Source organism: Lithobates pipiens, unplaced genomic scaffold, assembly GCF_037356315.1.
Source record: "Lithobates pipiens isolate NorthernLeopardFrog02 unplaced genomic scaffold, aLitPip1_a1.2 Scaffold_8, whole genome shotgun sequence".
NCBI lineage: Eukaryota > Metazoa > Chordata > Amphibia > Anura > Ranidae > Lithobates > Lithobates pipiens.
Genome location: NW_027507903.1, coordinates 97285593 through 97564828, shown reverse-complemented (window position 1 = coordinate 97564828; position 279236 = coordinate 97285593). Strand labels below are relative to the sequence as shown.

The following is a 279236-nucleotide window of genomic DNA, read 5'->3' as shown; positions in this document are numbered from 1 at the left end:
CAACATTATAAGTCCTCACAGTTACTCTCAGTGGGTGCAGGAATGGGCCCTGCTGTGAAACATTATATCAAGAATTGTAATTACATGCCCCTGTTAAACAGGGGGTGAAAAATTGGGCCTTAGGCACTGCTTGCTGGTGCCACGACACTGCAACCTCTCCCAGGTACTCTAGTTGGAGTGCAGTAATGCAAAGCATTGCATCAAAAATTTTTAATTACATGCCCCTGTTAAACATTGTCTGAACGCATCGGTCAGATGGCCACCTTCTCCACCGCTCCTTCTGTGACTGACCGAAGCCTCAGCAACACGTCCAGGACCAGGAGTTTGGAACCTCCCAGTCTCTGGGAACGCGTTGCACAGACTTTTCTGCAAGGCCTCCCGGAGATGTCTCCCTCTGCGATGGCAAGATAAGGTCCGCAACCTTACCCTTGTACTGTGGATCAAGGAGAGTGGCCAGCCAGTAATGGTCCCTCTCCTTGATCCGAAGAATACAAGGATCCTTCCGCAGGCTTTGCAGAATCAGAGAGGCCATGCAGCGTAGGTTAGCTGAGGCATTCGGTCCGGAGTCCTCTGGGTCACTAAGGACAATATGATCCGCAGCCACCTCCTCCCAGCCACGTACAAGTCCACGAGTTTCTTGGGACTGTAAATCATTCCTAAAAGACTGCTGCTGCTGCTGATGCTGAGTGCCAGGCTCCACCACCATGCTGACACAATCCTCCTCCTCCTCCTCGTCCTGTGTGAGCGGTGGGACAGCAGGAACACTGTCATCATCCCCTCCCTCTTCATCACTGGAGCAAACCTGGCAGTATGCTGCAGCTGCTGGAACATGACTGCCAGATTGCTGTCCTTCTTGAGCATCCCCTCTCTCTGCGCTCACGCTACTGCCTTCTTCTACCTGGGTATCATCATCAGAGCCTTCAAAGCGCTGGGCATCCTCCTGGAGCATGTACCCAACACTGTGCTCAAACAGTTCGGGGGACTCCTCAGGAGGACATGGTAGGTCTAGAGAAGGAGTGACTGATGACATTGAGACGAAGGAAGAGGACGCATTGACAGCTGCTTTGCTAGTTCCCTGAGCCTGGGTGAGAGTGGATGAGGAGGGCTTGCTCATCCACTCTACCAAGTTTTCGGCATTATGTGGCTCAACACGTCCAGCTGCCTAAAATAAGGACAAGCGTGTCCCCTTGGCCACGTGCTGATGACGATGCACCGCGTCCATGACCAGCACTGTTGCCTCTAGACACAGAGCCTGCTTGCCCTCTTTTATTGGCTTGTGACTGTCTGCTTCTCCTTGTTGGCCTTCCAGACATAGTAACTACAGGTGTATACTGTGCTGGAGGCACACAACACCCAGTTTAACTGCTGCAGATGCCTGTATTAGAGAACACCAGCAATAAAGAGTAGATACAGGTGTATACTGTGCTGGAGGCACACATAGCACCCACTTTAACTCCTGCAGATGCCTGTATTAGAGAACACCAGCAATAAAGGGTAGCTATAGGTGTATACTGAGCTGGAGGCACACAACACCCACTTTAACTGCTGCGGATGCTTGTATTAGAGAACACCAGCAATAAAGGGTAGGTACAGGTGTATACTGTGCTGAAGGCAAACAACACACACTTTAACTCCTGCAGATGCCTGTATTAGAGAACACCAGCAATAAAGGGTAGCTACAGATGTATACTGTGCTGGAGGCACACAACACCCACTTTAACTCCTGCAGATGCACAAGAAAAGAACACACTGTCCCTGCCTATCCTTCTCCCCCTGCACGCCGGTGCACAAGGCCGCATCTGTAGCACATTTATTCTAAAGGTTACTTGCTTCCAGAAAATATATGGCTTGGGGGGTTTTAACAAAAACTGCAAGCTGTAAATAAAAAAATAAAAATTAAAAAAAATGGAAAAATTGCAAATATGGTCTGGCCACCTGAGTAAAAGTGCAGCTCAGGGCTTGGCAAAGAAAGGGTTAACCATTCCCATGCCCATCTCTTTCTTGTATTTAGAGACCCCAACTGGAAAGAGGTGTGAGCTGAATTCTTGTTTTGAAGGGCGTCTGCACAGGTAAACTTGTGAGGTGTCAGTTTTTTTTTTTTACAGGTATATCTATGCTAAATTAAGTCTCTGCCAAGCTTTTGCAGCTTAGCATATGTGCCTAAAGTGAGGGTCTGCAACCCATCAATTGAAATCTACCCATCAACTGGGAGATCACATTTGCTTCCCTCCCTAGCTGACCCTCAGCCTAAACCCTTCTCCACAACCTGCAGAGTGACACAGGGAATGTACTGCACTGATCCCTGCCACAGTCCTCCTCTCCTGCCCACCCTAGGGACTTATGTGTGACATCATGTGAGATAAACTGAAGAGGAAGATACTTCTGTACCATAGACTGCTGTCCCCCTGTACCTTGCCCTCTTGATCCCCCAGTACTTGCCCTGCTGCCCCTCTGTAATTTTCCCTCCTGACCCCTAATACTGTGCCTTGTGACCCCCCGTACTTTTTCTCCTGACCCCCAGTACTGTGCCCTGCTGCCACCCTGTAATTTGCCCTCCTGACTCCCTAGCACTGTACCCTAGTGCCCCCCTGTACTTTTCCCTTCTGAACCCCGGTACTGTTGCCTCATGCCCCCCTATAACTTGCCCTCTTCAGTACTGTGCCCTGCAGCCCCCAAACCCCCCGGTAATTTGCCCTCCTGGCCCCCCCTCAGTGCCATGCCCTGTGTCCCCCTGTACTTTTCCATGAGAAAGGCCACGAGATGGTAGGAGGAGCTTGATCGGCTGTCGAGAGAGGTACCAAGAAGTGTTGCAGAGCTGGCATATGACAGGGTGAACGCCATGTAAACCGGGGCTGCAGAACTGGACCACAGGTAACTCTATAAACCCTCAGCACTATAGCACTTTTTTTTTTTTTAAATGTGAGTTGTATATATGTAGAGATCTGTTTGCAATTAAAAAATTTTTAAACATTATCACGCTATTGCATGCCTCTGTTATTTCCCACATGTGATGTCAATGAGGAGAGTCTCTGAACATACAGGAGAAAATAGTAACCTCTGAGCTGGGTTATTATCAAAAATAGCAGATGGTCTGTGTCCCATAAACCTGCATAGGATAAAGGAAGCAAAGGAGGATCTCGGCAGGCTATTGCTATCAATTACAGGCTTATTTTTTAAGCCCCCAAGGTGAAGGTACACCCAGTGGGGGTTGTGTGTGTACAGCGCATGAAGACACAATTTTCACATGGTTGATGTTAATATGGACTTTTGCTGTTTAGTTTAAATTCTCATTGTAATGGAAATTTGTAGGTTCTGTATATAATTGTATTCTATTTTATATGTATTGCACGATGCCCTCACTGTGCACACAGCACTAACAATGTTTTCAGTACATGTTTTGCATTCTTTCGAGTTCTGATTAGAATAAGCCTGCCTATGTAACGCCCCTTGTTACCATAAACGTACAATTGTAATATTAATGTGATACCTACGTAATCATGTGTATAAAAGCCTTCAAATGCGTCATAATAAAGGAGAACGGTTATTTGGAAAGATGCTGAGCGTATCTTTTGTGTCTGTTCCCTACTGCAGTAGTTATTAATTTGGAACCACTAATCAATATGAGGATAGGAGTTGCCTATCATCAAAATATCCATTTCAGGTGGCGAAGCCAGCCCAGCAGGGGTTATCAGGTGACCCTGAGTATCCGAAACAAGGAGCTTGAGACGATCCGGGAATTTCTGATAATCAGCCGGCTGAGGTAAGCCTTTTGCTTACATTTGAGTTATCAGACTTCCTTGATCGGTAAGGCATTTTCGGGACAAAGGGTACCTATTTTACTCCCCTTAATCGAACTGTATTGATTAGTGTTTATATGTTATGTTGTCACTGTCTACTGTCCATCAAAGTGTTATAGAGAAAGAGAAGAATAGTGCTGTTCACAGGTATATGTAGTACATCTGCTAGATAAAGTAGTTTAGAGGCAAGAGGGTATAGGCACACGTAGAGAAGACTGGCCAGTCATTATGGGCATTAAATTAAGTAAGGGAATGATGGGTAAGAGACCCTCAAAAATGCCCAGCGCAAGAGGAGCGCTATATATGAACCGAAGATGTGGTTCCGCCTATACTGAGCCCCTAGATTAATGGTTAAAGTGGACAGGGATCCACAAAGGGTAACTGGGTTACCACCAAAGTCCACAGGGACAAAGAATCATGCAGAGTATACAGCTAGAGAAACAGCTATTTATGTGAGCAGGATGGATCAAGAGTGACATTAACACAAGACAGAAAGGGACTTTTTGATGTTAAGTTGTGGGATGAATTTGGGGTCAGGCACTACAACTAGTAAAGTCAAGAAACAGTAATGAGAGTTAAAACAGAATGCTTTATATGTTGTCAGAGAGGGAAGATGGGATGAGCACTATGGCTGCCCGTCTGATCATAGAAGGTACAGTATGTGAAGTATGGAATTACAATACATTGGATGTAAAGGATATCAGAACAAAATAAAGAAAGCAGAAATTTAAGCAAGGAAGTATTTAAAAAGCATTAAAATAAAGAGAGAATGAAATGCATGTGTTGTGTACAAATGGGAATAATGTAAGCGATTTTAGAGCGATACTTGTGTATGTTTGTGAATGCTGGAACCTTTAGTTCTATCGCTTGTGTCATGTACGCAGATTTGACCCCCTCCTTTGTGCTCTCCTGAAAGAATGTGGCTGACATGAGAGATTGGTGATAAGCTGGAGGACACCATGCCAATTTCAGTTTTTTAGACAAAACATTTATAACAAAATGTGCCGGGTTAACGAATCTAATGATAAACAATGTGATCACAATTATTTTTTAATCTGTTTTCCAAACATGGTAAAATCAAGGTTACATTTAACCATGTCTTACACTAATTGAATATCTTTTGATAGTGGAAACAGTGCATTAAAAAAAAAAGAGAGAAATTGAGTAAAATTAAGTAATATGTCCCCCTTTAAGGACATTTATCTGTGCATATATATTAGTGTGTGATATTGAAATTATCATATGAGTATTAATTTCTAATATGAGTTTAACAATTTTATTAATAAATATAGATATATTGAAACTGGTTTAGACAAACTTTGGTTGGAAATGAAATCCAGGTTAATGGGGAAATTGGTAAAAATGGAATTAGTTTAGTTTAAGATAACAATTTTGTAGATTTTATATTTATTGAGTGGAAAGAGAAAAAATTAAGATGAGGTTGTTAATTTGAATACAGCTGCGATAATGTTTAACAAAGCCAAGATGGATGGGATACATAAGGAAGTTTTTCTACAGAAATTAAATCCTAAAGTCTGATAATAACTTAATGTGCTGTCCATGATGTGAGAGTAATAATAACATGTAAATATAACAGACCCATCACATCAAGTCCATACATCCTGTTAGGATAGCTGCTGCCTGCAGCCAGTTGGTTTATAGTTTTTGATGGCCGAGTGCTTTCTGGTCCGTCATACATATTGTTGGTCCTTTTGTTTTTATGTATTTTTATTTTTGAAATCCAAAGCAGAATGTGTGGATTGTGAAATGATGTGCCCCTTTTCCTTGTAAGTGCAGTGGGTATAAGTAGAAGAATATTTTGGATTTATGGACATCTCTGCATGACTGCAGGGTATTCTTATCATTTATTATAATATTGCCAGGAAAAAGTTGTCTTTTTGAAACATGAAACAGGAGTTCTTACACAAACAGCATGATAGGAAAAAGCTATTGTTATATTTATGCAAGCTGGACCCAGTAATGAAGGGTTCATCCCGATATATCAGAGCTGTAGCTTTATGCAAAGTTGCTATTAGACAAAGTTACAGATATTATTTTGGTTGAATATTGAATTTTTAATAGTCCGACATTCTGCACAGCAAATATATAGCTAAGTGTTTGTCTAATGAAAGGTTCAAAATGTGAATTTGTTTTGTGTGTTTATGTACAAATCTAACAATGAAAAATGTGTACATTTGAATCCAGCCACCTTATTGCCTCTATTGGAGGAGGCTGGAGACAAAGAAAAAGCACATGTGTTAAATTGATGACGTGGGAATCAGCTGCTGTGAGCCCAGTGCAGGACACACTCCCTGAAGGTCCGAGTATTTACTTTTTTGTAGTGTTATTCCTGGTTTTATACCAAGGATGAAGTTTATCACCCAGAAGGATACCCTGTATTCAGAGTCATTGGATCCTTTTTCCCCAGCTCAAGAAGCAGAGCTTCATGTTTTAGAAAAGCCTGTGAGCTATAAAAAAGAGTATATATTTATATAGATAGTCAAGATAGAGAGCTTTTGGTTCCATTTGAAGGGCCAGAAGTTTGTTTTTACTTCGGCAGGTAAAGCAATCAAGCACGCTAAGTTAATTTGATTGGCTGTTTTCAGCCTTCCAGGTTCTTGCTGAGGTAGCCATACTAACAGTAAAACTCACATATGGAAGCAGACCAGGCGACTCTAAGGATGCTGCATTTACAGCCCCGGACACTTGCTGGGTCTGTGCAACTCACAGATTCCACCCTAGTTCTGGCCCAGTATAGCTGGGATTAATAATTCAACTTTAAGGACCCCAGAACGAGAAGCACAAGTGGTCCACAGAGGGCAACTTCTTACAAAACAGGACTTTGGAAAAGGTGATCATTTATGTCTGCCAGACACTCTTTTCCCTTCAGCTTGACACATGGACCGTGTCATCAGTCACAAGCAGTTATGGCTGCCTTAGTAAATGAGCGTGGGATAGAGCCAGGGTTCTCCACAGTTGTTTTTATAACATACCACTTCTTGTTTTACCTGTTACCAAAGGTGTTACCAAAAGCTGAACATCCCTTCCAGAGATAGCAAAAAGCTATATCCAAATGCCCAAGTCAGGATCCTACGAGTATGTATTTTGTTTGTATGGACATGTTTTATAGATGTCCAGTGGCAAATGCTACTGCAAAGCCCACAGTAAAAAAGTGTTATCAGAAGTAGTTTGTAAGTACAGAGACAGAGAGTAACAGAGGAAATCATTTTTATAGGAGAGTCCTTATTAGAAGTTTTGAGGTTTTATTTTTACACCCCCTACTGTCTACAATGTAGCGGACAAAGTAGAGTAAGACACTAGAAAACTTTTGCCTGAATGTTTTATTATATTTTATCAAGCCTGTAGGGGGATGTTGGACTCTCTCCCTATGGGATTTGGTTTGGGAGTGTGTTGCTCACTTGCTTATATTTTGTCTCAGCAGCTAAAGTCCTCCATTCGGATCTCACAGAGAATGGTGCTGATTTTTTAGGGTTTTTGACAAACTCATTTATGTGTTTTCTCCCCAATTTCAGATCCTAAAAGTTTGGAAGGATCTAAAACTAAAGCCAGTTGACTTGTGGATTGTTAAGAGACATTTATATATAAGGAAATGTTTGGAGACTCAATACAGCATCTATTTCATGTACAGTTTTGCAAAACTTGAAGGAAAAGTGACCTGGATCCACACCAGACACTGCAAAAATGACTAAATGAAAGAAATCTCCGTGTTTGATTTGTTTCCCTCTTGCGATAACAGTCTAGGGTATTTTTTGATTCAATTACTTTAATTGTAAGGGATATATATATTTGAAAAGTAGTTTAGCCATGTTGAAGTCATATTTGTCTTTTGTACCTCTTCCATTTTATGTAGAATTGTCTGTGTTTACATGTGCTGATAAGTCAGCATACCAGCAATTAAGCTAGAAGGCCATTCTGGCCACAGGAGTGTACAGCCAGTACTCTGTAAATATGTCTTATCAATCATTTGTTTTTCAGTGAAATGTCATTTTGTAATGAAAAAAGCTGCTCAGCTATTATTTTCTCCACAATGGAGTTTTTGCCTCTTTGGCCAGGACTACCTCCACCTAAGCGTGTGGAGGTTCCAGGTTAAAGGTGATAGCAGGTATGGTTAGTGATCAAAATATTGATCAAAAGAGAGGAGACTGTAATGGAAATTTGTAGGTTCTGTATATAATTGTATTCTATTTTATATGTATTGCACGATGCCCTCACTGTGCACACAGCACTAACAATGTTTTCAGTACATGTTTTGCATTCTTTCGAGTTCTGATTAGAATAAGCCTGCCTATGTAACGCCCCTTGTTACCATAAACGTACAATTGTAATATTAATGTGATACCTACGTAATCATGTGTATAAAAGCCTTCAAATGCGTCATAATAAAGGAGAACGGTTATTTGGAAAGATGCTGAGCGTATCTTTTGTGTCTGTTCCCTACTGCAGTAGTTATTAATTTGGAACCACTAATCAATATGAGGATAGGAGTTGCCTATCATCAAAATATCCATTTCATCATCAAGGATTAATTGAAAGTCACGGAGCACAAGCACTTTATTTTCATTTTAGTTCCCTATATATGGACTGTTGTTTCATTTAATAACCTCATTGAGGACTAAGTGCAATATCACGGAGCACAAGCACTTTATTTATAATGTTTATATGTTGTTATGCTTTAGACATTTATGTTATATATAGTGTTTACTGGATTCATATATTTATATATTATTGGTTCCATATTTACCAGCGCTGCACAGTGTGTTATATAGATTGCATTATCACCATCTGGTTAACTGTTGCAAGCGCGGGCAGCTTATAGTTATATGTATCTCCTGTGTTTATTTTAGGTTAATTTAGACTTAGTGTGGCAGCACACAAGGTTTTTACCCATTGTTCACTCTGTCAGGTAACCACACCTTGTGGGAGCCTGGTCGAGGTTGGAAGGGGTATGGACCAGGGCTGGACTGGGACAAAAAGTTGACCCTGGACTTCATCCAGACCAGCCCACTTTAATTTTGTAAACAAGCACAAAAACACTATATAAAACTATATGTTATTGTGAAAAAAAAACATAAGTAGCAAAACATAAAGAGTCCTCAGTAACCTCTTTTATTATTTCACTTATTCTCCTCTGTATTTTTCTCATCTTTCTCACATCACTGCGTGAAGTTGAGGGTGAGCCGTGCAGCCATTACTTTGTCACTGAAACCGGCCCATTGAGTCATCAGCCCACCGGGAAACTCCCTGTAGTCTCAATGGCCAGTACATGCCTGTTATGGACCTACATGGATTTCTGCTGGCAGTCATGAATTCACTGCCTGTTGTAGATTATTGCTAGATTTACTGCCAAAAATAGATTCTAGTCAGGAGAATAATGTTCTTTACATTGGTGGTCAGTGGGAAGAAGGCCCCTTACATTGGTGGTCAGTGAACATGAAATAAAGTAAATAAAAATTATTTTAAAAATATGTAAAGCACACCCATGACCCCCGCACACACTCTATACAATAATGGCATCATGCTGGACAGAGCTTTTTATTTTTTGTATATTTTTTTTATCAAACTGTTTAGCTAAGAAGACATGTGTTGCACCTGTTATAGAGTATTGTGTTAATTTATAAAATCCTTAATTTTGGAAATGTACCATTGTTGCACTTTCTTTAATGTAAGTTTATTTTTCTTTATATTTTATAATAAACAATTATTTTGAACATAGTGCAGAGGAATTCTGTGACGAAAGCCTGTAGTGTGGGCAGTGCAATATGTAGGTGGGAAATTGTGTGGGTGTGGCTTGAGTGTGGGTGGAAACACATGGGCGGGGACAGGGGGCCCCAGGATCTCCTATCTCCCAGGGGACCCATGAGTTTTAGGTCCGTCCCCGGTCAGAGCCCTGATTGTACAAAGTAATGATTACTTTCTCCAATCACAGCTCAGTACTTATAGTCCCACCCCACACTATGAAAGCTAACTTCCCATAGCCAGCTCTTGTAGTGTGTTGGAGTGGAGATAGATAAAGCAGGATTCGTTTGGCCACTAGCAGTTAGTGTGTTCACTGTTCACTTATTGTGATTATTGAGTGCAGAGTGTTAGTTTATTGTTAGTATAGTGTGTGAGAATAGTGTGTTAATGTAGTGTGTTAGTGTAGTCCAGTGTTTAACATAGCATTACATTACATTTAGTGCTGTATAACCTTTTTTTCTCTTTCTTTGGTTGCTGCATGTTTTTTTGTCCTCTGCCTGCCCCCTTTTTTTAAATTGTCAGCTGCAGTTTTTCTGACTGCAACAAAGTGTTCCCCCTTTTTTACAGTTTTTACATTTGCCTGGGAGGCCAACAAGGAGAGGCAGATGTTCCCATGCCACTATGAGGGGATCAGCAACATCTGTGTCCCCAGGCAAAGGTGGACATGGTGTTGCTAATACTATCCAGCCACAGCATGTAGCGGTGGTGGTGAACTGGCTTACTGAACCATCCTCATCTTGCTCATCCTCTATGACCCTTCAAGGTGCCAATAGTGTGCAGTTCACCGTAGCTGCCAGAGCGGCTTTTTATGCCCAAGCATCATTCATGGAGGAGTCAGCTGAATTATTTGAACACAGCGTCAGCCACTTGCTGCTTGGGAATGCACAGACATTACTTGAGTCAGATGTTGGTTCTGAGGTAGATAGAGGAACTGACTAATATGAGCCAAAAGAGAGGGGAGAGAATACTGATAAAAAACTAATTGGCAGTCATGTTCCCCCAGTCACAGCATATTTTCAAGTTTGCTTCAGTGATGATGAGGATGGAGAGGATGCTGATGATGAGGTCACTGAAGTGACTTGAGTGCAGGATAGAGCAGAGGAGGAAAGTGAGGGGAAGAAACAACCCCAACAAGACAGGATGTCTTCCAGAGGCAGGCATCATGGAAGAGTAGAGAGCACCCACCCTATGCCATCCAATTGTGGAGCTATTATCTCCCAGCCCACTTTCCAAAGCTCAGCTGTGTGGGTCTTTTTTAGCACATGTGCAGCCGATCGCATTGCTGCAATTTGCAATCTGTGCCCCAAGCATGGCAAAAACACCAGCCATTTGGGTACCACGTGCTTGACAAGGCATTTAACCTCCCACCACTCAGCCCATTGGCAAGAGCACCTGAAAGCCACACACAAGGGAACAAATTATTTTCCTCCTCACTCCTCACCTCTCATGTTTAATTCTACTATATCTCATGACCTCTCAGCAGCCTTAAATAAAAGGAATTATGGTATAGCAAAGGGTGTCACAGGTCCTTGCAACACATCTGCCAGCAGCACACCACCAGCTGTAGAGTATAGCAGGCAAATTTCTCTGCCCAGCGTCTAGTTTTCTGCTTGTCAAAATTGCTGGCTTTATAAGTTTCAACTTCTGCTTTTCCATCTGTAGAATTGTGCCCCCTTTCGTGAATTTGCAGAATGTACTGTACCACAATGGCACATTCCCAGTCACTATTACTTTTCACGTAAGGCCATTCCAGCTCTGTACCCTCACTTGGAAGGCAATGTTTTTGCATCATTGGGCAAGGCAGTCAGCCGCAAGGTCCACTTTGCTGTTGGCTTGTGGTCCAGCAAGCATGGTCAGGGACAATATATTTTTTTCACGGTATACTAGGTAACTCTGCTTGCAACTAGGAAGGTTGCAGGACAGGGCTCAGTGGTAGAGCTTGTTTTGCCACCACGTCTCCATACAGCTGGTGGTGATGATGCAAGATCTGTCAGCTCCACCCCCTCCTCCATTCCCTCCACTGCTGGATTGTCCTATGAACCACCAGTACCCCCTAAGTGTTCAAAGGACCATTCAACTAGTCAGGCTAAAAGATGCCATGCAGTGCTTGTCTGGTCTGTCTAGGGGACAAGAGCCACACCGGAGCAGAGATTCTTTCAGCTCTGCAGGGGCAGGCCCAGAGGTGGTTCACACCATGGAAGCTTGAGCCAGGAATGGTGATGTCCAATGATGGCAATAACCTTCTGTCTGCCCTTTGACAAGGAAAGTTGACACACGTAGCATGTTTTGCACATGTCCTCAATTTGGTGGTGCAGCATTTCTTAAATAGGTACCAAGGTTTGCAAGATCTTCTAAAGCAGTTCAGAAGCCTGTAAACTGCCTTATTTGTGACATGCCCACCAGGTGGAACTCAACTTTGGCAATGCTGCAGTGGCTGCACATGCAGCAGAGGTGCGTCAACAAGTACCTGTGTGAATATGGCACAAGGACAGGCTCAAGGCACCCCTACTTTTTTCCCATGCCAATGGCTGCTGATACATGCGGATACATGCACTGTATTGTCATCAATTGACGAGGCAACAAGGATGGTGAGTGTCAGAAACCATGAATCAGACCGAGACAGAAGTACAATTAAATCACACTTGTTTATTAAATAAAAATAAAAAGGTAAATAGAAAAAGCCAGGCCCGAATTCAATAACCAAATCGGGTAATCAGCCAGGCCAGAAGTCAGGGATCCAAGTAGAGCAACAGCAAGCAGGATAAGGAGCCAGAAGCTATGTCAGCCAGCCAGTCTTTAAACAGAACCGCAGGAGATGGTTTGTTGTGATGTGACCAAGGTGAAGGCAGAGGTAAAGTGAGCTGGACAGCTTTAAGTAGGCAGGTCAGACGAGCATGATCAGAACAGCTGGTAACTGTGGAGAGAGATGAGAGCTGGCAATTAGCCGACAGCTCAGCAGCTTGCCCAGAGAAGGAAGGGCTAAGCCAGCCCTGACAGTACCCCCTCCTCAATGACCCCTCTCCCTCGGAGGGCAACCGGGCTTGAGGGAAAACCATCGATGGAACTCGCGGAGGAGGATAGGGGCATGTACGTCCAAGGATGAAACCCAGGAGCGTTCCTCTGGACCTTACCCCTTCCAATGCACCAGGTACTGTATGCGCTCATGGAAGCTACGGGAGTCAACAATGGATTGTACCTCATACTCCTCATGGTTCTCAACCTGAATAGGGTGAGGGCATGGCACCAAGGTGGTAAATTGGTTACAGACCAAAGGTTTCAATAAGGAGACATGAAACGCATTTGAGATGCGCATACTAGGAGGAAAGTCCAACACGTAAGCCACTGGGTTGATCCTGCGAAGCATACAGAAAGGCCCAATAAACTGAGGTGTAAACTTCAGTGAGGGAACACGAAGCTGGAGGTTGCGAGATGACAGCCAGACCCTGTCCCCTACCTGGTAGGAAGGTGCAGACAGGCGTCTAGCGTCAGCATGGAGTCTGTACCTATCATTAGCATGATGCAAAGCCTCCTGGACTTGTACCCAAGTGGAACGAAGACCACAGAGATGCTCCTCTAATGCAGGAATGCTCTGCGGAACAAATGAGTCAGGCAACAAGGAAGGTTGTAAACCATAATTCGCCATTAATGGAGACAATCGGGAGGCAGAATTCAAGGCACTGTTGTGAGCAAACTCTGCCCATGGTAATAGGTCTGACCAGTTGTTATGGTGGTCAGAAATATAGCAACGTAGGAATTGCTCCAAGGACTGATTGGCTCGCTCTGTGGCCCCATTAGACTTCGGGTGATACGCAGAAGAGAACGCAAGCTGGATTCCCAACTGTGCATAAAAGGCTTGCCAGAACAGGGAGACAAACTGACTGCCCCCTGTCCGAGACAATCCTTGGGTAGCCCATGTAAGTGAAAGATCGCCCGAGCAAAAATAGAAGCCAGTTCCTTAGAGTTAGGCAACTTCTTAAGTGGAATACAATGACACATCTTTGAGAACCGGTCAACCACCATAAGGATAACAGTGTTGCCTTGGGAGTTGGGTAACTCCACAATGAAATCCATTGGCAGGTGAGTCCAGGGCCTCTCTCCATTGGGTATGAGTTGTAGGAGGTCCACTGGAAGGTGTCATGGAGTCTTACTCTGAGCACACACGGGACAGGCAGCTATGAAGGTAGTAACATCAGCCCATAGACTAGGCCACCAGAATTGTTGGGAAATGGCCCAAATGAGTTGATTCTTCCCAGGTTGGCCACCTGCCTTGGGAGAATGGTAAGTCTGGAGCACAGCAGTACGGAGACTCTCTGGGACAAAGCAGCGGTCACAGGGTTTCTCAGGAGGAGCATGGACCTGAGCAGCAAGAATTTTGTCACCCAAAGGAGAAGTAAGACTGGTGCGAACCGTAGCCAAGATACGATCAGGAGGAATCAAAGGAACCAGAACCGACTCTGACTTGGAAGTGGAGGAAAATTGTTGTGACAAGGCTTCAGCCCTTACATTCTTAGTACCGGGTAAGAATGAGACAATGTAATTAAAGCTCGACAAGAAAAGAGCCCATCACACCCTTCTGGGAGAGAGTCGCTTAGCCTCAGACAAGAATGTAAGATTCTTATGGTCAGTATTGCCGCGTACACATGATCAGACTATCCGGCGGACTTAGTCTGGCGGACAAACCGCCGCACTGTCCGCCGGACTGTCCGAACGAGCGTACCTGCCTACACATGGTACTTTTGCGGCAGACTAGGTCCAGGTAGCTGGGACTAGCGAAGAAAGTGTCGCTGGCCCCGTCACCTGGTATGGAGTTAAAGGGGAAGCCCTACGCCAAAAAAACGGCGTGGGCATCCCCCCCCAGGTCCATATCAGACCCTTATCCGAGCACGCTACCTGGCCGGTCAGGAAAGGGAGTGAGGACGAGTGAACGCCCCCCCTGCTGAGCATACCATGCCGCATGCCCTAAACATGGGGGGTGCTTTGGGCAAGGGGGGATGCGCTGCCCCCCCACCCCAAAGCACCTTGTCCCCATGTTGATGAGGACAAGGTCCTCTTCCCGACAACCCTGGCCGTTGGTTGTGGAGGTCTGCGGGCGGGGGGCTTATCAGAATCCGGAAGCCCCCTTTAATAAGGGGGCCTCCGGATCCTGGCCCCCCACCCTATGTGAATGAGTATGGGGTACAATGTACCCCTACCCATTCACCTGTGAATTAAAAAAAAAAACACGACACACAAGGGTTAGAAATAATTTATTGCACGGCTCCGGAGGTCTTCTTCCGTCTTGGGGGGTCTTCTCGCGGGACTCCTCCGCTATCTTCTGCTAGCTCTTTTACTAGCGGAGGAGCCCGGCTTTCTTCTTTGTCGACGCCCGGGGGTCTTGTCCCCCTCTTCGGTTCTTCTTGCCGGGCCTCTGCGCCTTCTTCTAGCTCTTTTACAAGTGGTGGCCCGGTCTTCTATCGCCGCTGTCACCACTGTCTTCGTCGCTGCCTTCTGTTCTTCTCGTCTTCTCTTCTTGAGCTGTTGACTCGTCGCTGTCTCTGGCCACAATGACAGGGACGCCGCATGCGCGACTTATATAGGGACATCTCCGGGTGATGTCTCCACCCATTATGATGTCACAGTCCCAGCATCCTCTGGGACTGTGACATCATAATGGATGGGGACATCACCCGGCAAAGTCCCTATATAAGTCGCTGCACGCCGCGTCTCTGTCATTATGGCCAGAGACAGTGACGAGTCAACAGCTCAAGAAGAGAAGAGCAGAAGAACAGAAGGCGGCGATGAAGACAGAGGCGACAGTGGCGATAGAAGACCGGCAAGAAGAACCGAAGAGGGGGACAAGACCCCCGAAGAGGGGGACAAGACCCCCAAAGTCGGAAGAAAACCCCCAGGCGGTGACAAAGAAGAAAGCCGGGCTCCTCCGTTAGTAAAAGAGCTAGCAGAAGATAGCGGAGGAGTCTGGCGAGAAGACCGCCCAAGACGGAAGAAGACACCCGGAGCTGTGCAATAAATAATTTTTAACCCTTGTATGTTGTGTTTTTTTTACATTTTTTTTACAGGTGAATGGGTAGGGGTACATTATACCCCATACTCATTCACATAGGGTGGGGGGCCAGGATCCAGGGGCCCTCTTATTAAAGGGGCTCCCAGATTCCGATAAGCCCCCCGCCCGCAGACACGACAACCAACAACCAGGGTTGTCGGGAAGAGGCCCTTGTCCTCATCAACATGGGGACAAGGTGCTTTGGAGTGGGGGGCCGCGCAGCCCCCCCTTCCCCAAAGCACCCCCCATGTTGAGGGCACGCGGCCTGGTACGGCTCAGAAGGGGGGGTGCTCGCTCGTCCCCACCCCCTTTTCTGACCAGCCGGGTAGCGTGCTCGGATAAGGGTCTGATATGGACCTGGGGGGGACCCCCCACACCGTTTTTTCGGCGAAGGGCTTCCCTTTTAACGCCATACCAGGTGACGGGGCCAGCGACGCTTTGTTCGCTAGTCCTGGCTACCTGGAGCCGAGCTCAAAATGAACTGACTTTTCTCCGTGCGGGAAAAGTCTGTTCATTTCAAAAGTACGGTGGACTAGCACACACACGGCCGTATTGTCAACTGAACTGCGAGTCCGGCGGACATATTTTGGTGCAAAACTACTTTCTTAGTCCGCCGGACTTTTGGGTAAAAAAGTCCACCGGAGCCCACACATGGGGGGATTGTTTTCCACCGGATTATTTGATCATATGTACGCGGCATTAGAATAAGAACAGGAACAGTGGTACCTTCAAGGAGATGTCTCCATTCTTTCAGGGCTAAAATGATCGCCAACAGCTCTCTGTCACGAATCTCATAATTGCACTCAGCAAGTGACAATTTCTTGGAAAAGTAGCCACACGGATGCATAGCTCTCTTTGAGTTAAGACGTTGAGACAGAAAGGCACCAACTCCAGTCTCAGAAGCATCAACTTCTAGGATAAAAGGCAACGTAGGATCAGGATGTGCCAACACAGGAGCAGAAACAAAGGCAGCCTTGAGAGTCTCAAAGGCCTTAATGGACTCCGGAGACCAACTCTGTGGGTTACCGTCCTTTCTGGTCATATCAGTCAGGTGCTTGACCAGAGACAAGAAGTTACGAATAAATTTACGATAGTAGTTGGCAAAACCCAGGAAACGCTGCAGAGGATGTAAACCCATGGGTCGAGGCCACTGTAGGACTGCCGAAAGTTTCTCTGGGTCCATCGAAAAACCAGCAGTGGAAATGACATAGCCCAGGAATGTAACCTGTTCATGATTGAACGCGCACGTCTCCTGTTCTGGTATTAAACGCAGTTTTCCACTCGTAGCCCTCCTTAATGTGCATGAGATTGTATGTCCCTCTCAAGTCAAGCTTCGTGAAAACCGTTGCTCCCTTGAGGTGGTCAAATAACTCTGTAATCAATGGAATTGGGTAGGCATTCTTAATCGGGACACGATTGAAACCCCTATAATCTATACAAGGTCTCAGTTCACCGCTCCTCTTCTTCACAAAGAAGAAACCAGCACCAGCAGGAGACTTGCGGATGAAACCTCAAGAAAGTGCATCAGCAACGTACTCCTCCATGGCCTTATCCTCCAAGACCGACAAAGGGTAAACCCGGCCACGAGGAGGTATGGCACCAGGTTGAAGGTAAATTGCGCAATCATAAGACTGGTGTGGAGGCAAACTACCGGCTTGACCTTTATCAAAGACATCGCTAAAACCGTGGTACTCCTCCAGCAGGGAGGGGAGTGAAGAGGTGCACAGGACCTTTGATACCTTCAGGAAGCATGTCTCACTGCATTGTGGTGACCAGGAGAGAACCTCAGCATGGAGCCAATCAAAAGAGGGGTTGTGCCTCTGTAACCAAGGATAACCAATAACCAATGGAAACCTGGGTGAAGAAATAGCTTGGAATTGAATTATCTCATGGTGGCCCCGCTCTCCCTTATTTAAGAAGTGTCAGAAGAATCAAAGCGTCACACGGCTGAAGATTCCCACAGAGGCAGATCGCGTGGACGGTGCGGAGAAGAAGCCAGAGCAAGATGCGGGACGAGAAGAGCGGTGGAAGAAGATGAAGAAGAAGATGGAGAAGAAGAAGTTGGAGGAACAAGAAGAACATCGAAGGAAGACCAAAAGAAAGAAGATGAAAGAAGAAGTGGAAAGAAGAAGAATTTAATAAAGGACTTCTCTTGTGATTTTTAACATTTTGTCACCTTTTTTGTAAAATTGTAGGAGTACATTTGTACCCCATTACCAATTCACACGGGGGGGTCGGGATCTGGGGGTCTCCTTGTTAAAGGGGGCTTCCATATTCCGATAAGCCCCCCGCCCACAGACCCCCACAACCACCGGGCAAGGGTTGTGCGGATGAGGCCCTTCTCCCCATCAACATAGGGGCAAGGTGCTTTGAGGGTCTACCTCAAAGCACCCTCCCAATGTGTGAACGGCGTCCCTGCACTTTTTTCACAGCAGGAACGCCGTTCCCTTTGCAGACTAGAGCTGCCCGAGCCGATCCTTTACTAAGCGCCGATGACCAGCATCGCCGCATAGTGAAAGACTGAAGGACACAGTGAAGGAAGGAAGGATGCCCAGTCTGTAGATCCGGCCGCTGCTGCCCACAGCTACTGAGGTGTGTGAGCGGTGCCCAGCCTTGTGTGCTGCGCCGGAATCTGGGAGGGGGGACGTGTCTGACAAGGGGAAATCCCGCCCACTGCCCCACCATGCAGTTTGACATGCCGCCCAGACTCTGGAGAGGGGCAGCCAGGAGCCGAGGACACTATTGTAAGGGGAGAGTGGGGAGAAATGTATGGGGGTGAAAGGCTGTATGGTCTCCTCATGCTGTGTTTGGATGACTGGTGGCAGCCTACTCTGCTGAGACTTGTAGTGCCCTCTGTTGGGGGCTGAGATATGGCAGCCTCCTATGTTGGGACTTGTAGTGCCCTAGACTGTGGGTGGACTGAGGAATCCTCAGTCCCCCACAGAGGGCACTAAAAGTCCCAGCAGAGTAGGCTGCCATTCTTCAGTCCCCTATAATCCAGGGCACTACAAGCCCCAGCATATCAGGCTGCTCTTACAGAACAGGAGAAGGAGATGGGAGGGGGATTTGTACTGGAAGAGGAGAGAAGGAGGCGGTTTGAGATGGGGGAGGATTTGTGATGAGAGGGGGGATTTTTGCTGGGAGGGGGAGATGGGGGAGGTTTTTTTCTAAGAGGGGTAATATATACTGGGAGGGGGAGATGGGGGAGGATTTGTACTGGGAGAGAAGAGAAGGAGGCACAGGTTTGAGATGGGGGGGGGGTTTTGCTGAGAGGGAGATTTTTTTGCTGGGAGGGGGAGAGAGGGGGTGATTTTTGCTAAGAGGGGGGATTTATGCTGGGAGGGGGAGATGAGAGAGGATCTGTGATGAGAGAGAGAGAGAATTTATGCCGAGAAGGAGAGATTAGAGGATTTGTGGTGAAAGGGAGAATTTATGCTGGGATGGGGAGATGGGGGAGGATGTGTGCTAGGAAAGAAGGTGAAGGCAAGGGTTTGTGCTGAGAAGGGGAATTAGTACTGGAAGGGGTTATATGAGGGTGAGGATTTGTGCTGAAAGATGGGATTTTTGCTGCTAGGGGGAGACGGAGGGGACAGGGGTCTGTGCTGAGAGGGGGGATTGGAGGTAAGTGAATTTGTGGATTTATGTTGTAGGTGGGATGTGGGGAGTGATCATTTGTGCTGAGGGGGAGGTATTTGTGCTAGAAGGGGGCATATGGGGGTGAGGAGTTTGCCCTGGGCACTGGATGATCTTGTCCCAGCATTGGCGCACTCTACAAATTGCAAAGGCAGAGATGTGAAGAGAGAGGGCCAGGTGCCGACGTGAGGACTGGATTGGAAGTTGCTGCAGCCTGTACTGATGCGGTGGCGACTATGACGGCCAGGAACGGCAGAATCGTGAGTACCTAGTGGCTCTGCTGATTGAAGTGACACACACACCCACACACACACACACACACACACACGTGTTTCTTTGGTAAGATAGCCCCCACAGCTAGCTTAGGTGTATAGAGTGGCAGTCGGAGGAATAGTGTCCCATCATTTTTTTTTTTTTTTTTTTTTGGTGGGGGAGTGGATCTTGGATGGGAGTTCCCACACTTTTTTCCCCAGGACTTGACCCCTGGTTAAGGGCATGTGGCCTGGTACAGCTCTCGTCCCCCTCTCCTTTCCTGCAGACTGCCAGGTTTCGTGCTTCGATAAGGGTCTGGTATGGATTTTTGGGGTGACCCCATGCAATTTTTTTTTTACATGTTGGTGTAGAGTTCACAAAAGGAAAGAAGAAAATCCACCGCTCCAGGCTGATCCACCAGGTAACTAATTGCTCTTCCTCCAAACAGGTAGGGGTCCCAGGTGCAGGCTAATTGCACTAGCCAAATGGATAAAAAAGCAGAAAAACTCTGGATAGCCGCACTCCGGATCAGATAAAGTGAATTGGGCCTTTATTATTTCAACTAAAAAACTCACATCACACAAATCACAACAGCAAAGGGAAAAAATTCAGAACAAAAAATTCTGACTTGTTTCACGCTAAAATTAGCGCTTATTCATAGCTAATCGTTATTCTGAACAAAAGGCATATATATATATACATATATATATATATATATATATATATATATACTAAATAAGTGTCATCATGTGATAGTGTAATTAGAGCGTAAATAGCTGTAACAGTCGGTAGCTCATCAACCTGGAGTCTCCACACACATGTGAACCCCGCACTCAATTAGTAAATAATAAAGCGTGAAGTGACAAAACAAAAAAAACAAGAAAAAGATGTATGTGAACTGGTGATATATATATATATATATATATAGAGAGAGAGAGAGAGAGAGAGAGAGAGAGGAAAAATGAAAAAATGTTAAATGGTGTTAGGGAATAAAACAGTAAGTGATGTAAGCGAAAAATGCGTGTGTGGGAAAATGAATATGTGTATATTTTTTTGCTATTATTGGGGACATTGCATGGATGCCCATGTTGATATACATATATTTCTAGGTTGGTTCAACTTCCTTTTTCTAGTTTCTTCATAACTTTATCCATTCATAAGGTTTACCTCGAGGTGATAATGTCTGTTTGAAGAGTGCCCCTTAATAAGGTTTGGTTAACTCTCCTCTCTCCCTTAATTTTACATCATAGTCTCCGTACCCCCGATTTCAGTTGAAATACCCACTTTACCGCTAGTAAGGGTTCTGTAGCTCTTTTTCTCTCTTTCTTTGCCTTTTTTTTCTTTCTTTTTCTTTCCTTTTCTTCCTTTTTTCTTTTTGGCTCATTCTCTCTTTCATAACATCTGCATGACTTATTTGTGCAATACCTATGCCTCCATAGACATGGACACAGTGATTCTGTCCGTCTGTCTATTAAAAGTTTTTGAACATATCTTCCTAGTTGGTCATATAGTATCTACAATATTCACATGCCCGAGTGGCATTTAGAGTGTACAGCTGAACAACACTGTATTGGATATAGATTTGCTCTTAATAACTAATAATTTTATTTACATTGTGTGTTTTTATAACATATTACAGGTTTTTCATTCTATGTATAATAATGAGATATTTATTATTAATTCATCTGTTTTTTAACATGCATCTACAATCATAACATGGCGATTGCTTTGTTTGGCTATATTTACTACTGATGATGGTCTAAGATCGATTAAGATTGATCTGTGTATGTGAGTTTTTTGCCCTGGATTGGCGATTGCGGTTTGCTCGGAACCTTGGAGCCTCCAGGCATGTGAACAATCTGCTACAATTATGTTGTTCTCTTGTTCACATTACTCCTCTCTATTGCATGTTACTATTTGGTAGTTCACATAAATAATGTTTAATGATTGGCATTGCGGAGAGGAGTTTAACTTAATAATCTTATGTTATCAAATTTCTCCATATCTTATTTTACTTTATTATAATTTTTTTTTTTTACATATGACCCAGGTGTATTATGTTTTCACATAATTTTAGATGATCATTTCCAACATTTATATGCACATATTATTCATGTCACCATTTGTTATTGACACACACATTCACATTTAAGGTTTTATTTTTAATAGTTTTTTTTTTTTTTCATACGATATCACACACACAATCCCATACACATATTCATTTTCCCACACACGCATTTTTCGCTTACATCACTTATTCTGTTTTATTCCCTAACACCATTTAACATTTTTGAAATTTTTATCTTTATATATATATATTTCACCAGTTCACATATGTCTTTTTCTTGTTTTTTTTTTTGTTTTGTCACTCCAGGTTGATGAGCTACCGGCTGTTACAGCTATTTACGCTCTAATTACACTATCACATGATGACACTTATTTAGTATATATATATATATATATATATATATATATATATATATATATATATATATATATATATATATATATATATGCCTTTTGTTCAGAATAACGATTAGCTATGAGTAAGCGCTAATTTTAGCGTGAAACGCGTCAGGATTTTTTCTGAATTTTTTCCCTTTGCTGTTGGGATTTGTGTGATGTGAGTAGTTGAAATAATAAAGGCACAATTCACTTTATCTGATCCGGAAGTGTGGCTATCCAGAGTTTTTGTACTTTTTTATCCATTTGGTGTAGAGTTCCCCTTAAAATCCATACCAGATCAGAAGGGTCTGATATGGATTTTGAGGGGGACCCCCACGCCATTTTTTTTTATTTTTGGCGCGGAGATCCCCTTAATATCCATACCAGACCTGAAGGGCCTGGTATGGAATCTAGGGGGACCCCTGCGCATTTTTTCAAAAAATGTTTTTGTTTTTTTTATCAGAAAAGTATGTATACAATCAAGTGTAGCGGCAATACAGGAGGAATAGCGTTTACATAGGATTACATCATCGAATAATATTTGTACATACTGTTGTTGTCAATAAAGTTTTTGGAAATTTCACGTGCTTGTCACTTTTTTTTGTTTTCCCTATGATTGCATACTACATGTCCACATCCATGCTTACATTATTGACACATTAATAGGTTTGATCTGTACTTAAAAAATTACATATCAACTTAACATCTTCCAATGGGAAGATTACTGTGGTCTTAACTTCTCACAGGTTCCACACTATACCTCCTTAGATCGTATTGCCCTGCAGAGTGAACTCCCACCAGGGGACTTAACTCAGATAATAATTTCTGCCTCATACTATATTGTTATTAGATATTGCTTATGCCACAGTCCTGCATAGTTGGCTAGTTTAAACCCATACATGGTGGTCACACCTGAAGTAATCTATCCAATACTAGCTGAGGGGGCGCCAGTCCTGGGGTGTCCAATCAAGGTTGCCAGATTTTGTAAAATTTTTGGACTGCATTCCTGTGTTGATACGTCAGTTTTTCTTTTATAAGTGTGTTATTGACTTGCTCAATCCACTGTTCAGTCATAGGGCCACAGGCTGTCAGCCAGAGTCAGGCAATTTGCTTACATGCAATGTATAGCAGTCGGATTACAACTATGTTTGTTGGAGGGGTAAAAAATTCCTCGTCAATGACTCCTAATAAACATGCAAGTGGTCCATACCGAACAGTGGACTGGTATACGGTTGAATTAGTCTTGGTCACCCCCCTCCAGTACCTGAAGAGCTTGGGGCACTGCCACATCAGGTGGATATGATCACTATTAGCCATTTCACACCTGGGGCATAGGGGAGAGTCCCTCCTGCCCCATTTGTGGAGTAGCACCGCCGTGCGGTAAGATCTATGCACAATAAAAAGTTGGGAAAGTCTACCCGATGGGGATACAGATACATTTGGCAAGGATTGTAAACATAGTTCCCATTCTTCTTCTCCTATCTCGCCTACATCTTGTTCCCATCTGTGTCTACATGGGAGTTTTGCCGCTTCCTGTGTTCTGATCAAGAGCGAGTTGTATATTTGCGAGATCATGCCTTTTTTGTTTAGTGAAGTGAGGATATAGGTTACTGTTGGGTGCTCAGTTTGTACCATCTTGCAGGAGCATGCTTGTGTTTGTACCGCATGTCGTAACTGCAAATATTTGTAAAACTCATGTTGAATTTGTTTTGTAGGTGCAGGGCTGTCTTTAATATTGATTGGACCCTGGGCAAAAATTTTCTTGGGCCCCCCATGCAATTTCACTCTCCACCTGCTCTGAGACATATAATAAATAGCAGCTAAACTTAAAATCAATTTACTGTATCAGCTCAGGCAGCAATTGCGATTGGTTGCCAGCGGTTACAGCATATCATTACTGCTTACTGACTGGTTGCTAGAGGTTACAGCACACATTACAGCTCACTGATTAGATGCTAGAGGATAGAGCAAATGATTTCTGCTTGGTAATTGGTTGCTAGAGCTTACTGTACAGTAATACTGCTCACTCATTGGTTGCTAGAGGTTACAGCACATCATCTCCTCACTGCAGGGGGGCATGATCTACATATGAATGCCGCCTTTATTTACATATGAATGCCGCTGGCCGCAGATATTTACTTATGAATGCCAGCGATATTCACATTTGAATGCCGGTTATTTACATGTACACACAGGGTCTGCAGGTGAATCGTGTACACAACAATAGGGCAGAGCTGGGCAACATTAGAACTTAAAACTTCAAGGGACAAGGGAATTTAAACTAGGATAGTTGGCAAGTATGAGGCAGCTGCTTTGGGCCCCACAACAATGACAGGGCCCAGGGCAGCTGCCCCTTTTGCCCTGCCTTAAAGATGGCCCTGTGTAGGTCACTAAAAGACTTAAATGTGTTTTGAGAGCAGAGTTGTGACATCCACTTAACACCCCTCACTCTCCAGGACTGAAATCCCTCCAACATCTGTATCTCTGGATAAAGGGAGTTGCCCCATATTGGAGTGTATACTGTGAAGCCCTGCATATTTAAGCTGTGCTTAAGCGAACGCCAACATTTATTCAATAGTGCCACCGTTGGCAGCGAGCTGATGTGTTGAGGGAAACCCTGCCTCAAGGCTCGATGCTGCAGGTAGATCCTCCTCGGCAGGGAGCAATATGTTACGCAAGGGGTCCATCGTGTCTGTTTCACCCCACCCACTCAGATGCTGCAGTTGTGAGGCTTGGAAATAGAGACGCATGTTAGGGACTGCCAAACCTCCCTGGTCTTTACCTAATTGCAAAGTAGATAATTTAATTCTGGCTACCTTCTTTTTCCAAAGCAGGCTTCTAAATATCGCATCTATTTTGTTAAACCAAATTTGCGGGATCCATTGTGGGGAATTGTGCAATATGTAAAGTAGCTGGGGCGCCCAAACCATTTTAATTAAATTGGCCCTACCTATAAGTGAGATAGGTAATTTGCACCATGCTCCAAATTTAGTGGTAAGTAGACAGCAGGGTTGGGGGATATTATTACTCCCAGGTATTTAAACGACAAGACTATTTGCAGGGGCCGGGCACAATTTGGTAGGGGATTTATAAGTGCATCTAGAGGTAGGAGGGCCGACTTACTCCAGTTAATGGAGAAGCCCGAGAAAGTGATCTATGAGGGACATTACACTTACCAGGGAAGTCAACATGTCTCCCAGGTATAAAAGCGTGTCGTCCGCATATAATGATATTTTGTCTACATTGCCTCCCCTTATAAAACCTTCTATCATCGGGGACTCTCTCACCGTCTACGCAAGAGGTTCAAGTGCTAGGGCAAACAGCAGGGGCAACAATGGGCACCCCTGCCTAGTGCCCCTGTATAGACGGAAAGGGCTAGAGAGATCGCCGTTAACATGAAGCTTAGCGGTGGGATTTGAATATAGTAATTGAACCCATTTGATAAAATTCTCCCCCAGTCCAAACTTTTCCAATACCCCCCAGAGGTATTGCCACTCAACGCTGTCAAAAGCTTTGGCAGCGTCAAGCAACAGGATTGCTCTATTGCCTGTATTCTCCACCAGGAATTGTAAATTAAGATGCAAGCGTCTAATGTTTAGGGCTATGGACCTAGTTGGAATGAACCCAGACTGGTCCCGGTGCACAAGTTTCTGTATGACCGAGGCCAGTCTGGTGGCCAGAACCCTGGCCAGCAGCTTAACATCCGTAAATAGAGAAATTGGCCTGTACGAATCATGCAAAAGTGCATCTTTGCCCGGCTTGAGTATCAGTATGATAATGGCTTCAGCCATGGAGGGGGGCAGCTGACCCAGCTCCAGGGCCTCGGTCAATGTCTGTTTCAGTTGTGGAAGTAAGATGTCTGCGTACTTTTTATACACTTCTGCAGGAAGGCCGTCTGCCCCCGGAGATTTCCCGGAAGGTGAGATGGCTAATGCCTCCGAGAGTTCCTTTATCGTGAGAGGGGCACCCAGCATGTCTCTATCAGACTGTTCAAGGCACGGTAGGTGGCAGCCCTCTAGGAAGTCCCGTATCTCCGCAGGAGTAGAGGATACCTTAGAGGAGTATACTTCCTCATAGAAAATTCTGATTGTATCAACTATTTCAGTGTGATTTTTTTAATATCCGACCCGAGGAGTCCTGCACTGCCGTTATATAAGATGAGTGTCTCCTTGCTTTGGCCATCATTGCCAACATATGACCCGTATTCTCACCCTCTTCAAAATATTTCTGTTGCAAAAAAAAAATGCTTATTTTCAGCTTTAGTGGTAGACAAAGCATTGGCTAACTTCTGCGCTTCTAACCATCTCCTTTCTGAGGCCTCAGACGGGTTGGATATTAGTGCGGCCTCTGCCTCTTTCACTTCCTGGAGCACTGATAGTTCCCACTCTTTGGTCTTGGTCTTTATCGAGGATATGGTTTTCATAAATTGCCCCCGGAGAAATGCCTTAAGGGCATCCCAGCACACACCTGAGGCTGAAGTGTTTCTATTAATAGATATAAAGTCTGCCAAAACGTCTGAGATAGGGTCAGGCACCTGGAAAAAATACAGCCAGAATGGGTTAACTCTCCAATGGGCGCGTTTGGCAGCACCTTCTATGGTAATTTTTGCCCAGTATGGGGAATGGTCAGAAACCAGCCTTGGTTCATACTGTGCGTCTCATTGCAAAGACAGAGATCAATTCTGGATAGACCTCTGTGTGAGGCCGAATGGCAGGAGAAAAGTTTGACCTGCAGATTTTTCAGGTGCCAGACGTCATGTAGACTCATGCCTTCCAGCAAATGCCGTCTGAGTCCTGGAACCAGTCCCACCTCGGTGGGAAATAGAAAATGTATCCAGTTGTGGATTTAGGTAGTTATTGAAGTCACCTACTACAAATGCTGGTACATTGGGGTGTTTAGCTAGGAATCCTGTCAGTACCTTAAGTATCTCCGATGAGAACAGTGGGGGTATATATATATTAGCCAGTGTACATTCCAAACCCTCCGTCTCTCAAAAATATATACCGCCCTTTTTCATCCAGTAGGGAGAGAGAGCACACAAACAGGACCCCCTGGGGGATCAGTATGCTCACTCCCCGTGAGAATGTATAATATGCTGAGTGGAACTGCTGGCTGAACAAGCGGGCCGAGAACTGTAATGCACGATCTACGTGCATATGTGTTTCTTGTAAGCAGATAATTGAGGATTTCAAACTCTTCGCCACATTCGTCACTGCCAGCCGTTTCACCCTACTCCCAAAACCTCTCACAATCCAGCTAAGTATTACATGTGCTCTAGCCATAATCTTGATAAATATATATATATTGTCAGCAGCATACGGAGCTGCCGGCTTAGTCCCTTGATACAAATCAGTCACAAACTTCACGTAGCCCCAATTAAGCTTGGGCTCAGGGTGAGAGATAAACAGAAAAACAAAAAGAAATAATAATAATAAGAAAAAAAAAGAAAGGAGATAGTGGCTGTACACTGGAAAAAAAGAGTTAGTGGTTCTACTTGCGTCAGCGGCATGTCCGGTTCAGCCCGCCGGGCACTACATATCGGGGTTCCATACCCCCTGGTGGTCTAAGCAGATTCTCGCCCTGTGAGTAAAAAACCAAAACATCTGTGGGCCAACAGGGCCCTCTCAGCTTCATAGGCTAAATAACAGTCACTGATTCCTTGTGGGTGCCAGGGCGTCTTGAGCCGGGGGGAACATGGCTCAGCAACTAGTGTCTTTCGGAGCCTTTTGCCCGGGCGAAACTTCCCTAGTGCCAATGTCTGCAACACCATTGCTTGGCACTGCCCTCTTGTATCCGTCTTACCCAGGTGATGTCAGCCTATTTATGTGGTGGTCCAACAGGGAAAAAAGAAAACTTCACATCAGGTTCCATCTTGGTTTGGATATCCATGATTCTTGTCACTCTCCCGTCCTTCCTAGCGATTTACTGCTTCCTCTCGGATGGAGCGCTCCTCTCTGTCCTGCCACTGCAACACCAATTGCAGCCTGTCAAAAAAGTGGATCTGATCTTTGGCGACTACGCATAGCCGTGAGGGGCATAGCATTGCATACTGTAGATTGAGAGCCCTCAATCGTTTCTTGACATCATTAAATTGAGCCCTTTGCTTCTGTACCGCTGCTGAGAAATCAGGGAAGAAGGAGATTTTTTAATTATCCATCTTTAGTGCGTCTCTCGGGGACCTTGCTTTTAACAATATGGCATCTCTATCCTTATAATTCACCAGCTTAAACAGGAATGTAAGGGGTGGATTACCCGGCGGTAGGGGCCTCATAGGCATTCTATGGGCCCTTTTTACACAAAACATAGGGGAGAATGTCTCTTTTCCATAAGTTTGGAGGAGCCATAGCTCAATAAATTGCACTGCGTTCTTGCCTTCTATTTTTTCAGGTATTCCTACTGTGCGTACATTATTCCTCTTCATCCTATTTTCCATGTTAGCAATGCGGGCTGCCTGCTTATCTACCGCCATGGATTTATAGTGCGCATCACACTGTATGGGGGCCCATTCATCCTCCAGAGTACCCAGCCTGTCCTCCACTGCTGTAGCGTGGTCCCTTAACTTTTACATGTCTTGTCTAACAAATGTGAGCTCTATCTTTACCCCTTTAATTTCTGAGGTGAGCGCGGCCAAGGAGTGATTACAAGAGAGAACCGCTGACATAATGTCTCTTAAAGTGGGCTCTGGAGCGTCAGGTTCTGGGGAGTGGGCTGGAGCTGGGCCTGTCATGCCTGGCGGGGTACTCACACATTCCCACGGAAGGCATGGCATTGCTGGATCCTCCAGCGGTATGGTATCGTCCGCATCACTGTGGGGGTCTTGAGCCTCCGGATGAGAATGCGCCGCCTGTGAGGGGTCTTTGGGTGTCATCTTCCCAATCAGTTTCATGGCAGCGGCCTTATATGTCTTCCGCGCATCATGCGGTGGCCCGCCGCCATCTTGGCCAGCTTGGTTTGGGGTGGAGCGGGACGCCGGATTCCTTCTGGACATGTCAGCGGGAGCAGTGAAAGGTATGTCCGTGATCCCTGTGCCTTTAGCCGGTCGTCGCTGCCGGTTAGAGTGTCATGCCTGCGGAGTAAGTGGCTGCTTTCAGGAGATATACTCGGATGTCTGACGGAGCAGCGCTCTTCTGCTGCCTGTTACATCCGCTGCTAGGCCACGCTCCCATGCCGTTTTTTATCAATGAATTTTTATGTGTATTGGGGACCGACAATTCATTGTAGCCACGAGTAATTTTAAATAACTTTTTTCCTTTAGAAATGTAATTTTGCTGTCAGACTGTTCTAAACAGGGGAAACATGCGCCCCTTTACAGGCATACTATAGACACCCCCCAGGTACAAAATTTAAAGGAATTCCTTTTTTAAGCATTATTAAAATAACTGCTCCCAAAAAAAAAACGTTTTTAAAACTTTTTTTTGCATTGATACATGTCCCCTGGGGCAGGACCCAGGTCCCCAAATACTTTTTCTGACAATACCATGCATATAAGCCTTTAAAATTAGCACTTTTGATTATTCATTTTATTCCCATAGACTTTAACGGTGTTCGCATGTTCAAACACATTTTTTTCCTGTTCGCATGTTCTGGTGCGAACTGAACGAGGGGGCGTTCAGCTCTCAAATTTTTATTGTCGGAAACTCCGACAAAAAATGTCCAATGGAGCCTACACACGGTCGGAATTTCTGACAACAAGCTCCCAGCAAACATTTGTTGTCGGAAAATCCGATAATAATGCTGCGTACACATGAGTGGACTTTCCGTCAGGAAAAGGTTCAGCGGAACTATTTCGTCGGACATTCCGCTCGTGTGTGTGCTTCTTCTGACTTTTTTTCCCCAAAATTTTCAAATCTTTCCGCCAGAAACTCCACCGGAAACCTTTCGAGAAAACCATTAGTCTATATGCTATTCCGACAGACCAAAAATGACACAAGGGCAGCTATTGGCTACTGGCTATTGAACTTCCTTTTTCTAGTCCCGTCATACGTCATCACGTTCTAGAGGGTCGGACTTTGGTGTGATCGTGTGTAGGCAAGTCCGTTTCGGCAGAACTCCGTCGGAACACCATCGAAAAGTCCTTCAGAGTTCAGTCAGACGAGAAGTCCACTAGTGTGTATGCGGCATAACTTTCACGGTTACAATGATCAGCTGTCAGTGAATATAGGAGTGATCGCTGCCTATATTCACTGTACTGCAGGGCGGACTTAGTAAACACATGCCCCCAAGCCCCAACTTCACCCTCTCCTCCTCTTGCTGTGCTCTCCAGCCTGACAGATCATGGAGATCTGTGCAGGGAGAAGCTGCAGGCGGAGGGAGGGAAGGAGAGAAGCCGCTCTGGATGGGGGGTGCGGGTCCAGTTTGGGGGTGATCTGACCAGTGGGAGAGACACATCTGGATCCCCCCAAGACCCATGCAGCACCTGAAACCGGTTTGAGCGGCAGTGAAGGGATAACCGGCTAATGATGGTAGCTGCGGGGATCTGGTTTGGGGGTGGGTTGGATCAGGTGGGGGGGGGCGGTGCTGGGGGGGAAGAAGGGGGGTGAAGGGCATATGAGAGGAGAGTGAGAGATAGTTTAAGATAAAAGGGAGCAGCAGGAGGTAAAGTGGCAGGTTACAGGAAAGCAGCAGCATGGGGGAGGGGGGTGGTCACATTAGGGGTTAATAACTCTGATCAGCGGGTTGTAATCTGCTGATCAGAGTTATAAAATTGTTCAGCAGAGTCTGCTGAACAATTCTGATTTAAGCTTATGGTCATTGAAGTGACCATAAGCTTATATGAGGGGTAGAAATGAGGTCCATACATACTGACTTGGCTACCTGTGGGCACTTTTTAGGTCCGTACAGCGTACGGACTTGGCAGTGAAAGGGTTAAATATATATATATATTTTTCTTTATAAATATCACTTTTGCTGGAGCAGGTTGCATGGTACAAATGTGCCACTTTACAGGCAGACTAAGGTGATCCCCCAGGCACTATATTTAAATGAATTTTTAATTTTTATTGTTTCACTTAAAGCATCATCAAAATCACTGCCCCTTCAAAAACAATCTTTTTTAAAAGTTTTTTTGCATTGTAATGTGTCCCCCAGGGTAGTACCCTGATCCCCATACCCTTTTTATGGCCAATAATTTGCATATACGCTTTCAAAATGGGAACTTTTGATTTTTCCTGTTTAGGTCCAATAGACTTCAATGGGGTTCATCGTTCGGGTCTGAACTTTTGTGTTCAAGAATTCTGCCACGAACCAAACCAAGTGGTGGCCCATCTCTATTGATGACCTTTTGGCTTGTGTCCTGGCTACACTCATGTCTGCCAATCAAGTGTCGCCATGTTCTAGTTCCTGGTTCCTGCCTGGTGATCTATGGTCATTTATACTTACAAACCTGCTAGACTGGCCCTTAGTCCACTCTGTGCCCTCACACTTCCAAGAGGTGCAAGAGAAGCCCCCTCTCCAGCTCGATCTCCACTAGTTATGTGACACTTTTCCACCAAACCCTGTGAACAATGGTCTCAAAAGGCCCTGTACTACTCAAAAGCAGCTCCACTGCAATCTACGGCAACTCTGTTATGCCAAGCCTAGAAGGTTACAATTGTATCCTCAAACACAGAGTGGTACTGTGGATACATAGAAAGTAATCCTGAGCCACGTCCTAATATAACATAAAGAGTAGAACCGGGGGGGGGGGGGGGGGGACTTTTTAGGCACCGTAAACAAGCAAAACAGTATTATATTATAAAAAATAATTTTATTGTTTAAAACATATCTATTGCTTTATACAAAACTCTGGTTAAAAACCTTGTTTCACAATAATGATCATATTCATAGATAATATTCGATGTAGTTACCGCTACTATAAACCGTCCATGTTTCAGAACACAATATATAGTTGAAAAATAATTCACAATTGGATCAACACATTTTCCAGTAGATCAATAATGGAGAAGTATTCGTGGTATAGTATCTACATTTCAAGAAGAAGGCTCAACATGTTTTGCATGTTATACACGCTTGCTCTGGAGCTTGAATTATTGTGACTAGCAAATAAACACAAAAGAAGCAAAATCAACAACAAAAATAATAGTTATCAAATTCATATATCTATACATACATATATCTATACATCAGAAGAGATTGAATCATGAAAATATATGCACACGGTGTCTCAAATGTTGGAAAGTGCATGGAGCTCAACATTAGGGGGAGGAGATAAGGAACATGTAGTCACCATGGGGGCGTGTATAATATAGTTATAGCTATAATGGAGACTTACTTTGGGAGCTGCTTAACGGGATATATCAAGTTCTTGAATGTCACCCACCTGGGGGCATTCAAATTCCAAAGATAGCCACTGGCCAACGTGTCAAACAACAAATTACATTCTATATACCAGACCTCAGTCCAATCAGATAGATTTCTTGGGCTAGCCTATGGATAAGGAATATATAAAATGATTTAATTCTCTTATGTGTTCATACGATATATAAGAAGTATAAAATAATAATATAGTTGAAGCTAATAATGTAGATGAAGCTATCTATTGCTTGGTAATTGGGCTTACAGACTCATGTGATTACTTGCAGATGGTCCGCTTGTATATTGAACTGCTGGTCGGAATTTCTTTCCTTGGGGGGTGATAATATTCCCCCTCTTCATTGTGAGGATTCTACTATTGTCTATGGGCTGAATTTCCCAGGATTAAATTTACTCTTGGTTGTAAGGGAATATTGTTCTTATTATACCTTTACCTTCTGTGAGTTTCTTGATAAACTGATTAATTGTTAATCATTAATTAAGAATGTCTAGGAAGATTATGATTGTCAATCTGATTTCATAATGTGTGCGTTGTTATTGTGTGAGGCCATCGTCATGGATGTCTTGTACCATTATGTTTTCTAATAAAAACTTTTTCTGATAAAAAAAAATTAAGAATGTCTATATGGGGCTACTTTGTGGTTTGGATGTGAGGATTTTATATTTAGGATATTTTTAATAGTGACTATGAAATATCAGGAACTATAAATACTAAATATAATGGCTCATATGAACTACATTATTATTTTATACTTCTTGTATATTGTATGAACACGTAAGAGAATTAAATAATTTATATATTCCTTATCCATAGGCTAGCCCAAGAAATCTATCTGATTGGACAGAGGTCTGGTATATAGAGTGTAATTTGTTGTTTGACACGTTGGCCAGTGGCTATCTTTGGAATTTGAATGCCCCCTGGTGGGTGACATTCAAGAACTTGATATATCCCGTTAAGCAGCTCCCAAAGTAAGTCTCCGTTATGGATATAACTATATTATACACGCCCCCATGGTTGACTACATGTTCCTTACCTCCTCCCCCTAATGTTGAGCTCCATGCACTTTCCAACATTTGAGACACCGTGTGCATATATTTTCATGATTAAATCTCTTCTGATGTATAGATATACTGTATGTATAGATATATGAATTTGATAACTATTATTTTTGTTGTTGATTTTGCTTCTTTTGTATTTATTTGCTAGTCACAATAATTCAAGCTCCAGAGGAAGCGTGTATAACACGCGAAACATGTTGAGCCTTCTTCTTGAAATGTAGATACTATACCGCGAATACTTCTCCATCATTGATCTACTGGAAAATGTGTTGATTCAATTGTGAATTATTTTTCAACTATATATTGTGTTCTGAAACATGGACGGTTTATAGTAGCGGTAACTACATCGAATGCTATCTATGAATATGATCATTATTGTGAAACAAGGTTTTTAACCAGAGTTTTGTATAAAGCAATAGTGTCAGGGCTGGCTTAGCCTTTCCTTCTCTGGGCTGGCCACTCAGCTGTTGGCTAATTGCCAGCTCTCTTCTCTCTCCACAGTGGCCTCCTTTAAAAGGGTTTTTGGCGTTCCAGCACGCTCTGCTTCTGCTGCCAAGTGCCTCGTGTCCATCAAACAGAGTACGAGAACTGTTGCTGACTACGCCACTGAATTCCGTACTCTGGCAGCAGAGGTTGCTTGGAACAATGAGGCCCTCATGGCTGCTTTTTCTCATGGTCTCTCAGATTCCATCAAGGTTGAGATAGCAGCCCCAGATATACCCACTGAGTTGGAGAGCTTGATCTCGTTTGCCATCCTCATTGACTCCAGACTCAGAGAAAGACTTTCTCTTAAGGAGCGCTTGCGGAAGCCTCCTGTACATTTGCCTCTGAGCTTTGTAGTCCCACCCGTGTCTTCCTCACCTCCCATGCCTCCTGGTACCGAGTTGGTCAGTGAAGATGAACCCATGCACCTGGGCTTCACGCTTCTCTCTGCGGATGAGAGAGCCTTTAGAAGAGGGAGAGATTGTGCCTTTATTGCGGCCAGGCAGGTCACTTTTTGAAGTCTTGTCCTACCCATCCAGGGAACACCTTGAGGTCCTGTCATGGATAGACCTTAGGTGGTGTTGTTTCATCCCCAGTTACCCATAAGGATAAGCCCCTGGTTTTGGTCACCCTTTCTTGGGCTGAGTCATCCATCGAAATACAGGCTCTAATCGACTCTGGGGCTGCAGGCCTGTTCATTGATGCTGCATTTGTTTCGCAGCACTCGATTCCGCTGCGTGACATTCCACTTGCCATTGAGGCTCTTGATGGGAGACCTTTACAGCCTGCTCATGTGACTCATGAGACAGTTCCATTATCCATGGCCATAGGGGCTCTTCACCATGAGATAATCCAATTCCAATTTATTTCCTCACTCAGGTTTCTTCTGGTTATTGGTTATCCTTGGTTACAGAGGCACAACCCCTCTTTTGATTGGCTCCGTGCTGAGGTTCTCTCCTGGTCACCACAATGCAGTGAGACATGCTTCCTGAAGGTATCCAAGGTCCTGTGCACCACTTCACTCCCCTCCTTGCCAGAGGAGTACCGTGATTTTAGCGATGTCTTTGATAAAGGTTAAGCCGGTAGTTTGCCTCCACACCGGTCTTATGATTGCGCAATTGACCTTCAACCTAGTGCCATACCTCCTCATGGCTGGGTTTACCCTTTGTCGGTCTTGGAGGATAAGGCCATGGAGGAGTATGTTGCTGACGCACTTTCTCGTGGTTTCATCCGCAAATCCTCGTCTCCTGCTGGTGCTGGTTTCTTCTTTGTGAAAAAGAAGAGCGGTGAACTGAGACCTTGTATAGATTATAGGGGTCTCAATTGTGTCACGATCAAGAATGCCTACCCAATTCCATTGATTACAGAGTTATTTGACCACCTCAAGAGAGCAACGGTTTTCACGAAGGTTGACTTGAGAGGGGCATACAATCTCGTGCGCATTAAGGAGTGTGACAAGTGGAAAACTGCGTTTAATACCAGAACAGGCCATTATGAATACCTGGTAATGCCTTTTGGCCTTTGTAACGCCCGGCAGTTTTCCAGGAATTTATTAACGATGTCCCCCGAGATTTGTTGCAGTTGTGTGTGGTGGTTTATCTCGATGATATCCTCATATTTTCCAAGTCCCTGGAGAGCCACCACACAGATGTCTGTTGTGTGCTTCAGAAACTAAGAGAGAACAATCTCTATTGTAAACTGGAAAAGTTCCACCGTGAACAGGTTACATTCCTGGGCTTTCCACTGCTGGTTTTTTGATGGACCCAGAGAAACTTTTGTCAGTCCTACAGTGGCCTCGACCCGTGGGTTTACATCCTCTGCAGCGTTTCCTGGGCTTTGCCAACTACTATCGGAAGTTTATTCATAACTTCTCGTTTCTGGTCAAGCCCCTGACTGATATGACCAGAAAGGACGGTAACCCACAGAGTTGGTCTCCGGAGTCCATTAAGGCCTTTTAGACTCTCAAGGCTGCCTTTTTTTCTGCTCCTGTGTTGGCACATCCTGATCCTACATTGCCTTTTATCCTAGAAGCTAAAGGTATCACTCTCCTTGAAGGTACCACTATGCCTGTTCTTATTCTTATTCTTGCTGACCATAAGAATCTTACATTCTTGTCTGAGGCTAAGCGACTCTCTCCCAGAAGGGCACGATGGGTTCTTTTCTTGTCGAACTTTAATTACATTGTCTCATTCTTACCCTGGAACTCAGAATGCAAGGGCTGATGCCTTGTCACGACAATTTTCCTCCACTTCCAAGTCGGAGTCGGTCCGGTTCCAATTAAATCACACTTGTTTATTAAATAAAAATAAAAAGGTAAATAGAAAAGGCATAGTCAAAGCACAGCCAGAGTCCAGTAACCGGATCGAGTAGTCAGTCAGGCCAGAGTTCAATAACCAGATCGGGTAATCAGCCAGGCCAGAAGTCAGGGATACAAGTAGAGCAACAGCAAGCAGGATAAGGAGCGAGAAGGGATGTCAGCAAGCCAGTCTTAAACCAGAACTGCAGGAGAGGGTTTCTTGTGATGTGACCAAGGCGAAGGCAGAGGTGAAGTGAGCTGGGGAGCTTTAAGTAGGCAGGTCAGACAAGCATGATCAGGAACAGCTGGTAACTGTGGAGAGAGATGAGAGCTGGCAAATAGCTGACAGCTGAGCAGCCAGCCCAGAAAAGGAAGGGCTAAGCCAGCCCCGACAGTAGGCAGGCGCTGTCTGTATTCCCCACTGTAGGTGGCCCTTCACCGAAGTGACAATGCAGAAGGGGAAGGAAGTTGTGAGGAACTTGGTGTTTCTATGATTTCCTGTGGTCACTAGGGGAACAGGTGCCTGATTGAATGCTGGTGCTCCTGTGTGACCTCTGTGGCTATCTTGCGTGAGGCAGAGCCTATTTATGGCCTGTCTCCCTGATCTGCTGCTCATTGAGACAGACTCCCCATGTGTTAGGGACAGTGTTCAGTTGCAGGGAGAGGTTTCAGAGGAGTAAGGAAAGTGCAGGGACTACACCATCTCCTCGCAGGAAGCCTCTTATTTGGGTGTGGACCTGCCAGGCTGCATTCCCACTCCTCGTTGCAAAAGCTGTTTGCATCATCGCAAGATAATATTCCTCTGTTGCTGTTTGAAAGTGGCTCCGGTTTATTGTGCCTACCCACTGGTCTTTATTGTGCATTATGGAACTTTAATACACTATTTTTATTCACCTCAGCCTCTATGTGTTCTCTGCCGCTGGCGCACAATGTTGCACCCCACTCACAAGCAGGTAGGTTGTTCCAAACATCCTGGAGAACTAACTGCAGATTTTCTATGGATGTAGGCTGCCTCAAATCCTTCTCTCTCTTCATGTAATCCCAGACAGACTTGATGATGTTGACATTAGGGCTCTGTGGGGCTCAAACCATCACTTCCAGGAATCCATGTTCTTCTGTACAATAAGGATGGTTCTTAAAGCAGAGTTCCACCCACTTTTGAGAGGTGGTCTTAAACAAAAGACCACCTCTCCACCCCTCATTTTTGGATAATAAAAATTGGGTGTGTGCCCCAGAATAGGGATGAGCTTCAAGTTGAACGTTGGCCGTGTGTAGTGTGTTGGTGGCGTTTGTGAAAGAGAGAGACAGAGAGACTGTCATTTCATTTAGTTTCATCAGGCAGGCAATTCCTTCCTAGTGTTCTGTTGCTAATATACTTCAGGCAGGCCGGCAGGCGAGACAGTTAGATAGCTGCAGTGTATTGTGTATATATATGCATCCCAGTTTTGTATATATATATATATATATATATATATATATATATATATATATATGTACATATATATTGTACAGGACGCGTGGCTGGGTCCTGGAAGGACACCATATTTCCCTTCTGTTTGGACTGTGGTCCCTTTAATGGAACAAAAGTGGTTAACTCACCTGTCAGAGGAAGTGTGTTTAAAAACAAGACAGGAAGTTGTAGATGGGTGTGGAGGAGTGTAGAGGACATGGTGAATGGTGTTTGTGTTACAGCAACAAAAGTGGACAGCAGTGTCCTGCCTGGAAGCCTCCTGGCGGGGGAAACTACCTGCCATAGAAATCAAGGACTGTTTGATTGAGACAGCAATTCTGGACTTTGCAAGTCGGTGAGACTGAAACCTTTTTCTTTTGTTTTTGGCTGCTGTAAAGCTGTTTAAGTTTAACAAACCCCTTGTTGTGTGAAAAGCCTGTGTCCTGCGATCTAGCTGGTCCCCCAAACATTAGAAGTGGTGCTCGAATGCGGGCAGGACAAAGTGACAGGTGTGTTTCTTGCCATTTTTTATTTTTTTTTTTGCATTGGATTTAAACTGACATTTAAAGGGACAGTACAGTGAATTTATGTCCTGGGTTAAAGCTGCACAACTGTTGAAAGCTGAAACAATGGAGGAGCTAATTAAACAGCTGTCCTTGGCTAATATGCAAGCGCAGACTCGCCATGAGGGAGCTAATCAGCGCTTAGAAACCCAGCTGGAACGCACCACAACGAGGCGCTGGCTCTGCAGCAAGAAAATACTCGCCTGTTGGTGGCCCAGTTAGCAGCCCAGCAAGCGACCCAACAAGGGGTTATGCAGGCTCAGATGGCTGCCTTAAAAGAAGCAGTGCAACAGCTTTCTCAGGGCCGTGAACAAGTGGCCGTTGCCCCTGGCAACCAGGTGACCGTAAGGGCAAGCCATTTTCTGCAGAAATTGTCCCTGAGTGATGATGTAGAGGCGTTTCTGGCTACATTTGAGAGGACGGCAGAGAGAGAAGGGTGGCCCCAGGACCAGTGGGCCAGCTTAATTGCTCCTTTCCTCACCGGAGATCCTCAAAAAGCCTATTTTGACCTACCACCAGAAGACGCTAAAGATTATCAAAAATTAAAGGCAGAAATACTGGCTCGGTTGGGGGTGACTACGGCTGTTCGGGCCCAACAAGTGCACCAATGGAAGTATCGTCCAGATCGGCCACCGCGGTCTCAAATGCATGACCTAGTGCAACTAGTAAAAAAAAATGGCTGCAGCCTGAAGTGTTGTCTGGCCCCCAAATTGTGGAGTGGGTCGTGCTGGACCGATACTTGAGGTCACTGCCAGATGACCTTCAATGGTGGGTCAGCCATGGAGACCCCAAAACTGTGAACCTCCTTATCGAGATGGTGGAACGATATACAGTGGTGGAAGATCTGCTTGGCCCTACCAAACGTCAAGGGCCCAGTCTGCCACGGCCTTTTCGATCAACTGCCGCCCTTCGAAAGGATGTCCCCAGGAGCCCTGGAACCAACGCCCTGGAAGGCCAAGAGTCACACCCGTTACCCCCTCAGCGATCTGTTCCTGTTCGGAGAGGAGGGGATGTACAATGTTGGCGATGTCATGCCTCCATACCCGGGCCCACTGCCCATTGCAGGAAGAGCCCATGGAATGCGGGGTTCTTCGGAGGGGTCTTTTTATGCCCATAAAGCGTGTACAACACATCTTGACCTTGAAGAGGGGAAATTTGAGTGTGAAGTCCAAGTGAACCATCACCCTGCCTGGGCTTTGCTGAACTTTGGAAGCATGGTAACCCTGGTTCACCCTAGAGTAATTGGGAAGATCGGTCCGGTAAGCAAAATTTTACGGGTTGTATGCATTCATGGGGACACTATAGAGTTTCCTCTCATCTCGGTGTCCATCTCCACAGCATGTGGCACTGGTACTCAAGAGGTGGGGGTGGTAAAGAACTTGGTACGTTGGAAGGCTAGCTGCAGGCTAGCCTGAATTTGTAGGAGGAGTCTGAGAGCTTTAAATCCCTCCTCCTCCATCAGAGACTTCGTCAGCTCATTTCTGGGTTAGCTGACACGTCACTTCCGGTTAGCTGAACAGCAGCATGGTTGCCTGCTGGAATTATCGGTGGTTCCTCTCCCAGTGTTTGTAGTTCCGGTAGGTGTGGGCGGGTGGCATCAATGGGGGGCCCGCATCGGATGCCACCCATCCTGCTCAGGTGCCAGCCTGAGCCAGCCCGGTTGCAGTAGTACGTCTTGGGGGGGCGTTTACTTCACGCCATGTGCTGCCCCAATTTCTCCCCTCCTTGTGCTGCTGCAGATGTGGGGGGCACGCAGGTAGCAACTTTTACCTGTATGGGGCAACTCACTAGTGCATTTGACACTGTGTGTATTTGCACACACTTCGCCCACTGCCTGCGGGGGGGGGGGGGGTATGTTCGGCCACCAGCCTGTTCCTCTCCTCATGTGCTGCTGGCTCACAGGGGGCCGATTCACTCGGTACTCATGTCAGGAGGGGGGTGGGGTTGATCGGCTGCTCCTCTCCCTATGTACTGCGGGCTCCACGTGGGGGCCGCTGTCTGGTTCTCCCGGTGTTAAGGGGGGGGGGATGGGCGGCCGCCTGCTCCTGCTCTCCCTACATTGACATTGCTGCAGCCTGTCGGTGCTTCAGACCACAGTAGCCATGGGGTGAGGGGTTTGGTAAGATCAAGTTTCATGTAAGAATACCTACACAGTTGGGGAACGTTCATTCCCACTGTGTCTGGTTTAACATGTACAGGTACATGGTGCTAAACGCTTAGATTTCACAGTTGTACATATATCCATGCATTTGTCATCTACGATGCAGTCTCTCAGACTTAAAGGTTGTCATTTTCATCTATTGTGATTTTATGAGGATTGATTCCTGTATATGTATGCCATACTCAATTTTTATGTGAAATGTGGTCTATTGGGGGTGTGCAGCACCTCTTTTACACTGCAGTACAGTATCCAGAACTTGAGCAATGCATGTTATATGCAGCAGAGTAACTAGAGTTTCAATGTAGGTCTGCAAACCCTTTGGAATGAGTGGTATGTCTGCATGCACTACTCTAAAATTGTTCTCTAAATATATTATATTATATTATTGTTAGTCGTTAATAAAGTATTTCCTTTAAAACCATACTCTAGTCTCTTTATTGACATGTCTGGTAAAACATATACACTGGTCACGGCATTTCATTCGTAGCTTTTAGTCGTAGCTTTTTGTTCTAGCATTTTTTCCTATCGCAGCTTTTTCCCGTGTATCTTCATTCGTTGCGTTTCTTGTTGAGCAGTTTCCTGGGTAATTCCTCAATAGCTTTTTTTCCTGTCATAGCATTGCCTGTGTAGCTTTCATTCACAGCAATTTTCCTGTTGCAATTTCTTCTGTCATAGCATTTTTACTATCGCAGCATTTTCTCGTGTAGCTTTCATTTGTTGCGTTTCCTGTCGCAGCATTTTTCTTGTCATAGCTTTTCTCATGTAGGTTCATAATAGTTTTTTCTGTTGTAGCATTTTCCTGTGTAGCTTCCATTTGCAGCGTATTTACTGTTGCGATTTATTTTTTTTCCTGTCATAGTATTTCCTGTCATTGCATTTTCTGTGTAGTTTTCATTTGTTGCGTTTTCCTGTTATTGCTTTCCCCTGTAGGTTTCGTTATAGCGTTTTCCTGTCGTAACCTGGGTAGCTTTCATTTGCAGCGATTTTCCTGTCTTAGCCATTACTGTCATAGTCGGTTTTTCTGTCGTAGCATTTCTGACAGAGCGATTTTCCTGGCGCAGCATTTTCCCGTGTAGCCTTCATTTCATTTTCCTGTCATAGCTTTCCCGTGTAAGTTTCATTTATAACATTTAGTTCGTAGCGTTTTCCTGTGTTTGTTTCATAGCGCTTTTCCCGTCATAGCAACTTTCCTGTTGTAGCGATTTATGTGTATCTTCATTCATAGCTTTTCCTGTGAAGCTTGCAGTAGTAGCAATTTTCCTGTTGCAGTGATTTTCTTGTCATAGCATTTTCCTGTGTCGCAGTATTCTGTCAGTTTTCCTGTCGTAGCGTGTTTCCCGTGACATCATTTCATTTATTGCGTTTTCCTGTCACAGCATTTTCCTGTCGCAGCGTTTCATTCGCAGCATTTTCCTGTCGCAGCATTTCATTTGTAGCTTTTCCTGGCGGTAGCGTTTTCCTGTCATTAGCTTTTCATTCGTAGCTTTTTCTCTGTCATAGCACTTCTCTCCTCATAGCATTTCTACCAGCTAGTGCTCACATCCAGGATCTGTCACGTCTACGGATCCATACGGGCTGAGGTTTCGTTCCTTTTATCGTCCCACAATCCTTTCACACCTATAAACTCAAGTCATACAGTGCACGCTCATTTCTTTAGACTCGTACGTCTACCCACCACGGTCTGTGGGTACACTAGCTCTGAGGGTTTGTTTGCTTCATGTCTGTTGCCGTCTTAGCTTTTTGTTCGTAGCATTGCTGGTAGCTAGGCTCAATCCAGGGTCTGTCAGGGTCTGTCACATCTATGGTCCCTTATGGGTTGAGGTTTCGTTTCAATTGGTTGTCGTCCCACAATCTTCTCAACTGGATAACATTCGTCATACGATGCACGCTCATGTAATTTCACGTTTATGTCCACCCACCACGGTCTGTGGGTACTCTAGCCATGAGGTTTTGTTTTGTTACCTGTCTCTGTTGTTCTGTTGTTGCGTGTTGTTCGTAGCATTCCTGTCATAGCATTTCTGTTAGCTAGGGCTCACATACAGGGTCTGTCACGTCTACGGACCCATACGGGCTGAGGTTTCATTTTTAATTGATTGTCGTCCCACAATCTTCTCGCCCGTATACCATACGTCATACGTGCACGTTCACCATACCTTTACTACTACCCACAACGGTCTGTGTGTATCTCAGCCCTGAATGTTCGTTTTTAATTACCTGTCTTGGGGCTGCAGGTTGCTCGGGCTCGCTCACTACATACACTAGGGTTGTGTCAGCATTAGGTTCACATTCACGCGCTGTTGGTCTTGTCATTTCTGCACTTACATCCTCATACTTGTTAGGTACTTGGGGGTGTTGTTGTTTCGTGTATTGGTTGTCTGTTCTCTTTTCGCTTGTTTGTGTTTTTCTCTGTTTAGGGTTTGGGGTGGGTTGAGGAGCAGGCCGGTGCACATTCATCTCTCCATCGTTGCATGGGGGTTCAGTGCTTGGTAACACCCCATCTTTAGGAGTGGGACCATTCCAAACTCTTACCTCAGTTATCGCCGAGGTACCCCTTTCCTGGCCTCTGCTGGGGGGGGGGGGGGCAGTATTCAGGTGGTTATTCCCAACTCGGTTTCAACCTCTTCCATCCACCAGTATGTTTTGTGCAGGATTCTTCAACCCAGTTCATGCGGTTTCTCTATGCGCTCTTATTTGTTAGTCAGGATGGTGGTGTTTATAGCCCGTTAGGCTTGCACTGAGGTTTCAGCTGCAGCTCCTGTTCTTCTCAGTGCGCCTTCGGGTAATGTTGGTATTTTTCACAGTGGCTTGTTGAACTGGGGGCAGTGTGGTCTCGGGTATCAATATGGCCATGGTTCTTATCCAGATTTTGCAGTGGGCTTCTCACAAGGTGGGATGGTCTCATAGGTTCATGTTTATGGCTTTTGCTGGGTATTGCATCGGCAATTTGGCCTCATCTGCCAATTCCATGAAGTATCTATCAGTTGACCAGTTTTCAGGACCTACAAACTCCTGTCAATCTGTCCATTTTTTTCGGCTTACCCTCTCTATCCGTCTAGGGAGGGAAGTCGGGGTTGTTCTCTTTGGCACGGCTACCAATTACCGGCCATGTTTACATGGTGTTTCAGACTCCCTATCTCCTTCCCTTGGCAGTTCCCAGTTAGTACTCTAGGCAGTTTCTCTCTTACCGCTTACAACTTCCCCTTCATTGGTATAGATGGGTAAGCTAGGGGTTTGTGGTTATTTCTGTACCTTAGCCTTGGTGTCGGGTAAAGTAAGTTGGCCTTCTCTGCATCATTCCTTGGGTCTGCGCTTTCTCTATCCTCCTGCTACAAACAGTTTGTTCTCACGTCCAGGTTACTTGCCAAACCAGGCTGGTATCCTAACCCCTTTTCTGTTATTCATCGGGTTCCTGGGCTGGGCTATTTTTTGCAGGTCCTGCAGGGGGTCCTTTCTTTACATCAGGTTATGGGGCGCTGGAGATCCTCCATGTTAGCAGCGACATACGTAACCCCCCTTTTCTGTAGTCAGCCGGGCATTCACATTTTCCGGACTAAACGGTTGTTGCGGGCCTTCTTTGTAGCTTTCACATCACACCTACTTTGTGTCTTTTTTTCCCTCTTTTAGGCATACTGTCCAGCCAGGCCAAGGCACACCTCAGGCCTTGGTAGTTAGGGTCATCGTATTTCCAAATGAAGACTCTGATTACAAGTTGGAAGGCTGGCCGCAGGCTAGCCTGAATTTGTAGGAGGAGTCTGAGGGCTTTAAATCCCTCCTCCTCCATCAGAGACTTCGTCAGCTCATTTCTGGGTTCCCACCCACCCATTCCCCCATTGCTTTCATCATTTCAGTTTACATTTCATACATCTTCATTCAGGGTATGCCCTCTTTTAGGCATACTGTCCAGCCAGGCCAAGGCACACCTCAGGCCTTGGTAGTTAGGGTCACCGTATTTCCAAATGAAGACTCTGATTACAAATGACGTTATCATAGGACGAGACTGTCCGTTATTTGCAAAACTGTGGGGACAAGGAGAACTATCTGAAAGGTCCAGAGACTGGGAAGAAACTAGTCCTTCTGTTCCTGTTGTTGAGGGTAATAACCCTGAGATGCCACATGTTCGTAATATGGACCCAGTTGATAAAAATGCCAAGGATTTGGTTAATGGTGATGAAAGTAATGCTGATGCTGTTAAGGATGTCAAAATGTGTGGTTCACAGACCTACCTGAACACTGAGGGGGGGGGACCTTTCCCGCTTCAGGTAATGCTGGGGGAAGAGGATGAGGAAGTGGCCTCTACCCCTGCCTTGCCAGATTTGGGTGTTCCCCAGGGGGCATTTGGTACTGCCCAGATGCAGGACCCCACTTTGGCCAGGGCACGGGAACAGGTTGTAGTAATAAATGGGGAGCCCCAAGAGCCAGGTGCGAATGAGCGGTGGCCACATTTTGCAATATGTAATGAATTGCTTTATCGGGTTACCAAAGTGAGAGAAAATGTGGTAGAACAATTATTGGTACCTCAACAGTATAGACGCAAGGTCCTGGACCTGGCCCATGATGATGTTTTAGGGGGACACCTGGGAGTTGAAAAGACGGAGGCACGGATCGCCGACCTGTTTTACTGGCCAGGCTTGAAAGCAGAGGTAAGGAGATCCTGTACCTGTTGGTCCCTCTGCCCATAATTGAGGTCCCATTCGAGAGGATAGCCATGGATATAGTGGGTCCCTTGGTAAAGTCGGCTCGAGGTCATTCTTACATACTGGTGATCCTCGACTATGCCACTCAATATCCTGAGGCGCTACCCTTGTGGAATACCTCCTCTAAGACTATTCCAGTTGTTTACACGGACAGATTTTCCCAAGGAAATACTCACAGACCAGGGCACCCCGTTTATGTCGAAGGTTATGGCTAATGTATGCAAACTGTTCCGGATTAAACAGCTGCGCACATCAGTCTTCCATCCCCAAACAGATGGATTGGTAGAACGTTTTAATAAGACCCTTAAGTCTATGCTCAAGAGAGTGGTACACAGGGATGGGAAAGACTGGGACTGCCTGTTACCAGCTCTCCTGTTTGCTATCCGAGAAGTGCCCCAGGCCTCCACTGGGTTTTCGCCCTTTGAATTGGTATATGGGCGGAGACCTCGCGGACTACTGGACTTTGTTAAAGAAGAATGGGAAAGTGAACCAATTCAGCATAAGAGTGTTCTTGAATATGTCTCCCAAATGCAGGAGAGGATCCGAACTGTGATGCCACTAGTTAAGGAACTATTACAAAAAGCCCAGGAGGCTCAACGACGTGTCTATAATAGGGCAGCCAAAATTAGGAACTTCCAAGTGGGGGATCGAGTAGCAGTGTTGATTCCCACTGTGGAAAGTAAATTCTTAGCCAGATGGCAAGGCCCTTTCGAGGTTGTAGAAAAAGTGGGAGAGGTAAATTATAGAGTCCACCAGCCAGGCAAGAGGAAACCCTATCAGATATATCATGTAAACTTGTTAAAGCCCTGGACAGACAGGAACCAGTGACCTCCCTGGCTAGAAAAAAGCTTGAGCCTCGGGTTGGGGTGGAGAGTGTCCAAGTAGCAAATACCCTGTCTAAAACCCAAAGTCAGCAGGCAAAGGAGTTCTTGCAGAGAAATAAAGAAAAAATTTCAGACTTGCCAGGGCTCACTAGTGTCATAGAGCATGATATTATCACAAAACCAGGAGTCAAAGTTTTTGCCTGGCCCTACCGTATCCCAGAGGCTCAAAGGAAGGCCATTTCAGAGGAAGTGAAGAAGATGTTAGACCTGGGGATTATTGAAGAATCACAGAGTGAGTGGTCGAGCCCGATTGTGTTGGTACCAAAGCCCAACGGCGATTCTGCAATGATTCCCGGAAACTTAATGAAGTTTCACGGTTTGATGCCTAGCCCATGCCCCGGGTAGATGAGCTTATTGAGAGACTAGGTCCAGCCAGGTATATCGCTACATTAGACCTTACCAAGGGGTATTGGCAAATCCCATTGACTAAGGCTGCTAGAGAGAAAACTGCTTTTTCTACCCCAGAGGGGAGTTTTCGGTACAAAAGAATGCCTTTTGGATTGCAAACTGCTCCAGCCACGTTCCAGAGAGCAATGAATAGGATTTTACGACCTCACCGGGAGTACGCCTCAGTGTACTTGGATGATATAGTCATTTTTAGCCAAGACTGGGAATCACATTTGCCCAAAGTTCAGGCAGTGCTGGACTCTTTGGAAGGAGGGGTTTACAATAAAAAAAATTGGAAAGAAATACTGCGCTAAAAAATTATAAAAAACAAATCCGAATTCCTAAAAGCTGCGATTAATACGATGTGATACACACCTATAAATCATATAAATCAAGAATTTTAACCGCGCTCTCACATATAGTAAATCTTAACACAAAAAAATTAACACCCAAAAATTATAAGAAAAACATATAAGCAAAAATACTGTATATATACACCATAAATAGTCAAAATCTAGTGACAAAATACGTGAATGAATAAAAAATATACTAAATAATTTTAAATTCATGCAATAATAGGGTGCACAAAATTTGTATAAACAATCACAGATACTATAAACAAAGTGCTCAGAAAATGTGTATAAACAACAGTTCCTCATAAAGATGTAATCTTGAGCATGGCAGTCCAATAAACGGAAATGCTTCTTCCAAAGAAATCTTGTGCAGGTGCAATAAAAAAGGTTTCCTTCACCAACACCGTGCTGATAAGTAGTAAGAATGCGCTCTTACCAAATCTCAAATCAAATAGGCATTTGTTATCAGAGATCTCAAGGGGTCATCACACCGGAGCACCAACTCGTTTTTCACACGGTTGAACCATTCATAAAAGGCAAGTAGAAACTCCCATAGCGTAAATCCGTAAACAAAATCTTTTATTCAATTATAAGAAATATACTCACAAACATAAAGGTCAAATCAGCGTTAAAAAAGCCGGCCGGCAAAGCGAACACCCAAATGTCACGTGATTTGCGTAAAGCACGTCAGGACCACCCTATGTACGTTTCGCCATATGTGGCGTCATCTGGGGCATGGGCGACGCGCTGACGCATCACGTTTTATATACATAAACTGGAACCAAGCCTCGTTCTGAGCTGAGGGGAGAAAACCGGAAATAGCGGAAAACCGGAAGTGCGTCATACTAACATGGCAGCCGCATGATACCACAGGCTCCATGTTAGGCGAGGGCAAAGATAAAATAGCTAATAAAAAAGCAGAAATATCGAAAACCGGAAATAGCGGAAACCGGAAGTGCGTCATACTAACATGGCAGCCACATGATACCACGGGCTTCATGTTAGATGAAGGCAAGGGTAAAATAACTAATGGAAAAAATGAAACTATCAAAAACTGGAAGTGCATCATACAAACATGGCAGCCCAGGCTCCATGTTGGATGAAGGCTAAAAAAACGATTTAAACTTACTAGATTGATTCAATGGCCATATGTCGGAGGCCCCGAAGACCCGGAAGTGCATCATATCAACATAACGGCCACAGAATATCAAAAGCTTCATATTATTTAAGGGCAGAGATAAAAATCAAAACGTACCGAAATAGCCTAATGGCCGCACATCGGCATCATCAACATGCCGATATAGGAGCCACAGGATGCCATTAATTTCGTACTAAAAAACAAAAACTGAAAATATACCTAGTTAGCCTGATGGCCACGTAGCGTTGCCTTTAACATGCTGTTTGAAGGAAGAATGGTCCACACCACCGTGCAGACCATAAACTTCCACAGATGCCACAAGTCAAAAAAGCATATAGCAAAAATTATATATCACAAAAAATTATAAACAAAAACAAAAATGAAAGTAAATTAAAGAGGGATTCCACCTACAAAAAAAATATTAAAAGCCAGCAGCTATAAATACTACAGCTGCTGACTTTTAATAAATGGTCACTCACCTGTCCCGGGTTCCAGCGATGCCGAGGCCGATCGATCGCTCGGCCCTCGGCTGCTGCCGCCACCATTCTAGGTGAGGGAATCAGGAAGTGAAGCGAATCGGCTTCACTTCCCCGTTCCCTACTGCGCATGCGCGAGTCGCGCAGCGCAATAGGAATTGTCCGCGCTGTCTCTGAGACCCATGTGTGTCCCACCAGACAGCACGGCAGGACAGGAAATGGCGTAGACTCCCACGGGAGTCTATGCCCGGAAGTGGATGTAAATACCTGTCTTTGACAGGTATCTCCACCCCCCTCCCCCCTGAAAGGTGCCAATTGTGACACCGGAGGGGGGGAGGGTTCCGATCAGCGGAGGTTCCACTTTAGGGTGGAACCCCCGCTTTAATCAATAAAATATATATTAAAAAAATGCACAGAAAAAAGTTTATTTAAAGGGCATTATTATTATTTAAAGGGCAAAAATTTCTAAATTATAAAAATACAGAAATTACATGGGTATAAAAATATGTAAACTACATGAAAAATAAACAATGCTTCCACATATAAAAATCTAATTATATGAAGAAAACTAAAACTAAAAAATATTAAAAATGAAAATGAATGAATGAATATATATATATATATATATATATACCTCATCCTCCCATCAGCTCAAATCGAGTTAACATAATCTAAAACCTTCAATAAATAATAACATAAACCCCACATAAATGTGTACCTGCCAAAGAAAATGGGTCATGAAGTATCTATAAACGCATTGATGTCAACATCTACATTGAGCCCAAACGGGGTATAACATTTAATTTTATGGATCCAGGCCATCTCTAATCTTGATATGCCCCTAACCACAGAGCCTCCTCTCCAGGGCAAATTACATTTATCTATGCCCAAGAATATGGTTTTAGCTGGATTCTTATCATGGCATTCTAGATAATGCCTAGATACAGAATGCTTTGGGAAGCTATTAATGATGTTAATGATATGTTCATTTAAACGCACGTTGAGTGCCCTTTTAGTCCTCCCAACGTATTGTAGCCCGCATGGGCATTGCAATGCGTTTATAGATAATTCAAGACCCATTTTCTTTGGCAGGTACACATTTATGTGGGGTTTATGTTATTATTTATTGAAGGTTTTAGATTATGTTAACTCGATTTGAACTGATGGGAGGATGAGGTGTATATATATATTTTCATTTTTATTTTTAATATTTTTTATTTTTAGTTTTCTTCTTCATATAATTTGATTTTTATATGTGGAAGCATTGTTTATTTTTCATGTAGTTTACATATTTTTATACCTATGTAATTTCTGTATTTTTATAATTTAGAAATTTTTGCCCTTTAAATAATAATAATGCCCTTTAACCACTTGCTTACTGGGCACTTAAACCCCCCTCAGTCCCTGATGCACTTTGAATGACAATTGCGCAGGCATACAACACTGTACCCAAATTACATTTTTATAATTTTTTTTCCCACAAATAGAGCTTTCTTTTGGTGGTATTTAATTACAGCTGGGAGTTTTATTTTTTGCTAAACAAACAAAAAAAGATGCAAAAAAAAAAAAAATCATGTTTAATAGTTTGTTATAAAATTTTGCAAACAGGTCATTTTTCTCCTTCATTGAAGTGCGCTGATGAGGCGGCACTGATAGGCTGCACTGGTGGGCACTATTAGGCTGCACTGGTGGGCACTGATAGGTATAGTTAAGGCGGCACTAATAGGCACAGATAAGGCGGCACTGATGGGCACAGATAAGATGTCACGGATGGGTGGCACAGATGGGTGGCACGGATGGGTGGCACTAAGGGGCACTGATAGGTACCACTGATAGATGGGACTGATGGGCACTGATAGGTGGCTCTGATAGGTGGCATTGCTGGGCACTGATGGGCGGCACTGCTGGGCACTGATGGGCACTGATGGGCGGCACTGCTGGGCACGGATATGTGGCACTGGGGTGCAGCACCTTTGTTGAGGCAGATTGTGGGCACTGCTGGGTGGCACTGTGGGCACTGCTGGGTGGCACTGACAGGGGGGACACATTTTTTTATTGATGTGGCAAAGCAGGGGGCAGGTGGGCACTGGCAGGGCTGGCCGTGATCGGCTCTTTTTTTTTTCTCCTCGCGCTGTCAGCGCGAGGAGGAATAATAGCCGATTACCGGCTCCGTTATATCACATGATCAGCTGTCATTGGCTGACAGCTGATCACATGATAAGGGGTCAGGATCGACCCCTTGCTCGGATCGGTGATCAGGCGAGTCTCATAGACTCGCCGATCATAGAGCGTGCCGCGCGCGCCCCTCAGGGGGCGCGCAGGCCACTCGTGCACGGGACGACGTCAATAGACGTTGTCCCGGCAAAGGAGATCCGCGCTGTAGCCATCATTCGGCTATAGTGCGGGTCTCAACTGGTTAAATAAACTTTTTTCTGTGCATTTTTTTAATATATATTTTATTGATTAATTTACTTTCATTTTTGTTTTTATAATTTTTTTGTGATATATAATTTTTGCTATATGCTTTTTTGACTTGTGGCATCTGTGGAAGTTTATGGTCTGCACGGTGGTGTGGACCATTCTTCCTTCAAACAGCATGTTAAAGGCAACGCTACGTGGCCATCAGGCTAACTAGGTATATTTTGACTTTTTGTTTTTTAGTACGAAATTAATGGCATCCTGTGGCTCCTATATCGGCATGTTGATGATGCCGATGTGCGGCCATTAGGCTATTTCGGTATGTTTTGATTTTTATCTCTGCCCTTAAATAATATGAAGCTTTTGATATTCTGTGGCCGTTATGTTGATATGATGCACTTCCGGGTCTTCGGGGCCTCTGACATACGGCCATTGAATCAATCTAGTAAGTTTAAATCGTTTTTTTAACCTTCATCCAACATGGAGCCTGGGCTGCCATGTTTGTATGACGCACTTCCAGTTTTTGATAGTTTCATTTTTTCCATTAGTTATTTTACCCTTGCCTTCATCTAACATGGAGCCCGTGGTATAATTTGGCTGCCATGTTAGTATGACGCACTTCCGGTTTCCGGTTTTCGATATTTCTACTTTTTTATTAGCTATTTTATCTTTGCCCTCACCTAACATGGAGCCTGTGGTAACATGCGGCTGCCATGTTAGTAGGACGCACTTCCGGTTTTCCGCTATTTCCAATTTTCTCCCCTCAGCTCAGAACGAGGCTTGGTTCCAGTTTATGTATATAAAACGTGATGCGTCAGCGCGTCGCCCATGCCCCAGACGACGCCACATATGGCGAAACGTACATAGGGTGGTCTTAACGTGCTTGACGCAAATCACGTGACATTTGGGCGTTCGCTTTGCCGGACGGATTTTTTAACGCTGATTTGACCTTTATGTTTGTGAGTATATTTCTTATAATTGAATAAAATATTTTGTTTATGGATTTACGCTATGGGAATTTCTACTTGCCTTTTATGAATGGTTCAACCGTGTGAAAAACGAGTTGGTGCTCCGTTGTGATGACCCCTTGAGATCTCTGATAACAAATGCCTATTTGATTTGAGATTTGGTAAGCGCGCATTCTTACTACTTATCAGCACGGTGTTAGTGAAGGAAACCTTTTTTTATTGCACCTGCACAAGATTTCTTTGGAAGAAGCATTTCCGTTTATTGGACTGCCATGCTCATGATTACATCTTTATGAGGAACTGTTGTTTATACACATTTTCTGAGCACTTTGTTTATAGTATCTGTGGTTGTTTTATACAAATTTTGTGCACCTTATTATTGCATGAATTTAAAATTATTTAGCATATTTTTTATTCATTCACTTATTTTGTCATTGATTTTGACTATTTATGGTGTATATACAGTATTTTTGCTTATGTTTTTCTTATCATTTTTGGGTGTTAATTTTTTGTATTAAGATTTACTATATGTGAGAGCGCGGTTAAAATTCTTGATTTATAAGGTTTACAATAAACCCTGAAAAATGTGCTTTGAGAATGGAGGAGGTGAAATACCTGGGCTAGATCGTGGATAGAGGGGTAGTGAAACCTCAGGTCAACAAGATAGAGGCTATACAGAACTGGCCCGCCCCCTCACAAAAAAGCAGGTACGTGCATTCCTGGGCATGGTGGGATACTACAGGAGGTTTGTACCCAACTTTGCCACGCTGGCGGCTCTGTTGACCGATCTAACTAACTAAAATCGGTCATGGTGGAGTGGAATGCAGACGCTGAGAAGGCTTTTTTGGAGCTCAAGTCTGCACTGTGCCAACACCCTGTCCTGGTAGCACCCAATTTTTCAAAAGAGTTTGTTGTCCAGACTGATGCTTCCGATGTAGGATTGGGAGCGGTGTTGTCACAGGTTATTCATGGCGAGGAACACCCGATAGTCTTCCTCAGCAGGAAGTTAACACCAGCGGAGAAAAACTACGCCATAATTGAACGAGAGTGTCTGGCCATTAAGTGGGCTCCGGAATCCCTCAGATATTACCCTTTGGGGAGGAAATTTAGGCTGGTTTCTGATCATGCCCCTTTAACATGGCTGAGACAAGGAAAAGGGACTAATGCCAGGGTTACTCGGTGGTTCCTGGCACTCCAGGAATTTAAGTTTGTAGTGGAGCATAGGCCCGGGAGACTGCATCAAAATGCAGATGCCCTCTCCTGAGTCCATTGCTTGAGCTCCACTGTTGCCTCCACCTCCTTGGCGTTGGGGCACAGGAGGGGGATATGTACAGGATGCCGTGGCTGGGTCCTGGAAGGACGCTATGTTTCCCCTCTGTTTGGACTGTGGTCCCTTTGATGGAACAAAAGTGGTTAACTCACCTGTCAGAGGAAGTGTGTTTAAAAACCAGACAGGAAGTTGTAGATGGGTGTGGAGGAGTGTAGAGGACATGGTGGATGGTGTTTGTGTTTGGGTTGCAGCAACAAAAGTGGACAGCAGTGTCCTGCCTGGAAGCCTCCTGGCGGGGGAAGCTACCTGCCATAGAAATCAAGGACTGTTTGATTGAGACAGCAATTCTGGACTTTGCAAGTCGGTGAGACTGAAACCTTTTTCTTTTGTTTTTGGCTGCTGTAAAGCTGTTTAAGTTTAATAAACCCCTTGTTGTGTGAAAAGCCTGTGTCCTGCGATCGAACTGGTCCCCCGAACAATATATATAGCTATATGTGTGTGTGGCGCTGGCTCCTGACGAGCAGGCGCTATTGTTTTTGTAAAGTTAACTTGCCTGAAGCCACAGTTGGGCTTCGGGATTATTTCTCTAAATTTCTGGTTTCAGTACCAGTCTAGCTAGGTTGCACTGGGTTCTCCTTGACCGCAGGTGTCACTGTCACTGCCAGCAAGAGTAGAAACGCAGTCTAGCTGCATGCATTGAATGCCACTTATCCCTCGGAACCTGCCAAGTGGGAGTGTTTTCTTGCTGTGCATTCTGGGGGGATGATATTTAAGGTTGCCCAGGATCTGAGACATGCCCACCAGGTGGAATTAAACTTTGGCCTGCTGCAGCGGCTGCACATGTAGCAGAGGGCCATCAATGAGTACCTGTGCGACTATGGCACCAGGACAGGGTCAGGGGAGCTTGGTTTTTTTTCCCCACGCCAGTGGGCTATGATCAGGGATGCATGCACTGTCCTGTCACCATCTGAGGAGGCCACGAGGATGGTGAGCAGTGACACTGCATGCATCAGTGACACTGTCCCTCTTGTCCACCTGTTGGAGCACACGCTGCATGGAATAATGGACAGGGCACTTGAGGCAGAACAGAGGGAGGAAGAGGAGGACTTCCTTACCTCTCAAGGCCCCCTTTATCCACACAGTGTTCCTGCTGGCCCACCGATCACACAGTAAGAGGATGAGGAGGATTGTGTCAGCATGGAGGTGGAGCCTAGCACTCAGCATCAGCAGCAGTCTTCAAGGGATCATTTACAGTCCCAAGAAACCCATGGACTTGTACATGCCTGGGAGGACGTTGCTGGGGATCATGTCGTCCTTAGTGACCTAGAGGACTCCGGAACGAATGTCTCAGGAAACCTACACTGCATGGCCTCCCTGATCCTGCAAAGCCTGCGGAAGGATCCTCGTATTCTTGGTATCAAGGAGAGGGATCATTACTGGCTGGCAACCCTCCTTGATTCACGTTACAAGGGTAAGGTTGTGGACCTTATCTTGCCGTCGCAGTGGGAGCAGAGGATGAAAAATCTTTGGGAGGCCTTGCAGAAAGGTTTGAGCAATGCATTTCCAGAGCCTGGGAGGTTACAAATTCCTGGTCCTTCTGGACAACATGTTGCTGAGGCGCCAGACAATTTTTTTTAGTCCACAGCCCCAAGGTATGATCGGTTCCAGCAACCATCGCCATCGTCTGATTTACATGGTGCAGGAATACCTAGGTGAAAGATCAGACTTGGACTCCTTTCTCAAAGAAAATCCTCTGGCTTACTGGGTCTTGAGGATGGATCACTGGCCTGAGCTTGCACAGTATGAAATTGAGCTACTGGCCTGTCCTACATCCAGCGTTCTTTCGGAACGCACATTCAGTGCTGCCGGAGGCTTTGTAACCGATCACAGGGTGTGCCTGTCCACCGAATCGGTCAATCAGCTGACCTTTATAAAAATGTATCAGTCTTGGATCACCAGCTACCAAGCACCTGATGCTGATGTAACCGAATCATTTTTTTTTTAATGTGAGATCCCTTCAATACTGCCTATGCAGATGTTGTATGACTATCCTGTTATGCTGAGTTACTATCCTCTTCCTTCTCAATTTTCATGCTGATATGTGGTAAGAACATTTTTGGTTCTGTGGCTAAGGCCCAATTTTTCTGCCCCTGTTTAACAGGGGCGTGTAATTACAATGTTTGATGCAATACTTTGCAGCAGGGCTCATTCCTGAGCTCCAACTAGAGTATATGTGAGGGGTTGCATTGTAGTGGCACCAGCACCAGTACCTAAGACCAGACATTACATTAAAGCCGCAAACCGTTTTTAAATGACTTTTATTCCTTTAGAAATGTCATTTTGTGCAGGGACAGTTCTAAACACGGGAAACACATGCCACTTTACATGCATGCTATAGACACCCCCAGGCATGATATTTAAAGGAATATTTTTTCACTTTAAGCATCATTAAAATCACTGCTCCTGAAAAAATGGTCTGTTTTTTAAAACTTTTTTTTGCAATAATACATTTGACCTGGGTCCCCCAAACCTTTTTAGGACAATAACTTGCATATTCACCTTTAAAATTTGCACTTTTGATTTCTCACGTTCGAGTCCCATAGACTTCAACGAGGTTCGAAAGTTCACGCAAACTATCGGTCCGTTCACAAGTTCTGGTGCAAACCGAATCGGGGGTCTGTTTGGCTCATCCCCCTAAGGGGGATTTGTTTTGTTAAACCATGCTCCTTAAGCCCCTTCCACTTAACAGTCTAACCACACCAGCTTTTTGGCGTGACGTGCCACATGCTTACATCGGCCTCAAGTGTCCCTCATTCTCAAGTTCTAAAGTTGGAAGCTAAGTACTCTGTCCTGTAGTGCTGGGGCTGTATACTCTGCCCTGTGGTGCTGGGGCAGTATACTCTGCCCTGTGGTGCTGGGGCAGTATACTCTGCCCTGTGGTGCTGGGGCAGTATACTCTGCCCTGTGGTGCTGGGGCAGTATACTCTGCCCTGTGGTGCTGGGGCAGTATACTCTGCCCTGTGGTGCTGGGGCTGTATACTCTGCCCTGTGGTGCTGGGGCTGTATACTCTGCCCTGTGGTGCTGGGGCTGTATACTCTGCCCTGTGGTGCTGGGGCTGTATACTCTGCCCTGTGGTGCTGGGGCTGTATACTCTGCCCTGTGGTGCTGGGGCTGTATACTCTGCCCTGTGGTGCTGGGGCTGTATACTCTGCCCTGTGGTGCTGGGGCTGTATACTCTGCCCTGTGGTGCTGGGGCTGTATATTCTGCCCTGTGGTGCTGGGGCTGTATATTCTGCCCTGTGATGCTGAGCTGTATTATCTTGACACTATGGGTGAAAGCAAGTGGAATACAGGGAATGGGGTGGGTGTTTTCTATAAGGGTTGTGGCTTATGAGAAGTGGGAGGGATAAAAAAGGAGGGGCAGAGTCTGGCGCCCCCCCCCATCCTAAAACTTCACCATCCACCACTGATTATATTTTGATTGTTGTCAATCTAAAGCCGATGATAGCACACAGATTTTGCTTCAAACCCAATCCGTGAGATTGTGATTGCAATGCATTCTAGCTCATTATAACTTTTGTTTTACAGTTTTTTTTTATTTCTTTTCTTTTTTTTAAGAGTTTACAACCTTTTTAAATGTAGTTTCTTTGCATGATTTAGTGCTCAAAGTAAATTTACATTATTCGTATTGGAATTACTATGCCTGAGACTAACGTAGCTCTTATGCAGCGTACACATGATCGGAATTCTCGTCGGAAAAAGCTCTGATGGTTTTCCCATCGGAATTCCGATGGAATTCCACTCAAACTGTCTTGCCTACACCAAATTCCGACCACCAAGAACGCGCTGATGTACAGCATGTATGACGGGACTAGAAAAAGGAAATTCAATACCTAGTAGCCAATAGATTCCATCTCGTAGCTGAATCTGAGCATGCGTGAGTTTTTGTGCGTCGGAATTGCATCCACATGATCGGAATTTCCAATAGAAAGTTTTTCCATCTGGAAAATTGAGAACCTGCTATCAAATTTTTGCTGGCGGGAATTCAGCCAGCTAAATTCCGATGGAGCTCCCAGTGTGAAAGGGGTTTAAGTCCTTGTGTGAGCAGAAAGCATAGTCTTCAAAAATAGCAAATATAACTATTTAATGTACATACGCTACATACAAAACGTATATACTGTACAAAAAAAGACAATAAACATAAAGAAGTTTATTTAAAATATTAACATACATTTGGAACGATCATTTATATGGTCCCTTTAAGATGTTAATGACAAACAGACAAACATCTATTTTTAAATCCAAAACTAAGAGACAGATTTAAAATGAGCAAGTGATTCTAGGCGCAGGACATAGACGGCTTAAATCTCGGCTGGTTTAGCCTTGATCCATGTATGGGCAGGTTGATTTTACCCAAGTTGTTTGTTCAATCAACCAGCCTGCTGAATTTTTCATGCGATCATTGCCGGTGTCTATAGCCTCTGCAATACTCTGTGTATCTTCTCCTGGCTGAAATGGCTCCCTGCCCCCCCCCCCCCCCCCCCCCCACCCACACCAGGTGTACACAATTGCTTCGCAGGAGGGATTCCCCATTAGCACAATATTTGCCCACTCTTCTTTGCAAAAACATTCCAAATATGTCAGACAGAGAGGACATCTCCTATGCACAGCCCTCTTCATATCACCCCACATATTTTCAATCAGATTCAGGTCTTGGGTCTGGCTGGGCCATTCCAAAACTTTAATCTTCTTCTGATGATGCCATTCCTTTGTTTATTTAGATGTAGGCTTTGGTCCTTGGCATGCTGAAAGATGACGTTCCTCTTCATGTTCAGATTTCTAGCAGAAGTCTGAAGGTTTTGTGCCAATATTGACTGATATTTGGAACTGTTCATAATTTCCCTCTATCTTGACTAAGGCTTCTGTTCCAGCTGAGGAAAAATAGCCCCAAAGCATGATGCTGCCACCACCATGCTTCAATGTGGGTATGGTGTTCTTTTGGTGATGTGCAGTGATGTTTTTGCGTCAAGCATTTCTTTTTGAATTATGGCCAAAAAGTTCAACCTTGGTTTCATCAGACCTTAACACATTTTCCCATATGCTTTTGGGAGACTTCGGATGTGTTTTTGCAAAATGTAGCCAGGCTTGGATGTTTTTTTTCATAAGAAAAAGCTTCCATCTTGCAACTTCCCCCATAGCCCAGACATATGAAGAATACGGGAGATTGATGTCACATGTACCACACAGTCAGTACTTGCCAGATATGCCTGCAGCTCCTTTAATGTTGCTGTAGGCCTCTTGGCAGCCTCCCTGACCAGTTTCCTTCTTGTCTTTACATCAATTTTGGAGGGACGTCCAGTTCTTGGTAATTTCACTGTTTTGCCATATTTTCTCCACTTGATAACCGTCTTTACTGTGTTCCATGGTATATCTAATGCCTTGGAAATTCTTTTGTATGCTTTCCCTGATACCTTTTAACAATGAGATCCCTCTGATGCTTTGGAAGCTCTCTACAGACCATGGCTTTTGCTGTAGGATACCCGGACCTACTAGAACAGCTAAAATTAATTTGGGGTTAATCAGAAGTACTTTAACCACTTGCTTACTGGGCACTTAAACCCCCCTCCTGCCCAGAGCAATTTTCAGCTTTCAGCGCTGATGCACTTTGAATGACAATTGCGCGGGCATACAACACTTTACCCAAATGACATTTTTATCATTTTTTCCCCACAAATAGAGCTTTCTTTTGGTGGTATTTATTTACAGCTGGGAGTTTTATTTTTTGCTAAACAAACAAAAAAAGATGCAAAATAAAAAAAATAAAAAAATCATGTTTAATAGTTTGTTATAAAATTTTGCAAACAGGTCATTTTTCTCCTTCATTGAAGTGCGTTGATGAGGCGGCACTGATAGGCTGCACTGGTGGGCACTGATAGGCATAGTTAAGGTGGCACCAATAGGCATAGTTAAGGTGGCACCGATAGGCACAGATAAGGTAGTACTGATGGGCACAGATAAGATGGCACGAATGGGTGGCACAGATGGGGGGCACTGATAGGTACCACTGATAGATGGGACTGATGGGCACTGATAGGTGGCACTGATAGGTGGCTCTGATAGGTGGCACTGCTGGGCACTGATGGGCACTGGTAGATGACACTGGGCACGGATATGTGGCACTGGGGTGCAGCACCGTTGTGGCAGATTGCGGGCACTGCTGGGTGGCACTGTGGGCACTGCTGGGTGGCACTGACGGGGGGCACTTATTTATTGATGAGTGGCACTGGCAGGGCTGGCCGTGATCGGGACTGATGTCCTGATCACGGCCGCCGGTGATCGGCTCTTTTTTTTCTCCTTGCGCTGACAGCGTGAGGAGGAATAATAGCCGATTACCGGCTCCATTGTATCACATGATCAGCTGTCATTGGCTGACAGCTGATCACGTGGTGAGGGGTCAGGATCGACCCCTTGCTCGGATCGGTGATCAGGCAAGCCTCATAGACTCGCCGATCACAGAGCGCGTTGCGCGCACCCCTCAGGGGGCGCGCAGGCCGCTCGTGCACAGGACGACGTCAATAGACGTCGTCCCGGCAAAGGAGGTCTGCGCTGTAGCCATCATTTGGCTATAGCGCGGATCTCAACTGGTTAAATGATGGCAGGTATGTACTGACTCCTATTTAACATCAGCTTGAATGTGTGCTTAATTCTGAACACAGCTACTTCCCCATAAGAGGATGTGCACACTTATGCAACCACATTATTTTATTTTTTTTATTTTTACTTCCACTTTAAAATATTTCAGTTTGTCTTTCAATTGAGTTGTACAGTTTATAGGTCACATTAAAGGTGGAAAAAGTTAGGAAATGATTTATCTCTGTCTCATTTTTTTATATCAAAGAAAATTGACATTTTAACAGGGGTGTGTGGACTTTTTAGATCCACTGTATACTGTATATAACACGCACACACACACACACACACACACACACACACACATACACACTAAAAAAGTAGCCGACTAGTGGGAACCATGAGATGGGAATTTAGTTCTTGCCTTTTCTGGGAAAATATACCAGTCTTAAGATCTTTTGCCTATAAATAAAATTGAAAACAATTCCCACTATTAGCACCCAAGCTGGTAAAATACCGACCAGGTGACAAACCTAGCTGGGAATAATGTTGTGAACAGTTGCAGAGTGAGCAAAGGGTGTGATGGGAGGGAAACACTATAATCAAGAGTGAGGTGGGTGACAGGAAGCCATTGTGGGCAGCTGGGTTAAAGGGGTGATTTGGTGTAATAGGGGCTTGGGACCTGAGAGGTGAGGTCAATGGTAGAGAGGCATAGGTGGCGATGGATTGGACCAGGTTAGAGATAGAGGTGCTGTGAGTGACGGTGAGAAGGGAGGGAGGTGCTGTGACTGAGGATGTTATTCTATACAAATACTCACAGAATATTATTTAGAGACAAGTATGCTTCGCTCGTGCTAAATCTCCCTACTTTTAAGCTGGTTCCCTTTTTTTTCATTCAAAAAGTGAGTTAAGCGAAAAAACTGACCCCCTTTCCCCCAGCCATTCGATCTATTGTATTCTGCCAGCGGATTCCCACTGTCAGAATACATTTATCAGTGCTGCTGGCTATAATTAGCTATAGTCGACAGTGCTAGTCGTGCCCCATTTATTCAACAAGCTGGTTGTAGAGAAGTTGATCAGTAGATCAACTGCTGTACAACCAGGGTGCCCATACATGAATCAGAATTCAGCTTTGTCCATGGCCGACAAGCCCCCGACAGTACTAGATGTCTCATCAATTTAATCTCACAGGCTGGACCCTCTCGAACGCCTTTTCTGCTTCTCTCCTTGGATGGAAGGAATTCGACAGGGTCTACTTACTGGGGATACCTTCAAACGGTACTTACCACCTTTGAAATAACAGGTTGGAAGCAGAAAGCCATCTTATCCCTCTACTCCACCCCATCAGCTATCGTTCTTACCTCAGGCATCACTTCCAAATCAATACAAATCACTAATGGAACGAGACAGGGTTGCCCCTTATCACCAATCATCTTTACACTCCTTATGGAACCATTGGCAGAAAGCATTAGGTCCCACCCTAACATTACAGGTATTTCCATAGCGGGTGAAAGAACATAAAATAAGTCTCTTCGCAGGCGATGTCATGCTCATGATTTCCAATCCTAAGACATCCTTATCTGAGACAAAGAAAGTCCTAACCGAATTTAGTGTCGTATCATATTATAAACTAAACGCCATCAAATCCCAAATCTTAGGCATGAGCATCCTAACTTCCATGCAGACTTATTTAACCAATAAATTCCCTTTTTCTTTTTTTTTTTTTTATTTTAAATATTGTTTATTTCGTTTTCCACATTTACAAAAAGAACAGTACAAAATATTCCTTATATATACTTTTAAAAATCACTTTGACTAACATTCATGTTATTTCAGTATTTTCAACATTCACATAAAAACAGACAGTAAAAAAAAATACACATTGGGTGCCCGACCGGATCGATCTTAAATATCCCAAGAGGGAAGAAGAAGAAGAAGAGGAGGGGAGAGAGGGAGGAAAAAAAAAAAAAAAAAAAAAACACACCCCCTCCCCCTCTCTTCATGTGTTTAAAATTATCCTTTTGTGATTTTATCTTACCCGTATTTATTACCCCTCCCACGTGACGCTTTTTCTTAATTCCAATTTGTGATTTGTGTAAGGTGGGGATTCCTCTCCTTCCATCCCCACTCCCTTCTACAAAAAAAAAAAAAGAGACAAAAAACACACCAAACAACAAAGAAAAAAAAACCCAGACAAACCCCCTAAAGGGCCCCTGAACAAGGGGTCCCCCCATCTCCTCCCCCACACAAAAAAAAAAAAAAAAAAAGAAAAAAAAAAAAAAACAAGGGGGGGAAAGGGATCCTTTCCCCTTCTCCTCCCTTCCTCCCTCCTCTCCTCCTCCCTCCTTTATAAAAAAAATAAATAAATAAATAAAAAATTTATAAGGGGTTATGAAGTATATGCATCCTACCTCCCTCCCCTAGACGCCCCCTCCATCCCCCATAATTCCAAGATATATTGAGGATTTTCTAAATTCCATCCAGTTCCTCCAAGTCGCCTGGAATCTAGTTTCGGCTCCCCGTTGAAGGTATATTAGTTCTTCCATAATCCTCAATCTATCTATTTCCCTAAACCAATCTCTTATCTCTGGTGTTTCCTTTACTTTCCAGTATCTCGGGATCAGTACTTTCGCTGCGTTTAGCAAAAATGGAGTTAATGCTCTTCTATATTTTTCCCTAGGGCCCTCGGCCGCGTGAAACAAACATTTCCAGGGATCCAGTTCTATTTCCTTCCCATCGATCTCTTTAATTAAGCCCACCACCTTTTCCCAGTATAACTGGATTGCACTGCATTGCCACCATATATGGGCGTGGGTTCCCTCCCTCCCACACTCTCTCCAACAGAGGGGTGATAAGTCTTTGTTAATCTTATGCATTTTCGATGGAACATAATACCATCTAACCAATAATTTATAGTTCATTTCTTGGATCTTCGTATCTATTGAAGTGGAGTGGGTATAGTCTATAACTTTCCCTTTCAGTTTTTCTGGGATTGATTGATTCAATTCCCCTTCCCACCTCCCAAAAGCAGGTATCGCCTCATCCTCCATTAAAGATATTAAGGTCCTATATATGTTAGAGATCCCCTGTCTGCCCACTCCTCCTCGATAAATTCCCTTTTAAATGGTCTCCTCAATCTCTATCCTTTTTAGGAGTTCAACTGACCCCACACTCCTCACAACTTTATAAACACAACTTTAAGACCTTTTTAAAATTTGTTACTCCAACAACTATCCTACCTAAAATCACAAGAATTGTCAACAGCAGGAAGAATAGCCACCTTAAAAATGCTGATCCTTCCTAAGCTCCTCTATTAATTTCATACCCAGTAATCCCACTGCCAAATACCTTCCTCTCCTCGGTACAAAACCTTTTTACACAATAGATTTGGAACCACATATCTCCTAGGTGCTCCCTTACTATTATGCTAAAACACAGAAGACAGGGTGGAATGGGAGTCCCCAATGTTCTAGCCTATTATAAAGCGTGTGTAATGGGCCAGATTAAATATTGGTGGCCCCCTCCAAACATAAATCTTGGACTCTCATGGAAGCCACTGATATTCCCCCAAAAGATCTTAAATTAGCACTCATAGCTATAAAAATGGGAGCATCAATACCAACTTCCCTTATCCCAACAGTCCAAATCTCTGCTAAATTATGGTTAGAACTCCCTCTCTCCGCATTACCTAGTGGGTCAATCTGCAAAATTCCTACTCCAATATCAGTGCTCCAGCACTTCATACCTTGCCTTAACCTAACTCACTGGACTCTTACTTACTCTTTTGAAAGACCTATACCATAACACCTCTCTCCACAATTTCAAATATTTGTCCTGACGATTTAATCTCCATCCTTCAGCATATTTCCCCCATTTACAAATCTGATCCCTCTTGCTGAAACACCCCTTACCCATATACTTAGAGCTGCCAGCTTCAATATACACACTTTTCCAGGAACCTACCTCTCCGATAAAAGGAATCACATTATTTTATGATCTCTATAAAGGTTAACACTCCTTCCCCAAGACTACTACTATTATCAAATGGGGAAAAACCCTAGGCAAGACTTTTACAGACATTTGCTGGACTAAAGCTTTCTCCACCACCTACTCTCCACCACCAAAAGATTATACAGTCTTGGTACCACACTCCCTACAACCTCGCTAAATTCTATCCCACTCAATCAGCCCTCACTCTCAACCATCAGTGTGAAATGTAGAAATTACTGGCAATCACCGACCTTAAGCTTAATGCCATTTAGAATTAAATGGGACATTTGGCTATCCAATTCAAAATGCATAGTCAAAGTATGATGACTTGTACAATACGACCTTACCATGACCCAGTCCATAAATTTTCATAATGTCTAACATATGGTGACGATCCTGTCTCTGTCCTCTTTCTCCCCTACCTTTCCTCCCCTCCTCCTTTTTTTTCTCTCTCTCTTTCCTTCTCTTTCCCCCACCCTTTGCCTATCCCTTCAAAGGCGCCTTCTCTACCCTCATAAGTGCCCTGTATGCTTATTTTCGTACTTTATTTCTTGCTTCTGTATTACCATATTTTGTTCTTTATAAGAAATATGACACTGGCGGGGAGGGGTGTTGTTCCCCCCCCCCCTTTTTTTACACAGTTTTCTCCCATACGGGGGTGTCTGAAAGGGTTGGGCAATACCCTTGCCTGATAAGTATCAATAATATCTTCTTACCATTCATTTGTTATTACTATGTTCTGTCACTTGTACTTAATTAAGTGATTCTTGCTATATTGACAATTTAAGACAGATACTGTTTTCATCTTGTATTATGCAATATAATTCAATAAAAAACATTGAACATAAAACACCTAAGGACACAAAGGGGAAAGGAGTTAATTAAAACTAAACAGGGTTAATTAAAGCAAGTTATAGGTGGACTGAAATTCATACAGTTCAGTAGGAACTGGCTGAACTTTGATACATCTATGGCAGTTGCTGTATGAGAGGAGTTGGCCTAGTGATTGACTCCTCTCAAACAGGACTACTGAAAAATTTGTGTTCGATCATCACATGCAGCCAATTGTTCTCCACACTGATCGGTGTATTCTGACAGCATTGGAGTTCTGCAGAATACAATACTGAAGCTGGGGTTGCATCTATTTCCCTCCCCTTGGTCTACTGTTTTCTGCTACCTTCCTACCCCAGGCAAATGGTTAGCTCTAAGGCTCATATATACTACTGTACACTAATATGAATTCTAAATGAAATCCCAATGCACCATGTAGAAGGACATGCATTAGAGTGTGTTGCAGTGTAATGTTGTCAGGGCTGGCTCCTGCTACTTAGCAAGCAGCTCTTTTCTTTCAGTGCACAGAAGCTGCTCAGTTGTCGGTTAATTGCCAGCCACAGTGACTCACCTGGTTACCAATAACCTGCCTCATTAATCCAGCCTACTGCCAACCCCTTTTGCTATTTAACCACTTACAGACCGGACCATTTTGCTGGTCAAAGACCAGACTACTTTTTGCGATTCGGCACTGTGTCGCTTTAACTGACAATTGCGCGGTCGTGCGACGTGGCTCCCAAACAAAATTTATGTCCTTTTTTTACCACAAATAGAGCTTTCTTTTGGTGGTATTTGATCACCCCTGTGGTTTTTTATTTTTTGCGCTATAAACAAAAATAGAGTGTAAATTTTGAAAAAAACGCACTATTTTTTACTTTTTGTCATAATAAATATCCCCCAAAAATATATAAAAAAAACACTTTTTTCCCTCAGTTTAGGCCGATACGTATTCTTCTACATATTTTTGGTAAAAACAATTGCAATAAGCGATTATTGATTGGTTTGCGCAAAAGTTATAGTGTTTACAAACTAGGGATAGTTTTATGGCATTTTTTTTTTTATTTTTTATTTTTTTTTACACTAATAATGGCGGCGATCAGCGATTTTTATTGTGACTGCGACATTGCGGCGGACACATCAGACATTTTTGACACATTTTTGGGACCATTGTCAGTTATACAGCAATCACTGCTATATAAATGCAGCGATTCCTGTGTAAATGACACTGCCAGTGAAGGGGTTAACCAGTGGGTGGCAGTGTAGGGGTCAAGTGTTCCTAGGGGTGTGTTACTAAATGTGTGGGGGCTGGGCTTTCATTTAGTGAACACTGATCTCTGCTCCAATCACATGGAGCAGACATCAGCATCACTAGTTGCTAGGCAGAATGGGGAAATGCTGTTTACAAGGCATTTCCTCCATTCAGCCGTCCCGTGAGACGATCGCGGGTATGCCCGCGGCAATCGAGTCCGTGGGACCCGCGACCAGACTCGCGGGGGTCCCGACCGGCACGCGAGCACGCCGCCGGCGGCGCGCTCGCGATGGCAGGGCGGCATTGAAGATTGGACGTACCTGTACGCCAATATGCCTGCCCGTGCCATTCTGCCGACGTACATCAGCGTGCGCCGGTCGGGAACTGGTTAAACAGAATTTCCTCCTTGCCCTTGCATGGTCTATGATAAGTGCATTCCTTCCTGTGCTCCTGTGTATGACTTGGTCTGGCTGACTTCCTTTGATTAATGTTCCTGATTTTGGCTCCTCACTATGCTGACTTCTAGTTTCCTGACCCAGCTCGTTTCTTTACCTTCTCTGGCATCCAAGCCCTGGTTTCTGTTTTTGACTATGGTCCTGAACTGTTATTTTTGCCATTTCGTTGAAGATTTGTGATTTTAATTGCACTTTCTGTCTTCGTTTAGTTTATGGTTCCTGACAGATGTGCCTTTTTTGTTGGTGCATTAGTCAGCTCATTGCATGGGTATATGTGGGTATGTGTGGGTATATGCATGCAGCTCTTTAAAGCGGTGTTCCACCCAAAAAAAAAAATTAAAGGCCAGCAGCAACACATACTGGTGGCTTTTAACAATAGGAAACGTACCTGTCCTGGAGTCCAGTGATGTCGGCAATGCAGCTGTTTCCATCAGCTGTCAGGGGTTGCCGCCACCATTGCGGGTAAGGGTACCTGGCAGTGTAGTCTTACGGCTTCACCCCAGGAACCCTACTGCACATGCTTGAGGCCCCGCTCCTCTCTCCTACTGGCCCAGCGACAGGGAGAGGAGGGAGGAGGAGGGAGCCCCGCGATGATGTCATGGGCCGCGGCCCTGTCTCCCGGAAGTGGGGACAGAATACCTGTCAAAGACCACCCCCCCCCCCCCCCAAAAGGTGCCAATTGTGGCACCAGAGGGGGAGAGGAGACAAATGAGTGGAAGTTCCATTTTTGGTTGGAACGCCGCTTTAAGAAGGTCACTTAACACTGGAACCCTGGTTGGCACTGGCATATATTTGTTTACCCCTGGACAGATAAGGAGCTTGAGAGAGCTGAACAGTACAAACTGATAATACTGACCTAATTTCCTACACATCAATTAAAAATATTTCCCCCGAGGTAGGAGCCCCCAGTGCAAACAACTGCCAATACTGTTCTAAAGCTGAAATCTTTACTCCTGTTAATAAGTCAACCCAAAAGAAAAATTTGCATCAGATCACGGAAATACAAAGGATGACATCTCTCAGCCTATCTTTCCAAGCTATATTTCAAATATAATAAAACAAAAGGTTCCTTCTGCTGTAAACATTTATATTAACTTCTAGTTACTTATTGCAGCTACTATTATCCTACAAAATAGAAAACTAGTACAATCATATAAAATATACTTTAATTTGTGAACAAAGCATACGTAATAAAAAGTCCAAGCACAAAACAAGGAAGCCATTTGAAGCTTTGTGTTAAAGCATATCTAAACCAAATAATATAAATGCATAGCTCCCAACTGTCCCTGATTTCGAGGGACTGTCCCTGATTTGTAGCAATGTCCTTCTGTCCCTCATTCCTCCTCATTTGTCCCTCATTTTGGTCTGATCTATATAGTTGTATATAAAATGCACTTTTATCTATCAAAAAGTGTTTCCCAGTACTATACTTTCATCTGATTTCTAAATTGTTGCAGTAATAAATTACAAAAGCCAATATAAAGAAATAGCAGTGGTAAAAAAGCAATTGTGGGTTTAACCGATCTTATTTTTTTGTACAATTCTCCTTTTAAGGGGGTGTGTTAGGGGGTGTGTCCTATGCCTACATGCTTTTGCCGATAGGTGTCCCTCATTCCCATCTCAAAAGAGGTATGTAAATATTAGATTATATATTGCAGTTTTATGCTGTGTTTAATGATGGGGTTAGTATGCGGGAGGGGGTCCTGTGTACAATGGGGGGGGGGGGTAGTGTTGAGGAAGGGGTCCTGTGTAATGATGGGCAGAGGTATGATGGTAAGGGGGATTTGTTTTGTTAAACCATGCTCCTTAAGCCCCTTCCATTGTTAACAGTCTGGCCACACCAGCTTTTTGGTGTGATGTGCCACATGCTTACATCAGCCTCAAGTGTCCCTCATTCTCAATTTCTAAAGTTGGGAGGTATGTACTCTGTCCTGTGATGGTGAGCTGTATACTCTGTTCTGTGATGCTGGGGCTGTATACTCTGTCCTGTGATTCTGGGGCTGTATACTCTGTCCTGTGATGTTCAGCTGTATACTCCATGCTGTAATGCTGAGCTGTATACTCTGTCCTGTGGTGCTGGGGCTTTATACTCTGCCCTGTGATGTTGAGCTGTATACTTTGTCCTTTGGTTCTGAGCAGTATACTCTGTCCTGTGATGCTGAGCTGTATACTCCTGACACTATGGGTGAAAGCAAGTGGAATACAGGGAATGGGGTGGGTGGATTATATAAGGGGTGGGGCTTATGAGAAGTGGGAGAGATCAAAAAGGAGGGGCAGGGTCTGGCACCCCCTATCCTAAAACTTCACCAGCCACCACTGATTATATTTTGATTGTTGTCAATCTAAAGCCGATGATAGCACACAGATTTTGTTTCAAACCCAATCCGTGAGATTGTGACTGTGCGGAGTCATCTACCTGATTTTAATATCAGTTGAACAGGATGATTAGAAAATATTTTTTGTTATTCAAATCTGATCCAAAGTAATGCAACCTACTGCACAACTATACGCTTTACTAAAGAATTTGAGAATCTTCTCACAGTAAATAGTGTGATTATTCATGTCAATTATACAATCATGTGCAGATGAAATAACAAAACAGGAATTCGATTTTTAAATGATTGGATAATTGAAGTGAATATTTGCACAATTCACTCTGTAAATAGTCTCAATATTCTGAAGAAATCCTTTAGTATTTCTGATCACGCCCCTTAGTAAAGCCTTTATAGCTTGTAGCATTCACTCTCGTGTTTGGCAAATATCTGGCAAATGTCACTTAAGTGGTAAACTGAAGAGCTGTTAATGGACGCCAAACTCCATCCAGATTTTAGCTTCTCACTCCACATGAATAAAAAGACAGAGCCTCCAATAGTGTAAAAATCCTTAAGGTAGCTAATTTATTTTAAAAATATTGCACATTCATCAGATAAAATTCAAACAAGTCTTCATAATGTTAATTCAATAAGGCCAGGTGACAATCTGCTGCGAACTAACTGCTCCTTCACTTACACGCCATGAGTCACCGTCCTGGCATCAGAGTACAGTTGCCATGTAGCCACGGCCCAACGCGTTTCGTCACTTTCGACTTTGTCACAGGAGGTCACACTTTTCACTGTGGTGGAGGACTGTTGGTGTTGGAAGTGGATTGTGAGTGGATTGAAATTGATATTCCTTGTTTGTGACTGCAAGATTCTGTTTCACATTTATATGGACACAGAATTATATATATTTTTACGGACACTTTTTATATTTTTCTTTGATCGCTACTGTAAAATGTATGGTTTTTATATATTCTTCACCATTTTGACATTTTGATTTCTTTTCAAGTAGCAGCACTATTATTTATCCAAACATCTTAATGTGCAGTGTGTGTGTGTATGTGTGTGTGTGTGTATATATATATATATATATATATATATATATATATATATATATATATATATAATTAAAGTGAGGAGACGTGAACCTGTGTACTCACAGAGGAACCCACAACCCCCAACTATTTCAGCGGCAGGAAGACTTTGTTCTAAGGTAAGTATTTCATAATGAACTAGTATGCAATGCATACTAGCTCATTATACCTTTTGTCTTACAGGTTTTTTATTTCTTTTCTTTTATTTTTAAGAATTACAACCTTTTTAAATGTAATTTCTTTGCATGATTTAGTGCTCAATGTAAATTTACATTATTCGTATTACAATACTTACTATGCCCGAGATCAACGTAGCTCTAAAGCCGCATACACACGGGCGGACTATATGGCCTACCTAGTCCGTCGAAACACATTTCAGCGGACAGTCCGCTCGTGTGTGGGCTTCAGCTGACTTTTTCAGTGTGCAGTCTGGCGTACTAAGTATTTCGGAATTTCCGTAATACTGTCCGTCATACTTTGGTTTCAGCGGACAATCCGCTCGTGAGTAGGCTAGTTCGACGGACTAAGAATGGCGCATGCTCAGAAAGGATTTACACGGCGGAAGGTTGCATTGCTGTGTATTGGACTTCCTATTTCTAGTCCCGTCGTACGTGCTGTACACGTCATCGCGCAAGCTTTCGACGGACTGTTTGTGCATCCGTGTGTGGTCAAGTCCGTTCATTCGAAAGTATGACGGACTGTCCGTCGGATTGTATGACGGACTAAGTAGGCCATACAATCCGCCCGTGTGTACGCGGCTTTACAGTAACTTATAGTAATTAGATATTAAATATTTCAAACATCTAGCATGTCACAAGTTACATTCTAGAGATGCTGCCATTCACATAACTCTCCCTTTTCCACTGCTGACACAGAAGGAATGTAACAAATTTCCAAAAATTCCTTGTGTGAGCAGAAAGCAGTCTTCAAAAATAGCCAATATAACTGTTTCATGTACATAGATTAAAAAAAAAGACAATAAACATAAAGAAGTTTATTTAAAATATTAACATACATTAGAATTATTATTTATATGGTCCCTTTAAGATGTTAATGACAAACATCTATTTTTAAATCCAAAACTAAGAGACAGATTTAAAATGAGCAAGTGAATCTAGGCGCATTAATCTCCTTAAGCAGGACATAGACGGTTTAAATCTCGGCCGGTTCTGCAGGGACCTTCCGAGCTTTGAACCATATATGGGCAGGTTGATTGTACCCAAGTTGTTTGAACGATCAACCAGCCTGTTGAATTTTTCATGCGATCATTGCCTGTGTCTATGCAATACTCAGTGTGTCTTCTCCCAGCCGGAATGGCTCCCTGCCCCCCCACATCAGGTATACACAATTGCTCCACAGGAGGGATCAACACAATATTTGCCCACTCTTCTTTCCAAAAACATTCCAAATCTGTCAAACAGTGAGGGCATCTATGTACAGCCCTCTTCAGATCACCCCACATATTTTCAATCGGATTCAGGTCTCGGCTCTGGCTGGGCCATTCCAAAACTTTAATCTTCTTTGGGTGAAGCCATTCCTTTGTTTATTTAGATGTAGGCTTTGGGTCCTTGGCATGCTGAAAGATGAAGTTCCTCTTCATGTTCAGCGGTTTGCAGTCTGAATGTTCTGTGCCAATATGGACTGGTATTTGGAACTGTTCATAATTCCCTCTACCTTGACTAAGACATCTGTTCCAGATGAAGAAAAACAGCCCAAAGCATGATGCTGCCACCACCATGCTTCAATGTGGGTATGGTGTTCTTTTGGTGATGTGCAGTGACGTTTTTTAATTATGGCCAAAAAGTTCAACCTTGGTTTCATCAGACCATAATACATTTTCGCACATGCTTTTGGGAGACTTCAGATGTGTTTTTGCAAAATTTAGCCGGGCTTGAATGTTATTCTTGATAAGAAAAAGCTTCCATCTTGCCATTCTCCCCCATAGCCCAGACATGGTGAAGAATACGGGACATTGTTGTCACATGTACCCACAGAGTCAGTACTTGCCAGATATGCCTGTAGGCCTCTTGGCAGTCTAATTGACCAGTTTTCTTCTTGCCTTTATATCAATTTTGGAGGGACGTCCAGTTCTTGGTAATGTCACTGTTGTGCCATATTTTCTCCACTTGATAATGACCATCTTTACTCTGTTCCATGGTATATCTAATGCCTTGAAAATTCTTTTGTACCCTTCTCCTAACTGATTCCTTTTAACAATGAGATCCCTTTGATGTTTTGGAAGCTCTCTGCGGAATGAGATTATTTATCTTTGTCTCATTTTTTTATATCTCAGAAAACTGTGGGTGTGTAGACTTTTTATATCCACTGTATACTGTATATAATATACACACACACACACACACACTAAAGTAGCTGACTAGTGGGAACCATGAGCTGGGAATTGGGTTCCTGCCTTTTCTGGGAAAATATACTAGTCTTGAGATCTTTTGCCTCTAAATAACATTGAAACCAATTCCCATTATTAGCACCCAAGCTGCTAAAATACCAGCCAGGTGACAACCCTAGCTGGGAGTAATGTTGGAAACAGTTGCAGAGTGAGCAAAGGGTGTGATGGGAGGGAAACACTATAGTCAGGAGTGAGGTGGGTGACAGGAAGCCATTGTGTGCAGCTGGGTTAGGTACGATGATTTGGGGTATTAGGTACTTGGAACCTGAGAGGTGAGGTCAATGATAGAGACAGGGGCGTAGCTTGAAGCTTGTGGGCCTGGTTGCAAAAGTTGACCTGGGCCCCCCACTACCCCCCACCACTTCCACCGTGTGTGTAAATACACCCACCGCACGCCAAGATACTCAAAGTGGCTTAAGAGTTTAGCGTTCCCAGAGTTCCTCCTTACATGAGAGGACAGGGGTCACCGCTTAAGAATCAGAGGACAGCGATCACCCCTGGAGAATCAGAAAACAGGGATCGCTGCTGTAGAATCAGAGGACAGGGATGATCCCTAGAGAATAAGAGGAAAGGGATCACTGCTGGAGAATCCGAGGACAGGGTCCCCTAGCAGGTAATTTGACAGAGCTCCTTTCTCATTCCAGCACTGTAAACAGATACCAAGCCCCCCCCCCACCACCACCCACAATACACAGGGCTGAAATCACATTCCTTTACACACCGTCTATCAGGGTGTATCTGGCTTTTATGTTGCCCTTCTGACCTGCGAAATCCCCTGGTCGGAACGGCAGTGTAGTTGCAGTAGGCAGATACACCCTATGCAGATCATGGCTGCCTGGCTGTGTTGTAAAGGAATATGATTTCAGCCCTGCGGAGAAGGAACAGTGTAGAATGCTGTGCTGGGAAAGGAGCTCAGCAGCTGGGCATAGCATCCAGGGCAGAGGGGGTGGTCAGGGGGCTTTGGATGGGGGACTTAGATCTGGGGGAGCAAAGCCATGTGACACAAAATCCGGAGCCTCCAGCCCCTCAGGAACCCTTCAGGAGATTTGTTTTAGCAATTTCTAAAGGTTTCTCTGTCAATGTTGGCAGGTGTTGGGGGGAGGTTACCTCTCGGAAGTGTGTGTCTTTTCCCTAGTTGTCAGGGAAGTGGGGTAAGTAGACATCCCTGGGTAGGGGGTATAGAGAATCCCAGCTAGGGACTAGGAAACACTGAGCAGTGTCATACCTCACAGTGACATCTGTCCCATTGTGTCTACAGGACGGCACTCTCCTCCTCTTAACTTGCTGAGCTTGGTTACCATTCCATGTTGCCAGCACACAGCACAGACACTTCCCCATCCTGGGCTATTCTCATCCCATGCTCCTCTCCATTCAGGAAATGGCTCAAAGCTTCTCCCCAGCCAATAACAGAGGGGTGTGGACTGTGGAAGGCAAAGTGGAAGCCCAGTACTGGAGCATGGCTGTGGGGCCCTAAGGCAGATCAGAGCTGGACTTTGTGGAGGATATGACAGGGAGGCAGAAGGGCCCCCCTGGAAATAGGGGCGTGGTTGCAATTGTGACCCCTGCAACCCGTTATGCTACACCCATGTGTAGAGAGGCATAGGTGGAGATGGATTGGACCAGGGGAGTGAGGTGCTGTGCCTGGGGGTATGAGGGGAATGGTAGAGAGGCAATGTAATGAAGAAGATGGGAAGTGAGTTGAAGGTACTGACCAGAGATGGAGGTGCTGTAAGTGACGGTGAGAAGGGAGGGAGGTGCTGTGACTTAGGATGTTATTCTAAACAAATACTCCGAGAATATTATTTAGCGACAAGTATGCTTCACTCATGTGCTAAATCTCCCTACTTTTAAGCTGAGTCCCTTTTTTTTTCATTCAAAAAGTGGTTTAAGTGAAAAAACTGACCCGCTTTCCCCCAGACATTCGATCTATTGTATTCTGCCAGCAGATTCCCCACTGTTGGAATACATTGATCAGTGCTGCGGGCTATAATTAGCTATAGTCGACAGCGCTGATCGTGCCACATTTATTCAACAGGCTAGTTGTACAGAAGAAGTCGACCAACTGCTGTGCAACCAGGGTGCTCATACATGGATCAGAATTTAGCTGGTTCCTGCTGAACCGGATGTATTTCAATCCATGAATGGCCAGCTATAATGTCTGCTCTATAACATCTACATCAATCTACTAGGAAGAAGACATCCTTATTGTTTTTGATTGTTTAAAAAAAAAAGAGAGGTGACTGTCACCTATCTGTCTATTTCTCCCTATCAGTCCATTTCTCAGATACTAATTTTTTTCCGGCAACTTGATTTAGGAAATCCAGCAGTGAACTATCAGCAAGCTAATCTGACTTCCCCATGTGTTTAACATTGTGCTATGCATATACGTTGCTTAAATATATGTTGGTTGGAACGGTGCATACAAAAATAACATTCCATAACATCATACTTTGTTTATACATGCCAATTCCTGCAACACCCTACTATCAGCTGGTCTTAACTTAAAACTATACTTTTTGTACACCGTTCCATCCCCAGTGCTGTATACTATGTCACATTCATCCATACTATCTTCCTCTTCACCATCAGAGGCATTCTTATGAACAATGGTGTCCTCATCACAGTAGGTCATAGTTCTGGAATTGCCATTCAGCCTTTCATAGCTTGGTTTCCAACACAGGATCTTTTTGGACTTGGCTTGTTTCATAACAAACACTGTCACTGCCATGATCAACAGCACCAGAACCAAAACAGTGGTGACAGCAGAATAATAAGAGACTTTGGGGGGCAATCTGTTGGCCAGCTTCAGGTTCTTCAAGGCAACCTGTTCAGCTTCAACTTGTAGGTGTTTTATGCAAAGTACTGCAAGAGAATGGGTAGAATAAGAATTAGAATTTCATAGGAATTGGCCAATTCAATAATGCATATAAAAAAACCTAAGGAAAGGAAGGGGGGAAGGAGTTAATTAAAACTAAACAGGGTTAATTAAAGCCAGTCATAGATGGACTGAAATTCATACAGTTCAGTAGGAACTGGCTGGATTTCGATCCATCTATGGCAGTTGCTGTATGAGAGGAGCTGGCCTAGTGATTGACTCCTCTCAAACAGGACTATTAAAAATTTTGTGTTAGATCAGCACATGCAGCCAATTGCTCTCCACGCTGATCGGTGTATTCTGACAGTGTTGGAGTCCTGTAGAATACTGTTTTCTGCTACCTTCCTACCCCAAGCAAATGGTTAGCTCTAAGGCACATATACACAACTGTACACTAATATGAATTCTAAATGGAACCCCAATGCACCATGTAGAAGGACATGCATTACAGTGCGTTGCAGTGTAATGTTGTCAGGGCTGGCTCCTGCTTAACGAGCAGCTCTTTTCTTTCAGTGCACAGAAGCTGCTCAGCTGTCGGTTAATTGCCAGCCACAGTGACTCACCTGGTTACCATTAACCTGCCTCATTAGTCCTGCCTATAGCCAAACCCTTTTGCTATTTAAACAGCTTAGCTCATGTCCTCCTTGCCCTTGCATGGTCTATGATCTCTAAGTGCTTTCCTTCCTGTACTCCTGTGAATGACTTGGTCTGGCTGACTTCTCTTTGATTCCTGTTCCTGATTTTGGCTCCTCACTATGCTGGCTTCTGGTTTCCTGACCCAGCTTGTTTCTTTACCGTCTCTGGAATCCAAACCCTGACTTCTGTCTTTGACTATGTTCCTGAACTGTGTTATTTTTGCCATTTCATTAAAGATTTGTGATTTTTAATTGCACTTTCTGTCTTTGTTTAGTTTATGGTTCCTGACAGATGTGCCTTTTTGTTGGTGCATTAGGCAGTTTATTGAATTGCATGGGTTGTGGGTATTGCTGCCGCTGCCATTGCGGGCAAGGGTACCTGGCAGTGTAGCCATACGGCTTCACCCCGGGAACCCTACTGCACATGCTCGAGGCCCCGCTCCTCTCTCCTACTGGCCCGGCGACGGAGAGGAAGAGGGAGCCCCGTGGTGATGTCACGGGCCGTGGCCCTGTCTCCCGGAAGTGGGAACAGAATACCTGTGAAAGGTATCCTGTCCCCCCCCCCCCCCCGAAAGGTGCCAATTGTGGCACCGGAGGGGGAGAGGAGACAAACGAGTGGAAGTTCCACTTTTGGTTGGAACTCCGCTTTAAGAAGGTCACTTAACACTGGAACTCTGGTCTGCACTGGCACATACCGTATTTATCAGCGTATAACACACACTTTTTTTCCCTTATAATCAGGGGAAAATCGTGGGTGCGTGTTATATACGCCGATCCCCTGCTGATTTTGAGTGGAGGAGCAAGCGACGCTGATATACATACATAGCCAAGTGTACTCGGCTAGTCTCGGCTACGCTCACAGTCGTGCCCAGTCCCGCCCTATGATGGACTGTGAGAGGAGCAGAGAGGAGCTGAGACTAGCCGAGTACACTCAGCTATGTATGTATATCGGCGCCGCTCACAGTCACGCCCAGTCCCACCATTGGACCTGTGTTATGTCCATCATAGGGTGGGACTGCAAGAGGAGCCGAGAGGAGCCAAGATACACAGGACGGCTCTGTGTATCTCAGCAGCGCCATATTTAAACTGCAGTGACACTGACAAGGCTGCAATATCACTGAGCAAGGCTGCAATATCACTGAGCAAGGCTGCAATGTCACTGGTCAAGGCTGTAAATGACACTGGGCAAGGCTGCATATGACACTGGGCAAGGCTGCATATGACACTGGGCAAGGCTGCATATGACACTGGGCAAGGCTGCAAATTACACTGGGCAAGGCTGCAAATTACACTGGGCAAGGCTGCAAATTACACTGGGCAAGGCTTCAGATGGACACTGATAAGGCTGAATTGATGGGTATTTAAATGTAAGTTTTTTTTTTCTTAAAATTCCCTCCTAAACTTGGGGTGCGTGTTATACGCCGGCGCGTGTTATACGCCCATAAATACGGTATTTGTTTACCCCTGGACAGATAAGGGGCTTGAGAGAGCTGAACAGTACTAACTGATAATACTGACCTAATTTCCTACACATCAATTAAAAATATTTCCCCCGAGGTAGGAGCCCCCAGTGCAAACAACTGCCAATACTGTTCTAAAGCTGAAATCTGTACTCCTGTTAATAAGTCAACCCAAAAGAAAAATTTGCATCAGATCACGGAAATACAAAGGATGACATCTGTCAGCCTATCTTACCAGGTTATATTTCAAATGTAATAAAAAAGAAAGTTCCTTCTGCTGTAAACATTTATATTAACTTCTAGGTACTTATTGCAGCTACTATAACCTTTATTATCTCCATTATCATACCAAACTAGTACAATCATATAAAATATACTTTAACATTTGTGAACAAAACATATGTACCGTATTTATTGGCGTATAACACGCACCCCACGTTTAGGAGGGAATTTAAAAGAAAAAAACTTTTAGGGGGGAAGTTTAAGGAAAACAACTTGCATTTAAATGCCCATCAATGCAGCTTTATCAGTGTCATTTGCAGCCTTCCATTGCAGCCTTGTCAGCCACTTGCAGCCTTGCATTTAGCCTTGTCAGTCATTTGCAGTCTTGTCTGTGGCTTTGCCAATTAAAAATGGCGCCGCCGAGATACAGATGTGCTGTGTATCTCGGCGGCTTTCGGCCATTCTCGGCTATTTTCGACCGTTCTCGGCTATTTTCGGCCACACTCGGCCATTTTCGGCGGCTTTCGGCTTTCCGAGTACACCCGAAAATAGCCGAGAACGGCCAAAAATAGCCAAGAATGGCTGAAGATACCCGGAAGCGGCAGTGAGTGGCAGAAAGGGTTAAAAATAGTGGGGAATCGGCGTATAACACACACCCCCCCATTTCCCCCTGATTTTAGGGGGAAAAAAGTGCGTGTTATACGCCAATAAATACGGTAATATAGAGTCCCAAGCACAAAACAAGGAAGCCATTTGGAGCTTTGTGTTAAAGCATATCTAAACCAAATAACATAAATGTAATATATTGCAGTTTTACGGTCTTTAGTGGTAGTGGTTGCATTCATTTTCTTTTTTTCATATTTTTTCACCAATATTTTTACCTTACACACCTTCTGTCCTGTGTTGACAATGCTCATGAGAAAACACGATAGGACTACAGAAACCTCCCCTCTTCTTCAAACATAAAGGGGAGGGGATCTGTAGTATTAAGACGTAGCTGAGAACAAAAAGTTATCAGCTGACAAGATCAATTTTTTTTTTTACTAATTGAATAGTTATAACAGAAGTTCATTGTTAGATCCCTTTCACACTGAAGCACTGCTAAAGCGCTGGTTGTTTTTGCAAAGCTTTGGAAGTTTAGCGACGCTTTTCAGGCGCTAGCGGGGAAATTTCTTTTAAGGTCACATGACAAAGTGACCCTAAATTTTTTTTAAAGAAAGACACCTTTTTTGCCATTTTCAAAGCGATTTTAAGGTGCTCTGGAAGCGCTGCCCATTAATTTCAAAGGACAGGGGCGTTTTTGAAGCGCTCTCCAAACATGCCCCAAAGGACTTTTTCTACCGTCCCGCAAGTGCACCACCCCAGTTTGAAAGCACACATTCAAATGGGAGGCAATTTTAAGGCGCTATTTTTAGCGCTAAAGCGCCTGAAAACCACCTCAGTGGGAAAGGGGTCTTTCAAGGCTTCTTCCACATTAAAAGTACTGCTTAATGCCCTCTGAAAAGCAATCTGTGGTGCCATCTATGGAATTCCTGTTTTTTCTTTTCTTTTTCTTTTCACAATTTTACACTGTAGGACCACGTCGCAACTGCAAGCCAAGAGTTCAGCTCCAGGTTGTGGTGTGGCTCCATTGAACTTAATTGGCAAGTCTGATAGACAGTGCCTCCTGTCAAACTCTGTACCCCTTGTTTAAAAATGTAGGTTTTACGAAGCAAAGACAATATAGATATACTGATTCTTATGCCGCATACAAACGACCAGACTTTTCGAGGGACTAGGTCCGAGGGTCTTTCCGACGGACTTTCGGCGGAGTTCCGACGGACTTTCCGAATGAATGGACTTGGCCACACACAATCACATCAAAGTCTGATGGATTCGAACGTGATGACAAATGACTAGACTAGAATAAGGAAATTCATAGCCAGTAGCCAATAGCTGGCCTAGCGTCCGTTTTTGTCCATCAGACTAGCATACACACGAATGGATTTCTCGGTCCGGCGGAGTTCCGGTGGGAAAATTTAAAACATGTTCTATTTCTAAAGTCTGCCAGATTTTTGGCGAGCAAAGGTCTGATGGAGCCCACACGCGATCAAATTTTCCGACGGTCTCCTTCCGTCGGACATTTGCTGTCAAAAAGTCCGGTCGTGTGTACGTGGCATTAGATGTGGTGCCTGCATTTGTTTTTTGGGCTTTATTTTTCCCTGGTGATCCTGCCAGCAAGTCTGTTGTTCTTCAACAGAACAAGCTGTCTTGCAGATGTAGAGTGTTGAGATAAACAGTTTACCACTAACAGGGGTGCTTACAATGGTCAGCTTTTTTTTATTTATATAAAACATTTTTTCAAAATGAAAACTGTTGCTGCTTAAAAAATTTAGTTTGGCTTCAATTTGGTGTATCTAAAACTGCTAATACATCTTAGGCCCCTTTCACACCAGCGGATTGATCAGGTCTGCCTGTCTATTTCAGACAGACCCATTTGGGCCGCCCATTGTGCTCTATGGGGCTGCAGATGTCAGCGGACATGTGTGCGCTGACACCCACCTGGCATCCGATCCAACAAAATCCATTGAAAACAGACGTGTGGCGATATGTTTGCCACCCATACAGCGGGTCGGATCGGATGCCAATCAGATGAAAACGGACATGTAGTCTGTTTCCATCTGACCACCCCATAGAGGAGAGCGGGCTGCTTCCGCTCTGCACAGCTAAGCTGAAACGGACCTGTTATCCGCCTGCTCAGCGGGGAACAACGGCAGTGGCGGCCCATCCATACGGGGTGCCGCTCCCCTAATCCATGTGCCCGGCCCCAATATACATGCAGGGCGCTGGATGCATGAATTTCAATTGAGTTTTTTTCTTAAGCACATGATTAGAGCCTGAGGCTCCAAAAAAGGGTGGGCTTGGGGCTCACAGCACTGTGCCCTGAGCACACCCAGTTGTGTGACAATAGCGAATTAATATTAGACCAACCGACCGGGGCACTGGAGAACCAGCCGCCACTGATCAGGAGAGAGATCCCTCACCGAGAAGGCGGATTCTGCTTGGATGGATCCACCCCATGTGAAAGGGGCTTAACATTCCCCTTCCACCAAACCAACAAATATGCTTTCCAATTGTGTCTCTGTTGCTCCTTCATCCAGAGTGTGGGTGCTCCAATACAGGAGGTGTGTTACTGGCCATATCCCTAGGTGTAAACAGAGGGGAAAAGCCTATAATAAAAAAGCTAATGCAGCCATCCAGCCAGTGATTAGTAATTAGCAATATATTACATTTTTGGGGTTTTGGGTTTAATACCGCTTTAAGATTTTCTAAGCCACAACTCCAGAACAAGCATGTAGATTAGAAAGTCTGAACTCCTGATTAGTATACTTATTCTGGTTATTGAACATGTATTAAAGCCACTGGATCCGCATGGTGGCCAGGTAGCTGGTATTTTCATAATAAGACGTCAGCAATGATGAGGGGTCTTCAAAATGTTTCTGCACAATTAAAAAAGTATGGAAACTTTTTGAAGAACCCTCATACTTCTCTCGGTACAGTTTTTTCTTTATATCTCAAGGGGTTGGAGCATTCAATTTAGGACAAACTCAATCTACACAAAAGCCCTGCATATTATATATATATATATATATATGTATATGTAATCTCATGAGATGAGAGAGAAGGGGGTTAGGGTGGGTGAGCGAAAGGGTGGTGAGGGTGGGTTAGAGAGAAGGGGGTGAGGGTGGGTGAGAGAGAGGGGGGACGGGTGAGAGAGAGGGGGGTGGGAAAGAGAGACCCCCTATCCCTGCCTGAAGTCCCTACTGGCCCAGCCCCTGTCTGTGTGGGTAGGTGTGTGTGTGATCCACCTACCTCCCGCCTGTCCTCGGTCAGCCTGTTTTCCTCTGGTTCCATTACAGTCACAGCTAGGAGAGGACATTGGCTCTGGGAGTGCAGGCTTTGGGTGGCGGTGAGGTCTCGTCTCCTCTCTCTCAATCCCTCCTGGGCTCTGCCCATGCCTCCCCATCCCTGTTTGATGCCGCTGCCCAAGTCCAGGACCATGACAAAGGGGCTAGGCTCAAAACTTTAGGCCCCACGAGCACTAGTGCGGAGGAGGAGGAAGTGGAATCCTCCTCTGCTTTGAATGCTGGGCAGGGAGGGAGTCACGGCCATGATGTCACTGGTTGCTAGACACTAGGCGACTCTAGCAACCAGTGGCCAAGAGTAGAGTCAGGTGGAAGTGGGGGCAGAACCGGAGCCAGCGCTACAGTGGCTCAGTCCGCACCGCCCCCTGCATTCCAGATTGCTCCCAGTGTTAGTTTCATTCAGATACACTGTATTGTCCAGAAATGATGGTACCCGGGAATGGGACATACCTGCTAATTGCGGGACTGCACCCACCCACTAAAACTCCGGGCTATAGCCCCCAAAGCCACCCCTTAGCAATGCCACTGCCCCTCACAGACTCAGAACTAGAGCTCTCTAATCAGCAGACATCAACCAATTTGTTGACTGCAGAACTGTAGGTCTAACTCAACAGGGTACATTGTAGTGCTTGCGGAGAGACCACTGTTTCCATACAAAGAGCAGTGATCCTTCTCTGCAACATCTGTGCCTTGGAATTTTTTCTGGTGCTGAAGCTATAATGCAACCAATAGAGATGTAGACATCTACAGATACTGTATGCATTTCTTTTGTCTCCACAGTCTAGAAAGTTTCTTCCAGATTACTGCAGTTATTTTCTAATTGATCAGAGGTGAGAAACAACTTTACTGCCTTGTCCATGTAAAATAAAAGGGAGAATGCAGAAACACACCGGGTAGAGGAAATGCATGTTAAATTCTTAAAATTCCCCTCTGCACCGTCAGCCTTAGTTACAAGTATGAAAAGTCTGACGACAACAGTAAACATATCAAGCAAACAGATACTGGAGGGCAACTAGGACTTTAGCAGGACCCACAAATACTAAAGAGGTATGTTATCCGTACCCAACCCAGACAACATATCATTATTAGTTCCAAACTCCATAATGGTGCTGAAATATAGATTTTATCTTCAGAGATAATGTCACAGTTGTTTTCTGATTTTTATTGATAGACCATAAAAGGAAGTAGATATGAAAAAAAAACACTTCTGTCATGTCTCTCTCAAAAATTATATAATAAAAGAGAATGAGTCCATATAAGAGACTGCTGAAAGTTTGTAGAGATAAAGCATATCAGAAGAGACATAAAGAACTTCATATTTAGGCCTCATGCACGTTGGATGTTTTTACAGCTGTTGTTTTTCGGCTTCAGACATTTTATTTTCTACAGTCAATAAACTCTCCAGCATGTTATCCTATGTGTCCATGCACACGTAGGCTGTCATCAACTTTTTGTGGCTGGGATGTTTTTTGGCTGTAAAACTACTACTGGGTTTTGAGAGGAGTTTTTCAGATGTAAAAATGCTCTAACGTCAAAAAACTCTGATAAACACTTAAAAACGCATCTCACCAGCGTTTAATGTTTTTGATCCCATTGAAAACAAATAAAATAATTTAATTTAAAAAAAAAACGCTTAAAAATGCTAATGCTAAAATCTGCTAAAAAACGATATTGCAAAAATGCTGATAAACATTGAAAAACTCACTGCAAAGCACCTGCCATTTTTATAACGTTATTATAACATCAGGTTTGCATGAGGCCTAACAGTCTGGAGAAACAAAGGGAAAGAAGAGACAAGATTGTAAACTTTAAAGGAAATCTATGGTCACAACATAATCTTTTTTTAACATGAGCATTGTAACAGCAATATGAGCAACAGTTATTTTTGATAGCCCCCCCCCCCCCCCCTTCCACTGCCACATTTGGCACTTTTTGGGGGGGAGACTATACCTGGTTTTGCCATGGCAATCCGAGCCATATACAAAACCATGTAAAATATGCTGCGACCACAGCAAGTGAAGGTATAAATAAACATACAATTAGGCAATTGATCAATTACAAAAAAAACTACACCTGCATGGTGCAGCATTGGCTTAAGCCAGTGGAGATCTTAAATTCTATATGGGCACAACAGCATCTTTATGGGCACAACAGCAGCATTATGGGCACAATAACACCTTTATGCTATGTTGCTGTGCTTAACCACTTGCCTACTGGGCACTTTCACCCCCATCCTGCCCAAGCCAATTTTCAGCTTTCAGCACTATCACACTTTGAATGACGATTGCGCGGTCATGCAACACTGTACCCAAATTCTTTTGGTGGTATTTAATCACCACTGGGTTTTTTTTTTTTTTTTTGCTAAACAAACAAAAAAGACTGACAAAAAAGTTTTGCTTAGCTTCAATTATTAAATGTTGCTAATAAGTAGTTTTTCTCCTTCACTGATTGTGACTGATAGGCGGCACTGATTGGCAGCACTAATAGAACCAGTTAAACAACATGTTGCTTTTAGCGAGTGGTGCTGTGAAAAAGAATAATATAGATCAATGTGGCCACGCTATGCCTCCTCACCACCTCTTAAAAGAAATCCAAGCATGGATCTTTTCAGAGGAGAAACAGTGACTTCCACACATGTGAAGGAGCCCTAAGAGTTGTCAAGCAAAAGCATGCAGGAATGTAAAGTGTTAAATCTCTTTACATAATAACAGAAGGTTCAGCCTTATGTCCAACCAGGATGTCAGTATAAGGTGATACACAGTCTATGCTGACAGGTCTGCAGTCATATGACTGGAGATATATTCCACAAGCAGTTTGCCGATAACAGAAGATAACAGCGATTGGGCAACCTGACACAGCAGAGAAGGAGATCCTGGTGTCAGCCCAACAATAAATAAGTCTGAGCTCCAGTGAAGTAAACATTCTCTTGTCATGACTGACTTTACTTTCTTGCACTTTCCTTCCTTCCGGACACCTTGCTGATTTCGGGGGGGTGGGGGCTACTTGACCACCCTTGCCCCCTCCTGCGGACGCCCATGACTACATGCCCCATTGTACCTTTCTAATTCCTCTCAGCACCTCTGTAGTTCAGAAGGCAGGCTCTGTGAACTCTGTGAGCCAGCAGTGCCTACTCACTGGGCTTTACGGTTCCCAGAATTCAAGGAAGTAAATGTGTGGGAATCTTCGCTAAAGTAAGTTTACACTCACCAGCCACTTTATTAGGTACACCTTGCTAGTACCAGGTTGCATCCCCTTTAGCCTTCAGAACTGCCCTAATACTTGATGGCATAGATTCAACAAGGTATTGGAAACATTTTGGTCCATATTAACATGATAGCACCTCACAGTTGCTGCAGATTTGTTGGCTGCACATTAAAGATGCAAATCTCCTGTTCCACCAGTGGTGAGATGATTTGATCTTTGTGACATGGTGCATTATCCTGCTGGAAGTAGCCATCAGAAGATGGGTACACTGTGGTCATAAAGGGATGGACATGGTCAGTAACAATACTCAGTAGGCTGTGGCGTTTAAACAATGCTCAATTGGCACTAAGGGGCCCAAAGTGTGCCAAGAAAATATCTCCCACACCATTAGGCCACCACCAGCTGCTGATATAAGGCTTTCATGTTGTTTACACCAAATTCTGACCCTACCATGTGAATGTTGCAGCTGAAATCGAGACTCATCGTTGCGTAAATACGCAACGTATTTTCAATCTTCTATTGTCCAATTTTGGTGAGTCTGTGCTAATAGTAGCCTCCTTTCCTGTTCTTAGCTTACAGGAGTGGCACCCGGTGTAGTCTTCTGCTACTGTAGCCCATCTGCTTCAAGGTTTGATGTGTTGTGCATTCAGAGATGGTATTCACATATCTTGGTTGTAACAAGTGGTTATTTGAGTTACTGTTGCCTTTCTATCATCTCCAAATAGTCTGCTCATTCTCCTCTGATCTCTGACATCAACAAAGCATTTTCCTCCACACAACTGCAGCTCACTGGGTATGGTCTCTTTTTCAGACCATTCTCTGTAAACCCTAGAGATGGTTGTGTGTGAAAATCCCAGTAGATCAGCAGTTTTTGAAATACTCAGACCAGTCCGTCTGGCACCAATAACCATGCCACGTTCAAAGTCCCATAAATCCCATTTCTTCCCCATTCTGATTCTCAGTTTGAACTTTAGCAAGTCGTCTTCACCGTGTCTAGATGCCTAAATGCAGTCAGCTGCTGCCATGTGATTGGCTGATTAGCTATTTGTGTTACCAAGCAATTGAACAGGTGTACCTAATAAAGTGGCTGGTAAATACTTCAAGATCGTTCAGGTTATTAGACGTAGACTAGAAATAACTGAAATCCAATATGGAAATAAATAGATGCTGTTACATTTTGACCATAGATATGCTTTAAATACATGAAGGAGGTAAATAAAGTTCTGGAGGGCAGTATCCTTCCTTCCTGAATATGAAGCTAAGAACAAAAGCAGGGACAGGACTTCAAATGGGAGAGGTTCAAAGTGAATTTTAGAAAGTATTTTTTTTACAGAGAGAGTAGTTGATACTTGGAATAGACTTTCAGCAGAGTTAATGATTCAGTCAACAGTAAGGCCCCTTTCACACTGGGGCGGTTTTCCGGCACTACAGCGCTAAAAATAGCGCCTGAAAAAAACGGCGCTTTCACACTGGAGCGGTGCGCTGGCAGGACGGTGAAAAAAGTCCTGCTAGCCGCATCTTTGGAGTGGTGAAGGAGCAGTGTATTCACCGCTGCTAAACCACTCCTATCCATTGAAATCAATGGAGCAGCGCGGCTATACCGCCGCCGAAGCGCCACTACAGCTGGCGGTTTTAACCCTTTTTCTGCCGCTAGCATGGGTTAAAACCTCCCCACTAGCGGCCGCATACCGTCGCTAAAACGACGGTAAAGCACCGCTAAAAATAGTGGCGCTTTACCGCCGACGCCCGCACCGCCCCAGTGAATTCAAACATGCTTGGGAGAAACATAGATCTATGCTCAGACAAAAAAGTTTTAAATAATGGGTCCGACTCAATGGGCACCTAGATCTTTTTTCTACCATCGCTCTTCTATGTTTCAAATACATACCAGAGTTCAGGTCACAAAAGCAGCAATCTTTCTGATCAGTCTGTGAATCACAACAGTTGATGCATCTCATTTCCTCAGGCGACCAAGCAGTATTGGTTTTACAAGTTATACAGTGATTTGGCCCTGGACCAGAACAGTGCCTACATGATGAATCGCAAGACTGGCACACACCCTGCAAAAGAAACGATTATCTCAAAGGAGGTAAACCACAATACAACACATTCATTAATGTGACACTAAATGATATACTTATATTTAAAAAAAAAAAAAAAAAAAGCCATACATATGCACTATTTAACAGGCCTGTAATTTATTTTTCATTAAATTGTTTCTGTGTTTTTTTGCCTCCTTGTAATGCCCTCCTGTGAGCGTCCAGACCTCGCCCTTTCTCTACCCCCCCATTCACCTTATTTTTGACCATGTGGGCTGTCTATGTACACTACAAATCCCATAGACCAGTGGTCTCAACCTCAGTCCTCAAGTACCCCCAACGGGCATCGTTTAGGGAACTTCCCTTACATAAAATAGCTCTTATCAATACCATCTCATTCATATTGATTTAAAGCAGCTGTGTAAAGTAAAGTGTAAGGATTAAGGTATGTGGAAACAAAATGGTTGACAGTATGTCTTTACTAAATACATGTCTGTCTTTATCCTTCTCAGTAAAATAAGGATTCATCAAGAAGAGGCCGCATCAGCCCTAAAAAGCAGTCTACGCCCAGAAGATTGTCTTATCAGCTGATAACACCCGGAGAATTGCTTTTTCTTTGCAAAATGTTGTTTTTTTACATTGCTGATGCTTGCCTTTTTCTGTCTATAAAAGAAGTAATAAAGAGCCTCAGAGTTAAGCACGGACTTCTGAGCAGAAATACTGAATACCTCCGTGTTTCTTTGCTTAGATAAGAACTCTAACTAACAATTGGGAAACGGTAACATAACCTGACAAATAGGTGACTTGTTGAGGTCACACCTAACATTTCTGGCGCCGCGAACAGGGACCCGCAGAAAGAAACTACAAGAGGCGAACGAACATAAGGACGGAACGAAATGGTCGGGCACATCAAGAACCACAGACAAATCCTGCGCAGGTAAGAAAAGCTTTATTTTCTTATAAACTCTGTGCTTCTTAGATTTGTGCCCACCTGATCTGTCTGAATTGTTCTTCAGGTAAACACCAACCTCTGTAGTAAGCGGGTCTTGAACTTAATATTTTGGCTTATGTTACCGTTGTTTCTTGTCTGTCTACTTGTCATCTGTCTGTTGTGACTGAGATAAGCCCTGTTTGTATGGTGTGAATTGAAACATATATCATCCCAATGGGTAACGGAATGCGCCCTTAACTCGTAAGAGTACTTTGGGGGTCCGACACTTAAGTTTGATATACGCTTTTTGATTCATGAGCCTAAAAACGGGTTGAAAGTATAAGTCCTGACTGCCTCAATAAAGCAGGAATAAGAAACGAATGCTGAGAGATTCCATGGTAATGGGAAGGGAATAAAGGTCTCCACAAAGTCCCGGAGACCTAGTCATATGTGTTTGGCCACCAAAAGGGAATGCTTGTATATGTTGTAGCCGTCAGTCTGGTCATAATATTTGTCAGTTGGCTAGCATATAAAGTAATTCGATTTCAGAAATCTCATCTAGGAGAAGTTTTTAGTATTTTGGCACCCTAGGAGGAGAAGGCAACGAGACACTTAGTAAGTGATCCAAACGCCACCTAGGCAGGACTGTCAAAATGGGCCAGACACATGGTAAACCCCAGGAGGAATCTCAGAAATGTTATGCTGTTAAAGACATAATTACAATGTTGTATGGGAAGGATAAGGCACAGGGCACGAATAGGGTTCTCAAGAAATTTGGAATGGATGGAGAAAATGGGCTAAGTGTAGAAGGTTGGGAGAATATAAAGAGAGACAGACAGGGGGAGGTCCTGCAGAACAGATGGGTATCACAAATACAATGTTTAATTAAGGTATCCAACAGGGCTAAAGAGGAGGGATGGGAGTATTGTCAGGAAAAGGGTGGATGGGATATGAAGGTCCGACACAAAAGTCTTCCTTCTGCTCCCGGCGATAGGGTAAATACGGGAGATACTCCACCTCCTTATAACACCACCACACCAGGTAATGAAAGACCAAAACTTTATCCTTCCTTAAGAGGAAGAGGGTGGGTATGCCGAGTATGCGGTACCCAGAACCCAGACTGGGCACAGGAATGTGTGCATTGCGGCGCTCAAAGACCAGAGCCCGTAGCTCCAGTCCATAGTCGGACTAGGGTAATACAAGTAAATAATCCAAATGCGGGTCAAGCAGGACAGCCACCTACAGTGACCCGACAAGTCATTCTGAGGACATGGACACCTTGGTCGGCTGACACTCTTATGGCATTAATACAGAATGCTCCTGATCCCGTAGCAAAACCTGCCGCATTCTGTAGATTCGTGACACAATTACTAGACACACATGAAGCAACTTGGCAAGATGGGGAAGATTTGTGTAGACATAAAATGACACTAACGATGTTTAATCAATTTATGAATGAAATTGCTCCACATAGACCACAAGGGGATCCAGCGGCAGATCCACCAGGAATACACCCCCGTCATATAGACTCTAGACCCCTGTTTATTGCTCAGTTACGAGAATTTTGCCAAGGGAAACAGCAGGAAAGGGGTTCGACAGCGCCCATAAAACAGGCCCCAGGTCAGACTGTTACAGAATTTTACCTCAACATGGAAAGCATGATGGCTGACGAAGGTCTAGATTTAGCCTTACCCATCACCATTAGGGCTTTCAATCGACAGTTTATGGAAGGACTAGTACCCCAAATAGGTGACAAACTGAAGGCATGTACTCCCGAATGGAGAGCCATACGGGACAGAGGAACATTGTTGCAGAAAGCACAAGGCATAGAGGCTGATTTAGCAGAAACTAAACCCAGAAGGACACCGGGAGTTAACACTGTTGCCCGGGTCAATGAAGGAGGGAATTCCTCCCGTAAACCTCTTACCTGTTATTACTGCAACAAGGTGGGACATATAAAAAGAGACTGTAGGAAAAGGATAAAAGACGAACAGGAAGGAAACACGGACAGAGACACGAGGGACTACAGACAGAGGCGTACCAATGATAGGGACGATCCGACCGCATGACTTGCCCCAGTCCTAGCTGAATCAGAGAACAAAATGCTCCACATGTTGATGAAGGTGGAAGGTAAACATATTCCTTGTTTGGTTGACACAGGAGCGTCACGCAGTCTGTTGTCTGATTCAGTAGTCCCTCCACACATGACATCCCGTGACACCATACCCATAAGTGGTTATGACGGTCTTTTGTCCGATGCCCCACTGACTAAACCTTAAAAAGTAAAAATAGGGGGAATGGCTACCGCCTGACACTTGTGTATTGTTGCAATATGTAGATGACCTATTGTTATGTTGTCCGGATAACGATACTTGTTTAAAAGCCACTCTATCATTGTTACAATTCCTGGCTGAAAAAGGGTGCAAGGTGAATAGAACTAAGTTACAGGTATGTCAGAAAAAGGTTGTCTTTTTGGGCCACTGTATATCCCAGGGTACTCGACACCTCACTGAAGAACGAGTCCAGGCCATAAGACAGATGAATGTCCCACGCAACTTTAAGCAACTTCGTATGTTTCTGGGAATGGTGTCATATTGTAGACAATGGATACCACATGCCAGTTCTCTGATGCAGCCATTATATGATTGCTTGAAAATAGTACCCTATGTACTCACAGAAGCAGGTCATGAATCTTTTAGCACCTTAAAAAGGTTACTAATTTCGGCACCTGCGATCGGGATCCCTGATTATACCAAAACATTTCATTTGTACATTGCTGAAATCACGGGACACGCAACAGGGGTGTTGACACAACAACACATCAAACAAAGGCCGGTAGCATACTTCTCGGCGGCTCTCGATCCTGTCTCTAGAGGATCACCGTCCTGTGTACGAGCAGTTGCAGCAGTGTCAATTATCATTGACAAATCCTCAGAAATTGTCTTAGACAATCCTGTAGTGGTACATACCACACATGACATACACGCCATCTTGTCACAGGTCCAGCCAAAACACATATCAATGGCAAGGCAGCTGCGTCTACAATGCACCTTGCTCCTACCCCCCAATGTTACCTTTCAGCGATGCACTTCTTTTAACTTAGCACAGCTTTTACCATTACAGACAGATTTGACAGGGGGGAGTAATGATGATAATGGTGTAGACACAGCACAAGATACTCAGGATTCTGACACACTTTCGTTTCAGGACATAACATCTGATGAACACGATTGTTTTCAACTTATGGAACAAGAAACCACGGGGTTCCCACATGTCACAGACATACCCATTGCAAATGCAGAACACACACTGTACATAGATGGTAGTAGATTTGCCGATGACAAAGGTAAATATCACACAGGTTATGCTGTGGTAACGGACACACAGGTAATTGAGGCAAAGTCACTACCAGCACACATGTCGGCACAAGAAGCGGAACTAACCGCTCTAGAGAAAGCCCTAGAACACTTAGAGGGACAAGAAGGGAACATTTACACTGATTCCGCATACGCCTACGGTGTTGCACATGATTATGGCCACATATGGAAAGCTAGAGGTTACCTTACAGCAGCAGGCACACCTGTTAAACATGGTGAAGGAATCAAAAGAGTCCTGAACAATCTTCAAAAGGTTAAAAGAGTAGCCATCATGAAGATAGCGGCACACACGAGCGCAAAAACAACTGAGGCAAAAGGAAACGCATTTGCAGATTTAACTGCAAAGAAGGCAGCTCTAGGGGAAGTAAGCCCTGAGACCTTAGCCACGGTACAGGTGAGTATGCCCGAAACCACATGGCAGCAGCTAATCGAACTACAGGAACAAGCAGGGGCTATTGAGAAGGACCGTTGGGTTAAGGAGGGAGCTGCACCAGGCCTTGACAATGTATGGAGAGAAGGAGACAAAATATGTCTACCCGCTTCTCTATACCCCGCAATGGCAGCGGCTGTCCACTTACCCACTCATGTCAGCTCCAATTCTATGTATAGGATTGTAAGCCAAGGATGGCTAGCCCCTGGATTCAGTAGTACTGCAAGGAACTATTGTGCTGCATGCCAAATCTGTCTGATTAATAACCCAGGACAGAGAGTGAAAACCCCACGTAAACATCAGGTCCGGGCCCAATATCCCTTTCAGAGACTGCAGATTGACTACATACAAATGCCTAAGAGCGGCCCCTTTGAATTTGTTCTCGTGTGCATCTGCCTATTTTCAGGCTGGTCCGAAAGTTATCCTGTAAAATCAGCTACGGCAAAAGCCACCGCCAAGAAACTGATTATTGAGCTGATACCTAGGTTTGGTCTCCCAGAAACAATAGAATCAGATAGGGGGACACATTTCACGGGAGAAATAATGCAAAATGTGATGGCAATGTTAGGGGTTCAACAAAGTTTTCATACTCCTTACCACCCACAGAGTTCAGGATCAGTAGAAAGAGTAAATGGTACAATCAAGCTGAAAATACAAAAGGCCATGCAGGAGTTGAACAAACCATGGCCTGAGTGCCTACCCTTAGCTTTGTTCTCTATTAGGTACACCCCAACAGGAAAAACCGGGTTATCCCCATATGAAATACTGTTTGGAAGTGCACCTAGATTAGGTTTATATTTTCCTCAAAGTATGCAATTACAATGTGATAGTTTAATTACGTATGTAATACAGTTGCAACAGCGTCTGACTAAAATCCACAAGAGTGTGTATTCTTCTCTTCCAGACCCTAATTCTGTCACAGGTACACACGATCTACAACCAGGAGACTATGTGTATGTAAAGAAACATACCAGGAAGACACTGGAACCAAGGTTTGAAGGTCCTTTCCAGGTGCTATTGATTACAGCAACCTCAGTGAAATTGGAAGGGAAACCTACCTGGATCCATGCTTCTCACTGTAAAAAGGAGCCAGTTGGCAAATGACAACATGTATCTTTTTATTCTTTTTGTTTCAGTAATCCTGGCTAATAGTTTGGTTACCTCACAGAATAAAATACACAAGGATGAAGGATTTTCTAAAAAAATGTTATTACTGAAGTTTAAATATGCTTATGCCCAGAAGTCAGGATATGAGAAATGTTGGATTTGTAGCAAATTACACCCCAGCACAGCAAGTATACCACTGATGGCAGTTCCTATAAACTATACTGATCTTGCTAACAGTAGCATTAACATAATTAGAACAAATACCAACGAGACAGTAATGTTTAAGTCAAATGGCCTCGCCTTTTCCCCTGATTGGTGTTTCAACCTAGGGAAAACAACGGGAGGAAATGGAGAATGCCAAGACAGCAAATTTAACTTGTCCATTTTCATACCAAAAGCTACTCCTGGGAAAAACACGGTCTTCTACCCTAGTATAACCCACACACACCAATCGTTAGCTGAGTTCCTTGGTAATATTTCAGACAACAACACCAGGTGGTTAGTGAGTAAGCTATCTCTTTATGGATACACCTCCCTTTATAGAAATAATATCGGTAATAGATCAGTAGCACTGGGAAATAATATATATATCTGTTGTGAGGATAAATGTTATACTTGGATACCTAGAAGAGCTCAGGGATGGTGCTACCTCGCAAGTTTAGTACCAGTAATGGGAGTAGTAGGTGATGAACGAGGTGATCACCTATTAGAAGCTAGCATGCACCCTAGATATCCCCTCAGGTATCGTAGTAAAAGAGAAATATTCCTGAAGAAGGACATGGCATGGGCTTGGTTCCCGTCCTGGACAGGATGGGGTATAGACTTAATGAAACGACTAAATAACTATACAGGAATTATTAATGATGTTTTGGAGAAAAACTCTGATGACATTACTAAGTTAAATCTGGAGACCAGAGCCATCAGACAACAATTAGAATTACATGAATTAGCAATTGAAAGTATGAGTGCAGCACTGACAGGACTCTGTGAAACTACTGAGGACTATGAGTGCTGTACTTGGATACATAACACCAGCATTGAGGTACCTGACTATTATGACATCATTGCACAACACCGTACGGAAGTAAAGAATTTACAAGAGAAGGCCCGAAATATTGGTCGCGACTGGGATCCGTTTGGTGGAACTTTTAGTTTCTCAGGGTTATTCTCTTGGGTTAAGAAGGCAGCAATGACGATTATAGTGGTGCTCTTATTCGTATTTTTCTTTTATGCATGCTTTAAACTGCTCATGTGCTTTTGCAAGAAAGCCAAGGTAAATGATGCGGAAAAGATGGAACTTTTGTGAAGATAGGTGGATTTAGATCCTTGACATCACCCATCTTGCAGAAAAGCCACTCTTCCTGAATTTTAGATGTTGGTACTGTCCAGGGGGATGGGTGTATACCCCTCTGACAACTCGCGGTCAGGGAGAGTACTCTGGATATAGGCCGACTAGAACTTGTTCAGGTGGACCCAGGGCAAGAGGGAGGGGTGATGTCAAAGGGGGAAATGTAAGGATTAAGGTACCGTATATACTCGAGTATAAGCCGAGATTTTCAGCCTCTTTTTTGAGGCTGAAAGTGCCCCCCTCGGCTTATACTCGAGTCATCGCTGTCTGCCCGCTCGATCAGCGTGTCGAGCAGACAGACAGCGGCCATTCTGATTCAAAAGCCGCGCCTCCGGCTCCGCCTTCGCCTGTGATAGGCGGAACACTGAATTTCCCAGCAGCCTGTGTTCCGCCTATCACGGGCATCTTCTCATCCTCGTACTACGGACGAGGATGATACGACGTCCGTGATAGGCGGAACACAGGCTGCTGGGAAATTCAGTGTTCCGCCTATCACAGGCGAAGGAGGAGGCGCGGCTTTTGAATTTTACAATGGCCGCCGACGAAGAGGGCACGGGACGGAGGCAAGGCAAGGCACGGCACGGGACAGGACAGGACGGGACGGGACGGGACGGGACGAAGGCAAGGCACGGCACGACACGGGACGGAGGCTCGGGACAAAGGCTCGGGACACAGGTAGGCTGGACACACACACACACACACACACACACACACACACACACACGGATGGAGACACACACACACGGATGGATGGATGGATGGAGACACACACACACACAGGGATGGATGGATACACACACACACAGGGATGGATGGATGGATGGATGGAGACACACACACACAGGGATGGATGGATGGATGGATGGATGGAGACACACACACACAGGGATGGATGGATGGATGGATGGAGACACACACACACAGGGATGGATGGATGGATGGACACACACACACACAGGGATGGATGGACGGACACACAGGGATGGACGGACACACAGGGATGGACGGACACACAGGGATGGACGGACACACAGGGATGGACGGACACACACACAGGGATGGACAGGCATGTCTCACCCTCGGCTTATACACGAGTCAATAAGTTTGCCAGTTTTTTTGGGGGTAAATTGGGGGCCTCGGCTTATATTCGGGTCGGCCTATACTCGAGTATATACGGTATGTGGAAACAAAATGGTTGACAGTATGTCTTTACTAAATACATGTCTGTCTTTATCCTTCTCAGTAAAATAAGGATTCATCAAGAAGAGGCCGCATCAGCCCTAAAAAGCAGTCTACGCCCAGAAGATTGTCTTATCAGCTGATAACACCCGGAGAATTGCTTTTTCTTTGCAAAATGTTGTTTTTTTACATTGCTGATGCTTGCCTTTTTCTGTCTATAAAAGAAGTAATAAAGAGCCTCAGAGTCAGAGTTAAGCACGGACTTCTGAGCAGAAATACTGAATACCTCCGTGTCTCTTTGCTTAGATAAGAACTCTAACTAACAATTGGGAAACGGTAACATAACCTGACAAATAGGTGACTTGTTGAGGTCACACCTAACAAAAGGAAAACCTGAAATTGTGGCCAGTTCGAGGGTACTTGAGGATTGAGGTTGAGAATCACTGCCAAAGACCATACTCCATTTCGGGGGCGAGCAAGGGAGGGTGGCTATGTTCCTACATACAATGGGACCATGGAGAACAAATGTAGCCACCCCATCTAACAGGAAGTCAGATCACAGCACCAAAAAAGTAAATTGGAGATTTGGAAATGTGAGCGCAGTAGAAGGAACTTATTTGAGTTAAGAAGATATACTTAAAGTGATATTAAAGTCTTTTTTTTTTTTTACTAACATGTTATACTTACCTGCTTTGTGTAGTGGTTTTGCAAAGGGCATCCCAGATCCTCCTGTTCTTGGGTCCCACACCGGATCTCCTGACTCCTCCCTCCTGTCGGGTGCCCCCACAGCTAGCAGCTTGCTATATGGGGTCACCTGAGCAGGCATGCTCCTGACTCGTGGCTCTGTGTGTCCATTCATACATGGAGATGCCATTCGCTCGGTCTCCTGATTGGCTCATTGGCTGTGATTGACAGCAGTAGGAGCAGCCAAAAGCCAAACAGAAGTGTGAGTCCCTGAGAGGCAAGGTTATCTTGGACATCGCTGGATCAAGAGGGGGCTCAGGTAAGTATTAGGGGGGCTTCATAGAATGCATGATGGTAAAAAACCCTGTTTACAACCACTTTAAATTTAGTTCATCGCTACAGTAAAAATATAACGGTGAACTAACACAGGACACCCTCCCCTTGCTGAGACAATATTGTTATTGTTAGTACCCTATGTAGATGCTTCAGCAGGCTAGGGGTTTGAAATCCCAGATTTTATAAATCTTCTTCATCAAAGCTGTCCAGATGGATTCTGATTGATCAGTGCCATCAATGTGATAAATATACGGTGTATATATATATATATATATATATATATATTATATGAAAATATATAATAAAATATTTACAAAAATGTGTACTCTCTTTTGTGAGATACTGTATATGCAGGAATCAGGATCTAATATGTGTCACAGGTCATTAACTAGGGTGTGTCAAGAACCATGCCATTAGTGATCTATTGAAGTTTATCAATGTTTAACATATTACCAGCCTGTTATTCCAATAATTGTTAATTTCACACTTCAGCTTTCTCGCCGTTTTTTGAAAAGACTTTTACGAGCAGTGTACATGCATTTTTCTCTCATTTTCAAGCAGCCACTATTCCTCCAACTAATGCTAATGATGGGGCGCTATTCCTCCAACTAATACTAATGATGGGGCAGTATTCCTCCAACTAATACTAATGATGGGGCACTATTCATCCAACTAATACTAATGATAGGGCACAATTCCTCCAACTAATACTAATGATGGGGCACGATTCCTCCAACTAATACTAATGATGGGGCACTATTGCGCTCACTGACACAAGCAAATGGGTATTATTCCTCCCACTAATGTAAACAATTAAGCACTATTCCTTCAACTAATATGAACAATGTGCCACTATTCCTCCTTCTACTTACTACAGATGCTTTTTAATTTCTTTTACTCCCACTGGCCACTCCACCCCCCTCTAAAGTCTGAGGGGCAGTAAACCGGCCCTTTGTTTAGAAAGTTTGGAGACCTCTGGTTTAGGCGAATGGAAAGCAGGTTATTAGGCAGAGAGGATAGGCTGTTCAGCATAAAAATGCAGGAAAAGTGTGTGTTACACAGGTGTTTCAGGCACTTCCATTAAAGTATTTGAAGCGTGAAATGCACAATTCTGCCCTAAAGAAGCTCTTGTACTTCTGTGGTCCTTCAGTTGACAGCACATGGGTCAGATGAAAATAGGCCTCGTCAGGGCTTTTTTTCAGCGGGAACGTGGGGGAACGCAGTTCCGGCACCTCCAGCACTGAATGTATGTAATTACATGGGGTGTGCTGGAGGGTCTATTGATGTTGGCTGCTGGGGGATCTATTGTCACTGGTGGGGATCTAACATTGTGTGAGGGTCTATTGTTGCTGATGGGGAATCTATTGTTGTGGGGGGTCTTATGTTGCCGGAAGGGATCTACTGTTGAGGGGAAAGTCTATATTTACTGGCTGCTGGAGGATCTATTGATGCTGGCTGCTGGGAGATCTGTTGTTGCTGCTGGGCTGGAGGGGGGTCTAATGTTGCTTGGGTGGATATTTTGTTACTGGGTGTGATATTTTGTTGTAGGTAGTTCACTGTTGCTGCAGGAAATCAATTGTTGTTAGGGTGGAGTCCATTGTTGCTGGGGATCTATTGCTGGGATTCTATTGTTGCTGGCTGCAGGGAATCTATTTTTACTGCTTTCCTTTTTATCATTAACATGTTCCATACAAATGATTTAGCACCACAAAATTATACTTGGTTCTGTATTCTCTAAACGGGGCAATACTGGTAGGTGGGTAGGGGATGGAATCAAGGGACAGTGGTCAGATGTGGGTAGGGGGCAGAGACAAGGGGTTACTCCGATGGGGGGAGTTCCTGCACCTATTTTCTATGAGGCCCTAGGCCTCATAGAATAAAACAGAAATATAATTGTGAAGGGTTGTGAAGGTTTCTAAGACATGCTACCACACACACATGTTGTGCAAGCATTACCCACTGTTGTCACTATCAGAAAACCTATCCGGAACATTGATGTGCAGCCAACCGTCCCCACCAATACAACGGTATGTCACTTATTATATCAGCTGGACTGCTGCCCAACCAATTGCCTTGACCTTTGTTCTTTGGTAAACTTTAAAGTAATACGCTTGCTATCCTAGGGTTACAATACTTACTCCCTGCACAGCTTCTAGGATGGGTAAGCATAACAACCTATGAATAGAATGTGTGATAGGACTACAAAACACATCCATTTCCCCACATCATGGGGGTATTTTGTAGTCCACAGAGAGAACTGGACAGGGCTGATAACACTAATTGCTTATAACACTGCAGCAGAGTGTACAGGAAGTTACAAACCCACTGGAGTTTGGATAGGACTTGTCTTACATACACACGGAAATTCCGAACATCAAGAATGCGGTGATGTACAACAAGTACAAAAAATAAGTTCAATAGCCACTGCTTGATTCCGAGCATGCGTGGAACTTTGTGCGTCAGAATTGTGTACACATAATCTGAATTTCTGACAACGGATTTTGTTGTCGGAAAATTTGAGAACCAGATCTCAAATTTTAAGCAACGGAAATTCCGATGAAAACTGTCCGATGGAGCCTACACACGGTCAAAATTTCCGACAAATGTCTCCAATCGAACATTTTCCATCGGAAAATCCGACCGTGTGTATGAGGCATAACAGGTATTTTTTGCAATTTTAGATTCAACAAATAGCTTTCACTTCAGACCAAAAGGGAGCAAATAAGAGAAACACTTTAACCGCTTGCCGACCAGTCGCATCGGTTCTACTGCAGCAGGTTGGCTTGGCTGCGCAAATTGCCGCAGGTGTACGTTGGGCTTGTACACAGCTATCTGTGGCCATGCGCCCCCATTGTCCAGCAGGGGAGCCAATCAGCGGGTCCGGCAGACTCAATGTCTGCCAGCTGCCTGTGATCGTTTCCTGCAGTGACAGAACAGTGATCTGCAATGGTAAACAAGGCAGATCTCCGTTCTGCCAGGGGATTACACTGAGATCCCATCTTTTTTGCTATGCGGGAAGATGGATCTGTGTGTTGTAATAGGCAGCCCACCCCACAGTTAACCCCTTGATCGTCCCTGATGTTAACCCCTTTCCTGCCAGTGCCATTAGTACAATGTCGGTGCATATTTTTAGCACTGATTACTGTAATAATGTCACTGATTCCCAAAAAAGTGTCAAAAATGTCAGTTAGGTGTCCGTTCTGTCTGCCACAATGCCGCAGTCCTGCTAAAAATCGCTGATCACCTCCATTACTAGTAAAAAAAATCTATAAATCTATACCCTATTTTGTAGACGCTATAACTTTTGCAAAACCCATCAATATATGCTTTTTGGGATTTATTTTACCAAAAATATGTAGCAGAATGCAAATTGGCCTAAATTGATGAAGAAATTAGATTTAAAAAACATTATTATTGGGTGTGTTTCATAGCAGAAAATAAAAAATATTGTTTTTTTTTTTCAAAATTGTCGGTCTTTTTTTGTTTATAGCGCAACAAATAAAAACCACAGAGGTGATCAGGGGTTCCTGAGTCTGACAGGCAATGGAGTGCAATTAATTCAATCCTGTTGATGAATGCTATTCAAAGCTGATGCTGACGATAGGCTTGCTCAAGGATGTTTGGCTTTTGTATTAGGTTAGTTCACCATCTAGTGGTGAAATAACACATATAGATGTTGGTTTGTCTGTTAAAAATAATTTTTCTCTCCCTCTCTTTATTTCTTTGTGTGTATATATATATATATATATATATATATATATATATATATATGTATGTATTTATTTAAGTATTTATTTGGTATGCTTTCTTCAAAAAAAATTTTATTTGCTGGAGATCGGGCGATTTAGGTTGACTAGCAATGAAGCTGAAGAACAGTTTTTAATTAGTAGTAAGAAAGAGATACTTGAAATGTTTAACCACTTCAGCCTCGGACCAATAAATACCTTAAGGACCAGAGGTCTTTTTGCAATTTCGCACTGCGCTGCTTTAACTGGTAATTGCGCGGTCATGCAATATTGCACCCAAACGAAATTTGCGTCCTTTTCTTCCCACAAATAGAGCTTTCTTTTGATGGTATTTGATTGCCTCTGCGATTTTTTTTTTTTGCGATATAAATGGAAAAAGAGCGAAAATTTTGAAAAAAAAAGATATTTTCTTCTTTTTGTTATAAGAAAAATCGAATAAACTAAATTTTAGTCATACATTGAGGGCAAAATTTATTCAGCCACATGTCTTTAGTAAAAAAAATGTCAATAAGCGAATATTTTTTGGTTTGCGCAAAAGTTATAGCGTCTACAAACTAGAGTACATTTTCTGGAATTTACACAGCTTTTAATTTATGACTGCCGATCTCATTTCTTGAGGTGCTAAAATGGCAGGGCAGTACAAATCCCCCCCAAATGACCCCATTTTGGAAAGTAGACACCCCAAGGAAATTGCTGATGGGTATGTTGAGCCCATTGAATATTTATTTTTTTTGTCCTAAGGGATTGAATAATGACAAAAAAAAATGTCACTAAATGATATATTGCTCACACATGCCATGGTTATATGTGGAATTGCACCCCAAAATACATTCTGCTGCTTCTCCCGAGTACGGGGATACCACATGTGTGGGACTTTTTGGGAGTCTAGTCGCGCACGGCACCCCGAAAACCAATCACCACCTTCAGGATTTCTAAGGGTGCAAATTTTTGATTTAACTCCTCACTACCTATCACAGTTTCGAAGGCCATAAAATGCCAAAATAGCACAAAACCCCCCCAAATGACCCCATTTTGGAAAGTAGACACCCCAAGCTATTTACTGAGAGGCATGTTGAGTCCATGGAATATTTTATATTTTGCCAAAAGTTGCGGGAATATTACAAACTTTTTTTTTTTTGAACAAAGTTGTCACTAAATGATATATTGCTCACACATGCTATGGGCAGAAGTCAAATTACACCCCAAAATAAATTCTGCTGCTTCTCCCGAGTACGGGGATACCACATGTGGGGGACTTTTTGGGAGCCTAGCCACGTACGGGACCCCGAAAACCAAGCACTGCCTTCCGGATTTGAATATAAAATGCTATAAAAAACAAACTAACCAGAGTCACCCGTAACACTTATACGGTGATCAGTGGTGAAAGGGTTAACTAGGGGCAATCAGGGGGTTCAAATTTTTATTAGGTAGTATATGGGGGTCCCTGGCGCTATATAAAAACCTGACGGGGAACCTAAATAACTAACTGGCTAACCAGCGTCACCAGTGACTCTTATACTGTGATCGCTGGTGAAAGGGGGTGAAAGGGTTAACTAGCAGCAATCAGGGGGTTAAAACCATTATTGGGTAGTATATCGGGGTACCTAGCGCTATAAAAACCTGGCGGTGAACCTAAAAAAATAACTAGCTACCTAGCGACACTAGCGACACTGATGCAGCGTTCAGAAAAATTATCGCTTAGTGACACTGGCAAAAGGGGGTGAAAGGGTTAACTAGCGGAAATCAGGGGGTTAAAACCATTATTGGGTAGTATATCGGGGTACCTAGCGCTATAAAAACCTGGCGGTGAACCTAAAAAAATAACTAGCTACCTAGCGACTGTAGCGACACTAATGCAGCGATCAGAAAAACGATCGCTTAGTGACACTGGCAAAAGGGGGTGAAAGGGTTAACTAGCGGCAATCAGGGGGTTAAAAACATTATTGGGTAGTATATCGGGGTACCTAGCGATATAAAAACCTGGCGGTGAACCTAAAAAAATAACTAGCTACCTAGCGACACATGCAGCGATCAGAAAAATGATCGCTTAGTGACACTGGCAAAAGGGGGTGAAAGGGTTAACTACTGGCAATCAGGGGGTTAAAAACATTATTGGGTAGTATATCGGGGTACCTAGCGCTATAAAAACCTGGCGGTGAACCTAAAAAAATAACTAGCTACCTAGCGACTGTAGCGACACTAATGCAGCGATCAGAAAAACGATCGCTTAGTGACACTGGCAAAAGGGGGTGAAAGGGTTAACTAGCGGCAATCAGGGGGTTAAAAACATTATTGGGTAGTATATCGGGGTACCTAGCGATATAAAAACCTGGCGGTGAACCTAAAAAAATAACTAGCTACCTAGCGACACTAGCGACACATGCAGCGATCAGAAAAATGATCGCTTAGTGACACTGGCAAAAGGGGGTGAAAGGGTTAACTCTAGGGGCAATCAGGGGGTTAAATCTTTATTGGGGGGTGATAGGGGGCTACCCTGGACCTAACACTAACTGTCCTGACAGTTTTTACTGTCACAACTGACACTGAATGCATTGATCAGTAAAGAAATGATCAATGCAATCAGTGACACTGTGACTGGGGGGGGAGGGGGGGCGGGGGGGGGGGGATCGGGGGGGGTTTGTGTGCCTGTGTGTACCTACATGTCAGTGTAGTGTTGGTGCACACTTACTTTTACTGTTCTCCTCGTAGTCCGGTCAAAAAGACCGCCCCGAGGAGAATGACATCACTTCCTCCTTCCTGTGTAAACAATACACAGGGGAGGAAGCTTCTCATTGGCCAGGAGCGATCCAGAGGGGGTGGCCGAAAACCAACGGCCATCCCCTCATCACGGAGCGCTCCTGGACCGAATCGGACCGCCGTAACCAGCGGGAGGGGGTCCGATCGGACCCCCCACCCGCTGGAAGGCAATCACGTAGATGTACGTGATTATGCCTGCCTGTGCCATTGTGCTGACGTACAATGGCAATACGGCGGTCCTCAAGTGGTTAATAATGTCACTTACAGACGTGACAATACCTGTTTCAGTAAAGAATTCATTTTGACAGGTTCGCTTTAGTAGGACTTCAAACATTTATAATCTCTAAAAAAGTTCAAATCGAACTGTGGTACTTTTTTTAGTCTAAAAAGAGAAAATAAATTCCGTTTTATAACTGTTTCCCAAAACAGTTAAATTCAGGGCATGCCTCTGGTCAGGGCCGTCTCTAAGGCAGGGCAAAAAGGGCAGCTGCCCTGGGCCCTGTCATTGTTGTGGGGCCCAAAACAGCTGCCTCACACTTGCCAACTATCCAGGTTTAAATTCCCTTGTCCCTTGAAGTTTTAGTCCTGTTCTGTGTCCCAATATCTCAGTGTGAAGTGCTGGTACTAATGCTGCCCAGCTCTGCCCTATTGTTGTGTACATATGACTCACCTGCAGGCCCTGTGTTTACATGTAAATAACTGGCATTAATATGTAAATATCGGCGACAATACTAAGTAAATAGCTGCGGGCCGCGGCATTGATATGTAAATAAAGGTAGCATTCATATGTATATCATGCACCCCTGCAGTGAGGAGATGATGTGCTGTAATGTCTAGCAACCAATCAGTGTGTCATAATGTGTGCTGTAACCTCTAGCAACCAGTCAGTAAGCAGTAATGATATGCCGTAACTGCTGGCAACCAATCACAATTGCTGTCTGATCTGATACAGTAAACTGATTTTAAATTTACCTGCTATTTATTGTATGTCTCAGAGCAGGTGGAAAGTGAAATTGCATGGGGGGGCCCCAAGAAAAATTTTGCCCAGGATCCATTCAGTATTAAAGACGGCCCTGCCTCTGGTAATAACTGTACCAGCTGCCAGTGTGCTTATGTCAGCTCTCAACCTAACCTTAAAGCCTTTAGACTACATTTATATGGGCACACACGGGCAGGCAGGGGTTTCTGCCTGAATGAATTCATGAATTCTTGCCGGCTGATCTAAACACATGCACAAAGTGTATGTGAACAGCAGCAGCTGTCGGGGGCAGCTGTTAGATTTGTACTCTGTACAAATCAATGGGCAGTGCCACCCAGCTGGACAGGCAGGGTATTTATGACAGAAGAGAACCTATCCATCTCTTCTGCCATAAATGCATCCTCCTGCCTGTCAGCCACTATGTACACTGAGCCGCATGTGTGCAGCTCAGCAAACTGTATGAACTTGTACACACGGTCGGAGATTCAGACGGAATGTGTCCTATCGGACCGTTTTGTCGGATAATCTGACTGTGTGTTGTCTCCATCAGACTGTTTCCGTCGGACTATCTGACGGACCAAGTTTTCCAACATGTCCGTAAAATTTTCCGACAAAATGCTCCGATCGGACATACTCCGAATCATGTGTAGCCCACTCCGATGGACAAAGTGCCATGCATGCTCAGATCAAATTCCTAGACCAAAGCTATTGACTACTAGCCTGAACGTAGTCCCGTCGTAACGAAATAACGTCATCACGTTATGTACAATCGGATTTTCCGACAACTTTGTCCGACCGTGTGTATGCAACAGTTTCAGACAAAATCCGTTTGGTTGTCAGAATGTCCGACCGTGTGTACAAGGGCTCATGGCCCATGGTTCGTGCTGCAGCGATGTAACTCCCATGCACATGTCCGGGAGTGATGTCATTGCGGCCTGGCCTATCGAGCAGCCAAAGGCATGGAACCCGTAAGGAAGACCAGGCAAAGATGGAAGCACTGGGGACCTGCAGGATCAATTTCATCACAGCACTGGAGGGTACCATTTGACAGGTAAGTCTACCATAATGGAAAAAAACCCAGCTGGGGACCCTTCAAAGGAAAACTATATAGTAGCGTAAACAACTGCTTTAAAGATAACTACATACAAACTAATCTGTTGGTTGCTTCCAAAACTGATTAAAATGCTCCCTCGGTATATCATATACTTTATATCTTGCTCAACAGTTAAATATTCTTACCAGAATTTCCTGTTCATTCCAACTGCCGTTGCATTGCAAAGCCAAATAATGGTGGTGAAATTTCTGAGTAATAACAAGCAAGTGTGTGTGTTTGTGATTTTTATTCTCTAACAATTCCCATAGGCTTGTATATTCTGCTTCCTGAGTAAAGTTTTTTTTTTTTTTTTAATTGCCAACACTGTCGCAGGGGCAGACTGACAACTCATGGGGCCCCCAGGCAATAGATTATGGGGCCACACAGTATACACACACACATACATACTATTGCATTATGGTATGCACCCCAAAGCTTAAAAACGTGTGTGTGTCTGTGTGTGTATATATATATACATATATATATATATATATTTATTAGGGTTGCACTGATACCGGTATACTAAGCAAAGCACAATGCGTAAATGTAGCCTTAAAGGGGGAGCTGGTTGGAGGGGTGGTAGAAATGCAACTCAGCTGCATGGTTTCACCACACCCCCAACCACAAGTGTAAAGGAGCCCTAAGGCCCCTTTCACATGAGTGGACCGATAGGATCTGCATGTCTGTTTTTTAGGCGGACCTGATCAGACCCTTCTTTCTCCTCTATGGAGTGGTAGGTGTGAACAGACTTGTGTCCGTTTACACCCACCTATATCCAATATATCCAATCCGATCCACTAAAAACAGACTGATGTGGATTCGTTATCAATCTATTTAGTGGATCAAATGACAGTCGGGTCTAAATGGACAGACGGTCCATTGATATCCGACCTCCCATAGAAGATTTTATTGTTATTTTTACTTTATTTATTTTAGTCTGACACTTTTTTTCCCAAAAATACATTTTCTGATCACTTTTATTCCTATTACAAGGAATGTAAACATCCCTTGTAATAGGAATATGAAATGATGGGTCCTCTTTAAAGTGAGATATGGGGTCAATAAGACCACTAGGCTGGGAAGCCTGAAATAAAAAAAATCCTGGCTTCGAACGTAGAGGTGGGTCGGTAGAAGCACCAGAGGGCGGTGGGGGGGGGGGGGAGTGCCCCTCTCGCCTCCCATAAGAATGATCAAGCAGCGGAACAGCCGCTGTGATCATTCTTGTGGTGTAAGGAATTATTGGCTGAAAAAGCCGATATGTAGCTGCAGGCATCATTCAGAAATCCTGCACAAATTCAAGGACGTCATATGATGGCCGGCGGGCGGGAAATGTTTAAAGCACATTTTGTTTTTAACACAAAGTTGTCCATTTATACAATATTTCTAACACATAGCATGTACATACCAAAAATGACACCCCAAAATAGATTCTGCTACTAAGCATGGCAGAGTATGGATGGGCATCACCAAGTGTTGCAGAGTACGGCAGGGTATTGCAGGGTATGGCCAGGTACTGCAGAGTATGGCAGGGTATGGCAGAGTATGGCAGAGTACGGCAGGGTATGGCAGAGTATTCCAGAGTATGACAGGCTATTGCAGGGTATTGGAGAGTATTGCAGAGTATGGCAGGCTATTGCAGGGTATTGCAGAGTATTGCTGAGCATGGAGGGATGGCTGAGCATGGATGGATGGATTGCTGAATGGGACTGCAATTGTCACAGAGCAGCGCTGTGGGCACTACAGATCCAGCCCACAGCGCTGCTGCCATCCGCTCTCTCCTCTCACACTGTACCGATCAGTACAGAGAGGGGAGAGAGGAACTGGCGTCATGACATGACGCCGGTTTGTTTACATGTGATAGAATTCGTATATCATTTCTTCATTTCACGCATCGTTGTTCGCCAGGTACCTCGTATCACCGAAACCCCGCTACAGAACTTACGACTCATTTGTTAAGTCTCTGTCTGCAGCCTTTTTAGCCTTGTGCAAAACCACAAACTCGTGGCTCAGTTTGTGAGCACAAACACCGAGCCGTTTTTTTAATCAGTTTCATTCGTACATTCTCGTACTTTATTGTTTCACGCCACATAGTCGGCCCATTTCACTTAAAAACACTGTCTATCATTTCAGTTATTTAGGTTTACTTTACCCATATTCTTGTCTGTATCCAGTGGCATAAACAACTCACGGATTCGTCCCAGCTAGTTTTGTCATGTCATCTAATGCCACGCTCCGCAATCCGGTGCACTGTCAGTCGCAATCACGGCACACTGATTTGGGTCTCTGTCATGGCATCCATTGCTATTTCACATACCCTTTACTCCGATTCGAATCCAGTCGCATCTGCGATGCACTGATTCACGTCGGCTTGTTCTAGTTGTTCCATCTCATTCCATTCCAAGTTCCACAGTGCAGTTCGTTGTCAGTCGCAATTGTTTCTGTTATGGCAATCATTCCATTCGTCTCAAATACCTGTCATTCCGATTCAAATCCAGTCGCATCTGCAACACACCGATTTGTGTCGACACATTCCAGTCATCCTGTCTTGTGCATTCCATGCTTTACAGTCCGGTTCGTTATCAGTCACAAATTTCGGCACACCGATTTGTGCCTCTGTCATGGCAAATCATTTCATTTATAAAATTTTGCATACCCTTCACCCGATTTAAATCCAGTCGTATCTGCAATGCACCGATTTGTGTCGGCTCATGACCAATGTATTCGGGATATCACTCACTCCCCGTATACCCCCTTTATTACCTTATTACCTTCCCCCTTTTCCCAATAAATAGACCACACCGGAGTTTGGAGTGTAAATGGCTATAGCAGCCTTTATTAACAAATCTTATCTACAGTGGTGTGAAAAAGTGTTTGCCCCCTTCCTCATTTCCTGTTCCTTTGCATGTTTGTCACACTTAAGTGTTTCGGAACATCAAACCAATTTAAACAATAGTCAAGGACAACACAAGTAAACACAAAATGCAATTTGTAAATGAAGGTGTTTATTATTAAAGGTGAAAAAAAATCCAAACCATCATGGCCCTGTGTGAAAAAGTGATTGCCCCTTAAACCTAATAACTGGTTGGGCCACCCTTAGCAGCAACAACTGCAACCAAGCGTTTGCGATAACGTGCAATGAGGCTTTTACAGCGTCCTGGAGGAATTTTGGCCCACTCATCTTTGCAGAATTGTCCTAATTCAGTTACATTAGAGGGTTTTCGAGCATGAACGGCCTTTTTAAGGTCATACCACAACATCTCAATAGGATTCAGGTCAGGACTTTGGCTAGGCCACTCCAAAGTCTTCATTTTGTTTTTCTTCAGCCATTCGGTGGTGGACTTGCTGGTGTGTTTAGGATCATTGTCCTGCTGCAGAACCCAAGTTCGTTTCAGCTTGAGTACACGAACAGATGGTCGGACATTCTCCTTCAGGATCTCTTGGTAGACAGCAGAATTCATAGTTCCTTTTATCACGGCAAGTCTTCCAGGTCCTGAAGCAGCAAAACAGCCCCAGACCATCACACTACCACCACCATATTTTACTGTTGGTATAATGTTCTTTTTATGAAATGCAGTGTTCCTTCTACGCCAGATATACTTGGACACACACCTTCCAAAGAGTTCCACTTTTGTCTCATCGGTCCACAGAATGTTGTCCCAAAAGTCTTGGGGATCATCAAGATGTGTTGTGGAGAAATTGAGACGAGCTTTGATGTTCTTTTTGCTCAGCAGTGGTTTTCTCCTTGGAACTCTGCCATGCAGGCCATTTTTGCCCAGTCTTTTCCTGATGGTGGAGGCATGAACGCTGACCTTAACTGAGGCAAGTGAGGCCTGCAGTTCCTTGGACGTTGTTGTGGGGTCTTTTGTGACCTCTTGGATGAGTCGTCGCTGCGCTCTTGGGGTAATTTTGGGCGGCCGGCCACTCCTGGGAAGGTTCACCACTGTTCCATGTCTTCGCCATTTGTGGATAATGGCTCTCACTGTGGTTCGCTGGATTCCCAAATCTTTGGAAATGGCTTTATAACCCTTTCCAGACTGATAGATCTCAATTACTTTCTTTCTCAATTGTTCCTGAATTTCTTTGGGTCTCGGCATGATGTGTAGCTTTTAAGGATCTTCTGGTGGACCTTACTGTGTCAAGCAGCTCCTATTTAAGTGATGCCTTGATTGTGAACAGGTGTGGCAATAATCAGGCCTGGGTGTGGCTAGAGAAATTGAACTCAGGTGTGGACAACCACAGTTATAGTATGTTTTAACAAGGGGGGCAATCACTTTTTCACACAGGGCCATGATGGTTTGGATTTTTTTTCACCTTTAATAATAAACACCTTCATTTACAAATTGCATTTTGTGTTTACTTGTGTTGTCCTTGACTATTGTTTAAATTGGTTTGATGTTCCGAAACACTTAAGTGTGACAAACATGCAAAGGAACAGGAAATGAGGAAGGGGGCAAACACTTTTTCACACCACTGTATATCTATATATACAACACTATTCAGCAACGGCAATTTTAAACTCCCGGTCATTTTGGTCTTTGACGGTACCTCGGTTTTCCACATTTAACTTGACACTCTCCAGCAGTACACTGCGGGACCAACACTTTACCATACCAGGCCTCTGGCTTTTTATCAGCCCGGAGATAACCCCCTTTCCCGCAGTGCCACCAATCCTGTATTCCAGCCTACCCTTCCACTGGGATACACCAAAAGGGGGGCACATACCACCTATGAGCCCCCCCACACTTCCATCACATCCGTTTTTCCTGCCCCATCAAAGACCAAAAGACCCGCCGTTACAGCTGCTATGACGACCCGCACCCCCGCTTCCTGAAAGAGAAATAAACACAGACAGACAACAAGAAAAAACAACACATCACATAAATACATCTTAACCCTACAACCCAGTTGGGCGGGTGGGCAACTTCCTCCTGCTCTGTCCCACGCTTGTTTCCACAGCTCCTCCCCCTCCTTTTATGTCGCTCCACTCCTCTTCCTTCTTCCCTTAGCTCCACCCCCTCTCTCTCTCTTTCCCTGCAGTTAACCCCTTCCTTCCTTTCCCCTGAACATTTGTCATGCCCAGCCCTTCACCTACGGCTTTTAGTCTGCGTTTCCGGGCCTCCCTTTCTAGTCATTCCATCTCATATAGTTCCATGCTCCACAGTTTGGTTACAGTGTCCGTCACAACTGCGGCATACCGATTCGTGCTTCTGTCCTGGCAAATCATTTCATTTGTTACACTTCGCATACCCTTCACTCTGATTCGAACCAATCGCATCTGCGACGCACCGATTCGTGACGACTTGTTCTAGTCATTCCATCTCATACAGTTCCATGTATGAAACCAGAGAGGGTGGCAGGTCCACCCTCTCCGGTATCAGGGAGCGGCAGCATGCAGTCCCTCAGGGAATGGATCATCCCCAATTCACAGCGGAACTAAGACGCAGGGGCATGCCCTTCCCTGCTACAGCCAGAAAAGCCAAGCTCTTCCGCCTCCTCTTCCCACCACCAGCGACAGACGGGCCCAGCACCCAGCAGGTGTCTATTTAATCCATGTCATCAGCCATTTCTCAGCTTCACATAAAATTTGTTTGGTGTACAACCTATCTGCGCCTCATTCTTCCATCATCCCGTGTTTGACTTTCTTAAATCCTTCAGAGGAATTCTCTCTGAAATATGCTTTAGTCGACATGTCGATCCAGGCCATTATCAAACTAGGCACAAGTGTCTGGCTCTCTAGATCCGACATATCAGATGCATGTAAGCTTCTACCTATCCAACCGTTCCTCTGGTGCTGGCACGGCATTAAATGGAAAGAGTCATATTACTTCGCCACTATACTGACCTTCCTCTCTAAAAGCAGCCCGTGGCTCTATGAGACCTTCGCACAGTCCTTCGCTTGAATCCTGTCGCACCAAGTCCAGTGCCAGATAGTAATTTATTATCTGGATGACTTCCTGCTAATCGAATAGCCCAGCATGCCTCCGGTAGACCTAGATAGATTAAGAGTGGTGTTTGGGTATCTCAATGTGTCCATAGCAGAACACAAAGTGGAAGGCCCAGCACACTCTATCACCTTCCTCTGGGTCAACCTTGACACTCGCTCCATACAGGCCAGCCTGCTCCCCTGCCAAACTGACTAGTATCAGGTCCGTTCTTCATGACTTTACCCGTGCACAGGGTTGTACTAACAAATAGCTTCAATCCCTCTTAGGGATGCTCAACTTCATAATGAGAATTATTCCCCAGGGACAATCTTTTATTTTGTGCCTCTTGGTCTTCCTCTCTCAGATACAGAAGCAGTAGCAGATTTGTCTATGTTGGATGAGTTCCTTACTAGTTGAAATGGCATATCCATGTTTATACCGTCAGTATCACCTTCATCCCTGCAGGTAGTAACATATGCCGCAGCCTGCACAGACTTCGCTGCAATTTTTGGCATTGTTGGTTTGCAGGACCGTGGCCCCAAGAGATACTCCTAATCACCAGGTTGATCTAATCTTCCTCAATTCCAGTTATACCCGATCGTGGCAGCTGCTCATTTCTGGGGCCATACCTGGACAGACAAACAGTGGCCTTCGCCAACGACAATCAGGCCACAGCCGATATCGTTTACAAGGGCAGGTCCAATTCGCTCCCTATTATGTCCTTCCTATGCAAGCTGGTACAATTATCCCTGCAGCATCAGTTCAATGTGCACTGCACATACATTCCGGGCAAGTGCAACGTTGCAGCAGATGCACTGTCCCGTTTTAACTTAATTTCATTTTTCCAGCAGAAACCCAGAGAGGACCCAACATCATCTATTATCCCACCTTGGTCTCAGCTGACATTGGATTAAAGCAGCACCTTCACAGGGCAACCCAGCTCATCAATCATTCCTTATCCCGCAAAACACTCAAGGCATATCACTCGGCTTGGAATTCCTTCTGCAAGTTTCTGGCATCCTGCCCCGTGGCAACATTAACAGACACTAAGCACATACTAGCTTTCATTTCATAGCGCCACACTCAAATGGCTCTATCACACAACACCATCAGACTATAATTAGCGTGCATCCAACACTTCCTGGCCTTACAGGATCTCGCAAAGCTATCTTCCTTTACAACCCATGCAATCCGACCCATTTCCAGGCAGCATTCAGAAGCAGCAGCCCATAGCCAACTTCAAATGCTTGCCCATCACGAGTACCATCTTCAGAGACATGTCGTCCATCTGCTCTTGTTCCCCGTTTGGCTTTCTTCCCAGCTTGGTCATTCAAGCAGCCATCTACCTGGCCTACTATGGTTTCTGTGGCCTAAGAAAGTTTACCTGTAATAGCCCTGCTGGCCAGGTACTGTGTAGACATCACCTGGCTCGCTTCCAAGATCATTTCATTCTACACCTCGCAGTATCCAAAACCAGCAATCTGGCCCCGGGGTCGACATCAATCTTTTCAAGAAAAACAACAGTAAATAACACTACACAAATAAAAAGCTTTCAACCCTACCTGAATGTTTTTGCCCCCTTTTCTGGTATACCGACCAGCAGATCAGGGCACACTTCAGGTCCATTTCATGATGTAAGTCTTGTGGGGTGTTTATGTGGTTCATATCCATCCCCGTTGAAGGGCTTTGACCATAAATAAGAAGGACAGTATGGCCTGAATTTATGGGAGGAGCCTGGGGGTATTTAGGCAGGCCCCTCATCTGGGGTTTTGTCGGTTCCGGGGCGTGATACCCTCTCTCCCATTCCCCTTTTCAGGGCATTTCTCAAATTCATTTCTCTCCACAAACATCTATTGCTTATCTTGGATATGCCCGCTTTTTTTGGTATGCTGACCAGCAGACCAGCACACACTTCAGGTCTATTTCATGAGGTAAGTCTTGTGGCATGCTTTTGTAGTTCACATACATACATACATTATATATATATATATATATATATATATATATATATATATATATTTTTATATACATATATATATATATATATATATATATATATATATATATATATATATATATATAGAGCATAATTATAAACCCAACACTTTTTTGTGTTTGCCCCTATTTATCATGAGCTGAACTCTAATGCCGCGTACACATTTTCCTGTCAGAATAAACTCTGAAGGTTTTTCCGATGAAGTTCCACTGAAACTGTCTTGCGTACACACTCGCTAAGAATGCGGGGACTTGCAACACATACTACGGGACTAGAAAAAGGAAGTTCTATAGCCAGTAGCCAATAGCCTCCGTCTCGTACTTGCTTCAGAGCACGTGTTGTTTTTGGTCCGTCGGAACAGCATACAGACGAGCAGTTTTCCCGATAGGAATTGGTTCAGTCAGGAATATTTAAAACATTTTCTATTTCTAGGTCCGTCAGAATTTCAATGAGGCATACACATGATTGGAATATACGATGAAAAGATTCCATCTGACTTTTTCTGTCGAACATTCCGCTCGTATGTACGCGGCATAAGATCTACGACTTTTTCTATGTACACAAAAAGCCTATTTCTTTTAAATATTGTTAACAAATCTGTCTAAATCTGTGTTAGTGAGCACTTCTTCTTTGCCGAGTTAATTCCTTTGCTGAGATAATCCATCCACCTTACTGGTGTGGCATATCAAGATGCTGATTAGACAGCATGATTATTACACAGGTGTGCTTTAGGCTGGCCACAATAAAAGGCAACTCTAAAATGTGCAGTTTTACTGTATTGGGGGTCCAAAAACCAGTCAGTATCTGGTGTGACCACCATTTGCTTCACGCAGTGCAGCACATCTCATTCACATAGAGTTGATCAGGTTGTTGGTTGTGGCCTGTGAAATGTTGGTCCATTCCTCTTCATTGGCTGTGCAAAGTTGCTGGATATTGGCAGGAACTGGAATATATTGTTGTATACGCCGATCCAGAGCACCCCAAACATGCTCAATGAGTGACATGTCCGGTGAGTATGGCCATGCAAGAACTGGGATGTTTTCAGCTTCCAGGAATTGTGCACAGGTCCTTGCAACATGGGGCCATGCATTATCATGCTGCAACATGAGGTGATGATCGTGGATGAAGGGCACAACAATGGGCCTCAGGATCTTGTCACGGTATCTCTGCACATTCAAAATGCCATCAATAAAATTCACCTGTGTTCGTTGTCCATAGCATACACCTGCCCATACCATAACCCCACCGCCACCATGGGCCACTCGATCTACAGTGTTGACATCCGTGCTGTCTGCCTTCTACCTTGTACAGTGAAAACTGGGATTCATTCATGAAGAGAACACCTCTCCAAAGTGCCAGACACCATCGAATGTGAGTATTTGCCCACTCAAGTCAGTTACAATGACGAAATGCAGTCAGGTCAAGACCCCGATGAGGACAACGAGCATGCAGATGAGCTTCCCTGAGATGATTTCTGACAGTTTGTGCAGAAGCTGTCTTGGTGGCTGGTCTCAGGCGATCTTGGAGGTGAAGATGCTGGATGTGGAGGTCCTGGGCTGATGTGGTTACATGTGGTCTGCAGTTATGAGGACGGTTGGATGTACTGCCAAATTCTCTGAAAAGCCTTTGGAGACGGGAAGTTGAAGTCTACAAGCTTAGAAAATTCAGTTTGTAAATTGATTGAAAACATATTCAAAGAGTAGTGATAAATGATTCATAGGAAGAATTATCCAAGGTTTTTAGCCCAAGGTTCAGTGTTGGGATCCCTGCTGTTTTAATATTTATAAATAATATAGTTTGAGATTAAATGTACCATTTTAGTGTTTGCAGAAGAAAACAAGCTATGTTGTGGAATAGCATCCTTACAGGATGTCTCAAATTTACAAGCCAACCTGAGTGCAATTTTTATTTGGACAACTATGTGGAAAATTAGGTTTATTATTGACAAATGGAAAGTTATGCATTTGGGGGCTAAAATCATGCATGCATCATACATTCTAGGAGGAGAACAACTGGGGGAGCCAATGGTGGAGAAGGATCTGGGTGTTCTGGTGAATCATAGATTAATAGCAGCATGCAATGCAAAGCTGACGCTTCTAAAGCAAACAAAATACATCCTTGTCTTAAAATAGGTATAGACTCCAGAGAGACACAAGGGGAGAGAAAGAGAGAGAGAGATGTTTGCCTCTGTACAAATCATTAGTGAGACCTCATCTGGAATATGCAGTTTAGTTATTGTCAACAGTTTACAAAAAGGATATTGGGGAACTGGAAAAAGTGCAGAGAAGAGCAATCAAACTGATAAGAGGCATGGAGGAGCTCAGCTATGAGGAAAGATTAGCTGAACTGAATTTATTCACTCTTGAGAAGAGGCAATTAAGAAGGATGTGATCACTGTGTATAAATAGTAAATCTGGGTGAACGAATATCTGCGCTAACTATAAAAGGAAAACAGAAAACAGCAGCCAGCACAGTTTGTTGATTCATCAAACGCAAAAAATAAAAGTCCAAAGTGAAATAAAGAAAAATATGTAACTATCTGTGATTGTCCATATGAAAATCAATAGAGATGACGTAGATCATCCACCAACTTTCAATGTGCATATGAAAAGCACACCACACCCATGTGCTATCAATCTGCTTACCAGAGGCTCTGATGATATCCACATAGGGTGAAACATGTCAGGCTGGCCAATGCAAGCACGCTGTGAACCGCAGAGTTTTTATATGTCATGATGTTCTTCTGTCCTGTAAGTAGACTACAATAAATAAACGTGTGTTTTACCTTTATGGGCTTCACTATTGTTGCTCTTTTGCTCATTGGGTTTTACATCCTGGTGGTGATCGCAACATATATCCATCTTCTGGTGTGAGTCCTGATGTTTTTTCTGATATTGATGAACGTGGATATCTTTATGACATGCCTATAAAGTTTGGAGTTTGCCATGATGATTACATTGCTTGTTTTCATATCTTTCTGGTAAGCAGATTGATAGCACGTGGGTGTGGTGTGCTTTTCATATGCACATTGAAAGTTGGTGGATGATCTACGTCATCTCTATTGATTTTCATATGGACAATCACATCTAGTTACATATTTTTCTTTAACCACTTGCCGACCGCCGCACGACGATGTACGTCGACAGAATGGCACGGGCAGGCATAAGGGCTTACATGTACGTCCGGTGCCTGCGGCGGTCGGTATTCGTTCGGGAGCGATCCCGGATGAGGGGACGGCCATTCATTCATGGCCACCCCCTCGCGATCGCTCCCGACGAATGAAAATGTCCCGTGACATCATTTCCTCTCCTGTAATGTAAACACAGGAGAGGAAGTGATGTATTCTCTCCTCCGTGTCGGTATTTTTCGTTCCGGCACCGAGGAGAGAGGTTCGGTGAGTTGCACCAACACACCACACATACAGTAGAACATGCCAGGCACACTCACACCCCCCCTTTACCCCCGATCACCCCCCAATTACCCCTGCCCCCCCAGTCACAGTGACACCAATTGCTTTTTATTTTATTTTTATTTTTTTATTTTTTTGCATTGGTGTCATTTGTGACTGTAATAACTGTTAGGGCAGTTAGGGTTAGCCCCCTTTAGTTCTAATGTGCCCCCCTAACCCCCCCAATAAAGGTTTAACCCCATGATCACCCCCCGTCGCCAGTGTCACTAAGGCTGGGTTCACATTGCAGCGGTTTATGAGAACGAATGTGATTCGCACCGCACTGCAGTGCAAATCACATCCGATCTCTGTGCGATTCGAGTTCAGCCATACAGATAGTATGGCTGAATTCGTGTCGCACCCGCCGCACCCGCCGCAAATTCGCACGGGACCCTTTTTTTGGCCCGCAGCAGAATCGGATCGCATGGGTGTTCACACCATGCGATCCGAGTTTGCAGATCGCACTGCGATATGCGAACTGATCTGGGGGTGTCATTAACATTTCACTGACACTCCCAGCAGTTCGCATAGGGCAGTGTGAACTGCCGCCAGGAGGCATGCGATGCGGGAACCCGCCGCGGATTCATGGCGTTCCCGCATCGCTCCAGTGTGAACCCAGCCTAATAAGCGATAGTTTTTCTGATCGCTGTATTAGTGTCACAGGTGACGCTAGTTAGGCAGGTAGGTATTTAGGTTCGCCGCAGCTTTTTATAGCGCCAGGGACCCCCATATACTACCGCATAAAGCCCCCTGATTGCCCCCTAGTTAACCCTTTCACCAGTGATCACCATATAACTGTTACAGGTGACGCTGGTTGGTTAGTTATTTTTTTATAGTTTCAGGGCACCCGCCATTTATTACCTAATAAAGGTTTAACCCCCTGATCACCCGGCGGGTGTCATTTGTGACTGTAATAACTGTTAGGGCAGTTAGGGTTAGCCCCCTTTAGTTCTAAGGTACCCCCCTAACCCCCCCAATAAAGGTTTAACCCCGTGATCACCCCCCGTCGCCAGTGTCACTAAGGCTGGGTTCACATTGCAGCGGTTTATGAGAACGAATGTGATTCGCACCGCACTGCAGTGCAAATCACATCCGATCTCTGTGCGAATCGAGTTCAGCCATACAGATAGTATGGCTGAATTCGCGTCGCACCCGCCGCACCCGCCGCAAACTCGCACGGGACCCTTTTTTTGGTCCGCAGCAGAATCGGATCGCATGGGTGTTCACACCATGCGATCCGAGTTTGCAGATCGCACTGCGATATGCGAACTGATCTGGGGGTGTCATTAACATTTCACTGACACTCCCAGCAGTTCGCATAGGGCAGTGTGAACTGCCGCCGGGAGGCATGTGATGCGGGAACCCGCCGCGGATTCGTGGCGTTCCCGCATCGCTCCAGTGTGAACCCAGCCTAATAAGCGATCGTTTTTCTGATCACTGTATTAGTGTCACAGGTGACGCTAGTTAGGCAGGTAGGTATTTAGGTTCGCCGCAGCTTTTTATAGTGCCAGGGACCCCCATATACTACCGCATAAAGCCCCCTGATTGCCCCCTAGTTAACCCTTTCACCAGTGATCACCATATAACTGTTACAGGTGACGCTGGTTGGTTAGTTATTTTTTTTATAGTTTCAGGGCACCCGCCATTTATTACCTAGTCTCACTAGTGTACCCCTAAATTTAGGGGTGTATACTTTCCAAAATGGGGTCATTTGGGGGGGGTTTGTGCCATCTTGGCATTTTATGGCCTTCAAAACTGTAACGCCCTTAGAAAGCCTGAAGGCGGTGCTTGGTTTTCGGGGCCCCGTACGTGGCTAGGCTCCCAAAAAGTCCCACATATGTGGTATCCCCGTACTCAGGAGAAGCAGCAGAATTTATTTTGGGGTGTCATTTCACATATGCCCATGGCATGCGTGAGCAATATATCATTTAGTGACAACTTTGTGAAAAAAAAAAAAAAAAAAAAAAGTTTGTAATTTTCCCGCAACTTGTGGCAAAATATAAAATATTCCATGGACTCAACATGCCTCTCAGCAAATAGCTTGGGGTGTCTACTTTCTAAAATGGGGTCATTTGTGGGGGTTTTGTGCCATCTTGGCATTTTATGGCCTTCAAAACTGTAATAGGTAGTGAGGAGTGAAGTCAAATATTTACGCCCTTAGAAAACCTGAAGGCGGTTCTTGGTTTTCGGGGCCCCGTACGCAGCTAGGCTCCCAAAAAGTCCCACATATGTGGTATCCCCGTACTCAGGAGAAGCAGCAGAATTTATTTTGGGGTGTCATTTCACATATGCCCATAGCATGTGTGAGCAATATATCATTTAGTGACAACTTTGTGAAAAAAAAATAAAATAAAATTAAAGTTTGTAATTTTCCCGCAACTTGTGGCAAAATATAAAATATTCCATGGACTCAAAATGCCTCTCAGCAAATAGCTTGGGGTGTCTACTTTCTAAAATGGGGTCATTTGTGGGGGTTTTGTGCCATCTTGGCATTTTATGGCCTTCAAAACTGTAATAGGTAGTGAGAAGTGAAATCAAAAATTGACGCCCTTAGAAAACCTGAAGGCGGTTCTTGGTTTTCGGGGCCCCGTACGCGGCTAGGCTCCCAAAAAGTCCCACATATGTGGTATCCCCGTACTCAGGAGAAGCAGCAGAATTTATTTTGGGGTGTCATTTCACATATGCCCATAGCATGTGTGAGCAATATATCATTTAGTGACAACTTTGTGAAAAAAAAATAAAAAAAAATGAAAGTTTGTAATTTTCCCGCAACTTGTGGCAAAATATAAAATATTCCATGGACTCAAAATGCCTCTCAGCAAATAGCTTGGGGTGTCTACTTTCTAAAATGGGGTCATTTGTGGGGGTTTTGTGCCAACTTGGCATTTTATGGCCTTCAAAACTGTAATAGGTAGTGAGAAGTGAAATCAAAAATTGACGCCCTTAGAAAGCCTGAAGGCGGTGCTTGGTTTTCGGGGCCCCGTACGCGGCTAGGCTTCCAAAAAGTCCCACATATGTGGTATCCCCGTACTCAGGAGAAGCAGCAGAATTTATTTTGGGGTGTCATTTCACATATGCCCATAGCATGTGTGAGCAATATATCATTTAGTGACAACTTTGTGTAAAAAAAAAAAATTTTTTGTCATTATTCAATCGCTTGAGGCAAAAAAATAAAATATTCAATGGGCTCAACATGCCACTTATCAATTTCCTTAGGGTGTCTACTTTCCAAAATGGGGTCATTTGGGGGGGTTTTGTACTGCCCTGCCATTTTAGCACCTCAAGAAATGAGATAGGCAGTCGTAAACTAAAAGCTGCGTAAATTCCAGAAAACGTACCTTAGTTTGTAGATGTGACAACTTTTGCGCAAACCAATAAATATACAATTATTGACTTTTTTTTACCAATGACATGTGGCTGAATACATTTTGGCCTAAATGTATGACTAAAATTGAGTTTATTGGATTTTTCTAATAACAAAAAGTAGAAAATATCATTTTTTTTCAAAATTTGCGGTCTTTTTACGTTTATATCGCAAAAAATAAAAATCGCAGAGGCAATCAAATACCATCAAAAGAAAGCTCTATTTGTGGGAAGAAAAGGACGCAAATTTTGTTTGGGTACAACATTGCATGACCGCGCAATTACCAGTTAAAGCAGCGCAGTGCCAAATTGTAAAAAGACCTCTGGTCATTTACCAGCAAAATGGTCCGGTCTGAAGGTGGTTAATGGAGCTCTGCACTTTGGACATTTACACTGTGTATAAATACATAGGTGGTCTTTATAGTGAACCTGACCTCCACATATGGAAAGGCTTCTTCACAGTGAAAGCTGGGCTAGGCTCCCTGAAGAAGTAAATCTGTCCAGCTCAGTAGATTGTTTTAAAAAAGAGCTGCATTCAATCCAAACTATACCTGGATATTAACATTTATAGGTAATAACATAGACCCAGGGATAACCCAATTGACTCCATGCGGTAAGGAACTTGTTTCCCCTGTGTCTTCAGCAAAGCATTTTTTTGTCTTCATTTGCATTGATTGTGGGTATAGGATTGTGAATATGGAGGGTTATTTTTTATTTTTTTTTATTTTGATTGAACTAGATGGACTTATTTTTAGGGACTCATTGATGACTGGAATAGTACCGCTGGATTGGCATAGGACTAATGTGGTGCCAATATTTCAAAAAATTACTGCGCCCCTGGAATCATCAAGAAGGTGTTGCAGTTACCAGCTGCAGTGTCCGGCATGGTTGCCACTGACTTTTTCTGAGTCAGCCGGCTGCTCTCTGTCCTGACACATCTGATGTCCCTCCCTCACCCCCGGCCCTTACCCCCAATCATTGGATAAGATGGCTTGGCCGCTCAGCAGCTCGGCCGTTCTGCCACTCCTCTTCAGTGATTGGCTGCCTGCCTGTGTACATGTTGTGTAGATCCAGCCGGTGCCGGACTCGGACTTAGTGCAGTCAGAGGCCATGCCGCTGAGTGATACTCTGCCAGTGCCTACTCATAATCACACCACAGGAAATCATAACCTGAATTGAGTGGCATATACAGTTGCAAGCAACAGAAGAAGAACCACAGGTAACAGAAGTTAGGAGGAGCATTTTGATTTATATGCTGGAAAGTTGGACAGCTATTACTGGAAAGATATATCTGTGTATGTTAAGAGATAATCCATCTTTTTCACTTTGTATAGGTTTTCATCAAGATCAAAATATGGCCACAACAGATGTATTGCAATACATTGAAATATAAAAAGATGTACATTCTCTAGGCTATATGTATATGGGCATGTACTGGGGTTACACCTGGCCTGAGTAACTTCCAATACAAAGTGAAGCTGAATTATCTCTTATATAACACATATTTCTTTCCACTGGAAAGATATATGTGTTCTATGAGAGATAATTCAGCGTCGCTTTGTATTAGAAATTACTCAGACCAGGCATACCATGCCCATATAAATATAGCCTAGAGAATGTACATCTTTTTATATTGCATGGGTGACCTTATAAAATGATGATGCCCCATCATATAGGGTCTGGAATTAAAAGTAACATTTCAGTCTTTGCAGGTGACACCCAATTATGTAGTGGAATAACGTACTTACAGGAGGTTACAAGCCAACCTCAATGCACTGCTTGATTGGGCAACTATGTGGCAAATGAGGTTTAACCACTTGCAGACCGGACCATTTTGCTGGTCAAAGACCAGACCACTTTTTGCGATTCGGCACTGCGTCGCTTTAACTGACAATTGCGCGGTCGTGCGACGTGGCTCCCAAACAAAATTGACGTCCTTTTTTTCCCACAAATAGAGATTTCTTTTGGTGGTATTTGATCACCCCTGCAGTTTTTATTTTTTGCGCTATAAACAAAAATAGAGCGACAATTTTGAAAAAAACGCATTATTTTTTACTTTTTGTTATAATAAATATCCCCCAAAAATATATAAAAAAACATTTTTTTCCCTCAGTTTAGGCCGATACGTATTCTTCTACATATTTTTGGTAAAAAAAATCGCAATAAGCGATTATTGATTGGTTTGCGCAAAAGTTATAGCGTTTACAAAATAGGGATAGTTTTATAGCATTTTTATTAATAATTTTTTATTATTTTTTTTTACTAGTAATGGTGGCGATCAGCAATTTTTATTGTGACTGCGACATTGTGGGGGACCCATCGGACATTTTTGACACATTTTTGGGACCATTGTAATTTATACAGTAATCACTGCTATATAAATGCAGTGATTCCTGTGTAAATGACACTGGCAGTGAAAGGGTTAACCAGTGGGTGGCAGTGTAGGGGTTAAGTGTTCCTAGGGGTGTGTTACTAACTGTGGGGGGGTTGGGCTTTCATTTAGTGAACACTGATCTCTGCTCCTATCACATGGAGCAGAGATTAGCGTCACTAGTTGCTAGGCAGAATGGAGAAATGTTGTTTACACAGCATTTCCTCCATTCGGCCGCTCTGTGAGACGATCGCGGGGATGCCTGCGGCGATCGAGTCCGGACAGGGCGGCATTGAATATTGGACGTACCTGTACGCCAATATGCCTGCCCGTGCCATTCTGTCGACGTACATCGTCGTGCGCTGGTCGGAAAGTGGTTAATGTTGATAAATGTGAACTAAAAGTTATGCACTTGGGGGCTAAGCATATGCATGCATAATACATACTGGGGGAGTACAACTGGGGGAATCCATAGTGGAGAATGATCTGGGTGTTCTGGTAGATCATACCCTTACTAATGGCATGCAATGTCAAGCTGCGGTTTCCAAAGCGAGAAAAGTCCTTCCTTTTATTAGCCACTTCAATACCGGGCACTTAAACACCTTCCTGCCCAGACCCATTTTGAGCTTTCAGCGCTGTCGCACTTTGAATGATAATTGCGCGGTCATGCTACACTGTACCCAAATTTTAATTTTTATATATTTTTTTCCCACAAATAGAGCTTTCTTTTGGTGGTATTTAGTTACAGCTCGGAGTTTTATTTTTTGCTAAACAAACAAAAAAAGACTGAAAATTTTGAAAAAAAATATGTTTTTTTTTGTTTCAGTTTCAAAACTTTGTAAATAAGTACGTTTTCTCCTTCACTGATGGGCACTGATAGGCGGCACTGATGGGCACTGATAGGTGGCACTGATGGGCGACACAGATGGGCACTGATTGGCATGGATAGGCGGAATGGATGGGCATGGATAGGTGGCACAGATGGGCATGGATGGGCACTGATAGGTGGCACGGATGGGCACTGATAGGTGGCACAGATGGGCACTGATAGGCGGCACGAATGGGCACTGATAGGCGGCATTGTAGTGTACTGATGGATGCCAATCAGTGCCAAACAATAATGCATGCCAATCAGTGATGCCCATTGTGGGCACTGATTGGCATCCATTGTGGGCACTGACTGGCATCCCTGGTGGTCTAGGGGGCATACCTGGTGCTGGGCATCCCTGGTGGTCTGGTGGTGTCCCTGGTGGTCCAGTGAGGGCTTCCTCGGGGGGGCTTCGCTGATAATCGATCAGCACAGACCCCCCTGTCAGAGGAGCAGCTGATCGGCTCTCCTCTACTCATGTCTGACAGACGCGAGTGAGGAAAAGCTGATCACCGGCTCTTCCTATTTACACTGTGATCAGCCGTGATTGGACGCGGCTGATCACTCGTCAGACTGACCACAACAACGATCGACGCGATGCATGCCCCCCGGGGGCGCGCATGGGCTCAAGATCTTGAGGACGTCATGTGACGCCCGGTCAGGATTTTGAAACCACTTTGCCGCCGTCATTCTGCTATAGGGTGGGTGGCAAGTCGTTAAGAGAGGTATGGACTCCCTGTACAAATCATTAGTAAGACCTCATCTGGAATATGCAGTTCAGTTTTGGGCACCAAGTCACAAAAGGGATATTGGGGAACTGGAGAAAGTGCAGAGAAGGGCAACCAAACTGATTAGAGGCATGGAGGAGCTCAGCTATGAGGAAAGATGAGAGGAACTGAATTTATTCTCTCTTGAGAAAAGGAGATTAAGGGGGGCTATGATAAACATCATCATGTATAAATACATACGGGGACAATATAGTGAACATGGTGTAGCGTTCACTTTAAGGTCATCACAGAGGACAAGGGGGAAAAACAGATGTCTAGAGGAAAAGAGATTTAATCTCCAAATACAGAAAGGTTTCTTCACGGTAAGATCTGTGAAAATGTGGCATAGACTCCCTCCAGAGGTGGTTCTGGCCTGCTCAGTAGATTGCTCTAAAAAAGGCCTGGATTCATTCCTAAATGTACATAATATAACTGGATACTAACATTTATAGGTAAAGTTAATTCACTGAGTATCCAATTGCCTCTCAGGGGATCGGGAAGGAATTTTTTCCCCTGCTGTAGCAAATTGGATCATGCTTTGCTGGGGTTTTTCACCTTCCTGTGAATATAGGATTGTGTATATGGCATTTGGGGTTATTTACAAAAGGCAAATCCACTTTGCACTACAAGTGCAAAGTGCACTTGAAATTGCACTGAAAGTGCATTTGAAAGTGCAGTTGCTGTAAATTTGAGGGGTAGATCTGAAATGAGGGGAAGCTCTGCTGATTTTATCATCCAATCATGTGCAAGCTAAAATGCTGTTTTTTTATTTTCCTTGCATGCCCCCCCCCCCCCCCCCAGATCTACAGCAACTGCACTTCCAAGTGCACTTTCAGTGCAAAGTGGATTTGCCTTTCATAAATAACCCCCATTGTGTGGTTGTGATTTTTTTATTTGGTTGGACTAGATGGATTTGTGTCTTTTTTTTTTAACCAAACTATGTAAGTATGTGACTTTTGGGTTTTTCTCAACCTGACTAACTATATATATGTATGTGTTTTTCACTGTACAGCATACATAAAATACAGTATAATTCTATGGAATGCATTGTATGTGTGCTTTCTTACATCATCATCTAGGTAGCGATGCTCCTCACACTGTGGATAACAGATCCCTCCTTTATGGCTGCTGCCTCTGTCACAAGTTGTACATGCTTGAACTGATGAATCTGTACAGAGTGTAGAGGTACATGTTAGACTCGTGGCACACAAACTTCCAAATCACAGATGTAGAATATCCTGATTTCCATTTATATACAGGTGAACTGACATTTTTGAATATTAGTAATAGTGGTGAATCTATACACCGCATTTGAGGTTTACACACATGGCATGTTTTCTTTCTCCATTATCCTCCATTGACTCATTCTCCTCATTAAATATCCCTTTCTAGGAATACAAATTGGTGATCATTGCACCCTCATGTCTTCATTTGGTACAATGACTGAATCTCATGGAGATATTCTATAGTAATTAGAGGGTGGGATTCTGGGAGATTTGCAGCCTTCTGTTTCCTTGTATTCAATCCTAATGGCTTCTTTCAAGAGAAAACATTATTTTACAGTGTTTTCTAAATGAATGAATTCTGTCATAATTATTGGACCATAGATATGTCAGAATTCTGTACACCAGCACTTTAGTCAATCACTGCTGAAACTCAACTTTAAGCCCAAGGAATAAGAGGTGAGGTAGTTATACAAGATGGGGGCGATAGGAAAATTTCTTTGATTGTTTTTTATTTTTAGAAAAATGAAGAATGCAATAGAAATGTCGTTTTTTATTTTATGTAAAGCTTTTTGCGTGTTGTTTTCTAACTTAAAATTATGTATTGAGTGACAAGGTAGGCCATCCACAGACACTGAGCAGGTTGGTTGAAGCCTTTATGTATCCCCCCATCCCCTTCCCATTTTTTGCCTAGCAGATTTTTTTTATCTTTATTCAGTGCACGTAGCTGTTTTAATATCTAACTGCAAAAAAGTAGTGGACCAGAAGGAATTTTTCACATTCAATTTGTAGAATGAAATTAGAAGTTTTAGGACACTGTAATATATCTCACACTCATACTTCTTAACATAGCCATTGGCATGCAGGCATGAGATAACATGTTAAAGAATATAAAACTCTGTAGATGATTTCATAATTTTTTTTGCTTTGAACAAAATACAGATTTTATTGACAAAGACACTTTGAATGGAACACATCCTTTATGTTGTAATTTATATAGGGCTATATTGGCCAACATTTGCACTCATTTATCAGTAATTCAGTTATTCCTTCTCACAATCTGTGCAGGTTACCCAATCAGAAGACAACGTGCAGATCAATAATATGCTATTGTGAGAAAACATATGAAAAGGACATTTTTAAATGTGTGACAATTTTCCGAGGCTGAAGCGTTTAAGGATCTATAGTTGCACCTGCAAGAGTTTCTTAAAGTGGCAGTAGTTTTCCATCAAAATCAACAATGCAACCACCAGGCCCTCCCCTCACGCCAGGGTACTAGACTCTGACTTGTCATTTCAGCCCCAAGTCCAATTGTTGTCAAAAGTTTGTAGAATTCACCTCCGTATCATCTCTAAAATTCGCCTTTTAACAAATGAAACCGCCAAGCTCCTCATTCACTCCTTTGTTATCTCTCACCTTGACTATTGCAACTCCCTTCTCATTGGCTTACCTCTCCATAAGCTATACCCTCTTCACTCTATCATGAATGCTGTTGCCAGACTTATCCACCTTACCAACTGCTCAGTGTCTGCCAACCCTCTCCTCCAATCCCTACACTGGCTCCCAATCACCCAGCGAATTAAATTCAAAATACTAACCACAACATACAAAGCCATTCACAACTCCGAGCTACATCACCAATCTTGTCTCCAAATATCACCCAAATCGTCCCCTCCGTTCTTCTCAAGACCTCCTACTCTCAAGCCCTCTTGTCTCCTCCTCCCATGCTCGTCTCCAGGATTTCTCCAGAGCCTCTCCCATCCTCTGAAACTCACTACCTCCACTGGTCTGGCTAGCCCTTACTCTCGCTACCTTCAGGTGATCCCTGAAAACTCATCTCTTTAGGGAAGCCTACTATGTCTCCAGCCAATCTCCTACCACTTCCATCAGCTCATTCCCCACAGTTACAACCTTTTGTACCACCTGCCCCACCCTATTAGATTGTAAGCTCTTCTGAGCAGGGCCCTCTTAATCCTCTTGTATTTTATTGTATTGTAACTGTATTGTCTCCTTTTATATTATAAAGTGCTGCGTAAACTGTTGCTATATAAATCCTGTATTATAATAATAATAATAATAATAGTTAGAACTATCTTAGTCACCTGTGTCGGTTTTGTTACCAAAACTGGTGCAAATGCTTGAAGGAATAGGGCAAGTTTAAAAAAGACCCTCCACCAGAAAAGTGCTGTTGTGCTTATATTGAATTCCACAGACAGTGCTAAAATAAAACTAGTAAAACACCACATAAAGACCAGTCTAAATAAAGTGAGTTAAGCATCTTTCTGAATTGAGATTTAAGAGATATTGGGTAGATAAGATTAGTATTGGTGGTATTGAGGAAATAACAGCAAAATATGATAAAAACAGCTTTGTAAATTCAGCCCAGTGTTTTTTCTCCTTCATTTGTTAAATGATTTCTTTACAATAGAATCACAGGCTGGTTGTAGCAGAATCAATCGGTACTGCTTAAAAGTTCTGCCCATAGTGATTCTAGTACCTTGATGGTAATTTCATTGTCCACTGCAGTATTGTTTTGCCATGTTGGCATACCATCTAAAGCTGCCCATAAATGGCTCTATAAAAGCAAGACATTCTCTCAAGTATAGTTTGCAATTATCTGACCGTTTTTGATATTCTGTAGCAGGCATGTCAAACTTAGATGAAGCAATGGCCTGAATTGAGGGGACTAAATCTTCAAGGGAGTCACATTATGTCTACTAAAGGCCGCTTCTACTTAATTACAGAAATAGATTGTGGCACTTTAGAACCTAATAAATATTGTAAATTGCATTTCTTTTACTATAATGTTAAGAGAGAAAGGGGCAATAAAACATTTTAATGCCAAAGAAAGGAGCTATAAAACATAATGGAAAGAGACATACATGAGAGTCGAGCAGGCTGCACACCCCAAAAATCTACAGAAAATAGAAGAGTTTCCCCAGGGGCTTTTTTTTGCAGCGAAAACTTTATGATAAAGTTTGATAAAGATTAATGATAACGTTTTCGCTGCTAAGAAAAAACCCCGGGAAACTCTTCCATTTTTTGGAGCTATAAAACATTTCCTGAAGTTTCTTATGTAAGAAAGTGTGTGTGTGTGAGGGGTCTACTTGTCAAAAGACCTTATGCAAACACGCAACTGAAAAATAAGATAAGAGATATATATATATATATACTGTAGCAATAATTCAAGACTGTTTTGTATATCAAAACGTATTTATAAGATGTCAATGTTTGGCTTGAGTTAGAAGCTTTCAGTTGTCAGATGACTTACCATTACACATTCTACAGCTTGGGTGACACTTCCTGCACTTCTTTCCATGCAAGTAAAACCTTTCAGGACAGTGACTGACACAATGAGTGGTTCCCTCCACCTGCAAAGTGTTTGAAGGGCATTCTAGACAGGATTCCAGGCCAGGTCCAGCACACAACTCACAATGAGGATCACACTTCTCACATTGCCTGTTGCTTTTGAAATATCTTATACAAACAAAAAGAAAAATTTTGACCATTAAATGAGAATTATAACCTAGATTGCTTTATTGTGCATAGCATGTTATCAGACTGTACAGAAATATCTCTGAGTGAGTCCTGTGATTGGTATAAATTGATTAAATTCTAACATCTGATATCTTTAGTATTCGCCTGTCTATTTTACTTATTCTCAGCTGCGTTTATTCAAACAATTTAAAGTATGCGCTCGGACAATGGACATTAAAGTGTTTTCCTCTTCTTAACAAATAAGCTTTAAAACAAGCCTTCCCAGACCTCTGTAGCTGTTTGAATTTTGAATATCATGACATGCAACATACACACGGTCAGATTTTCAGACGAAAAATGTTTGATGGGAGCTTTTTTTCGGAAATTCCGAGCATGTGTAGGCTCCATTGGACATTTTCCATCGTAATTTCCGACACACAAAATTTGAGATCTGGATCTCCAATTTTCCTACAACAAAATCCGTTGTCAGAAATTCCAATCGTGTGTACACAATTCCAACGCACAAAGTTCCATGCATGCTCGGAATCAAACAGAAGAGCCGCACTGGTTATTGAAATTCAATTTTCTCGGCTCGTCGTACGTCACCGCGTTCTTGGCGTACAGAATTTCAGACAACATTATGTGACCGTGTGTATGCAAGACAAGCTTGAGCCAACATCGGTCGGAAAAAATCCCACGGATCTTGTTGTCGAAATGTGCGAGTGTACGCGGCATAAGGCTCCATTCACATCTGCGTGTTCCGTGAATGCACACGTTTTCACACATGTTCACTAAACACAAAAATGCACAAAATGCACAAAAATGCACACCCTGCTTACAATGCCTTCCATTGGTAATGGCACCCCAAACACGACAAACAGATTTGTAATGCATGGGGCAGCCCATCACAAAAAAAAATGGGTGATTCTGCCACTAGTCCTCAGCAGCAGGATCACTAAAAGGTCTGAGCACTGCTGAATCTCAATAGTTGGCAAATGGAGTAGCACCATGTTAGCTACAGAAGAGTGATCATACAGACAAAAAAGTAGCCTTTTGTGGTCCTGCATCTACTGATTTTGACAAGAAGTCAGTGACATAATCATTTGTACGTTGGATGGATTAAACACCATTACAGATTTTTATTAGTGATTTTTAAATTTATTTTGTACTCTGATATACATGTAGGATTATTCTTTAAGTCTAACTTTATTTTTATTTTTTAATATGTTTTGCATAAGAAATGTGCTTTATATGGAGGTGCCTATGCTATTTATCTTATAACTTTTTTTATATTTGTTTATATATCTAAATCTCAACTTGAGTATGTCAGCAGTATTGATTTAACATACACAATACAATTGATTATTATTTGGAACGATGTAATGTGCAGGCATGATCCTGTTTTTTAGTGTTTTTTTTTTAAATAGATAGTTATTAATTAGTCTGTTATGTGATAGTGATTGTAAAATTTCAATGGGAAACTGAGCTTTTGATAATTGTTTATGTTATGGGATATGTTTAGGCTTAGGTGCCTCTGTAGCTATAATGTTATTATGTTCCCAGTGATGTGATGGATGTTAGGAGGTAATTCCCCGCCTGCACGCATACACCGTTAATAATCTTCCTAAATGCAGAACAGACTCTGTTGTGTTACAGAGGCTGTGGTTAAATTCCCGTCCCCGTATGAGTATATATTGGATGAGCTGTACTGTGTGGTCACGCCCTCTGATGAAGGAATGACGAAACGTACGTAGGGCATGACTACACAGCTATTCAGTCAGTCTATCAACGGTCAAGCTCAACCCGGGTACACCACCGTGAGAGCAAAAAAACAAATGTGACAGGACTGCTTATATTGTAACGCTTGTTTGGAATACTTTTCTTGAAAGTGCAACTTGTAAGGGGGGGAAATTGATTGAATACATTTCGCTTTTACGGAATTACGCTATGTATATATGTTTCCTTGTCATGAGTGACACATAGATGGAAGGACCTGTGTTTGCTGCTCCATGAACAGATCATCATATGGGTTTTATTATTACCATTCATCTGGTGAGTTTATGACCATAGGGTTGTTAATTCATGAGGTGTGGTGACGGTCGAAATATAAGACACAGATCACATGGAGTCACATGGATGAACTTTCTTTTACTTTTTACATATGATGAAGTCTTTTGATTATTTGGACAGTTGCTATCATGGACTGCTGTTTGGATTTTGAGCGCTGCTAATGCTGGATTTTATTTCAGCATAATTGTTTTTTAATGTTTAATGTGATTATAGTAGCTTCCAGACTATTTTATAAATATTTTATAGATATTTGATTTCTTCTCCCATAAGCGCTAGGGGTGGCTTGGTTCATCTACTTTTGTATTCCTACTATTCTACATGTATTTTATAACAAGTACAATATCCTATTTATAAAATATCAGTTCAGTATGAAACATTCTCTGCTAAAGTGAAGAATTCACATTTTAATTTTATATCATATAACAAATCCCATAAAATGTACAAATTTCTACATTAGACACTTGAGGTAGAGAATTTTGAAGAGCTTCACAGCAAAAAATATTTTTTTTCTTTATCCAAGTGTTGTATTTTATTACAGTCTGATATCATTATGTATGCTGTAATGAGATCATTTTGGAGGAGGAAATAGTTATGAGGAAGGGAGATGTGAGCTTCTCTTATTCTGTATGGATTAGCAGGAAATATACTGCACGCTATAAATGAGATGCTGAAAACTTTACAGCTTTTCCCTAATGCTTTGATGCTTCTTCATTTCCCCTTTTTTCCTTGCTGTCACTCGAGGGGAAGTTGAATGTATTTCATAACGCAGGCTGTAACCTGTGAAATATTAGAACAGTAACTCTGTAGTTTCTTCTGCATGTTCATTGATTGGGCCTGAAATTTTAAATGACTCAGTATTACAGAGGCATCAACTAGAACAGTAGCTGGAGCTCTGTTATCTAGCCTTTTTCAGTCCCAAATGGGATCCTATTAAATGTGATTATGTTTATTTCTCAGATCATGCATACTTCCTAACCAGAAATACAAATAATTCGATGAGATAGATAGATAGATGCGAGAATCTGTCCCCGATTTTCTTTTCAACTTTATTAAAGGTGCCCTGGCCCCAGGCACTGCAGAGTAACCAATTTTAGCAAAAAGTGATTTGCCGGAAACATGACAAGGCAGTGGAGAGGTGTGTCTGCCCCCGGCTGTGTCTGGAATTATTGATTATGTCACCTAACGAAATTACATAGTCTTCCCAGTCTCTTTCCTCGCAGCTTGTGCAGTTTTTGTTGCAGGAGGTAGAAAAGTTGATTATTTTCCACCTTGCCCTTACTTGTGACCTGCAGTGCACACCTGCACTTACACCTTTGATCCAAAGCAAAGAAGCCTTTTGAGCCCCTCCCAATCTGAGCACAAATTGGACACATCCAACATGGTGGGCTTTGCATGCAGTTATTTCCCCCACCCCCTGTAATAGTGGGCATGGTCAGTATGGTGTCCCCAGATTTCATTTTGAAAATCTGGTCACCATAAATAGATTTGCAGACAGTGATATACATATACAAGCAAACTAAAGGTGGTCTTAAGATGAGGAAGATGTAAAATTATACAGCTATATAGTTACAGTTGGGTGCCCTTGGGGAAATATTATATATAGGTGTTTAAGTAAATTAAACTAGAAGCACAACAATATACAAGGTATCAGAAGGATATATTTACCCAGGGGGACAATGTAGAATACACAGGTGAAGGAGTTTATAGTATCCAGGTGCACACATGTCACAGTCTTTAGCTGAACCTCCATTGCATGTTGTACATACTTGGTGGCAGTCTGAACAAAATCCAAGTGTCATCCCATCTGCCTCCTCAGTCGTGTTGTATGTTCCACTGGGACACTGCTTTACACATGTTCTTTCTGTAAAGTCATACAAAGATGTGAGTTATAGGCAAATATCTGAAGCAGAACTATATTTTCATTTTGCATACAGTAGAGAATAGTTAAAACTCTCGGTCAGTTTTTTGCCATCTGCATCATATTCAAAGAGCCCTTAGAGAACTGTCTTGGAAACATGTCACCATTAAAAGAGTTCCCCTCCATTCCTTTTCTGCTGGCAAAAAATGTTACATTTACCCTCACTCTCATTTCTGGTGACAATAGTAATTAGGACAATTAGAGAGAGTGGATCTCCTTAAAGCGGAGGTCCACCCAAAAGGGAAAGTTCTGCTTAAAGCATTCCTACTCCCTACTATTTCACATTTGGCATGTCATTTGTTTGAGGGAGGAGCAGGTAACTAGTTTTGACAGGTACCTGATCCCACTTTTTGTAGCTGCTGACTTTTAACCACTTGCCGACCAGCCGTCGTCATTATACTGTGGCAGGTTGGCTCGTTCCCACGAATCACTGTAGCTGTACGTCTGCCCTTTAAACAGCTATAGCATGTGTGCTCCCACACCCGCTGCACGGCGGGGGAGTTGATGAGCATGGCCAGCGGCCGCGATGTCCGCCAGCCACCTGTGATCGCTCAACAGAGAGGCAAAACAGACAAACAGATCCTCATTCTGTCAGGGGAGTAGAGAGTGGTCGTCTGTTCCTAGTGATTAGAAACAGCAATCTCTCTCCTCCTCCAGTCAGTACACTGCCCCACAGTTAGAAACACCTCCCAGGGAACACATTTAACCCCTTGATCACCACTAGTGTTAACCCCTTCTCTGCCAGTGACATGTATACAGTAATCACATTTAACCCCTTGAGCAAACCGGTCATTATACACTTATTGCGATTTTTATTTATTTTTTTACCAAAAATATGTAGAAGAATACATATTGGCCTAAACTGATGAAGACATTTTTTTGGGGGGATATTTATTATAGCAAAAAGTAAAAAATATTGTTTGTTTCTTTTTTTGTTTATAGCGCCAAAAAAATTAAAACCACAGAGGTTATTGAATACCACCAAAAGAAAGCTCTATTTGTGGAAAAAAAAAGACGTCAATTTTGTTTGGATACAGCGGTGCACGATCACACAATTGTCAGTTAAAGCAACACATCACCGTATCGCAAAAAAGGGCCTGGTCATTAAAAGGGCAAAATATTCTGGTCCTTAAGTGGTTAATAAACACAAAACAACGTCTGGAACTCCGCTTTAATGGGGACACATTACTACTCTACCCAAGTCTTTAAAAATGTTTTGCAATTGGTCATACCCTAAACATGCATGTAATGTAAATGAAATTGTATATTTTTTTTATAACATCCTTTATTTACTCACTGATCATGATATGACATAGAATTTAACAAACAAATTCAGCAGATGCACAATTAGAAACAACCCAACTCCAGTTAGAGAGACCTAGTACATGCAGACACCTGCCTGACTATCAACATTGCTTAACAAGAATTACCTAAAAGCAAATAATTTGTCATTGATCTGACTCACTGGTTAGCCTCACTTGCTGTGTGCCACTTCAAAAATGTTATCAGAATTTTTTTGTAGAAGCTGTTGGTAGCAAATACCATATTTGAAATCTATTTTTCATTATGTTGATATATTTTATATATAAATAATAAAGCTTGTTTTAATTCAATTAATGGCAGTTTAGATAAGAGAAAGATGTTTCTGTGGTTTTGCCCTAGTCTTGAAAAATTATTTAAAAAACAAAAGAAACAGTAAAAAAAAAATTTTTTGTAATTCGCACTGAAAAAAAAACATGAAATGTAAAACAACATTTATTTTCATAGGTAAGATATATTGTATCCTAGAAAGTTATAATTATAAGTAATACTTGTATAAAGTTCTTTATTATAAAGAAATTCATATTTTGGGATTCTCTTCTAAAGAATATAAAGATTACCATTGATGTAGGTGAATGTAAATGGGAATTGAATGCCTTTCTTACTAGAAATAATATCCCTAACTAGATGTAATTGTTAATTTTTAGAATTTATTGATCATTCATGTTAGTGACCAACGAATATCAAGTATATGATCCCCTGTACATTACTACGTTTCTTTTTTTGACAGCAGCTGTTCTTACAGATCATACATTTTTAGGTTAGCGCGGATGCTCATTTAAAGCGGGAATGTACTGGGGAAAAAAATATTAAAAGCCAGCAGCTATAAATACTACAGCTGCTGACTTTTAATAAATGGACACTCACCTGTCCCGGAGTCCAGCGATGCCGAGGCCGATCGATCGCTCGGCTCTCGGCTGCTGCCGCCCCCATTCTAGGTGAGGGAATCAGGAAGTGAAGCGAATCGGCTTCACTTCCCGTTTCCCTACTGCGCATGCGTGAATCGCGCAACGCAATAGAAATTGTCCGCGCTGTCTCTGGGACCCGTGTGTCCCCCAGCAGACAGCGCGCAGAGACAGGAAATGACATAGACTCCCGTGGGAGTCTATGCCTGGAAGTGGGTGTAAATACCTGTCTTTGACAGGTATCTCCACCCCCCCTCCCCCCTGAAAGGTGCCAATTGTGACACCGGAGGGGGGGAGGGTTCCAATCAGCGGAAGTTCCACTTTAGGGTGGAGCCCCGCTTTAAATAAAATAATGTGCTTGCCATCATCAAAGAAAAAAATTCTTTCTTGTGCATGTTTATTGATAACTCAAGGAGAATCAGTTTGTGTTGGTGATCTGTGACCTCTTCACCAGCACTAATAGTAGACTTAAAGTGGTTATAAACCTCAGACATGAAATATGAACAAAGCATATCCCTCTATAGTGTGTACTTTTATTAATCCAGAGCACTGCAATTTCTGTTTGCTGTTTCAATCCTCTGCTATCAGCATGAGTCACTTCTGCCAATTTTCCCTGACACCATGAGAAAAAAAGGTGACAGGGGAGGATCATCCTGCTGATTGACAGCATCAGCTCTGTTCCTGTGTACTGTGTGGAAGGGGTGTGTCTCTTGCCTCCATCAGCTCTCAGAGCTCACCTCACTGAGCTCTGCAGATTGTAATGTCAGCTCTCCTTTTTTTTCTGACAGCTCAGACAAGCTATATAAATTCTGGACTTTGAACACATGTAGAGGAGAGAGGGCCACAGATAAGCAAATACAACTTATGTAGAAGGATTTGTTTCCCCTGTATCACTTGAGGATAGTCACTTCACTGGATATATGAAAGGGTTTACAACCACTTTAATTGTATTTAATCAACTATAAATGCAGAATTTAAGCCAGCGTACCAATACAGTAACACAAATATACATTTTTAAATAATAATTTACACAATAACACTGTAAGATAACAAATGCATGTTAACTTTGACTAGCTGAACACTCCTTAGATATTGTACCTAGCTGAGCCCTTAACCCATCGAACAGTCTGGCAGCTTTCAGCTACTGGGGACAGAGCTTTGAGATTTATAGGGCAGACTGTTGTAAAGCTGAATTCAAAAAATGTAGCCACTTTGTATAAAGTTAAGGCATACTATGAGTTAAAGGATAAGTTCACCTTTGGGGACATGTTACACATTCCACCCGATTTTAGGGTGGAACATGTAACAAGTTCCCAGTGCTGCAGCCGCCGCCCGCTGCCCCCCGAAGATCGCAGATGCCATGCAGGTCTCCTGCATACTGTCATTATATCTGCTTACCTGTACATTCCTGACAAGAAGACTCAAACTCCACAGTGCCATTGTAGTTCATTGAGTCTTCCTGTCAGGAATGTACAGGTAAGCAGATACACTGACAGTGTGCAGGAGACCTGCATGGCATCAGCGATCTGCTGATAGCTGGTGCAATGCTTTCCAGGCTCCTGCACTCCTGAACTTATACTTTAAGTTCAAGGAGCTGCATGACATCTCCTGGGCTTATCTCTATTATTTACATTTTCAAGGCTTATTGCTCTGCCCAGAGTACAGGGATCTGAGAGGAGAGTAACACACAGGGCAGCTATGCCTGCCCCTTTACTCTGCTGCCCATTCAGAGAAGCCTTTGTATTTTGTGAATGTGTTCACATAATACCAAGTCTTCTGTGATTGGACAGGAGGAGGGGAGAGGTGGGCATAGCAGCTACAGAGACTGTCCTATTCAATATACAGAGCTCAGAAGGATCCGCATCGCTCTCCTGAAACGACAATAGCTCTCTTCTGAAAGCAGAATAAAGCTGTCAGATATAAAGGACAGAGCTAAGCCCAGGAGGTGTCATGCACCTCGCTGGACTTACCTCATGGTATGCCTTAATTTTTTACAAAGGAGCTAAATTTCTAGAATTCAGCTTTAACTGTCAACTGTTGAAAGGAATACATTTTATGAATTTAACTTTTCAGTAACTTACAATGTTGAATAGATTTTGTTCTGTAAAATAGTAGTATATGTGATAGAATAATGTCAATTGTAATAGTCTCCATTTTATTTTTCAAGTTATTACAGCAGGGTCATGAGGAGTCCAGTGAAAGAGACAAAATTAGAATATTAAACAATACATTAAAGTGGTTCTGAAGGTTTTTTACCAGGTTTCTTACATTAGTATACACCCCCCCCCCCCCCCCCCCCCAGCCCGCCTAATATTTACCTAAGCCTTATTTCAAACCCAAGCTGTATCCATAATATATAGGTGATTATATACACTGGGCAGTCATTGCATGTACCTGTATATGTGTGGACCTGTTGTGCACCATTAATAATAGGCACCATTTTAATCCAGATCACATTTGGTCATTCAAATTTGCAGATTTTCTGGCAAATTGTAAACTGATTTGCTATTTTGATAATATTGGTCAACATTATCTATAGCTGATGCTTAAAATTGCTCCAATTCACTAAAAAATAACCTTTAGACATCTTTTTTTAAGTATGTGAAATGAAAGCTGTATTTATTGAATCATAACAAATGTTCCTTTTCATTATTCTAATAATAAATAGAAAATATGACTACAGTTGCATTGATGTGAACAGACACCAATTGAAAAAAATTTCCATTGCCATGCGATTCTGTGCAAGTCAAGTTGCATGTAAAATCACACTAGTGTGAATGGAGCTGCATGGTACAATGTACATATGCAGGTTTACTATCAGTCGTATTGCATTAACATAAACAGCCAGTAGGCTGCACTGTTGAATGTACAGTACATATGCTTGATAAAGGTATTGAATGATATGGATAAGAATCAGTAACAATGCAAAGAATATTCTGTTACATATACACAATACTTAGTATGTATGCATTTAATATTGCAAAATCTAATACTGGGAAATCTTTAACAAAGGTCTTTACAGTGGGGATATAATAGAGACCCAACTAATCATACAATAACAAGGGGAAACGCATGCCCATAATACATAGAAACATATTATATTACAATCTTTCGACTTTTTAGCCACCCTAAGGAATTAAGTATTACAAAACTGTCTTTTTATGAACAAAATCAGAATAAAACAATACATAAAACTAGGATCCATATACTAGTTGTTATTTCCGCAATAAATATATCAGAAAGAATTGTCCTTATATTAGAAAGAACTCCCCTTATATTAGATAAAGACACAAATACCAAGAAACCTCGCAAAAGATCAACTGTATACGCAATAAGAGGGTTCCAAATTTCCTCTTCCTCGACATGTTTCACAGAACATCACTTCCTCAGGAGGGTGAGGAGATCATAACAGTAGTTTCCAAATATATACAAACATAGGTATTAGCCACATAACAGAAATGATATACATAATAACATACAAAAAATGTCATTATCAATGTCTGACTCACTAAAATCTTGTCAACCATAGATGTGGCAACTCAGCAGATTTTCTAAAGGTGTATAAGCTTCCCTGGGCTAATGTGGGAGCACACTCTGACAATAAAATGAGGGTTCCTGAAAAAACAGCCATTTATGGACCAACGGTTACATCACAAAACAGATACATATTATCAGTAGGACCACTAGATGGCAATGTTCTTCACTAATATAAAAGCCTATGTGCACTGTGAAAAACCCATTTATTACTCCAAAAGGCACTCTAAAGATTATTCCAAAAGGATGATTTTGAGACAAAAAACAATCCTAAATATATAAGGGCAAGGACAAAAAAAGATACATGCACTATATTGTCAAAAGTATTGGGAGGCCTGCCTTTACACACACACAAACTTTAATGGCATCCCAGTTTTCGTCCGTAGGGTTCAATGATGAGTTGGCACAACCTTTGCAGCTATAACGGCTTCAACTCTTCTGGGAAGGCTGTCCACAAGGTTTAGAAGTGTGTCTATGGAAATGTTTGACCATTCTTCCAGAAGCGCATTTGTGAGGTCAGGCACTGATGTTGGATGAGAAGGCCTGGCTCGCAGTCTCGGCTCTAATTTATCCCAAAGGTGTTCTATCAGGTTGAGGTCAGTTCCTCCACCCCAAACACGCTCATTCATGTCTTTATGAACCTTGCCAGAGCTGGACCCTATGGGGATCTTATGGGGAGCGAGTCCTTTCCCTTTCCCTAATGGAATGGGAGGGGTATTTTTCTATGGTGGGAACAGGACACCACCTTGATGGATGGTGATTTGTGGGCTTGCTTTTGGCAGGCCCACCTCTGGTGCCCAGCGGTTGCCGTCGTCTCAGATGGACGTCGAATGCGCTTTTACATCAAGCAACAAATCCTTGTGACACGGATGCCAGGCGGCAGCATATAAAATGTATTTGATAATGTCATCATTTTTTATTGCTGCAGATCTATTTATGGGACTATTCATTCTGACCGGAAAACATTTCTCTGTTATATCCCATACCATAAGGCTGGATAGTTATCATTTGCAGTTGTACCATTCGATATGCTGTGATATAATTCCTATAAGGTTACTATACCATAAAACTGGGTGTTTTCTTTTTCTCCCCCTTTTCCTATTTTTCTAAAGCAATTTATTGTTATCAGAGAGAATAAATTCCGCTTTCAGGCATATTAATATAAATCTACTCCTTATAGAAACCTGAAACTTTGTTTTTACTTCGGGGAAAACAAATCGTATTACTAGGTTAAAACAGCAGCTTTAACTCTTTACAATAGTGACAACCTAAAAAAAAGGTGACATTAATCTCTACAAAACTATACCCAAGCCTCTATAGAGCGAGGGGGCGGAGGACTTGGGGCTGGTGGTCACCTATGTACATGGTGTCCCCTGTGGCCCTTTTGGGTGGTTGTACCTTCCTGCTCTCTTCTTTTCCCCCCTTTTTTTCTCCCCTTCCTCCCCTCTATTGGTATGGGGGGAGGGGGGGGGGATAATTTTAATGCAATGGGCAGTGGTACAACCACCAAGTGACTATGTAAGATGTGATTGTTGATAATGTATTATCTTATTTAGATTGCATAGATACATAAAGTCTATATTGATGGCTCCTTATGAAGAGGATAATGTCCAAAAAAACGCGTTGAGCTGTAAAGACTACTGTACATGTGAACATATTGTAGTACTAGTGTTGACTTTTCTACAATTTTGGTATTTTATTATGATGCTCTCTTGTTGTGTAATAAGAAAAAAAATTATATATATTTTTTTTTTGAACAAATATGAACAATAAAAATGTGTTTTTACAAACGAATGAATGTTGTGCCTTAAAAGTCCCATGCCAATAACATAGTGCCATTTTGATGATAGTAACAAAAGCACAAGATATAAACCCATAAGAAGAGGCGGTAGTAAGAGAAAAAAGATACCAAAGCTAGACCAGCGCACTAAAAAAATCATGACAAAAGTAGAAGAGATGAGTATTAAAGTGTTACTAAACCCAGGACCCTGCATTCACTATATCTGGTCTCCCACAGTACACAGAACAAGGAAATGCAATCATTTTAGAAAATATAAGCTACCTTTTCTCATCAGCAGTCCTGTGACTTCTATCAGTGCCTGTTTAAAGCTTGTAGGAGGAGTTTTCATACTGCACTGGCTGTCCTATCCGGATCCAGGACCCCTGACCCTCTGCCTGGACAGTGCTGATCGGCCCTGTGTTGATCACATGCACTCATTCAAGAAAAAAACTCTCTAAGCCCTTGTACTCACGGTCGGAGATTCCGACAACCAAATCCGTCGGATTTTGTCCATCGGATTTTGTTCGACGGATCTTGTCCGAAACTGTTGCATACACACAGTCGGACAAAGTTGTCGGAAAATCCGATCTTTCAGAACGTGATGACGTAATTTCCTTACGACGGGACTACGTTCAGGCTAGTAGCCAATAGCTTTGATGTAGGAATTTGATCTGAGCATGCGTGGCACTTTGTCCGATCGGAATTCTCCTACACATGATCGGAGTATGTCCGATCGGAGCATTTTGTCTGAAAATATTTCCAGCAAGTTGGAAAATTTGGTCCGACGGATATTCCGACGGAAACAGTCCGATGCAGACCACACACAGTCTGAATATCTGACAAAACGCTCCGATCGGACACATTCCGTCAGAATCTCCGATCGTGTGTACAAGGGCTTACAATACACACCAAACTGAGCATGTGCAGCCTGACTCCATTAACTCTGTCTAGACGTGTTCTGGAGACAATACAAGAAGGAGAGGATCTATGCATACAGGATCAAACAGCCTTTTTTATACAATGCAGAGTATTAACCCCTTAGGTTCCACAGTGAGTATAACAAGCATGTTTTACCGCATATACAGACTGATTTTACTGTTGTGGGTTCAGTAACACTTTAATGCATATTGTGCCAATTATTTATATATATTGGGTTTCTGGTACTCTCTTCTTTTCAATATTAAGCCAATTACAAAGAACTGAAAAATGATTAAATGTATCGATAAAGCATTAAACTGGTACTTACTGTAAAGATAGAAGGGTACAGAACATGTCAGACATTCCCCCGAGGAGGGGCCATCACATGAGTCACATGTCTTATCGCATGAGCTGCAGGTAAACGCATCACCTTCAAGAAAAGTCCCGGGAGGGCAATTTCCTTCTCCTTTTACTCCACACATGTGGCTTTGCTGGTCAAACATGAGCTGGTCTTGGCACTGGATGCAATCTGTTGGTTCTGGGCCTGAACACTGGGCACATGTCATATGACACTCTAAATAAATAAATAAATAAAACAACATAAAACAAAAATAAACAAAACATGTTACTTGTTTTAGGACTTACAAGTATTTGAAATGAAAAAGGCATGAACTAATTACTACCGTTATCTTAAATTTTATAATTGTTTTATACAAGACAAAAATATTCACAAACAATATTTTGTTACAATGCTTTTGTATTCAATGTATGAATCACAGGTCGTTCACATTTGTACACTGCATACTTGCTTTTCCATATTGTTAGAATTGTTTTAAATATGTAAAAATAAATATTAGTCAGTCACTAGAGAGGGATCTGTATTCCAATGCAATAATTTATCTTTGTTGTTGATATTTTGAGGATTCGTTACTAAGGCTGGCCATACATTACACAATTTTCTTATTCAAATTCCTTCAACTATTCAAGTTGTATACTTCCTTCAATTATTCAATTAAACTATGTAATGCAAGGACCTACCTGATTGCATACAAATTGAACGTGTTTAGGTATATATATATATATATATATTATATAGTGTATATGTATTACCACCCTAAGGGGTCTATTTATTAAAAAATGTGTGAATGCCTCATGCATATGCACAGCTGCCATGAATAATTGCCACAATGCGTCTAATATATTTATTGGCTATCTAGTGTTAATATTGCAGCATTTTCCTGATTGAGGAATTTCAAGATACTGCAAAAAGACCACTATATCCGCATGCTGACCAACTAACATACTAGTGCGGCAGCCTCCTTGTGCTGGATCATGAACCTGTGCTGGTGTATCGGGATTTTGCAAAAAAAATAAACATTTACTGTACAAAATAAGGTCCGTTGGCATGGACCATAGGGTGAGTACATGGATTGAAAACTGGCTACAAGGGTGAATTCAGAGGGTGGTGATAAATGGGGAGTACTCGGAATGGTCAGGGGCGGGTAGTGGGGTCCCCCAGGGTTCTATGCTGGGACCAATTCTATTTAATTTGTTCATAAATGACCTGTATTTCCGGAAGATACTAAGCTAAGCAGGGCAATAACTTCTCCGCAGGATGTGGAAACCTTGCAAAACGATCTGAACAAATTAATGGGATGGGCACATGGTAAATGAGGTTTAATATATAAAAATGAAAAATAATGCATTTGGGTGGCAAAAATATGAATGCAATCTATCAGGACCTCTGAGGGAATCTAGGATGGAAAAGGACCTGGGGGTCCTAGTAGATGACAGGCTCAGCAATGGCATGCAATGCCAAGCTGCTGCTAACAAAGCAAACAGAATATTGGCATGCATTAAAAAGGGGATCAACTCCAGAGATAAAACGATAATTCTCCCGCTTTGCAAGACTCTGGTCCGGCTGCACCTAGAGTATGCTGTGCAGTTCTGTGCCCTAAGGAAGGATGTACTGGAAATGGAGCGAGTACAAAGAAGGGCAACAAAGCTAATAAAGGCCCTGGAGGATATTAGTTATGAGGAAGGGTTGGGAGAGCTGAACTTATTCTCTCTAGAGAAGAAATGCTTGACATTGAGAGGATTTCAATTTATAAATACCTTACTGGTGACCCCAAAATAGGGATAAAACTTTAGGATGAATCATCTTCTTTTTCCTCACCCAGGATTGCTGACGGGGAGTACAGGCTGTCCTCCTGTACCTGGCTTTGGCCTCATCAGATCATCAGGGAAGGCCCAGAAGAGTGATTCTGAACACTGATCCCTGGGTACCACTACCAGTGCCTGTTTCCCAGTTCTCCTTAGAGAAATAATCAGGTTGCTTCTAATGAACAAACCTATCCTTATCCGCTGCTTATGGGAAGCAGTGGATTGTGCAATTAGTGTTGTGGTTTATTACTTTAGCCACTGACACCAATGCTGGGGGTTATTATTGCTACTACTGTCAAAAATGGAGTCCATTTTACTTTATCTTCAGTGTACCCCCAGGCCATATTTTGTCTTACAAGAAAACAGAAATGGAAGGCACGCACACCTAAGGCATTACCAAAGATAATTTAATAATAAAAATGTTTTATATAAAAGCTGATACTCACAAAAAGCAACTGACAAAAGGCCATAAAAACAATGCATGGACATGCATAGAACACGGCGTACAGCTACCGCTTTTTGGGGGCGCACCCCCTTCCTCAGATCATATTTTGTCTTAAACATAGCAAGGCAAATGGGAAAAGATGACACATCACAAGCCATACTCCATGCAATATACTGTATACCAAATAAGCACGCATGCCAAAAAATTGTTAATGATCTAAAGTTGCAGCTGCTACCCTCTGGCTTAGATACAAAAACAATATAAACACTAGACAGCGCTTTCAAAATATTACCAATGAAAAATAATTTAAATATGAATGTGCTCATTTCAAATATATGTATTATAATGCGTGATACACTATGCATAATGTGCTGTAACATGTCATCTTATCCAAAGAATATTATGCCATTCCTTATATAGTCCAAACAAAAATTTCTAAATGTGAAGAAAAGTTCATAAACTGTGAAGAAAAGAGAAAGAAAAGTCAACTGCGCTTTTGTGGTCACTTCAGGACCTAATCAGATGTTCTAGTTGTCATCCTCCATAAATATTCCTTCATCAATGGTACTAGGATCCTTGTCCCATTGGTTCAAATGATCAGGGGAGTTTAAAAAAGAAAACAGGAGAGGAGTCCTCTCATAGTGTAAAAACCGCTAGGTATTTTATTTAAAATTGTGAAAATAAAAGCCGTTCACATTAAAAACTTCGTCCAACAATACACATCAATGTGGAAGCCGTCTAGCTCTCGGCGTGCATTCCATCTGGACCAGAAATGACGCACCATAAGTTACACTTGACGCGTTTCGTCATCAATGCGTGACTTCTTCAAAAGTAGGGAAAAATACCTAGCAGCTTTCACAATATGAGAGGACTCCTCTCCTGTTTTCTTTTTTAAACTTTTAAACTATCCTTATCATTTGAACCAATGGGACAAGGATCCTAGTACCATCGAGGAACGGATATTTATAGAGGATGACAACTAAGAGATCTGATTAGGTCCTGAAGTAACCACAAACGCACAGTTGATTTCTCTTGTTGTACAACAAGGGGTCATCAGAATCTGGTGAGTGAAAATTGGTTTACACAGGCACAAGGGTTTAGCAGCTTTTCTTCACATATATACATTTTTTGTTTGGACTATATAAGGAATAGTATAAGATTGTTTGGACTGAGCACTTATGATATGTTACAACACTTTATGCTTATTCATGTGCAGTGTATTACACAGTAATGGTTTTATACATATTTTTGGTTGAGCATATTCATATTTAAATTGCTTTTTATTGGTTATATTTTCCAGCCTGGTCCAGTATTTATATTGTTTTTGCTTACTGTGCAGTAACATACACTTTTTTGGCCACGTTCACAAGGTTCTGGCAGGCAGTTCTCTTCTAAACCCTTTCAAACTACTCTTTCTAATTATTTTAAAAATTTGAAAACTATGATTTTTTTAAACCCATTATCACCAATAATAGAACAGATTTTTCCCCTTACCAACTAGCATTGTAAGAACACTGTTACATACTTCTGACCCCTGCATTCCGTACATTATATTGTAAGTTACATACTCAACCACAGTGTTTACTGGCTAAAAAGTTGCTGATTGTTTCCCAAAGGTTTTAACAAAAATTTCCCAGTGTCAGGTAGGCTGTACGGGGACCTATGATTTCTATGATGCCATGCTACATGGGCTACACCATGACTCTATAATTGACCAAGTGTGAAAACTGGCCCAATGAATTTTCTCTGTTTGCCATTCACATGTTCTCTTTACTGCCATAAAATATCTTTGTGTCTGAAAGGCACGTCAGGAAAGTTGATATCACAGTCACTCTTAGCCCTTTTACACACGGTCGGAGATTCCGACAACCAAATCCGTCAGAGTAATTCTGACAGATTAATTCCGGAAGTGATGTTGCATACACACGGTCGGACTAAATTGTCGGAAAATCCGATTGTACATAACGTGATGATGTTTTTTCGTTACGACGGGACTAAGTTCAGGCTAGTAGCCAATAGCTTTGGTCTAGGAATTTGATCTGAGCATGCGTGGCACTTTGTCCGTCGGAGTAGGCTACACATGATCGGAGTATGTCCGATAGGAGCATTTTGTCGGAAAATATTACCGGCAAGTTGGAAAACTTGGTCCGTCGGATATTCCGATGGAAACAGTCCAATGCAGACCACATACAGTCGGAATATCCGACAAAACAGTCCGATAGGACACATTCCGTCGGAATCTCCGACCGTGTGTACAAGGGCTTACATGTACAACATTATTCAGTGTAGAGGAAATATATTTTTATGAAAACAAATGAATTCTTGATAACTCAAACAATTTTTTAGCCAACTCTCAATAATGGAAATATCAACCAGCCATCTGCTGAAGACTTCATATACATTGATATATTGAATGGTAATTATTATGCCCATAGTTATCTTTTGACTACACACTACTTACCATAATTACATTTTCTAAAATGTATATCTTTATTATTACCAACTAAAATGTTGATCACAATACATTATTTTTTACAACAATCTAGAACCCTGCGATAATAAAAATACAGTATGTGACCTGTCACAGATATCTCATATACAAAAAAAAAAGTCTCATCACTAAAAAGAAAAAAAAGCAATATGAACAGCTCTACAAATGCAAGATTCCTAATCCATTTACTAATAATGAATTTAAAGTGCCACTCATTAATGCCAGCATACTAATGGCAGGTGGGTTAGTTTTCTGAACACACACCAAATTAGAATGTATGCTGATACTTCCAAAAGCCTCAGTGGAGAATTTTAATTCTCTAAATGAAGGACCCTTTGAACAGCTGCATATGAATCTCAAATCATGTTAACCATGTTAATACAAGCTGGATTAAATCCTAAAAAAATCCAATACGCTGGTGTCAAGTATAAAGGATATTGGGCATATTTACAGCAGGGCCATCTTTAACCACTTAAGCCCCGGACCAATTTGCAGCCAAAGGACCAAGCCCCTTTTTGCGATTCAGCACTGCGTCGCATTAACTGACAATTGCGTGGTCGTGCGATGTAACTCCCAAACAAAATTGGCATCCTTTTTTCCCACAAATAGAGCTTTCTTTTGGTGGTATTTGATCACCTCTGCGTTTTTTCTTTTTTGCGCTATAAAAAAAATGCAATTTTTTTACTTTTTGCTATAATAAATATCCCCCAAAAATATATATAAAATGTTTTTCTTCCTCAGTTTAGGCCGATACCTATTCTTCTACATATTTTTGGTAAAAAAAATTGCAATTAGCGATTATTGATTGGTTTGCGCAAAAGTTATAGCATTTACAAAATAGGGGATATTTTTATAGCATTTTTATTAATATTTTTTTTTACTAGTAATGGTGGCGATCAGCGATTTTTATTGTGGCTGTGACATTATGGCGGACACATCGGACATTTTTGACACATTTTTGGAACCATTGTCATTCATACAGCAATCCTGTGTAAATGACACTGGCAGGGAAGGAGTTAACGACCAGGGGGCAGTGTAGGTGTTATGTGTGACGTTATGTGTTTTTTTTATTGTAGGGGGTGTGGCCTGGCATGTGATGTCACTGATCGTCCTTCCCTATAAAAGGGAAGAGACGGTCGGTGACAGCCACACAGGGAAGCACAGGAGAGGTTTGTTTACACAGACCTCTCCTCGTTCTACAGCTCTGTGACCCGATCGTGGGACACCAGCGGCGATCGGGTCCGCTGGTCCTGTGGCCATGGTCATGGAGCACAGGCCGGGGTCGGGAGCACGCCACCGGCGGCGCGCTACTGACCCACAGCTGGGCACTTAAAAAGCAACGTACAGGTACGTGCTTGTGCCCAGCCGTGCCATTCTGCCGACGTATATCGGTGTGAAGCGGTCCTTAAGTGGTTAATATTGATTGGACCCTGTGCAAAAAGTTTCTTGGGCCCCCCTCCATGCAGTTTCGGCCTCCACCTGCTCTGAGACATAAAATAAATAGCAACTAGACTCAAAATCTGTTTAATGAATCAGATCAGTCAGCAATTGTGATTGGTTGTCAGAGGTTACAGTGTATCATTACTGCTCACTGACTGGTTGCTAGAGGTTACAGCACACAGTATGGCTCACTAATTAGTTGCTAGAGGTTACAACACATGATTTCTGCTTGTTTATTGGTTGCTAGAGATTACTGTACATCAATACTGCTCACTAATTGGACTGGGGGGGGGGGGGGGGGGGTTGAGGAAACCCATTAATAGACAGAAAACTCCTAGGGATTCTAGGACTCCTGGGATCAGTGGCAGCACTGGCGGGGAGGGGATGTTGTGATCAATGGCAATGCAGATTTTTTTTCACCAATATAAAGAGGAGTTTCAACGCTGACCACTAAGGTAATAGGGGTTTACACTGACCACTAAGGTAATAGGGGGTTACACTGACCACTAAGGTAATAGGGGTTTACACTGACCACTAAGGTAATAGGGGTTTACACTGACCACTAATGTAATAGAAGCATTCACAGTAACCACCAATGTAAGGAGGGATTTACAGTGACTACCAATTTGAGGGAGACATTCACACTGGCCACTAGTGTGAATGAAAGGATTCTACACCAAGCACCAATGTAATGAGAAGATTTACACTGACTACCAATGTAACTGAGACATTTAGCCTGCATTCCTATTTATGTGTGTTGGCAACGCATGCAAAATCTCTTTCACGACACCACAGAAATGTACTGCCATTTAACAGGTTCACAGCAGTGCCAATAATTGTTAATGACACCCTCACGCATCTGCTGACATGTGCCTCAGCACCGTGTGATTTTGAAAAAGGGTTTGGGACTTTCTTCCGCATTAGCACATAGAGCAGCCCATTGAACTAGATATTTATCCACCCTGTCAGTATATCTTTGCATCCTGAAACCCATGCTAGCCTCTGCACCCCAAAACTCCCCCAACCTCTCCACTCTAATCCCCCTCCCCTTTAACTCTAGCTGGCTCCTCTGCTCATCTTTCTTACCTCCATACATCCCCTCCTTGATCACCTGTGCACCCCAAACTGTAAATTCTTCTCTGCCTACCTCTGCACACCCCACACTACCCCCCTCCCCCCCCACTAATTTGCTTATCTTTTTGGAACAGGGTGATGGCAGGCTTAATGACCACAGTTTTAGGAAGGACTTTCAAGCATGCCCCTTTATCTCCCCAGTAGGCAGCATTCAGTATAGGTGATGGTGGATATGACATCATGAGGGCATGATATACATATGAATAGCACCTCTATTTACATATAAATGTCGCTGCTATTTACATATTAATGCCAGTATTTACATCTAAACACAGGGTCTGCAGGTGACTCATCTGTACACAACAATAGGGCAGAGCTGGGCAGCATTAGTAACAGAACTTCACACTGAGGTATCAGGATGTAGCACGGGACTAAAACCTCAAGGGACGAGGGAACTTAAACTGGGATAGTTGGCAAGTATGATGCAGCTGCTTTGGGCCCCACAATAATGACTGGGACAGCTGCCCCTTTTGCCCTGTCTTAACCACTTAAGCCCCAGACCAATTAACAGCCAAAGAACCAGGCCCCTTTTTGCGATTCGGCACTGCGTCGCTTTAACTGACAATTGCATGATATTTGTTCACCTCTGCGGTTTTTATTTTTCGCGCAATAAACAAGAATAGAGCAACAATTTTGAAAAAAATGCAATATATTATTTTACTTTTTGCTATAATAAATATCCCCAAAAAATATAAAAAAAAAATGTTTCCTCAGTTTAGGCCGATACGTATTCTTCTACATATTTTTGGTAAAAAAATCGCAATTAGTGATTATTGATTGGTTTGCGCAAAAGTTATAATGTTTACAAAATAGGGGATAGTTTAATAGCATTTTTATTATTTTTTTTTACTAGTAATGGCGGCGATCAGCGATTTTTATTGTGACTGCTACATTATGGCGGACACATCAGACATTTTTGACACATTTTTGGGACTATTGTCATTTATACAGCAATCAGTGCTATTTAAATGCACTGATTCCTGTGTAAATGACACTGGCAGTGAAGGGGTTAACCACTAGGGGGCGGGGAGGAGTTAAGTGTGACGTGTGTGTTTTTTTACTGTTGGTGGGCGTGGCTTGGCATGTGACGTCATTGATCGTCTTTCCCTATAACAGGGAACAGACGATCGGTGACAGCCACACTAGGAAGCACGGGGAGAGGTTTGTTTACACATACCTCTCCCCGTTCTTCAGCTCTGTGACCCGATCGCGGGACACCAGCGGCGATCGGGTCAGCGGGTCCCGTGGCCATGGTCACGGAGCTCAGGACGCGACTCCCGGCTGGGCACTTAAAGAGCAACGTACCTGTACGTTGATGTGCCCAGCCATGCCATTCTGCCGACGTAAATCGGCAATGAAGGTAACATTTGTCCAACATTCACTGCAGGTGAATGTTTTATTATGTGATGTATTATACTGTGAACGACGTACCACTAATAAATATATAGTAAATGTCACATTTTCTCCTTTAAAGAGTAAGTTCACCTTTTGAAACAGTGAAAAGAAGAACAACCTACATCTTGCTACCTTCCCAGTCCCACACAGCTGGTAAAACAGACCAGGGATTTGAAATTCCTGATCTTTTTTCTTGAAAGATCTGAGCAATACCTATTAGTCAAAGTGGTCAGGTGCATTGGAGTTGATTTGCTCTACTAAAGGCAAATAGGCTGTTCATTTTGTAACATTGCAAGGGAACTTTCCCTTAGCTTAGTGAATGTGGTGAATACTCACTTTGCCAAGAATACCCAATCACAAACAATGAAAAAAAAAAAGAATTTTACACGTGGGAATGATGGAAGTCAGAAAAGCTTCACTTCATTCACTAAGCGGAATTCTATTGTAAAGTGAATGACCTATTTGTCTTTAGTAAATCAACCAAACACAATGTTTCTATAATGTGTACAGATACCAGCTTTGCATGATATACGTAAGGAGGGTAAAATAAGTATTGAACACGTCACCATTAGGGATGAGCTTCGTGTTCGAGTCGAACGTATGTTCGACTCGAACATTGGCTGTACGTCCGTTCGGCGAAATCCGAACTCTTGGTCCGTTCGCGTCAAAATTCGTGTGGCGCGCACGGCCCACAATGCACTGCGGTGGCGCAGTGCATTGCTGCCTCGTGATTGGCCAAGCATGCACTGTGACCCCGCATGCTTGGCCAATCGCATCGCCAGCAGCGAGGAGAGCCATGATTGGCCACAGGCATCCTGCCTGTGGCCAATCATAGCTCAGGCTGTGTAGTGCACGCCCCACACTATATAAGGCCGCCTTTGAGGCGGCCTCGTGTAGTGTGTTGGCGTCTGAAGCAGTGGGTGTTCTGTGTACCTTCAACACAGTTACACACCAATCGTTTTTGGCTGATTTCCTATCTTGCTCTTGTGTAGTGGTTATTGTCTGTGCCCTGACCGCAGTATACACCACTATATTCACCTCACCTATATAGCTAGTGATCTAGCTTTAATAATAGAGCTTGCAGTCATTAGTGTTAGGAGATAGTGCGTGCTGTCTGCGTGCTCTGTACCCAGTACATACCGCTATAATCCACCTACATAGCTGTTCTCTATTTGAGCCCAATTGCCATCTGCAGGAGTTATTGGAAGTTGTGTGTGCTTCCAGCACAGCACAGTATACATCTGTATATACCCCTTTAACTCTGCTGTTTTCTGGTTATTGTCTGCGTGCCCTGACCGCAGTATACACCACTATATTCACCTCACCTATATAGCTAGTGGTCCATCTTTAATAATAGAGCTTGCAGTCAGTAGTGTCAGGAGATAGTGCGTGCTGTCTGCGTGCTCTGTACCCAGTACATACCGCTATAATCCACCTACATAGCTGTTCTCTATTTGAGCCCAATTGCCATCTGCAGGAGTTATTGGAAGTTGTGTGTGCTTCCAGCACAGCACAGTATACATCTGTATATACCCGTTTATCTCTGCTGTTCTATAAAAAAGGCATCTGCAGGAGTTAGTGGGTGTTGTGTGCCTCCAGCACAATATAGACTACCCAACTACTGTTTTACCCAACTCCCTTCAGGCCATTACCATGTCTGGAAGGCCAGCAAGGAGAGGCAGACAGGCGCGAGCCGATAAAAGAGGGCAAGCAGGCTCTGTGTCTAGAAACAACAGTGCTGGTCGTGGACGCGGTGCATTGTCATCAGCACGTGGCCATGGGACATGCTTGTCCTTCTTTTCTGCAGCTGGACATGTTGAACCGCAACATGCCAACGACTTGGTAGAGTGGATGACCAAGCCCTCTTCATCCTCCTCATCCTCTCTCACCCAGTCTCAGGGTAGTAGCAAAGCAGCTGCCAACGCATCGTCTTCCCTCCTCTCAATGTCATCATCAGTGACTCCTTCCTTAGACCCACCACGTCCTCCTGAGGAGTCTCCTGAACTCTTTGAGCACAGTGTTGGGTACATGCTCCAGGAGGATGCCCAGTGTTTGGTGGGCTCTGATGATGACACTCAGCTAGAGGAAGGCAGTAGCGTGAGCGCAGAGAGAGGGGATGCTCAAGAAGGACAGCAATCTGGCAGTCATGTTCCACAAGCTGCAGCATACTGCCAGGTTTGCTACAGCGATGAAGAGGGAGGGGATGATGAGGGCACTGACTCCACGTGGGTGCCTGGAAGGAGGGAGGAGGAGGAGGAGGAGGAGGAGGCACATGTCCAACGAGGCAGGATGCCCTCCGGGGGCCAGCTTAGGGGCAGCACACCGACTGAATCACACCGCAGAGCTCCGCCTGCGCAGAGCGCTTCCTCTGCGCGTTATTCTAAAAGTTCTTTGGTGTGGGCCTTTTTTGAGACGAGTGCATCAGATCGCACCGCTGCTATTTGCAACATATGTCTCAAGCGTATCTCACGTGGCCAAAACATCAGCCGCTTGGGCACCACATGCTTGACCAGACATATGTTGACCTGCCATGCAGCTCGTTGGCAAGCGTACCTCAAAGACCCACACCAAAGAACAAAGCGGACCTCTCCTTGCTCCTCATCAGCTGGCATCTCCAACCCCACTAGACCTTCAGTCCTCTCTGAAACCTGCTCTGAGAGGAATGAAGGTGTAGAATTAGGTGTGTCACAGCCAAGTGCTTCCGGGAACTCTGCTAGTGGTACATCCACATCCGATTATAGCAGGCAAATGTCCCTGCCCCAACTGCTGGACCGGCGGAAGAAGTTTACTCCCAGCCATCCACATGCCCAGCGGTTGAATGCTAGCTTGGCTAAATTGCTAGCACTTCAACTGCTGCCTTTTCAGTTGGTAGACTCGGCCCCCTTCCGTGAGTTTGTACAATGTGCGGTTCCTCAGTGGCAGGTCCCCAAACGCCACTTTTTCTCACGGAAGGCGATTCCGGCTCTCTACCGGCATGTGGAAGGCAATGTCCTTGCCTCGCTGGACAGGGCGGTCAGCGGTAAGGTGCATATTACCGCTGACTCATGGTCCAGCAGGCATGGACAGGGACGTTACCTGTCTTTCACGGCCCATTGGGTCACTCTTCTGGCTGCTGGGAAGGATGCAGGACAAGGTGCAGTAGTGTTGGAGGTTGTTCCGCCACCACGCCTCCAAAATGCTACTATTGGTTGTGACACACCTCTCTCCACCACCCCCTCCTCTTCTTCTTCCTCCATGGCCTCTTCCAGTGCTCTGTCCTCAGAACCAGCGGTGCTCCGTAGGCGTTCCAGGGGCTACGCAAGTACGCAGGCAAAACGATGCCATGCCGTGCTTGCGCTGGTTTGTTTGGGGGACAGGAGCCACACTGGGGCGGATGTTTTGTCAGCTCTGCAGGGGCAGGCCGAGAGGTGGTTGACGCCACGCCAGCTTAAGCCAGGAATGGTGGTTTGCGACAATGGCACCAACCTCCTCTCCGCCCTCCGACAGGGACAACTGACCCATGTGCCCTGTGTAGCTCACGTCCTTAACCTGGTGGTGCAGCGGTTCTTGGGCAGGTACCCCGGCTTACATGATGTCCTGAAGCAGGCCAGGAAAGTCTGTGTGCATTTCCGCCGATCATTTAATGCCTGTGCTCGGCTGGCTGAGCTCCAAAAGGAGTTGAACCTGCCCAAGAACCGCCTTATATGTGACATGCCCACCAGATGGAACTCAACATTGGCCATGCTGCAGCGGCTGCACACGCAGCAGAGGGCCATCAATGAGTACCTGTGCGACTACGGCACCAGGACAGGGTCAGGGGAGCTTGGTTTTTTCTCACCACGCCAGTGGGGCATGATCAGGGATGCATGCACTGTCCTGTCACCATTTGAGGAGGCCACAAGGATGGTGAGCAGTGACAGTGCATGCATCAGTGACACTGTACCTCTTGTCCACCTCTTGGAGCATACGCTGCGTGGAATAATGGACAGGGCACTTGAGGCAGAACAGAGGCAGGAAGAGGAGGACTTCCTTGCCTCTCAAGGCCCCCTTTATCCAGACAGTGTTCCTGCTGTGCCACCCATCACACAGGAAGAGGGTGAGGAGGAGGAAGAGGAGGAGGAGGATGATTGTGTCAGCATGGAGGTGGAGGCTGGCACTCAGCATCAGCAGCAGCAGTCTTATAGGGATGATTTACAGTCCCAAGAAACACGTGGACTTGTACGTGGCTGGGAGGAGGTAGCTGCGGATCATGTTGTCCTTAGTGACCCAGAGGACTCCGGACCGAATGCCTCAGCTAACCTACGCTGCATGGCCTCCCTGATCCTGCAAAGCCTGCGGAAGGATCCTCGTATTCTTCGGATCAAGGAGAGGGACCATTACTGGCTGGCCACTCTCCTTGATCCACGGTACAAGGGTAAGGTTGCCGACCTTATCTTGCCATCGCAGAGGGAGCAGAGGATGAGACATCTCCGGGAGGCCTTGCAGAAAGCTCTGTGCAACGCGTTCCCAGAGACTGGGAGGTCACAAACTCCTGGTCCTGGACAACGTGTTGCTGAGGCATCAGTCAGAAGGAGTGGTGGAGAAGGTGGCCGTCTGACTGATGCTTTCAGACAATTTTCTTAGTCCGCAGCCCCAAGGTATGATTGGTTCCAGCACCCATTGCCAGCGTCTAATTTACATGGTGCAGGAATACCTAGGGGCAAGGTCAGACTTGGACACCTTTCCCACTGAAAATCCTCTGGCTTACTGGGTCTTGAGGATGGATCACTGGCCAGAGCTTGCACAGTATGCAATTGAGCTACTGGCCTGTCCTGCATCCAGCGTTCTTTCGGAACGCACCTTCAGTGCTGCTGGTGGCTTTGTTACCGATCACAGGGTGCGCCTGTCCACCGAATCAGTTGATCGACTGACCTTCATCAAGATGAATCAGTCTTGGATCACCCACAGCTACCAAGCACCTGAAGCTGATGTAACCGAATAATTTTTTTTGAAATACCACATCCCTTCAAGACTGCCTATGCTGATGCTGAGTGACTGTCCTGTTATGTTGATTGTCTATCCTCTTCCTCCTCCGCTGATATGTTGGAAGAACATTTTTGGTTCTGGGTGATGCCAGCAGCCCAATTTTTCTGCCCCTGTTTAACAGGGGCGTTTAATTACAATTTTTGATGCAATGCTTTGCAGCAGGGCTAATTCCTGCAATAAAACTAGAGTATATGCAGAGGTTGGAGTGTGGTGGCACCAGCACCAGTGCCTAAGGCCCAATTTTTCTGCCCCTGTTTAACAGGGGCGTTTAAGTACAATTTTTGATGCAATGCTTTGCAGCAGGGCTAATTCCTGCAATAAAACTAGAGTATATGGCAGAGGTTGGAGTGTGGTGGCACCAGCACCAGTGCCTAAGGCCCAATTTTTCTGCCCCTGTTTAACAGGGGCGTTTAAGTACAATTTTTGATGCAATGCTTTGCAGCAGGGCTAATTCCTGCAATAAAACTAGAGTATATGGCAGAGGTTGGAGTGTGGTGGCACCAGCACCAGTGCCTAAGGCCCAATTTTTCTGCCCCTGTTTAACAGGGGCGTTTAAGTACAATTTTTGATGCAATGCTTTGCAGCAGGGCTAATTCCTGCAATAAAACTAGAGTATATGGCAGAGGTTGGAGTGTGGTGGCACCAGCACCAGTGCCTAAGGCCCAATTTGTCTGCCCCTGTTTAACAGGGGCGTTTAAGTACAATTTTTGATGCAATGCTTTGCAGCAGGGCTAATTCCTGCAATAAAACTAGAGTATATGGCAGAGGTTGCAGTGTGATGGCACCAGTGCCTAAGGCCCAATTTTTCTGCCCCTGTTTAACAGGGACATGTAATTACAATTCTTGATATAATATTTCACAGGAGGGCCCCTTCCTGTGCCCACCCAGAGTAACGGTGAGGACTTATAGTGTTGTGGCACCAGCACCACAACCACCAAAGGTCAATTTTTCTACCACTGTTCAACAATGGCATGTAATTACAATTCTTGATATAATCGTTCACAGCAGGGCGCTCCAGCGCCCACCAAGAGTCACTTTGAGGGCTTACAATGTTGTGGCAAAACCAACACCTTGTTCAGCCATTTCTGCAGAGCATATAGGGCAGGCCCCTACTTTCAAACATCCAATTTACAAACATCTCCTACTTGCAAACGGAAGGAGACAACAGCAAGTGAGATGAAAAAAGATGGACGACAAAACAAATTATGTGATAACCCTTCCCTATGTTTTCCAAAAAGCTTAAAAATAGTTTTTTTGACTGGAGCTACACTTTAAAAATGTACCAGTTGAAAATTACAAACAGATTCAACTTAACACAACAAACCTACACAGTCCCTGTCTTGTTTGCACCGCCTGTATACTGCTGTTCTGAGTATATAGGGCCTGGGGGCCACACGCATTTCCTTTTTTTAATATGGGTACGGGGTTCCCCTTAATATGCGTACAAGACCCAAACAGGCTGGTAATGGGCAGGGAGGACTACCCATGCCATTTTTCTCAATGATTTTCAACCATATTGCAGGAACCAGATATAACATTAAAACCGCAAGCAGTTTTAAATGGTGTTATTTCCGTTTAATGTCTTTTTGTGCAGGGACTGTTCTAAACACGGGAAACACGTGGCACTTCACAGGCATACTACAGACACCCCCCAGGCACCATATTTAAAGGAATATTTCACTTTTTTTTTCACTTTAATCGTCATTAAAATCAGTGCTCCCGCCAAAACGGCCATTCTTAAAAACATTTTAGGCATTGACCCATGTCCCCTGGGGCAGGAGCCAGGTCCCCAAACCCTTTTTAGGACAGTATCTTGCATATTAGCCGTTAAAATTAGCACTTTCCATTTCGAACGTTCGAGTCCCATAGACTTCAATGGGGTTCTAACGTTCGTAACGAACGTGGGGTCCGTTCGAAAGTTCTGGTGCGAACCGAACCGGGGGGTGTTCGGCTCATCCCTAGTCACCATTTTCCTAGCCAAATATATTTTTAAAGGTGCTAGCACATTGACATGAAATTTACACTCCATGTCGGTAACAACCCATTCAACCCATACAAACAAAGAAACCAAAAAAAATAAGTTCAGAAATTAAGTTATGTGTAATAAAATGGAATGACAGAGGGAAAAAGTATTGAACACATGAAAAAAGGAGGTGCAAAAAGGCATGGAAAGCCAAGACACCAGCTGAAACCTATCAGTAATTAGAAAGCAATCCTGCCCCTTGTCAGTGCAAATTAATATCAGCTGGTTCAATCTCAACTAATGGCCTTTAAAAAGGTGTCACACAAAAAAACATCTCATGATGGGTAAAAGCAAAGAGCTCTCTCAAGACTTTTGCAACCTTATTGTTGCAAAACGTACCAATTGCATTGGTTACAGAAGGATTTCTAAACTCCTGAATGATCCAGTGAAGACTGTTGGGGTCATAATCCAGAAGTGGAAAGAACATAATTTCACCATAAACTGACCGTGACCAGGTGTTTATCACAAGATTTCTGACAGAGGAGTGAAAAGAATTATTAGAAAAGGACCACTTGTGGAAAGTTTCAGAAAGACCTGGAAATAACATGTACAATTGTTTCAAGAAAATAATAAGTAAGGCACTCAACTGCCATGACCTGTATGCACACTCATCACGCAAGACTCCATTCCTGAAGAAAAAGCATGTTGAAAGTTTGCTGCACAACATTTAGACAAGCCTCTGAAATACTGGTAGAATATTGTCTGGACAGAGGAGACCAAAATGTAACTCTTTGGATGCCATAATACACACCATGTTTGGAGGTCAAATTGCACTGCACATCACCCGAAAAACAGCATACCATCAGTGAAGTTTGAAGGTGGGAACATCATGGTGTGGGGCTGTTTTTCAGCATACGGTACAGGCAAATTTCAGTTCATTGAAGGAAGGATGAATGGAAAAATGTACCAAGACATTCTTGATAAAAATCTGCTGATATCTACCAGGATGATGAAGATGAAACAAGGGTGGACATTTTAGCAAGACAATGATCCCAAACACGAAGCCAAGGAAACTCTCAATTGGTTTCAAAGAAAGAAAATAAAGCTGCTAGAATGGCCCAGCCAATCACCCGACTTAAATCCAATAGAAAATCTATGGAAAGAACTAAAGATCAGAGTTCATAGAAGAGGCCTATGGAGCATTCAAGATTTGAAGACTGTGTGTGTGGAAGAATGGGCCAAAATCACACCTGAGCAATGCATACAACTAGTTTCTCCATACAGGAGACATCTTGAAGCTGTCAATACCAACAAAGGATTTTGTATGAAGTACTAGATACATTTCAGTTAGCGTGTTCAGTACTTTTTCCCTGTGTCATTCCATTTTATTACACATAACTTAATTTTTGAACGTATTTGTTTTTGGTTTCTTTGAATGTATGGATTGGCTGTGTTGAAAATTTCATGTCAGTAGCACCTTTAGAAATACATTGACCTAGAAAAATGGTTATGTGTTCAATATTTATTTTACCCGCTGTATATACATCTAATACATACATATATATGTATATATATATATATATATACAGTGGTGTGAAAAAGTGTTTGCCCCTTCCTCATTTCCTGTTCCTTTGCATGTTTGTCACACTTAAGTGTTTCGGAACATCAAACCAATTTAAACAATAGTCAAGGACAACACAAGTAAACACAAAATGCAATTTGTAAATTAAGGTGTTTATTATTAAAGGTGAAAAAAAATCCAAACCATCATGGCCCTGTGTGAAAAAGTGATTGCCCCCTAAACCTAATAACTGGTTGGGCCACCCTTAGCAGCAACAACTGCAACCAAGCGTTTGCGATAACGTGCAATGAGGCTTTTACAGCATCCTGGAGGAATTTTGGCCCACTCATCTTTGCAGAATTGTCCTAATTCAGTTACATTAGAGGGTTTTCGAGCATGAACGGCCTTTTTAAGGTCATACCACAACATCTCAATAGGATTCAGGTCAGGACTTTGGCTAGGCCACTCCAAAGTCTTCATTTTGTTTTTCTTCAGCCATTCGGTGGTGGACTTGCTGGTGTGTTTAGGATCATTGTCCTGCTGCAGAACCCAAGTTCGTTTCAGCTTGAGTACACGAACAGATGGTCGGACATTCTCCTTCAGGATCTCTTGGTAGACAGCAGAATTCATAGTTCCTTTTATCACGGCAAGTCTTCCAGGTCCTGAAGCAGCAAAACAGCCCCAGACCATCACACTACCACCACCATATTTTACTGTTGGTATAATGTTCTTTTTATGAAATGCAGTGTTCCTTCTACGCCAGATATACTTGGACACACACCTTCCAAAGAGTTCCACTTTTGTCTCATCGGTCCACAGAATGTTGTCCCAAAAGTCTTGGGGATCATCAAGATGTGTTGTGGAGAAATTGAGACGAGCTTAGATGTTCTTTTTGCTCAGCAGTGGTTTTCTCCTTGGAACTCTGCCATGCAGGCCATTTTTGCCCAGTCTTTTTCCTGATGGTGGAGGCATGAACGCTGACCTTAACTGAGGCAAGTGAGGCCTGCAGTTCCTTGGACGTTGTTGTGGGGTCTTTTGTGACCTCTTGGATGAGTCGTCGCTGCGCTCTTGGGGTAATTTTGGGCGGCCGGCTACTCCTGGGAAGGTTCACCACTGTTCCATGTCTTCGCCATTTGTGGATAATGGCTCTCACTGTGGTTCAATGGATTCCCAAAGCTTTGGAAATGGCTTTATAACCCTTTCCAGACTGATAGATCTCAATTACTTTCTTTCTCAATTGTTCCTGAATTTCTTTGGGTCTCGGCATGATGTGTAGCTTTTAAGGATCTTCTGGTGGACCTTACTGTGTCAAGCAGCTCCTATTTAAGTGATGCCTTGATTGTGAACAGGTGTGGCAATAATCAGGCCTGGGTGTGGCTAGAGAAATTGAACTCAGGTGTGGACAACCCCAGTTATAGTATGTTTTAACAAGGGGGGCAATCACTTTTTCACACAGGGCCATGATGGTTTGGATTTTTTTTCACCTTTAATAATAAACACCTTCATTTACAAATTGCATTTTGTGTTTACTTGTGTTGTCCTTGACTATTGTTTAAATTGGTTTGATGTTCCGAAACACTTAAGTGTGACAAACATGCAAAGGAACAGGAAATGAGGAAGGGGGCAAACACTTTTTCACACCACTGTATATACTGTATATACATGCTCAAAAAAATTAAAGGAACACTTTGAAAACATGTAAGATCTCAATGGGGAAAGATATCATGCTTGATATGTATACTGATATGGACTGGGCAATGTGTTAGGAATGAAAGGATGCCACATCGTTTGATAGAAATTAAAATGATCAACCTAAAAATCAAAGGGAAAAAAATTATGTAGCAGGCTGGTCCATTTTGCAAAAAATATATATATGTATATATACACAGACACACACACACATACACATACACTTTTTCACAGGATTTTGCTTCTATTTTTTACATATTGTACGTATGGTCTGTATTCTGTTGTTTATCCTGCCTGTGTATGACCTCCTAGTGACTTTTGAATATGGATATAGTTACCTAAACTTTACTTCAAAAACACAAGCATCTGAGAAACTCCACTATTCACAACATTCATTTATTCACTTGCTTGGTAAAAATGTGCCTTTCTGCTCTAGCCAGGTGCCTCTTCTGGGAAGGTGGCATTTGATGTACTACAGTAGAACCTGTTATTATTTCCTTCTTGCTGTCCACTCTTGCTAGTTCCTCTTCAGCCAAGCTCATAAAAGAGCCATTCATCGAGGGGCAATGAATGACTGCACCGTTTTCCTTGCAACTTGCTTTTCTGGCCAGCGATCTATGGCTGTACTGTGTGCCAGACAAGTGGTGCAAGGAAGTGTGAATTTCCTTCCGAGACCCCATTATTATTCTTTCCTTCAAAAGACTTTTTAACCTCCTTAATTATGTATTTTCTATGTTATTTACCACTTTCTCACCATGTTTTTATACCCTGAAAATGTGATGTATTTGCCTGATAAACATTGAAGATTCCCACTACACCTCATTAGCATATTGCGAAAATTATTTGAGAAAAAATTGGAGATTTCCTGTTTAACTTAACTTTTATGGTGATGCCAAGCTTTTACCTAGCATATACCGTACGTGGGCTGGATTCTTAGCTCATGTGTGTGGCATTTATTCTCCCCGGCATGATATAGCTGAGCAGGTGTATATTAGGGAAACAACTCAGCTTTAGTTATGCTTCTCCTTTTTCTGTTATGCTAAGATATAAAGTCAATCAACATGCTTTGGAGAATAAGTACTGTACACCGCTATTTATTATTTTATTGTTACTTTATGTATGTTTATTGATGTATTTGTGTTTAGGTGGCGTCCTGTTCTCTGATCTTCCTTCCCTGGTGGGTGTCTTCTAAAGACAGGTTGGGTTGGGGCTGTTACTCCAGTCCTATGCGGCTGCCCATTGCCACACTCTGCAATTCGTTGCAGTGTGTTGGCACTTGGGAACCAGATAGAGGGCGCTGCCCTCTTCTCTGGTTCTGTTTCGTATCTGCCGGCGCGCCCACTTCCCCGCCGAACGCCACATTGTCACCATTGTGCAGGTGTGGGATTCCCTTGAGCGCATGTGCAGTTGCGTTCAGCAGCCGGTCTTGATGTCAGCTTGGCTTTGCGGGGGATGTATACTTAAGCACGCCACTCAGCGTCCACATGTGTCATCTGTATTAGGTGCTATTACCTGAGTGGCAGCGGCGGTCAACGGGTACACTCGTTTTGGTGTCTAAAACAAGGTATTGTGTATTGGCTCCCATTTACTTTGCTTTGGTGGCTACTTTACAATAGTCATTCATTAGGTCAATTCACTTGTTTCCTTATTATTACCAATAGGCTTAGATATATTTACCCTTACCTGAGGACTGATTGTTTTTTTTTTTTTTGTTTTTTTTTTAATTAATGTTTATTAAAGAAGAGAAGCGTGTACAAAGCATAACGATCAATACATAAACCAACATCAAGGGCAGCAACAGTATATCGTCAGTTACCATGGCATAGATAAATACACCCATCTCTTCTATTATAAAAGAGGGAATATAGTGGACAGAAATAGAGGGGAAGTAAAGGAAAGGGAAAATAAACAGGAAGAGAGAGAAAAAGAGAAAGAAGGGGGGGGGGAGGGGATGGGGGGGGGGGGCAGACCACCCTCAGACAATCAATTGCAAAAGTACAGTAGATATAGTAAAAACAAAAATTATGATCACATCACACTGGTTGAGACATTATGGCTGCATAACTAGAGGAATATTTAAAGGCAACCCAACAGGCCCAGATCTTCGTTGCCAACTCAGATTTACCCCGGAGGGAGAGGGTCATGTCCTCCATGTAATATGTGGTATCCACGTTAAGTAACCAACGCCGGAGCGTGGGGATCGTCTTCATCTTCCAAAACTGAGGAATGAGGGTTTTGGCAGCGTTTAAGAGGTGTGGCGTAATCGACCTCTTATAGGGGCCCGTCGGCTTCCCCGTGCAATGGAACAAAACATACCACGGGTCATTAGGTACCTCCCACCCCTGGATTTCTTTGATCGTGTAGAAAATCGCTAGCCAGAATGGTCGGATCCTCGGGCAGTACCACCAAATATGAGCATGAGTGGCTACCTCCCCGCACTCCCGCCAACAAAGTGGGGAGGACTGAGGAGAAAACCTATGTAAAACAACCGGTGTGTAGTGCCATCTGGTCAAAAGTTTATACGCCATTTCTGACGTCTTAGAGGATCCAGAGGAGGTATGAGCCAGGGTTAGGATTTGTGACTGCTGGGACGGAGACAGGGCCGTATGTAGTTCCCTTTCCCAGTACCGTAGGAAGGAGGGAGTACCCGTAGAGGTGAGGGACAGCAATGCCTGATAAAAGTACGAGACCGGCCTCTCAATCGGGTCAGAGTCAGCGAATGCGGTTTCCACCGGAGTAAGCTCCGCCAAGGTGCGCAGGGGCTTTGGTAGCATGCGAACAAAGTTCAGTAGTTGATGATGCTTCCATCGATCCATGTAGGATATGGAGGAGTCGCCCAAGATGGAAGAAAGAGGCAACACCCCGGATGGGCCGGTGAACTGATGTAGACATGTGTTAGTTCCCCTGCCGCCACGGGTGAATCTGAGGGTCCATGTTACCCGGTGGGAAGAAATTGTGACCCACCAAGGGCATTAGGGGGGAGTTACACAACCAGCCATTCATCTTACAGATAGAGTCCCACACCATCAAGGAGGAGTGTGTAAGAGGTGACGTGGTAGGCAAAAGGGTCCGGAACTTCCTCGGGATCCACATCAGTGTGGAAGGTTCAGCGCCACAAAGGTCCGTTTCTAAGTTTACCCAGAGTTTTGAGCCCTTGCAATACTTCAGGTCAGAGAGTCTAGTCAGCACAACGGCCCTGTAATAAAGCTTAAAGTCCGGTACAGCTAAACCCCCGCTACACTTAGGGCGGATGAGGAGAGATCTATTCAGCCTGGGCTTTCTCCTATTCCATATGTACCGGTAAACCAGAGATGTCAAAGTTGTAAAAAACCCCACCGGTATCCCAAACGGGACCATCTGAAGCATGAAGAGCACCCTGGGCAGCAAGTTCATCTTAACCAGACCAATTCTACCTAGCCAAGAATGTCGGAGCTGGGACCACTTTTGGATGTCTGACCTAAGTGTGTTGAGCAGAGGCAGAAAGTTAGCGCGGAAAAGGGACGATAGTGAGGGCGTAAGTTGAATGCCCAAATATTTCATGGAGCTCAACTGCCAGGTAAAGGGGTAGTTCTTCTTCAGGTGAGATACCTGTTTGGCGGGGACAGAGATGTTTAACATTTCCGATTTGGACATATTGATTTTAAAATTTGACACCGCGCCGTAGGCCGAAAACTCGGACAGAAGATTTGGAAGGGTGATCAGAGGCTGTTGCACATAGAACAAAATATCGTCCGCGTACGCCGCGTATTTGTGTTCCGTCGTACCTATTGTTACGCCACGTATATTCGGGTTTCGCCTAATAAGGGATAAAAATGGTTCCAGGGAGATCGCGAATAAAGAGAGCGGGCAACCCTGGCGAGTTCCGTTGTAGAGGGTGAAGGGGTCGCTAAGGGTACCGTTAATCCGTATCTGAGCTGTGGGGCAGCGGTACAACGCCGCTATTTTGGAGCGCAGAGTGGGTCCTATACCCAAGTGAGTCAGCGTAGCCATAAGGAAGTCCCAGTCCACCCTGTCAAACGCCTTCTCAGCATCCGTGGAAAGTAACAGGGTGGGCTGGGAAGTCCGCCGCACATAAGCCATCAGGGAAAGAGTGCGGAGAGAATTATCCCGCGCTTCCCGCCCGGGGATGAATCCTGTCTGATCCCGCGAAACCCACTGTGGCACCAGGGGGAGCAGCCTATTCGCTATGGCTTTAGCATAAATCTTCGCATCAATATTCAAGAGCGAAATAGGGCGGTAGCTCGCGCAGTCACTAGGGTCCTTGCCCTCCTTGGGTAACACCGTAATATGAGCATGAGTGGTCTCCGGGCGAAGGTCCCTGCCGTCCGAGGTCACGTTAGCATATCTGGTCAAGTACGGCAGTATGTTAGCGTACGCTCTATAATAAGATACCGTGAGGCCGTCTGGTCCCGGTGCCTTACCGCACGCCATAGCTTTCATGGCGCCCAGAAGCTCCGCAGCCGTAAACTCCCCCTCCAAGGAAGTCAAAACCTCCTCGGAGAGTTTCGGGAGGGCGGCACGGGCCAGATAGTCCCCAATAAGGCGTCCCCTAGCCTCTCTATCATGGACACCCTGGTGCACCTGATACAGGCGCTGATAAAAGTCCCTGAATGTCTTGGCTATACTGGGGGTCTCGAACACCAGGTCTCCCGAGGGGGTTTTAACTTTAGCAATAAACGCCGCGTTCTTACGCTGTCGCACCGAGTTGGCCAACAGCCTACTGGGCTTATCTCCCCACTCATAAAATCGGTGAGCCACTATCCGCGCGCGTCGCTTGTGATCTAAATGAAGGAGGGATTTCAGGGTCTCTCGTTTTTCCGTCAAGGCGTGGAAAAGGGCCGGAGTCTGGTACAGCTTATGCCGGCGTTCCAAGTCGGTAATGTCACGCAACAAGTCAGACTGTTGAGTTAAGCGCTCTCTCTTTTTCCTAGAACCCAATTCCATGAACTTTCCCCTAATATACACCTTATGGGCCTCCCATAACACTCCCGGTGAGACTTCAGGACTGACATTAGTCTTAAAATAAAACTCCAAACTGTCACCCATCACCTTTCTATCCGCCTCTTCGGCTATGAGGTCCTCGTTCAACTTCCAGTTAGTGGACTTCAGGGGTATGGACGCCACGTTAATGGTTAAAGAAATCGGAGCATGGTCCGAAATGGGGGATGAGTCAATGCTTGACTTCACTATGAGCGGGAGGTGCTGGTGATCAATGAAGCATAAATCTATTCTAGAGTAGGTTTGGTGCACCGGAGAAAAATAGGTAAAGTCCCTTTCCCGCGGGTGATTAATTCTCCAGACATCCATCAACTGTAGGTCATGGAGTCGAGAACGAATATATCTCACACCCCTGCCGGAAAGCGAGGAACCCCCTCTAGAGGTGTCCAAAGTAGGTTCCAAGGGAACATTAAAATCGCCCGCTAGAAGAATGCATCCACGTGCAAAATTCCGCAGGGAGTTGAGTGTGGAAGCCAGAAAACGCACCTGGTTTTTGTTAGGGGAGTATAAGGTGGCCAAAGTACACTGCATGCTGCCCAGGGTGCCTCGCACAAACAGAAAACGTCCCGCAGGATCACACAACATTTCCTCAAACGTGAAAGCGGTTCCCCTACGAATCCCAATGGCCACACCTTTTGCTTTAGAAATGTCGGAGAGGCTGTAGTACCACGTGGGGTACTTCGGTGAGTGCAATCTAACTCGAGTCGTCTGCGTGAGGTGGGTCTCCTGGAGGAAGACCACGTCCCCCCGCAAACGGTCCAGCTCCCTATATAAGTTGTGTCTCTTCCCCGGGGCGTGAAGGCCCCGTACATTAAAAGATACAAGGTTCACCGTAGCCATGGGGTCTCAGAAGGAGGAACCGCGGTCACCACAACATTACCAATGCAATAGAGAGGCGGTCTGCCGCCAAATAGGGGGAAGGGGATCAGAGAAGGTGGAGGCAATAGACAAGAAAGGTGAAAGAGAAAAGGAAAGGAGAAGGAAGGGCAACAAGAACATGAGAGGCCCCACCGTAGTGGGAAAAACAAAATGAACCAAAAAAGGTGCTGTCGGAGAACAGCCGGTAGTGCACGCATTTCCATGCCGTGCGAGAGCGGGCTGCGTGGCCGCCCCAGGGCCCCCACGCCCGCCACCCCAGCAGGGGAACGGACGCCAGGGCCCTGCGCCGGGCAGCCCCCGCTCAAAAGGGGGGAGACGGGACTCAGGCAGCCGGGCGCAAACCACACCATAAGGGTACAGGTAGCGCCCCGCGGTCCGGTGCCGACACCGAGGCATAAAAATCTAGAAATAACATCATCCAAAACATAAAATGGTACAACGCCGGTAAAGAACAATATGGGTATGAAGCTAAGGCGATAAGATACACATTGGGGGGGGGGGGGGGTACCGTAAGACAGTCATGCTCCAAAGGCTCCCAGATGGAGATGGGAAAATAACACGCCAGTAAGTAGGGCAAGAGAACAGTAACGTTCACATCCAGACTGAGGCTCCCAAGGAGGGACCGGGGTATGGGCCACAAGGCCAAGGGGGACCCAGCTGTGGCCTTGCAAAAACTCGTTGTCGCCAGAGGCGGTCAGCTTCCTCGCACAAACTTGGTAAGGGAGCCCCCCCAATTGCGGTCAGGCGGTATGTCCCACAAATGCAAGTAGTTGACGGGCAGGTTGCCATTTCAAGGGCGATGATCAGGTGCGGAAGTACGGCGGGCACGGCTCACTCTCTGCCAGCCCTGGTCGGCCCCAGCGGGCAGGGGCGGGATGCCGTCCTGCCATCCAGGCAGTTCCGGGACAGGAACGGACATATCCGTGCAGAATTTGGGCAGCTCCTCCGGAAATCGAAGTATTGCGGTTCTGCCATCCCTAGACACGATCAAGGCCGCAGGGAAGCCCCACTTATATTTAATGGACGCCGCCCGAAGCAGTTCCGTGAGGGGTCGTAGGGCCCTGCGACGATCCAAGGTTTCCTTAGCTAGGTCCGGGAAAAAGGATAACATCGCTCCATGAAAATCAAACGGATTAGCTTCCCTAGCTTTCTGCATAATCAGTTCCTTTTCAGGATAATGGTGGATCCGGCAAATGATGTCTCGTGGGACGTCAGTAGCAAGATTGCGTGGTCGGAGTGCCCTGTGCACCCGGTCAATCCTCAAGGGGGCGTCAGGCGTTCGGCCCAGAAGACTATTGAAAATACCCCCGACGGACGGTAACAGGTCGTCGTCTCCGGTCGCTTCGGGAAGTCCCCTAATCCGAACGTTATTACGTCTGTTACGATTCTCTTGATCTTCGAGCTTGTAAACGGTCGTACGATGCGAAATGGCAAGTTGTCGTGTAGTCGCCTGTAAGGATCGGATAGCGTTCGCGTGGTGATCTAGACGTTGCTCCGACTCTTCGACACGAACCAATACTTGCGAGAGATCCGAACGAACTGCGGAGACCTCCTTCTTAATGACCCGCTCGAGGTTCAGAAGCATGGAGGCGAGATCGGAGGTGGTAGGGAGGCCGCTCACTCTCGGCGCCGCTCCGGCGGAAGGATGTTGCTCCCCCTCATCGCCCGAGCCCGCCGAGGACTCGGGCGAGCGCGACCTCCGGTCCGGCCCATCGCGGGAGGCGGGATCCACTCCACCCCGCGGCTTGCGGCCTAGGTCGTCCTGCTCCTCCACCTCGTCTGGTTTCACGGCAAGGAATCGTTTAATTGACCCCGTCGAGGCTCCTTTCTTGGGCAAAGACTTGCCCGTCCGCCGGCCCATCGCTCAGGTAGCACAAATATGGATTTTTGGATGATTTTAGGTGTTTTTTCTCGGTGTCGGCCTCGGAGCACACAGAGCACACGTCTGCTCTAGCACATCACCAAGCCACGCCCCCCGACTGATTGTTTATTGACCCTCTACTGAGGTATTCATTCAGCGTCTGTCTGGCTCATATGTTTGCTTATGTCAATCATTCCCATCGCTATACCTTGCCCGGTGAGTGCTATTTTTATTAATTCTTCTGTATTATAGCTGCTTTCTGATTTAGCTCCATGGTGGCTTCTTCTATTTTACTATTGGTGCTATGTTTTTTATTTATTTTTAGCTCCTGTAGACACACTACGTCATCAGGACTACTTTAATATTAATCCCTATTAATCACTTATGCCCCAAGCCTACTGCAGTCTTATCTGTTTTTAAACTATATGTACATTATCCTATATGATATAGTAAGTATTTCTATGGGTATTACGGTTTACCCTTCGGGTAACTTTATATGATATTACACTTGAACATGTTACTTGTTTAATATCTGGATTCAGGCTAAAGTGGAACCACCCCCCTTTCGTTTCCATGTGCTTTTTCCCCCCCTCTACCTCTTTGTCCCTTTTTTATATTCTCCATTTTCTCTTATTATCCTGTTCCTTTTCTCTCACTTTCTTACTTCCAACACATCTTTAATATGCTTGCCAACCATGGCTTTTATACTTATATTCCTGGTTATGACAAGCTAGCAATTACCAAGGTTACCATGTTATATACGTCCCCATAGTTGACTGGTAAACTTTGACCTTTTCCCCTTCTTGTGTACTTTGGTTGACCCCTCGGCTAGTATGGGGGATTTTCGAAAAACAGAACGCCACTAACATTCAAGATGCTATACATTTTTTACACTCTGTATATCTAGTTTGTTTAATTTTATAGTTTGTTTTCCCATTTAGTTAGTCTTTCTTTTGATCACCTGAAGAAGTACAAGGCGGGCAACATGTAGAGCCAAGGATAAGCTATTCAGTCAACTCTGCTACTCAGCCTTACTTGTGGATCTAATTATGATCATGGAATGTTTGTTCTTCACTTCCAAGTTTTTACATATTTTTCCAGTGGCTTTGTACAGTATGAATTGTATAACTCTTTTGTACTGACTTTTCGAATGTGGATAATTTTAATGTATTTTTTTTTACATATATTAATAAACTTTTTCATGCTTTGGAGAATAAAGTGGATACAAACACATCTTTGAGCGCACCAGGTCTTCAGCTGTTTATTAGCAGTATTCTCATTACAAGAAAAAAGTATGTAATAAAGTTTGTCTTTCATTAAAGTAATCTGGACTTGTATTCTTTAAAACAAATCTTCAGGCTGAGTTACATCTTGCACATCCTACGCTGCACAAATCGGGCAATTTTTCCCCCCTTTGTCTAAATTTTTTGTTTTCAATTAAAGGTCTGAGCTGCACCCCCCCCCCCCCCCATGCCCATCGTTAACCTGGGCTTGCACTTTGCCCACTCGACCTGGATATATAATGTAAATATCCCAGGAGGCTTATGCCCTGTACACACGGTCAGACGTTCCGACCACAAAATCCGTCGGATTTTTTCAGATCGATTTTGTCCGAAACTGGTGTTGCATACACACGGTCGGACAAAGTTGTCGGAAAATCCGCTCGTTCGGAACGTGATGATATTCGTTCGTTAAGACGGGACTACGTTGAGGCTAGTAGCCAATAGCTTTGGTCTGGTAATTTGATCTGAGCATGCGTGCCACTTTGTCGGAATTCTCTACAAACGATTGGAAAGAGTCTGATCAAATTTTTTTGTCGGAAAATTTGAGATCCTGCTCTCAAATTCTTTCCGTCTGAATTTCCGACGGAAAAAGTCCGATAGAGCCCACACACGATCGGATTTTCCAACAATATAATCTGATCTGACCTTTTCCGTCTGGAATTTCTGTACAGGGAATTAGACTTTCATTGAGAAAAATGGGGGTGTGGGGCCTAGTGGCATGGAGAGCCACAGACTGAGCCCCGAAGAGCTGGCAAATTCCTGATGACCTCCCCAAATAAGATGGTGACATGGGACTGCTCGGGGGCAGAAAAGAAGTGGATCTCAGTATGACAACACTAGATCTGCTGAGCAGGCGAGTACCTTTAACTGTACAGGACTGGCAACAAGGTAAGCAGGAGGGGAAAGAAAATGGGGGGGAGGGAATGAGTAAAGATCCACTTTAACTGCTGGCCTGTATCACCTCCCCATTCCTTCATTAAAGTGGCACTAAACTCTATTAAAATAAAATGTATTCTTAAAGCTTAACTCCATTCCTCTCTGGGTGATCTATGTACATTGCAAGGATTTTACCAAATTTTTGTTGTAGATTCCTACCTTTTGTTATTCTGAAGAAATACCTGTGTGTTTCTCTGTGCCCATGTGGGAAAGTGAGTCTACTGGGAGTGGTTTCATAATTATCAATCAGCTGTACACCTGCTGGTCACTAATGAGGAAATCTGCAGGGTCTGCATCCATTTAAGGCCTGTACACACGATCCACACAAAAAATAAATGCTTTTTCGATAATCGGATCGTTAGTACAGAGGTTTCAAAAGTGGATCACAACAGTTTATCCGCTATTATCTGATTGGACAAGCACAAAAGTTTTTCGCGTACAATACGAAAATACACTACAAATACATTACAACACATGACATCACTTTATTGACCCTATATCTTTTTAATTCTGTTGTACAAGAATATGCGACTAGCATGCAAACAAAACTAAATGATCTGTCATCTGATTTTCGGATCGTGTGTATGGGCCTTTAGACTTGCTCCTATTGGAAGTATCTCACCAAACATGTAATTTTTGTTGCAGGGGATGCCTGAAATCCGACTTTTACCTTAGTACAAACTTTTGGGAAAATTGGTGAGCCAATCACACAAGCAGGAAATTATGTTTATGGGGGGGCATTCTGTACACATTCTGTGTACAGAACACCTCCAAGTAGCCATATTGCATTGCATTTTCAGAAAATTACAGAGGTTGCAGATTGAAAAGGAAAGGTCATTTTTAATAACATTCAACTACAATATGAGGCGCAATTGTATACGCTATATTATTTTTTCTTTATTTGCTATTTTTTTTCCCCACAAAAGTGGAGTTACCCTTAAACTTTAAAAAATCCCTTCTTTTGCTCTCAGCCTCCTCCAAACTTCCAAATTACCTTTTTTGCTACTGTGAGCTGACTTCCTATAGGGGGGCTACATTTGTTCTCTATGGTCCCATCAGTGGCAGCCCATCCATTAGAGGCACTGGGTGCTGCCCCCCCCCTCTCCAGAACACCCCCTATATGCAATGGATAGATTCATGCATAACATAAATCTATCCACGGCCACCCCCTATCCATGTGCTCCCCCCAAAAAAATTACACTGGCCGCCACTGGGTCCCATTATATGTAGGAACAGAGTTTCCTTCCCCTGCTTTCTCCCGAGGACCACATGACCACAACAAACATGCACAAACAAGCAGGGACTAAGGGGAAATGGAGAGGTTTGGGAACTCAGAAGGAGACAAAAAAACAAAGTAAGAAAAAAAAATACATGAAAAATAGATTACATGGCCATTAGGTGGTGACAGTGTACAGTATAAGCCATTTTTACAGAATAAGGATATCACTCGGTGTCACTTTAAGAAATTATTTTTCAGTTTCAGTATTGTGATTAGGGATGAGCCAAACCCCCCCACGGTTCGGTTCGCAGCAAAACATGCAAACAGGCATAAAAATTTGTTTGAATACGCAAACACCGTTAAAGTCTATGAGACACAAAAGTAAAAAATCAAAAATGATCATTTTAAATGCTTATATGCAAGTTATTGCAATAAAAAGTGTTTGGGGACCGGGTTCTGCCCCAGGGGACATGTATCAATGCAAAAAAACGTTTTAAAAAATTGCAGTTTTTTTAAGAGCAGTGATTTTAATAATGCTTAAAGTGAAACAATAAAAATGAAATTCTCCTTTTAAATATCATGCCAGGGGGTGTCCTTAGTATGCCTGTAAAGTAGCAAATGTTTCCCATGTTTAGAACAATACCACAGCAAAATTACATTTCTAAAGGAAAAAACTGAATTCAAAACTACTTGCAGAAGAGGCCATAGTGGAAGAAGAAGAGAAGGGGGTGGAGGAGAGAGCTGTGGCAGAATCACCACTAGCATTTTGGAAGTGTGGTGGCAGAACAAGCTCCAACAACACTGAACCCTGTCCTGCATCCTTCCCAGCTGCCAGCAGAGTTACTCAGTGCATCGTGAAGGAAAGGTAACGTCCCTGCCCATGCAACGCTATTAATATGCACCTTACTGCTGACTGCCCTGTCCAACGAGGCCAAAATATTGCCTTCCACATGCCAGTAGAGAGCCCGAATGGCCTTCCATGAAAAGAAATGCCATTTTGGAACATGCCAAAGGTACATGCAGGTACAGGAACATGCAGGTACAGCACATTCCACTGAGGGGGCAGTCTACCAGCTGAAAAGGCAGGAGTTGCAATGTGCAATTTGGCCAAGTTAGCATTTAGAAACTGAGCATGTGGATGGCTGGGACTGAATTTCTTTTTACGGTTCAGCAACTGGGGTAGAGAAATTTGCTGCTAAAATCAGATGGTGATGTACTGCTGGCAGATTGGCTACAAGTACTTGAGATACCTATTGCTATACCTTCATTCCTCTCAGTGCAGGATTTTGAGAGGACTGGAGGTATAGTAGGGTTGGAGATCCTAGATGAGGAGAAAGGAGAAGTCTGCCTTTTTCTTTGATGTGGGTCTTTCAAGTGCTGTTGCCAATGGACTGCATATGTCATATGTCTGGTCAAGCATGTGGTGCCCAAGAAAATGCTTCATCCACTTCAGACATAGGTTGCAAACAGCAATGGTGCAATCTGCTGCACATGTGTCGAAAAAAGGCCCACACCAAGGAACTTTTAAAATTCAGCGGGGAGTCAGCAGCACCCTGCACCTGCAGAGCTCTGCGATGTGAAGCAATAGGGTGGCTGCCCTTAAGCTGCCCCCTAGAGGACATCCTGCCTCGTTGGAGTTGTGCCTCCTCTTCCTCCTCTCTTCTATTAGGCACCCAAGTACAGTGAGTGACCTCATCATCTCCTCCCTTCTAATTACTGGAGCTAACTTGGCAGTATGCTGCAGCTGGGGGAACATGACTGCCAGTTTTTTGTCCTTCTTGGGTACCCCCTCTCTCTAGGCACACGTTACTCCCTTCCTCAACCTGGGAACTAACATTGGAGCCTTCAAAACGCTGCACATCCTCCAGCAGCATGTACCTAACTCTATAAAAGGGAAAAAATACAGTGCTCTTAACAAAAAAATATTATACTAAACTATAAAGCAGCAACTAATATATGAGATACACACATATAACAGAAACAAGGGAGAAGTTAGTTGCGCTAACAGTGAAACAACTGGTGTTCAACCAATGTAAACATATACGTGAATATTCCAGAAAAGTAGATATGACATTGCCAACAAAGTGAAAATAACATTTAAATTATTACAAAAAAATAAATAATAATAGTACATATAGTGTCAGAACATAATACATGAATGTGCAGCTTGAACCATATAAGCCAAACCAAGTGGCCTAATACATAAAGTCCACAAATAAACTTGCCAAAGATGTGGGTGACTGAGATGTCTAATGTGAGGGAAATCTTCCACCACCGAGTGCTGAACACCATTAAAATTGTGCCCTTATCAAAAGGCAAGCAATGAGGGCTTGTGGCTATAAACCCAGCCAGGGCCTTTATCCAGGGGAATCTGGAGTCTCAGATAGGGGAACAACCTTCAGCCGATGAACCGGTATAGGGGTAATCCACGGACTCACGGTGGAATGTCAGATGTCACTCAGAACCAAAGACAAGGGAGCTTTCCATAGTCTAAAACTGATACAAATGTTTAATCAAATAAAATAAAGGTCGCACTTACAACAATAGAAGTTAAAATAGCATGTATCGCCGGCCGGCTTGCGAACTCCCATTCGCTCAGAGAGTAACACGATGACGTCAGCATGCCCTCTTTCACTTTGTTGGCAATGTCATATCTACTTTGCTGGAATAGTCACCTATATGTTTACACTGGTTGAACACCAGTTGTTTCACTGTTAGCGCAACTAACTTCTGCCATATACCCAACACTGTGTCGAATAATTCTGGGGACTCCTCCGTGCATGATGGTGGAGCTATGGAAGGAGTGACTGTGGACAAGGAGCCAGTGGAATAGGCCACTTTGGCAGCTGCGTTGGAAGGCAAGCTACTCTGAGCCTGGGTGACAGAGGATGAGAAGGAGGAGGATGGCTTTGTTATCCACTCCACCAACTCTTCTGTGTGTTCTGGCTCAATAACATGGCCATCAGCAGAAAAAAAGGACAAGTGTGCCCCATGGCCAACTGCAGAGGATGCACCATGTCCATGACCAGCACTGTTGTCTGTAGACACAGAGGCAGCTTGCCCTCTTTTAGTGGCCTGTGAGCGTCTGCATCTCCTTGGTGGCCACACTACACTGTATTAGATACTGTGTATACTGCCTGGACTGTATTAGCAACTGTACTTTGGCTGCACTGTATTGTGTACTGTGTACATCACCAGAAGTGTAGTAGAAACTGTTCACACTGTATTAGATACTGTGTAAACCGCCTGTACTGTATTAGCAACTGTTCTACGGCTGCAATGTAATGTGTACACCACCAGAAGTGTAGTAGAAACTGTACGCACTGTATTAGATACTGTGTACACCGCCGGCACTGTATTAGAAACTGTACAATGGCCGCACTGTATTTTATACTGTGTACAACTCCAGAAGTGTAGTAGACACTGTACACACTGTATTAGATACTGTGTACAGCACCAGAAGTGTAGTAGAAACTGTACACACTGTATTAGATACTGTGCACACCGCCTGCACTGTAATAGAAACTGTACAATGGCTGCACTGTATTTTATACTGTGTACACCACCAGAAGTGTAGTAGACACTGTACACACTGTAGTAGATACTGTGTACACCACCTGAAGTGTATAATGCTGCGTACACACGTAGCAGACTATCCGGCGGACTTAGGCTGGTGGACTTTCCGCCGGACTTTCCGAACGAGCTACCTGCCCACACACGGCACTTTTGCGGCGGACTAATACAGCGTACTAAGTCCGCCGGACTATTCGCCGTACTTTTGAAATTAACGGACTCCCCCACACACGCGGAGGAAAGTCCGCTCATTTTGAGCGTGTCCCCAGGTAGCCGGGGCCAGCGATGCCTGGTATGGACTTAAAGGGGAATCCCTACGCCGAAAAATCGGCATGGGGGTCCCCCCTAGGTCCATATCAGACCCTTATCCGAGCACGCTACCCGGCCAGGCAGGAAAGGGGGTGGAGATGAGCGAGCGCCCCCCCTCCTGAGCCGTACCAGGCCGCGTGCCCTCAACATGGGGGGGTGCCTTGGGGAAGGGGGGGCCGCGCGCCCCCCCCCCACCCCAAAGCACCTTGTCCCCATGTTGATGAGGACAAGGGCCTCTTCCCGACAACCCTGGCCGTTGGTTGTCAGGGTCTGCGGGCGGGGGGCTTATCTTCAGGGGTCTTCTTGCCGGACTCCTCCGCTATCTTCTGCTCTTTTGCTAGCTCTTTCACTAGCGGAGGAGCCCGGCTTTCTTCTTCACCGCCGCCCTCTTCTTCCGACTTCGGGGGTCTTGTCCCCCTCTTCGGTTCTTCTTGCCGGGCCACCGCGCCTTCTTCTAGCTCTTTTACAAGCGGTGGCCTGGTCTTCTGTCGCCGCTGTCGCCGTCGCTGTCTTCTGTTCTTCTCTTCTTCTCTTCTGGAGATGTTGCCTCGTCGCTGTCTTCGGTCACAATGGCAGGGACGCATCGCACGGCAACCTATATAGGGACATCGCCGGATGATGTCCCCGCCCATTATGATGTCACAGTCCCAGAGGATGCCGGCAAGAAGAACCGAAGAGGGGGACAAGACCCCCGAAGAGGGAGACAAGACCCCCGAAATCGGAAGAAGAGGGCGGCAGCAAAGAAGAAAGCCGGGCTCCTCCGCTAGTGAAAGAGCTAGCAAAAGAGCAGAAGATAGCGGAGGAGTCCGGCGAGAAGACCCCCGAAGATGGAAGAAGACCCCCGGAGTTGTGCAATAAACTATTTTAACCCTTGTGTGTTGTTTTTTTTTTTACTTTTTTTCACAGGTGAATGGGTAGGGGTACATTGGACCCCATACTCATTCACATAGGGTGGGGGGGCCGGGATCCAGGAGCCCCTTTATTAAAGGAGGCTCACGGATTCCGATAAGCCCCCCGTCCACAGACCCCGACAACCAACGGCCAGGGTTGTCGGGAAGAGGCCCTTGTCCTCATCAACCTGGGGACAAGGTGCTTTGGGGTGGGGGGGCCGCGCGGCCTGGTACGGCTCAGGAGGAGGGGGGGCGCTCGCTTGTCCCCACCCCCTTTCCTGGCCGGCCGGGTAGCGTGCTCGGATAAGGGTCTGATATGGACCTAGGGGGGGACGCCCATGTCGATTTTTCCGCATAGGGACTCCCCTTTAAGTCCATACCAGGTGACGGGCCAGCGACGCCTCCTTCGCTGGCCCCGGCTACCTGGAGACGCGCTCAAAATGAGCGGACATTTCTCCGGGCGGGAAAAGTCTGTTCATTTCAAAAGTACGGCTGGCTGGCACACACGCGGCCATACTGTCGGCCAAAATGCAAAGTCAGCGGACAGATTGGAGTGCAAAAATACTTTCTTAGTGCGCCAGACTTTTGGGTAAAAAAAGTCTGCCGGAGCCCACACACGGTCGGATTGTCCGGCGGACTTGAGTCTGCCAGACTTTTCCACCGGATTGTTTGATCTTGTGTATGAGGCATTAGAAACAATACACCATGGAATGCACTGTAGATTTAAGCTACACTGGATGTAGAGTATATATATATATATATATATATATATTGTGAGGGGTTAGCTCGGTAGCGGGTGTGTGTGACCCCCTGGATGGGTTCACAACACGAAGTCAGGCACAGCAGACAGCGGTGTAGGTTCAAAAAACAAAAGATCCGGTTTATTTTTGCTACATGCAGTGATACAAATAACAGCCAAACAAAATAAAACAAGAAAATAAATCCTGGTCAGCTTGACCTCTAACTACACACGTAGACTCCCTGTCTAACAACTGGGTGCAGCCTTGTGCTGCCCCAGTCCCTGTCTCTATTGTAGGGGTTTGCCACACAGGCGTTAACTCACCGCACAGAACAGAGCTCAGACTCCCCAGTCTATACACACAAAACTGGTTCCAGGATGGAGCATCTCCCTATGCATGCTGGGGTTTTTTGTAGAGGCCTTAATGAGCCCACTTACTACAGCTGGGCTCATTAACTCTTCCCCTCTAATTGTAAAAGTCTGCATAAAGCCTGAATCTAGGACACACATATTTCCCATCCTGAATACAACCAGGTGATTTTACCTGCGTGCTGCCACATACCCCCCCCTCTTGTTTCAACCTTGGGGTTGTAACACAAGCAGCCAGACACGCATGTATCCGAGACAAAGCATCCACATTCCCCATTTTAACACCAGGGCGATGCTTAACTGTAAAGTTAAATTCCTGTAGGGCCAGGAACCACCTATTTACCCTTCTATTGGTCTCCTTGTTTTGAGCCATCCACTTTAAAGGAGCGTGATCAGTCACCAGGTCAAAGTGCCTACCTAGCAGATAGTACCGAAGGGAATCTAGAGCCCACTTCACTGCTAAACATTCCTTCTCAATCGTGGAGTAATTTACCTCATGGGACTTCAGCTTCCTGCTGAGGTAAATGACTGGGTGATCTTCCCCGTTCCAGACCTGGGATAACACTGCTCCTAACCTAACGTCTGATGCATCAGTTTGTACCACAAAGTCCTTAGAGAAGTCTGGTGAGTACAACACTGGCTGGCTACATAAGGCTGTTTTTAAGGACTGAAATGCTTCTTCAGCCTCTGGGGACCATTTAACCATGACCGACTCTTTCCCTTTTGTCAGGTTGGTGAGGGGCACAGCCTGAGAAGCAAAATGGGGAATGAATCGTCGATAATAGCCAGCGATTCCCAGAAAGGCTCGTACCTGTTTCTTGCTGTTGGGACGTGGCCAACTCTGTATGGCCTCGACTTTATTGACTTGGGGTTTTATCACCCCCCTCCCAATAGTGTACCCAAGATATTTGGCCTCCTCCTGTCCAATGGTACACTTCTTTGGATTGGCCGTAAACCCAGCTTCCCGGATAGAGTCTAGGACTGCTTGTACTTTTGGCAAATGTGAGACCCAGTCTGTGCTATGGATAATCACATCATCCAGGTAAGCTGCAGCATATTTCTGATGGGGCCTCAGAATCTTATCCATTTTCCGCTGGAATGTTGCCGGTGCATTCTGTAACCCAAACGGCATTCTCTTATATTGGAATGCCCCATCTGGGGTTACAAACGCAGTCTTCTCCTTGGCCGACTCGGCCAGGGGAATTTGCCAATACCCTTTGGTGAGATCAAGAGTTGTCATATATCGGGCTGTTCCCAGCCGGTCAATCAACTCATCTATACGCGGCATGGGGTAGGTGTCAAATTTTGTAACTTTATTTAATTGTCGAAAATTGTTACAAAACCGCCAGCTCCCATCAGGTTTGGGCACTAGTACGATAGGACTGGACCAGTCACTCTGGGACTCCTCTATCACACCCAATTCCAGCATCCTTTGAACCTCCCCACGTATTGCCTCCTGTCGGGCCTCTGGTATTCTATAAGGTTTTAGTTTTACCCTTTCTCCTGGCGGGGTGATAATGTCATGCTCTACGCCAGATGTTTGTCCCGGCAGCTCAGAGAAAATCTCTTTGTTACGAAGTACAAACTCTTTAACCTCCTGTTGTTGGGGTTTCGATAAGGTGTCTGCTATTCCAACCTCAGGAACTAAGCAAACAGGCTGTGCTTGTGACAAAGTCTCCGCGACTAGGGATTCCCTATCCCTGCAGGCTTTCAGCAGATTGACGTGATAGAGCTGCTCCGGCTTTCGCCTTCCTGGCTGTCTAACCCTGTAGTTCACCTCACTAATTTTTTCAATTACTTCGTATGGACCTTGCCATTTGGCCAGAAATTTGCTTTCAACCGTAGGGACTAGCACCAAGACCCTATCCCCCGGGGAAAAAGTACGTGTCTTGGCCCCACGGTTGTACACTCTCTGCTGTGCTAACTGCGCTTGGGTTAAATGTTCCTTTACAATTGGCATTACCTGTGCAATTCTATCTTGCATCAGGGCGACATGCTCAATCACACTCCTGTGAGGAGAACTCTCATTTTCCCAAGTTTCCTTGGCGATATCCAGCAGCCCTCTTGGGTGTCTCCCATAGAGCAACTCGAAGGGTGAGAAACCCGTAGAGGATTGGGGTACCTCCCTAATGGCAAACATCAGATAGGGTATTAGACAATCCCAATTCTTTCCATCTCTATCCACCACCTTCTTTAACATTTGTTTTAGGGTTTTGTTGAATCTTTCAACCAACCCATCTGTTTGGGGGTGATACACAGATGTACGCAATTGCTTCACTTTGTACAACTTGCATAATTATTTCATAACCCGGGACATAAAGGGTGTACCTTGGTCCGTAAGCAGTTCCTTACAAATACCCACGCGGCTAAAAACAAGGGATAGCTCTTTGGCTATGGTTTTGGCCGAGGTATTTCGGAGAGGAATTGCTTCCGGATAACGGGTGGCATAGTCCAATATAACCAAAATGTACTGATGCCCCCTAGCAGACTTCATTATCGGACCTACCAAATCCATTGCGATCCTTTCAAAGGGGACCTCAATGATAGGAAGAGGTACCAGCGGGTTACGGAAATGTGGCATAGGTGCCGACTTCTGACACACAGGGCAGGAGGAACAATAATTTTCTGTTTCCTTCATGACCCCAGGCCAATAGAATCTCTGCAGTACCCTCTCTCTGTTTTTTTTCGGTCCCCAGATGACCTCCCAGAATGTGCCCATGGGCCAATTCTAACACCAACTTCCTGTAAGGTTTGGGCACTACAAGTTGCTCAATGGTTTCCTCTGCCCTTTGAGCCACTCGATACAGCAGGTCCCTTTCCACAGTGAAGTACGGGTAAGTGCAAGTCTTATCTGGGTTCACTAACTCGCCATCTACTTTCACCACATTTTCCCGGGCCTTTATTAGGGTGGGGTCTTTTAACTGTTCTGTGGCAAAATTTTCCCTGTGAACCTCAAGATCCGAAAACTCCACAGACGGCATGTTTTCAACTGAGGATGTTGGCTCCTCCCCAGTTTCTCGAGTTTCCCCCGCCAATACCGACAAGGGAAATTCAGGAGAGTCCTCACCACCCCCAGAGGAATTCTGGTCATCTTCCTGGTTTATAAGGGCACCAGTGGGGGGCTCAGGACAATCCCAGAGTTCCCAGAATTTTGGAAAATCCCTTCCCACAATAGCATCATGTGGTAAGTGAGACACTAACCCCACCTGATGAGAGAGGTTACCTTTGGGGATCTCAAAAAACACTGAAGTTACAGGATACTCTCGGGTGTCCCCATGCACACAAATTACAGCCACCCTGTTCTTCCCAGAGACCTTTGTAGTAACTAATTCAGCTTTTATCAATGTTACCAGGCTACCTGAATCTAGCAACACATCAACAGGTCTACCATTAATACACATTTTACATAAATGTTTCTCAGGTCCCCGAATGGCAGTGCATGCAACTGTCGCAAACAGCGACTGACGTCTCTCTCTTATAAAGTCACATTGCATAGGCTCATCCACAACTGGGCAATTGGCTGCAATATGTCCCTCTTGCCGGCAGCGGTAGCAAATAATCTTTTTCGCTGCCTCTTGCAGCATGGGCTTCCTGGGCGGCTCCCGCCAGACCTTAGGTAGAACTCCCACCCTCTCACTCTCTCCACCCTCACCCCTTGGAGTCATCTTACCCGCCACTGGGGATGATCTGGTCTTAGGGGGGAAAGTCTGTGAGTCCCTGGAAGAGGTGGTCAGGTTCTCTGTAGCCAAGTACCTCTCAACCAGATCCACAAGTTTATCTGCATTTTCTGGGTCTCCATGGCTTACCCATTTTTGGATGGCAGTAGGAAGAGCTCTCAGGAAACGATCCATAACCACACGCTCCACAATGTTTGGTGCAGTCAAAGTCTCTGGCTGCAGCCACTTCCTGCTCAGGTGAATGAGATCATACATTTGAGACCTGGGAGGTTTTCCAACCTGAAAAGTCCAGTTATGCACACGCTGAGCCCGGACGGCCAGGGTGACACCCAGCCGTGCCAATATTTCTGCTTTTAGCACCACATAGTCTTTTGCTTGGTCAGGCTCTAGGTCATAATAAGCTTTCTGCGATTCCCCAGTTAACAGAGGGGCCACCAGTCCAGCCCATTGCTCCTTAGGCCACTTTTCCCTTTCAGCAGTCCTTTCAAATGTGGCCAAAAACACCTCCGGATCATCCTCTCCAGTCATTTTTGTCAATAAACGGCTCACACCAAAGGATGCGGTATTATTGTAACCACTTGCTTCATTGGTCTGCGGACGTTGCTGTATTAATGTCTCTATTTTCTGTTGAAAATTCTGCTCTTGTTTCTGCAATAGGTCTATAAAGCGGGCTTCAGATTGCTGCAGTGCTTGTTGCTGAGCTTCCAGGCTCTGCTGGTGAGCTTTCTGCTGGGCTGCAAGGCTCTTTTGTAAAGCTGCATTTGTTTGCTGCTGATTTGCATTTGCTTGCTGCTGGTTTGCATTTGCTAGAGCCAGCTGTCTCAGTATCTCTTCCATGCTGGCCTTAAAAAAAATTGAAAAAAAAACTTGCCAAAATTCTCCACCAACTGTGAGGGGTTAGCTCGGTAGCGGGTGTGTGTGACCCCCTGGATGGGTTCACAACACGAAGTCAGGCACAGCAGACAGCGGTGTAGGTTCAAAAAACAAAAGATCCGGTTTATTTTTGCTACATGCAGTGATACAAATAACAGCCAAACAAAATAAAACAAGAAAATAAATCCTGGTCAGCTTGACCTCTAACTACACACGTAGACTCCCTGTCTAACAACTGGGTGCAGCCTTGTGCTGCCCCAGTCCCTGTCTCTATTGTAGGGGTTTGCCACACAGGCGTTAACTCACCGCACAGAACAGAGCTCAGACTCCCCAGTCTATACACACAAAACTGGTTCCAGGATGGAGCATCTCCCTATGCATGCTGGGGTTTTTTGTAGAGGCCTTAATGAGCCCACTTACTACAGCTGGGCTCATTAACTCTTCCCCTCTAATTGTAAAAGTCTGCATAAAGCCTGAATCTAGGACACACATATTTCCCATCCTGAATACAACCAGGTGATTTTACCTGCGTGCTGCCACAATATATATATATATATATATATATATATATATATATATATATATATATATATATATATATATATATTTACAGTATCTCACAAAAGAGAGTAAACCCCTCACATTTTTGTAAATATTTTATTATATCTTTTCATGTGACAACACTGAAGAAATTACACTTTGCTACAACCGATGGCAACAAAAGTGAGTACACTCCTAATAGAAAATGTTGACATTGGGCCGAATTAGCCATTTTCCCTCCCTGGTGTCATGTGACTCATTAATGTTACAAAGTCTGAGGTGTGAATGGGGAGCAGATGTGTTAAATTTGGTTTTATCGCTCTCACTCTCTCATACTGGTCACTGGAAGTTTAACATGGCTCCTCATGGCAAAGAACTCTCTGAGGATCTGAAAAAAAGATTTTTTGCTCTACATAGAGATGGCCTAGGCTATAAGAAAATTGGCAAGATGCTGAAACTGAGCTGCAGCACGGTGGCCAATACCATACAGCAGATTAACGGGACATGTTCCACTCAGAACAGACCTCGCCATGGTCGACCACAAAAGTTGAGTGCACATGCTTAGCGTCATATGCAGAGCTTGTCTTTGGGAAATAGACATATGAGTGCTGCTAGCATTGCTGCAGAGGTTGAAGGGGATGGGGGGTCAGCCTGTCAGTGCTCAGGCCATACGCCGCACACTGCATCAAATTGGTCTGCATTGCTGTTGTCCTAAAAGGAAGATGATGCACAAGAAAGCCGGCAAACAGTTTGCTGAAGACAATCAGACTAAGGACAAGGATTATGGGAATCAGACCAAGATAAACTATTTGGTTCAGATAGTGTTAAGCGTGTGTGGCAACAACCAGGTTAGGAGTACAAAGACAAGTGTGTCTTGCCTACAGTCAAGCATGGTGGTGGGAGTTTCATGGTCTGGGGCTGCATGAGCGCTGCCGTCACTGGGGAGCTACAGTTCATTGAGGAAACAATAAATGCCAACATGTACTGTGATATACTGAAACAGAGCACAATCCCCTCCCTACAGAGACTGGGCCACAGGGCAATATTCCAACATGATAATGACCCCAAACACACCTCCAAGACAACCACTTGCTAAAGAAGCTGAGGGTAAAGGTGATGGACTGGCCAAGCATGTCTCCAGACCTAAACCCTATTGAGCATCTATGGAGAAGCGCAAGGTCTCTAACATCCAACAGCTCCGTGATGTCATCATGGAGGAGTGGAAGAGGATTCCAGTGGCAACCTGTGAAGCTCTGGTGAACTCCATGCCCAAGAGGGTTCAGGCAGTGCTGGAAAATAATGGTGGTCACAAAAAATATTGACACTTTGGGCCCAATTTGGACATTTGCACTTAGGGGTGAACTCACTTTTGTTGCCAGCGGTTTAGACATGAATGGCTGTGTGTTGAGTTATTTTGAGGTGGCAGCAAATTTATACTGTTATACAAGGTGTTCATCTGGGTATCTGGGGGTCCTCTTGTTAAAGGGTGCTTCCAGATTTCGATAAGCCCCCCACCCACAGACCCTCCGACCACCGGGCAAAGGTTGTAGGGATGAGGCCCTTGTCCCTATCAATATGGGGACAAGGTGCTTTGGGGGGCTACCCCAAAGCACCCTCCCATGTTGAGGGCATGTGGCCTGGTACAGTTCAGGAGGGGGGGCTCTCTCATCCCCCCTCTTCCTGCGGCCTGCCGGGTTGCAGGAAATCCATGCTCGGATAAGGGTCTGTTATGGATTTTTGGGGGGCCCCCACGTCATTTTTTTAAAAAAGTTTGGCATGGGGTTCCCCTTAATATTCATACCAGACTCAAAGGGCCTGGTAATGGACTGGGGGGATCCCATGCTGTTTTTTCAATTACTTTTATCTGTATTGCCAGGACCCGACAATTCTAGTAGTTTTAAATTACTTTTTTTCCTTTAGAAATGTAAGTTTGTCCAGGGACTGTTCTAAACAGGGGAAAATGCGCCACTTTACAGGCATACTATAGACATCCCCCAGGTACGAAATTTAAAGGAATATTTCACTTTTATTGTTTCACTTTAAGCATTATTAACCACCTCATTACCAGGCACTTATACACCTTCCTGCGCAGGCCGATTTTGAGCTTTCAGCAGTGACAATTGTGCGGTCATGCTACACTGTACCCAAATAAATTTTTTATGGTTTTGTTCCCACAAATAGAGCTTTTTTGGTGGTATTTGATCACCTCTGCGATTTTTATTTTTTGCGCAACAAATAGAAAAAGACCGTAAATTTTGGAAAAAAAGTTTTTTCTTTGTTTCTGTTATTTTTTTGTAAATAAGTATGTTTTCTTCTTCAATGATGGGCGCTGATATGGCTGCACTGACAGGCACTGATGGGGCTGCACTGATGGGCACCGATGAGGTGTCACCAATGAGGTGGCACTGATGGGCAATGATAGGTGGCACTGATGGGTACTTGTGGGTGGCACTGAGAGGTGGCATGGATGGGCACTGATAGGTGGGCATGGATGGGCACTGATAGGTGGCACTGATGACACTGATGGGTGGCACTATTGACACCGATGGGTGTCATTGTTGGGCATCACTGAATTTTTTTGTTTTCATAATGGTGCCAGTCAGTGCCCATTTGTGGGCACTGATTGGAATAGATTGGGCATATGTTGGCACATGTTGATGGCCATGGGGAATGTACCTGGCCATCCACATGTTATGTGCTTCCCTGGTGGTCCTGGCCGCTTCTCTGGTGGTCTGAAGTGGGCATCCGAGGGGGGGCTGTGCTGATAAACAATCAGCACAGACCATCCCATCAGCAGAGCCACCGATCGGCTCTCCTCTACTCGCGTCTGTCAGATGCGAGTGAGGAAAAGCCGATCAACGGGGCCATCATTCTGCTATAGGCCGGGCAAGAAGTGGTTAACTGCACCCAAAAAAACAACCGTTTTTAAAAGTTTTTTTAGCATTGATACATGTCTCCTGGGGCAGGACCCAGGTCCCCAAACACTTTTTATGACAATACCATGCATATAAGCCTTTAAAATTAGCACTTTTGATTTCTCCCATAGACAATTCATTATAGCCGCGAGTACTTTTAAATTACCTTTTTTCCTTTAGAAATGTCATTTTGTGCAGGGACTGTTCTAAACACGAGAAAAATCTGCCACTTTACAGGCATACTATAGACACGCCCCAGGTACAAATTTAAAGGAATATTTCACTTTTATTGTTTCACTTTAAGCATTATTAAAATCACTGTTCCCGAAAAAACTGCAGTTTTTAAAACTTTTTTTTTGCATTGATACATGTCATGTCCCTTGGGGCAAGACCCGGGTCCCCAAACACTTTTTATGACAATAACTTGCATATAAGCCTTTAAAATGAACACTTTTAATTTTTTCCTGTTAATGTCCCATAGACTTTAAGCCCTTGTACACACGGTCGGAGATTCCATCGGAATGTGTCCAATCGGAGCGGTTTGTTGGATATTCCGACTGTGTGTGGTATGCATCGGAATGTTTCCGTCGGAATATTCGTCGGACCAAATTTTCCAACTTGCTGGAAATATTTTCCGACAAACTTCTCCGATCGGACATACTCCGATCATGTGTAGAGAATTCCGATCGGACAAAGTGCCACGCCCAGATCAAATTCCTACATCAAAGCTATTGGCTACTAGCCTGAACGTAGTTCCATCGTAACAAAATTACGTCATCACGTTCTGAAAGATCGGATTTTCCAACAACTTTGTCCGACCGTGTGTATGCAACAGTTTCGGACAAGATCCGTCGGACAAAATCCGACGGATTTTGTTGTCGGAATCTCCGACCGTGTGTACAAGGGCTAACAGTGTTCCAGCGGCTTTCGAATTTGCCCCAAACACTACATATTGTTCAGTGTTCGCAGAAGATCCGAACAACCAAAGTTCGGCCTGAACTTATGCTTGGGCCAAACCGTTCGCCCATCCCTAATAGAGAGGTTAATATACAACTTACTGAATAGACAGTATGACAATCAGATGTATAAGTAGAGGAAAGGAGAAGGCTAGGTTAAAAAATGTTTTCTCCCTTTTTTTGTGAAAGGGCTCACAGATTTAAACACCAAAATGTTTATATATGTGATCGCAGTGATTGGTTTCTCTATGACTAATCAGAGTGATCCCACTGTGGGACCTATGGAAGTTCTGGACAGGTTCACCATCAGCTTTCCTGGTAAATCTAGTTATAACCTCAGCTTTCAGACACAGTTGTACACACTCCATTCCTGTACTGAAATAGCTTACTTTGATTTCACTGCACACTGTAAGCTTCTTACAGTGTGTATTAGAAACTGAGGCAAATCAGATGAAGCCCTTCTTATTTCCCAAGTAAATGATATCCAGCATCATCTAGCTCTTTTCTCACCTGCCTTGTGTAGCACATTCCTAGTATTAGATGCTGGTAAATCTAGATTTTGGCTCACTCTATAATCAGAGGAGCAGTCATTTTGTTTTCTCGTGGTTTCACAGTTTGTTTTTTTCCTCCTACAGTAACCTTCCAGAACTTAGGGTAGGAAGATTCAAATGACTGGCCTGAATATTTACTGTGCCCTGGCCAATCCCTGGGGAGGTATGCTCAGAAGGTGTTCTGCAGTAATGTAAATAGCTCAGAGCCTTGTTCTTTTCCCTGTTAGGAAGAGTTCCATGAGCTTCAGGGGGCCGTTTTGAATTGCTGCTCTGCTGGGTCTCAGCTGTGGCTGGGCTGGGGACCTGGAATCACCTTTAGGCTGAATGCTGGATTCCTGCACTTGGGGATCGAGTCTGTAAAGGAGAGTCTGACTCACTGAATTGTGGAAGCTGGAAGCAGGAAGATGCCCTGGGATTTGTGAGTAAAGACCCTGATTGACCCCTATAAGCTGTGCAGTACCCTAAGATTGCATTCTTGCTACTAGTAGATGTCCAAGAGATTTGCTTCATGGTTTCAAATGTGAGGCTATCAACTGTTTTGAAGCTACCCCATGGTTTTCAGCTGTGAGAATTTAGACTAAGCCACTTTGTTTAACCACTTGCTTACTGGGCACTTAAAGAGGAAGTAAACCTTCCAAACAACTTGAACCTATAGGTAAGCCTAGATTAAGGCTTACCTGTAGGTCCAAGCAATATCTCCTAAACCTATATGGTTTAGGAGATATTTGCCCGAAAATGGGCACCGCTGTCTACGGCGCATGCGCCGTAGACAGCGGCGCGCATGCGCACTAAATGCGGCAAATCCAAGAATGGATTTGCCAAATTTGTCGACTCCCGTGCGCATGCGCGGGAGTGACGTCATCGCGGCTTCGCCGTATGACAGCGGCGGAGCTGCGAGGCGCGACTCCCGTGCGCATGCGCGGGAGTGACGTCATCGCGGTTGCGCCGCTGTGATTCGTCGGAGCTGCGAGACGCCACAAGCAACATGGATGCGGCGGACTACAGGGGACAGCGGCGACTTCGCTGGCTCCTGTGTCAGGTAAGTGACACATAATGAGCTACTATGCGATGCATAGTAGTCCATTATGCTTTACCTTTGCAGGGAAAAAAAGAGGAAGTAAACCCATCAGGGTTTACTTCCTCTTTAAACCCCCCTCAGTCCCAGACCAATTTTTAGCTTTCAGCGCTGATGCACTTTGAATGACAATTGCGCGGGCATACAACACTGTACCCAAATGAAATTTTTAGCATTTTTTTCCCACAAATAGAGCTTTCTTTTGGTGGTATTTAGTTACAGCTCGGAGTTTTATTTTTTGCTAAACAAACAAAAAAAGATGCAAAAAAAAAAAAAATCATGTTTTAATAGTTTGTTATAAAATTTAGCAAACGGGTCATTTTTCTCCTTCATTGAAGTGCGCTGATTAGGCGGCACTGATAGGCTGCATTGGTGGGCACTGATGGGCTGCATTGGTGGGCACTGATAGGCTGCATTGGTGGGCACTGATAGGCTGCACTGGTGGGCACTGATAGGCATAGTTAAGGCGGCACTAATAGGCACAGATAAGGCGGCACCGATGGGCACAGATAAGGCGGCACTGATGGGCAAAGATGGGCACAGATAAGATGGCACGGATGGGTGGCACGGATAAGTGGCACGGATGGGTGGCACGGATGGGCACTGATAGGTACCACTGATAGATGGGACTGATGGGCACTGATAGGTGGCTCTGATAGGTGGCACTGCTGAGCACTGATGGGCGGCACTGCTGGGCACTGATGGGCGGCACTGCTGGGCACTGATGGGCGGCACTGGGGTGCAGCACCTTTGAGGCAGATTGTGGGCACTGTGGGTGGCACTGTGGGTGGCACTGTGGGTGGCACTGCTGGGTGGCACTATGGGCACTGCTGGGTGGCACTGACGGGGGGCACTTACTTTTATTCAGGGGGGCACTGCAGGGGGCAGGTGGGCACTGGCAGGGGGCAGGTGGTCGCTTGCATTGCTGGCCGTGATCGGGACTGATGTCCCGATCACGGCCGCCGGTGATCGGCTTTTTTTTTTCTCCTTGCGCTGTCAGCGCGAGGAGGAATACTAGCCGATTACTGGCTCCGTTATATCACATGATCAGCTGTCATTGGCTGACAGCTGATCACGTGATAAGGGGTCGGGATCGACCCCTTGCACGGATCGGTGATCAGGCGAGTCTCATGGACTCACCGATCATAGAGCGCACTGCGCGCGCCCCTCAGGGGGCGCGCAGGCCGCTCGTACATGGGACTACGTCTATTGACGTCGTCCCGGAAAAGGAGATCCGCGCTGTAGCCGTCATTTGGCTATAGCGCGGATCTCAAGTGGTTAAAGAGAAGAGTGTCCTCATAGGTAATTAATGAGCCATTTGGAGTATCCCATGCCCCAGTCCCCACTCCTGTTACAAGTTTTACTAGCAATAAATCACAAAAAGACAAACCCCTAGACTGCTATTTGGAGGATGAAGGGACTGTTGCCTGTGCAACTGGCAGCCACTGCGCTGTTTGGAAAGAATTATTTGAACTCAGCAGCCCCTCGCGCTGCACTTGCTTTCTCTGACTCACCCATTTCATTCATTGGATTTCAGTTCTTTTAATCATGGAGGCTCAGCATCCCATCTGAGTGTTATCTATGGCTTTCTGCATGGAAATACATTCGGCCTAGGATTGCCCATCCCTCCAGAATTAGCAAGTAATTTTGATATTTGCATAACTCCTCCCAAAGGCCAGCCTACTGCTTGCATCTGAACCGATGACCCTTGAAAGGAGCACCCTGCTAGCCCCTCCCAACAACCATGATCTAGCTGCATTCTATAGAGAAACACAGAGGCCCAGAGATGACATCAATGGATCCAAAATAGGATATGTAATGAAAACAGAAAGATTGTATTTGTATCTGTATATGATTAGATTGGGACTTATCACGTTTGTGATTTTTAGGTTGCGGCACCATTAGGGCTGCATTAGCTCTCTCTCTCTCTCTCTCTCTCTCTCATATTTTATTATTAATATATATTACACTGATAACTGTGTCCCTTATTCAAATATAACATATGGAAAATATAAAACCACTATACAATATATGTGTCGGGCAGACCTCACTGCACCTAACTGCTTGCGCTCTCTGTTGGAGGAACTTGAATATTACTACTGTCCTACACAAAACTGTTTGATGGTTCAGTTTGGGAAACCCAAAAAACAAGGGTGGATCTTTGCATACACATCCCCTGTCTGCCTTTCAGCACCATATTAGATGATATAAAAACAGTTTCAAGATAGATTTATGAAAAAGATAAACTTAAAAAATAGGAAATTGTTGTAGACAGGTTAAACTGCTTTACATTTTAATGCCATTTGGTTCAGCCTTGGTCCTAGAAGCATTGGCCTTTTTACATATCAACACAGTAGAATGTCTTACGTTTCACTGAAATAAGTGGCATGGGTACATTTAAGCTGATCTCACCTCCTAAATGTCTATGATCATACAGTAGGTAATCAGAGGATAAGCGGAGCACTTTAACTCTCCTAGTAAAGACATGATGATTACAGAGTAAGGTTTTGGGCTCACCTTAGGTCTCTAAAAGTTGTTTCAAAGTACTTTTAGGCATAAGTAAATGTACCACATAGATCTCAATCCAATACTACTTTTTGTTAGTAGAAAATAGAAAAAATACGTTTCTTTAATAAATATTACCGTACATATAATTGTGCACATTTCACCAATGTGTATTCTACTTTCTGGTCACGTATCTCAAAGCATTCTATAATGAAACACGCGATAGTTGCTAGTTGCTCAAAGTGAAAAACTCAACTGGATATAGCCATGGGTGGATTTAAACTTTTTAAAAACATTATTATTAGATATACTCATAAACAAATTCCAGTTCTATGAAGTAGCATATTCCTTTGAAAATATGTCTGTTGACTTCAGAGAGTTGTTAGGAAAAAAACACATGATAGGTGTCTTGAATTTTATACATCCACAGTTAAAATGTAATAAAATCTCATTACAAATGGGGAATTAATTAACTTCTTTGTAAATCTCTAATAGTACCACCTAAATATCATTGCAGGAGCTTGGGAATAGAAAGCTAGTGAGTTGTTTTCTTACGCATTCACTAATTGTCATTATCATAATTAAAAAGTCCCTTTGGCTTCCCTAGGCATTCTTTTTATAGCATAAATTGCATTTCTTAAAGCATGGTCCCCAGAAAGCCCTTTATATGCAAAATATCATGTTGGAATAGAAAAAATACACTTATGGTAAGTTTCCTCCTAAAAGCAGCACATAGGACACAATTTTATTTCAAGAGAGCTTAGAGCTTGGTTTTGGAGATTTACATATAACATTACGGCTCTTTGCACTGGTTTGAAGAATAAGCCTAATAAGCTTAGTACTAATAGGTGTAAGACCCCTGCCCGAGGAGCTGTTCCTAAGAGAGTTTTGTATATTGTTTAGATGTGATTCTTTTAAGCCAATTTAACCCCCTAAGCCCTGGACCATTTTGCAGGCCAAACACTAGAGCCCTTTTTGCGATTCGCCACTGCACCGTTTTAACTGACAATTGTGCGGTCGTGCGACGTGGCCCCCAAACAGAATTGGCGTCCTTTTTTTGCCACAAATAGAGCTTTCTTTTGGTGCTATATAGCGGACACATCGGAAATTTTTGACACATTTTTGGGACCATTGTCATTTATACAGCAATCAGTGCTATACAAACACTGATTGCTGTGTAAATGACACTGGCAGTGAAGGGGTTAACCACTAGGTGGCAGTGTATGGGTTAAGTGAGACCTGGAGAGTGTTTTTAACTTTGGAGGGGCATGACTGTGTATGACACGTCACTGATCTCTGCTCCGATCACAGGGAGCAGAGATCAGTAATACTGTCACTAGGCAGAACGGGGAGAGATGCTTGTTTACATTAGCATCTCCCATGGTAATGCAGGCCGCACCTACCCTCCCCGAATACCAAAACTTATATAGCCTATTTAAATAATAACTCAACATACTTATTGGCAAAGAATTGGCCGCTGCACATTTATTGGTATATTCAAATCAATAAATAAATAATAACCATATTCTGATAATTTTATTGCATCATAAAATTCTTATATTTCAAACGATCAGCTTCAAACCAGCTCAGTCTTAAACGACTCGAGCATACATAAATCTTTTAACCAAAGTCCCCCCTACATCACGTAGGGTGACAGACCACATAAACGTGCTTAGCGACAAGGGAAGGGGGGGTGGGAAGCTTGTTACACCTTCACTGCCTGGCTGGGAACAGGTGTGAGTGCACCTGTGAGAGATTCCTATATATAATAAGCCCCTTCCCAGAACATTCCCCATGGGTCACATGACCATTTAGGATATCACCAATAGCCTTGCAACCCTTAACCCCGCCCCCAGCCCAATTTGCCATTCTCTTAAAGGGAGATTAACCCAAATACATTAACCTGTATATAGCCCTAAATATTTACATTATTGCTTTTATTCTCTTATTAATAAAGGGAGGGGCGACCGCATGCCCATGCTGTCGGGCTCAAAGCTTTAAGCCCTCCTATTTCATTCTTCCTCCCCGTGAGACGATCACGGGTATCCCAGTGGCGATCGAGTCTGCGGGACCCGCGATCTGACTCACGGAGGTCCCGACCAGCATGTGCGCGTGCCGCTGGCGGCGTGCATGCAATGGCACAGTAGCAAATTTAAAGGGACGTACTTGTACCATTTGCCTATCCGTGCCATTCTGCCAACGTACATCGGCATGCGCCGGTCCGCATGTGGTTAAATACACTCTGGGTTTAAGAGTTCAACCAGCCTCCACTATTGTGTTACTGGCAGTTATACGTTAAAGGAGAAGTAGCGTCAAAGCTTTTTTCACCATACTTCTCCCATAGGTCACAGGAGTGCACTGTAAATTATTCTCTTGATTGGCCAAGATCCAGATCTTGGCCAATCGGGAGAATAATTTACATGTTAGTGCTCATATCCACAAAGCAAGTTTGATCTCTGTAATCGGGATCCATCCTATCCGGAATGAGAATTTCATCCGTGGATGAATAACCAGATTCCCAGGGAGACACCAGAGAGTGACACAGGAGCTAAACACTGTGAAGGCGGTTATCCCCCAGTAGGGGCAAGGATCTGGTGAGCGCAATATAATTTATTTTCACCAAAGCGCACCGGGGATTTTCTTTGGATACTTGCATAAGTCACCATTTGGAAATTAAATACTGGTTGTGAACTCCTTAACATACTATAAAGCACTTGCCAGCACTCTACTTTCATAGGATAAAAGGACTGGAGGATTTGAATTTCATTTTTTATTTATTTTTATTTTTTCTGGACTTTTCACTTGATATTTTTTTGGACTTTTCACTTGCTAATTTTAACAAAAAACTCTGTGGTTTCTGATAGAATCACTGGGCATAATCGTTGATTTAAGTTTTGGTAGCACTAAAGAACTTTCACATACACTTACCTACTATACAATAATATATAATAATTTTTTTTTTTTCTTGCACTTTTGGTTATTATAGTAACACGAGGCCCCCGCTATTAGGCACACTGTTTATAACAATCTTTTCAGCTAAATGCACGGATAAGTAAAAAATTTTTAACACTAATGAGCAAAGAGTTTTGTGAATTGATATATAACAAATTTAAAGGTATAGCGCCAACTCTTAATCCCTGACCTGCCTGGCACGTTTCTTGCCCTTCATGATGCTATTTGTTCACTAAGATTCTCTAACAAGCCTCTGGGGGTTTCACAGAACAGCTGTATTTATACTGGGATTAAATTACACGCAGGTGGACTCTATTTACTTATTAGGTGACTTCTGAAGGCAATTGGTTCCACTAGATCTTAGCTGGGGGTATCAGAGTAAAGGTGGCTGAATACTAATGCACGCCACACTTTTCAGATATTCATTTGTAAAAAATTTTGAAAACCATTTATCATTTTCCTTCTACTCCATAACTATGTGCCACATTGTGTTGGTTTATCACATAAATCCCAATAAAATACATTTATGTTTTTGGTTGTAACATGACAAAATGTGGAACATTTCAAGGTGTGTGAATACTTTTTCAAGGCACTGTATCTATGTTTGGGTTTTTTCTTTCCTAAACTTCCTAAAAATCTTTTAAAGTGTTTGTAAAGCCACTTTCTTTTGTTTTAAATAGAATGGGGAAGGGTTATTTTTTTTTGCTGCCTATATCCCACTGGGGAGATTTACCTTTACTTCCTTTCTTGAAACATCAGAGAAACACATCCCCCTGCAGTCTCCACCCCCCAGGTCTCTAAGCCACTTATATTATTAGAACAGAGGTCATGTGATCACTAAGGCTTCATCTACACAGGAACCTCTCCTGAATGATGGAGAGTGACAGCTAGTAACCGTCGCTTAAAAATGTCCATTGCTTACATACCATGTTTGCGTTTGGAAGAGTTTTTTGCATTGAAAATGGTCAGAAATGTATCTCCATTAAAAACCCCCATAAACAATGCGAGTTACCGCGTTTACACGCGTTTACAAGCTGTTACAAGCATTTGCCGTTTCAAATGTCTCTGAACATCTGTCCCGAAAGCATTTTTTTGCTTTCCAAAAAATGCTTCTAAACTCAACTGCCTGGAAACCACTATAAACGACCATGTGTACATGTACTGATAAGATAAAATAGAGGAGAATTCAGGGGCAGCTGAAAAAAACACCCAACTGCTCCTAAACGTCCATTTACCAGCAGTAGTGTACATGAAGCCTTATAAAAAACAGAAAAGATTGTATTTATAATTTTTTTATATCTATACACAAATGTTTTGCCTTGAATTCTATTTTAAAATGAATTGTTTTTCAAGGTAAGGGTTTACATATACTTTACCTTAAAGTGATTGTAAAGCTTCAGGTTTTTTTGCTGAAAAATAACAACTATGTTATACTTACCTCCTCTGTTCAAGGGTTTCGGAGGATCCTTTTCTGAGGTTCCCTGCTGCGCTCCTGGCTTCTCCTCTTCTCCAGTGCCCCCACAGAGAGCCGGTTTCCTTGGGGCATTCGTGCGGGCACGCTCCCGAGTCCTCGTGATGTGTCCATTGACAGAGACAGCAGGACTCGGCCCCGCCCCCCAGCTCCCGTGTCACTGGATTTGATTGATAGCATCAGAACCAACGGCCCCTGCTGCTATCAATCTATCCAATGTGGACCCGAAACAGCTGCTGGAGCTGCTGTGCTCGTCCCTGTCTCTGGAACGATCAGGATCAGGTAAGAAAAAGGATAGGGTCTGGGGGGGTGCTGCAGCACAGAATGTTTTTCACCTTAATGCATAGAATTCATTAAGGTGAAAAACAGTAAGGGTTTACAACCCCTTTAAAGTGATTGTAAAGGTCTGTTTTTTTTTTTTGTTTTTTTTTTTTTTAAACAAACATGTTTTATTTACCTGCTCTGTGCAAGGCTTTTGCACAGAGTGGCCCAATCCTCCTTTTCTGGGGTCCCCCGGCAGCGCTTCGGAGCCCTCCTCTTCATTGGGTGCCCCCACAGAGAGCTGCTTTCCATGGGGACACCCATGCGGGCGCACTCCAGAGTCCTGCTGCTACATCCATTGACACAGACAGCAGGACTTGGCCCTTCCCCCGTGTCACTAGAATTTATTGACAGCAGCGGTTGGCAATGGCTCCTGCTGCTATCAATCTATCCATTGAGGACCTGAGACAGCGGCTGAAGCTGCTGGGCTCACGCTCATCGCTGGAATGATTGGGTTCAGGTAAGAAAAAAGGGGGCTCTGGGGGGACAGCTGAAGCACAGAAGGTTTTTCACCTTAGTGTATAGAATGCATTAAGGTGAAAAAACATGAGACTTTGCAACTCCTTTAAGAGAAACAGGTACTAGAGTACCTTTTAGCAAGGCAAATGAAACGTAAAACTAATAGGGCATTTTTAAAAGATGAAGATTAGGTATTATTGATCAATTATTATTAATTATTATTATTATTATTATTAATGATCAATGGCTCTAGGTTGTATAACCTTGCCCTAGCCTAGACTATATGTGCGATGGAGATTGGCACCAGAAACTTGGTAAACTTTGTTATGGAGATTTGTCTGGGGATATATTTAGTGCTGTAACAATCTCTGTATCCAGATTCTTAACCTCTGTTGTATGAAGTGTGTCAGTTGAGTCATTTAAATGAAACTTCACTACTGAGCAGGAGCTTGTTATTCTTAGTTTTGACGCCAATGCCAGTTAGCAGACTTTTCTCCGCACTGCTTATGTTGCTTTTTGAATAACATTCCATTCCACCCATTCAATTTCTCTAAACCAAAGGAACCAGGCCTACACTGAAAGAGCCAGGAGCTGGCAGAACGTGCTGCTATGTTAGTTTGTGGCAGAAGAAAGGGATTAAGGCATGGATCCCGAACATGGACAATGATGTACTTGTCATAATATTTTAATAAAGGGCAAGAGTAAGCTCAATTAAAAAAGTACCCTGCTTCATCCCAGTACCCCTAGTTACAAGGCTTTACTGACCCACAACAATTTACCTAGCTTCAAAGTGACCCGTGGATTATAGATATTGTCATTCAATCCCAACAAGGACCCTCCTTTATTTCATTCTAATCTTTACAGATGCATAAAACGTTTTTTTCTTTAAATTATCAAAATATTCTCATAGTCTCATAGAAAAATTACAGAAAATCTTTATTAGCAAAAGTTTGGAAATAGTACTGCCCAATGAACCCAATTCACCAGATGATAAATTAGCACACAGCTAATTGGTCGTCACATATGCTTGGATCCGTCTTTTCCGGGTCCCATATTTCATAATGTCCAGGTCCCATATTTCATAATTTCTGGGTCCCATATGCTGTAGACACCTTAATGCCGAGATTGGCACAGTCACATGTGAGCACAACCTATGTTCTATTTTTTAAACCCTTTTAAATAAAAACGTACTACACCATAAAACTCTTCTTTGTGTCTCCGATGGAGTCTATTCCTACATCCCCAGTCTATGCCAGAGGGAGTCCCAAAGTGGAGAGACACAAATCCAGGATTTATCCAAATAAACGCATTTTGACCTACCTTAAAAAGAGGTCAAACACCTTTGGTGAGTTGCCATCTACCTCATGAGCACTGGTGGTGAAGCATTTATTTGAAGACACATCCAACTAGAAGAATTTATGTTATGTTTTTATGGTGTTGGGAGCGTCATATTGGACTGTTGTAGTTTGCAATTTACACATGGTTTGAGATGCACCATTTATTATGTTGAGTCATTATCTCTTTGATGTTATGTTGCACCAACACCTTTACCTTTGTTTACTATGCTAATATAGATGCCTTGCACCAGCTACCTCAGTAAGCCCTGTGGGCAGAGGGTGGGACTCTGTATAAAAGTGGAGTTAGAGCCATTAGGTAGCAAGCTGCTGTGATGGGCACACAAGGATACAGATCATAATCCATTGGCACCAGTGCAAATTTCCCCCTCCCCCTTTACACTCCTACCCCTTTTTACCCTCCTTTCTTCCTCCCTCTCACCATGCTCTCTCCCCTATTTTGCCACCCCCCCCCCCCCCCCATCTCCCACCTCTCTCTGCTCTGTCACCCTCTTCTTGCTCTTTCTCACTCTCCACTCTCTCTTACCCCCCTCTCCCCTTTCCCTCACTTTCCTCTCTCTCATCCCCCCTCACTCTCATCTTGACTTCTGCACTCATTACACTGACTTGACTTCTTTACTTAAACATGTTCTATGTTACATAGTCCTATAGAAGTTCTTCCTTGAGGTAGGTTAAAGCTGGCCATACGCAGATCAAATTTTAGTCGGTTGGGCAGGAACCGGACAAATTTCGATGCATGTTTGGACTTTTCTTTTGAGGATTAAAGGCATGGCCTTGCATTGTATACAGTGACTATTCTGAGGTTCTGATTATAGCAACTGTTTGCCACAGCATGCTATATAGCAGCATTTCTCCCCAAATCATACATTTTCCCAGGCCTTTCATAATCTTAGTCAGGTTCGCATTTTTATCACCCTGTTTTTTCATTTTGTAAAGCCTGGCAGATTACTTGTTATGAATAATGTTAATGTTTAAATATTGATTATTTCTTAATGCAGCTTGTCAGTAAATTTTTTAGGTTTCAGTTATCAGTAAAAAAAAGTAGTGGAAGTTGCCAAGCCTGCTCATTACCTCCCCACTGCATCATTCTAACCTCTCCAGTGTTGGCTGGTCTTGGAATTAGATGGGGCATGATGTCATACCTCATGCCACCTACACTATTTACCTCATCTCAGACTATTTAACCACACCCCTTTAAGCCACTCATAGTACAGGCATACCCCACTTTTAAGTACATAATGGGGTTTATTTACTAAAGCTGGAAAGTGCAAAATCAGGCTCGCTTCTACATATTAAACCAATGAGCTTCCAGGTTTTATTACCAAAGCTTAATTGAACAATCTGGGGTTAGAAGCTCATTGGTTTCTATGCAGAAGTGAGCCTGATTTTGCACTGTCCAGCTTTAGTAAACCCTGATGGGTTTTACGTCCTCTTTTGCTCCCCGCAAGGCCTGTAAATTAAAAGCATAAAGAGCTAGTATGCATCGCATACTAGCGCATTACATGACACTTACCTGCAAAAACAAAGCCCACAATGTCCCTGTGCAGGCCGAGTCCATCTTTGCCCCTCTTTCTTCCACAGACTCCAGCTCTGTGACTGGCAGGAGCCGCATGACGTCACTCCCGCGCATGCGCACTGGAGCCGTCAGTCACGGCACACGCTAGGGGAAGAAACGGTACAGTGGTCCGTTTCTTCACAGTGCATGCGCCGATGTTGACATTGGCACACTACAAATGAAATATCTCCTAAACGGCGCATGTGTAGATAAAAGTAAGACAAAAGGGTTTACAACCACTTTAAGCTCTCATAAACTATTTGCTGGCAATTGCGAGGACATTTTTAGTAGTTCTACTATGATTGTTACAAGAAAATCACTAGGTGTTGCAATTGATGAAACAAAAAGATGAGACAAATGGCTGACTATGGAGTAAGCTATAAGTAGTCAACAATCTTGCATGGTCACACAATTGTGTGACCGATAGCTTCAAGATGCTACTGCATTCTACCTGTATGGCTAAGTCTATGAGCAATCAGTTACTACTCCAGTCATTTGTTTATATCTCCATCTATTAAATCTTGTGCCCCTCTTGTTTTAACTTTGAATAATAAAACATTTTTTTTATGCCAGTAAATACCTTATACACCCCACTTCCTGTTTCTTGTCTGGTAATAAGCCTAGGCTTATGACATCATGCACAGCTCTCTTTCTAACTCTCTTGAGGTTTTCATAGGAAGGGAGTGAGGATGAGTCATAAGAGGGCCAATGAGAGCTGCAGGGCTGCAGAGCTGGCGGCGTGTCTCTGTGTGTCTATTTAAATCCAGGAAGTGAACAGGCAGCAGCTTCAGCTGCCCACAGTTAAAATAGTTGCAGCGAGACTCATTGGAGGGAGATTTCTGCAGCATATTTGGCAAGTACAGAATCACAGTATATATAAAATAATATGCATAGTGGTTGGAGGGAAGCTTCTGAATGGCAAAGATGTTTTTATACAACATACAACTTATGTAAGCAGACGGCAGTTCCTCTTTAAACTTGCCCTTGTAGCAAATTTACTTTATTGTGCCGTACGTTGCTAATATATATATACTGTATATAATAAAGGTAACACATAATAATCTAATTTAACAAGAAGAAAGATGCAAGCCACACAAATCTATAACCCCACAATCTGGGGATAGTGAACCCACTGCTATTAACCTAGTCCCTTACTGGACATATATGAAATAGATTAAATAAAACAATTCTGTATGTTAATCAACATTGAGGGTTATTTACAAAAGGCAAATCCACTTTACACTGCAAGTGCACTTGGAAGTGCAGGCGCTTTAAATCTAAGGGGTAGATCTGAAATGAGGGGAAGCTCTGCTGATTTTATCATCCAATCATGTGCAAGCTAATATGCTGTTTTTTATTTCCCTTGCATGTCCCCCTCGGATCTACAGCGACTTTATTTCCAAGTGCACTTGCAGAGCAAAGTGGAGTTTCATTTAGTAAATAACCCCCATTGTGTCTCAAATAAAATAAATCATACTGTTATACAAACATTTTTTTGTTCTGTGAAATAGACAAATAAAGTGCAAATGATGTTGAAAAAAGTGCAAAAGAAAAACTGTGTGCCAGCACAGTAAACAAAAAACTGCTTAGTGCAAAAAACAGTTCTTACAAGTTTTTTTTTTAGTAAATCAGCATTTTAATGGTATTACGCTATGGAAATTTTTCCTCCTTTCCCCTAAAATTTCTATGTATGACTGTCTAAACTCTGGAGATAAACTAACAAGAGGGTACATCAGGAGTAGCAGAGTGAAGAATCTATCTAACTGATATAGAACACAGAGTGCTTCTGCTGGTTTATAATTTGACCAGCCATTGCTTCTGGTGAGTTTGTTTTGGACAAATGGCAAAGGAGTACACTGGGTGTTTTATTGCAAGACATTTATTTCTGATCACATTTTTTTGGGATTCCTTCTGGGATTGCAAAATGGACTTTAAAGATTTGGAATACAAACACATTTTTTGATGTATGCACTTTACTTATGAACATGCATTTTCTTTGCACTAAGCACTTTTTTTTTTTACTGTTCTGGCACAACAGACTTTGCACCTTGTCTGTTTCACAGAACAAAAAAATATTTGTATAACAGTATGAATTATTTTATTTAAGAGACGCAGGAGGTTATTTACGAAAGGCAAATCCACTTTGCACTGTAAGTGCACTTGGAAGTGCAGTCGCGCTGATCTTATCATCCAATCATGTGCAAGCTAAAATGCTATTTTTTATTTTCCTTGCATGTCCCCCTTGGATCTACAGCGACTTCACTTCCAAGTGCACTTTCAGTGCAAAGTGGAGTTGCCTTTAGTAAATAACCCCCACAGTGTTGATTAATACAGAATTGTTTGATTTAATCTATGTCACATTTGTCCAGTAAAGGACTAGGTTAATAGCAGTTAGTTCACTATCACCAGATTGTGGGATTATAGACCTACTTCTTTCTTCTTGCCATATTCAGTGGTAATTCACTGGTACTCAGGTGGCAACAATCTCATTTAATTCCTCAATCTTCCATCAGTATCCTTGGTGCTAGATGTCTTTATTTTCTTCCCAATCTAATTTAGCAGATCGCTTACATTATGAAAATCTCAGAATGGCATTTATAGTATCATACGTAAATAATAACATGGAAATTAACAATAGGATCTCTCATACCTTGACATTCCTTGACTTCGCTGTTATAGAAAGTTCCAGTGGGACAGCTGGTCAGACACCTGCCTTGGTACAGCTTGGAGCTGGCAGGAGGACACATCTCACAGTCATCGTCTGCTGGCCCTGAGCATGTTTCACAGCTGATGTGGCACGAAACACATCTTCCAGCATCAAGATCTTCATAGTAACCATCAGGGCATGTAGCCTTACAGGTGCCATTGAAGAGAAGATATAAGTAACTGCATTCTTTCAAGAGGAAACAGAGAAAACATTTAGAGCTGTGCCAGAATGACAGTTCTTCATAAATAATTTCAGCTCCTGTGGGTTTTACTTTCATTACATGCTTTGCACTTTGTCGGCTGTCTGTAAGCTGATCTTACCATTTGTTAGGAAGAGTTTGTGCTAGAATGATTTCTTATACACTCTTAACACTGGACACATGGGATACAGAAATAACACCCCAGATAACATCACAATCAATTGTATTATGGTATTATTTAAGCTCTGAAACTGCTAATGCACTTTGGTGACATCACCTTAACCCACATATTCAGTCCTGCCTGCTTCCTGATGTTTGCCTTCTGTCTGCCTGATTGCTTGAAAACACAATTATTAAAGAAAAACATTTCAGGAACTCTTCGAATATAGCTATGAGCTGTATGCTTAACTATAAGAAAAGCCTCCTTCCCTTGAGCCATCCTATAATTCTGTCAGAAACCATGAATCTGACTGAGGCAGAAGTACTTTTAAATCTCACTTGTTTAATAATAATAAAAAAGGGTAAACAGAGTAAACGTAGTCAAAACATAGCCAGAGTTCTGGAACCAGAACGGATAGTCAGACAAGCCAAAACGTCAGGGAACCAGAGATGAGCATAGTAGAACAGCAAGCAGAATCTGGAGCCAGAAGGAATGTCAGCCAAAAAAGTCTTTTAACAGGAATAGGGATGAGCCCAATGTTTGAGTCCAACGTAAGTTTGACTCAAACATTGGGTGTTCGCCTGTTGACCATATAGCAAACAATTTGGGGTGTTTGCGGCAAATTCTAAAGCCGCAGAACATCCTTTAAAAGTCTGTGGGAGAAATCAAAAGTGCTCATTTTAAAGGCTTATATGCATGGTATTGTCATAAAAAGTGTTTGGGGACCTGGGTCTCGCCCCAGGGGACATATATCAATGCAAAAAAAAGTTTTAAAAACTGATGTTTTTTCGGGAGCAATGATTTTAATAATGCTTCAAGTGAAATGTCATTTTGTGCAGGGACTGTTCTAAACATGGGAAAAATGTGCCACTTTACAGCCATACTATATACACCCCCAGGCAAAATTTAAAGGAATATTTCACTATTATTGTTTCACTTTAAGCATTATTAAAATCACTGCTCATGAAAAAAGGGACATTTTTAAAACTTTTTTTGCATTGATACATGTCCCCTGGGGCAGGACCCAGGTCTGCAAACACTTTTTATGACAATAACTTGCATATTAACCCTTAAAATTAGCACTTCTGATTTTTCAAATTCGTGTGCCATAGACTTTAAAGGTGTTCGCATGTTAGAACAAAGTTTTTGCCTGTTCGCATGTTCTGCACAGGAACACAGGAGAGCGTTTCTAGAGATGTGAATAAGGCGAAGGCCGAGATCATCTGGGCTGGACGGCTTAAGTTGGCAGGACTGACAAGCAGGATATCATCATTCATCAACAGGTGAGTCACTGTGGAGAGATAAGAGCTGGCAATTAGCCGACAGCTGAGCGGCCAGCTCAGAGAAGGAAGGGCTGAGCCCAGCCCTGACATTACCTCCTCCTCAATGACCCCTCCCCCTCGGAGGACCACCAAGCTTGAGGAGAAAACATCTATGGTAATCGCAAAGAAGGACAGGGGCATGAACATCCGAGGATGAGACCCAAGAGCGTTCCTCCGGACCATAACCTTTCCAATACACCAGGTACTGTATACACCCACAGAACCTACAGGAGTCAACAATGGACTGTACTTCATACTCCTCATGGTTCTCAAAGTGTACAGGAGGTGGTAAAGCGGTTGCAGACCAAAGGTTTTAATAAGGAGACATGAAATACATTTGAGATACGCATATTAGAAGGAAGGTCTAATGCGTAAGCTACTCGGTTAATCCTGCGAAGAATACGGAAAAGCCCAATAAACCGAGGTGTGAACTTCAGAGAGTGAACACGAAGTCGGAGGTTGCGAGATTACAGCCAGACCTTGTCCCCAACCTGGTAGGAAGGTGCAGGCAGGTGTCTGCAGTCATCATGGAGTCTGTACCTATCATTAGCATGTCGCAAAGCCTCCTGGACTTGTGTCCAAGTGGAACAAAGACCACGGAGATACTCTTCTAATGCAGGAATACTCTGCGGAAAAAATGAGTCAGGCAACATGGAAGGATGGAAACCATAGTTCGCCATAAACGGGGACAATCGGGAAGCAGAATTCAAGGCATTATTTCAGCAAACTCTGTCCACAGTAAGAGGTCTGACCAGTTGTTATGATGGTCAGAAATATTGCAATGTAGGAATTGCTCCAAGAACTGATTGGCTCATTCTGCTGCCCCATTAGACTGCGGGTGATACACAGAGGAAAAAGCAAGCTGAAATCCCAACTGTGCACAAAAGGCTTGCCAGAACCGGGACACAAAATGACTACCCCTGTCGGAGACAATCACCTTGGGTAGCCCATGTAAGCGAAAGATCTCCCAAGCAAAAATGGAAGCCAGTTTCTTAGAAGTGGGCAACTTCTTAAGTGAAATACAACGAGACATTTTCAAGAACCGGTCAACCACCATAAGGATTACTGTGTTGCCCTGGGAGTTGGGTAACTCCACAATGAAATCCATAGACAGGTGGGTCCAGGGCCTCTCTCCACTGAGTATGGGTTGTAGGGGGCCCACTGGAAGGTGTTGTGGAGTCTTACTCTGAGCACACACGGAACAGGCAGCTACGAAGGCAGTTACATCAGCACATAGACTAGGCCACTAGAATTGTAGGGAAATGGCCCAAAAGAGTAAATTCTTCCCAGGGTGGTCAGCAGCCTTGGGAGAATGGCAAGTCTAGAGCATGGCAGTACAGGGACTCTCAGGGACAAAGCAGCGGTCACAAGGTTTCTCAGGAGGAGCATGAACTTGAGCAGCAAGAATTTTGTCACCCAAAGGAGAAGTGAGACTGGTGCAAACCGTAGCCAGAATACGATCAGGAGGAATCACAGGAACCGTAAACTACTCCATCTTGGAAGTGGAGGAAAATTGTTGTGACAAAGAGTGAGCCCTTCCATTCTTAGTGCAGGGTAAGAATGAGATAATGTAATTGAAACTAGACAAGAAAAGAGTCTATTGTGCCCTTCTGGGAGAGAGGCATTTAGCCTCAGACAAGAATGTGAGATTCTTGTGGTCATTAAGAATGAGAACGGCACAGTGGAACCTTCGAGGAGATGTCTCCATTCTTTCAGAGCTAAAATGATCGCTAACAGCTCTCTGTCACCAATCTCCTAATTACACTCCACAGGTGTCAATTTCTTGGAAAAGTACCCACAATGATGCACAGCGCTCTCTCAGAGGTAGGACGTTGAGACAGAAGGGCTCAAACTCCCGTTTCAGAAACATCAACCTCAAGGATAAAAAGGTTACATAGGATTAGGATGTGCCAACACAGGAGCAGAAACAAAGACAGCCTTGAGACTCTCAAAGGCCTCAATGGACTCCGGAGACCAACACTGTGGGTTATGGTCCTTTCTGGTCATATCAGTCAGGGGCTTGACCAGAGACCAGAAGTTGCAATTAAACTAGTAATAGTTGACATATCGAAGAAAACACTGCCGGGGACTCAAACCCCTGTGTCGGGCCACTGTAGGACTGCTGAAAGTTTCTCTGGGTCCATCAAAAAACCATCAGTGGAAATGACATAACCCAGGAATTTAACCTGTTCATGATGGAATTCACACTTCTCCAATTTACAATAGAGATTGCTCTCTCTTAGTTTCTGAAGCACACAACAGACATCTGTGTGGTGGCTTTCCAGGAACTTGGAAAATATGAGTATATCGTCAAGATAAACCACCACACATAACTGCAACAAATCTCAGAGGACATTGTTAATAAATTCCTGGAAAACTGCTGGGGTGTTACAAAGGCCATAAGGCATTATGAGGTACTCATAATGGCTTGTTCTGGTTTTCCACTCGTCGCTCTCCTTAATCATCATGAGACTGTATGCCCCCTCGCAAATCAAGCTTTGTGAAAACCATTGCTCCCTTGAGGCGGTCAAATAACTCCGTAATCAATGGAATCGGATAGGTATTCATAATCATGAAACAATTGAGACCCCTATAATCAATACAAGGTCTCAGTTCACCACTCCTCTTCTTCACAAAGAAGAAACCAGCACCAGCATTAAATGATGATTTGCAGAAAGTGTGAATGCAACATACTCCTCCATGACCTTATCCTCCAAGACCGACAGAAGGTAAACCCAGCCAGGAAGGGGTATAGCACCAGGTTGAAGGTCAATTGCGCAATCATATGACCAGTGTGGAGGCAAACTACCGGCTTGACCTTTGTCAAAGACATCGCTAAAATCACGGTACTCCTCCGGCAGGAAGAAGAGAGAAGAGATGTACAGGACCTTGGCTACCTTCTGGAAGCATGTCTTACTGCATTGTGGTGACCAGGAGAGAACCTCAGCACAGAATCAATCAAAAGAGGGGTTGTGCCTCTGTAACCAAGGATAACCAATAATCAGAGGAAACTTATGTGAGGAAATAACTTGGAATTGGATTATCTCATGGTGAAGCACCCCTACGGCCATGGACAACGGAACAGTCTCATGAATCACATAGGCAGGCTGTACAGGTCTCCCATTAAGTGTCAAGTGGAGTGGAGTTAAGTGGAGTGTCATGCACCTGCAGCTGAATTGAGTGCTTTGATACAAAGGCAGCATCAATGAACAGGCCTGCAGCCCCAGAGTCGATTAGAGCCTGTATCTCGATGGACGACTCAGCCCAAGAAAGGGTGACCAAAACCAGGGGCTTATCCTTCTGGATAACTGGGGATGAAACAAGACCACCTAAGGTCTGCCCATGACAGGACCTCAAGGTTTGTACGTTTCCTGGACAGATAGGACAAGACTTCAAAAAGTGACCTGCCTGGCCACAATAAAGGCATAAACTCTCCCTCCTCATAAGGGTTCTCTCATCCGCAGAGAGATGCGTAAAGCTCAGAGACAAATATACAGGAGGCTTCTGCAAGTGCTCCTTAAAAGAGAGTCTTTCTTTGAGTCTGGAGTCAATGAAGATGGCAAATGTGATTAACTTCTCCAGCTCAGTGGGTATATCTCTGGCTGCTATCTCATCCTTGATGGTATCCGAGAGACCATGAGCAAAAGCAGTCAAGAGGGCCTCATTGTTCCAAGCAACCTCTGCTGCCAGAGTACAGAATTCAATAGCGTAATCTGCAGCAGTTCTTGTACTCTGTTTGATGGACACAAGGCACTTGGCAGCAGAAGCAGAGCTTGCGGGAACGTCAAATACCCTATTAAAGGAAGCCACAAACTCAGGACAGCAGGTTTTTGCATCTCCCATAGAGCCAAGGCTCTCTCAGAAAGCAAAGATATCACAAAACCTACTTTGCTTCTGTCCGTGGGAAATTCCTGGGGCAGCATCTCAAAGTATATCTCAACCTGGTTGAGAAACCCTCTGAATTGAACTGGATCGCCTCCAACTTGCTAGGGAAGTGGAGCAGAACCAGTCATACCTCTTGGCCCTTGTACACACGGTCGGAGATTCCGACAACCAAATCCGTCAGAGTAATTGCGACTGATTAATTCTGGAAGAGGTCCGGAAGTGATGTTGCATACACACGGTCGGACTAAGTTGTCGGAAAATCCGATTGTACCTAACGTGATGGCGTTATTTAGTTACGACGGGACTACGTTCAGGCTAGTAGCTAATAGCTTTGGTCTAGGAATTTGATCTGAGCATGCATGGCACTTTGTCCGTCGGAGTAGGCTACACATGATCGGAGTATGTCCGATCGGAGCATTTTGTCGGAAAAGTTTACCGGCAAGTTGGAAAAGTCAGCCCGTCGGATATTCCGGCGGAAACAGTCCGATGGAGACCACACATAGTCGGAATATCCAACAAAACGGTCCGATAGGACACATTCCGACTGAATCTTCGACCGTGTGTACAAGGGTTTATAAAGATATTACTCAAGGCAGGTGCCTGCGCAGAGACTGAAGCAGCAGCAGGGACAGCCTGCAACACAGGCAGCCACAGTGGGAGATTCCAGGTGAGCTGTGTGACTCAGGAGCGTTTGTAACACCACGGCAAACTGATCCATGCGGTGATCCTGTTCATCCAATCTGGAAAAAATATTACCAACAAGTGGATTGACTGCATCTTCTGAATTCACTCCAGTGAAAGCTGGAGGGGCAGAGCAGAGAATGGTGACTGACAGACACCACTCTGTGCTTAGAATAAACCGTAGAGCTGAGCAATCAGTGGTCTTTGATCAGTCAGTACTCGTGTAGAGTGGCAGGGGACAGCTGCAGCATCACATCAATGCTGTATCTACGTAAACTAGGTGAGTATGAATGTGCATTCTATGCATTAAGGTAAAAACCTTCCAGTATCAGCTTCCCCCAATTATGAGCATCGTGACACTGATGCAAGACAACTAAAACGAATTGTTTTTATATGGCAGGAATATATGACACACAAGGCATGCATAAAACACTCTGAAAACTACAAACAGTGTAGTAAAGATAATGTATACCAAGACATGTTCTTTCATCAGCACAGACAGTGCAATGGGCTGAACAGTGTTTGCAGATACCATCTTCATCTGGATAATACCTCAGAGAACAATTTGGAAGGCACATGCTGTTCTCTAGGTACAGACCATCCACACACGACAAACAATTTGTTTTACTTTCATCACATGTCCAACAGGATCCATCACAGACCTCACATGAGCCTTCAGCATTCCCAAAGTAGCCACTGCACAAATAAAGCATTTTGTTACAAAACAGCCTTTTCATTACATTTCTACAGCTTATGCCACTAAATAGCCATATTCCTGTGTAACTTGTACATTGAAAAACACTGTAGTAACACAATAGCCATTGCATTTTACAAGTGAATGTTGTCTGCATGTCTATATAATTCAATTGGGAATTCTAGTTTGTAAAATGTTTCCAAAAAAATAAAAGTGTTGAAACTCATACATTGTAATGATTCTTAGCAAAATTAATCTATACGAAGATATGAGATTAATTGCAAACCATTAATAAAAGTAACCTTGAAACACACCCTAGTTAATACTACTCTACAGTACCACACCTATCCTAGTTGAGTTACAGCAAGAAATGTTATGAGTTTACTCCCAACTAGTACTAGGTCTGCAAGTTTTGAGAGAGATCACATCAAAGCTGCAGCTTACTGCACACAATGTGCAAGCCTTAAGCTATCCACATCTGTAGCTGGTCAAATCTGTAGGCAGGTGCAGTCTATTTTCTCCACTGCAGGTGGCGTTCAACCGCAGCGGCACTGCAGAGGGAGTCAAGAGAAACATAGTTCCTCTATGGCAGGGATATGCAATTAGCTAATATAGTAAAATCTGATGTTCTAATAACCCGCCCACAATGAACACCCCTCCGCTCTTTATGGACAATCGTCTATTCGTTTTTGATAAAAATAACAATATAAAATTTGAGATATAGTCCCATATGAAGCTGCTGCTTACTCCAAAACAACATGTAAACTGGCAATATTTAAAAAGCAAAGTCCTTTATAATACTGCAGCAGCGCTTCTCATACACCGTCCAATGTGAATGGTCGGTTGTCTATAAAAGACATAAACTGGTAAGAAATATGCGTTTTTTTGCTGTGCTGAAAACTTCCACCAAGGATCACCCTGTGCGATGAAATCTGCCCTTTGGGGATGCACTCACCAAACAGCAAAAAAATCTGTGCCTTTAAGAGAATAACAATTCCACTTTTCACCATCTCATCTCCCACCATCCACCAGGTGTCAGTATACAGTTTCAAAAGGGCTGATCATCGTGTAGCCAGATGTGTCTGCTGCTGGTTCCAGGCAAGCCTCAGGCGGAGGCACACCGAGCCCGCTACAATGAAACAAGAGCATGCAACAAGTCTCTACCCAAACACAGTGTCAGGACTACATTCATTCCTCAGATTCTTCCACTCATAGAAAGGTTTCTATGAGAGAAGGATCTGAGGAATGAGTGTAGTCCCGGCACTGTGTGCCGGGACTACATTAGGTAGAGACTGTGTGCCGGGACTACATTAGGTAGACACTGTGTGCCGGGACTACATTAGGTAGAGACTTGTTGCATGCTCTTGTTTCATTGTAGCGGAACTCGGTGTGCCTCAGTCTGAGGCTTGCCTGGAACCAGCAGCAGGCACATCCGGGTACACGACGACCAGCCCTTTTGATACTGTATACTGACACCTGGTGGATGGTGGATGAGATGGTGAAAAGTGGAATTGTTATTCTCTTAAAGGCGCAGAATTTTTGGCTGTTTGGTGAGTGCATCCCCAAAGGGGAGATTTCATCGCACAGGGTGATCCTTGGTGGAAGCTTTTCAGCACAGCAAAAAAAACGCATCTTTCTTACCAGTTTATGTCTTTTATAAACAACTGACAATTCACATTGGACAGTGTATGAGAAGCGCTGCTGCAGTATTATAAAGGACTTTGGTTTTTTAAATATTGCCAGTTTACATATGCAATTAGCTGTTGCAGAACTAAAAGTCCCATGAGGCATAGCAAGACTCTGACAGCCACAAACATGACACCCAGAGGCAGAGGCATGATGGAACTTGTAGTTTTGCAACAGCTGGAGGTCCGCTAATTGCATATCCCTGCTCTATGGTTTCCTGAGTCACTGGATAAGCTATCCGGTTGGATGCTGCTACCCCATATGACTCTGCTGTCCATCTTGGGTGAAGCAGAGTCTGTTTAAGACCTTGGCTCCCAGGCTTGGTGCACATTTTGAATGTGGGTAGTGTAGGGACAGGTAATCTGCCTGTCAGAGACAGTATAAGCGGTAGGGAGAGGTTCCAGATGAGTAGGAAAAGTGCAGGGACACGCTTACCTAATTGGAAGCCTCCTTGTTTGGGAACAGGCAGGCCAGGCCACATTCCATCCCTTGAGACAGATGCTATCAGGGGCATCCAAGACCTGCTGTTACACTGTACTCTACAACATGCTGTGAGTGCGCCTGGTTGTGCTGATTTCCCACCTGGTAGTTGTGCTTGTATGAGCTACAATTACAATACAGTTCTATTACTACAACCGCTGCCCAATGTTGCACCTCTGCACACATCAGTAACACGTGATCTCTGGTGGGAGGTGGACTATCATATGCTCATATTATTGTGCCCCCTGGCAGTGGGGTCACCCATAACGTATCTTGATAGTTTACTAGTTATTTGATAACATAGGTGAGCATTACTTACTCTGGACAGCCAGAAAGGCAGTTTCCTTCATGAAGAAACAAATGATGATCTTTGGAATTACATTTTAAGCAGTGTTCACTGCTACCTGCACAGCTTTCACAGGTCACTGAGCATTTTTCACAGGTTTGACTGAATGGATCTCCAAAGAATCCCTGTGGACAATTGGGGACACACTGGTTTTCTTCATCCAGAAAATAACCTGAAATATAGTCAGGAATTGCATGAGAGATCCTCATTGTACACTCTCACCTTGTTCAAGGTCACTGTAATAGGGCAATCATCTTAAACGATCTCATTCAGAATTAATCAGACACAGTGCAATCATTTTTGACTAGAAAATGTTTCTGTCTCCTCTTAAAACTTGTCATCAAGTAGGAACTATCAACTGTTTTGACAGAAACCAAAAATATGCAAACAGATGAATATTAATGCAATAATTTGACATCAGTCTGCTAATTAAATCATAAACTATATGTAGATATATGAAAAGATATAATGCCGGTGAACATTATTCAGTATTTCAGTATGTTCTCCCTGCGCCTGTGTGGGTTTGCTCCGGGTACTCCGGTTTCCTCCCACACTCCAAAGACATTCTGGCACCTAATTGACTCCTGTAGGAATTGGCCCTAGTATACTGTATGTATGAATGTGAGTTATGGGCCTTAGATTGTAAGCTCCTTGAGAGCAGGGACTGAATGTACAATATATACTGTATATGTAAAGCGCTGCAGAAAAAATTGTCAGCGCTACATAAGTACCTATAATAAGTAGATAAATAAAATACCATCTCAGGAATAAGGCACTGCTATATATGCATAGCTCCCAACTGTCCCTGATTTCAAGGGACTGTCCCTGATTTGGAACAAAGTGCCTCTGTCCCTCTTTCTTTCTCATGTGTCCCTCATTTTGGTCTGATCTATATACTTGTATATAAAATGCACTTTTTAATCTTTCAAAAAGTGTTTCCCAGTGTTAAACCTTTCATCCAATTTCTGATGAAGGAGGTGTAGCCCTCCGAAACCTGTTGCTATTGGCTACCACTATTGTTGGGATGATAGCTTATCCACACCGACCGGAGGAACTTTCCCTGGGTGTCCATCCCAGCTTTGGACACATTACATTGGTGGTCCCTAGTCTCTCTGGGATCGGCTTTCCCTGGACGGATCCCTCGCTCTGTTGGCTCTCCCAGCATTTCCCCTGGAGCTTTGGCTGCAGTTTCCATTGGACCAACCCACAATATATATTCACCACTGGCCTCAGTCTTTCACCCCCATCACTCTGTGATTGCAGCTGTTTATACATTTACATTTTTTAATAAACTATGCTACACCATGCCTGCTTGGAGCCTCTCTATCCTCCCCCCTTTTCCAGTGCTAAACATTTCCTCCAATTTCTAAAATGTCTGCATTGGTAAATTCCAAAACCCAGTATAAAGGAATAATAGTGGTTAAAAAAGCACTTGTGGGTTTAACTAATAATTTTTTTGTAGAATTCTCCTTTAAAGGGGGTGTATCGGGGGTGTCCTATGCCTTTGAGAAAGTCACGTGGTATGTGACGCAACGCGTCGAGGAGCTAGGTGTCAATCGTCCCTTCCGGTCACGGCCGAGACCAGAAGTACCATTGTTTACATTTGCGAATTGCTGGATTTACATGTAAGTGTGGATATTTTTATGAATAAAGTGGATTTGAATTTACTACACATTGGAGGCCCCCTTATTCTCTTTCCTCATTATTATATAACCTGGATTGTGGATTGTGGAGAATACAAGCTGGTGTCCCGGAGTTTATATTTGGGAGGAGGTGGAAGATTGTTAGCCCACTATCCCTGAAGTGTGACCCGGTCCCTAGGGACCTTGATTAGAGGTGAGAGACTGGGGGAAACAAGGGGTGCACCATAAGCACTGAAGTGTGGAGGAACGGTGTAATCTGCACTTTTATTCACATTGCATGGTTACCATCATCCTTTGGACTGATTGCACAATTTGTACAGATTTGAGTGGACTGATTTATTTGCACTTTGCACTTTGTATCTTGTTTGGAGCAACACTATTTTTTAATATTTTTATCCTTTTTGGTTTTGATTGTGTGTTATGCGATTTGCACTATTGCACATTTGCACGTATTGATTTATTTATGCAATTGATTTTTATGTTTGATATATTTATATTATTGCACATTTGCACATATATTAATTGATGCACTGTATGAGTTTTTACTTATGGATCAGATTTATTTATGGTAATATATATATTTGTCTGAGAGTTCACATTTATTAGGATCCACTTAGGATTCACTTATTTATTTTATTTTTCACATAAAACACCCCTTCTATTTATAACTTTGAGTGTAGAGAACACTTTTTATATGTGAGCAGCTTTCTAAAAATAAGATCAGGTTCACCTGGCGAGGTTTGTGTGCAACAGTATTTGTCAATTTTATATGTGCCTTGGCTCGGGTGTCCCCATAGTAAGCTGCTTCCTATGGGGGCACTCAACAGGAGGAAGGGGCCTGAGGCACCTAAGAGGGACCCGAGAAGAAGAGGATCAGGGCTTCTCTGTGAAAAAACACTGCATAGAGCAGGTAAGTATAACATGTTATTAACAAACTTATTATATAATCCTGAAGTAAAGTAAAAGCCCAATAACATGTGGTGAGGATGGGGAAGTAAATGGGAGTGAGGGAGTGCACAGGGCAGAGAACTGGTCTGGGGGGGGCTGTTAATTTACACAGTGCTAAGCACTGCTACCTTGCTTGGAGGAGAAACACTCACCACGTGGTTTGCAGGTCATTGTTTCAGAACTCCCAGGCAGCAGGCACACAGAGGGAGCCTGCACCTCTCAGCCAATACAGCTTGTTGGGGGGCTGGGGCTTTAACAGACAGGTGGAGCTCTGAGGAAAGTGCAAGTTCAGGTGGGAAAACGTCCCTTCCTCAAATTTTTGTTCTGTTTTTGTTCATTGACAAAAATTGGAATTGATTTTCATCATTGTTTTCGTCAATTGACCTAAATGAATTTCACTGAATTTCCCTGAAAACATGCAGCTGCCAAAAACTATGACGAAAATAGTTTCATCGACAAAATTACACTGACAGCTTGGTGCCAGTTACCACACAGCATACCTTCGGAGGTCAAGTGACATCCATGCCTCAATGGGTCAAGGCTGTTTTGGCAGCAAAATACGCTGTTTGGCAGAAAAAAGGAGGCCTACTCAATATTAGGTAGGTGGTCAGAAAGTTATAGCTGATCGGTGTATATATATATATATATATATATATATATATATATATATATATATAATTTGTACATATATACTGTAAATATCCCCACAGGCTCAGCTTATCAATTTGAGAGAAGCTGTAGCAAATTTGTCCCGCCACGAGAAGAAGACTGAATCTTTTATGAGACATTCCACAATAGTTCCACCAGTATAACATTGTTCCGCATGACTGCTATCGAACTTTAATTCCCAATTAAAGGACGGTTTGGTAATAAACACATGTAACATTCTTGCATCTGATCCGAAAACATTCCCTGTTTCTCATGATCAATGAGACCAATGATGGCTAATCTAACATAAACTTGTCACCTACTGAGATGCTGCCTTCATTCATTTAATAAAAAACAACAAAGTGTGCTAAAAGTAGCTACAATAAGACGAGCTGCTAGGATAGAATACAAAAAAATCCCATAGAATAAAAATGTATTTAATATGGAATTAAAGTAGTATATAAATAATTTACAAAACATTTGCTGTACTTTACCGAAATGGCAGGAAAAACAGTCCAGTGCTTGTGGTCCAAAACAACTCTGACAAGATGGATCACAGGCATAACACTTGCCATCTGCCACTGGGGAGGAAAAATACAAGAGCAAGAATGAAAATATGTTCCTAAATACAACTTTATATGACTATATGTATTTTTAACATTGCTTACATACATATGTACTGTATAAGAATATTGGAGTGTGCTAGGTCCACGTATATACAGTATACTGTAAATATGTTTTGATAACTTCAGATTGATATATGTGAGAAAGCTCCAACATTTGGAGGGGATGTAACCAACCTTCCTCTCTTCCTTTCTTGTGTTGTAAAAAGACCAAAATAGCAGGATATCAGATTGCACACACAGTATAGGACTGGGCTGGTGGCATTTTCTCCCTGGGCCAGTACAAATAAGATATGTTTGATCTTATTGTGGGGTCATTGAGAACTGGAGCACTGAAGACTGGAACAAGGGATCTACACATAGTCAGTTCAATTAGTTTAGTTTAGTTTTTTTTTTTTTTACAAATTTGTAAGTGTTTTCTTTTCTTTTTTTTTTTCTTACTATGGCCTTTTACCACGACCACCAATCACTGTGGCGCCACAATGCACATTGTGTGGTACGCTTTCCAGTCCTGCCCTGAAGGCACATCCAGCTGAATGAGAGTGAGATGAGACACCTCCTTCTCTTCTAGAAGAGACTAAATCATCCAACATGCTATGAACGCAATGGGGGGGGGGGGGGGGGGGGTTATTTACCAAAGGCAAATCCACTTTGCACTACAAGTGAAAACTACAAGTGCAAAGTGCACTTGAAATTGCACTGAAAGTGCACTTGGAAGTGCAGTCGCTGAGGGGTAGATCTGAAATGAGAGGAAGCTCTGCTGATTTTATCATCAAATCATATGCAAGCTAAAATGCCGTTTTTTTTTTTCCTTGCATGTCCCCCTCGGATCTACAGCGACTGCACTTCCAAGTGCACTTTCAGTGCAATTTTAAGTGCACTGTGCACTTGTAGTGCAAAGTAGATTTGCCTTTCGTAAATAACCCCCATTGTATAATGGAGTCTCCCTGCTTTAAATGTTTAGTTCTAATATATTTTAACAAATACAGAAAAAAATATATGTGACGTGTTTTCAAACTAGCAAACCTGACACATTATAGGTTCTAAACTTTTTCCACTCACACCCCATTCACTAAATTCTAATGACCCCCCATTCTCACCTCTTCCAAACCTCATTTCAGAACTAAAAATAATGTTAAATTTGTCTTGAAATTACTATAAATGTGCATTTAATTGCAAACATTTGTTTTCTATATAATGCACAAGAAACTAAAGTATAAAAATGTAACACCTAAAATGCTAATAAAAGCCCCAGTCCAAAGTCCACATTCCATTTTCATTGCTCATGAACAATATAAGGAGAAAACACAAGTTAACTGCATTTGAGACTAAACGTTTATGAATATTAAACTTAGAAACGAAAGAGATAAAGGGGGTTATTTACTAAAGGAAAATCCACTTTGCACTGCAAGTGCAATTGAAAGTGAAGTAAAGTAGCTGTAGATCCGAGGGGGACATGCAAGGAAAATAAAAAAACAGCATTTTAGCTTGCACATGATTGGATGATAAAATCAGCAGAGCTTCTCCTCATTTCAGATCTACCCCTTAGATTTAGAGCGACTGCACTTCCAAGTCCACTTGCAGTGCAAAGTGGATTTGTCTTTCATAAATAACCTCTAAAGTGTGTTCACTTTTCCAGGATCTTTAATCTTTTTGAATTTGTCGCTACACTCTCAGGGAACGGAGCCCGACGGAACTCGGAACTGTGTGAATCGAACGAGGAGACAGCTCGCACACACAGCGGGGAGACATCGCAGGATCCAGTGGACAAGGTAAGTAACTTTCCCTGTATCCTGTGATGCGATCCCAAGTCTGGCTCAGGGTTACCGCTAGGCAGGTTAAGAGGGGGTGAGTATAAGTGCTGGAAAGCAGGAAAAGGGGGGATTGTGCTAGAACTGGGGATTTAGGGGATAGTGGAGGGGGACCTGTGCTGTGGAAGGTGGAAGAAGATTTGTTTTGGGGGGGTTGTTCTGGCAGGGGGGAGAATTTATTTTTGTTGGTTGGGGGAGGAGGGTGACCATAAAAATAATGCTGGACTTTTTTTTTGCAGGAGAAGGAGTGTGGCTTTTTGATGAAAGGGTAAAGTGGGGGAGAGTAATGATCGCGGAGCACATTTTGCACTCTTTTTAGCCTTACACTGTACGTTACACACCCCTAACTTCTGCACTCTTTTTGTTTTGTACTCATTATTTCTAATATGCATTACACACTCCTGTCCCCTGCATAAGACTCACAGGCTCCATTTACACCCAGTGTTCCAGATCGCAGGCGGAATAGAAACTTATTTTGGGCAACAATTGCACAGCGATTGGGGTGCTACTGAAAGTAATAGGATCACGAGTGCGTCCCGCGAATTGTGGCGAATCGGGAATCGGGGGCAGAATCACGAACCGGAACCCCTAGCTGTAAATGGAGCCACAATTTAGCTACACTAATGCCGCATACACACGAGCGGATTGTATGGCGTACTTAGTCCGTCATACAATCCGACGGACAATCCGTCGTAGTTTCCACTGAACGGACTTGACCACACACGAATACACAAACAGTCCGTCGAAAGCTTGCGCGATGACGTGTACAGCACGTACGACGGGACTAGAAATAGGAAGTCCAAGACACAGCAAAGCACCCTTCTGTCGTGTAAATCCTTTCTGGGCATGCGCCATTCTTAGTCCGTCGAACTAGCATACTGACGACCGTATTGTCCGCTGAAACCAAAGTACGACGGACAGATTTTTGGAAAAACCGAAATTCTTAGTACTCCGGACTGCACGCTGAAAAAGTCCGCTGAAGCCCACACACGAGCGGATTGTCCGCTGAAATGTGTTTCAACGGACTAAGTACGTCAAACAGTTCGACCGTGTGTACGCGGCATTACTGTTCACTGTGGCGCATTGAGCTGCATTACTACGCTCCTTGGGACACCCAAAAGTGTCCCAGGTCTTTAACAATCTTATAATGTCTACTAAAAAAAGAAAACATGCTGTGTGCCGCTAAAGTGTTTGGGTTTGGCTTGAAGAAAAGGTGGTAACCCTACCTCCAAAGCAGTTTAATTCTGTCTGCCCATTCTACCACATCTCCATCCCACTCTGGCAGCTCCAAATTCCACCCACTCTGCATACTCTGGAGTTCATTTGCTAAAACTGAAGAGTGCTAAATCTGCTGCAGCTCTGCATAGAAAGCAATCAGTTTCCAGGTTTTTAGAGTGGAACATGTACCATGTTTCCAATCCTGCAGCCTCTCCCCGATCCCCACACCCACTATGACAGCAGGCCACGGATCTTCTCCTTGTACCCGCTGTCACTATTTGAAAAGCACCCGGCTGTCCAGGCATTTGCCTACATAGCCTTATTGAACAACAAGTACCAACATCCTTTGCGGCTGTTGACTTGTAGTTCTCAATGAACTACCAGGGCACTCAAGTAGTTCATTGAGTCTTCCTGTCTTTGTGAAACTGCCTGCCTGTACAATGTACGGGCAGACAGCTTATATTGATAATCTGTAAGAGTCTTGCATGGCACCCGCAATCGTGCAATGCTTTCCAGGCTCCTGCAAAAAAAATTAAAAATGTAAATGCGTATTTTTTACTTGCAAAAAAATTTGCATTTATTTATATTTTTTTTAAAGTGAACTTATATTTTAATTGAACAAGCTGAAGAAGTTGATTGGCTACCATGCACAGCTGCATCAGATTTTACACTCTACAGTTTTATTAAAGCCACCCTGTATCATCTATGCACCTACTTCTGTCTCCCTTTGGCCACCTTCTGCACTGATCTGACACCATCCTCCGCTTTGCACTATCCACTCCATCTGCAGCTCACTTAAACCAACTGTGAGCCATGTTTTATTGCTGAGCCTTGAAGAGCAAACAAAATGTATAGCAAACAATAAACCTTCTCCTTCATAACTCACTCAGTGGAAGCTGACAGCCTTTGCTCCAAATTCCGGAGTACTGCATAGACATGGATTAACAACATTGTTGACAGCCTAAAGTGCCACCTATACCAGAATTGATGACTGCATTTGCCAACAGAAGCCAAGCATTCCTTATGGGGGATACCTACCGTATACTATGGCTAGTACAATCAGGCAAGCTGTGACAGCGGGTAGCATTCAAGTGAGTGCGGCCTGATTTAGAACACCTTTGTACACTTAACTAGGAGAAGAAGCACACCTCAGTACTCAAGCATACCTCCCATTTTGTAAACAGCTGAATGAAGCTATCCACAGATAACAGGCAGAAGCCAGCCTTAAAGTGGTAGTAAACAGCAATTGAGAAATAAATTCCCTGCAAGTCAATGTCATAATGTGCTAGTATGCATCATAAAAATGTAAAAAAAAACTCAAAATGTCAAGGCTGAGAGGGCTTCCATGGTCCCTTGGTCTTCCTCCTAGGTTCGCAGCCTTGGGCTACATCAGTGGCTGGGGTGTGATGACATCATGCCTGTGTATGTGTTTACGTCATGGGCTCTGAAGGTCTGGCACTGTATGCTGGACCTTCAGAGCATATCCGCCAGTGACATCACCAGCTGCATGCACTCTGAATATCTCCTAAACAGTGCAAGTGTAGGAGATATTCACAGTACCTACAGGTAAGCCTTATTATAGGCAAGTGGTAGAACAGAGTTTACTACCACTTTAACCATTTAAGGACCGAAAGAATTTCCCTCTTAATAACTAGGCCCTTTTTTGCAAAATTGCCGTCCTTTTTTTTCCACAAATAGAGCTTTCTTTTGGTAGTATTTGATCACCTCTACCATTTTTATTTTTTATGCTATAAACAAACAAAGAGCGACAATTTTTGAAAATTTTTTTTTTTTTTTTTTACTTTTTTGCTAAAATAAATATCCAAAAAAATTTAAAAAAATATATTCATCCGTTTAGACCGATATATATTCTTCTACATATTTTTGGTAAAAAAAATAATACGCGTATATTTGCACGAAAGTTATTGTGTCTACAAACTATGGGTTAGATTTAGGGATTTTTTTTTATTGGTTTTACCATTAATGGTGGCGATCTGTGATTTTTATTGGGACTGTAACATTGCAGTGGACAAATTGGGGACCAGCGACATTATTACATTGATCAGTGCTATTAAAAATGCACTTATCAATGTAAAAAATTACACTGCCAGGGAAGGGGTTAAAACTAGGAGGCAATCAAGGGGTTAACTGTGTTCCCTCAGCGTGTTCTAACTGTATGGGGGATGAGCTGCTAGGTACATGACAGAGATCACTGTTTCTGATCACTGGGAACAGTTGATCTCTGTCATGTCCCCTATCAGGACGGGGAATCACCTTGTTTACAAAGACAGTTCCCCTTTCTGCCTCTGTAATAGGCGATTGGGGGTTGCCAGCAGACATCAAGTCCGCCTGGCCCATGGGCACAAGTATAGCTATGGCGATTCATGCAGGAGAGCCAACCTGTCACCGTATAACCTCAGCTGCTGGTCGGCAACTAGTTAAAGTGGTTGTAAACCTCAATCATGGAATTTGAGCAAAGCACATATATCTGTAGTGTTTACTTATCTTTCCAAAGCTCTAAGTGTTGTTTCTCTCTGGTGCTTCGTTCCTCTGTTAACAGCATGAGTAATTTCTTAGCCCTTGTACACACGGTCGGAGAATCCGTCGGAATGTGTCCTATCGGACCGTGTTGTCGAATAATCCGTCTGTGTGTGGTATGCATCGGACTGATTCCGTCGGAATAACCGTCGGACCCAGTTTTCCAACATGTTGGAAATATTTCCCGACCAACTGGTTCGATCGGACATACTCCGATCATGTGTAGAGAATTTTGATCGGACTAAGTGCCACACATGCTCAGATCAAATTCCTACATCAAAGCTATTGGCTACTAGCCTGAACGTAGTCCCATCGTAACGAAATTACGTCATCACGTTCTGAATGATCAGATTTTTCGACAACTTAGTCCGACCATGTGTATGCAACAGTTTCGGACAAGATCCGACGGACAAAATTCGATGGATTTGGTTGTGGAAATCTCCGACTGTGTGTACAGGGGCTTAGACATTTTCCTGATATATGAGATATAATTTTTGTCAGAAGGAGGAGGGGGGAGAGCTCAGCAGACAGCTTGTCTATTCAGAACTCTTCTGCTTTGTGGAGGGGGGTGTGTGCCTTTCTGCCAATCAGCTCTCACACACTGTACCTGCAGCCTCTCTGCCCCCTCCTCTGTGCTCCTGACAAATTAAGATGATGTTAACAGTTTTCTTCCCTTTTGAAGGGGTGTAGGGAAGAGAAGACTGCATATAAACAAGTAAAACATATGTAGGAGGATTTGTTTAATCCCTGTGAATCATCTGAGGCTGTTCACTTCACTGGGTATATGTGAGGGTTTACATCCACTTTAAGAAAGGAAGTTCCAGTTATGATAATACATATTTTTTCCTGCAACTGACACAATTATTTATACTAACACCCAACTGGAACCCATGGGCCAACAAATAGAACTGCATACAACTGAATGACATTTTCAATGAGCAATCAACTGTTCACACTCTAATGACTGACTTCTGTTGACTCGGCTTGTTGTAAACATTTTCGTGATTAGCAGCTGCAGGCAGTGGGTCAATTGGCTGCAGCCGCTGAGCAGTGTTTTCTGACAGTGAAGGGTCATCACTGTCAGAATACAGTGTCTCAGCAGGGAGGATTCTACTCTCCACCTCGATTGTGTGGATAAAGCAATCCAATCTTTGGCATAGCTTACAGACCTGCATTGCAAACAAAGCTGTAAAACACAACCATTTTATATCACTGCAAACAGTCTGAAAATATGATAAGCAAATATGGATGTGCTCATGTAATTAATAATCACAATTTAAATAGATTCAAATTACTTTTGGAAGGATGACCCCCCTAAATGATGGGAGGTTGGACACATTATATGTACACTAATACATGATGCAATGCCTCTAATATATAAATGACTTTATACAAATAAAACAATGAATTACCTTTGTTATAACATAATATAATTAGAAGTTTTAAATTTGCCTATAAGGCTATTTCTGCTATGTCAATAATTATAAATTGCACTAAATAACATATGTAATCACTTTCTATGTGATTATTAAAAAAAAGATGATAACAGTCCATACAATTCATCAGATAACAATTGTATAATTCATAATGAATGATTTAGTAACCAGAGACGCTTTGTTATTATAGGTCTAAATATATATTCTACACACGCCATCTGTTTCTACCAATCTAAGAGCAGAGGATGCTCCTAAATGATACAATACATAAACGTCCTTTTGTAAGTATTGCAGTGCCTTAAAAAGGTATTCATATCCCTTGAAATTTTCCACATTTTGTCATGTTACAACCAAAAACGTAAATGTATATTATTGGGATTTTATGTGATAGACCAACACAAAGTGGCACATAATTGTAAGGTGCAAAGAAAATGATAAATGGTTTTCAACATTTTTAACAAATAAATATGTGAAAAGTGTGACATGCATTTGTATTAAGCCCCCCTGAGTTAATAGTTTGTAGAACCACTTTTCATCCCCACAACATGATGCTTCCACCACCATGTTTCACAGTGGGGATGGTGTGTTCAGGGCGATGTGCAGTGTTCGTTTTCCGCCACACATATTTTGTCTTTTGGGAAAAATTTAATTTTTGTACCCCACCTGGCTTTTCGCAAATGGAAAACTGGACTTCTTATGGCTTTCTTCTTGCCACTGTTCCATAAATACCATTTTGTGGAGTGCATGACTAGTTGTCTTGTGGATATATTCTCCCATCTGAGCTGGGGATCTCTGCAGCTCCTCCAGAGTTACCATGGGTTCTCTTGGCTGCTTCTTTGATTAATGCTCTCCTTGCCTGGCCTATCAGTTTAGGTGGACAGCCATGTCTTGTTTGGTTTGCAGCACACGGCTCTTGGAATAGATTCATTAAGCAATTTGGTACTTAATTGACTGTAATAGGGGATACAGTTTTCTTTATATAATACTAATTATTTCAGTTACACAGGATTACACTAGATAAATGTTTCATAGCATACCATTAAAATATTGTCCATCAGAGCAGGTCACAAGATGGCACATGCCATAGGATGGCTCTTTCCCATCTGGACAATGGTCACAATCTCGTGGTGATGGTCCATGGCAGGTCTGGCAGGATTTATGACAGCTTTCACATTGCCAGTTCTTTGAATTCTGGAACGTACCATCTGGGCACTTAAGTATACAATCCGCATCTGTAAAACACATTCTGTTTAGAATTACTGACATAGTAATGTGGTTGCATATATGTATAGAACTTTTAAAGTCTTGATCCTATAATTAGTACATACATATCCTATTTTATTGTATGTCCAGTGTCTGTCTTGCCATACTTAAAATCATGCACAGAAAACACGTATATACAGTGGTGTGAAAAAGTGTTTGCCCCCTTCCTCATTTCCTGTTCCTTTGCATGTTTGTCACACTTAAGTGTTTCGGAACATCAAACCAATTTAAACAATAGTCAAGGACAACACAAGTAAACACAAAATGCAATTTGTAAATGAAGGTGTTTATTATTAAAGGTGAAAAAAAATCCAAACCATCATGGCCCTGTGTGAAAAAGTGATTGCCCCCTAAACCTAATAACTGGTTGGGCCACCCTTAGCAGCAACAACTGCAACCAAGCGTTTGCGATAACGTGCAATGAGGCTTTTACAGCGTCCTGGAGGAATTTTGGCCCACTCATCTTTGCAGAATTGTCCTAATTCAGTTACATTAGAGGGTTTTCGAGCATGAACGGCCTTTTTAAGGTCATACCACAACATCTCAATAGGATTCAGGTCAGGACTTTGGCTAGGCCACTCCAAAGTCTTCATTTTGTTTTTCTTCAGCCATTCGGTGGTGGACTTGCTGGTGTGTTTAGGATCATTGTCCTGCTGCAGAACCCAAGTTCGTTTCAGCTTGAGTACACGAACAGATGGTCGGACATTCTCCTTCAGGATCTCTTGGTAGACAGCAGAATTCATAGTTCCTTTTATCACGGCAAGTCTTCCAGGTCCTGAAGCAGCAAAACAGCCCCAGACCATCACACTACCACCACCATATTTTACTGTTGGTATAATGTTCTTTTTATGAAATGCAGTGTTCCTTCTACGCCAGATATACTTGGACACACACCTTCCAAAGAGTTCCACTTTTGTCTCATCGGTCCACAGAATGTTGTCCCAAAAGTCTTGGGGATCATCAAGATGTGTTGTGGAGAAATTGAGACGAGCTTTGATGTTCTTTTTGCTCAGCAGTGGTTTTCTCCTTGGAACTCTGCCATGCAGGCCATTTTTGCCCAGTCTTTTCCTGATGGTGGAGGCATGAATGCTGACCTTAACTGAGGCAAGTGAGGCCTGCAGTTCCTTGGACGTTGTTGTGGGGTCTTTTGTGACCTCTTGGATGAGTCGTCGCTGCGCTCTTGGGGTAATTTTGGGCGGCCGGCCACTCCTGGGAAGGTTCACCACTGTTCCATGTCTTCGCCATTTGTGGATAATGGCTCTCACTGTGGTTCGCTGGATTCCCAAAGCTTTGGAAATGGCTTTATAACCCTTTCCAGACTGATAGATCTCAATTACTTTCTTTCTCAATTGTTCCTGAATTTCTTTGGGTCTCGGCATGATGTGTAGCTTTTAAGGATCTTCTGGTGGACCTTACTGTGTCAAGCAGCTCCTATTTAAGTGATGCCTTGATTGTGAACAGGTGTGGCAATAATCAGGCCTGGGTGTGGCTAGAGAAATTGAACTCAGGTGTGGACAACCACAGTTATAGTATGTTTTAACAAGGGGGGCAATCACTTTTTCACACAGGGCCATGATGGTTTGGATTTTTTTTCACCTTTAATAATAAACACCTTCATTTACAAATTGCATTTTGTGTTTACTTGTGTTGTCCTTGACTATTGTTTAAATTGGTTTGATGTTCCGAAACACTTAAGTGTGACAAACATGCAAAGGAACAGGAAATGAGGAAGGGGGCAAACACTTTTTCACACCACTGTATCACAAGCTGTCTGAATCCACAATTTTACCAAGTGAAAATTATTTTATACTGTTTAAAGTGGTTGTACACCCGGTACAACCAATTTTACCTACAGGTAAGTCTATATTAAGGCTTACCTGTAGGTACTTGAAAAATCTCCTAAACCTCCACGGTTTAGGAGATATTTACTAAAAAGTAAAACCCACTAGGGTTTACTTCCTCTTTAAAGTGGTTGTTAATGCTCAAGGTTTTTTCTTAGGTAAAATACCTTCTGTGTGCAGCAGCCCCACCTATTACCTGAGCCCCATCTCAATCCAGCAATGTGCATGAGAGCAGCAGCTCTCCAGGGTCTCTGCCTCCTCATTGGCTGAGACAGCAGCGTGAGACATTGAGCTCAATCACAGCCAGTGAGCCAGTAAGGAGAGAGCAGGGGCAGAGCTGAGCCTGCTCGGGTGCCCCCTCATAGTAAGCTGCTTGCTATAGAGGCACTCTGAAGGAGGGAGGGGCCAGGAGCGCTGGCAGGGGACCTGAGAAGAGGAGGATCAAGTCTTCTCTGTGCAAAACCACTGCAAAAAGCAGGTCCATATGACATGTTTGTTATTTTAAAAAAATATAAAAAAAAATAAACAGCCATTGATATCACTTTAAAACGTATCTTTATTATATTTGAACCATATACAATATTGTAATCTAGCATATCAATGAAATTACCTTCCATTACAAAACTCAAATGCTCTTATTAAGCAAAAAAGGGAGTTGGCACTCAATCACTAATCTTCTATACTTCTTTCATTACATTTTCAACTCACGTTTAGGTAATACAGAGATGCTCACGCGTTTCGGCCAATGTGGCTACAATTTTGTGAACGTCACTGTATTACTTGAATGTGAGCTGAAGATTTAATAAAAGTACAGAAGATTAGTAATCATGTGCCAACTCCCTTTTGGAGTATACAAATTTATGTATATTTACAGAAATTCCTCATAAAGTGTAGCTCAATTAATCCTTAACAATGAAATATATATTCATGTGATTATTATAATTTAAAGGAAGTGTCGCCACATTGGTTGAAATGCGTGAACATCTCTGTATTACCTGAATGTGAGCTAGATTTCATAAAGAAGGTATAGAAGATCAGTGATCATGTGCCGACTCCCTTTTATCTTTTGGATGATTGCTTACAGAAGCTTGAGTGAGCACCGTACCCTGGTTGTTTCAGAAAGGGTGCCGGAAGTTGAGCATTCTAATTTTCTGAATATTTTCTTTTATTAATTAGCAAAGCTTTATGATTGTTAGAGAATATAAATGTATTTATACTTACATAAATTCCTCATACAGTATAGTTCTATTAATCCTTAAAGCTGAAATATATTCACATTGATTATTATAACTTAAAGGAAGTGTGAACTCTATTTTTTTACATTACATTTTTTACACTAAATTTGTGTAGCACGGATCTTCATGATGTTGCTTATAAAATTCCTACTAATAGTCTGCTATAGAGATTTAATGAAGATAACAAAATCAAATATCTATATTTAGTGTACGTGTATGTTGGGTGTATACTGTGCTTTTATTTTGGTGTGCTTTTCTATCTCTGAGTGAGTGTATGAATGTATGTGTGTGTTTAGCTATTCAGAGCTGAACAAATAGGTGACAGGTATGCAGCAAAGTGGCTGATAAGAGTTTATAGCTCTCCTTTCTTACCATGCAGATAATATCCACTTTGGCAGGAAGAGCAATGTGTTTCATTGTGGCATTCACGACACCATAGCGGACAGGTCATACACATTTTCCTGCCATTGTCTTCGTAGGTTTTCAGGGGGCAATGTTTTCGGCACTGAAGACGATATCTAAAATTGGGTGCATCATTGAAAACATGAAAACATCTTGTAAGAAAAATAACAATAAAATACTTAAAGTGGAAGTAAACCCTTCTATCGTTTTCAGTGAAGGAAGCTGCCATCTTGGCCTCTAATGGTTCTTCAACTGCCATAATGTTGCACATGTGATCAGTTATGAAACCAGCCATTGGATGGTTTGAAAGTTTGGTTGAGAGCACAACCAATGTGAAAGTTAGCATTTCCGGCATGCCGGGAATGTAAGTGTTTTTTTAAACTGGGTTTACTACCGCTTTAACAGACAGAGCCACACAGCACCAGGGCATGTTTCTAGGTCTGGAATGTCAAAAACCTGAATCAGGTAGATCACCCATAAAATACTTTAATATGCAATACATCCAAAAACCAAGACTATTTCATACACATTTACTTGTCTGTTTCTAATGCATTCAGTAAAGAGTTACCAACGTGATCACCAGGCTCATCTTATTGAGAGCTCCATACATAAGAGATTTTGGGGTTGATTTACTAAAACTGGAGAGTGCAAAATCTGGTGCAGCTGTGCATAGAAACCAATCACCGTTCATTTTTTTTTTTTGTCAAAGTTTAATTGAACAAGCTGAAGTTAGAAGCTGATTGGCTACCATGCACAGCTGCACCAGACTTTGCACTCTCCGGTTTTAGTAAATCAACCCCAAAATCTCTTATATATGGAGCTCTCAATAAGATGAGCCTGGAGAGGTGTTGTTGGGGAGTTTTATTATGTTTTTGTTTTGTTTTTTATAAAGTTGGCTTATATCATTTCAAAATATCAAGTCGCGCTTTATATTAAAAGAATGACAAATATGGTATGATAACCTTATTTAAATCAAACAAAAAGTGAGAAACTGGTCAAATAGTGTATAATTGATAGTCCATTTAGATTGATAGTTGATCTCCACTGTGCAAATATCACACAAAACACCCAGGAATGGTGATAAAAGAAAAAGGTCTGCCTTCCACTTCCACACAAACTGCCGCTTACCAGCTCCTATGGATCTCTTAATAATAGGAGCCTATGGCTTGATACCCAGCCCCGAGCCTTTGATTGCACAAAGCCAAGATCCCAGCATCTTCGCAGGAGTTTATAGCTCACACAGGAAAGTTATAGCAGATGTTTTCCAGAAAAGAATAATAAAGACCAGGCACCAGGGCGACGTCAGGTGTGACGAAACACGTAGGGAGGAGCGACATGCTGACATCAACGCGATACATGTAAGTCCTGGACCACGGCTCCTACCGAGAACCAGCCGGCTTAGTTTTTACTTTGCAAATGATGCTTTTATTTAAATGTAAGTGCATGACCTCTTATTTTTCTAAATAAATAAATTCTTTGTGGTTTTACTCTATGGAAGCCCTCTATTATTCTTTTCTGGGAAGCATCTGCTATAACCTTCCCATATGAGCTATAAACTCCTGCGTTGACGCTGGGATTTTGGCTGCGTGTAATCAAAGGTCCGGGCTGGGTATCAAGCTATAGGCGTGTGTGATCTCATATAACTAAGAGATCCATAAGAGACAGTAAGAGGCAGTTTGTGTGGAGGTGGAAGGCAAACCTTTTGCTTTTATCACCACTCCTTGGTGTTTTGTGTGATATTTGCACAGTGCAGATGGCCTATCAATCTGAATGGACTATCAGCGATATACTATTTGACCAAATTCACACTTTCTGTTTGATATAAATAAGGTTATCATACCATATTTGTCATTCTTTTAATATAAAGCGCGACTTGATATTTTGAAATTGTTTATTGATGTGTGTATCTGTTCACATTCACTATATATATATATTTGGCTTATATAATGAGTTTAAAATTATCAATGAATGGTATACGTTTAGGGTGGAATTGATCTTTAAATTCTGTGAGTTCTACGCTGTACCTCCCTCTTGCATATAGAGATCCACCACCAAGGTGAACTTCAAGGCTGGGAGGAGAACAATACAGGTGGACATATGAATATATGAATAAATAATTGAATTGATAAATAGGAAAGCATATGACCAGATTCTCCATTCTCAAGTGACTGGCTTGGTTGTCAATAAACCTACAGCAGTCAGCATGAAGACTGGTCCTTGTTGGAAGTGATCAATTTATGGACATTGTCCTGCACCAACGCCAACAGTGCTTTTGACTCACAGGCAAAGCCTTTAGGGAATCCTAAAAGACTGCCCTGATTAGTAAATACTGGGTAAGAGGCAATATTTCTGTACTGAATATCAATCATAATCCTCTTGTCATTATTCTAGAGTGGCCCATAGTGCTTCTTTCCTGGTCAATAACTTGCTCTGACAATAATGGCCCAGTCTGCTGTAAGTGGTGTGTGGCTAAGTCACATACATCTGTATATAGCTACAAATTCAATTGGGTTGCTTTACTAAAGGCAAATGGGCTGTTCACTTTGCAACAGAATTTTCACTTTGCAAGGGAAATAAAAAATAAAAATAAAAAACACAATTTTTACTTGCACATAATTCAATGATGAAAGTCAGCAGAGTTCCACTAAGTTACGAGAAAATCAATTTGCTAAGTGCAAACTCCCTTGCAAAGTGAACAGACTATTTGCCTTTAGTAAATAATCCTCTTTGTGTTATTGTTTGTTATATGTTGTATTAGTTTCTGCAGAGAATTATGCATTCTCACTAATAAATTAGGATACCAGTCACTCACAGAAAATATCCTTGTAGGCAGCTGAGGCAGATTTCAGGATCGTCTGTATAAAGACAAAATATGAACATTAATTAACATCTTTAATTGTCATATGTTTTGGGACAGTGGTCTCCAAACTGTGGCCCAGGGGGATGCGGCCCTTTGCTTGCCTTTATCTGGCCCTTGAGGCATAATTCCTTCCACTTATGAAAACATTGCAATTGCATAGCCTGGATCCACCGCTTTAAACTGAGACTAGTAATAATCCACTTGAAATAATATTACAACCTATCACCATAAGAAATCAATATATATGGTGCAGATCACGTGACCAATGTCCATATGCAAAAAGAAGAAGGGAAACCCAACCAAGAAGGTCACATCTTCGGAACACCCCGGTTGAAATAAACTATTTTATTGTAGAAAAAGCACCATTTGAATAATAAACAACAAGGATCTGGTGAAAAGGCAAGAAAAAAATGTAAAAAAAAATGTAATTTAATTTTAATAGTGTTTTGGCAGGCTTTTTCACCAGATCATTGTTTATTATTCAAATGGTGCTTTTTCTACAATAAAATCGTTTATTTCAACCATGGCATTCCGCAGACGTGACCTTCTTGGTTGGGTTTCTCTTTCCGCTTTTTGCTTAATTCTTTGCACTGACAACAAAAATGGGGCACTATACCTCCCACTGACACCAACTATTTCTCCTCCTAATACCAAAGATCAGGCATTGTTTAGTCCCACTGGACACAGTCCGGCCCCCCTAAAGTCTGAAGGACAGTAAACTGGCCCTTTCTTTGGAAGGTTTGGAGATTCCTCTTTTAGGATACATTTTTGCATTTAGTGACCTAGGGCCACCAGAATACTCAGTTCTGTCCAAATTCCCCATTGGATTGTCCATGTAGTAAAATTGGTAAATAGAGTAAGAAAAATCCAGCTAAACAAGCTTTAGTCCACATTATGCTCTTGAAAGAGGGTCAAGGATACAAAAAGGCAGCAGGTTACATTGTTAATCACTGGTACAGATGCAAAAGAGAAGTATCAGATTTGCAAGGGAATGATGTCTAAAATAACCATGTAATGCTAAATTCAGTATTTACAACCATTTTTTATTATCACTTGCTGTGCTTCCCTAATTTGGATTTTGAGATTTAAAGTATAACTAAAAAGAAAACTTAATTTTTTGTTTTGGATACAGTGAGGGATTATAACACCAGTTTTTATTGTTGTCTGTGCCCCAGTTAAGGTGATTCAACCTCTCTATTTGCCCTATTTACCATTATCACCAAAAGTGAAATTAGAAAAAAATCACAAATCACAAATCACAAAAGAACAGTAAGCGAGAGGAAATCTTCTAATGGGGATACTATTTTTGGTGACCCTGGTGACAATGGAGGTATTTCCTCTCATTTCCTGTTTTGGACAGGAAGTGAAGGGAAAACTGTATCCCACAATGGGATGCAGAAAGCAAAAACATTACAGGGGTTATAACTCTATCCAAAATGGAAAAAGTGTTGTCTTTAGTTCCATTTTTAAATTCACTAGAGGTTCCTTTAAAGTATATTGGTTCCATTGAGATATCTATACACAAATATACATCTTTTGTCATACATCATAACAAATGATTTAGGACTTTGCAACCCTAAAAATTGGAGATAGTACATTTTATAAGAATGTCATAGATTTCTCACCTATTGTACATGCTTTGCATCCAGTTCCACAATCAACACAGTCTCCCGTCTCAGGATCTTGTACTTGACCTGGTTATGAGTTTACAAGGAAGAGACAAGATAAAAAAGTCACAAAGCCACAAAGAACAGTTACATAATTGTTCACACTTTTATTAACTTTCAAAACCAAAAAGCCAACCACAGATATGAAAACCTTATAACAAAGAACCCATCAACCTATAAAGATTGTGCAGTCCCAGGTAGCACTTACAAAATTTCCTCCATCCTTGATGCCTCACCCAGCCCACCACCCCTAACAACTGTAACTTCCTAGCCTAGCACCCCCTAGTGATAACTGCTATTAAATAACCCCCTTGTTTTATAGAAAAAAATGTATCTGAAGCTACATGTAGGCAAGAGCCTTTGACTGTAAATAGAGGATTGACAGATGACCCCACCACAAGATGTGCAGAAATAAAAAATAAGGAAATATGAAAAATAGGGAGGTACAAATGTCTCACATGAAACAATGGATTGTGGGACATCTTCCTGTCCTTAAACAGCCAAAAATAAATAAAAAATCTTGTACTTGCTTTCCATCACCAACAACATTTTTGCAAGACATCATGGGGTTAATTTACTAAAGTCAAATAGACTGTGCACTTTTGCAAGTGCAGTTGCTCCAGAATTTAGTAATTGAGGGGGAGCTCTGCTGATTTCCATCACCCAATCATGTGCAAGCGAAAACCGTATTTACCTGGGCGGCGGACTGCCCCTTTAACGTCACAGCACTCCCCCTCCCCTCTGCTGCCATAATCACACAAGACGAAAAACATGACAGGTTCAGAGAAAGGGCGGAACCTTTTGAGTTAAGAAGCAGGTGATTGGCTACTAGGCAGCGGGGCGGTCTCAGCAATCAATAACCTGCTTTTCACTTGCAAAGTCCCACTATTTGTCCAGACCTGCCATGCTTCCCGTCTTATGTGATTAAGGTAGCAGAGGGGAGGGGTAGTCCTGCGATGTTATGGAAGGGGCAGTCAGTAGTGTAATACCGCTTGAGGGCTCTGTGATGGGGGGGATATGTTATGGGGCAGTCTGTGATTGGAGAGATCTGTGATTGGGGGGGATCTGTTTTGGAGGGCCCTGTGTTGGGGAAATCTGTGATGGGGGGGTGAATCTGTTATGGAGGGCTCTGTGTTGGGGGAGTCTGTAATGGGGGATCTGTTATGGGGATCTGTGATGAGGGATCTGTTATGGAGGGCTCTGTGTTGGGGGAGTCTGTAATGGGGGATCTGTTATGGGGGGCTATGTTATGGAGGGATTTTGTGATGAGGATCTGTTATGGAGGGCTATGTGTTGGGGGAGTCTGTGTTGAGGGGCTCTGTGATGGGGGGATCTGTTATAGAGGGCTCTGTGTTGGGGCAGTCTGTAATAGGGGATATGTGATGGGGTATCTGTTATTGAGGGCTCTGTGTTGGGGGAGTCTGTACTGGGGGGGATCTGTGATGAGGAGATCTGTGATGGAGGGCTCTATGTTGGGGTGGTCTGTAATGAGGGGATCTGTGATGAGGGAGTCTGTAATGGGGGATCTGTGATGGGGGTCTGTGATTGGGGGGATCTGTTATGGAGGGCTCTATGTTGGGGGAGTCTGTGATGGGGAGATCTGTTATGGAGGGCTCTGTAATGGGGGTCCTGTGATAGGGAGGAGTCTGTGATGGGGGTCTGTGATTGAGGGGATCTGTTATGGAGGGCTCTGTGTTGGGGGAGTCTGTGATGGGGGAGATCTGTTATGGAGGGCTCTGTGTTGGGGGAGTCTGTGATGGGGGAGCTCTTTTACGGAGAGCTCTGTAATGGGGGGATCTGTGACGGGGGAGATCTGTTATGGAGGGCTCTGTAATAGGGGGATCTGTGATGGGGAGGAGTCTGTGATGGGGGGTCTGTGATTGAGGGGATCTGTTATGGAGGGCTCTGTGTTGGGGGAGTCTGTGATGGGGGAGATCTGTTATGGAGGGCTCTGTAATGGGGGAGTCTGATGTGAAGGTGGGGGGGGGGGAGTTCTGTAATGAGGGGATTCTGTGAAATACTAATAAGTTTATGTTGATTAAAATTGTTCTTTATTTGAAATATTGTATTCATTTTTTGCATGACAAATAAGCTGTGTGCATAGGAATTTGTTTATATTTATTTCAAACTATAGTCCGGGCCCCCAACAGTCTGAGGAACCGTGAACTGGCCCCCTGTTTAAAAAGTTTGAGGACCCCTGCTCTTGAGCATCTGCACAGTGCATTCTATTTGCCTTTAGTAAATCAACCCCAATAAGTGTTTCTGACAGTGAAAGTATGTTAAGATGTTGAATTGACCCCAAGATTAGCTCTAAATAACCTAACCTCACCCAAATGCTACAATAGGCAACCAAATCAGGGTAGATATTCGGCTGCTTATAGTCATGCTAAAGAAAAAAAACAAATCAACAACCTAATATATATCTACCCCTTGCTCCAAAATTCTCTGTGATTCTTTATTTACATATTATTTGACTGTAAATTATTTTTCAATAATCATTTGTGTTGATGTTGGCTAGCTGTAGGCCTAACACATACATCATCTTACAATTATCAATAAAATGAGCGGGGCTTTATGCCCTTACTGGTGATAGTTAGCCCTGACAATGTCTCAATTACTTCTATTGTTCATTGTTCCTAAACAGGCATAAGGGAGACCATAGGTGATTAAACCTCCATTTTACAAACATTATTTATACCTTTTCTATGCAGTCGGCTGTCTCTCCGTGGCTTGTGAAGCAGCATTTCATATGAAGAGAACTGCAGAGTCAACATGTTTCTGCTGTATTCAGTATCCCTGCTGAATGTATTCCTCAGATAAACGGCAGAAGTGATGAATAACTTTTATTATACTATCACCACCACCTGTTCTATCTTATCTGAACAGCACAGCACACTAAAAAAGGTCACACCTTTGTGTGCTAAAATGAATTCATTCTGATTTTTGTTATACATTTTTTTTACTGCTTCACTGCATTTCAAAGGCTAACCTCACGTTAATTAATAATGTTCTATACAGGTATAAGCTACACACTATCATGCCTTCCAATTTCCTGAGATAGGAATGAGGGACACCTATTAACAAAAGCATGTAGGCGTAGGACACGCCCACTATCTCCTTAAATGAGAATTGGTTAAACCCGTAAGTGCTTTTTTTACCAGTACTATTCCTTTACATTGGCTTTTGGCATTAACAAATGCAGCAGTTTAGCAATTGGATGAAAAGTTTAGTGCTGTAAAACACTTTTTTCAAATAGATAAGTAGAGCATTTTATATACAACTACATAGGCATGCCCCCAGGGTGTGCCAGGTGTGCCTGGGCACACTCTAATCACCCAGTGTGGTGCAGATTCCCCCTGTATAGACTCCTGATATTTCACCAAAACCCCCCAACAGGGCTCCTGCAAAAATTATAATAAAATGAAATAATAAAAATAAAAACTACTGACACAGTCCACTATCCTACTGACACCAATCTCTGCCCTAACACCGTCCATTGCTCTGCTGACACTGTCAGTATATATACACATGCACACACACGCATGTGCTCATGCAATAGGCTGTGCACATCTATATACAACTATACAGAGAGGACCAAAATGAGGGACAAGTGAGGAGGAAAGTGGGACAGAGAGATTTTGTTCCGAATGAGAGGGACAGTCCCTTGAAATCAGGGAAAGTTGGGAGCTAAGCACTATAGTATCATAATTCAGCTATAAGTCTAATGACAAAGTAAGGGGACTCAGAAAGTAATGTAAGTCTGAAATATATGGGACCATTTACACTGCCCTCTGACTAAACCAGAACAGTTTAGTGGGGGGCAATGCGAAATTAGTAGAGTGCCAGCAATTCCAAAATCCTTTAGAAGAATTATTAAAATAGTGATTATAAAACAAGCTAACATGTTTCGGCACATGGCCTTGAACAATCACTGTTATGCCATAAATAAAGTCTTCTAAAGGATTTTGGAGTTGCTGGCTTGCTCTGCTAATTTCAGATTGCATCCAGTGGATGGAGGACACTTTAGGGCATGAGCACCCATGTAAGGATTTCACCAATGAATCCAGGATGTGTTCCCTTGTTAGAACACTGCTATTTACTTCTTGTGCCGGTTTAGTGGAGAGGCAGCTGTCCATTTTGGATGCACTCTGACAACTTTCACACTGTGGCGGCTGGTCCGTTAGCACCGATAGTTTTAGTGGCGCTTTTAAGCCGCTAGCAGGGCACTGTTAACCCCTGCTAGCAGCCGAGGAAAGGGTTAATAGTGTTTTGCGGCACTGCCGAAGTACTTTGCAGGCGTGGATACACGGCTCCCACACCGCCCCAAATATGCTGCTTGCAGGACTTTTTTCCCATCCTGCAAGCGCACTGCCCCAGTGTGAAAGCACTCAGGCTTTCACACTGGGCTGGCTTGAGAGGTGCTTTTCAGGCACTTTACAGGCGCTATTTTTAGCCCTAAAACGCCTGAAAAGCACCCCAGTGTGAAAAGGGTAAGACAGCAGAAGGGGGTGTTGCATGTTTCTGCACTTTACAGAGTTCCCTTTTTTACCTTTTTTGGTTTGGTCAACTTTATTTTAAGTGCCACCTCATTGATGTATATATACTGTGTCTTCCTGTGATATAACAACGCATGTCTGCATTTAATCATTGGTCTCTACACCGAACCTCTGGGCTTTACTGCAGTGTGAATGTTTTCAATTATTTTCTAGGTGCTCTAGTGGTGACTGGTGTTCTTCCAGTTACTGCACTATGTGTGCCTCAGTCTTATGGTAGTGGTGCTTAATTGTAAAAAAAACAGTAGCAGAGTTGGAAAAAAGTTTAAAAATACTTCAATAAAAGTTGCATAGTTTCATAGTTAGTCAAGTTGGAAAAAGACACAAGTCCATCTTGTTCAACCAACAAAAGAGGAAAAAAAACAATCCCATAATACACAATCCTTTACCCACTGTAAAAAATATATATAATATATACATAAATACCAGCCTTTAACCATCCAGGCTGGTTAAATATTGGTTAGGTGGGAATCCTATGTACATGAGTGAGTTGACGGGGTTGATTTACAATGACCTGGAGAGGGCAAAATCTGGAGCCAATCAGCTTCTAACTTCAGCTTGTTTAATTAAGCTTTGTCAATAAAACCTGGAATCTGATTGGTTTCTATGCACAGCTGCACTAGATTTTGCACTCTCCATTTTCAGTAGGGCCCCTTTCACACTGGGGCGGTTTTCAGGCGCTACAGAGCTAAAAATAGCGCCTGTGTAATGCCTGAAAAAAACGGGGGGGCTTTCACACTGGAGCAATCAGGAAGAATATCCCCAACTAAGGTGCTCATATAAATCTAGTGTGTATATATATAGAACAACAACTTCATGAACAACAAAGTGTCTTGCACAACAAAGTGTAAATAGTGATCAAAGTTGCATCAAAAGTGCTGAGTGCATATTATAAACGTGGAACGAATTAAAACACACAATAATCAAAGTTGCATCAAAAGTGCTGAGTGCATATAATAAACATAAAACAAGTTAAAACACACAATAGTCCGGCTAAGTGAACGAAGTCCAGTGAAAGTATCAAATGTAATTATAAAGTGGCTCAGTGCTTGTAAAGTGCATGAAGACTCTTCCTCCACTCCGGTGATTCCACGTGTTAGTGCACACACTAGGTAATTACCTCACCGCTGTAAAGTATACAGCGTATCTGCAGCCTTCTCACAGGTACACGGGGAATCAAAGGGGGGGGGAACTTCAAGTAGTCACTCTTTGGTCACCGTCCATGTAGCCGCTCCATAAGTAGATTCCAATATGGCTCAAAAAATATGTGTAAGGGCGACCATAGTGTAGTAAGTTTTAAAATCACAACAATTTATTCACAACTCAAAATTACTCACAAACAGCCGAGGTGAGTCAAACAGTAACAACAACAGAGCTACGAGCGAACCGCTCGGGTGCAGGCGTCACTTCCGGTCTCCGTACCTACGCGTTACGTCACTTCCCGTAACTTCAACTGGCATGAGACATCCCAGTTGAAGTTCCATCCTTTTTTTTATATATATTTATTCTCTACATGAGTATGTGTCTCATGGAAGTGTTTGCAGCATCCAGCTAATCAGACAAAATTATCACTCCTTATTCCATATATAGCGCAGGAGCCTAATTTAAACACTAATTGGTATTTTCACACTGGAGCGGTGCGCTAGCAGGACGGAGAAAAAAGTCCTGCTAGTCGCATCTTTGGAGCGGTGAAAGGAGCGGTGTATTCCCCTCGGTGCTTGTGGATTTGCTTGTCTAGGCTCTGAGGAAAGGGGTTCTCCCCTGAAACGCGTCAGCAATTTCGTTGGGGTATCGGTCGATTTACTTGACATCAGATCCGGGCTTGTTGATGTTCGATGAGGTGGACCTTGCTGTATTGATTATGCCTTTTATCAATACTCGTTTGTGAGTAGCCATTTTGCTATATGTTTGGTTTTGAATAAAGCTCTGTATATGGTAATGCACTAGATCAGTGTGCCCTCCTTTTTTGTTTTGTCCTAAACCGCTCCTACCATTGAAATCAATGGGGAAGCACGGCTATACCAGCGGCAAAGTGCTGCTGCTGCAGCGCTTTGCAGGTGGTTTTAACCCTCTGTCGGCCGCTAGCAGGAGTTAAAACCGCCGCTAAAATGACTGTAAATCTCCGCTAAAAATAGCGTCGCTTTACCGCCGACGCCCGCACCGCCCAGTGTGAAAGGGGCCTAAATCAACCCCAAAGTATCCTTGTTTTAACTCAAGTGGATTCTTTTCACTGAAGGGTTAATATGGCTGGAGTTACAAAGAGGATTGACTGCACCCCACAGAACATCCTTCCCAAACTCAAACTAAAAGTAGCCATACACAGCTCAATTTTCGCTCATTCAACCTGCAAGCTGGGTGGAGCTTAAAAGGCCACCTATACCTCAAATTTTGACTGATTCAGAAATCAAGGTGTCTTCATGCCGGCTGCACACATATATGTGGCCTTTCCGTGCTTCCAACATGGTAGCCAGCATTTACCGGAAAGCTCCTGATGCATACTAGCAATTGGGAGCTTTTCGATCATGTGACTGCTGTGACAGCCAATCACAACGGTCACATAACCCAAATGCCCACCATTTGGAACCCCTAAAGGGCTGAGAGGCGGTCAGCAGGAGGGGGTTAAACCAATGTTGTACTTGCATAGAAAAACAATTTAGTGTATGTAAACTCTAACAAGAACATCTCTAATTGTGTCCTTTTTGTCTGTATAATGTTGAAAGTGTTATGCTATATCCGTTCAATAAGTGCAAAGGTATACCTGTTGATCCTGCCAGAAATCTTGTGAGCTGATAACTTCATGTGCTCCCTGCCTAAGCTGCATTCTTATCATTAGCATAGTTTCCAGTTTTCCCCGTGGACTATAAAACACCTCCCTCCCTATGGTATGGCGAAAAGGAAAAAGGGAGATGTTCTGTTGTCTTTTCCTAGGTTGACAACACAGCTCCTCCATAGATATAATACAGTGAGTAAGCATTGTCATGCTAGGACATGAACTGTGTTGCTGGTAGGAGATCGTCAGGTGAAAATACATGCAAATGAGTCTTAAAAAGAAAACAAATGCAGTCACCACATCTAAGGACTAGTAAGATGCAGTATATTACTTTTTATGCTTGTTATTATATAGACTTTAAAAGGAAATGATTAATGATAAATACTGAGGCAGCTATTGATGACCTTTGCTTCTGAATAAAGTAGTAATCTGGCTGCTATACTGATCCGATGCATTTATGGTTACAAGTGTGTAGATGTGGAGTTTCGACTGTACTCTGGTTTAGTGATTTTAAGAATTGAAGCCTGAGGCAATCAGGCTGCTAGAACAAGATTGTTAATGGTAGCCCCATATTTCTCTTACTATCTTTCTGTAATTCTGTTGAGGATCATATTTTGCACTAATAAAATTTGCATGCTGCTTAACCACTTGGAGTCCACGCTATAGCCGAATGACGGCTACAGTGCGGATCTGAATTTCCGGACGCTCCTGCAGGGTGCACGCGCTGTGATCACAGAGTCACTGAGACTCAGGTGATCGCAGATACGGTCCCGGCCCCTTACCACATGATCAGCTGTCAGCCACTGACAGCTGATCACGTGTGTAAACTAAAGCTCGGTAATCGTTTTTTTGACAGCGTGAGGAGAAAAAAAAGCTGATCACCGGCTTATGTGCAAGGGACATCGGTCCCGAAGAGGAAGGAGGTACATCTGCCTCATCTGTGCCAATCAGTACCCCCTGCCAGTGCCACCTGCCATTGTCACCTGCCAGTGCCCACCAGTGACACCTATCAATGCCCATGAGTGCCACCTATCAATGCCCACAAGTGCCACCTATCAATGCCCACCAGTGGTGCCAATCAGTGCCTCATCAGTGCCACCTAGCAGTGCTACCTATCAGTGTAATCTACCAGTGCCGATCAGTGCCCATTATTGCCACCCATCAGTGTCCATCACTGCCACCCATCAGTGCCCATCACTGCCACCTATCAGTGCCACCTATCAGTGCCACCTATTAGTGCCACTTCTCAGTTCCCACCAGTGCCACCTATCAATGCCCTTCAGTGCCACCCACCAGTGCCACCTCTCAGTGTCACCTCTCAGTGCACACCAGTGCCACCTATCAGTGCCCACCAGTGCCACCTTATTGGTGCCCACCAGTGCAGCCCATTGGTGCCCATCAGTGCAGCCCATCAGTGCAGCCTGTCGGTGCCCATCAGTGCAGCCTCATCAGCGTACATCAATGAAGGAGTAAAATGACCTGTTTGCAAAATTTTATAACAAAATATGAAAAAATATATCATTTTTTTTTAAATTTGGACTTTTTAAATTTTTTAACAAAAAATTAAAACTGCAGAGGTGATCAAATACCACCAAAAGAAAGCTCTATTTGTGGGGAAAGAATTATAAAAATGTAATTTGGGTACAGTGTTGTATGACCACACAATTGTCATTCAAAGTGCGACAACGATGAAAGCTGAAAATTGGTCTGGACAGGAGGGGGTTTAAGTGCCCAGTAAGCAAGTGGTTATACGAAGTATATTGAAAAATAATATTTTCCAGAATATAACTAAATACATTTTTAGATTATTGAATCTTCTGCTATATCTACAGTATATCTTATATTATAGAAAAGTATAGGGCCAGGTTATCTCATAAATAACTGGGTGTAACTCTTTGGTTAAAGAGAATCCTTGTCACTTTGCTTGGCCTCTATGGGGTCGACCATATATTTATGTTAAAGTAGAACTAACTGCATTTTTTTTTAATTTTAGATATTGTAAGGGAGGTTTTTTTGCCATCTGTGCCCCAATGGGGATTTCCCTTTGCTTCCTGTCCCATAGCCAAACAGAAAGTGAGAGAGATAATCCCTCCAAAGTTGGAGAAATTTTGGTTGTCACCAGATCGAGTTTCCCATTGGAAGATTTCCCTTCTATTCCTGTTCTGTTTAAAACCCAACATTTTGAATTTTATTTCTCTTTTAATCTCAATGATAAAGGTAAGTAGATGGGAAGATAGGAAAGGTGTAATGCTATCTCATAAAATCCTTAATCTAATAATAGTGCAATGTGCAACCATATACAAATAAAAAATTAATAATAAGTGGGGAATGAATACTTCATAGTGTACCTTTATCAATTACTAATGTGAACAATTCATGATACCAAAAAACATATGACCAAAATAAATCAATTGCATAAAAAATGTCTGTGAATAATCAAAGTGTGATTTTCCAATATAGCTTTACACACAAAAAAAAAAAAGAAAAAGGAAAAAGTCCAATCACTGTGATTCAGGGCAACAAAAACTTTCCAATGTGCTCCACCATAGATTATGCATATAAAATGCGCACTGTTTGACAGCAGTGAAACTAGACACACATCCAGGGTAATGCGCACTTACATTAAAGTGTGCTATGAGTTAGCACCGACATGTATGGCTTAGGATCAATAAGCACGCCTGTAGAGACAACCACAGCATGCGATCCAAAACAGTAGGAGACCAATAGATCCGGATATGACATCAGTGGGGAGCGGACATGCAGCCTCTATGCATTTTGTGTTATACACGTCATCAGGAAGCCTGCCTGTCGCCATTATCTTGTAGCCTTATATAATTGCCAGACCACTGTTCTTAATTTTTATGAACAGACTACTGACTGGAATGGTATCAGCTGATTGGAGAAAAGACAATGTAGCACCAATATTTAGAAAAGGGCCAAGTTACATCCCTGGGAATTACAGACCAGTTAGCCAACATCAATTGTATTCAAGCTCTTAGAGGGGATGATGAGGGACTATATACAAAATTTTAGTAATGATAACGGTATCATTAGCAGTAATCAGCATAGATTCATGAAGAATCGTTCTTGCCAAACCAATCTATTAGCCTTATATGAGGAGGTATGCGGCCATCTAGATAAAGGAAGGCCGTAGACGTGGTGTATAGGGATGAGCTTCGTGTTCGAGTCGAACGTACGTTCGACTCGAACATTGGCTGTTCGGCCGTTCGGCGAATTCCGAACGTTTTGGCCGTTCGCGTCAAAATTCGAGTGACGCGCGCGGACCACAATGCACTGCGTTGGCGCAGTGCATTGCTGCCCGATGATTGGCCAAGCATGCACTGTGACCCCGCATGCTTGGCCAATCGCAGCGCCGGCAGCGAGGAGAGCCATGATTGGCCACAGGCATCCTGCCTGTGGCCAATCATAGCTCAGGCTGTGTAGTGCACGCCCCACACTATATAAGGCCGCCTTTAAGGCGGCCTCCTGTAGTGTGTTACTTTGCATCTGAAGCAGTGGGTGTTCTGTGTACCTTCAACACAGTACACACCAATCGTTTTTGGCTGATTTCCTATCTTGCTGCTGTGTAGTGGTTGTTGTCTGTGCCCTGACTGCAGTATACACCACTATATTCACCTCACCTATATAGCTAGTGATCTAGCTTTAACCACTTAACAACTGCCCATTGCCGATTAACGGCTTCAGGGCGGTTGTTTAACTCAGAGAGGCCGTTAATTAACGGCCTCCCAGAACTCTGCTCTCGCGTGCCCCGAGGTGTGCGCACTCGAGAGCATCCGTGACCGCCGGGTCCATAGGACCCGGCGCATCACGGTAAACGGCCGCTCATAGCGGCCGTTTACCACGTGATTGCTCCGTCAAATGACGGAGTGATCACTTGGAAACAAACCGGCGTCATGTTATGACGCCTGTTCCTCCCTCCCCTTTCTGTACCGATCGGTACAGCGGAGGGGAAAGAGATCGTGTCAGCAGCGATGTGGGCTGCATCTGCAGTGCCCACATCGCTGCTCACCGAATTTAACCCCTCAATTCCCTGCCAATACTCTGCAATACCAGTGCATACTCTGCAGTACCCTGCCATTACTCTGCAGTACCCCGCCATTACTCTGCAGTACCCCGCCATTACTCTGCAGTGCAGTACCCCGCCATTACTCTGCAGTGCAGTACCCTGCCATTACTCTGCAGTGCAGTACCCTGCCATTACTCTGCAGTACCCCGCCATTACTCTGCAGTACCCCGCCATTACTCTGCAGTGCAGTACCCCGCCATTACTCTGCAGTGCAGTACCCTGCCATTACTCTGCAGTACCCCCCATTACTCTGCAGTAACCCCCATTACTCTGCAGTACCCCCCAATACTCTGCAGTACCCGCCATTACTCTGCAGTACCCCCAATACTCTGCAGTACCCTGCTATTACTCTGTAGTACCCCGCCAATACCCCGCCAATACTCTGTAATACCCTGCCATAAATTGCCATACCCAGCCATACTCAGAGATACCCAGCCATACTCGGTGATACCCTGAAATACCCAGCCATAGACGCCCCCCACCCCTCACCGCCCTCCGGTGCTTCTACCAACTCGCCAGTACGATCAAAGCCAGAATCTTTTTTTTATTTTTTATTTCAGGCTTCCCAGCCTAGAGGTGAGATGTGGGGTCATATTGACCCCCCAGATTTCACTGTAAAGAGGACCTGTCACCCCATATTCCTATTACAAGGGATGTTTACATTTCTTGTAATAGGAATAAAAGTGATCAAAAATATATTTTTGGGAAAAAAAATGTCAAACTAAAATAAATAAAGTAAAATGAACAATAAAAAAATAAAATAAAAATTAAAGCGCCCATGTCCCCATGTGCTCGCATGTGCCACACATGTGAGGTATCGCCGAGAATGTTAGAGCGAGAGCAATAATTCTAGTCCTAGACCTCCTCTGCAACTCAAAACATGTAACCAGTAAAAAAATATTTAAAGCGTCGCCTATGGGGATTTTTTAACCAGTTGCCGACCGCCGCACGCCGATGTACGTCGGTACAATGGCACGGGCAGGCATAAGGACATACATGTACGTCCCTTGCCTCCCGCGGGTCGGGGGCCCGATCGGGCCCCCGCCCGGTGCCTGCGGCGGTCGGTATTCGTTCGGGAGCGATCCCGGACGAGGGGACGGCCATTCATTCATGGCCACCCCCTCGCGATCGCTCCCGACGAATAGAAATCCCCGGTGACATCACTTCCTCTCCTGTAATGTAAACACAGGAGAGGAAGTGATGTATTCTCTCCTCCGTGTCGGTATTTTTCGTTCCGACACGGAGGAGAGCGGATCAGTAAGTTGCACCAACACTCACACACACAGTAGAACATGCCAGGCACACTCACACCCCCCCTTTACCCCCCGATCACCCCCCCAATTACCCCTGCCCCCCAGTCACAGTGACACCAATGTCATTTTTTTTTTTTTTTTTTTTTGCATTGGTGTCATTTGTGACTGTAATAACTGTTAGGGCAGTTAGAGTTAGCCCCCTTTAGTTCTAATGTACCCCCCTAACCCCCCCAATAAAGGTTTAACCCCGTGATCACCCCCCGTCGCCAGTGTCACTAAGGCTGGGTTCACATTGCAGCGGTTTATGAGAACGAATGTGATTCGCACCGCACTGCAGTGCAAATCACATCCGATCTCTGTGCGATTCGAGTTCTGCCATTCGCCGCACCCGCCGCACCCGCCACACCCGCCGCACCCGCCGCAAATTCGCACGGGACCCTTTTTTTGGCCCGCAGCAGAATCGGATCGCATGGGTGTTCACACCATGCGATCCGAGTTTGCAGATCGCACTGCGATATGCGAACTGATCTGGGGGTGTCAGTAACATTTCACTGACACTCCCAGCAGTTCGCATAGGGCAGTGTGAACTGCCGCCGGGAGGCATGCGATGCGGAAACCCGCCGCGGATTCGCGGCGTTTCCGCATCGCTCCAGTGTGAACCCAGCCTAATAAGCGATCATTTTTCTGATCGCCGTATTAGTGTCACAGGTGACGCTAGTTAGGCAGGTAGGTATTTAGGTTCGCCGCAGCTTTTTATAGCGCCAGGGACCCCCATATACTACCGCATAAAGCCCCCTGATTGCCCCCTAGTTAACCCTTTCACCAGTGATCACCATATAACTGTTACAGGTGACGCTGGTTGGTTAGTTATTTTTTTATAGTTTCAGGGCACCCGCCATTTATTACCTAATAAAGGTTTAACCCCCTGATCACCCGGCGGGTGTCATTTGTGACTAATAACTGTTAGGGCAGTTAGGGTTAGCCCCCTTTAGTTCTAAGGTACCCCCCTAACCCCCCCAATAAAGGTTTAACCCCGTGATCACCCCCCGTCGCCAGTGTCACTAAGGCTGGGTTCACATTGCAGCGGTTTATGAGAACGGATGTGATTCGCACCGCACTGCAGTGCAAATCACATCCGATCTCTGTGCGATTCGAGTTCAGCCATTCGCCGCACCCGCCGCAAATTCGCACGGGACCCTTTTTTTGGCCCGCAGCAGAATCGGATCGCATGGGTGTTCACACCATGCGATCCGAGTTTGCAGATCGCACTGCGATATGCGAACTGATCTGGGGGTGTCAGTAACATTTCACTGACACTCCCAGCAGTTCGCATAGGGCAGTGTGAACTGCCGCCGGGAGGCATGCGATGCGGGAACCCGCCGCGCATTCGTGGCGTTCCCGCATCGCTCCAGTGTGAACCCAGCCTAATAAGCGATCGTTTTTCTGATCGCTGTATTAGTGTCACAGGTGACGCTAGTTAGGCAGGTAGGTATTTAGGTTCGCTGCAGCTTTTTATAGCGCCAGGGACCCCCATATACTACCGCATAAAGCCCCCTAATTGCCCCCTAGTTAACCCTTTCACCAGTGATCACCATATAACTGTTACAGGTGACGCTGGTTGGTTAGTTATTTTTTTATAGTTTCAGGGCACCCGCCATTTATTACCTAGTCTCACTAGTGTACCCCTAAATTTAGGGGTGTCTACTTTCCAAAATGGGGTCATTTGGGGGGGGTTTGTGCCATCTTGGCATTTTATGGCCTTCAAAACTGTAACGCCCTTAGAAAGCCTGAAGGCGGTGCTTGGTTTTCGGGGCCCCGTACGCGGCTAGGCTCCCAAAAAGTCCCACATATGTGGTATCCCCATACTCAGGAGAAGCAGCAGAATTTATTTTGGGGTGTCATTTCACATATGCCCATGGCATGCGTGAGCAATATATCATTTAGTGACAACTTTGTGAAAAAAAAAAAAAAAAAAAAAAGTTTGTAATTTTCCCGCAACTTGTGGCAAAATATAAAATATTCCATGGACTCAACATGCCTCTCAGCAAATAGCTTGGGGTGTCTACTTTCTAAAATGGGGTCATTTGTGGGGGTTTTGTGCCATCTTGGCATTTTATGGCCTTCAAAACTGTAATAGGTAGTGAGGAGTGAAATCAAAAAATTACGCCCTTAGAAAGCCTGAAGGCGGTGCTTGGTTTTCGGGGCCCCGTACGCGGCTAGGCTCCCAAAAAGTCCCACATATGTGGTATCCCCGTACTCAGGAGAAGCAGCAGAATTTATTTTGGGGTGTCATTTCACATATGCCCATGGCATGCATGAGCAATATATCATTTAGTGACAACTTTGTTAAAAAAAAAATAAAAAAAAAAAAGTTTGTAATTTTCCCGCAACTTGTGGCAAAATATAAAATATTCCATGAACTCAACATGCCTCTCAGCAAATAGCTTGGGGTGTCTACTTTCTAAAATGGGGTCATTTGTGGGGGTTTTGTGCCATCTTGGCATTTTATGGCCTTCAAAACTGTAATAGGTAGTGAGAAGTGAACTCAAAAATTTACGCCCTTAGAAAGCCTGAAGGCGGTGCTTGGTTTTCGGGGCCCCGTACGCGGCTAGGCTCCCAAAAAGTCCCACATATGTGGTATCCCCATACTCAGGAGAAGCAGCAGAATTTATTTTGGGGTGTCATTTCACATACGCCCATAGCATGTGTGAGCAATATATCATTTAGTGACAACTTTGTGTAAAAAAAAAAAAAAATTTTTTTTTTTGTCATTATTCAATCGCTTGAGGCAAAAAAATAAAATATTCAATGGGCTCAACATGCCTCTTATCAATTTCCTTAGGGGGTCTACTTTCCAAAATGGGGTCATTTGGGGGGGTTTTGTACTGCCCTGCCATTTTAGCACCTCAAGAAATGAGATAGGCAGTCGTAAACTAAAAGCTGCGTAAATTCCAGAAAACGTACCTTAGTTTGTAGATGTGACAACTTTTGCGCAAACCAATAAATATACAATTATTGACTTTTTTTTTACCAAAGACATGTGGCTGAATACATTTTGGCCTAAATGTATGACTAAAATTGAGTTTATTGGATTTTTCTAATAACAAAAAGTAGAAAATATCATTTTTTTTCAAAATTTGCGGTCTTTTTACGTTTATATCGCAAAAAATAAAAATCGCAGAGGCAATCAAATACCATCAAAAGAAAGCTCTATTTGTGGGAAGAAAAGGACGCAAATTTTGTTTGGGTACAACATTGCATGACCGCGCAATTACCAGTTAAAGCAGCGCAGTGCCAAAGTGTAAAAAGACCTCTGGTCATTTACCAGCAAAATGGTCCGGTCTGAAAGTGGTTAAGTAGCGACGTTTGGCGCCATTCCACGGGCATGTGCAATTTTGAAGAGTGACATGTTTGATATCTATTTACTCAGCATAACTTCATCTTTCACTTTATGCAAACATTGGGCTAACAAGTGGTTAATAATAGAGCTTGCAGTCAGTAGTGTTAGGAGATAGTGCGTGCTGTCTGCGTGCTCTGTACCCAGTACATACCGCTATAATATAGGGCAGGCCCCTACTTTCAAACATCCAACTTACAAACATCTCCTACTTGCAAACGCAAGGAGAGAGCAGCAAGTGAGATGAAAAAAGATGGACGACAAAACAAATTATACAGGGGTGATAACCCTTCCCTATGTTTTCCAAAAAGCTTAAAGATAGTTTTTTTGACTGGAGCTACACTTTAAAAATGTACCGGTTGAAAATGACAAACAGATTCAACTTAACACAACAAACCTACACAGTCCCTGTCTTGTTTGCACCGCCTGTATACTGCTGTTCTGAGTATATAGGGCCTGGGGGCCACACGCATTTCCTTTTTTTAATATGGGTACGGGGTTCCCCTTAATATGCGTACAAGACCCAAATAGGCTGGTAATGGGCAGGGAGGGCTACCCATGCCATGTTTCTCAATGATTTTCAACCATATTGCAGGAACCAGATATAACATTAAAACCGCAAGCAGTTTTAAATGGTGTTATTTCCGTTTAATGTCATTTTGTGCAGGGACTGTTCTAAACACGGGAAACACGTGGCACTTCACAGGCATACTACAGACACCCCGCAGGCACCATATTTAAAGGAATATTTCACTTTTTTTTTTTCACTTTAATCGTCATTAAAATCAGTGCTCCCGCCAAAACGGTAGTTTTTAAAACTTTTTTTTGCAGTGACCCATGTCCCCTGAGGCAGGAGGCAGGTCGCCAAACCCTTTTTAGGACACTATCTTGCATATTAGCCGTTAAAATGAGCACTTTCCAATTCGAACGTTCGAGTCCCATAGACTTCAATGGGGTTCTAACGTTCGTACCGAACGCGGTGGGTCGTTCGCAAGTTCTGGTGCGAACCGAACCGGGGGGTGTTCGGCTCATCCCTAGTGGTGTATCAGGATTTTGCACAAGTATTTGATACAGTTCCCCATAAACGTTTACTGTACAAAGTAAGGTCCGTTGGCATGGACCATAGGGTGAGTACATGGATTGAAAACTGGCTACAGGGACAAGTTCAGAGGGTGGTGATAAATGGGGAGTACTCGGAATGGTCAGGGGTGGGTAGTGGGGTCCCTCAGGGTTCTGTCCTGGGACCAATCCTATTTAATTTATTCATAAACGACCTGGAGGGTGTGGTAAACAGTTCAATCTCTGTATTTGCGGACGATACTAAGCTAAGCAGGGCAATAACTTCTCCGCATGATGTGGAAACATTGCAAGAAGATCTGAACAAATAAATGGGGTGGGCAACTACATGGCAAAAAAGGTTTACTGTAGACAAATGTAAAATAATGCATTTGGGTGGCAAAAATATGAATGCAATCTACTCACTGAGGGCAGAACCTCTGGGGGAATCTAAAATGGAAAAGGACCTGGGGGTCTTAGTAGATGAGTCTCAGCAATGGCATGCAATGCCAAGCTGCTGCAAGCAAAGCAAACAGAATATTGGCATGCATTAAAAAGGGGATTAACTCCAGAGATAAAACAATAATTCTCCCACTCTACAAGACTCTGGTCCAGCCTCACCTGGAGTATGCTGTCCAGTTCTGGGCACCAGTCCTCAGGAAGGATGTACTGGAACTAGAGAGAGTCCAGAGAAGGGCAACACAACGAATAAAGGGACTGGATGACATTAGTTATGATAAAAGGTTTACGAGCACTGAACTTATTCTCTCGAGAAGAGACGCTTGAGAGGGGATAAGATTTCAATGTACAGATACCATACAGGTGACCTCATCAAAATTTTCCATGAAAGGGAATATAATAAGACACACAGCCGTTCACTAAAACTAGAAGAAAATAGGTTTAACCTTAAACTGCGTAGAGGGTTCTTTACTGTAAGAGTGGTTAGGATGTGGAATTATCTTCCACAAGCAGTGGTTTCAGCGGGGAGCATTGATAATTTCAATAATTGGCTAAAATTTTGTTGATGGCCAACTAGTCATCCGAGCATTTCCAGAAATTGCGGTATTACAAAAATCTAGTTATATCAAGTGCTGCCATACATGTCAGTGCCCACCCATACAATTTAATTGTACTTATTAAATTATTGTAAATGTTTACATATGAAATTGTATGGGTGTGCATTGACATGTATGGCAGCACTTGGTATAACTGGATTTTTGTAATACCGCGATTTTCAGAAATTCATGGATGATTATCTGCCCATTAACAACATTTTAGCCAATGATATCCAATAGTGGGTATATAAGGCTACAAGACAATGCCGACGGGCAGGCTTCCTGATGATGTGTATAACATGAATTGCATAGAGGCTGCATGTCCGCTCCCCACTGATATCAAATACAGATTTGCTAGTTCCCTACTCCGCTGTTTTGGAATGCCCGCTGCAGTTGTCTCCATAGGTGTGCTTATTAATCCTAAGCCATACATGTCGGTGCTAACTCATAGCACACTCTAATGTAAGTGCGCATTACCCTGGATGTGTGTCTAGTTTCACTGCTGTCAAACATGTCTGCGCAATGATTGTCATATATTTCTTCTTCCGAGTTATTGACGATTGACATTAGAGTGAAGAAATCGTTTTTCACCTTTATTGCTAAAAGAGGAAAACCCCATACTCACCTAGTTTTTTGTAATAACGGTTCGGTGAGTGTGCATTTTATATGCATAATCTATGGTGGAGCACATTTGAATGTTTTTGTTGCCCTAATTCACGGTGATTGGACTTTTTTTTCCTTTTTTTTGTGTGAAGCTATATTGGAAAATCACACTTTGATTTTTCACAGAAATGTATTATGCAATTGATTTTATTTTGGTCATATGTTTTCTGGTACCATGATGAATTGTTCACCTTATTAATTGATAAAAGTGCACTATGAAGTTTTCATTCCCCACTTATTTTTTATCTACCCATTTGTCTATTGGAGTGGTTTATCCACTCTTAACGGGCAGCTTTACTCATATGGTGTGATTTTTGATTCACTATAGTCCTGGTGCCATCACTTGTCACCCTACATTCTCACATAAAGGTCAACAGGACAAATAGAAAGATTGAATTTGCCTAATGGAAACACAGACAACAGCAAAAACTTGGCAGGTGTTCTAATTCCTCTTCACTTTATCCACAAATTTTTTGGGCCTTTAATTGCACTTTGCACTGGTTCGTGTTCATCTATGAGGAGTAGAAGACACACAAAGACTAGGGAAGTGAAGCCTGTGAGAGGATGACTCTGTGTATGTGGCCATACCTGTTGTATTCAGCTGAAATAAACACTGAAACAACCCTCTATGGTTTTAAAAATGACAATAAGGAACTCTGCTTAACCTAGGTACTGGATTAAATTGAACTATTTCCAGCATGCACTATATGGGCTACAGCCCTGCCTTGTTCCATAAAAAATAAATATGTTGTTTACACTGATATATGTGCAAAAATGTGCTGAAGGGCTTAAATGCCTGTAAGAAAGTATAACTTTAATTACTCCAGAACACACTCAATTTACAATTTTATATACAGAATGCACGTAACCCATGATATGCACAGAAAGAATAATTTTATCCCACTTTGACTAATATTTCAGAGATAAAATATATTGTTGAAAGAGGACCCCCCCCCCCCCCCACCCCTTTTGTAGATAACTGTATGAAGATGACCAAAAACATAAACAAGTACACAACCTAAAATAAAAAATAAAAGAAATATCTGCGCTATGATGGACAACAATAACGTACAGCAGCAGAACTATAACTCAGATAGTAGGCACATTAGCAAAAATATAACAGAAAAGTGCAGCGCAATAAATTGATAAATGTGTGTGTACCACAAAATATTAAAGTGCAAAGAATATCCATGGTGTAAACCATAAATCATGAAAATCAATAAAAACAGTCAGTAAAGTGCACAACAGCAATTGATTAAACAAATATCCAATGTATCAATAAGGCAAAAATGCAAATGTCCGTATTAAGGCTAATCATGACTTGAATTCATAAACAAAATCCTGGTTCGCTGTGAAGCAAATTATTCATAGATAGTGGAACATGAGATAGACTTGACCACATGAGACCACCACCACAGATAGACAGGAGGCTTACCAGAAAGCCAGTAACCGCCCTTATTCAGGGGGGGGGGTCATACAAGGCTTGTTGGATCTAAGATTCTGTTGAAGATGTGTCCTGATAACTAGAGCCTGGAGAGATGTCCCAATGTATCGGGCCTTCGCCACTGGATGGTTCCCACAGGTAACTTTGTTAGTATCTTTAGGCTGCTGCTATGTCTCCAGAGGTCTACTGAACCTGTTGCAACATGGCAGTTATCAGGACACATCTTCAGCAGGATCTTAGATTCAACAAGCCTTGTATGACCCCCCTGAATAAGGGCAGTCACTGGCTTTCTGGTAAGCCTCCTGTCTATCTGTGGTGGTGGTCTCACGTGGTCAAGTCTTTCTCACGTCCCTCTATGAATGATTCACTTCACAGCGCACCAGGATTTTGTTTATGAATTCAAGTCCCTTATTAACCTTAATACGGACATTTGCATTTTTGCACTATTAATACACTGGTTATTTGTTTAATCAATTTCTGTTGTGCACTTTACAGAATGTTTTTATTGATTTTCATGATTTATGTTTTACACCAGTGGTCATCAACCCTGTCCTCAAGGCCCACTAACAGGCCAGGTTTGCAAGATAACTGAAATACATCACAGGTGATATCCTTTGCTGCTCAGTGATTGCAGTATTCTAGTCTGCATCTCCCCAAGGTAATACATAAAACCTGGCCTGTTAGTGGGCCCTGAGGACAGGATTGATGACCACTGGTTTACACCATGGATATTCTTTGCACTTTAATATTTTGGAGTACACAGACATTTATCAATTTTGCTGCATTTTCTGTTATATAAGTACACATTCCTACCTTCATGCTGTATCTCCTTCTTCCTTTTCATGGGGCCCTCTCCTTTTTTTTCTTTCCTTCCTTTAGCCTACTAATTAAGGGGAGTTAATTGGTCACAGGTGCTTGAGGTCTATATAACTTTCTGTAGAACTCATTTTGAGCCTGCTCATCGTTGAGTTTGTTGGAACTTAGACCAAGTGGAACTGGACTATGTGGTGAGTTAAAAACCAGAGTTTGTGGAACAGGACTAAATGGTGAGTTAAAAACCAGAGTTAGTGGAACTGGACTAAGTGGTGAGTAAAAAAACAGAGTTGAAAACAGGAGGTTATAACATGGGTCAAAGTACCTGTGTAGTGTGAGTGTGTACCTGTGTATTGTAAGTACATGAGTGCTGCGAGTGCATGTGGGCTGTATTGAGTATTAGTGTCAAGTAGTACCTGTGTATTGTGAGTATTGAGTAGTGTGTGTGGATCGTTAGTACTTGTATACTACGTGTATTGTGTATACATGTGTATTGTGTATATGCGTGTATTGTGTGTGCACGTGGGTCTGCGAGTGCACATGGGTCCACGAGCGTTCGGGGGGTCTGCGAGCGCACGGGGGTCCGAAATTGCATGTGAGTCTGCGAGTATCTGTGTATTGTCTTGTTGGGTACCTGTGTATTGTCTTGTTGAGTATTAGTGTTACAGGGTATAATCCCCAATCCTCAATAAATTAGTAGGTGCGATGCCCGGTGGGTGTGGAGATGCGACTAGGTGTACATCTTGCAGCCTGCATGCATTCCTTGATCATCCAGTTGAGAGTGAATACTGCTGTGCACAATGTAAGCACATTGTTTCCCTGGAAGCCCAGGTTCTGAATCTGGGGAAGCAACTGTCAGCACCGAGAAAACCCTCCATACTTAAGGAGAGCTGGGAATGCACCCAGCAGGTGCCGGCAGGGGCCAGCACAGAGGCGGGTGAAGACAAAGAGGTTCAGGCACCAGAAAAGAGTAGATGGGTGACAGTAAGGAAGGGTAGAGGGGGAAATGCCAGAGAGGCCAATCCAGGGCTGGAGCATCCCAATAAGTATGCTCCATTGAGTGACACTGGTAAAACCAGTCAGGGACCAGCACTGCTGGAGCTGAGGGACTCTCTTAGCTGCTGAGGGAAGAACTCCTCCAGTGAAAGTGGGGGGAAGCGAAGGGAAAGGAAAGACAGATTCTGGTGGTAAGGGACTCAATTCCTAGAAGGACGGAGAGGGCAATCTGTAACAAAGACCTGAAGTGCTGAACTGTATGTTGTCTACTGGGCGCTTGGGTTCGGCACATCACAGATCTGTTGGACAGATTACTGGGAGGGGCTGCAGAAGACTCGGCTGTCATGGTGCACGTTGGCAGTAAGTAAGCAAAGTAAGAGGCAGATGGAGTGTCCTAAAGAACGATTTTAGGGACTTAAGAGCTAAATTTAGGAAATGGACCTCCAAGGTAGTATTCTCGGGAATACTACCGGTACCTTGAGCCACACCAGAAAGGCAGAGGGAGATTAGGGAAGTAAACAAGTGGCTGAGAAGCTGGTGTAGTAGGGAGGGGTTTGGGTTCCTGGAGGACTGGACCGACTTCTCAGTCGGTCACCAGTACTATAGGAGGGACAGATTGCACCTAAATGAGGAGGGTACAGATCAGCTGGGAGTAAAGATGGGCAAAAAGTTAGAGGGGTGTTTTAAACTAGGTGATGGGGTTTAGAGGTAGAGATAGTCAGCGCTGAACATTTTCCAGAGGGTAGTATTGGGGGTATTAGTGGTAGGTTGACTGAACCACATAAACCCAAGGTAAGTATAGTAGCAAGTCCTAGTTGCAATCTCGGAACGCCCAATAAGAGGATAGTATGCAACCGCTCTAGACTATGTGGCATGTTCACCAATGCCAGGAGCCTGGCAGACAAGATGGGTCAACTAGAAATACCGTTGTACGAGGAGGATTTGGATTTTGTGGGAATTTCAGAGACCTGGATCAACAGCTCTCATGATTGGCTGGCAACCATTCAAGGGTATACCCTTTATCACAGGTAGAGAGAGGGTAAAAAAGGGGGAGGGGTATGCCTATATATCAAGAATAATGTACAAGTGAATGTGAGAGATTACACCACAAAGGGAGCTAGGGAGGAGGTAGAATCCCTATGGGTAGAGCTCCAAAAGGGATGAAGCTAAGGGGAAAATTATACTGGGAGTATGCTAAAGGCCCCCTAACCTGAGGGAGGAGGGGGAGACAGATCTCCTATCACAATTTGGATTAGCAGCAAGGATGGGAAGTATTATCATAATGGGGGGATTTTAATTATCCAGACATAGACTGGGCGGAGGAGACCACACATTCGTCTAAGGCTCAGCTGGGTCCTAAATGTCTTGCAGGACAATTTCATGCGTCAGATGGTGGACGCACCAACTATAAATAAAGCGTTACTGGATCTACTGATTACCAACAATACAGACCTGATCACGGATGTGGAAATACAAGGCAATTTAGGAAACAGTGATCACTGGTCAATTGGCTTCAGTATAAATCACACAAATAGGAAACATAAGGGGAATACAAAGACACTGAATTTCAAAAGAGCCAACTTCCCTAAACTACGAACCTTGCTAGAAGATATAAATTGGGATAAAATGTTAAGAAAAAAAGAACACGGAGGAAAGATGGGGTTGCTTTAAGAGCATATTAAATAAGGGCATTAGCCAATGCATCCCATTGGTATTACATTTAAAAGAGCGAACAAAAGTCCTGGATGGCTTATCTCCAATGTAAAAATGCATATAAAAGAAAGGAGAAAAAAAATACAAGGTTGAGGGATCATCATCAGCATTCAGACTTTATAAAGAATGCAACAAGAAATGTAAGGGCGCAATTAGGGCGGCTAACTCGAAAGACACATAGCGGTGGAAAGCAAACAAAATCCCAAGAAATTCTTTAAGTATGTAAACAGTAAAAAAGGAGGACAGACCATATTGGCGCCACAAAGAATGAGGAAGGACATCTGATTACAAAGGATGGGGAGATGGTGAATGTATTGAATTTATTCTTATCCTCAGTCTTCACGAGGGAATCAGTTACCAAAACTGCAGTGTTTATCCTCATGACACATCACAGGAAGCACCTCCATGGTTAACAGAGGATAGAATTAAAATTAAACTTGGGAAACTTAACATTAATAAATCACCGGGACCAGATGGCTTGCACTCGAAGGTACTTAGGGAACTCTGTCAAGTAATTGCCAAACCGTTGTTCCTAATTTTTACTGACAGTCTACTGATTGGAATGGTACCAGCTGATTGGAGAAAAGCCAATGTAGCACCAATATTTAAAAAGGGTCCAAATTACATTCCTGGAAATTACAGACCAGTTAGCCTAACATCAATAGTGTGCAAGCTCTTGGAGAGGAGGATGAGGGACTATATACAAAATTTTAGTAATGACAACAGTATCATTAGCAGTAATCAGCATGGATTCATGAAGAATCGTTCTTGCTGAACCAATCTATTAGCCTTCTATGAGGAGGTGAGCTGCCATCTAGATAAAGAAAAGCCCATAGACGTGGTGTATCTGTATTTTGCACAAGCATTTGACATTTCCCCATAAACGTTTACTGTACAAAATATTGGCATGGACCATAGGGTGATTACATGGATTGAAAACTGGCTACAAGTTCAGAGGGTGATGATAAATGGGGAGTACTTGGAATGGTCAGGGGTGGGTAGTGCGCTCCCCCAGGGTTCTATGCTGGGATCAATCCTATTTAATTTGTTCATAAACGACCTGGAGGAATGGGGTAAACAGTTATATCTCCGTATTTGTGGACGATACTAAGCTAAGCAGAGCAATAACTTCACCGCAGGATGTGGAAACCTTGCAAAAAGATCTGAAAAAATAAATGGGGTGGGCAACTACATGTCAAGTGAGGTTTAATGTAGAAAAATTTTAAATAATGCATTTGGGTGGCAAAAATATGAATGCAATCTATACACTGGGGGGAGTAGATGATAGGCTCAGCATTGGCATGCAATGCCAAGCTGCTGCTAACAAAGCTAACAGATTATTGGCATGCATTAAAAAGGGGATCAACTCCAGAGATAAAACAATGATTCTCCCGTTCTACAAGACTCTGGTCTGGCCGCACCTAGAGTCTGCTGTCCAGTTCTGGACACCAGTCTTCAGGAAGGATGTACTGGAAATGGAGCGAGTAAAAAGAAGGGCAACAAAGCTAATAAAAGGTCTGGAGGACATTAGTTATGATTAAAGGTCACGAGCACTGAACTTATCCTCTCTGGAGAAGAGATGCTTGCGAGGGGATATGATTTAAATTTACAAATACTGTATTGGTATTATAAACTTTTTTGCAGAAGGGATTTTAACAAGAAGTGTGGCCACTCATTAAAATTAGAAGAAAGAGGTTTAACCTTAAACTACATAGAGGGTTCTTTACTGTAAGAGGGGCAAGGATGTGGAATTCCCTTCCACAGGCAGTGGTATCAGCGGGGCGCATCAATAGTTTCAAGAAAGTATTAGATAAGCACCTCAACAACCACAATATACAGGGATATACAATGTAATACTGACATTATAATCACACACATAGGTTGGACATGATGGACTTGTGTCTTTTTTTCAACCTCACCTACTATGTAACTATGTAATATAGTCCTACTCTGCATGATATCATGCAGCTTACTCCGCACATACACTGCATATTACATTTATCTTTTTGAAAAAAAAACTTGTCCTGGGGTTTTGGGAGATCTGACAGATTAGGTATGCAATCTTCCTGAAGGTACTGATGATATTGCCTTCCCAGGGGGCATCAGTGTGACCAAGGCTATGTCATAAGTGCCTTCAGGGAAACCAGTGTTTAGAAATAAGAAACATAAGAAAATAAAACACTTATGTAGCACCCTCCTAGGTAGGTGCTAGGATAGTTAGATAGCTGATAAGTTGTGTTTTGACACAGTAGGTAGTGTGGCTGTGATTGTGTGACAGGCAAAAGCATATTCTGCTCACTGTAATCAGTGAAGCTGCAATATGCTAGTTAGGCCTGCTCGGTGTGTACTGCTGCTGCTGCTATGCTGCCTTTGGCTCCATCTGCTTTCCAGGAGTTAGTGGAACATTCTGGATCATAGGTGTGGAGCTATCCAGATAGCAGAATGAATATTGAATGAATATTGATACAGCCCCAGCCTATCCCAGAGAGGCAGGTTCTGAAGGTATGCTAGGAGACTATATTTAATCAGAGAGCACACTGAGTTCTGGGTCTTGTTCCAGAGCGGAGGAGTGCAGTCTGGAAAGGGCACACTGCTCTCCCCAGACACAAGCTGCCATGAGGAGGTCTCAGATGGGAGCACAACAGAGACCCAGGTCCTTAGAAAAAGCTAACTGAGGGAAACTGTCTTCCATAGATCTGTCTGGTTTTCACTGGAGGGCATCACTTGGAAGACTGGAAGGCAGAATCCATCTGTCCTTGGGCCTTGAGATTACAGACATTGCTGGATCTTGGGGATCTTGGCTACCCCTCTGGTGCAAAGTTATAGTCAGCTGTGAGTCTGTTAAAAGGGACACCTGCTGGTGGTCCTGAAGAGCTCTGTCCAAATATTGTCCACTAAGAGAAGGGACTTTGCTCTACAAGTTCTCTTAATACTTAAAGTAGGAAGGAAGATTAAGTCCTCAGTGTTCATAGTTCTTATTCTCTGAGTATCCTAAAACATCGCTTATCCCTATTCAAGTTCTCCAAAAATTAAAACAACATCCCCTAGACTGGTCATTAAAGAAACAAGTGAAAGTGCTGTGTGCACTGGTTGTGGAAAATACTGTGTGCATGGCTGTGGGGCTGAAGTTTGAGAAGAAATGAGCAAAAAAACAGAGGCACCTACATTAGTAGCGCTACACTGTTTTAGTTTACTTTACATCATCATACAGATATATAAGTTGATGTGAATTTTTGCAAAGAAGGGAAAAGGTCCACCTTAAGGGAAAGAGTGTTGTCATGAACAGTCCGGTGCCTTCCTTGCGATAATACAACTCTCTGCTGATTATGTCAGAAACTACTTGACATCTAGGTGTTAATTTCTATCTTTAGCCCTTATTGACTCCTTTCAAATTCTTATTTGGGAACATCTGTCTACTATTGAATTAAAAGCATATCCGTAAAATTTTGAAGTCACATCTCAACTTTTGATAAGATAATCCACTTTTACATTAATGTTACAGCTCATGTATTATCTCCCCATTCAATGTTATCTTTACAAGGACAAAAATGCTTACTATATTATATTTGTCAGAGCAGTATCTCAACTTGTCAGATTTTAGTTTACTATAGTCAGATCAGTGAGCGATCATTCCCGTATGCAGAGGCGGCTCTAGGCTTTGTGAGGCCTTAGGCAAAACTAAGACATGAGGCCCCACTCATGCCCATAATAGGAAAAATAATGAAAGTGATTGATAAAAATGAATTAGTAGGGTACAGTATAAAGGAAGGGTAGGTGGACAGTACACAGGTCAGGAGGGTAGGTGGACACAACACGGGGGTAGGAGGATACAGTAAAGGGGGAGCAGGAGGGCACAGTACAGGGGGTAGGTAAGTGGACACAGTACAGGGGCAGTAATGAATGTAACAGATATGGTCTCCTCAATCAGAGCTGCTCAGGGAAGCTGCTCTCACAGATCCCACCTATTCTGGCAGGCTGTCACTTAGCTAAATCAATAGTAAGATGCTCTGCCTCTGGGTTCTTTCTTAGCCCCTGAAAGAATGGGAGTCAGGATGGAGCTGGGAACCATAGAGTAAGGGAGTAGGGGGAGGGTTGAAAAAGGGTGTAGTGGGTAGGAGATGGAGATTGGGTAGAGGAGAACTGGAGTGGTCAGGGGAGAAAGAAAGAAAGAAAGAAAGAATACAAATAATAAAATGAAAGCAAGAAAAAGAGGATGAAGGGAGAAAGAAAGAAAGAAAGAAAAAAAGATGAAGGGAGAAAGAGAGAAAGAAAAAAAGAGCGAAAGAAAGAAATATGGATAAAGAAAGAGAGAGAAAGAAATATGGATGAAGAAAGAAAGAGAGAAATATAAATAGATAAAGGGAGAAAGTTAGATTAAAAAAAAAGAAAATTAGATAAAGGAAGAGAGAAAGACATATAGATAGAGGGAGAGAGAAAGAAAGATAGATAGAGGGAGGGAGAAAGAAGAAAGAAAGAAGGAAAGAAAGAGAGAGAGAAATGTAGATAAAGAAAGAAAGATAGAGGGATAGAGAAAGATAGATAGAGGTAGAAAGAAAGATAGATAGAAAAAAGATAGATAGATAGATAGATAGATAGATAGATAGATAGATAGATAGATAGATAGATAGATAGATGGATGGATAAAGATAGACAGAGAGAGAGATAGATAGAGAAAGAAAGATAGATAAAAAAGAAAGATAGAGGGAGAGAGAAAGATAGATAGATAGATAGATAGATAGATAGATAGATAGATAGATAGATAGATAGATAGATAGATAGATAGATAGATAGATAAAAAGAAATAGATAGATGGATAGAAAGATAGAGAGAGAGAGAGATAGAAAAAAAATAAAGATAGAGGGAGAGAGATAGATAGATTGATAAAAAGAAATAGATAGATGGATAGAAAGATAGAAAGAGAGATAGATATATAGATAGAGAGATAGAGCTAGATAGATAGATAAATAAAGGGAGAAAGATAGATGGATAGATGGAAAGAAAAGATAGATAGATAAAAATATAGATAGAGGGAGAAAGAAAGATAGATAGAAAAAAAAGATAGATAGATAGAGGGAGAAAGAAAGAAAGAACGATAGAAAAAAAGAAAGATAGAATGATAGATAGATAGAGGGAGAAAGAAAGATAGATAGTTAGAAAAAAAGAAAGATAGATAAAGAAAGAGAGAAAAAAAGATAGATAAAGGGAGAGAGAAAGAAAGATAGAGGTAGAGAGAAAGAAAGAAAAAAAGAAGGAAAGAAAGATAGAGGGAGAGAAAAAGATAGATAGAAAAAAGAGAGAGATAGGGAGAGGGAGAAAGATGGATAGATATATAGATAGATAGAAAAAAAGAAAGAGAGATAGATAGATAAATAAAGGGAGAAAGATAGATGGATAGATGGAAAGAAAAGAAAGATAGATAGATAGATAGATAGATAAAAATATAGATAGAGGGAAGAGAAAGATAGATAGAAAAAAAGATAGATAGATAGAGGGAGAAAGAAAGAAAGAAAGAAAGAACGATAGATAGAAAGAAAGATAGAATGATAGATAGATAGAGGGAGAAAGAAAGATAGATAGAAAAAAAGAAAGTTAGATAGATAGAAAAAAAGAAAGATAGATAGAAAAAAAAGAAAGATAGATAGATAAAGAAAGAGAGAAAAAAGATAGATAAAGGGAGAGAGAAAGAAAGATAGATAGAGGTAGAGAGAAAGAAAAAAAAAAGAAGGAAAGAAAGATGGAGGGAGAGAAAAAGAAAGATAGATAGATAGAAAAGGAGAGAGAGAGAGAGAGAGAGAGAGAGAGAGAGAGAGAGAGAGAGAGAGAGAGAGAGAGAAAGATGGATAGATATATAGATAGAAAAAAAGAAAGAGAGATAGATAGATAGATAGATAGATAGATAGATAGATAGATAGATAGATAGATAGATAGATAGATGGACAGATATATAGAGAAAGAAAGATAGACAGAGAGAGAGATAGATAGAGAAAGAGAGATAGATAAAAAAGAAAGATAGATAGATAGATAAAAAGAAATAGATAGATAGATAGAAGATAGAGGGAGAAAGATAGATAGATGGAAAGAAAAGAAAGATAGATAGATTGATAGATAGATTAAAAAAAACAAAAAAATATATATATTTTTTTTATCAATCTATCTATCTATCTTTCTTTTCTTTCCATCTATCTATCTTTCTCCCTCTATCTATCTATCTATCTATCTATCTATCTATCTATCTATCTATCTATCTATCTATCTATCTATCTATCTATCTATCAATCTATCTATCGGAGGCAGGAGTCACTGGCTGGATGGATGGATCAGACTCCATTTGCTGGGCTTTAGCTTGAATCTTCCCGCCCACATCCCCTTCTCTTAATCAGCAGAACAGTGTATGTTAGGGAGAGTGGGCGGGGCAGACAGAGGAAGAGAGGACAGGAGGAGGGGGAGGAGTAGAAGCAGCTCTACTCTGTGACTGGATGAGCGTGCAGCAGGGGGAGGGGAGAAGTGTCAGAGCTGGCTGTGATACGCCCAGTTCTCAATGAGCTCCGATCACCCGCTGATCTGTCCCGTCTGCGGACGTTTTTTTCTGTGTCACTGGGGGAATCGGCGCTGTGCTGGTGGCGGGGATCTCTGGCGCTAGAAGAGGCGACTCTGCAATAAGGAAAACTAGGCGGCCGCGAGGCCCCCCTGATCGCGGGGCCTAAGGCGACCGCCTAATTTGCCTAATTAGAGAGCCGCCTCTGCCCGTATGCTAATGGTTATTGCAGTTTAATGTTATCATTACCCTTTAACGGTCTTGGATGGTACATGGATATTGGCTTGAGAAATTTTTGTGTGGTCTTTGGCTGAAGAGAGTACAATTTCTTCTGCTTTGAAGCCCAGACCTCCAGGTTTGTGCTCCCTTTTCTTATGCATGTCATTATATAACTTGACCTCAACAAAATTTTTATAAGAGGGTCCGGGGAAAAGGCATCAACCTGCGGTACCAACTTCCATCCTTTTAATATTGCCAATTACTGCTATATTTTCACGAGTCAAAAGTCTCAATGCTAGTAGATGACTAGGTTTTACAATGTCTTAGCAATTTGGTCAAGTCCTGCAATTCAGATTTGTGGTCATCTTATTAATGCTATTATAACTGAATGTTCAGGAGTAGCAACAGGTAGGTAGGATTCCTGTTTATGAGGAGAATGAAGGACTAGCAGACATTTCCATGTGGCCAAACTTTGTCTTTTAAATGATCCATGATCCACTTTGCCTTTTAAAGTAGTAAAACTGCTTCAATATCATATATCATGAATCTTTTCATCTCCCAATGATCACTAATGTGCAAGGTACAATATATATAAAAAAGATATATGCACACAATATTATACATGTTTCGTCTGATACCTTGTAGGCAGTATATTAAATAGCATTCTCCACTTTGCAGCTTGTAGTTGCTCTTGCATTTCTGACAGCTATTGGCATTAGTGCAAAGATCACAGTTTAGTGGACATGATTCACAGGTGTAGGTGTTCCGCTTTGGGTAAAAGCCACGAGGACAGTGCAGCTTGCAGCGGCTGCGGTGAAGAAAGCGTTCTGTCCCATCTTCATCTATTGAATCAAAATAAAGTATTTAATAAACATATAAATTAATTAAAGTATAGTACAGTAAAACCTTGGTTTGAGAGTAACTTGGTTTGAGAGTGCTTTGCAAGACAAGCACAATTTTTTAATAAATTTTGACTTGATATACAAGCAATGTCTTGATATACAAGTAGCATCATGTCACAACTGAGTATAAAAGAAAATAGAGGCCCCTCTAAGTGTAGCAATACACATACATTTAATGAAGGTACATCATTTAGAAACTCACATGGTTGATGATTAAAACAGGCACATCTAAGTATGCAGGCATACTTAAAGCTGTCCACATAAACCATCCTTCTCAACGCCATTGATGTCGTGCCTTCCACGCTGCACTCCACGAGTGCGTCAAGCCTCTCTTTCAGCTCACTGTACTGCAGGGTAGTCTTCTCAGTCACGATTGCAGACTGACATCAGTGAGAACCGGCGGTGCGGGAGATGGTTGATGTGGACCGCTTTACCCTAGATGCCTGCATACTTAGATGTGCCTCTTTAAATCATCAACCATATGAGTTGCTAAATGTTGTACCTTCATTAAATGTAACCATATTGCTACACTTAGAGGCTCCTCTCTTCTCTTTTATACTCTCTAGCTCCTGCTGGATTTTGCTTCTAAATCCCTTGTGAAGGTTTCCATTGGTGGACGGACATTTTATGGTTACATCACATTGCTATAATCATTTTATATGGACTATAGACGGGCTTATGAATAAATGGTTGTGGAATGAATCATTTGAGTTTCCATTATTTCTGATGGGGAAATTCGCTTTGATATACGAGTGCTTTGGATTACAAGCATGTTTCCGGAACTAATTATGCTCGCAATCCAAGGTTTTACTGTATGTCTAAAAATCAAAATGTTTATTTACATTTTTGAATAATAGAGGAGAGTTAAATAGATAAGGGATATTTCTCTTAATTTCCTGACACCCTCATGCATCTACTGAGATGTGCGTATTCACATGCACCGTAATTCAGGGTGCTGTGACACCATGTTATTTTGAAAAAGGGTTCCACCTCCAATTTACATGCCTTTGTAGAACAGGCTGATATTAGGCTTAATGACCACAGTTGAAGGCAGGACATTCAAGTATGCCCCTTTACCTCCCCAATGGGCAGCATTCAGCAGAAGTGATGGTGGATATGACCTCAGGGGGGCATAATATACATATGAATGCCGCCTCTATTTACATATCAATGCAGCTGGTCAGTGGCTAGTTTCCGATTAACGCCACCACTATTTACATCTCAATGCAGGTTATTTACATGTAAACACAGGGTCTGCAGGTGAGGCATCTGTACAATGCAATAGGGCAGAGCTGGGCACTATTAGTAACAGAAGTTCACACTGAGATACCAGGACACGGCACGGGACTAAAACATCAAGGTACAAGGGAATTTAAACTGGGCTAATTGGCAAGTATGAGGCAGCTGCTTTGGGCCCCACAACAATGATGGGGCCAAGGGCAGCTGCCCCTTTTGCCCTGCCTTACAGATAGCCCTGTTGGTGTCCACAATTAGCTCTTCCCTACTTTCCACCGTTTGCAGGTCCTCTGACATCATCATGTACAAAGCAGAGCCCATTGACCTCTACTGAATTTGAGGACATCAAGGGACAATCCACTGCTGTGATGAAGGGGAGAAGGGGAGAGCACCAGCTGCCAGGATATATAGGATTGCTAAAGCTGGTAAGCTTAAATGAGCACTTAACTTTTGAAGTGCAGGACAGGCCCATTGCAAGGGAAGACTATTTCTTTTCGTTGGGATTTCATACTTCCTGCTCTATACAAAAATGTAAAAAATATCTATCTGGAGTAAAATACCATTGTACTTTTTGAATAATTTACAATACATATTCAGATAGCTTTGTTTCAGATTCCAAAGCTTCAAATAATTTGTTGATATTTGTTCAGTTGTGTATGCAGGTGATGCACAGGTGTTACGTGCATTCCCTTGCCAGTGTCCCATTGTTGTCTATTGGGACGTGCAGCTGCAACATGACATACAGGAGTGTGCAGGGGTGGGTTCCCGAGCTCACCCTGTGTGCAGGGCCTTACACCTTGTGATGTTATCATTAGATTTGTAGAATTGTAAACTTCCTACAGAGAAAGCTGCAGGGACATCTGTTAATGTCTGTAAAGTGTAATGGGACAGAGGGAAGTTGGGGAAGGGATTGGCAGAGTTGTGCAGTTTAACAGGAAGGGCTGGCAAAGCTGCTTGGGATATCAGTGCAGAAAAGGCACCGTGTTGCCATTCCAAACAGGAAGTTGAAAGTGTACTGGATTCTGTCAGATGAATGGATATTCATTTATGCCCGCTCCTAGGGGTGTAGATAACGGGAAGACTTGGGGATCCAAAACCCTCTGAAATGTCCATCGTTGATGCCAGTGCAGTCACTGGTTACATTAATTTTGCACAACACAAGTGACTCTCAGCCACCAGGCTACAGCTTCCCTCACGCTGGGTCTTGAAATTCACCATTTGATGATCCCAAAGCCACCATCCAGCCATATTACTTCTGGACATCACTGATTTTCCTGCAATTATCCAGACTGGGCCTACAGGCTGTGCATGGCTGTTGATAATAGCCAAATCATTTGGCTGTACACTAGCACTGCCTAAAACCTCTGTTGTCTCCTCCAGCAGAAGTAGTCCTGCCTTAAGTCATTTACAGTTGAGGTAAACTGCAAGGCATAAGGGAAAATTCTTCAGTCTGCAAATGTTACCGGGATGAGCAGTGTTAGAAGAGAGTTGTGGGCAAACATTTTCGGAAAAGAGGATGGCAAGAGAGGCAGAAATGAGTAGTGTTAGCAGATGGTGGCAAAGAGTACAGAAGTGAAGAGGATAGCAGAGGGTAGGGGTGAAGAGTGCAGGGAGAGGGTTGCAGGAATGAGCAGTATAGGAAGTAGGTGGCAATGGATGCAGAGGTGAGTTTTGATGAAAGAGGGTGGCAAAGGATAAAGTTTTGGAAACAGAGTAGTAGGGGAGGCACAGATGAGCTGTGTTGGAAGAGGAATTCCAGGGTATACACTGGTGCTAGGGGTGCTAGGGGTGCTAGCTCATGGTATCTTGGAAGCTGGGTTTTGGACTGCCGGGAGGCACCAACGTACCCTCTCTACCCGTGGCAACAGAACGATTGCACAGATTACAGAGATAAAAAATATCTACAACCCTGCTTACAGCATTTTAAAGGCATAAAACATGGGGAAATGTGAATTTGTTGCAGAAATGTGAATTTGTTGCAGAGATGTACTAAAAAATGTTTTGTTTTTTTTCTTTTACACTTATTGTATAGCTGTGACTTCAGTAAGAAAATTACGCAACTACCACTGCATGGCAACATGAGTCAGTATTGTGGAACTTTCAAGTGTCAGTATGGGATCAAGATAAGTGCTATCAAGATAAGTACTGCCTATTGAGAAGATAAACTCTAACTACTTTGCCAAAAATTACACAAAATGGTGTAGGTTAACCTGCAGGCTAGGCTCCTATTCTTAATTCTTAATTACACCCCAATGCACCTTGCTAATGTGTACCATGAGTTTTAGGTGGCACATTTTAACAGAGGATCATGCACTTCTTTTGTGCAATTTTGCAAAAAAATTGTGCAAAAACGCACACACATACATAGTGCAATAAATATGATTACATATATTTATGTTTATTTAATAGAAGTACACAAAATAATCTACTACAATTAACAAATCAATGTTCTGTTATATAAAAATAATAATAATAGTATGCTAAATTTCGAATATAAACTTAATAATGAACTCCAGTGAATATGTTAGAAACTGTGATCTTTAAAAAAAAAAAATATATATATATATATATATATATATTTTTTTTTTTTTAGATCACGGTTTGTCACATATTCACTGGAGTTCATTATTAAGTTTATAGTCGAAATTTAGTGCACTTTTATCATTATCTTTATTATTCACTTCATATGTGGTTCCAGAACGCATTTCAGTTTAGTTGCAGCTGTTTTTTATGAATACAGTTAGTCACATTATTTATAGTTTTCAGGTTGTTTTTTACTTATATCAGCGCTTTAGTCATTTATTTCACAAATCTTCTGTATTAGTTATTGAAAAAACTAAGATTATTTTACAATGAGTGAAAGTACTTTCACAGTAAATAACTATTGGCAACAGTCCTTAACTGTATCAAGGCATAAAACAACTTACAGTACCCACATAAGTGAGTACACCCCTCACATTTTTGTAAATGTGTTATTATATCTTTTCATGTGACAACACTGAAGAAATGACACTTTGCTACAATTTAATGAGTATTGAGTGTACAGCTTGTATAACAGTGTAAATTTGCTGTCCCCTCAAAACAACTCAACACACAGCCATTAATGTCTAAACCACCGGCAACAAAAGTGAGTAAACCCCTAAGTGAAAATGTCCAAATTGGGCACAATTAGCGATTTTTTCTCCCCGATCTCATGTGACTCGTTAGTATTACAAGGTCTCAGGTGTGAATGGGGAGCAGGTGTGTTAAATTTAGTGTCATCGCTCTCACTCTCTCATACTGGTCACTGGAAGTTCAACATGGCACCTCATGGCAAAGAGCTCTTTGAGGATCTGAAAAAAAGAATTGTTGCTCTACATAAAGATGGCCTAGGCTATAAGAAGATTGCCAAGACCCTGAAACTGAGTTTCAGCATGGTGGCCAAGACCATACAGCATTTTAACAGGACAGGTTCCACTCAGAAGAGACCTCGCCATGGTCACCCACAGAGTGCATGTGCTCAGTGTCATATCCAGAGGTTGTCTTTGGGAAATAGATGCATGAGTGCTGCCAGCATTGCTGCAGAGGTTGAAGGGGTCAGTGCTCAGACCATACGCTGCACGCTGCATCAAATTGGACTGCAAAGCTGTCCTCCCAGGAGGAAGCCTCTTCCAAAGATGATGCACAAGAAAGCCCGCAAACAGTTTGTTGAAAACAAGCAGACTAAGGGCATGGATTACTGGAACCGTGTCCTGTGGTCTGATGAGACCAAGATAAACTTATTTGGTTCAGATGGTGTCAAGCGTGTGTGGTGGCAACCAGGTGAGGAGTACAAAGACAAGCATGGTGGGAGGGTCATGGTCTGGGGCTGCATGAGTGCTGCCGGCACTGGGGAGCTACAGTTCATTGAGAGAACCATGAATGCCAACATGTACTGTGACATACTGAAGCAGAGCACAATCCCCTCCCTTTGGAGACTGGGACACAGGGCAGTATTCCAACATGATAACAACCCCAAACACATCTCCAATATGACCACCACTTTGCTAAAGAAGCTGAGGGTAAAGGTGATGGACTGGCCAAGAATGTCTCCAAACCTAAACCCTATTGAGCATCTGTGGGGCATCCTCAAACAGAAGGTGGAGGAGCGCAAGGTCTTTAACATCCATAAGCTCTGATGTCATCATGAAGGAGTAGAAGAGGACTCCAGTGGCAACCTGTGAAGCTCTGTTGAACTCCATGCCTATGAGGTTTAAGGCAGTGCTGGAAAATAATGGTGTCCACACAAAATATTGACACTTTTGGCCCAATTTGGACATTTTCACTTAGGGGTGTACTCATTTTTGTTGCCAGCAGTTTAGACATTAATGGCTATGTGCTGAGATATTTTGAGGGGACAGCAAATTTACACTGTTATACAAGCTGTGCACTCACTACTTTACATAGTATCAAAGTGTCATTTCTTCATTGTTGTCACATGAAAAGATATAATAAAATATTTACAAAAATATGAGAGATGTACTCACTTTTGTGAGATACTGTATATCTACATAGCAATACATGTGGCTGTGGTTATAGTAAATGCATTATCAACTCTCAGCAAAGACAAAGGCTACGACAAAGTTACTTACCAATCCCACAATCCGTACACCCGTAGGGCTCTTGTCCAATACATTCCTCACAACTTGGGTGACAGTTCACACACTGATCATTAAGAACAAACTGTCCATTAGGACATGTCAAGGCTGACGAATGACCAGATAGGTGCAGAAGAAGAAGCGCAAAGAAGCATACTTTTGTTGTTGACTTCATTTTCCCTCACAAAGTTCCTTTGCCAGTCTCTGGCTGACTAACAGGTGTGTTCTGACAATGGACAGGGAGTGAGGTTTTCCTCTCAAAGAAATCAGTTACCAGTATGAAACAGGAGCTCCAGACTGGTCAAACCGGTTTGCCTTTCTCTTCCATGTTAGATCAAATTCCAGAATTATTCAAGGAAAAAAACATGCCTGGAAAGGGTATTTTAGCTGCTAATCTAGTCTTCTTGTTCAGTACCAGACTTGTAGATGCTCCAGATTAAAGTCTCTTTCAGAAATGAGGACTCCTTTGTTCAGCTATATCATGATTTATTATAATAATATCTACAAAATAATTAACCTTTTACTACGTGTTTTCTATTCAAAATCAGTACATTTTCATTAGGTTCTATATAGAACTGCTTCCTTATTTTATAATTGAATGCATAATACTGCAAAAATAAAAATCTAATTCAAAAGCTACAGTATGCTTAAAAATTCCAGTATAAATCTGGTACCCTCTACTGTCTATATTTGTAAATAGCTTTTGCTTATTAATTACCACAGAGTTAACTGCAGTGGCAGCTGGTGAAGTTTTAGGATGGGGCGCACCAGACCCGCACTTCCTTTTTGACCCCCCCCACTTCTTACAAACCACACCCCTTATAGAATCCACCCGCTCTCTCCCCTGTATTCCTCTTTTTTGCACCCATAATGTCAGGTGTTTACAACTCAGCATCACAGGACAGAGTATACAGTCCCAGAATCACAGGAGAGAGTATACAGCTCAGCCTCACAGATCAGGGTGTACAGCCCCAGCATCACAGAACAGGGGTATACAGCCCCAGCATCACAGGACAGAGTATACAGTCCCAGAATCACAGAACAGGATTATACAGCCCCAGCATCACAGGACAGAGTATACAGTCCCAGAATCACATGACAGCATTATACAGCCCCAGCATCACAGGGCAGAGTATACAGTCCCAGAATCACAGAACAGGATTATACAGCCACAGAATCACAGAAGAGAGTATACAACTCAGTCTCATAGATAGGGTATACAGCCCCAGCATCACAGAATAGGAGTAAACAGCCCCAGCATCACAGGACAGAGTATACAGTCCCAGAATTACAGAACAGGATTATACAGCCCCAGAATCACAGAAGAGAGTATACAGCTCAGCCTCATAGATCAGGGTATACAGCCCCAGCATCACAGAATAGGAGTAAACAGCCCCAGCATCACAGGGCAGAGTATACAGTCCTAGAATCACAGAACGGGATTATACAGCCCCAGCATCACAGGAGAGAGTATACAGCTCAGCCTCACAGATCAGGGTATACAGCTCCAGAATCACAGAACAGGAGTATACAGCCCCAGCATCACAGAACAGAGTATACAGCCCCAGAATCACAGAACAGGAGTATACAGCCCCAGCATCAAAGGACAGAGTATACAGCTCAGCCTCACAGAACAGGGTATATATCTCAGCCTCGCAGATCAGGGTATATAACTTAGCATTACAGATCATGGTATATAGGTCAGCATTACAGATCAAGGTATATAGCTCAGCCTCACAGATCAGGGTATATAGCTCAGCATCACAGATCAGAGTATATAGCTCAGCCTCACAGATGATGGTATACAGGTATACATCATCTGTCCTGTATACAGCTAGCTATATACATCCACCTACCTTCCTGTATTTAGAGACCTTCCTCCATCATCACTGACTGCAGATACCCATCATCTGTATACAGCTATATACACAGTAAAAGGGCAGATGATGTATATCTGCAGTCAATGATGATGGAGGAAGGGCTCTATATACAGGAGTGAAGAAGGCAGGTGTATATAGCTGTATACACTACACAGGGCAGATGTACTCACAATTTGTAAGTGCTGCTTACTACCCATTATTTAAACTGCTTGTAAATTACAAATCAATAACACAATAATGGTGGAACCCTCTAATGTATGGAAAACTCAATGAACTTCAATGTCACCACAATACCAGTCTCAGTGATATGTAACGTCACATATAATACACATCACACTGAAAATACAACATTCGTTTTAAAAACTGACCTTTTTTCAGGAGCAGTGATTTTAATAATGATTAAACTGAAACAATAAAAGTGTAATATTCCTTTAAATTTCATACCTGGGGGGTGTCTATAGTATGCCTGTGAAGGGGCACATGTTTCCCGTGCTTAGAACTGTCCCTGTATAAAGTGTAATTTCGCAAGGAAAAAAAGTCTTTTAAAATCACTTTCCATTGTCGGCTCCTGTAATACAGAGAACACTCAATGAGTGTTCTCTGTATTAGCCGACAATTCATTCATTGATAAAAAAAAAAGCGTGGGGGTTCCCCTAAATTCAATTACCAGGCCCTTCAGGTCTGGTATGGATATTAAGGGGAACCCCGCACCAATTTTTTTAAAAAAATTGATGTGGGGTCCCCCTAAAAATCCATACCTGACCCTTTATCCGAGCACACAACCTGGCAGGCTGCAGACCCCCAGATCCCGCCCCCCCGTTTGAAATGGTAAGGGGGTACAAAAGTACCCCTACCATTTCACAAAGAAAGTGTAAAAATGGTTAAATAAGACAAACACACTTTTGAAAAATTCCTTTAATAAAAATTAAAAAAATTAAAAAAAGATTCGGTGCTAATCCACTCTTGCTATCCAGCGACGGATGATTATCTCTCCGGGGTCCAGCGATGGCTGATCTGATCCAGCGACGGGGATCTCTCAGTCCAGCGCTGTCCATATATGCATCCGTCTTCTGTCTCCACTGCGGAGACACTGCAGGGATCCCAGCGCTGAAGTTTCTTATATTAGGAGGGCGGGGCCACCCGTCACCTGACCCCGCAACCTCTGATGCTGGTGAGGAAAGCCAGGGATTCCCAAATTACGTATGGGTGACCCCGCCCCCTCTGATGTAACGGAAACCTGCACTGGACTGAGAGATCCCCCGTCGCTGGATCAGATCAGCCATCGCTGGACCCCGGAGAGATGATCATCTGTCGCTGGATAGCAAGAGTGGATTAGCACCACTGGAATCTTTATTTTATTTTATTTTTTATAAAGGAATTTTTCAAAAGTATGTTTGTCTTATTTAACAATTTTTACACTTTCTTTGTGAAATGGTAGGGGTACTTTTGTAGGAAAGCAGTGGACAGTATCAGTAGGAGCTCGATGGACAGTATCAGTAGTAGCTCGATGTTGGGGTCGAACATGAGTTTGACTCGAACATCGAGTGGTAGCCCGTCCATCGAAGAACGAACATTATGAGGCGTTTGCGGAAATTTGAGCACTTGCGGAATGCCCCATAATGCACTGTGAGATCGATGTATGTATGATGATTGACCAAAGCATGCACCTGACCCGCATGCTTTGGCCAATCCCAGCCCCCTCTGCTAAGAGAGCCATAATTGGCCAAAGGCAGGCTTTTCCGACGGGATTCTGCTCAAGCTTGCCTTGCATACACACGGTCGCGCAAAAGTACACTGAAATTACGACCTTCAAGAACGCGATGACGTAAAACACTACGAAGAGCCAAGAAAATGAAGTTTCATGCTTTCAAGCATGAGTCGAATTGTTTCCGAGCATGCATAGAAATTTTACATGGCGGAATTGCCACAGACGATCGCATTTTTGGATAGGAACATTTCCCATCCGAAAAATTGAGAGCATGCTGTCAATCTTTTGCTGGCCGGAATTCGGCCAGCAAAAGACCGATGAAGCATACACACGGTCGCATTTTCCAATGAAAAACTCTCACCTGTCTTTTGCCAGCCGAAATTCTGATTGTGTGTACACGGCATAAAGGAAAAAAAGTCATTTAAAAGTACTCGCGGCTATAATGAACTGTCGGCCCTGGCAATACACATAAAAGTCATTGATAAAAATGCTATGGGATTCCCCCACAGTCCATTACCAGGCCCTTTGGGTCTGGTATGAATATTTAGGGAAACCTCGAACCAAAATCAAATAAAAAAAATGTGTGGGGGTCCCCCCAAATTCCATACAAAGCCTCCATACCAAGCCCTTCAGGTCTGGTATGGATTTTAAGGGGAATCCCACGACAAAATTAAAAAAGCGCCCCCCCCCCCCTCTTGAACCGTACCAGGCCATATACCCTTGCCTGGTTGTTGTGGGGGTCGCGGGTGGGGGGCTTATCAGAATCTGGAAGCCCCCATTAACAAGGGGACCCCCAGATCCCGGCCTCCCCCCCTGTGTGAAATGGTAGGGGTACAAATGTACCTCTACCATTTCACAAAAAAAGTGTGAAAATGGTAAAAATTACATAAGTCCTTTATTAAAAAATAAAAAAATAAAACTGTCCCACGAAGTCTTCTTCTTCTCTTGCTCTGCCGATGGACTGAAAAAGTAAAAAAAACCCTGCACGCCGCCACTGATCCGCTTCCATGGGAGGCACCCACTGTAATGACCGTCCTCTCGGGTGACAGCTCTTTTATAACTGAGGGCGGGGTCACACAGGGAAGTTGCAGGGTGGCCCCGCCCCCTCTGATGCTACGAGGAAGCCATAGGGATGTCCCCATGCGTCAGAAGGGGGTGGGGTCACCCGGGTACGTCACCATGTGGCCCTGCCCTCAGTTATAAAAGAACTGTCATCTGAGAGGACGGTCATTATGGCGGGTGCCTCCCATGGAGGCGGATCGGTGGCGGCAGGCAGTTTTTTTTTCTTTTTCAGTCCGGCGGCGGAGCAAGAGAAGAAGAAGAAGAAGACTTCATGGGGCAGTTTTATTATTTTATTTTTTTATAAAGGACTTGTCCCCAAGCCATAGGGGGGAGGCCGTGATCTGAGACTTGTCCCCAAGCCGTGTCATGTAATTTTTACCATTTCCACACTATTTTTGTGAAATGGTAGGGGTACATTTGTACCCCGTTACCATTTCACACAGGGGGGAGGCCGAGATCTGGGGGTCCCCTCGCCCACAGACCCCCACAACACCTGTAAGGGTTGTGGGGTTGTGAGGGTTGTGAGGGTTGTGGGGTTGTAAGGGGTTGTGAGGCCATTGTCCCCATCAATATGGGGACACAGTGCTTTGGCTACCCCAAAGCACCCTCCCCATGTTGAGAGCATGTGGCCTGGTATGGTTCAGGAGGGGGGCCCCCTTTTTTCCTGTGGTCCACAGGTTGCGTGCTCGGATAAGGGTCTAGTATCAGCTCATTCCCGACAGTTATAACCTTTTGTACCACCTGCCCCGCCCTTTTAGATTGTAAGCTCTTCTGAGCAGGGCCCTCTTAATCCTCTTGTATTTTATTGTATTGTAACTGTATTGTCTCCTTTTATATTGTAAAGCGCTGCGTAAATTGCTGGCGCTATATAAATCCTGAATAATAATAATAATATTATGCCTTTTTTTATTTTGGCTTGGGGTTCCCCTTAAAATCCACACCAGACCCTTAGGTCTGGTATGGATTTTGGGGGAGGACCCCCAAGCCATTTTTTTTTTATTTTGGCATGGGGTTTCCCCTAATATCCATACCAGACCTGAAGTTCGTGGTATGGAATTTGGGGGGGGGGGGCATGAATTTATTTTTTTTCACTTTGGTTAAGTATTCCCCTTAATATTCATACCAGACCCAAAGGGCCTGGTAATGGAATGTGGGGAAATCCAATGAAGTTCTTTTCAATTACTTTTATGTGTATTGCCGGGACCGACAATTCATTATAGCCGCGAGTACTTTTAAATTACTTTTTTTCCTTTAGAAATGTCATTTTGTGCAGGTACAAAATTTAAAGGGATATTTCACTTTTATTGTTTCACTTTAAGCATTATTAAAATCACTGCTCCCAAAAAAATGTCAGTTTTTGAAACTTTTTTTTTGCAATGATACATGTACCCTGGGGCAGGACCCAGGTCTCCAAACACTTTTTATGATAATAACTTGCATATAAGCCTTTAAAATTATCACTTGTGATTTTTCATGTTCGTGCCCCATACTGTGTTCGCGTGTTCGAACTAATTTTTTGCCTGTTCGCATGTTCTGCTGCAAACTGAACTGAGGGTGTTCGGCTCATCCCTAATGGCGAGCAGTGTGTTAAATTTGGTGTTATCGATCAAACTCTCTCATACTGGTAACTGGAAATTCAACATGGCACCTCATTGCAAAGAACTCTCTGAGGATCTGAAACAAAGAATTGTTGCTCTACATAAAGATGGCCTAGGCTATAAGAAGATTACCAAGACCCTGAAACTGACCTGCAGCACAGATTTTTTACCACTTCTGTAACATAAAGTAGTATAATTTTAGAAAAATTAAAACACAATAGATTTATACATTGTAACTATTATAATACCTTCATAAACACATCATGCTCTATTATTGGCTAGAGCACTCCCATAGCCCAAAACAGGACCTCTATAGGTCCATTGTGCCACCATTCGTGCTTGCTGTACAAAGACTGCTGGTACATATCCAAATATTTGCTAGGGGCCTCTACTAACTCTCTGATTTACACTGTGAGCAATGGGTGTTATTTCGGGCTCGCAGAGACTAGAGCAGGAGTAGGCAACCTTGGCCATCCAGCTGTTTTGAAACTACAAGTCCCATGAGACATTGCCAGACCCTGACAGTCACAGGCATGACTCCTAGGGGCAGAGTGTCAGGAACCATGAAACAGACAGAGACAGAAGTACAATTTAATCACACTTGTTTATTAATAAAAATAAAAAGATAAATAGGAAAAAGCGTAGTCAAGCAAGCCAGAGTCCAGTAGCCAGATCGGGTAGTCAGCCAGTCCAAAGTTCATAAACCAGATCGGGTAATCTGCCAGTCCAGACATCAGGGATCCACGGAGAGCAACTGCAAGCAGGATGGAAGCCAGGAGGGATGTAGCAAGCCAGTCTTGAAACAACAGCAGGAGATGGTTCCTAGTGATGTGACCAAACGTGAAGGCAAAGGAGAAATGAGCTGGAAGACTTATATATAGGCAGGCCAGACGAGCATCATTGGGAACAGCTGGTAACTGAAGAGAGAGAAGAGAACTGTCAATTAGCCGACAGCTGAGCGGCCAGCCCAGAGGAGGAAGGGCTAAGCCAGCCCTGACACAGAGGCTTAATGGGATTTGTAGTTTCACTACAGCTGGAGGGCCAAGGTTGCCTACCCCTGGACTAGAGACATCCTGTGTAGGTGGCGTGCTGTCTCCAATATGGCCGCTTACTTGTCTCCGGATGTTGTAATTGCGGAGAACTGAAATTACGCGAAGATGCGCAACGTGATTACTATGTGCATGCGCAGTATATTGGGACTCCGGGAACCGCACTAGATGCCATTCCCCTTTTCCACATTGGTGGATATGGACAGAAATGGTTGGTCATCTCCGGGTCACACTATCTGGAGACTATAGAGGGAAGATTGAGGAGCGCTGTTTTCCATGTGGGGCAGGCTGGATCTCTGCATTTTTATAGGATAACAACACACATTTGTAAGTACCTTTGGTTGATTATTTTTTTACAATGCCTGTAGAGCCCCATAAAGGGGAAATTGAATTATAAATGCAGACACTCCTGGATACTCAATATAGTTATCCTCCCACTCCTTTTTAGCAATCGTGTCAAACCTTTTGGGCATGTACCAGCAGTCTTTGTACAGCACAAACAGTGACACTATGGACCCACGAAGGTCCTGTTTTGGGCTATGGGAGTGCTCTAGCCAAGAATAGAGTATGATGTAAGTGTTTATAACAGCATTATAATAGATACAATGTATAAATCTATAGTGTATTAATTTTCCTAGAATTATACTACTTTTGTTACAACTAAAGGTAAATGTGACCGGACATAACCAACAATGGCATGCCTCCATGCCTAATATATTAGTACAAAAGGAAGTAAAGGTGATGGGACTTTACATGAGGCGTGTCATTGCAATGATGATACATGAATTACATATAAATATAATTTGATAACACAATCAAATAGGATAATCCATGATAGAGAAATGCATAATATATTATAAACAATAATAATAATGATGGTGATAATAGTATAGTTGGATTAAACCAAAAAATTTATTAACATACCAAATATAATAATAATAAATATTTAATATAGATAATCAATAAATGCGATTGGTACATAAAAATTCAGAAACAATGATACAGATCATCATATAAACATAATAAACAGGATAAATAGGTCATACATCCTAAATAAAAGCCAATACATGGTTTTAATTAGAAAATTCTAAATTCATGATTTGGACAGACTAGACTTGGCACCCTGAGTTGGAAACTCTACATGTTGCATGGCTTACAGCCACCCATCAGGAGTAATGCTGGCCATGCGCTATATGAAAAATTGGCCGAACCCATTTTTGAGAAATTAACATTCGGCAGTGAGAGCAAACGATAGTGCCGTCGTGTAATGACCGATATATTGTTCAGTGGACATAAATGAATGATTTTTTTTGTTAGTTTTTCTACGTATACCTAGTGCAAACAGTTGCGACGGGAAACAGATTTACCTTTCAATTTATCCTTTGTTTCCAAACTTGTCCTTTGTTTTTGCGGCTCAAAAACATCCCAACAATTAACAATTTGTGCCCATTAACTAGCTGAAAAACGAACAAACTGGCCAAATGACCGAATTTTGACTGATTTTTTGTATAGTGTATTGCCAGCATTAGACGCAAGATTGTACTATAAAAAATGAATGGATAAAATTACCATTAGTATATATAGTGCCCTCTAGGGGAAGAAGATAACAAATATGAACAACCGGTTAACTACTTACAAATTTGTTTAAAGGCTGTGCTCAGCTTTTAAATGTGAATAATCAGTGGCCTAGGATATGATGTCTCAACCGGGGGTTGAGGCGGGAGACCCACCCCCCAAGTATATATAGAGTAAGAATAAATGGGTATGTATATAATCAAACATTGCTAAATTGGAAAATGAATCATAAAGTATGCATTAAAACCTTGGTTTGAGAGTAACTTGGATTGAGAGTGTTTTGCAAGACAAGCAAAATTTTTACATAAATTTTGACTTGATATACAAGCAATGTCTTGATATACAAGTTGCGTCATGTCACAACTGAGTATAAAAGAGAAGAGAGGCGCCTCTATGCGTAGCAATACAGTTACATGGTTGATTAAAACAGGCACATCTAAGTATGCAAACATACAGGGTAAAGCTGTCCACATAGACCATCCTCCGCACCGCCATTGATGTCTTCCGTTCCACACTGGGCTCCACACGCGGTTCAAGTCTAGCTTTCAGGTCACTCTATTGCAGGGTAGTCTTCCCAGTCACGATTGCAGACTGACAGCTGTGAGAGCTGGCAGTGCGGAGGAAGGTCTATGTGGACGGATTTACCCCAAATGCCTGAAAACTTATAGGTGCTTCTTTTAATCATCAAGCATATGAGTTGCTAAATGTTGTACCTTCATTAAATTTAACCATATTGCTACACTTAGAGGTGGCTCTCTTCTTTTTTATACTCTGTAGCTCCTGCTGGATTTTGCTTCTAATCCCATTGTGGAGGTTTTCATTTGAGGCTGGACATTTTATGGTTACATTGCTATAATCTTTTTATATGGACTATAAACTAAAGGATTTATAAATATATGGTTGTGGAACAAATCATTTGAGTTTCCATTATTTCTTATGGGGAAATTTGCTGTGTTATACAAGTACTTTGGATTACAAGCATGCTTCCCGAACAAATTATGCTTGCAATCCAAGGTTTTACTGTATAATGGAATGCATGAATGCATGTATAAACCAACCTGTTATGATTGTAGGAAGGATAATAAGGCCAAGGAGGAATGTGTGCAAAACTTCAGGTATGTGAAAAGGGATGTCGGAAAAGGCAATCACTAAAAGGAAAATGGGAAATGTGAAAAAGTGTGATGTAAAAAACACCTAACAAGACACAATGGAGTGCTCCACGTGAAAGACATAGGTGTGCGCAGCCTATTGCATTAGAGTGTGCACCCCAAATCTCAAACACATATGTGTGCGTGCGTATAAATATATATATATATATATATATATATATATATATATATATATATATATATATATATATATATATACTCACACACATACTGTACGCACAAACTCTAAATAAATGTAAAAATGTAAAAATTTAGTAGGGCAGTAGAGGATGTCAGTAGAGCAGTGGATGTGTCAATTGGGCAGTGGTAGTTTTTTTTATTTTTGTTATTTTCATTTTGTATTATTTTTTACAATTTTATTTCCATTTTTTTATTATTAAAAAAAAAATGTTGGGGTGAAATATCAGCAGGGTGAATCTGTATTGCGCAGTGTGATTATAGTGTGCCCAGGCACCCCTGGCACACCCCCTGCGCAAGCCTAGGGTGAAAGATGAAAGATATGTGTACCTGTGTAGGATCAGTAGCTTGCAGCAGCAGAGTGAGCTATCCCATGTAAAGTAAAAGAGTGAAATTAAATACCAGCCATATGTACTCTCCCATTATAGCCCCATAAGGGCTCCAACGGGCTCCGCCCCTAGATAATCCATTCAGGCGTCAACTATAACATAATATGTATATAATCAAACATTGCTAAATTAGCAAAATCATGAAGTAGAAAATAAAATGCACGAATGCATGTTTAAACCAACCTGTTGCGATGGTAAGACGGATAATAAGGAGGAATGTGTGCAAAACGGCAGATATGTGAAAGGGATGTCAAAAAAAGGCAATCCCTAAAATGAAAAGGGGAAATGTGAAAAAAAAACAGTTACCTGAATTCCGTGAAAGTGCCATGAATGGAGCTCCTCCCTGGTGCTGGGGACATGTGAGGTGGTTTGCTGGCTGGCGCTGGCTGGCGCTGGCTGATATACTCCCACCAACGTCATGCCTAGACGCCATTGCAGCAAAAGAGAGGCAAGGGGACCAGCCCACTTACGGATAAGCACCCCCAGTGGATACACGCTCACCTCAACTGGGGTGTAGGGTGAATACAGACCTTTGCCGCACCACGGCGTCACAAGGCACCATGGGCAGGGTGTGCCTACATGACGCCAATGCAATGAGGTCAATCTCCAACCCCATCGCAAGGCAGGGATGAGGGGGGAGAAGGAACTAGAGCACCTCGTAACAGCAACTAGCAGCAGTCATGCATTCTATTATATACTTTATGATTATTTTGTCAATTTAGCGATGTTTGATTATATATATATATATATATATATATATATATATATATATATATATATATATATATATATGTAATTCATGTATCATCATTGCAATGACACGCCTCATGTAAAGTCCCATCACCTTTCCCTCCTTTTGTACTTTATGTTACAGAAGTGGTAAAAAATTCCTGAGGAAGAAATTGTTTGCATCCATATTTCGAAATGCATTGGATACCCTAACCTACGGATAACTATCCACCAATTTACCATCTATGGTGGAATCCAAGTAGCAAGTAGCTGCGGAGCTTGGGAGAGACATATCAGAGGTAGAATGGAGTAAAACCTTTCTCTTTACCCACAAATCTATCTCGAGCCGTATTATCACATGGTTTCTGCTGGTGAAAAGGTGCATTCCAGGCTGGATAGACAATGGCTGGAGTGTCTCCTCTTCACCACAGATCTTGTCTTCAGGCCTCCAAAACCAAAACAAGCACTGCATTGTGTTCGTCCTCAAGGAACCTTGCAACTGGACTTTGCTGCAACATTCAAATGAAGGTATCTCTATTAATAAATATATACAGTGTCTCACAAAAGTGAGTACACCCCTCACATTTTTGTAAATATTTTAATATATTTTTTTATATGACAACACTGAAGAAATTACACTTTGCTACAATGTAAAGTAGTGAGTGTACAGCTTGAATAACAGTGTCAATTTGCTGTCCCCTCAAAGTAACTCAACACACAGCCATTAATGTCTAAACTGCTGGCAACAAAAGTG

At 43.3% G+C, this 279236-nt stretch overlaps 1 protein-coding gene across 1 annotated transcript; it reads right to left on the bottom strand.

Moving 5' to 3' along the window:
• Nucleotides 1-68860: 68860 nt before the first annotated feature.
• On the bottom strand, nt 68861-267407 carry LOC143962737 (cysteine repeat modular protein 2-like). The gene is made up of 16 exons (XM_077472135.1): nt 267141-267407; nt 261031-261234; nt 229797-229865; nt 228124-228166; nt 225282-225427; nt 221608-221802; nt 213439-213525; nt 209679-209877; nt 206972-207195; nt 200196-200438; nt 140328-140573; nt 131290-131485; nt 127349-127554; nt 123922-124022; nt 86000-86171; nt 68861-74672 (listed from the first exon to the last, which is right to left on the bottom strand). The coding sequence occupies exons 1-16, from the start codon at nt 267319-267321 to the stop codon at nt 74254-74256; spliced, it is 2931 nt and encodes a 976-aa protein (XP_077328261.1). The 5' UTR covers nt 267322-267407; the 3' UTR covers nt 68861-74253.
• Nucleotides 267408-279236: the final 11829 nt, after the last annotated feature.

Coding starts and splice junctions, on each gene's coding strand:
- LOC143962737 (XM_077472135.1), bottom strand. CDS start 267,321: ATGAAGTCAACAACAAAAGTATGCTTCTTTGCGCTTCTTCTTCTGCAC. Junction 124,023..127,348: donor AAGCTGTAGAATGTGTAATG/GTAAGTCATCTG, acceptor CACTCTGTACAG/ATTCATCAGTTCAAGCATGT. Junction 86,172..123,921: donor ATCGCTACCTAGATGATGAT/GTAAGAAAGCAC, acceptor TTTCTTTTGCAG/GGTGTGTGCCAGTCTTGCGA.